The sequence below is a fragment of the Lagenorhynchus albirostris genome, chromosome 20 (genome assembly GCF_949774975.1).
Source record: "Lagenorhynchus albirostris chromosome 20, mLagAlb1.1, whole genome shotgun sequence".
NCBI lineage: Eukaryota > Metazoa > Chordata > Mammalia > Artiodactyla > Delphinidae > Lagenorhynchus > Lagenorhynchus albirostris.
Window position 1 is genome coordinate 1,885,561 of NC_083114.1, and position 286,786 is coordinate 2,172,346.

The 286,786-nt window shown below is 47.2% G+C and overlaps 6 protein-coding genes, 1 non-coding gene and 2 pseudogenes across 21 annotated transcripts; 4 read left to right on the plus strand and 5 right to left on the minus strand.

The window, feature by feature from the left end:
* Positions 1–7,669: 7,669 nt before the first annotated feature.
* TRNAW-CCA (transfer RNA tryptophan (anticodon CCA)) lies at positions 7,670–7,741 on the plus strand. Its single transcript has one exon. It is a non-coding gene; the product is annotated as a tRNA-Trp (tRNA).
* Positions 7,742–9,385: 1,644 nt separating this feature from the next.
* LOC132510717 (receptor-binding cancer antigen expressed on SiSo cells-like) lies at positions 9,386–118,570 on the minus strand (annotated as a pseudogene).
* LOC132511453 (multidrug and toxin extrusion protein 1-like) lies at positions 18,005–22,867 on the plus strand. The gene is given in 5 exon segments (XM_060134631.1): positions 18,005–18,020; positions 20,287–20,358; positions 20,361–20,380; positions 21,478–21,556; positions 22,644–22,867. Coding segments are annotated over 5 exon segments (411 nt in total).
* On the plus strand, positions 24,924–73,263 carry LOC132511455 (multidrug and toxin extrusion protein 2-like). Its single transcript, XM_060134634.1, has 17 exons — positions 24,924–25,100; positions 25,319–25,420; positions 30,404–30,472; positions 33,280–33,428; positions 34,201–34,243; positions 35,272–35,316; positions 37,486–37,583; positions 39,724–39,821; positions 45,374–45,487; positions 46,349–46,416; positions 52,802–52,910; positions 53,718–53,793; positions 60,558–60,627; positions 61,376–61,508; positions 71,146–71,240; positions 72,278–72,332; positions 72,593–73,263. Exons 1-17 carry the CDS (start codon positions 24,924–24,926, stop codon positions 72,820–72,822), a joined length of 1,731 nt encoding a protein of 576 aa, XP_059990617.1. The 3' UTR covers positions 72,823–73,263.
* ALDH3A2 (aldehyde dehydrogenase 3 family member A2) lies at positions 118,061–133,803 on the plus strand. Of its 2 annotated transcripts, none has more exons than XM_060132959.1 (11): positions 118,061–118,180; positions 118,878–119,038; positions 120,306–120,537; positions 121,311–121,396; positions 123,109–123,317; positions 124,402–124,519; positions 126,191–126,332; positions 128,326–128,492; positions 129,819–129,918; positions 130,923–131,158; positions 133,612–133,803. In XM_060132959.1, exons 2-11 carry the CDS (start codon positions 118,886–118,888, stop codon positions 133,624–133,626), a joined length of 1,458 nt encoding a protein of 485 aa, XP_059988942.1. In that variant the 5' UTR covers positions 118,061–118,180; positions 118,878–118,885; the 3' UTR covers positions 133,627–133,803. The 2 variants fall into 2 exon arrangements, with proteins under 2 accessions (XP_059988942.1, XP_059988941.1); XM_060132958.1 differs by lacking the exon at positions 118,061–118,180 and adding an exon at positions 118,674–118,760.
* Positions 133,804–137,063: 3,260 nt separating this feature from the next.
* LOC132511072 (multidrug and toxin extrusion protein 2-like) lies at positions 137,064–159,456 on the minus strand. The gene is made up of 17 exons (XM_060133838.1): positions 159,331–159,456; positions 158,409–158,510; positions 158,120–158,188; positions 157,310–157,458; positions 156,598–156,640; positions 153,856–153,900; positions 153,604–153,701; positions 153,238–153,335; positions 152,513–152,626; positions 151,820–151,887; positions 150,625–150,733; positions 149,909–149,984; positions 149,557–149,626; positions 139,892–140,024; positions 139,727–139,821; positions 138,446–138,536; positions 137,064–137,634 (listed from the first exon to the last, which is right to left on the minus strand). The coding sequence occupies exons 1-17, from the start codon at positions 159,451–159,453 to the stop codon at positions 137,414–137,416; spliced, it is 1,704 nt and encodes a 567-aa protein (XP_059989821.1). The 5' UTR covers positions 159,454–159,456; the 3' UTR covers positions 137,064–137,413.
* A 15,692-nt stretch (positions 159,457–175,148) lies between these two features.
* Positions 175,149–203,502, minus strand: ALDH3A1 (aldehyde dehydrogenase 3 family member A1). Of its 8 annotated transcripts, none has more exons than XM_060134160.1 (18): positions 203,241–203,502; positions 200,376–201,237; positions 200,103–200,218; positions 199,317–199,509; positions 197,045–197,167; positions 193,407–193,472; positions 183,547–183,695; positions 181,404–181,511; positions 180,874–181,040; positions 179,285–179,516; positions 178,904–178,989; positions 178,453–178,661; positions 177,817–177,934; positions 177,175–177,316; positions 176,373–176,539; positions 175,850–175,949; positions 175,363–175,493; positions 175,149–175,286 (listed from the first exon to the last, which is right to left on the minus strand). In XM_060134160.1, the coding sequence occupies exons 9-18, from the start codon at positions 181,033–181,035 to the stop codon at positions 175,272–175,274; spliced, it is 1,362 nt and encodes a 453-aa protein (XP_059990143.1). In that variant the 5' UTR covers positions 181,036–181,040; positions 181,404–181,511; positions 183,547–183,695; positions 193,407–193,472; positions 197,045–197,167; positions 199,317–199,509; positions 200,103–200,218; positions 200,376–201,237; positions 203,241–203,502; the 3' UTR covers positions 175,149–175,271. The 8 variants fall into 8 exon arrangements, with proteins under 8 accessions (XP_059990143.1, XP_059990146.1, XP_059990147.1 ...); XM_060134163.1 differs by lacking the exon at positions 203,241–203,502 and having other exon boundaries at positions 200,376–200,499; positions 200,924–201,751; XM_060134164.1 differs by lacking the exon at positions 203,241–203,502 and having other exon boundaries at positions 181,398–181,511; positions 200,376–201,752.
* Positions 203,503–204,724: 1,222 nt separating this feature from the next.
* ULK2 (unc-51 like autophagy activating kinase 2) lies at positions 204,725–269,861 on the minus strand. Of its 7 annotated transcripts, none has more exons than XM_060133280.1 (28): positions 269,733–269,861; positions 268,773–268,865; positions 267,589–267,630; positions 259,281–259,313; positions 258,949–258,985; positions 254,206–254,379; positions 253,274–253,347; positions 251,402–251,503; positions 250,043–250,101; positions 248,740–248,822; positions 247,166–247,213; positions 246,735–246,823; positions 240,929–241,100; positions 232,060–232,120; positions 226,410–226,547; positions 223,174–223,319; positions 221,362–221,442; positions 219,217–219,503; positions 218,147–218,334; positions 217,600–217,703; positions 214,490–214,639; positions 212,876–213,084; positions 211,153–211,331; positions 210,624–210,742; positions 210,135–210,292; positions 207,813–207,948; positions 206,679–206,988; positions 204,725–205,010 (listed from the first exon to the last, which is right to left on the minus strand). In XM_060133280.1, exons 1-27 carry the CDS (start codon positions 269,820–269,822, stop codon positions 206,930–206,932), a joined length of 3,111 nt encoding a protein of 1,036 aa, XP_059989263.1. In that variant the 5' UTR covers positions 269,823–269,861; the 3' UTR covers positions 204,725–205,010; positions 206,679–206,929. The 7 variants fall into 7 exon arrangements, with proteins under 7 accessions (XP_059989263.1, XP_059989262.1, XP_059989261.1 ...); XM_060133279.1 differs by having other exon boundaries at positions 206,900–206,988; positions 210,120–210,292; XM_060133278.1 differs by having other exon boundaries at positions 210,120–210,292.
* A 7,590-nt stretch (positions 269,862–277,451) lies between these two features.
* Positions 277,452–277,802, minus strand: LOC132511456 (pre-rRNA-processing protein TSR2 homolog; annotated as a pseudogene).
* Positions 277,803–286,786: the final 8,984 nt, after the last annotated feature.

The window sequence follows — 286,786 nt, forward strand, 5'->3', positions numbered from 1 at the left end:
GGGCTCTAGAGCGCAGGCTCAGTAGTTGTGGCGCACGGGCTTCGTTGCTCGGCGGCATGTGGGATCTTTGCGGACCAGGGCTCGAACCCGTGTCCCCTACATTGGCAGGCAGATTCTTAACCACTGCGCCACCAAGGAAGCCCTGGCTGTACGTTTTTGTCATTTCATCTTCAAGTTCCCAGATCTGTTCTCACTCGCCTGCTTCCCGCAGGAAGTCCCCAGTCTGAGCCCACCACTCTCAGCAGCAGCTGCTTGAGTGAGTACATCTGCCCTGTCACCTCTAAAAAGAGGAAGATGGGCAAACGTGAACGAGTCCCGCCAATGGCACCTCTGAATGAAGACGTTGACAGGATGAATCAAGGGAGAAGGGCTGTCATTTGGCACAAAGTTGTGAACCCAGGGCTGTTTTTAATATTGCAGTAGATCATAAAAAAGCTGACAGAGCACAGGTATGTTTGGAGTGCTTTATTGGTTCTTACGCTAACCTCCCAGTAGCCCTGAGTGAGGCTCCTCTTTATATGTAGACAGTGAGAGCGAGAGGGAGTTTAAGACACACCCTCGACCCACGAGAGCCAGTGACAGGTGGGGACTTCAGTCCAGGCAGCCCAGCTCCAAAGCCCCTCGATTATGCTGTCCGGATGTGGGCAGGAAGTCCTCCAGCTCAGTGCCTTTAGATGGATCGGGGCGGGAAGGAGCAGCGGGTCAGTCAGGGGGCGTCAGGAAACGTTTCCGTGACCACTTGCACCTCTTGCCCACCTCACACAGACCCCTTCGTGGACTTCGCTTTGGGAACACGGAGAGGGTTAGGGCCTTCGGGGGCAACACTTGCAACTCTCATCCGGCCTTAATTACTCACTCGGCGGGGACAGTGTTCACTCTCCACTAGGAGCCAACATGCGCCACGTTTAAGAGCTCACAAAATCCATGCTCAGCAAGTAAGAGTGGACCTTGAGGCACAGCACCTCATTTCCTGCGCTCTCAGATTCCCCTTGCAGCTTTCCTAAGTCAGCTCATCTGCGGCCTCAGGGGCAATAGGCCTCGATAAACTCAATGATAAGTTTAACAATAACCTGGTGACGTCGGACTAGACAGAGGCGGAGAGTCCTCGGGATGCAGAAAGGAGGGTGAAGGGCAGGCTGGGAGGACTTCCGGGATGAGTCACGTGGGGCCGCATGACGTCACTGACGCTCCATTGTGACGCACGCGGAGCCGCAGCGGGATTGGTCGGCCGGGTGCAGGGCGGGGCTAAAAGCCGAGCTGGTGCACCTGAGGCTGTGCTAGTCACGCAGGTGCGTCCTACCTGCGCCCAGCTGAGGCCAGCCCTCGCCCACCGCCTGTCCAGGCTCGGGCCGCTGCCTCCGGCAGTTGAGTCTCTTGGGCCCACCCTTGCCTTCGCACCTGCTCTTGCCTCCCTCCTGGCCTCGTTCGTGAAGGTCCGGGGAGCCAGGCGGGGGGCGCAGCCTGGAGCAGAACTGCCCTGGGAAGGACGGGCGGCGTAGGCACAAACGGAACAGCGGGACAGCTCTAGAGCCTTGGAACAAACTTATTCTGGACCTCACTGAACTTCTGGAAATATCCATAAAAGAAACTGAGTTGAGAGTGTGGGAAGTAAAAGAAGGGTCCCGCCTGTAGAGGAAAACTGAAGAAGAGAACCAGGAACTAGGTCTTGGGAGTGTCTAAAAGTTTTGACAGGTGCAGACAGGATGTCCTCCTGGATAAGAAATGTCAGAAGCTCAAAATAGGGCTTAGCCCCCAGCTCTCAAAGGTGTGGAGAGCGCAGTTCTTTCCCGAGGTTCCCCAGGATTGGTTGGCTGGTTGGCTCCTGAGGGAGATGGGGACCTCAGTCCTCGGCCAGACTTTCTAGAAGAGTTCGGGAGCCTCTAGTAATTCCTATTTTATTCTTAGGAACACTTCCCTTCAGGAAGAGAAGATATCAACAGACTGAACAACAGATTAAACATTCGAAAATATCTCTGTAAAAATGGCAGAGTCCTTATACTATCAAAATATGAATGGAAGCCCAAAGCAGAAAAATCTCTTTGGGAAAGTTAAAAAATAACACAAGGCTCTTCCAAGGGAGTTATTTCACGTGAGAAAAAATGGAGAAAAATGAATAAAGACCGTTGTTGGGCTGCACACCTCAGTCCTGCAGTCCTTGTAATTGCCCAGCGGTGAAGATGGAAGAAAGAGCCAGGAGACAGCCACAGAGGCATCTGTTTATTGGACGGGGAATCTTACACGGCAGAGGCAAAGGTCCTGGAGTGACACCCCACTGTGTACGGCACAGGGCAGGTAGGACACGGTGGCAATCTTCACTGTGGGGAGGAGAGCGCTCAGGTTTACGGAGCATGAGGTCAGAAGCACCCCTTGGTCAATGGGGGAGCTGCTTGAAGGAACAGGTCTCGCACAGCTCTGAGTTAGCAACCATCATGAGGGTCGATGTTTCCTGGCGATGACTGAACACACTGGAGCCGCTCCAGTCCGAGGGCTAGAACGATCATTAGCTGGGGGTCAGGCTGATCACGCAGATAGTTACTGATTAAACTTTCAGATTAAGATGGGGAGGCAATCACGCGCATAAGGTAGGGGTGAGGCAGGGCCGGGTTGGGCAGGGGACCAACAGAGAGCAAGAGAGCAGCCATTTATGGGGCCTGACCATTCAACCATCAAAGAAGGCAAAGTCCAATGAAGAATTAAAGAGCGTATTGGTTGTGAAGATTAAATGAAGTAACACATAAAATACCTACCACGGTGCCAGGGACATAGTAGGTCCTCGTAAAAGTGATAAAATTGCAAAGATCTGAGTTTCCAGGCCACTTGCAGGTTTATGAGTCGTTTTGTGGTGATGCCTCCCCAATTTACACATCCATCAGATAGTCCAAGATCACACTGGCTGCTCTGGGGATGCAATTAGGGTGATTCGGTTGGACTCCGTTAAAGCCTAATCAGAGAAGAACAATACATATTCGAGAGAAAGGAGAGGGGGAAACAACAGAAGAAGGTAAAGTGGAAAAGAGAGCTGTGCCGTAGCCATCTGCTGGCTTATGCGACTCTGGTGTAAGTATTGACAGCAGGCTTAGTTACTACTCACGCTTAGAGAGAGCCTAGAAGTAGGTTAAATCACATCTTGCCCCACAGTCCTAGCAGCCCTGATGACTCCGAAGTCCTAAATTCTGACATGTCCGCGGAAGCCTAGTAGAATGCTAAGAATTAGGAAACAAAGCATTGTGCTCTCTGGAACCCATTTCCAGAGCATTCCTTGGCTTGTCCTTCCCAACAGCCCTTTGAGATTGGTTATATCACAGTTTAGAATTGAGGACTCTAGGGCAAAGAAACGTCAGGTGACCTATCCAGTGGCACACAGTTAGTAGGCGGCGAGGACGGGGCTGGTATGCTCGCCACCTGCTTGGTAGAGGGAATCTTCCACAGTAATCCTTTCTTGTCTAAGGCCGTTTAAGCCCATATTTAAATTCTGATGAATAGGGAAACGGCTCTCCCTTTTATAGTTCTTCCATGTTGGAAGACAGCTGTTTTAGTCCCCAAAACATGGCATTGTCTTCCTCTGACTGTTGATGGAGTTACAGGGTCCTGTCTGCCATCGAGGCCTCTGTGCGTAGCCCCCAGTTGCCATCAGCGGCATCTGGCGGGTGACGGCAAGCAGGGCTTTTGGGTTTAGTAAAATGCCGAGTCAAGATCTCTAGGCTGAAAAACATCTCCAACATTGTCACATGGGGCAAAGTTGAGAAAGTCACATTTATTGTCACGTGGGGACTAGCTGGACAGGACCCTTGTCTCTCGCTAGGTACACCCACAGCCGATACCCTGCGGACAGAACTTTCTGCTTCTGGCTCTCCATTTATCCAAGGTAAAGGGCATCCACACTGCCCCAGTCTCTTCTGACCACGAACAAGTGTGGCAACCTTTTCATTAGATCATTGAAGACATTCGAGCCCAGCCAAACTTACTCGGGTTTATACTGAAGTATGTCCTCAGCAAAACCAAAACCTAATAGGGTCACAGAAACTTTAAAAGGGGAAGGACAGGCAGGGAGGTGCAGACTTTCCAACTGTAATCCTCTTGGATTTTCCCATCTTAAGGGAGGGTTTCTTTCCTAATCAAGGTTTTTGAGGCACATAGCAAAGGAGGAAAACCTGGCATAAAACAAAATCGTCGGGACTTCCCTGGTGGTCCAGTGGCTAAGACTCTGCGCTCCCAATGCAGGCGGTCCAGATTTGATCCCTGGTCAGGGAACTAGATCCCACATGCTGAAGTTAAGACCCAGGGCAGCCAAATAAATAAAAAAATATTTTAAAAAACCGAAAAAATCGAAAATCTAAATGCCTGAAGTTCACGGACTCCCTGTTGACACAAATAATCAATAACCAAACTATAATGGGAATGGAAAAGAGTTTTATTTGAGCCAAACTGAGGCCTGTAGCCCGGGAGACAGGCTCTCAGTAGCTCTGAGGATCTGCTACAGAGAAGCATGGTTTTCAGCGCAGTTTTATATCTTGTCAGAACGAACAACATCAAACAAGTCAGGGACACATTCCTTCAAAAAAAACGGACCAGCAAATACAAAGTGAGTCAGGGTGGCCTTGGCACCTGGGAAGGGAGTCTTACCATCAAAGGAGAAACCAGCACCGGCGTCCCAGAAAGGGAGGCGTTTCATCTTTATTTTTAACATGGACATTCTTTACTTCCGGTCAGTGCACCCTTTTCTTTACAGCAGATGTGCAGTATATGTTGGACAGCACACACAGGCTGTTTGGTTAGCATATAATTCGAGTTAGCTCGTGTATAACCAGAATGACTTCCCCCCCACCTCAATATGTGAAAACTTCTTCCATTCTCCCCAAATCTGCAGTTTTTTCCCTCTGTGCGGCGGCCAGGGGCTTCCATCTCTCGTCACGGGCTGTGACTGGCCTTTCTTGTCAATCAGGAGGCCACAGCTTGGAGGAGTCCTGTCCTCGGCCCGGGGCTCCGGGTTACGCAACGTTGGCTGCCGGTATTTGTAATGAACAATTTAAATGTTCCATCCCGGCATCTTTGCTCCACGGCAGTTATTCCTAGAGTCTGAGTACGACATCCCTTTATTCGGGTAGCTCCTAGATGCCGGCACTTGCCAAGGCCAGCTCCCCTGCTCATTCGCTTGGAAATCCAGACTGAGCTTGTAAAATAGAACAGTCCAGCTGGCTCCTGGGCTTCGCCGTTACAAGCACAACTTTGACGCGAACAATCTTTTTTTCTTTTTTTTGCGGTACGCGGGCCTCTCACTGCTGTGGCCTCTCCTGTTGCGGAGCACAGGCTCCGGACGCGCAGGCCCAGCAGCCACGGCTCACGGGCCCAGCCGCTCCGCGGCATGTGGGATCCTCCCGGACCGGGGCACGAACCCGTGTCCTCTGCATCGGCAGGCGTACTCTCAACCACTGCGCCACCAGGGAAGCCCTGTGGGTGGTTTTTTTTTGGGGGGGTGGGGGGAGTTGTTCTGTTTTGTTTTTGTTGTTTGGTGTAATATAGAGTTTAGTCCTAAAATAAGGAAGCAGTTCTTTGCGATTTCTGGGCATCAGCAGAATTTTGGTGAGCAGCAAGGCCGGAACTAGGGTGAGGTGAGTGAGGCATTCTCCCGGGGGTAGGGACACCAAAAACCTCAGCAGTTAAGATAAATTTTTAAAATGCAGTATTTTGAAAAACAAAAGTTGGGGGACTTCCCTGGCGGGCCAGTGGTTAACACTGTGTGCCCCCAATGCCCAGGGCACGGGTTCATGCTGCGCGGCCCAAAAAAACCCAAAAAGCAATGAAACCACAAAAGACGACGTGACCCTGCACAACTGCATGGCCACTGCACTGCTGCACTCTGGTCTGTTCTGGCAGGCAGGGCTCTCACTGTCCAAAGGGGTCCCTGTACACTACCTGCACCAACCTCTTTAATCCCTTTGTCCATTTGCGTCACCACACTGTCCTGTAGGGGTGCAGCCACAGCACAATTAAACATCAGGTTTTGCTTCCACATCCCAGGAGAAGAGGGGCCGGGACGTGTGTATCCAAAATTCTGAGCAGGATTTCAAGAGCGTCTCTGGTCTTTCCTTGTGGGTGAGGCGTTCCTCCCAGTGGATTCTGGGCCCTTGGCCTCCGTGGGAAGGGCATTGACTCTTCCTCACAGTGAATTTGCTGTGCGGCCAAGGCTGGAGGGCTTGCGGGGGGAGAAGGGAAAGGAGTGTGTGATCGGCCTGAAGGTGAATCCAAACCTGGGGACTCCACCTAATTCACTGCCTCCACTCGCTTGGTCCCCCCATTCCTCCCCCCGCCCCCTGTCAGGGTCCACGTCACCCCTGGGCCACCAAAAGCAATAAGGAGGTGACTCTGGTCTCTCGCTACTTGGAATCTGGACATGGCATCAGCAATCATGCTGTGAGCTGGCTGGCTCTTCCCTCGGGAGCACAGGGATAGAGCCTCCTGGCCTCTGCTTCTCTAACAGCCCTGGGGTCAATCCCAAATGCCTCTAGTGTCACACGTGGCCACAAACACAGAAGCAGCCGCGCCTCCTTTCCTGTTAGACAGTAGATGCTCTGGCGGTCTCAGCTGCCCCCAACCCCAAGTTCACGGAGAGCATCAATCGGCAAAGGCGGGGGAGAGCATCAGACAGCAAGGCGGGGCGGCTCCATCTCTCTAAAGAACACCAGGCGCTGCGGGTGTGGTATTTATTGAGTTAATTGATGCTTCTTGTCCTTAAGCAGACCAGGATAGCGCTCTTTCTTACTTAGTAGCTTTTTTACTTAAAAGCATATTTACTCCCTTATTTAATAGTTTTATCTTTCTTATTTAATAAAAAGGAAAAAGTACTATCCAGAAGCAGGGTCTTAGGACTCCCATGAGGTGGACAATGGACCCTTTAACATTATGCTAGAAAACATATCAACTAAAATATGCGGACAGTACAGTGAGAAGTGAGAATATTAAAATGTTAGGTATAATATAATCTCATCTCAAAATTGGATTTGAAGCGACTGGAAGGGGCGGGTGCTAATGTCTTTCTCCATTTGGGCGCCGGATACACAAGTATTTGCCCTCTGTGAAAATTCATGGCTACTTTTCCGGACGTGTGCTGTCAGCTGAAAGTCCACTAACATATTTGGGATGTGGATGTAGCCGGTAAAAATCTGCAAAAAGAAATACCGCACATGGAAGTATTAGCAGTGGTTATGTCTGGATGGTGGATGGTCAAAGATTCTAATTTTCTTCCAGGCGCTGTTCTGGCTTTCCTCAAAGCCAATGTTTATTTTTATAGTTTAAATATAATCATTGTAAATCAACTATACTTCAGTTTTTAAAAATTGACAAATGCAGTGAGCTGATTTGCAAAGTAAAAAAAAATAGTAAAGTCCTTGCGTTTATCAAGCTCGTTTATTAAGTCCTTAGTTTCCCGGCGATGGGAGATGCCCACCCCCCCTTTCTTTTTGAGGGGTCTCTGGAAGGAGTCGGGGCCCCGGCCTCGGCCACGCCCCGCACTCGCTCGCGGCGCCCCTCCCCCGGTCGCGCAGGCGCGTGGCGGCCGGCTCCTCCTCCGAGTGGAGGCGGGCGGCGCGGAGACAGCGCCTGCGTCTCCGGGGCCTCGCGACGGCGCCGCCTCAGCGAGGCCTTTAATGACACGGACGCTCACGCTCGCTGTGACCTCGTGGCGCAATGGTAGCGCGTCTGACTCCAGATCAGAAGGTTGCGTGTTCAAGTCACGTCGGGGTCAAGCCGGCTTTTTTCCTCTGAAGTGCAGGGGCTCGTGAGGAGCGGAGTGGCCGCCCCACGCGAGGGATTTGGCCTCACGGAGGTTAATTATCCTGTCAGCTGCTCGGAAAACCCACTCTTTTTCTTCCCAGCGGGAACATAGGGCTGATAAACGCGCAGCTCCTCCCGGGACCGGCAGGGGGCGGTGCGTCGAGCCTCGGAGCGCCCCTCCCCGCCCCCACCCCTCCCGCCCCGTCCGTCTCCCCGCCCCCACCCCGCAGCCCCGGGTGACCTCGTCCCCGGAGAGTGTCCCGGCGGGAAGTGGATCCCCCCCGCCCCGGGAGGCGCCGCGTCTTCTGCACGTGACCCCGCAGGTGGCCCTCATCTGACCGCCCCGCGGGCTCGGCCGCACGTGGACGCGGCAGGACGTTCGCGTCCGCAGGTCTGGCCGCAGGTGGAGCCCGCACGGGGGCCTGGACGGCGGCGGGGGCTGCTTGTGCTCCCCCGGGCCCTGGGCGCGGCCTCGCACACGCGGGGGGGGGTGTCCACACCCGCCGCGGGGACGGCAGCCTACGGGGGCCTGGCAGCGACGGCCGAGCTCTGCGCAGCCCCGCGGCCCCGAGATGCCCCGGGAGCGGAGAGCCGGGCTTCCCCGCAGGCGCTCCACGCCCTCGCCCCTGACGGCGGTCGCACCCGCTCGGGCGGCGAGCCCGCTCCTGCGCGGTCTTGCGCGGCTGTCCCCGGAGACCAGGACCGGCCCTGTTCCTATGTGGGCGGAAGAGCCAGACAAGAAGAAAGCGTTTGGAATCTTAAATGACAGGAAGCCTTTAAGCCTCCGGTGTTAGTATCTGTGGCTGCAAGCTAGGAGCAGATCTGCTGAGGGGGCCTGCAGAAAATCGGGGGTCTCAGGGGCTGTATGGCCAGGCCACGCAAGATGGCTGTTCTCTTGCTGTCTGCACGTTCCCCTGCCCGGCCAGGGCCTGTTTCACCTACCCCTATGCCCAGGACCCAGCTAGTGACAGCTTACCATAAGGGCGGTGAGGGGCCTGCCCCTCCACTGGTTTCGCTGGTAACTAATGAGGCCACCTGATGTAATTCCCTCTATAAAGGGCCCGCTCCCCTTCGCCTTGGGAGCGGAGGCTACCACCATGTCCTGCCTTCAGTTTGCAGCCCACCGTGGGGTGTCGCTCCAGGGCCTTGCTTCAGACGTGTAAGCTATCCATTGAACCATGAATGTCTCTGTTGCTGATTCCGGGCGCACACCTGTGCATTCAGAGAATTCACACGTGGAAAGGAAAAACATGTCAAGGGGTTCCTTGAAGGGGACGGTGAGGGTGCAGGGAGCATGGTAGTCCTGGGTGAGCACGTACATCAGGTTGGAAGAATTGGGGGATTTTAGGTCCAAAGGGAGCAGCCGCTACTTTTGTGAATAACGATGTAAAAAGACCCTTCTGGGTTCCTGCAAAAAGAGCAAAACCCCCAAGATCCACTCTTCTCCCACAGTTGTTCAATTCCCCTTGCCTTCAGAAAAGAAAGGAACACTGAAAGATAGACACAGAATGATCCGGTTACAGGAGCTAATCTTACGGAGGTTACTAGAAAACACGGTGAAGGTGATTCTCAAAAATGATTTGCTCTGCCACTTTGAATAATTTTTATTGCATATTGTCAGTGAAATTTCTGTATGTTATTACCGTCAGGTTTGAGTACATGAGCTGTGCATGAAAGAAAAAATATGATTTTTAAATTTTTAATAGAATATCAAATGTATGCAGCACTATTGCATTTATTTTCTTTTAAAATTCTCGTAAATTAAAAACAACAGCAGAAAACGAATTACTAAATAAAATAAATTTTTTTCTCCGAAAAAAAAGCAAGTTGCACAAAACTTTATTTTTTTGTGATATATTATTGCATTTAATGTCATTTTCTTGAAAACCAAAATTACCAAATTCCTTAATGTTGTATCAAACGTGAACAATGCCAGTTCAAGTTAGAGGAAATGTACGTCAACACCAGCTTCTGACAACAGAATGAGAAGTTAAAGTTTTGTCTGATTTAGGTCAGGTAATCATGGAAACAAAAGAATATTTAAAATAATTCATTTTATCATTATGCACATTGAAGGAAATCATTATAGACAGGAGAGTTGTTTCCCACCGTAAAATGATTTACACCCATTTATTAAGCTAGAAACACCAGCTTGAAAAGGTACTGATATATGCCATTTGTAATAATTTCTCTACAGCAAACAATTGTCTTATAGTTGGAACATGTTGAAGGAAATATTATCTCATAAGTCTTTTTTGTTCTTTGAGTCTCAATCACTAAGAGTTCAAGGGACTTTTGAGAGATTCCTGGTGTCCTGGGTGGCCTGATGAATGCATTAAAGTCAAACAGTGTATCTGTATTCTGAAAATACCCTTAGCTCCATGCGAATGTTGCTTGGGTTGTGGAGCTCTTATTTCTCCCACTGGCACCATGACATCTGAAGAACATTTGTTACGAAAGTTTCACACCAATTGTGTTTTGTTCCTTCTTCATCAGCCACTGTGCTTCCTTTTCCATTTTCTTCCTTTGTTGTTCTGCTGCTCTCCTTTCTCTGCTATCTTCTGCTGCCTCAGAACTTCTTCGGCTTGCCGCATCGTCTTCTTCCTATGCACTGGTATTTTCCTGCCAGGTATCCATGTCACCTAGTTCAGGAGATTGGTGAATAAAAGGCATATCTTGTGTAGCTGCTAGGCTATTAGAGAAACCTGTGCTGCCATCTGGGATGCCGAAATTTAATGGTTCTCTCTGCTTAATAATGATTTTCTGAGTTTTCCTTAAAGTTGGTGTCATGTCCTTAAAATACTCAGGTTCCAGTTTTTCTAAAGCATTTTGTTGTGTTGCCACATTCCTATTCCCTCCTTTAATCTTTACACTTGTGGGTGTATCTGCATCTCAAGAAGTCCACTCTTCAACATCTGTCTGTTTAGCAACTGATGAATAATCAACTGTAGCTGGGAAAGTTATTTAGTCTCCACTTAATTTCCGTCCTCTGCCAGATCTGCATATTAATCTCTTTAGGAATGAGAATACTGTTGCTAGGCAGGTACAAACTTTAAATAACCGAAATTGTGTGATAGCCATGGTGGGAATCGAAAACTGAAATTGACTGATGAGAAAAAAAAGAATCATACCCACTGTACAGATGCGAAAAATGACAGGAGCGTTTTTCAGTTTACACGGTCTGATGCCATATGCACGGCGCTTGGTGAAACGCTCTCAATTGCTCCAAGTGGGTGCCTAGTGGGCTGGGATTTGGATTTTGGAAAAATCTGCCTGGGAAGGAGCAAGGCCTGCCCCTCCCCCTCTGCACAAAAACTTTAAACACACAAAGAATGTAAACACATACTATACATGTTAATGGATACATACTTAATATGTATCCGTGTTGGACTGTGCATCGGAATTATACACACCAGCTCTGGGAGAGTGGTTCCCACCCAGGGAATGAGGAGGAAGAGGGGACGGAAGCAGGTTCTACTTTAAAAAAATTTTTTAATGAAAGTAGCCAAGACATTAATATTTATTAAATCTGGTTAGAAGTTCATGAGATCTAACTTTATGAAACGTGAGTTTCAGGTCAGCGTTCACTCTACAGGCATAGTCCAAAATCTCCAAGTCAAGAAGTTAATGGACAATTCCCCAGTCAGTAGAACCCCCAGCATGCTGGCAGAAGTAAATTCTCTCTGAAAAAAATACATCCTCAAAACAGGCCTTCTGCGGGGCGGGGGACGAATTGGGAGATGGGGATTGACATATATACACTATTTTTTAAAATTAATTTAATTTCTTTATTTTGGGCTGGGTTTTGTCTTCGTTGCTTCATGCGGGCTTTCTCCAGTTGTGGTGAGCGGGGACTACTCTTCATTGTGGTGCGCGGGCTCTAGGCATGTGGGCTCAGTAGTTGTGGCGCACGGGCCCAGTTGCTTCACGGCATGTGGGATCTTCCCAGACCAGGGCTCAAACCCATGTCCCCTGCATTTGCAGATGGATTCTTAACCACTGTGCCACCAGGAAAGTCCCAACATATATACACTATTGATACTATGTATAAAATAGGTAACTAATGAGAAACTACTGTATAGTGCAGGGAACTCTACTCAGTGCTCTGCAGTGACCTAAATGGGAAGGAAATCCGAAAAAGAGGGAATATATGCATCCGTCTAGCTGGTTCACTGTGCTCTACAGTAGAAACTAACACAACATTGTACAGAAACTATACTTCAATTAAAAAAAAAACAAACAGTCCATCTAGTTTTAGCATATAAAGTCCCAGGCAAAATGCGCTCATAATATATTTTATTTTATTTATTTATTTATTTATTTTGCGGTATGCGGGCCTCTCACTGTCGTGGCCTCTCCTGTTGCGGAGCACAGGCTCTGGACGCACAGGCTCAGCGGCCATGGCTCACGGGCCCAGCTGCTCCGCGGCATGTGGGATCTTCCCGGACCGGGGCACGAATCCGCGTCCCCTGCATCGGCAGGCGGACTCTCAACCACTGCGCCACCAGGGAAACCCAATATTTTATTTTTTCAAACCTAGGCTTGCTTTCTTTTTAAAAAAATATTATTTTATTTATTTATTTTTGGCTGCGTTGGGTCTTTGTTGCTGCGCGTGGGCTTTTCTCTAGCTGTGGCGAGCGGGGGCTACTCTTCGTTGTGGTGCGCAGGCTTCTCATTGCGGTGGCTTCTCTTGTTGCGGTGCATGGGCTCTCGGTGCGCGGGCTTCAGTAGTTGTGGCTCATGGGCTCTAGAGCGCAGGCTCAGTAGTTGTGGTGCACGGGCTTAGTTGCTCCGCGGCATGCGGGATCTTCGCAGGGCTCAAACCCGTGTGCCCTGCATTAGCAGGCAGATTCTTAACCACTGCCCCACCAGGGAAGCCCTCATAGTATATTTTAAAAGAAAATAAATCAAGATAGAATACCTATATACCACATAAAGAAATGCACAGTAGAGAAAGTAAGGATTTTAAAAACGACTAGAGGGGGAAAAAAAGATTATTTAAAAAAAAAATAAACTAACACTTAGACTGAAGCAGAGTTCTCAGCAGCAGCAATGGAAGCCAGGAAAAGTGCACTAATACTTCCAAACTACTGAAAGAAAGTAACTGCCAACCTACGATTATATACTTGGGAAATTATCTTTCAAGAACAGAGATATTTTCAAGTAAATGAAACCACCAGCATCCCTCCCTGAAGGACTATGTGAAGGATGTACTTCAGGAAGAAGGAAAATGACCCAAGACAAAGATCTGGGAGGCAAGGACTAGGACCAAAGAAAATGAAAATGGGTAGAGCTAAAAGCCGAGACCATAAATAAACAATAGCGGGGCTGCCCTGGTGGCGCAGTCGTTGAGAGTCCGCCTGCCGATGCAGGGGACACGGGTTCGTGCCCTGGTCCGGTAGGATCCCACATGCCGCGGAGCGGCTGGGCCCGTGAGCCATGGCCGCTGAGCCTGCGCGTCCGGAGCCTGTGCTCCGCAACGGGAGAGGCCACAACAGTGAGAGGCCCGCGTACCGCAAAAAAAAAAAAAAAAAAAAAAAAGATATAAAGATTTGGGGAGATTGGTGCAAGATGGCAGAGTAGAAGGATGTGCGCTCACTCCCTCTTGTGAGAGCACCGGAATCACAACTAACTGCTGAATAATCATCAACAGGAAGACACTGGAACTCACCAAAAAAGATGCCCCACGTCCAAAGACAAAGGAGAAGCTGCAATGAGACAGTAGGAGGGGCGCAATCACAATAAAATCAAATCCCATAACCGCTGGGTGGGTGACTCACAAACTGGAGAACACTTATACCACAGAAGTCCACCCACTGGAGTGAAGGTTCTGAGCCCCACGTCAGGCTTCCCAACCTGGGGGTCTGGCAACAGGAGGAGGAATTCCTAGAGAATCAGACTTTGAAGGTTAGCGGGATTTGATTGCAGGACTTTGACAGGATTGGGGGAAACAGAGACTCCACTCTTGGAGGGCACCCACAAAGTAGTGTGTGCATCAGGATCCAGGGGAAGGAGTAGTGACCCCAGGGGAGACTGAACCAGACCTACCTGCTAGTGTTGGTGGAGGGTCTCCTGCAGAGGCGGGGGGTGGCTGTGGCTCACCGTGGGGACAAGGACACTGGCAGCAGAAGTTCTGGGAAGTACTCCTTGGCGTGAGCCCTCCCAGAGTCCACCATTAGCCCCACCAAAGGGCCGGGTAGACTCCAGTGCTGGGTCACCTCAGGCCAAACAACCAACAGGGAGGGAACCCAGCCCCACCCACCAGCAGACAAGCAGATTAAAGTTTTACTGAGCTCTGCCCACCAGAGCAACAGCCAGCTCTACCCACCACCAGTCCCCCCATCAGGAAGCTTGCACAAGCCTCTTAGATAGCCTCATCCACCAGAGGGCAGACAGCAGAAGCAAGAAGAACTACAGTCCTGCAGCCTGTGGAACAAAAACCACATTGACCGAAAGATAGACAAGGTGAAAAGGCAGAGGACTTTGTACCAGATGAAGGAACAAGATAAAACCCCAGAAAAACAACTAAATGAAGTGGAGATAGGCAACCGTGCAGAAAAAGAATTCAGAATATTGATAGTGAAGACGATCCAGGACCTCAGAAAAAAATGGAGGCAAAGATCGGAGAAGACGGAAGAAATGTTTAACAAAGACCTAGAAGAATTAAAGGACAAACACCTAGAAGAATTAAAGAACAAACAAACAGAGATGAACAATACAAAAACTGAAATGAAAACTACACTAGAAGGAATCAATAGCAGAATAACTGAGGCAGAAGAACGGATAAGTGACCTGGAAGACAGAATGGTGGAATTCACTGCTGTGGAACAGAATAAAGAAAAAGGAATGAAAAGAAATGAAGACAGCCTAAGAGACCTCTGGGACAACATTAAACACACCAACGTTCACATTAGAGGGGTCCCAGAAGGAGAAGAGAGAGAGAAAGGACCCAAGAAAATATTTGAGGAGATGATAGTCAAAAACTTCCCTAATATGGGAAAGGAAATAGCCACCCAAGTCCAGGAAGTGCAGAGAGTCCCAGGCAGGATAAACCCAAGGAGAAACATGTTGAGACACATAGTAATCAAATTGACAAAAATTAAAGACAAAGAAAAATTATTGAAAGCAACAAGGGAAAAACAACAAATAACATACAAGGGAACTCCCATAAGGTTAACAGCTGATTTCTCAGCAGAAACTCTACAAACCAGAAGGGAGTGGCACGATATATTGAAAGTGGTGAAAGGGAAGAACCTACAACCAAGATTACTCTAACTGACGAGGATCTCATTCAGATTTGATGCAGAAATCTAAAGCTTTACAGACAAGGAAAAGCTAAGAGAATTCAGCACCACCAAACCAGCTCTGCAATAAATGCTAAGGGAACTTCTCTAAGTGGGAAATACAAGAGAAGAAAAGGACCTACAAAAACAAACCCATAACAATTAAGAAATTACCTTAAACATGAATGGATTAAATGCTCCAACCAAAAGACACAGGCTCGCTGAATGGATACAAAAACAAGACCCATATATATGCTGTCTACAAGAGACCCACTTCCGACCTAGGACACATACAGACAAAGTGAGAGGATGGAAAAAGATATTGCATGCAAATGGAAATCAAAAGAAAGCTGGAGTAGCAATACTCACATCAGATAAAATAGACTTTAAAATAAAGAATGTTACAAGAAACAAGGAAGGACACTACATAATGATCAAGGGATCAATCCAAGAAGAAGATATAACAATTATATATGCACCCAACATAGGAGCACCTCAATACATAAGGCAACTGCTAACAGCTATAAAAGAGGAAATCGACAGTAACACAATAATAGTGGGGGACTTTAACACCTCACTTACACCAATGGACAGATCATCCAGACAGAAAATTAATAAGGAAACACAAGCTTTAAATGACACCACAGACCAGATAGATTTAATTGATGTTTATAGGACGTTCCATCCAAAACCAGCAGATTACACTTTCTTCTCAAGTACACGTGGAACATTCTCCAGGATAGATCACATCTTGAGTCACAAATCAAGCCTCGGTAAATTTAAGAAAATTGAAATCATATCAAGCATTTTTTCTGACCACAACGCTATGACATTAGAAATCAATTACAGGGAGAAAAATGTAAAAAACACAAACACACGGAGGCTAAACAATTCATTACTAAATAGTCAAGAGATCACTGAAGAAATAAAAAAATACCTAGAGACAAATTACAATGAAAACACGATGATCCAAAACCTATGGGATGCATAGGTTTTAGAACCCTCCGTACCATCATACACAAAAATAAACTCAAAATGGATTTGAGACCTAAATGTAAGACCGGACACTATAAAACTCTTAGAGGAAAACATAGGAAGAACACTCTTTGACATAAATCACAGCAAGATCTTTTTTGATCCACCTCCTAGAGTAATGGAAATAAAAACAAAAATAAACAAATGGGACCTAATGAAACTTAAAAGCTTTTGCAAAGCAAACTACAATCAAGACGAAAAGGCAGCCCTCAGAATGGGAGAAAATATTTGCAAACAAATCAATGGACAAAGGATTAATCTCCAAAGTATATAAACAGCTCATGCAGCTCAATATTAAAAAAGTAAACAACCCAATCAAAAAATGGGCAGAAGGCCTTCCCTGGTGGCGCAGTGGTTGAGAGTCCGCCTGCCAATGCATGGGACACGGGTTCGTGCCCCGGTCCGGGAAGATCCCACATGCCGCGGAGTGGCTGGGCCCGTGAGCCATGGCCACTGAGCCTGCGCGTCCAGAGCCTGTGCTCCACAACGGGAGAGGCCACAACAGTGAGAGGCCCGCGTACCACAAAAAAAAAAAAAAAAAAGGGCAGAAGACCTAAATGGACATTTCTCCAAAGAAGACATACAGATGGCCAAGAAGCACATGAAAAGCTGCTCAACATCACTAATGATTAGAGAAATGCAAATCAGAACTACAATGAGGTATCACCTCACACCGGTTAGAATGGGCATCATCAGAAAATCTACGAACAAATGCTGGAGAGGGCGTGGAGAAAAGGGAACCCTCTTGCACTGTTGGTGGGAATGTAAATTGATACAGCCACTATGGAGAACAGTATGGAGGTTCCTTAAAAAACTAAAAATAGAACTTCCATACAACCCAGCAATCCCACTACTGGGCCTATACCCAGAGAAAACCATAATTCAAAAAGACACGTGCACCCCAATGTTCATTGCAGCTCTATTTACAATAGCCAGGTCATGGAAGCAACCTAAATGCCCATCGACAGATCAATGGATAAGAAGATATGGTACATATATACGATGGAATATTACTCAGCCATAAAAGTGAAAGAAATTGGGTCATTTGCAGAGACGTGGATGGATCTAGAGACCGTCATACAGAGTGAAGAAAGTCAGAGAAAAACAAATATCGTATATTAATGCATAAATGTGGAACCTAGAAAAATGGTACAGGTGAACCTGTTTGCAGGGCAGAAATATAGACACAGGTGTAGAGAACAAAAGTATGGACATCAAGCAGGGAAAGTGGCGGGGGCGTGGTGTGGTGGTGGGATGAATTGGGAGATTGGAATTGACATGTATACACTAATATGTATAAAATAGATAACTAATAAGAACCTGCTGTATAATAAAATAAAATTCAAAAATTAAAAAGATTTGAATAATAAAATTAACAATGTTGATCAAATGGACACAGAGAGAACTCTGCATACAATAATTAGAGAGCAACGTTCTTGAGTCACATGGAACATTTTATAAAAATGTGATCCCCTTCTAGAATAGAAACTAAATCTCAACAAACTTCAAAGCATATGTATTACTCAGGTCACGTTCTCTGAGCCAATTACGATGAAGCTAGAAATCAGTCAGAAAAAGCTTACCAAAATTAGGATATTTGAAAACACCTCTGGGAGTTCCCCGGTGGTCCAGTAGTTAGGACTCGGTACTGTCACTGCCAGTGGCCCCTGGTTCAGGGAACTAAGATTCCACAAGCAGCGTGGCTCAGCCAGAAAAAAAAAAAAAAACAAAAAACAGTTCTAAGTTACTTCCTAGGTCAAAGACAACAGCAAGCGTACACTTAGACAATTAAAAAAAAAAGTATAAACATTGCAAAGGAGCAGATAAAACTACTGTCATTATTTACAGAAGATGATTTCATAACTCAAGGACCTAAAATGGCTGAAAAATTACTGAAAGCAAAAGACATCAGGTAGATGGTGAAATACGGAAGTAATGTACGGAAACTGATAGTTTTTATAAAAGACACCAACAACTAGTTAGAAGGAATAAGGTCAGAGAGGGCAAAGGTGGGAACCAAATGCTTCACACGCATTTTTATGATGTTTTGATTTTTTTGCCACAAAGTGAATATACTATCTCATCCAAAAAAAGTTATTCACACGGGTGGACGCTGTAGGACACAGGAAGACCTTCCCAAGGACACTTGGGTGTGGACAGTTTTTAATGACAGGTTGCTGGGCAGGTGGGAAGTGCAGACAGTAAAAAGCCTCAGGGACTAAGGGACCCGGGCACCTGAGGGGCACAGGCAGAGAAGACGTTTCTAGAGCAAAACTTCTGACATCCGTGTCTAGGCTCTGGGATGGGAGGCCCCTGGCGGTGGCTTGTGTGGGGACAGGTGGAGCAGATGAGGGCTCCTCCGGAGGCCCCTGCGTGACCCCGTGGGTGACTTCCATATGTCACAGGTGTGACCCGTTGTCCCTGACCCCGTCCTAATGTGACATCTCTCCTGGGTCTCCCATTTGTGACGTCAACGTTTACAGCTCCCTCTGTGTCTGACCCAGTGTATGACCCTCCCATGTGATGCCTCTATGCACCGGTCACTGTGACCCTTGCCCTCTGGCTTCCAACTGAGTTTGGCTGGTGTGGAGGAAGGAACTAGAAGGTGTGAACATAAATGCAGACCAAGCAAAGGGGACCAGCAGAGGCTCTTCATGCCCAGCTGTGTGTGTGTGTGTGTGTGTGTGTTGGGTGTGTGTGTGTGTGTCGGGGGTGTGTGTGTGTGTTGGGGGGTGTGTGTGTGTGTGTCGGGGGTGTGTGTGTGTGTCGAGTGTGTGTGTGTGTGTGTATCGGGGGTGTGTGTGTGTGTCGGGTGTGTGTGTGTGTGTGTCGGGAGTGTGTGTGTGTGTCGGGGGTGTGTGTGTGTGTGTCGGGGGTGTGTGTGTGTGTCGGGGGTGTGTGTGTGTGTGTCGGGGGTGTGTGTGTGTGTGTGTCAGCCACTAGCCCTGGAATCTGGCAGACTCCAAGGCGGGTCGAGGAGAAGGAAGGATTCACGGCGGGACAGAGGGGAGGAGGCTCAGGGCTGCCCTGCTGGAGGCTACTGGCCTGGGGGGGCTGGAGGCCGGCTGACCGGAAGTGGAGTGTCCTGTGTGCTTGGTCGGGGGCCATGTCTGCCTTTCTCTGGCTGGTCCTGAGTTGGAAACAGGGACAACAATGAGGGAAGCTGTCAGTTACTGATGGTGGCTTGGACATTTTGGGTCAGTTATTGCAGAAGTGATTATTTGGCTTCTTGGATTATCCCTAGAGATAGGGATCTGCCTCTCATGAGTCTGACGTAGGCTGGCTTCTGGGTTGTTTATTGTCGATAAGGGGTTGGCTTTCTGGGCAGGTTGCTGTAGATTGTGGGTCCGAGTTCTATCTTTGTATATAGTCTGAGCACTGTGGCCACTGTCCACGTGTAGGTTCAGGCTCTCCCAGCTTGGAGTTTCTGATTCTGCTGTGGGTTCACTCTTGGCCAAAAGAACTCTCGTCACCTGGGGTCTCCCTCTGGGTCCTGTGTGGGTTAATGGGGTGGAGTTTTTAACGGTACTTTGAGACCGGCGAGGCTTCTCCCATCCTCCACTCCCACTCAGCCACTCCTTCTGTGTAGTCACCTGTCTGGGGATAATCCTGCCCTGGGATCTACTGCAGTCAGGGCAAGTCAGGTCCTGCACCAAGTTCCGTGGGAGGGAGCGTAGGTCCTTTACAGGGCTGGCGACACGTGCATTTTTGGGGGGTGGGGGGACGTGCCATGCGGCTCGTGAGACCTTAGCTCCCCGGCCAGGGATTGAACCCAGGCCCTCGGCAGTGAAAGACTGCCGAGTCCCCTGGACCGCCAGGAGACTCCCAACATCTGCAGTCCCCTTTGGTGAGGAAAACGGGGCATAGTAGTTTGGAAGTACTGTTAGCGAGTATCAATAGTTTGTCTTTGAGTATATCCTTATAATTGGCAGTTTTCTTAAAGCCAAATGTTATGGCCAAAAATAGCCTCTGAATGTTTGTTCTGAGATCCAGAAACCTGGAAGGTGGCCTCAGGGGTTTCTGGGCTTCCTGGAACCTTCTGGAAACTAACAGGGAGAGCAGGGTGGAGGTTTCTGGCTCACCTTGGGCTCCACCTCAGCCATGAAAGCAGATTCTCAGAAGTACTTAGGAGAAACATACACCCCAGGGCGGCTGGTTTTCCACTGAATCAACCTCTATTAAATATTTCTGCTTCCAGGTCTGTGGTTAGGGATCATCATCTGTGCTGTCTCTCAGGCTGTGTGTTTTCTAGGCTTTATTGCCCGGCTAAATTGCAAAAAGCCTGTCAGCAGGTAACTACACTCGTTGCTGTCCTCTCCTGGCAAACACACAGATCCAGGTTTACCTCTCTCTCCCTTAGTTTGGAAGGTTCTTTTCTCCTTTATTATAAACGCTACTTTTTTGTCATTGTTGTTTTATTTTATCTTATTATAGTTGATTTACAATGTTGTGTTAGTTTCAGCTGTACAGCACAGTGATTTAGTTATACATATATATATACACACACACACACCATATATATATATATATATATATATATGGGTGTGTGTGTGTGTGTATATTCTTTTTCAGATTCTTTCCCCTTATACAAAATATTGAGTATATGTCATTTTTTTTTTTTTTTTTGTGGTACGGGGGCCTCTTACTGTTGTGGCCCCTCCTGTTGCGGAGCACAGGCTCCGGACGTGCAGGCTCAGTGGCCATGGCTCACGGGCCCAGTCGCTCCGCAGCATGTGGGATCTTCCCGGACCAGGGCACGAACCCGCATCCCCTGCATCGGCAGGCGGACTCTCAACCACTGCGCCACCAGGGAAGCCCTATGTCATTGTTTTAACTGGACTTAATTCAGATGTGAAGGGCTGGTGAGCCTGGCTTTATTCCCCTTTGTTTATTCATCAGAAAAAAAAACGGGGGGCTCTTTTCTCCCCTGGGTCCTATGCTAAACTTCTGCCTCTGTTCCTGAAAAGCCAATTTCAGGACCAGCTTTAGACCTGGAGAGAAAGGTGGAATGCCATCAAATGTATCCTGATATTTATCCTGTTTTTATGATCTCCCAGTGTTTCATTAAGATACCTGTGGGCATCTTTGTCTGTAAACTTCCTAGGGTCAGCGTAGGGTGTTAGATAGGTGATGGAGAAAAGAGGTGAAGGACGAAGAAAGGAGAATTCTACAGGATCCGGTCCCTGACCTGCTCTCATCTTTTTTCCATCCAACCTTCCCCACCCACTGACCCCACGTCAATCGTTACAAAAGATGATCCTGTACTTGTTAACTAGGGAGGCTCCCATGTTACACGTCAGTTAAAGAAAATGGCTCCACTGGGGAATTAAGCAAGTGTTTGATGAGCACTGTGGTGAAACCTGTGGATTGATTTTGTCTCGTTTTCTAGGCTCGGGTACATGCCAGTTTGAAACGAAATGCGGCCCAGGACAGGACTGCTGCTTTCTCCCAGGACCCACTTCGCCCAGGTATGACACAGCTGCCCCTGGTCTTGGGACGGGCCTGTCTAGGTGTTCACAACTAGATTTGCTGTGCTGAGCTCCCACTTAAATAGGGCAATAATGTCTCAGAAACAAATGATAAGGAACACCCAATTTCAAGGTAAACAGCTGAAGTCTGTTTGCTTTTTTTTTTAGTTTCAATTTTTGGCTGCGTTGGGTCTTTGTTGCTGTGCGCGGGCTTTCTCTAGTTGCAGCAAGTGGGGGCTACTCTTCGTTGCGGTGCGTGGGCATCTCATTGCGGTGGCTTCTCTTGTTGTGGAGCACGGGCTCTAGGCGCATGGGCTTCAGTAGTTGTGGCATGCGGGCTCAGTAGTTGTGGCACGTGAGCTCTAGAGCGCAGGCTCAGTAGTTGTGGTGCACGGGCTTAGTCGCTCCGCCGCCATGTGGGATCTTCCTGGGCCAGGGCTCGAACCCGTGTCCCTTGCATTGGCAGGCAGATTCCCAACCACTGCGCCACCAGGGAAGCCCCCGAAGTTTGTTTGCTTTAATTGCAGACACGGACACACTGCTACAGATCATTAAAAGCTGCAGGTGATCGATGCAGTACTGATGCAAGCATTTAGGGTATTTTCCTTATTGTTACTCTTCTGAGGCATGCTGAGACTAAATCTAGGTCTGGGTCACTATCCTGCCTGGTACTTAGCAGGCCCTCTGATGGGAAGACTCACATCTCTCCCCAGTGCTGTGAACGGCCTTGAATCATCTCTTAGGTCATCTTTCTCCTCCACTGGCCTTTTTCTCCTTCTGAGATGCTAATTTGATGAGTGCTGGCCCCTTGAACATTTCCCCGAAGCCTCTTAACCTAAAAAGCTACCTTATTTGTCGCGTTACTTGGTGGGGCAGAGCCCCTGAGGACCCCAGCTGACCGCAGCGGGATCCAGTCCGTGTCTGTGGGTAAGTGGACAGCACCTGACATAGGATTTCCTTTCATCTCCATGGTAGCAACTGCTTCTTAAATTACCATTCTCCCAGCTAGTGGCGCATACATGCATCTCCTTTTATACAGAAGAAAAACACCCTTTTAAGGCACTGAGTTCCTTTTCATCTCCAGCAGGCCCTGGAAACCATGGAGGAATGTGGATAAGAGATGTTGAAAAAAAAGAGGCGATTCAGTCGGATCAGCAGACACGCCAGGAAGAGTGTCTTGAGGTTCATCCAGGGGCCACGTGGAAATTGTCTGGGAGACAGCTGGTGCTGTGGTGAGGGCTTCCGCTCTTTGGGGTCATTGTCATCTTGCTGGTGGGGATTTTAGTGAGAGTCTATGTCAGAATTCAGTGATGTGGCGAGACAGAGAGAGAGAGAGAGGGAGAGAGAGAGAGAGGGAGGGAGAGAGAGGGAGAGAGAGAGTAGGCCAAGGGATGCTTCTGACCTTACCAACAAAAATTCATTGGCCTAAAGGTGGCAGTTCATTTTCAGTTAACGTTATTCAGCTGTGCCCATGGAGGTCAAGAACTGAGAGTTCCAAGATATATTTTCTGATGAAGAAAAGGAAGGAAGGTAAAAAGTACGTTTTAGTCCAAAACAACATCTGGAAGATTACATCCACTACCATGTCAACCGAAGACAACCACTGTGTACTGGATGCATCGATGTATGGCTTTGTATATTTCTTCTGCTTACTGTTGTTTTTTTTAGACAAACCCATATACCAAGGACTTAAGGATTCTTACTATGTGAATTTTTTTTTTTTTTTTTTTTTTGCGGTACGCAGGCCTCTCACTGTTGTGGCCTCTCCCGTTGCGGAGCACAGGCTCCGGACGCGCAGGCTCAGCGGCCATGGCTCACGGGCCCAGCTGCTCCGCGGCATGTGGGATCTTCCCGGACCGGGGCACGAACCCGCGTTCCCTGCATCGGCAGGCGGACTCTCAACCACTGCGCCACCAGGGAAGCCCACTATGTGAATTATTTAAAATACATTTTACAATATACCTTCCCTTCGATTATTATTCAGCGGGAAACATTTGTTAATATTCATTTGGTACCAAGGGTAGTAGACATGCTTAAGGAACTTAAAAGGGGAGAAGACAGATTACCAAGAAGAAAGGAGTCAGGTGGCATCAATTAGCATGCTTCCTGTCAAGGGCCTGTCTTAACACGGGTTTGGATTGACATGCTGGCAGGCGCAGGGAGGGATGAAGGACCAGCGCTTTGTTTTTGAGTGGTGGGCATCCCACGGAGAGAAATACAGGCTTCGAAGAGCTAACCCAGGCAAACTGGAGGGAAAAATCAGACCCTTTCTTATTTTGATAGAAGGAAGGGTTGATAAAGTTGGAAGGCAGCAAAAATGAAGAGTGTTCTAGGAGAGGGGAGGATGGGGTCCTGGGCAGGCCCTATTCGTCTTGTTTGGGCCTGTCCTCGTCTTAAAAAAGCTGCAGGCTTTTAGTGGCAGAGACGCGGTATATCCAGAAGGTTTTGTGCGGCCCCATCTCAAAAAGATGAGGTCTTAATGAATGCGCTCTTCTCCTTGGCCTTGGCAATTATTGGGAAAGTCTTTGGAGCTGTGAAAATCCAATCACTGCTAACTCATCTTGGCGGGTGGGAGGGCGAGTCAACAGCGGCCTTGGATTAAGGGGTCATTCTTGCATGCCGCGTTGCCGGGCTAGCTCCACGCTGTTCGCTTAGCAAGCCTTCCTACCTACTAAGTACGCTGCCTTCTGGGGTGGATACAAACTGCTAGGCGTGCCGAACAGATAATGGAAAAAATGAGAAAAGGCAGCTCCTCTGAGTGAAAAACACCCCAGGGCAGATATCGGCGGGGGGTGGGGTGGGTGGGTGGAGGTACTCCCTTAAGGCATCTCCACCCTCAGCGCTTCGTTCCTCTTGGGTCAGTTAAGTGGAGGGTCACCTTCCAGGGACCAAGACGAAGGCTGCACCCAAGGTGGCCCTCGCGGTGGGGCCCCAGCAAAGCCCCAGTCCCGGCTTTTCTTTCCCTCTCCACCGGGCACGGGGGCTTGTCCTACCCGCTGCAAATTGCGGGCGGCAGGGAGCGCAACCCCCCGGGGAGTAAATTCTTTGACCCAGCCTGGGGGGAGACATCACCCGGAAACCAGCGAAGGCTAACTCGGCGCCCCCTGCACTGTTCCCACCTGCCCCTTCCGCGCCCCCCAACCAAGGCCGCCCCTCCCCCGAGTCCCGTGGGCCACGGAAGGCAGGGGCCGGGTCGGCGGCGGTAGGGGGCGGGCGGGGCGGGCGGGGCGGGGCCTCCTCACCCCCAATCCCGCCACCGCCCGCCGCCCCGCCCATCCAGCCCACACCCTATCAGGCCCACCGCCCCCGCCGCCTCCCGCGCACTCTCGGAGCTGGCGCGTCCGCCGCCGGCCCCTCCCGCGACGGCATGGAGAACCCCCTCGCCCCTGCGCCGCCCGCCGCCGACAGCCCCTCGTCCGCCCGCGACGGCGCCCAGCGGCCCGGGACCCCCGGTTGGCGCGAATGCTTGCGGCCTCTGCGGGGCGCGCTGCCGCCCGACGTGGGGCGCGAGACGGCGGAGCTGGCGGCGCTCGCGGGCCCAGTGGTGAGTGCGCGGCCCCGCGCCGCCCTCCCCGCGGTTCCCCCGGTCCCCCGTGGTCCCTCTCCCCGCGGTCCCCCCGTCCTCCGCGGTCCCTCATCCCGTGGTTCCTCTCCCCGCGGTCACCCCGTCCCCCGCGGTCCGGCCGGTGGACCAGCGCCGTCCCGCGCCGTCTCGGGCGGGAGGGTCGGTGTAACGCGCCGGCCTCCGCTTTCCTCCCCCAGTTCCTCGCGCAGCTGCTGCTCTTTCTCATCAGCCTCGTCAGCTCCGTATTCTGCGGACACCTGGGCAAGGTCGAGTTGGATGCGGTTACGCTTGCTGTCTCGGTAGGTTTTTACATTCTTCTTTTGCGGGGGCGGGGGGGCTGACGACTTGGAAAAGCCTGGAATGTGAATTGTGTGATGTCTGACACCTGCACCTTCACACGGTCCGAGCTTGACCCGGGGGTTCCATTACCCTATCGTTAGATTTGGAAGGAGATTGTGTCAGCTACTTAGAAAAGGTGTTCTCCGTACTCTCAAACCATCCCACTGACTCTAATTGGTCTGGGGACCAGGTATTGCAAAGAATTCGTAGCAATGAGGCGAACTCTGCTGGTAGAACTAAAAGAACTGCATTTTTTTTTTCCTATTATGAAGTTAAACCAGATAACATATCTAGAACTAGGTTGACTGCTGTTAGTTTGAATTACACGGCTCATTAAGGTGGTGCTATTTCAGCCTTGTAATAAAGTGTCTCCCTGCCACCATGGATTGAAATTACACCCCCTTTGAAGTCCCTGCATTTTTGTTGGTGATGTAGTGGAAAGCCGCCTCTCTCCTGCATTTACATCCATGCTTTCAAAGAAGGTGAAAAGCTGCTGCTGGTAATGGCAGACGGTCTTTCCCAGTCTCAGAAAATGCCCCTCCTGTTCCCACCCAGGTGGGCAGAGCGCTAAGATCATGGCGGGGCCACAGAAGGTTTCCTTACGGTTGAGACCACCTTGGTATGTGGAATCATACATTTTAGTTACAGGTCTATTATTGGGTGAACCCGTTTGGTAGGTTGCCTTTTCATTTTGTTGATGGTTTCCTTTGCTGTGCAGAAGCTTTTCAGTTTCATGTAGTCCCGTTTACTTTTGCTTTTCTTGCCTCTGATTTTGGTGTCAGAGCCAAAAAATCATGCCCAAGGCTTGTTAAAGGCGCTTACCGCCTAAGTCTTCTTCCAGGAGTTTTATGGTTTCAGGTCTTATGCTCAAGTCTTTCACCCATTTTGAGTTGATTTTGTGTATGGTGTGAGATAGGGGTCCAGCTTCATTCTTTTGCATGCAGACTCTCCTTTCCCAGCACCCAGTTTTGGACAACCTATCTGGTACACCATCCTGTACTTTTCCTTGTTGATGATCTGTACGTGGCCTCTTCTGTGTTCACTGACAACCTCAGGACCTGAGGGCTTGTCTCCTTGGGTGTGTGGGTCCGCCTCCCTCCATCTCGCTGGCTTCCAGGACCACCGAATGCACATCGGGCTCCACACCCTGCACATTTCCAGCCCTCCGTGTGCACCCACAGCAGAAGCTTTAAACTTTACACTTCCCTGTCAAGTCCGCACACCCTTGCTGCCTGTCCTTTGCCCTCATGGGGGTTTCCCATGCTGGGATCCCTCCGTCCTCGCTCGCTCTGCAGCCCCCGCTTGGCCCCTTTCAGAATCCACGGCCAGTCAGTGCCTGATTCCCCCTGCTCTTCCTTCAGCCCTGCCACCTGGATTCCCATCACGCTCCTCCCTCTCTTTTTTAAAAATTTATTTATTTTTGGCTGCACTGATTGGGTCTTTGTTGCTGCGTGTGGGCTTTTCTCTAGTTGGCGGTGGGCGGGGGCTACTCTTTGTTGAGGTGCGTGGGCTTCTCATTATGGTGGCTTGTTGCGGAGCACTGGCTCTAGGCGCGCGGGCTCAGTAGTTGTGGCTCATGGGCTTAGCTGCTCTGCGGCATGTGGGATCTTCCCGGACCAGGGCTCGATTCAGTGCCCCCTGCATTGGCAGGCGGATTCTTAACCACTGCGCCACCAGGGAAGTCGCTCATCACTTTTTTCTTTGAGACCAGCCTTCTACCTGGGCTCAGAACCATCCTTTCTCCTCCAGCCCCTTCCCTTTCACTACTGCTACTGAATTATGATAAAGTACCCAAGTCTCTCCTTGTGCAGCCCCTCTGGCCTCTATCCACTTAACACTCTGCCAGAAAGTCTACACTGCGTCTTCATTTTCCTTTTCTCCCCATTGCAAACTGGCCTGTTTCCCCACTGTTCCACTTAACCTACTCTTCTGAAAGTTGCCAGGGACCACCCCCCCCCCCGCCCCCAATCTCCAGAGAACTTGCCCTCACCAGGCCGCCTTCCCCCACCTCCCTCCTGGGAACTCTTCGCACCTGCCAGTCCTCCCTGGTTCCCCTTCTGGTAGTTGTGCTGCTTCTTCTCTTCCCCCTCCTCCTCTGTTTGTGGGTGACCATCCTGCCCTGGGAGCACCCTACACATGGCCCCCTGTCTGCATCAGTCAGCAAGCCCTGCTGCCTTAATTTCCCACATTTCTTAAACTCACTTTTTTTCTGTTTTCTGCTACTACACTCTCCCAGCTCGGCTTTCATCCCTCCTGCCAGCCGCAGGGCCTCCCCTCCTCCCGCCCTGACTGCATCCTGCCCCCGCCCCCCCATTCTGCAGCCAGAGTCGCGCCCCTCCCGGCTTCTGACCTCCGGGCATCTCAGCCCCCTGCTTGCGGTGCCCACTGCTTTCTGTTACCTGCTTGCGAGGTCCGGGTGTGTCTGCCTAGACAGGGCAGGGTCACCTGCACAAAACTGTCCCTGAGGACTCACAGGCAGCCCAGAGCCCCCCCTCCGCCGCTCCGGGCTGTGCTGGTCTGTGTCTGCCTGCTTTCTTGTGATCAGCCGGCTCCTGTTAACTTCTGCTGAGCCTGGTACCAGCAGAGATGCCGCCCCAGCAGACATCTCAGAAATGCGTAACTTCGGAGACCCGAGCAGCCGACTCTCACCCAGGCATCCCCTGAATGTATGTTTTTCTTCTCAGCTCTGCGCCTTTATGTTTTCCCATCTGTAACACGGCGAGGGTTTAAAGCATGATGATTGCGTATGCCTGTAGAATCCCATGGTGCCTGTTTTTTCATTTATTTCACCAAAACTATTTTGAAACCTATCTTGGGAGGGGGATTCAGATTTTATGTGTTTTTTGGTGATTCTTTCCCTCTTTCTGTTTTTCCCCTAAAGCGCTCAATGATAAGAGGGTAACGGAAGAGTTCCTAGTTTTTGAAGTAAAAATAAAATAGGAATACACCCAGCGAGGTCCTACTGTACAGCACAGCGGACTATACTCAATACCCTGTGATAAACCATAATGGAAAAGAATCTGAAAGAGAATAGATACACATACACATATATAAAACGGAATCACTTTGCTGTACGCCTGAAACCAATACAACATTGTGAATTAACTATATTTCAATAAAAACAAAGATTTGGTGTGTGACTAACAAGAAAAAAAAATAATACAGTAGATACAAACCTAAAATTATACAGACAGGCTTGAAAAGGGCATGTGGGAAGGTGGGTATGTTCCAAAGTCGGGCATTTCTGTGGATAAGGTCTTAGATAAGGGGGTCTGTGCCTGTTTTATCGGGCAGTGGGTGGCCAGACTTTTGCTTTTAATCGGCTGTTAAATTGTAACAAATTGCTAGGGAGACAGTAGACTCATTTCAAGAAAACTCTATTTTTTTGCGGTACGCGGGCCTCTCACTGTTGTGGCCTCTCCCGTTGTGGAGCACAGGCTCCGGACGCGCAGGCTCAGCGGCCATGGCTCACGGGCCCAGCCGCTCCGCAGCATGTGGGATCTTCCCGGACCGGGGCATGAACCCGTGTCCCCTACATCGGCAGGCGGACTCTCAACCACTGCGCCACCAGGGAAGCCCAAAGTGTTTGGTTTTAAAAGAAAAGAACATTTCTATATACCCACCTTGTTCCACAAAGCATTTGAGTTGGTTTATAAAAATACTTTCAAGGCAGGTAGAGTTGGGTCCAAGACACACGGGTGGAAGACGACACAAGGTGGGGTGGTGGAGACTGGCATCTGAGGGGCTGCACATCTGCTCTGAACTCCCCACCCATGTGGCTCCCCCAGGGGTCCCTGAGCCATCTCTCAGGGAAGAGCAGCTTTTCTCGATGCTGAGTCGTAGGGAGTTTCTCTTGCAGAGTTTCATAAAGTGGAAACCCGTGTCCCAGATGACGTGCTCTGAGAGATACAGCAGCAGCTCCTGTGCATCTTTTATCACTGGCTGCTGGGAGGGGAAAGTGTGACGTCAGGGCTGGGCTGGTAAAAGCTCGTTGGCTTCAACCAAAGCCGTCTCTGAATAGTAACTTGACCCACATGGACTCGAAGTTGTAGAGGAAGAATGACACCAAAGTGCATTCATCTACCCAAAAAAGGCTCACGTGTGACATTGTTTTTCAATACAAAACTCTTGAGAAATTGGCATGCTTCCTCTTTCTCTCTTCCTGGAAAGCCCAGGTGTTCTGGGGCTTTTGCCCTGACGCTGTCCTGGGTGGACTCAGCAGGGAGCATCTTGGGGTGGATGTCCCCTCCTGCTCTGAGGGTGGCCTGTCACCCACTCCTGGGGGCTCAGCCAAGAAGGTCATCCCGGGGCTGCCGTCACTGCTAAATGTGAGCCCAGGATGGAAACGAGGGTCTTCAGCTCCCCCCACCCAGCTCTGCTGGGCTCTGACCCTTACCTGCAGGTTACCGCTTGTGCCCCTGGTTGTCGGGGGCACTGGGTGGGGTCTGGGCGAGAGGCTGACACAAAAGTTGTGCCGTTCCTCACTGGAGGACCAGAGCCTGGGGCCAGGCTGCCCAGCTTCAGGTCACCATCTGAGTGATGTAACTTGCTGTGACTCAGATGACCCATAAAACGGGAGTGGTGATCGCAGCACTGTGTGTGTGACGGGCTGGGGACGACCCTGCACGAAGCACATGCTCAGTCCAGGTTTGCTGTTATTATCATTAAACGCACACCGTAGATCAGGGGTATCACCTTCAGGTGATAACCGCAACGGTACTTTTATTAAATACAGAAGTTGTAATGCGCTGTGGGTTTAGGAAAAACTAGGTTGTTGGCTCCCCGGTCGATGCAGGTGACTGTGATCCTTTAGTTAGACTGTACGTTCTGTGTGACAGTCGACAAGGACAGATGTGGACACCATGTGATCTGAGACACAGATCACCAGCTGCTCCCGCCTGGTCCCCGGACACTTGCCACACCTGGTCTGCTGTTCCTTGCAGGTTGTGAATGTCGCCGGGATTTCCGTTGGAACTGGCTTGGCCTCCGCTTGTGACACGCTCATGTCTCAGGTGAGGACAACCCTGCCCCACAGACCTTTCTTTGTCAGTGATCTTTCGTCGTAGAACCAATCTAGGGGACTGAGGTCAGGCTGTGGTTTTGCGGCGTTTTGTTTGTCGGCTACCCCGCTGCTGATGGCTGTAAATGGCGCGGAGCTGGCTTTACTAACCCTGTCCTCTGGTCCATCTACTCAGGCTGTTTTCCTTTTTCCGTCCTGTCTGATCCCTCCCACCCTAAAACCGTCCTCCTTCATCCACTGCCCCTCCGTCTCTCCTCTCCTTCAAACCAAGCTGCTTGAAGGTGTCCCTTGTGGTCCCTGTCTGGACACCGCCCTGGACTCAGCACCCATCACTGATTCCGTTCCTGCGTGTCCCCCCCCCCCCCGCCCGATCCTGGTCCTTAACCTGCGCAGCCACCGCCGCTCTCCACCACTCCCTGGTTGCCACGGCTGCGGATCCTGCCAGTGGTCCAGCCACCTCTCCGGTGGCTCCTTCTCAGTCTGTGCTGTCTGTTCTTCTTCTTCCTGCCCCTTGCAGCCCCCTGCCCACACCTACCTCCCACTGTGGTACATCCTCCCCCGGCTGCTGTCTCCCCCGCCGCCAGCGGTGGTGAAGACTCATGTCGCCATCTCCTGCCCCCATCCCTTCCCAGAGGGCCAGGCTCCATTCTGTCCTCAGACCCAGCTCATCCAGGATTAAGCTCACCAGTGTTCCCCTGTAGAGTTCCCTCTCTCAGGAATACACCACCCGCCACTCAAGCCAGAAGCCGTCTGCTTCCTCCCCCATCTCCAGACGTTAGCAGAACTGCTGACGGCTCTTGACTTGGACTCGTAGTGTTTCTTGACTCTGCTCGTTTCTCTCCATCCTTATGCCTGTCCTGGGATTGGGAGCTCTGGGCTGGTGTACGGGCATCACCAGCGCAGGGACAGATGCCAGTCAAGGCCTTTTCCTCCCGCTCTGGCTCTTATCTCACCCACCTGATCTATAACCAGAGTGGTTTTCCCTCTAGACTCTGAGCTCCTTAGGGAGAAAGGCTGTGTCCCTTTCCGTCTCTGAAGCCCTGTGGTTCAGCATTGTGCTTGCTGTATAGCAGGTACCTTGGAAATTTGTTGAATGGGTGAGGAGGTGGCAGGGATGGATGGGTGGCTGAGTGGCTGTATGATGAATGAGTGTAGATGAATGAATGGGTTGGGTGTGTGATGGATGGATGGATGAATGGGTGGGTGGGGATATGATGCATGAGTGGATGAATGAGTGGGTGGGTGGGTGGTCGGACAGATGAATGAATGGCTGGGGCGGGGTGGTATATGATGGATGAGTCCTACCTTTACACCCAAAGCCTGGGAGAATGAGGACAGGGTTACCTGCCAAGGAAGGAGCAGTGCTAAGCGAATGTAGTGTCTCCTGAGCTGTTGCCCTGGGCTCCCATCAGGTAATGCATGAGGGTTTCCTGAGATCGTTTTTCCAGGCTAAGCTGAACACGGCTCTGAAGGACTTAATGTAATTTAGGCCAAAGCTAACTCTGGATTGGCATGATATAGGATATGAAATTTTATTTCAAAAGAGTTTTTTGGGTTCCTTTTTTTTTTTGCACCATTTCAACATTTCAGTCATTTTCATTTATATATATATACTTTTTAACAAAAAGGCTGTATCTTGTTTCCCCACTTATCATATAATGGACATCTTTCTGTATTATTAAATGTACTTCCATAGTGGCACATTGTTTCCCAAATTTTAAATAGCTTTTTAAAAAGATTATAAAGGCCAAACACATATAGAAATTTTAGGTTATCTAGAAAAGTATTTTAAAAAGTGGAAAAAATCACTAAAATTTACCCCCGCCCATCCCCCAGTTACCTCTATCAACTTTTTGGTGAATATCCTACAAATATTTCAATCTGTGTACATTTATGCACCCACACAACTCTAGAATTTACATATGGGGTTTTTTCCCCCCTCCCCTTCAACAGTGTTTGGAGAATGTTCTGTTTCAATGAAGTCAGTGTATACTTTCCCATTTAATATTTGCATAATATTCTGTAATATGTCACTGGTATTTCCATTCTTCCGTTACCGGGTGTTTAATTTAGTCCCATTGTCTCTTTTAATGTGTGTTGAGGTCGGTCGCTTTTGGTTGAAGAAAGAGACAGTCATTCCGTTACTTGCAGAGAGAGGAGGCCTGGGCCGGGGCACTGGGGAGCGGCCTGTCCACCTCCCCGCTCTCTGTGCCCTGGCCTCCCACCTGCCCCTCCGCCACTCGTGGAGTTCCTCTGCTTGGAGCTGTCCAGTGACCCCTCCCCCTCCCCTCCCTCCCCCACTCTGTTCCAGCCCTGCAGCTCCCCCAGGCTGCTCCCGCTCATTCTCTTGCCATCAGCCCCTGGGTGAGGCCCCCCCACCCCATCACCAGGTCAACAGCTGTGCTCACCACCACCCCAACACTCCTTCCTCTTCCCCTTCCCGGATTGACTTTTTTCTATGAGAGCAGGGACTTTGCTCCCTGCTGAGTTAGTTCCCAGGCCTCACGGCTGTCTGGCACGTAGTAGGTGTTGTAGAAGTATCTGCTGAATGAATCTGGAAGGCTCCAACATGCGCCCAGTTCTTCTCACACCTTTTAAGCTCAGCTCTTTCCTGCCCGGTTCCCTGGAGCAGGGGACCAGTCGTCCCGGGCAACCAGCTCAGCGGCTGGGGTGGGAGCAGATGGCAGGAAGCACCCAGCAGGGCTGCTGGTGGCGGGCAGGGTACTTCCGGTGGAGGTCTGTTGGCGGGGCAGGTGGCCCAGGCGCTGCATTCTCCATCACTGTATTTGTGTTCCCAAGTCCTTTGGAGCCAAGAACCTAAAGCGTGTGGGGATCGTCCTTCAGAGAAGCATCCTCGTCCTGCTGCTGTGCTGCTTCCCGTGCTGGGCCCTCTTGCTCAACACCGAAAGCCTCCTCCTGTTCCTGAAGCAAGACCCCGAGGTCTCCAGGTCAGCCGGATCTCTAGCGTCACAAGCGCAGGGTCACGGTCAGTGGCTGCTTGGTTATCTTGCCTGTGTTGACATTTTCGGTCAGTCACCTGGACTTGAACCCTGTGGAAGGTGGAAGCTGTGACTCTGGCCTGCGGGACCCTGGGCTGGTGGGGACCCCCCGATGCAGATGCATGGGGACCCTGCCCTCCGGGAGACACGGCCCCGCCTGCTCTTCACGGAGTTTCTCCGTTTGGCGTTTTGCACACGCAGAGTGTCTTTCCCTGACGCGTAGAAGAGGGCAACGTGGTCGCCTCACGCTTGTTTTTAGAGTCGGGATTGTTAACCCTCAGTTCTAGCAGGCTCCCCAGGGATGTCAGGGATGCCGGATGCAGGGGGAGCTGTCCTTTCTGGAGATGCAGGCTGTCCTTTTTGCAGACTGTTGGTCGTGCTTCCTTGTGAGGTACAGCTGCAGTCCTGGCTCTTGCAAGAGGCTTCCGAATTTTGCCCAACTTTCAGTTCATTTGGCTGTGTTCCTTCCAGCTTTTCTGCCTAGGATGACCTGAAAAACATCAAGTCCAGCTCCCCTGAGTAAGCAGACATTTAGCAGGCCTGATGTGATTTCGACTTACGTTGCAAAGAAACAGTCACTTGCAAGTGTTATTAACTTTCTCCCATATAAATTATTTTTAGTTTTAATTTTTTAGAACATACTCTGTGGATTCAGCTTGAAGACAGCATGACCAGCAATTGTTTTAATATTAACTGGAGGCTCTTTTGTTGTCTGTTTTAGGATAGCCCAGATCTATGTGATGATTTTAATCCCTTCTCTTCCGGTAAGTGTCAAGAACATCCTTGCGTTTCGGTACAGGAAGCAGCTCGTGAATGCGGCGGGCCTCCCCTCCTTTTGTTTGTTTATTTTATCAACGTGCTATTCATGCAAAAGTTGAAAATTTCTTGGACCTGTCGTCCCCACCCCACTGATCCTCAGAGCTTGTGCCACTTTGATGTCCAAGAGCTTAAATTAAATATAAACACTGATAAGGGGAAGACATTTCCTTCCTTATTCTAGGGTTACTTTTTTTTAAAATTAATTTTTATTGGGGTATAGTTGGCTTTACAATGTTGTGTTAGTTTCTACTGTATAGCAAAGCGAATCAGCCATATGTATACATATGTCCCCTCTTGTCTGGATTTCCTTCCCGTTTAGGTCACCAAAAAGCATTGAGTTGAGTAGAGTTCCCTGAGCTATACAGTAGGTTCTCATTAGTTATCTATTTCATACACTATTTTATATCAACAGTGTATAGATGACAATCCCAACTTCCCAATTCATCCCACCCTGTCCTCCACTTTCCCCTCTTGGTGTCCATATGTTTGTTCTCTACGTCTGTGTCTCTATTTCTGTTTTGCAAATAAGATCATCTGTACCATTTTTCTAGATTCCACATATATGCATTAATATATGGTATTTGTTTTTCTCCTTCTGACTGACTTCACTCTGCATGACGGTCTCTAGGTTAGGGTTACTTTTGATTCCAAATTAATCAGGATGCTTCCTGGGCTCCGCCTGGATTTGGGGAAGGACCGCCAGCTGTCACCCTCAGAGCCATTCAGACGTCAAGGCAGCGAGTGGCTTCTCTCGAGCTGGTTAGAATTCGCTTTTGTCCTCACGGAGTCCGCTGGGAAAATCCAAATAGGTAGCATTTGATTATCCTAGCATTTGGTTAGTGTGGGTCTGAGTCTCTGAATTTGAGGTCACATAACAAGATAAATATCTTACTAAAAACCAGAACCGACGTAAACTGTGGGAATGAGACTTTTTTTTAATCAGCAAGAGCTGTTTTTCTATTTTATCTTACAGGCCACATTCCTGTTCCAGCTGCAGGCAAAATATTTACAAAGTCAGGTACAGATTCTGTAATAGTTTTACTCCATAATACTGGAAATGTGTAGTCAATATTTTTTTCCCTAACTCGACGTGGTATTTCTGTTTTATTTATTTATTAACAATAATTTTACTCTGTGCCACATACTGTTCTAACTGCCTTATAAATACATTAACTTAATTCTAATAACAATGTGAGTAGGCTCTAGCCTTTCCATTTTTAGATAAGAAAACTAAGGTATGTAGATGAGGTGACTTGCCCAAGGTCATACAGATTGTAAGCCAGGGAGCTGGGATTTGAACTCAGCCTGGCTCCAAAGTCTGATCTAAAGTTTTCAATATTTAAAAGTCTGTATTTCAGGGGCGGGCTTTTCCCTAGCGTTCCCCAGTTTGGGTTTTAGGCAGACACGCCCAACAGCGCGCTGAGAGTCATTTCTCGCAATCTTGCAAGAAAGTAATTATCTTACCCAGCTTCACAGAGGAGGAGAGTTAGGGCTGAAGAGGGTAGGTTCTGAGTTGGCATTTGCTAGATCTTTTTCTACAAACTATCCTGCCTTAAGGATCTGCTTCGAGTATTTCTCTTTCCAACACGACAGCCCAGTGCTGGGCTAGGCCTGAGGGTTACGGTGGAAGGCGGGCTTCAAGGTGGAATGGGCTGAGGGTCCGAGGCTCTGGACCCTGGGCTGTCCCAGCTCACACCGCCCCTTCCCCCAGGCTCAGTGAGACTCGGGAGCCAGACCGAACCAAACGTGTGGCTCCTCGAAGCGGGGGCCACCTGGGACCTGTCCCCCACCGGGCTGCACCTGCAGCCCCACCGTCGCGCCTCCATCTCGCCCATCCTTAACGCCCCCTTCCTCGCTCTGTGCCCCGACCCTGACTGTGCTTAGACAGAGATGCACTCGAGTGAGAACACTGAGGCTCCAGCAGAGGCCTTGTTGCGCTGAGGTCCCCAGGGTAGTGGGCTCTGGTCCAAGCTCCAGGCTGAGCGCTGTCACCACCTGCGTGTCCACAGCCTGTTTCCTGGCCCCGCGGGACTGGCCAGAGTGCCACGCTGCCAGCCGGGCCACCGCCCACCCACCCCAACCCCCCGGTAAATATCTTAGGGAATTTTCCATAAAAGTAATGGACAATTTTTTCCGAGGTTCTACCCGAGCTCTGTCTGGGTGGAGTCTTGTGGATGGATGTGCCCTGCCCTAGAGAGATGCCCGGCCCCGTCACATCCTCTAGGCCACCTGGTTTCTGGCTTTGCACCGGCCTCAGACTGACTGGCACCTGTTTTAGAGGAGGAGGACCCAGTGTCCCATGGCCACCACCGCAGCCATGTGCAGGGCCCCCTGTGGCCTCGTGTAGCACAGGGCAGGGTGGGTGCGGGCAGAGTTGAGAGGCGCTCCAGCCCACCGAACTGAGCCTCCATTGCCTGCGTGTCACCGTTTGTCCACGAAGCCATTGCACTTTGACAGTGGTCAGCCGTTTAAATGCAGGGGGAAAATGCAGAAGTCTTACTTATAGAAAGTACCAGTGTCGCGTGGGCAGCAGATACAAACGAAGTGAGTAAAGTAAGAATAAAGGGATGGGCGTTCACGGTACCCCTGCTCCGCCACGGGCATCGCTGGGTACTCTGGGTGAGGTGACCTCGTGTGCCCCCAGCCTTGGTCCTGGCGCTCGCAGGTGGTCTTTCCTTATAGACCTCACGCCGGGACCCGGCTGGCGTGGTTGTCCCCTCTCTTTTCTCACTGGGATTCTGTGCCTGTGTGCACCCGCCTGGAAGCTCCCTGAAGCCCGCGCTGTTGGGACTTTATGGAGGTGTCCTCACAAGGGCGTGCTCGTTCATTAGCTCCATTTCCAGCCCGTCCCCCCTCTCGAGAGTGGGGGTGGGGAGCCTGAAAACCGTGGTGACCGGAGCCCATCCCGGGTCGCCTCATTAGAACAAAAGATACTCTTGGTACTCTTTATAACTAAGGAATTCATAAGGCTTTCAGGAGCTCTGTGTCAGAGCTGGGGTCAAAGACCAGATATTAGAATAAGAGATGCCCCTGGTGCTCTTAGCACTGAGGGAATGGCAAGGGTTTTAGGAGCCCTGTGCTGGGAGCCGGGCGGCGGAGGCCGATGTATGTTCCCTGCTCGCTCGCACCACCCATCTGACAGGCTGTTGAAAGTGCTCATGTTTCCCTGTGTGCCTGGGGCTCTTAGGGCATCATCCTGCCTCAAGTGGTTACCGGCATTGCAGCGAACGTCCTCAACGTGGGCATGAATGCCCTCCTGCTGTACGCCCTGGACTTCGGAGTGGCGTGAGTAGTGACCCCTCCGTTCCCCACGTACTGAGTGCCTTCTGTGTGCCGGCTGGGATGCAGGGGAGGGGGCAGCCCAGTGGGGAATGCCAAGCTGTGTTCATGGGCAGCGGGTGCCCTGGAACCTGGGAGGGAGGAACGTTGGGGCTTAGCCCGGGGAGAGCGGGGAGCTGACACCCGCCCGGAGGAGGGCGATCCCGAGCCTGGGCACACAGGGAGGGGTGACCCCAGCAAAGGCAGGAGGTGGGCAGAGGCCTGTAGGGATTTTCCCGTTGTCCCTGGATTGTAAAGGAATGGAGCCAGATTCCGTCTCGAAGGAGCTCGAGCAGGCGGGGGTCACACAGAGTAAGACCTCCCCGGGCGGGTGCCACGTGCTGGTCCCCCCTCACTTGAGGCCCCCAGAGCCTGCTTCCTCCGTGTGGCTGGCGTGATCTCACCAGCACTCGTGGACCGGGCCCCGGCAGTTTTGAGGTGCTTTAGGGCAGTGTGTTCTTTCTTTTTTTCGGCTGTGCTGCACAGCTTGTGGGATCTTAGTTCCCCCACCAGGGACTGAACCTGGGCCAAGGCAGTGAAAGCGCAGAGTCCTAACCACTGGACCGCCAGGGAGTTCCCTAGGGCAGTGTGTTTCTTTATAAATGAAAACTGGTTTCGTGGGTCATGACCAGCACTTTGAAAGATTAAATATATTATGAATGAAATAAGATGAAATAGAATAGGAAATAGAACATGGCCTGGGGGTGTTTTTCATGAGATGTTTGCTTCTATGGCATGTGGGTACTGGGTAATGACGGAAATTTAATTCTGTCGGTTGCAGTAAAAAATATATACAGTGGGCATCCCTGGTGGCGCAGTGGTTGAGAGTCCGCCTGCCGATGCCGGGGACATGGGTTCGTGCCCCGGTCCGGGAAGATCCCACATGCCGTGGAGCAGCTGGGCTCGTGAGCCATGGCCACTGAGCCTGCGCGTCCGGAGCCTGTACTCCGCAGCGGGAGAGACCACAACAGTGAGAGGCCCGCGTACCGCAAAAAAAAATAAAAAAGAATATATGTGTGTACACACACACACACACACACACACACACACACACACACACACACACACACACACACACACACACACACACACACACACACACACACACACACACACACACACACACACACACACACACACACGCCATTAATTGAAGGATTATGCAGAGTTGGAACACAGACCAATCAATGAAAAAACATTTGTAACACCTTCCAGAAAACCGAAAGAGGCTTTGGCTGTCGGGGAGTGAAGAGTCAGGGGCCAAGTTTGAGAAGCGGTGACACTGACCCACGTAAGCATCTCAGCAGGCTTCTCTGAAGGTGAAGCTCAGAGACTGTCTTTTAGAAGGTTTTTTTAAACATATACAGAGGGCAGTTTGGGAACAGGTGGGTAAGAGGAGAAAAACACAGGGATGGATTAAGAAATGAAATACTGTGAGAACTGGTCAGGAGAGTGAAATGAAGAAACAGAAGAGAATCAGAGTTCCTGGTCTCTGCGCCAGGACAGGGTACATTCTATTTGTGGGGCTAAAATGTCATCCATTGACGATGCTCTCAGGTTATTTCCCAAGACAAAACAAATTTGTTATAATCCTGGGAAATAAAACTACTATGACCCTAGACTAGTTGTTGAACACAGTTGCTGTCTGCCATAGCTTGCTTTATTTATTTATTTATCATCTATCTATCTATCTTTTGCTGTGCTGGGTCTCAGTTGCGGCATGCATGTGGGATCTAGTTCCCCGACCAGGGATCGAACCCTGGCCCCCTGCATTGGGAGTGCGGAGTCTTACCCACTGGACCACCAGGGAAATCCCTGCCATAGCCTTTGAACTAAGTATGTTTAAGAATTTATTTGATGGTTTATTTAAGGCTATCAGAACAAGGAAGGGTGATAAGTCTTTATGTCCTTTTGCTTTTCTAGTAGCATTGGGTTTTTCCACAAAAATTCAATCTTGATGAAAAGAAAACAAGCCTATTATAAGTGGATCTGGTGTTGAAAAAGAAGATAGTCCAGGAGCTATGGGCTCATCTAATCACTGTGAGAGCGAAAGCTTATTATTTGGGAGGAATGTACTCACGGGTGACGATAGCTTTTTCTCCTTCAGAGGATCTGCCTGGGCGAACACCACTTCCCAGTTCTCCCTGTCTGCTCTTCTCTTCCTGTACGTGTGGTGGAAAAAAATCCACGTCCACACCTGGGGAGGTAATGAGGACATTACTTTCTTATTTATTGTTCAGAAAGATGTGATTCTGGTCTCTGAATTTTTTTTTCCCTCAGACTTTTTTTGTTTTTATCTTTTGGGAAATTTAAAAATTCTATAAAATATTTAAGTTACTGAAAATATAAAAGTTACAGGTTCAACGTGAGTTTTTTTTTTTTTTTTTACATCTACGAAGGCAGCTTTTGTTCATAGAAACCTACTGGTTTGTAAGAATTAATATTAAGTGAGTTAAAATTGCAAATACAAAATCCTAGCTGTTTCTTGCAAATCACTCTGCTCTGTTCAAGTGAAGTTTGATTAATGTCTTATCAAATCACATGAACAGATGGAACTCTTAAACAGTCAGCACCACTTTCAACTTAGCTAAAGTCCCTTAAGTATCCTAACATCCATTTATAAATTTAGTAAAATAGATCTGTTTTTTTTTTTTCTTCCCTGGTACGCGGGCCTCTCACTGTTGTGGCCTCTCCCGTTGCGGAGCACAGGCTCTGGACGCGCAGGCTCAGCAGCCATGGCTCATGGGCCCAGCCGCTCCGCGGCACGTGGGATCTTCCCAGACCGGGGCACGAACCCGTGTCCCCTGCATCGGCAGGCGGACTCTCAACCACTGCACCACCAAGGGATGCCCAATAGATCTGTTTTTGTTTTCTATTTTTTGAATTGTGGTAAAATATATGTAATATAAAATTTGACATTTTAACCGTTTTTAAATGTACAATTTAGTGCCCTTAAGTACATTCACAGTGTTATGCAATTATCACCACCATCCATTTCTAAAACATTTTTCTCTCTCCAAATAGAAACTCTACCCATTAAGCAGTAAGTTCCCATTTTCCCTCTGCCCAGCCCTGGGTAACCTCTACTTTCTGTCCCTTTCTGTTGATCTTGTACCTGACACTTTGCTGAACTGATCTGTTCTTTCTAGGAGCTTTCTTGTGGATTCTTTGGGTAGGTATAGGATGGTGTCATGTGTGAAGAGAGAATTTTACTTTTTCCTTTCCAGTCTTTTTTTTTTTTTAAGAATTCTTTTTTCTGTGTGGTTTTTTAAAAAAATTATTTTATTTTTGGCTGCGTTGGGTTTTTGTTGCTGTGCGTGGGCTTTCTCTAGTTGCGGTGAACGGGGTCTACTCTTCATCGCAGTGCGCAGGCTTCTCACTGCAGTGGCTTCTCTTGTTGCAGAGCATGGGCTCTAGGCATGCAGGCTTCAGTAGTTGCAGCACGCAGGCTCGGCAGTTGTGGCTCACGGGCTCTAGAGTGCAGGCTCAGTAGTTGTGGTGCATGGGCTTAGTTGCTCCGCGGCATGTGGGATCTTCCCGGACCAGGGATTAAACCCGTGTCCCCCTGCATTGGCAGGTGGATTCTTAACCACTGCGCCACCAGGGAAGCCCCTTCTTTCCAGTCTTGATGGGAAGGAACAAGTAAAATTCTTTTCATTACTCTTTACAATTTAGGTATAGTGAATTTTTGATATTAGTTTCAGGTGTACAGTATAGTGATAGAAAAATTTTATAGATTATACTCCATTTATAGTTATTATAAAATATTGGCTATATTCCCTGTGCTGTACAATATATCCTGGTAGCTTATTTATTTTATACACAATAGTTTGTACCCTTAATCCCCTACCTTTATTTTGCCCCTTCCCCTTCTCTCTCCCTACTGATCACCCCTAGTTTGTTCTCTGTATCTGTGAGTCTGTTTCATTATATTCACTAGTTTTATTTTTTAGACATATAAGTGGTACCATACAGTATTTGTCTTCCTCTGTTTCACTTATTTCATCAAGCATAATACCCTCCAGGTCCATCCATGTTGCTGCAAATGGCATCATTTCATTTTTTATGGCCAAGTAATATTCCATTGTACATACGTACCACATCTTCTTTATCCATTCTTCTGCTGATGGACATTTAGGTTGTTTCCATGTCTTTGCTATTGTGAATAGTGCTGCTTTGAACATTAGGGTGCATATATCTTTTGAATTAGTCTTTTCCTTATTTTTTGGATATATACCCAGGAGTGGGATTGCTGGATCATATATAGTAGTTCTATTTTCAGAATTTTGAGGAAACTCCATACTGTTCTCCATAGTGGCTGCACCAATTTACATTTTCACCAACAGTGCAAGAGGGTTCCCTTTTCTCCACATCCTTGCCAACATTTGTTATCTGTGGTCTTCTTTGATGATGGCCATTCTGACCTGTGTGAGGTGATATCTCATTGCAGTTTTAATCTGCATTTCTCTTGATGATTAGTGATGTTGAGCATCTTTTCATGTGCCTGTTGGCCATCTGTATGTCTTTGGAAAAATGTCTATTCAAGTCTTCTGCCTATTTTTTAATCAAAAAAATTTTTATTATTTATTTTTGGCTGCATTGGGTCTTCATTGCTGTGCACGGGCTTTCTCTGTTTGCGGTGAGCGGGGGCTACTCTTCATTGCTATGCGCAGGCTTCTCATTGCAGTGGCTTCTCTTGTTGCAGAGCATGGGCTCTAGGCACTCGGGCTTCAGTAGTTGTGGCACACAGGCTCAGTAGTTGTGGCTCGCGGGCTCCAGAGCGCAGGTTCAGTAGTTGTGGCGCACGGGCTTAGTTGCTCCGCGGCATGTGGGATCTTCCTGGACCAGGGCTCGAACCCATGTCCCCTGCGTTGGCAGGCGGATTCTTAACCACTGCGCCACCAGGGAAGTCCCAGGATTGTTTATTTATTTATTTATTTATTTATTTTGCAGTACGTGGGCCTCTCACTGTTGTGGCCTCTCCCGTTGTGGAGCACAGGCTCTGGGCACGCAGGCTCAGCGGCCATGGCTCACAGGCCCAGCCGCTTCGCGGCATGTGGGATCTTCCCAGACCAGGGCATGAACCCGTGTCCCCTGCATTGGCAGGTGGACCCTCAACCACTGCACCACCAGAGAAGCCCAGGATTGTTTGTTTTTTGATGTTGAGTTGTATGAGTTCTTTGTATATTTTGGATATTAATCCCTTATCATATATATGGTTTGCAAATATCTTATTTTATTTGGGTCCTCTCTCTTTTCTTCTTGGTGAGCCTGGCTAAAGGTTTATCAGTTTTGTTTATCTTTTCAAAAAACCAGCTCTGGGTTTCATTGATCTTTTCTATTGTGTTTGATTTTTTTTTTTAAATCTCTCTTTCATTTATTTCCTCTCTGATCTTTACTTCCTTTCTTCTGCTGACTTTGGGCTTTTCTTTTCTTTTTCTAATTCTTTTAGGTGGGAGGTTAGGTGGTTTATTTGAGATTTTTCTTGTTTCTTGAGGAAGGCCTGTATGGCTATAAACTTTCATCTGCTTGTGCTGTATACCATAGATTTTTGCAGTGTTGTGTTTCCATTTTCATTTGTATCAAGTTATTTTCTGATTTCCTCTTTGATTTCTTAATTGACCCATTGGTTTTTCAGTAGCATGTTTTTCAGTCTCCATGTGTTTCTTCTTTTCCCATCTTTCTTTCTAAGTTGTTTTCTAGTTTCATACTGTTGTGGTTGGAAAAAAATGCTTGATATATAATTTCTGTCCTCTTACATTTCTTGTTACAAATTGTTGTTACATTTGTTGAGGCTTGTTTTGTGGCTCAGCATGTGATCAATCCTGCAGAATGTCCACTGTGCACTTGGAAAGAATGTGTAATTCTGCTGTTTTTGGTTGTAATGTCCTGTAGATATCTGTTACGTCCAACTGGTGTATTGTGTCATTTAAGACCACGTTGATTTTCTGTCCACTGATGTAAGTGGGGTGTTACTACTACTATTGTATTATTGTCAATTTCTCCCCATATGTCAGTATCCATTTAACAATTCTCCATGCTCCCTTCCCCCAGCTCCCGGCAACCACTGTCTTCCTTTCTGATTCTGTGAGTTTGACTACTCTTGATGTCTCACATAAGTAAAATTATACAGTATGTGTCTTCTGTGCCTTTGTCTTATGTGTTAGCGTAATGACCTCGAGGTTCATCCATTTTGTAGCATGTGTCAGAATTTCCTTCCTTTATTAAGTTTGGATAATATTCCATTGTATGTATAGACCACATTTGGCTTATTTATTCATCTGTGAGTGGACGTTTGGGTTGCTTCTACCTTTTGGCTGTTGTGAATAATACTGCTATGAACGTGGGTATACAAATATCTCTTTGAGATCCTGCTTTCAATTCTTTTATACATACATATATCCAGAAATGATTTTGCTGGACCGTGTGGTAGTTCTGTTTTTAATTTTTTGAGGAACCACCATACTGTTTTCCCATAGCGGCTGCATCATTTTACATTCCCACCAACAGTGCACAAGGCTTCCAGTTTATCCACATCCTCACCAACACTTGTTATTTTCTATTTGTGTGTTGTTTTAAAGCAGCCGCCTGATGGGTGTGAGATGGTATCTTATTGTGTTTTTTTTGATTTGCATTTTCCTAATGAGCAGCGATGTTGAGCCTTTTTAAAAATGTACCAGTTGGCTATTTGTGTATCCTCTTTGGAGAAATGTCTGCTCAAGTCCTTTGCCCATTTTTTTGTTTTGTTTTGTCTTTTTGTTTGTTTTTTAATTTATTTATTTTATGGCTGTGTTGGGTCTCCGTTGCTGCGCGTGGGCTGTCTCTAGTTGCGGAGAGCGGGGGCTACTCTTCGTTGTGGTGCGCGGGCTTCTCATTGTGGTGGTTTCTCTTGTTGCGGAGCGTGGGCTCTAAGTGCAAGGCTCAGTAGTTGTGGCACACGGGCTCAGTAGTTGTGGCTCGTGGGCTCTAGAGCGCAGGCTCAGTAGTTATGGCACATGGGCTTAGTTGCTCTGCGGCATGTGGGGACTTCCCAGACCAGGGCTCGAACCCATGTCCCCTGCATTGGCAGGCGGATTCTTAACCACTGCGCCACCAGCCTTTGCCCACTTTTTAATTGTTGTTGCTGCTGAACTGTAGGAATTCTTTCTATACTCTGGATATTATGATATCCAGGTATCCTTTTCAGATGGAATATTTACTAGTATCTTCTCCCGTGTGTTGCCCTTTCACTCTGTTGATTGTGTCCTTTAACGCCCAGACATTTTCAATTTTGATGTAGTTCAGTTTATCCAGTTTTACTTCAGTTGCTTGTGAGCACAGTGGAGTTCATCTAATCATTCTGCCATGTGTACGCCCAGCGTTCCGCTTTCCCCTATAGTGCCCATCCATCATATTTTACTCTTCTAGCTCCCCAGTGATTGTATCCTTGATGCCCCCATCATCCCACAAGCACACTGGCCACAGGGATACCTATGTGGTTTCTTAAGGGACTCTGCACACGTTTCTCTGCTGTGTGTAACGGGAGTGAAACGTGTGGGTCACAGGGCATATACAGACTTCAGTTTCACTACATTTTGTCAGCCTTGTTCCCACCATCTCAAACTCTGGGCTTGTTGACCTCTTTAAAGTACAGTGTTTTTCCGGTGAACACCGGCTCCTCCCAGTCTCTGAGCTTCTGGTGTGGGCACGCGTGTGAGATAGAACTGTTGGTGTCAGACTGTGGAAGAGTAAATGCTGTGTTCTTTCCTGTCCTCCAGGTTGGACCAGGGACTGTTTCCAGGAGTGGGGCTCCTTCATCCAGCTGGCCATCCCCAGCATGTTCATGGTGTGCATTGAGTGGTGGACCTTTGAAGTCGGAACCTTCCTTGCAGGTTGGCCAGCACTTCGGTAGAAACCTGTCACCAGCCTGGTTAATCATGTCTACAGAGCTTTTCAGGAGACCCAAGTTTGCTTCTCCTTCCTCTTGGTTTTATCAGGCCCTCGTGGAAGATTTCAGTACAGGCTTCACTGCCCATCCGACCATAAGCACACTATTCAGGTTGGGTGAGGCTTTGTGCTACCCCACTGCCTTTCATTTTGTAGCTTTGAAAGGGACGATTGCTAAGGTCATGGAGCGACCTGCCAAGGTCACGGAGCAGAACAAAGCCCGAGTCTAGGTCTCAGGACACTGGCCACTGTGTGGCTCGGCTGACTGTTGCTGGGCGTTTACAGAGTGACAGATTTTGCTGTGTTCTAGCCTCGCTCTGTTTCTTTCCGACCTAGGACAATTTTGGTCACGGGCATTCACCTTAGCCATCCACTGCTAGTGAAGGAACAGAGGAAACAGCAGAGACAGAGGGTAATAATACTTGATCTGAAAGTTTCTGTGGACACTGGAATGCGTTCATAGTGCCATCACTTCTCATGGAGTTCCACTGCCCTCTGTCCTTCCCTCCATACTGTGGTCCCCCGTCTCCCTGAAGGATGACCTGCACCCCCGGGCACTGCCTGGTTTTCTACTTAAGCCCCGTGTTTTGTTGCCTGGTGAAGTGGGGGCTTCTGGAATGAGCCTGTATCCCATCTTAGCTGCTGCAGTTCCTGGATGCTTCCTGAATGGGGTTCTCCTTGGCACAGACAGTGAATTCTGCTATTGGATTCTGCTTCTGGGGGCAACCTTGGCTTCTCTGAAATTACATTAGGTTCTAGTTTCATAAGGAAAACGTTCACTTTACTCCACTTTTTGAACATTTCAGGATTGATGAGCGTGACAGAGCTCGGAGCCCAGGCCGTCATTTATGTACTGGCTTCTGTGGCCTACATGGTAAGGCGATGCCGTGCTGTCCACTCGGAGAGTTAGACGGTACGGGGGGGGGGGAGCGCAGCTGGAGAAGCAAGTGTGGATTTTGGAGCCAGACACACCGCTGGGTGTGGGTCCTGGCCGTGCTGCTTCCCAGCTGTGTGATGCTGGGCTCATTACATAACCTTTCTGAGCTTAACTTTCCCCGTATACACGGTGGGAAAAAATAATATCTACCTGGCAGGTGAAAATTAAGACAAAGCTTATATAAAATACTTAGCAGAATGCCTGGCATGTTTATTGGAAATAACGGAGTTTACTGCAAATAACTTGGTGCTGGGATACGGTGGGGCATAAGGTGCAGACAGTCCCTGTCTCTTGTGGCTGGTGGGCTGGCATGGAGATAAGCAAGCAAAGAGATGAATAAGAGCATGATACAGACATATAATATGCACCATAGAAGAAGCAAACAACAACAAAAAGTCTAAGCTGTATGAAAACAGAGACAGACACCTTTTTAGATAGGCGTTGAGGAACGGTCCTCCTGAGTTGCTGTGTAAGCGGAGACTTGCAGGGTGAGAAGGTGCCGGCCTGGGAAGCCCCCGGTCAGGGCTGACCACAGGCCCCGCGATGCAGGGATGCACGAGAGCCCTTGCATGTTCGGGGACCTGATACGAGCCCGGTTGAGGGGTTAGCGAGGAGAGAAGCTTCTTGCCGCTGTGTAGGAGCTGGCTTGGAGGACAGGTGTGGGATGGGAAGTGGGGAAGGAGGCTGTTGGAATCGTCGAGGGGAGCAAGTGGAAGGCGGCTGGTGGTGGAGACGGGGCAGAGAGGCTGAGTTAGTGATGCCGTTGGGCAGAGCGGAAGTGACAGGACCAGGGTCTGGATGTGGGAGGCTTGGCAACGCACGGGAAGAACCACAAATGCCTCCAGGGTTTCGGGCTTGAACAGCTGCGTGGCGTCAGGCCTTTTACCTTCTGAGGCTTTCTGAATATTCCAGTTCTGCACATATAGGCCCTTTGTTCCTTGTTTTTGAAAAACAGATGCCACCTGGGCAGTAGGATGAGGGGCCATTTTTGTTTCTGTTTACATATGTTTTTTTAGTCTTAAAAGTGAAAGAAGGACTTAGTGGGGATTGATGTGGTCATGTAGGAGTGAGCCGGGAGGGTGTCTAAGGGCAAACCCCAAGACACAGGAGTCAGCAGCAGAAGGAGACCCCCACGAAGAGCCAGGCCCAGGCAGGTGTGGAAGGGGGGCGACCCCGAGAACAGGTCGTGGAAGAGCTGGGGAGAGGGTGGGAAGGGTCCCTTGGATTTAGGGTCATCGGAGACGTTCTGGAGTGATGAAAAGCAGGAGGCAGATGTGGGCACCGACCTTCTCGGGGTGAGGAAGCAGAGGCTGCTGGGAGTCAGTTCTGTCTAGAGGATTGGCTGTTGATGGGGGAAGGATTCCATGAAGGCACAATTTGGTTTTGCTTCTGTTTTTTTAAAAAAAAGTAATTTATCTTTGGCTGCATTGGGTCTTCGTTTTGGTGTGTGGGCTTCTCATTGCAGTGGCTTCTCTTGTTGCGGAGCATGGGCTCTAGGTGCGCCGGCTTCAGTAGTTGTGGCGCACGGGCTTAGTTGTTCCGTGGCATGTGGGATCTTCCCGGACCAGGGCTCGGGATTCTTAACCACTGTGCCACCAGGGAAGTCCTTGCTTCTATTTTTAAATGGTGGCCCTGGAGTTTGTTTGGGTTTTTTGTTTGTTTTTTGTTTGTTTGTTCTTTTGCAGTACGCGGGCCTCTCACTGTTGTGGCCTCTCCCGTTGCGGAGCACAGGCTCCGGACACGCAGGCTCAGTGGCCATGGCTCACGGGCCCAGCTGCTCCGCGGCATGTGGGATCTTCCCGGACCGGGGCACGAACCCGCATCCCCTGCATCGGCAGGCGGACTCTCAACCATTGCGCCACCAGGGAAGCCCTGTTTGTTTGTTTTTAATATTTTTATTTATTTATTTATTTGGCTGTGTTGGGTCTTAATTGCAGCATGTGGGCTCTTCATTGCGGCACATGGGCTTCTCGTTGTGGTGTGCAGGCTCTAGAGCGTGCGGGCTCAGTAGTTGCAGCACATGGGCTCTCTAGTTGTGGCATGCGGGCTCCAGAGCACGTGGGCTCTGTAGTTGCAGCAAGCAGGCTTAGTTGCCCTGCACCATTTGGGATCTTAGTTCCCCTGCACCATTTGGGATCTTAGTTCCCAACCAGGGATCAAACCCAAGTCCCCTGCATCGGAAGGTGGATTCTTAACCACTGGGCCACCAGGGAAGTCCCATGGAGCTTGTTTATAGGTTTGCAGTAAACCGAAGCTGTCTACCAATTCTACCTTATCTTCATATCTTCTGTTTTTCTACCTGTTCTATCACAGGCTTCAATTTTAATTTTTAATTGTGGTAAAATACACATAATGTGAAGTCTACCATCTTAACTACCATTTTAACTGCCTAATTCAGTAGTGTTAAGCATATTTTGATTGTTGTACAACCAATCTCCAGAACTTATTCCTCTTGCAAAACTGAAACTCTGCTCATTGAATAATTCCCATTCCTCCTGCCCTCAGCCTCTGGCAACCACCATTCTAGTTTCTGTTTCTTGTCCCTTTGTTTCCTTTGTTAGAGACTGTGAAGCAATAAGTGTTCATTATTTTTATAGAAAAAAAACAAGTCCCCTTAGTGGTGAACTTAAAATAAAAATGATAAAATACAGAGAAATAATCCACCGAGAGCAAGAGTTAACAGATACAGTAAACAGGAAAGTTAGAGTTTGGAGTTTGAGATGATGGTATAATAATCAGAGAATAGAAAAGTCATATGTTCAGAATCATTCAACATAAAAGAAGAAATTGATACCCAAAGAATATTTGGAAAACAACCAAGTAGGATTTTAAAAAAATGAAAATATAGCCACAGAAATTTAATACTTCATAGATTAGTTAAAACTGAAAAATCAAATAATGAACTTGAAGATAGATCTGTGGAAATTCCCATAATAAAACAAAGGCATATAAATAGATGGAATTAGATATGCAGACCAATGAAATAGAATAGAGAGCCCAGAAGTAAACCCTCACATATATTGTGAAGTGATTTTTGACAAAAACAACTGTTCCTGGGAAAACTGGATATCCACATGCAAAAGAATGAAGTTGGACCTTACCTAACACCATGTGCAAAGATCAACTCAAAGTGGATCTAAGACTTAAAACAATAAAACTCTTAGAAGTATATACATAAGGCAGAAACTTCACAGCATTGGATTTGGCAGTGACTTCTTGGATATGACAGCAAAGGCACAGGCAACAAAAGAAAATTATAAAATTTTTATAAAGTCCAATTGTCTAATTTTGTGCATCAAAAGACAGTATCAATAGAGTAAAAAGGCAACCCACAGAATGGGAGAAAATATTTGCAAATCACCTATGTGATAAAAGATTACTAATCAGAATATATAGACAACTCTTAAAACTCTAACAAAAACCAAAACATCCTGTTGTTAAAATGAGCAAAGGACTTGAACGGGTGTTATCTCCAAGGAAGATATACAAATGGCCAATAAGCACATGAAAAGATGCTCAGTATCACCGATCATTAGGAAATGCAAATCAAAACTACAGTGAGATACCTCCTCACACCCATTAGAATGGCTACTCTTGAGAAAAAAAGAAAAAAAAAAGAAACAGAAAATAAGTGTTGGCGAGGGTGTAGAAATATTGGAACCCTTATGCAGTGTCGGTTGGAATGTAAAATGATGCAGCTGCCATGGGAAAATAGAAAAATGGTAGTTCCTAAAAAATTAAAAATAGAATCACCATATGACCCAGCAATTCCACTTTTGGATGTATACCCAAAAGAGTTGAAAGGAGGATCTCAAAGAGATATTTTCACATTCATGTTCACAGCAGCCTTATTCACAAGAGCCAAAAGGTGGAAGCAGCCTCAATGTCCTTCCACAGATGAATGGTTAAACAAAATGTGATATATACATACAATGGGTTATCATTATTTAAAAAAAAGGAAGGAGATTCTGATACATGGAACAGTGTGGATGAACCTTGAGGACATTATGCTAAATGAAATAAGCCATACATAAAGAGACAAATACTGGACAAGTCCACTCATATGTGGTGCTTAGACTAGCCAATAGAGACAGAGTAGAAGGGTGGTTGCCAGGGTCTGGGGGAGGGGGGAGTGAGGATTTATTGTTTAATGGGCACAGGGTTTCAGCTTTAGGAGATGAAAAGAGTTCTGGAGATGATGGTGGTGATGGTTGCACAGCATTACGGATGTATTTTAATACCATTGAAGTGCGTACTTAACGGTTAAAAAAAATACCACATAGTAATTACCGGAATAAGAAGGGAAGAAATGGCTAACACGGTAAATTTCACGTTGTGTGTATTTTGGCACAGTAAATACAAGTGAGAAAAAGTAGAACTGGAACATGTGAAAGATGTAGACCCATTATATATCTTCTATCTAAGAGGAATTCCACAGGGAGAGGATAGAGACTGGCGGGGATGCCGTATTCAGAGACGTTTGATGAGAGACAGAGACCATTAGATAACTGAAGTAAGACACGAATCTTAATATTCAACAATTACAATGAACATTTTATTGGAGATTTGAGCCTGTGCAATTAGGCAAGAAAAGGAAAATGCATTGATTTATAAACTAAATGGCTGACATGGCTTTCCTGACCTGTTGTTTGTGGATTTTTCTCCAGCAGACCTCTCCCCTGCATGGGAAGGATCAGTACAGAGGTGGGATCTGTCACATGACATCTTCAGCTAAGGGGTTTATGCATGGGGAGCAGGGAGCAGCAGTCCTGACCTCCCCCACTGCCCCACCCCGCCTCCCATCCCCCAAGACGAGAAGGGCTTGGCTCTGAGGCACTCACACCACCAGTCGCTGTGCAGTGAGTCTGAGAGGGAGGACCGGTCAGCAGTGGGGTCTGGCCATGCTGTGCTGTCTGTGACCCTGTCATGAGTCCACAGGACTGCTCATCATTGCCTCCTGGGGCCCCTGTGGGAAGAACGAGTGGGATGTAGCCTTTTCCTCTTTCTCATCTGGACTTTGGCTTCCTGTTGTCCTTTCCCTCTTCCAGAAGCTCATCAGCTCACTTAGCCTCAGAGCTGTTAATGAGTTTCTTCTCTGTTAAGCATCTTTACTGACATTTTAGTGGCATTTGGGGAAGGAAGGGGGTTAAGCATGTGAGCTGGCCATTCATCTGAAGCTGAAGCCAATATGTATATTTTGAGCCCACAAGTCTTGTACATTTTTATATAGTCAGGTCCATTGTTTTTCAAGTTCTTAAACTTAACAATTCTTTTTTTTTTTTTGGCGGTACGCGGGCCTCTCACTGCTGTGGCCTCTCCCATTGCGGAGCACAGGCTCCGGACGCGCAGGCTCAGTGCCCATGGCTCACAGGCCCAGCCGCTCCGCGGCATGTGGGATCTTCCCAGACCGGGGCACGAACCCGTGTCCCCTGCATCGACAGGCAGGCTCTCAACCACTGCGCCACCAGGGAAGCCCAACTTAACAATTTTTAATACATATTTTTTTTCAACTTCACTTAGGCTGGTTCTCAAACAGCAACAAATTAGACGGCTCTCAGGAGGCTGCTTCTAGTAGGAATAGAAGTTAAAGCTGACGTATAAATTATTAAAAGCAGACCTGAGAACTAAAATTGGGTTACTACACAACCCGTGTTTCACAAACAGCCCCCGAGGGCAGCACTGTCATCACAGGAGAACAACCGACATGACCCTGCACGTTGAATAATGGTCTGTTTAAGAAGCAGGCAAGCACATAGCTTCAGATTTATAACCAGTAATTAAAACAAAGTTTGGGCATCTACTGTGAAGGGCCATAGTTCGATTTAATGGGTAATTAGACATAGGAATGTTGGACACATAACGGATGGTGGAGGCAGACTTCATCAGCTTTCGTGGAATTCCTACAGTGTGCCAGGCTTTGTTCTAAGTGCTTTTCTCACGATTCATTTCATTTTTACGAATGATTTATATATTTATAGTTCATTAAGTCTTGTAGAATGTAGCAAAGTTGAATTGACTCTTGATAGTATATGTTTAGTTAATAAGGGAGGAGCTTTGCCCTCAAATCCAGCATCTTTAAGAGGTTCTACTCTGATGCCTCTGATGGGGGCAGCGGTCAGGGCGGCTGTTACACATCTGTAACAGTGGGCGAGGCCAAGCCACTTGTTTCCAGTCACACGGCAAGGACGTACTGGAACCGGGTCTAGAACCCGGGGCTCTGACTCTGTCCCGGGTTTCCGCGCAGGTAGACTCCAGTGCACTGATACTCTGATTTTCAGACCCTCTGACCCCTCCTCGTGATTTTGTGATCATTCATTTCTAGGTGCCTCTAGGCCTTGGCGTGGCAGCCAGCGTCCGGCTGGGCAGTGCCCTGGGGGCAGGGGACGCCCAGCAGACACGACACTCCTGTGCCACCGCCCTCCTGTGTGCAGGTGAGTGTGGCACTGCTGCTCGCTGGCGCAGCTGTATCGAAGTTGAGAAATACATGTCATAGTTTCTCTGGGAATTGACTTACGTGTGCAAACGCAGCTGCAGTCTTTCTTCTTTATGCTGACTCCTGTTTACTCAGTTAAATGAAGCTCCTAAATATGACTTTCTGTTATTAGGCACCAGCTAAATACTCTTCCACGTGGTACTAACAGAAATCATTTCAAAGGCAGTTGTTGTCATGTGCAGGCTTCTTTCTTTCTTTCTTTCTTTTTTTTTTTTTTGCGGTACGCGGGCCTCTCACCGTTGTGGCCTCTCCCGCTGCGGAGCACAGGCTCCGGATGCGCAGGCTCAGCGGCCATGGCTCACGGGCCCAGCCGCTCTGCGGCATGTGGGATCTTCCAGGACCAGGGCACAAACCCGCGTCCCCTGCATCGGCAGGCGGACTCTCAACCACTGCGCCACCAGGGAAGCCCATGCAGGCTTATTTCTGACCAGAATCTGTGTGCCCAGCTCTCCAGGTTCCTGGATCACTGACCCTTAGGCAGTTTGAATGTTCTGGAATCTGAGCAGTTAGAGAAGATTCTGATGATGCTGTCATGTTATTGAACATCTTTTCTATGAGTCTCCCTTAGAAAAAGAGGTTAGAATCATCTGACCTTAGGTGCTCTTTTCTTAGACAGTAAGAAGAAACACTTTAAATTATTACATTTCTTAAATCATTGAGTCAAATATCTCCTGAGAAGTCAGTACGAGGATTTATCACACTCGGGAGCACTTTCATTTCCTGCTGTTTCTTCTGTATTTTCCAGGTGTTTGCGCACTTGTAACCGGTATCTTCCTTGCTGCTTTAAAGGATGTGGTAGCCTATGCATTCACCAGTGACGAGTATGTACCATCTTCTAGGAGAACATTTTTAGTTTTATGCTTTCTTTCTTCACTATACTTTTCTGACTCTGAGTAGCATGTTACTCCATAGGAAAATCTGTAGTGCAGCTGGGAGTGAATCTGAAGAGGTTTGAATGAAGGAAGCCCATGGAAACCCCCTCCACCCCTCCAATACCCAGTTCATTTATCAAATGCAAGTGGGCTTTCTCTTGTGCTCGGTGTGTTTTTGCTCAGAGATACACAGAAAAAGCACATGGAAAAAACCTCATCCCCAGAAAGGCACCTCCCCGTCCAGGGCACGTTGGCAGCCAGCACGCCTGAATCATCTGGGCAGTGTTTGCATAAACCACTGACCCAATCTTAGGTTGAATTTTACTGCATTTTCTGTAATGATGTGTTTGCGTAATTATTTAGATGCAATAAAGTGTCTTGAATAAACCAAATCCTTAGGAAAAAGCTTCAGTAATTTGCACCAGTTGCCTCAGATTATGCTTATGGAGAAATTCAGTTTTATTACTTTTAAGTGTGCTCTTCTAGTTTCACCCAACCCCACTGGTTCAGACCAGTGCTTAAATATATTGTAAAATCTTAGGGCTAGGGAGGTGGTCAGATGGAGGTACAGGAACTAGATTTACGATCCTGCGTTAAACAACTAAAAAACTGGACAAAATCTGTGTTTTTAAAAATGGCGTTCAGACATTGGACCACAGGCAGCCCAGATAAATCCCTGAGGAGAACCCCATGATTGCCCCAGCTTACCGTGAGGGAGTTTCCAGGACAAAGTGCAGACAGGGGCCCTGGGAAAGCCCCCCCCCATCTCCTTGGGTTGGGGAAATGGAGTTGCGAGTGGGGAGGCTCTGTGGCGAGTTCCCAGGCAGAGTCCCAGAGCAGGGAGAGCACCTGGAGGGCACCCAGAGAGCGCTTTGGAGATCTATGGAAGCTCTCCCTCAAGTCTTCAGCCGACCGCTGAGCCAATTGTGCGTGTAAGGGTCCCACCTGAGGCCAGGGAAGTGGGGTGAGGGACAGGAAGGAACACCTGAAAGGAGCAGGCAGAACAATCCCTGAAGCTCATAAAGGGTCGGGAAGAGTTTGTGTTCCCACCACGTGGAATGAACAAAACCTCGTAATGCATGGGATGGCTGGTGGAGTTCTCAGAAGGACCTTGCCTCAGGAGAAGGAAGATTAGCCCTAGAATGAAGCCTGCTCTGGTCCCACCTAACAAAGCTTAAAAGTAGACTTTGAAAGGATCAAATTGTTTCCAAGAAATTTAACTGTATTAGAGCTCAAGAGTACTTCAATTATTACAAGAACATGCAGTATTCGACAAACTAAAATTCACGATGTCTGCATCTAATTAAAAATTACCAGGTATACAAAGGAGCAAGAAATTAAAATCCATAGAAACATCAATCAGTTGAAACCAACCCAGAAATGAAACATATGATAGAATTAGTACACAGGGATATTAAAAGTTTTAATAACTATGTTTTGTATTTTCAAGAAGGTAGAGGAAAACGTGAGCATGCTAAAGCAAGACATCAAAGATTTTTTAAAAAACAACAAATTGAACTTATAGAGCTGAAAGAAAATGTCTGAAATGAAAATATATTGGATGAGAGTAACAGCAGATTAGAATAGTGTAGAAGAAAAGATTAGTGAACTTGAAGATAGAGCAATAATACATATCCTAAATGAAATGCGGTGAGAAAAAAGACTGGAAAAAGATGAATATCAGTGAGCTGTGATTGGCCTAAAAAGGCTGTAACTAGGGTTCTCAAAACAGAGAGGAGAGGGGACAGGAAAAAAACCTGAAGAAATAATGGCAAATCTTTCTAAATTTGGTAAGATCTTAGAATTAAAGAGATCTAAAAGGCTATTTGATGTAATCACTCATCTTACATCAGGATTCCTCCAAAACATCCTTGCCAGGTTGTCCAACTTACACTTTCATAACCTCAGTGGGTGAGGATCTTGCTACCTCTGAAGGCAGCTTTGATTCTCAGGACACCTTCCTTTTTTTTTTTAATTAATTAATTAATTAATTTATTTTTGGCTGTGTTGGGTCTTTGTTACTGTGCGTGGGCGTTTTCTAGTTGTGGTGAGCTGGGGCTACTCTTTGTTGCAGTGCATGGGCTTCTCATTGCAGTGGCTTCTCTTGTTGTGGAGCATGGGCTCTAGGTGTGCAGGCTTCAGTAGTTGTGGCTTGCGGGCTCAGTAGTTGCAGCTTATGGGCTCTAGAGTGTGGGCTCAGTAGTTGTGGCGCACGGGCTTAGTTGCTCCACAGCATGTGGGATCTTCCCAGACCAGGGCTTGAACCTGTGTCTCCTGCATTGGCAGGTGGTTTCTTAACCACTGCGCCACCAGGGAAGTCCCAGGACACCTTCCTTATTTTGAGCTGAAATGTACCCGTAATTTTCACCCACTTATTCTGGTTCTTGTGCTTGGAGGAATCTAAATCCATTTCTGAGTTAACAGCCTGCAGATATTTGAAGGCATCTCTCATGCTCTCTTCTCCATGGTAACCATCTGAAATTCCTTCAGACATTTCCCATGGAATGTGATTTTGAGTCTCCACTTTGGAATTCATACAAACCTGAAGGCAGTGCTCTTAGCTCCATTTAGAGCAGAACTGTGTCCCCTGTACCTCATTCTACCTGATGGACTTCTGGTGAAGCATTAGGTTTTTGGTGGCTGTACGACTCCGTGTCTGTGGACCTGGTTGCCAGTGCGCCCCTGAGCAGCCCTAGCGTCCACATTCTGCACTCCTGTGGTTATCTTCTTGGACCCAAATGCAGATCCTACTTTTGTACCCATCAATCTTTATTTTCTTATTTTTTGACTCATCTTGACATTTTGGGTTCCTAATTCTGTCAGTGACAGTATTTCCTATCCTTTTCACCTTCTGGCATCTGTACACGTGATACACGCTTGTGTATCTCCATTTCCTCCTCCTTTGCCCAAAGCTCTGGCATCTTCACGATAGTGTTCTCGCCCCCCAGACCCTAGCAGCCTCCCGGCTGAGCTCAGTATCCACGTGGGTGAGCCGTCCAGTGCCCCAGTCCTCAGCCCAGTAACCTCTGCTCTCTGCAGGCACAGTCTCCCGTGGTCATGCTTGGGGCTCTGTCTTACGTAACTGTTCCAGCTCCAGTCCACAACTCCAACGCTTCCAACAGCCATGTCTACTAAGGGGATTCCTCAGCTGCTTGGGCTCTCCAGTCTGTGGGCTCCTCTGGTCCTGCACTCTTTCTCAGTCCATCATGACATTCCTGCCTTTACACCTTCCCTTATGTAGCGTAGGTGCCATGGCTCATTGTCTGCGGAATTCCTGAATCCCTCCTGTGTGGCAGAACCCCAGCCTGGAGGAACCCAGGTGCACACTGTGTGTGTCAGTAGCGCATCACTTCCGGAAAAGTCACGGAAGAGGGCGTGTTGGTTCCACTAGAAACTTATGGCCACAGTTAGACCCTCAGCATCAAAAGCACGTCCATCTTGCTTTTCTTTGGCCATCTCACCGTCCATCACTGCAGTCCATATCAGACCTTCTCCACGCTCCTCAAACCACTGACCCCACCCACTGTACCACCCTCAGCCATCACTCTCAGCAAATGACTTGTCTCTCCCTTGAGTTTATCCTGTTTGGAGTTTGTTGAGTCTCTTGGATTCATGTCTTTTATCAAATTTGGGAAGTTTTCAGCCATTCTTCCTTCAAGTATTGTTTCTGTCTTCTCTCTCACCTCTAGCACTCCCATTATGTGTGCTGTTATATTTGATGGTGTTCCAGCAGGTCTTCATTTTTCTGCATTCCTTTTCCTTTCTGTTCCTTAGTCTAAATAATCTCAATTTGCTTACCTTAAGGTTCACTGATTCTTCCTTCTGCCAGCTCAAGTCTACTGCTGAGGCCCTCTAGTGAATTTCTCATTTTATTTTTTGGGTTTTTCAACTCCACGGTCTTTATTTTTTATAATTTCTGTCTCTCTATTGATAGTATCTACTTGGTGAGGCATCATTCTCATACTTGCCTTTAGTTCTTTAAACATGGTTTTCCTTAACTCTTTGAATATATTTGAAATAGATGACTTAAAAGTCTATTTTAGCGAGTCCAAGGTCTGTGCTTCCTCAGAGACAATTTTTATTTATTCCTTTTTTCACCCTGTATATGGACCATACTTTGTTGTTTCTTTACATGACTCATAATTTTTTTTTGAAAACTAGATTTGGGTTTTTTTTAGTGCAAGTCTAATTGATTTACAATGTTGTGTTAATTGCTGCTGTACAGCAAAATGATTCAGTTATACATCTATAAATATATTCTTTTTCAGATTCTTTTCCCTTATAGGTTATTACAAAATTTGACTATAGGTCCCTGTGCTCTACAGCAGGACCTTGTTTTTTATCCGTCCTATATAGTTTGCCTCTGCGAACCCCACACTCCCACTCCACCCCTCCCCCACGGCCACCGCATGTCTGCTCTCTATGCGAAACCTAGACATTTCAAAATATTACAATGTGGCAATTCTGGAAGTCATATTCACCCCGTCCCCTGGGTTCTTGTCGTCGATGCTCTTGTTTGCTTAGTGACTTCTAAGAACTATTTCGGTAAAGGTCTGTATTCTTGGTTGAGCGTGGCCACTGATGTCTCTGCTGCGTTAGCTTAGAGGTCAGCTAATGACCGGACAGTCTGCATCCCAAACACCTCCCAGTCTTGGCTGACGGGCTCTCTACGTGCGTCAGGTTCACCTTCAACACCCAGCCAGGCAGTTTACAGCTTGGCCTTGACTTTCACTTCCTGTCCATGCAGAGTCTCAAGTTCAGCCCCAGGTGAGAGCTTAGGCCCTTCCTGGTGTTTCTTGAGCCTCTGTGCAGCCCTAGCCGTGCGTGTGGCCTTCTAGATCCCCAGTAACATGTCAGAGCTTCCAGAGCGAGCCCTGACACAACCCCTCGTCCCCAGCCTTTCCTACCAAGCTGCTTGGTTAGTGTGGTGTTTGCCCTGTTTCCACTGCCTCAGGAAGCAGCAACTAGAACATTTGCCTGTAAATTTTTTTAAAAATAAATTTATTTATTTTTGGCTGCATTGTGTCTTTGTTGTGGTGCGCGGGCTTCTCATTGCGGTGGCTTCTCTTGTTGTGGAGCATGGGCTCTAGGCATGCAGGCTTCGTAGTTGTGGCTCATGGGCTCTAGAGCGCAGGCTCAGTAGTTGTGGCGCACGGGCTTGGCTGCACCGCGGCAAGTGGGATCTTCCCAGACCAGGGCTCGAACCCGTGTCCCCTGCAGTGGCAGGAGGATTCTCAACCACTGTGATACCAGGGAAGCCCCTTTCAGATATTCCTTTCAGATTGTCCTTGGCCGTGCTTAGGTGCAGGTGAATCTTTTATTCTGCCTGGCACTTTGTAGGCTTTCAGTCTCAAGCAGTGGATTTTTCTTTAGCTCTAGGAAATTGAGATAAATGATAGTATTTATGGATTAATTTGACATGTGTCTTTTCTGTGGTTACCTGTGTTTTGGGATATTTCCTCAGATTTACCATTAAAATTTAGTCTCTAGCCACGTCCCTTTCATTGTCCAGTCTTTAAGTGGAATGTGGTATTTTAGTGTTCATATTTTTCATTTCTAGTTACTTTTCCCAACTGCTCTTTTTCCTTAAAATGCCTGTTTATGAATATTTCTAAGAACAGGAATTATAATTTTTAAAAGTTTCTCTCTTTGCGTTCTTTCTGTTTCCTTTTGCGTCAGCTCTTCTGCCTGCTCATTTTGGTCTTTTTTTTGCGCTGTTGATTTTCTTCCGTGTTTGGTGCATGTTGGTTTAATGTTTATACTTGTGAAGGAAGGACCACACCGTCACTTTGACTAGTAGAGACAGTGCAGGGTTAGCCGACGCTGCCGTCCTGGGTCTGCTCCGCGGAGGAGGTCGCTGCGCTGGTGAGAGGGTTGCCTGCGGGCTCTGCCTGAGTTGGTGGCACCTGCTGGCTAACAGTCTTCTCCACAGGCTGAGGGGAGGGAGGCCAGAGCTCTGGGGGGAGCACCGCCGTCTGTTGTGTTTTGCATCCACACTGGCCCCATGGTGTAGGCCTGCGGTCACCGCCACTCTGCTGAGTCGTTCTCCAGGGCCCCTGAGCCCCACGCGAGGCCTTCGCCAGACAGACCTTCCAGCACAGCCACCAGAGCTCAGGGCATCCCTGAGGAGGGCAGATGTTTTCTCTGCCTTGAACGCTGGCCTCCAGCTGCATTTCTGAGGAAGACTCCCAGCCACAGGGGAAGACTACCCTTCACAGGCTGAAACCTGCTTTTTCTTCCCAACCCTCACTTTTTTTTGAATTTTATCTATTGTTTATACAGCAGGTTCTTATTAGTTATCTACTTTATACGTATTAGTGTATATATGTCAATCCCAGTCTCACAATTCATCACACAACCCCCCCTCCCGCCACTTTCCCCCCTTGGTGTCCATACGTTTGTCCTCTACATCTGTGTCTATTTCTGCCCTGCAAACCAATTCATCTGTAACCAACCCTCACATTTTTATACTCATCAACAAAACTTTAAGAATTATGCTCTGTTGTGGCAGCCTAGCCCATGTCCCTTTTGACCTAAATTCTAACTGGTGACATTGAAGTTAGTGAGGTTTTATCATGTCCTCATTTTATCAAATAGGAAAGTAGTATGTGGACTGAGTTGACTGGTTGGTCACTCTGGCAGGTTTGTCCAGCCAGCAGGTGATTAGTGCCACACTTAACTGTGAGTTTTGGGTCACTCTTTTTCTCCAACAGAGATGTCGTGTCCCTTGTGAGCCAAGTGATGCCCATTTTTGCTCCCTTTCATCTGTTTGATGCACTTGCGGTGAGTGTTTGCAGTGATTTTACCTCTGTGTACTATATGCAGCACAATTTTGTGTGTCTTTTTTTTTTTTTTTTTTTTTTGCGGTACGCAGGCCTCTCACTGTTGTGGCCTCTCCTGCTGTGGAGCACAGGCTCCGGACGCACAGGCTCAGCGGCCATGGCTCACGGGCCCAGCCGCTCCACGGCATGTGGGATCTTCCCGGACTGGGGCACGAACCCGCGTCCCCCGCATCGGCAGGCGGACTCTCAACCACTGCGCCACCAGGGAAGCCCATGAACTATTTTTAAATAGAGATTTAAATGCTGTTACTTCGTGGGTTTCTGGATGAAAGCTGCTGTAGTTGTTAACATAACTTTAAAAAATATATATATATTTATTTATTTGGTTGTGTGGGGTCTTAGTTGCAGCTCGCAGCCTCCTTAGTTGTGGTCTGTGGGCTCCTTAGTTGTGGCATAAGAACTCTTAGTTGCGGCATGCATGTGGGATCTAGTTCCATGACCAGGGGTCGAACCCAGGCCCCCTGCATTGGGAGCGCAGAGTCATATCCACTGTGCCACCAGGGAAGTCCCTTAACATAACTTTAGAAGGCAAATGTTCTCCTTTATCTCTTATGTAAGGTGCGGTCCCTGTCTTGATATAGGGTATGTGACTGTATTCAGAGCTGTGAAATACCAGGTTGTGTTCTGCCCTGATGTGATTGATGACACCTGAATGACTGCAACACTGGTTTTGGTTTTCCTCTCTCTAGGGCACCTCTGGTGGAGTCCTGAGAGGTGCAGGAAAACAGAAGATGGGTGCTCTCCTGAATGCCATCGGTTATTATGTTTTTGGTTTTCCCCTTGGAGCATCTCTGATGTTTGCTGCTAATCACGGGATAATAGGTACGTGTCTGATTCCTCGGTGACTTACCTTACATCTCACCTGTCCTGTTAGGATAAACTGCTTGAGATACAAAGCAGTTGTCTGGGAAGTGACCCCTGTGGAATAGGAAAAATGATTTTCTCCCTTTGGTATATGAAAACAGTTTGTGTATTCAGTATACAAAAACACTGGAAATGTCGACTTGAAGAAAATAAACATGACCCTGCCCTCAGGATGAGACCAAGATTAAGTAATTACACAATTATTCTATTTGGGTTAAGTACTGTGAAAGCTGTGGTCCCCTATGATGGCTTGGAGCAGCTCCCTGAGGTCGTAATGCATTAGCTTAGTCCTGAGACGTGACTAGAATCACCTAGACGAGGTGACCACAGTTTGTTGAAAAACGATTCTTTCTCTGTTGAATGGTCTTGACACCCTTGTCGAAAATCAGTGGACCAGAGACGTGTGGGTTTATTTCTGGACTCTGTTCTGCTTCATTGGTCTCTATGTCCAGCTCACGCCAGTACCGCACTGTTTGGATTACTGTAGCTGTGCAGTAAGTTTTTGTTTTTTAAATTTAATTTTATTTATTTTTTTATACAGTAGGTTCTTATTTTATACAAGTTTTTTAAAATTTTTATTGAAGTACAGTTGATTTACAATGTTGTGTTAATTTCTGCTGTACAGCAGTGACTCAGTTATACACATACAGACATTCTTTTTCATATTCTTTTCCATTATGGTTTATCACAGGATACTGAATACAGTTCCCTGTGCTCTACAGTAGAGCCTTTTTTATCCATCCTATATATAATAGTTTGCATCTGCTAATCCTGGACTCCCAGTCCATCCCTGCCCTGCACGCCGGGAACCATGAGTCTGTTTCTGTTTCTTGATATGTTCATTTTGTTCCTTTGTGTATTTTAGATTCCTGTGCAGTAAGTTTTGAAATTAGCAAGTGAAGTATTCCAAGTTTGTTCTTTTCCAGTTTTTTTGTTTTGCCCATTTAGGGCCCCTTCCAGTTCTGTATGACTGTGAGGGTTAGCTTTTCCATTTTTGTAAAACAGGCTGTTGGAATTTTTTAGCGGGACTGCACTAAACCAGTTAGACTGCTTTGGGGAGAATACTGCCATCTTAAAAATATCAAGTCTTCCAATCCATGAATACAGAACGTCTTTCCATTTATTTGGGTCTTTAATTTCTTGCATCAGTGTTTTGTAGTTTTCATTGTACAAGTCTTTGACCTCCTTGGTTAAATTTATTCCTAGATATGTGATTCTCTTGGATGCTACTGTAAATGGAATTATTTTCTTAATTTCCTTTTCAGATTGTTCTTTGCTGGTGTATTGAAACACAGCTGATTTTTTGTGTGCTGGTCTTATAAGTTTATAAGTTGATCTTATAAGAATTCATCGATTAGCACTAGTATTTTTGTGTGTTATGAATTCTTTAGAATTTTCTATATACAGGGTCACATCATATATAAATATAAATAGTTTTACTCCTTTTCCAATTGTAATGCCTTTTCGTTCTTTTTCTTGCCTTATTCTACAATAGGGTTTTAACATTTTTCTATATTCTCCTGCAGTACTTTTATTATTTATTTTTTTTAATTTTTATTGGAGTATATTTGATTTACAATGTTGTGTTGGTTTCAGGTGTACAGCAAAGTGAATCAGTTATACATATACATATATCCACTACTCCCATATACATCATTACAGAGCAGTTTTATTTTTAATTAAAAAATAATGTAAAGCTACAGTTTACAGGATGTAAGATAATTTTCATGAAGGGCTTTTGCAGAAATACGCTGTTTATGTAAATTATGCTGCTCAAATTTATGACATCAGATGCGATCTCCTGTTGGCTCCGTTTCACACTTGGAGAAACTAAAGTCTGAGCAGGTGAAGTAATGTGTCCCACAGACAGTAGGTGACGAGACAGGATTTGAACCCAGATGCCCCCAGAGCCTTTCTTTTGCTGCGATGCATGTCTCTCTGAGGGTTATGATTCCCTCATTCATCCTGAAGAGTCACTGAGCACCTGTATGTGTTGGCCCTGGGTGGTGCTGGAATCTGAGGAATGTGAAGATAAACAGGCTGGATCCCCGTTTGTTGTGAGCTCACCCCAGGCTCTTAGGTTTTATTCCTCTCTGTCCTTTGGCACCCTTTCCATATTACACTCTTGGGATGTAGGCCTTGCCCGAGGTTCCTCTTGCTGACCTGTCCCCACTCTCCTCCCTGGAAGGCCCAGGGCTCTCAGCTGTCATCTCGGGGCCTGACTTGGAGCCTGAGCTCCTGGCTGCCCAGGTGTTCCTTGTCGGTCACACCATCGCCTCTGGTTTCTGGCCCCTTCCTGGTTCAGTCCCCTGGTCAAGAGCCTGGCCCCAGTCACGCTACCAAGTCTCACCAGCTCCGACTCTGTAATCTCTCTTCTTGTAGAAAGTGGGGTTTGTCACACTTGCAGGGGAGAGGAGTTGAGAGCGTGTGCTGGCTGTGCATTTATCTGAGCGTTCGTCATCCAGCAAACTCTGCACCCACTCAGGTGCTCTTTGTTACGCTAATTAAGGGGGTCCCACTCGGCATCCGGTTTCCTGTTGTTGGGGGTCAGTGAGGGGACGTATTTGAGGCAGATTCTGTTGTCCAGACACCTTGTTTTTTCCTCAGGGAAATTCTTCCCTCCTGGGTCTCATCTCAAGATAGGACCAGTAGATCTCTGTCTGCAGAGAATAAATGCACTGTTGCCAGAAGACTCGGGAGCCAACTCTGAATTCCACCTGCCTGGTGGTCTACGGCCTGGAGGCCATCTGTGTACTTATAAAATGGGTGCTCCTCTGACACCCTCAGCTTTTTAAAAATATATATATATTTATTTGGTTGCACCGTGTCTTCTTGGCGGCAGGCGAGCTCTTTAGTTGTGGCATGTGGGATCTAGTTCCCCGACCAGGGATTGAACCTGGGCCCCCTACATTGAGAGCGTGGAGTCTTAATCCCTGGACCACCAGGGAAGTCCCACCCTCAGCTTTTATGTTCAAATACTGGACGAACATTTTGGAAATGTTAGCCTCTGCTCAGTATGGTTTTTATCATTTTCCTTGTAAAGCTTTTGCTCATTTCTTGTTAAGGTTATCCCCATTTTATCCTTTTGTGGCCATGGTAGACAAGGCCTTCCCTTCCATCCTGTAATCTAAGTGGTGGTTGTTGGTATATTTGAGGGCTGTTAATTACTGTCTGTGAATTTTGTAGCTTGTTAAAATTCTGAATTCCTCTTATTTGAATAGTATTCAGTTGATTCTCACGGGTTTTCCAGGTATACAATCATATCGTGTACAAATAGCTTTATATTCTCCTTATCAGACGTTACACCACTGATGTCTTTTTCCTGCCTAAAGCCTCTAGTAGAATAATAAATTGTTGTGGTAATAGTGGAAATGCTTGTCTTGTTCAGGACTTCAGAGATTGTGCTTCTGATGTTTCTCTACTAAATAGCATGCTGGATTGGGGGCTGACATACATAAATACACACAATGTAAACACACATACGTTAACAAACGTGTGCATGTCTTCTTAAATCACGTTCAGGAAGTATCCATGGAGTCTGCTTTACTGAAAGTTCCCAACAGAAATGGTTGAGAGTTTTGTCAAATGTAATTGCATGTCATGTAAATAGAAGTAGTTCTACTCCTTCCTTTCTAGTGTTTTTGCCTTTTTCTTGTTCTGGCAAGAACTGCTACAATAGGATTTTAACGTTTTTTCTATATTCTCCTCTAGTATTTTTTATTTTTTAACATCTTTATTAGAGTATAATTGCTTTACAATGGTGTGTTAGTTTCTGCTTTATAACAAAGTGAATCAGTTATACATATACAAATGTCCCCATATGTCTTCCCTCTTGCGTCTCCCTCCCTCCCACCCTCTCTATCCCACTCCTCTAGGTGGTCACAAAGCACTGAGCTGATCTTCCTGCGCTATGCAGCTGCTTCCCACTAGCTACCTATTTTACGTTTGGTAGTGTATATATGTCCATGCCATTCTCTCACTTTGTCCCAGCTTACCCTTCCCCCTCCCCGTATCCTCAAGTCCATTCTCTAGTAGGTCTGCATTTTTATTCCCGTCTTGACCCTAGGTTGTTCTGACCATTTTCTTTTTTTTAGATTACATGTATATGTGTTAGCATACGGTATTTGTTTTTCTCTTTCTGACTTACTTCACTCTGTATGACAGTCTCTAGTTCCATCCACCTCACTACAAACAACTCAGTTTCGTTCCTTTTTATGGCTGAGTAATATTCCATTGTATATATGTGCCACATCTTCTTTATCCATTCATCTGTTGATGGACACTTAGGTTGCTTCCATGTCCTGGCTATTGTAAATAGAACTGCAATGAACATTTTGGTACATGACTCTTGTTTGAATTATGGTCTTCTCAGGGTATATGCCCAGTAGTGGGATTGGTGGGTCGTAGTTGCTCCGTGGCATGTGGGATCTTCCTGGACCAGGGCTTGAACTCGTGTCCCCTGCATTGGCAGGTGGATTCTTTAACCATTGTGCCACCAGGGAAGTCCTAAATTTTTATTTCTTAATTTAAAATTTTTTACCTGAGGTATATAGTTGACGTATAATATTATACGTTACAGGTGTACAATACAGTGATTCACAATTTTTAAAGGTTATACTCCATTTATAGTTATAAAATATTTGCTATATTGCCTGTGTTGTACAATATATCCTTGTGGCTTATTTTATACGTAATAGTTTGTACCTTTTAATCGTCTACCTCTATCTTGCCCCTCCCTGCTTCTCTCTCCCACTGGTACACTAGTTTGTTCTCTGTATCTGTGAGTCTGCTTCTTTTTTGTTATATTCACTAGTTCATTGTATTTTTTTTAGATTCCACATATAAGTGAGATCATACAGTATTTGTCTTTCTCTGACTTATTTCACTTAGCATAATGCCCTTCAAGTCTATCCATGTTGCTGCAGATGGAAAAATTCCATTTTTTATGGCTGATCTCCAGTGGAATACTTATCTACCATAATCTTCTTTATCCATTCATCTGTTGATAAACAGGTGCTTCCATATCTTGGCAATTGTAAATAATGCTGCTATGAACATTGGGGTGCATGTATCTTATCGAAATAATGTTTTTGTTTTTTTGAATATATACCCAGGAGTGGAATTGCTGGATCATATGATAGTTCTATTTTTAGTTTTCTGAGGAACCTCCATACTGTTCTCCATAGTGGCTGCACCGATTTACATGCCCACCAACAGTGCACGAGGGTCCCTTTTCTCCACATCCTTGCCAACACTTGTTATTTGTCTTCTTTTTGATGATGGCCATTCTGACAGGTGTGAGATGATATCTCGTTGTGGTTTTGATTTCTATTTCACTGATGATTAGTGATACTGAGAATATTTTCATGTGCCTGTTGGCCACCTGCATGTCCTCTTTGGAATAATTTCTATTCAGTTCTGCCCATTTTTTAATTGGGTTTTTTTTTGATGTTGAGTTGTATGAGCTATTTATATACATTGGATGCTAACCCTGTATTGATCATATATCATTTACAAACACTTTTTCCCATTCAGTAGGTTTTCTTCACTTTTTGTTGATGTGCAAAAGATTTTCCTTTGCTGTGCAAAAGATTTTACGTTTTATCAGGCATCATTTGTTTATTTTTGCTTTTATTTCCTTTGTTTTAGGAGATGGATCAAAAAAAATTGCTAGGATTTATGTCAAATAGTGTTCTGCCTGTGTTTTCCTCTAGGAGTTTCATGATATCTGGTCTTACATTTAGGTCTTTAATCCATTTTGAGTTTATTTTTGTATATGATGTTAGAGAATGTTCTAATTTCATCATTTTACATGTAGCTGTCCAGTTCTCCCAGCACCATTTATTGAAGAGACTGTCTCTTCTCTGTTGTATATTCTTGCCTCTTTGTCGTAGATTGACAGTGTGTGGGTTTACTTCTGGGCTCTGTGTTCTCTTCCATTGATCTATGTGTCTGTTTTTGTGCTAGTACGGTACTGTTTTGATTACTGTAGCTTTCTAGTATAGTTTGAAGTCAGGGAATGTGATTCCTCCAGCTCTGTTCTTCTTTCTCAAGATTATTTTGGCTATTCTTTTGTGTTTTTCCATGCATATTTTAAAGTTATTGGTTCTAGTTCTGGGAAAAATACTATTGGTATTTTGACAGGGATTGCAGTGAATCTATAGATTGTGTTGGGTAAGATGGTCATTTAACAATATTAATTATTCCAATCCAAGAACACAGTATATCTTTCCATCTGTTTGTGTTGTCTTCAGTTTCTTTCATCAGTGTCTTATAGTTTTCCGAGTACAGGTCTTTTACCTGTAGGTTTATTCCTAGGTATTTTATTCTTTTTGGTGCAATGGTAAATGGGATTGTTGCCTTAATTTCTCTTGCTGATAGTTCGTTGTTAGTATACAGAAGTGCAATACAATTGTTAGTATAAAGAAACAATCCCATTAATACTTTTAATTAAAAATTAAGTTTTTAGTGCCTGTTGAGATGATCCTATAAATTTTCTCCTTAGATCTCTTACGGTGATAAGTGATATTATTTGATTTCTTCATGTTGAACAATCCTGATTATTATGTGCTACTCTTTTAGTGAGCTGCTGGATTCTACTAATATTGTATTTAAGAATTTTGCAATGGTAGTTATAAGACTGGTCAGTAGTTTCATTTCTTTGTGTAATCTTTGTAAAGTTATGACATTAACAGTATTAATATACACTTACTACATAAGGAAAATTAAAAATGTTCCCTTTTTGTATTCCCTGGAACAATTTACATAGTGTAGGAATATTATTATTATAAAGGTTTGGTTAAATTATATGAAACTGTCATGTCAGGCATTTTGGAGGAGTTTGTTACAGCTTTCACAATTTCTTCTCTGAAATCAGTTTGCTTAGACTTTATCTTTTTGGAAGGGGGGTCAGCTTTGGCAAATTATACATATTTTCAGAAATCTATCCATTTTATGACTCTAACTGTATAGAATTGTGCAAAACAATCTGTCATGTGCTTTTGGGGTAAGTTGTTGTATGTGTTCTGCATCTATATCCACATCTGCAATTGCTATGGATTTCCTTAGTAACGATGAGCTGTGTTTTCTGCAGAATACAGTCTGATTCGAGGACTGACCCAATGCTGTAGTATGTATTCAAGTAGATCCTTTTGTTCTGTGTCAACCAGTACATTTTTACCGTGTAAACAATTTTGAATCTGTCCCCATTGCTCTGTGAAATTTTAATCCCGCAGCTGTCGTGAGAGCCTTCTGTGTCCACACAAACAGAGGTGCTTAGTTTCTTATCCTGACTTTTTGGAAACGTTGTCATGTGATGGCTTAATGAGTAACTGTCCTCAATGTCATGTCTCTTTGGATGACCAGTTCAGGCTGGGAGCCTGTGGGGTATTTGATCAGTGTCAAGCAGGATTTCGCCCTTCTCTGTTTGGGACACAGAACTGCCAAGTATTTATTACGGTCTCATCCCTACCAAGCACCGTCGTCGACACCAGGGAAACACTGCTTAACCAAAGAGCCAGAGCCTCTGCCTGATGAGCTATTGAGGTTTCACAATTCAGCTTTGCTTTAAAAAAGCAAACAACCTAAAAACCTCTCCTCTACTAGACACTGAGCTCTTTAGAATAAGAACACGTCAGATCTCGCTTTTTGTCCATAAAAGTGCTTCTCGCTATTGGACTTATTTAGCAGGTACTCAGGTTTGTTAAATAACACTTTTAAACTATTAATTATACATTAACAACATGGAAATCTTGTGAAAATACATAAAAAATATAATGATGAAAATTAAAATTACCTCTAGTTCACTCCTCAAATATAAACCCTGAGGTATTTCAATGTATTTTATTCCAGCCTTTTAAAATTATTTTTCTCCCAGTATTTTTTCTGTTATTCACAGAAGTGGGGTTATACTGAATATGTAATTTCCCCCGGTCCCACGTTAAAGACATGGCTTTTAGTAGTTCTCTAGTATTTCCTTGTATCGTTTATTTAATGCTTCCCTAATAGTGGACATTTAAATTGCCCCCCTTCTATCTTTTAATTGAAGTATTGCTGATTTACAATGTTGTGTTAATTTCTGCTGTAGAGCAAAGTGACTCAGTTATATGCATATATATACATTCTTTTTTATGTTCTTTTCCATTACGGTTTATTCTAGGATATTGAATATAGTTCCCTGTGCTATACAGTAGGACCTTGTTGTTTATCCATTCTGTGTGTAATACTTTGCATCTACTAACCCCAAACTCCCAATCCATCCCTCCCCCACCCGCCCCCCCACCTTGGCAACCACAAGTCTGTTCTCTGAGTCTGTTTCTATTTTGTAAATGAGTTCATTTGTGTCATATTTTAGATTCCACATATAAGTGATGTCATATAGTATTTGTCTTTCTCTTTCTGAATGACTTCACTTAGTATGATAATCTCTGGGTCCATCCATGTAGCTGCAAATGGCATTATTTCATTCTTTCTTATGGCTGAGTAGTATTCCATTGTGTATATGCACCACATCTTTATCCGTTCCTCTGCTGATGGACATTTAGGTGGTTTCCACGTCTTGGCTGTTGTGAATAGTGCTGCTATGAACATTGGGGTGCATGTATCTTTTTGAATTATAGTTTTGTCTGGGTATATGCCCAGGAGTGGGATTGCTGGATCATGTAGCAACTCTATTTTTAGTTTTTTGAGGAATCTCCTTACTGTTTTCCATAGTAGCTGCACCACCTTACATTCCCACAAACAGCGTAGGAGGGTTCCCTTTTCTCCACACCCTCGCCAGCATTTATTTGTAGACGTTTTAATGATGGCCGTTCTGACCAGTGTGAGGTGGTACCTCATTGTAGTTTTGATTAGCAATTCTCTAATAATTAGCGATGCTGTAAGTTGCTCCTCTTTTAAATAACATTGTGACGAGCATCCCGGGTATATGAATTATTAACGACATTCCTGAGTCTCTCCTTAGGATGGGTTCCTAGGAATGGAATCAGTCCATCAAAGGGTATAAACTGTCCATCCATCTGCTTCTCAACTCGAGAGGTTATTCCAGTGAAATGGCCGGGAGTCCACGGGAGGCCCAGCCTCAGTGACCTCTTGCCTACGTGGGGCCCCAGACATGTGAACAGGTTAGCAGACTAATTCCCAGTTTATACTGGGTTCCAACTCAAGCCTAGACAGCTGGCTTTGTAGTGCAGTTATTCATATATGAATGGGTATTTTATATCCACTTTGTTACGCAGTGATATTTAAGTGATTTAAATAGTTTCTTCTCATAAGGAGATAGGCATTGTTTATAATGTTTCTCAGTCATCTCTTGTACACGGCAATTGGAGAGATGGTTCTCAAAGTGGGCTTCTAGAAACATCAGTCTCACAGGTACATGCACACACCCATCTAAAGCCTTCCAGCGGATTCCCACTAGAGTTGGAATCAAACCTGGTCAGTGGTAAGCGTGCGTCTGATCCTGGTCCATAATTATCTAAAATTTTAGCGTAAGCTGCAGGTTACGCTGTGGATACAGTAGTTACGGGAGAATGTTAATGATGCCAGGAGGGGGACTGCAGAAAATCTCAACGGGATACTTGTTTCCCACCCACAGGTCTCTGGTCCGGATTGACGGCCTGTGTCTTCTTTCAAACCCTCTTCTACTTGGTGTACATCTGGAGGATAAACTGGAACAGAGCGGCAGAGCAGGTAACAGAGGGCGGGTCCTCTTAGAGATGGGGCCCTGTTGATCCCAGGGCAGGTAAGGAATCTTTCATGGTGAAAATGGTAAGAAATCCATTGGCAGCATGATGCACTTTGTTTAGTGAAATGCATCCAACGTGAGAGTTGGGGGCAAAAGGAAAGCCTGTGTCAGCACGTTTTCCTCTTAATGTGGAGTTAATTTAGTATCTACCAAGCAGGGCTCAGCCAGAAAGAAAGAGAATTAGCTTAGAAACTATTTTGCTGTTTTGGTGTGATAGTCTTAGAAAAGCAGTAGTGTTTCCTGATCTGTTGTCTAGTTTTAGGCGTCTTCAAAAGGATCTTTTGGTCCATGGTTTCCTAAGAAATGCAAATTGCTAAGTGCCTGTGATCAGGGAAGTTCTTGGGGCAGAACCTGTCCTGCGGGTTCAGGAGTGGATCCTGATCCTCTGGGCGTCTCTGTGTTGAAGTGTGAGCCCCGCTGACTGTGTCCAGGTGTGAGAGGAGATGGGTGGGAGGTCGGCGAGGGGAGGTGTCCTGGACAAAGCCGCGAGGAGGGGCTGAGGCGTGCAGACCGCCACAGTCTGCGTCTTGGCCACCCTCGAGGATTCGCAGCCCTTCTGCCTTTCCTTATGCTGACGTATCATGTCCTTCCTCCCTTCAGTGTGATCGCTGGAGGGAATGAAGTGAACAGGACGTTTAGTTGGACCGTAAACTCCCCCTTAGGTGACAGTACCATTTATCTTTAGACTTTGTTCCTTTTATCGGGATTTAGGAGCAGTAAAGGGCACAGTGCGAAAATCATGTTAAGTTTGCAATTATGACAACAAGTGGCTTTTTATGCCATGTTTGTGAGGTGATATTGGGGTGAAGAATATGGTTTCCAGTGTGGCGTTCTACTGTCGCTGGCTTTTTCAGGACCAAGCAAGACCGCGCACGATGCTGTCACCTGTAGCGTAGTTTCCGAGGGAGCTTAACCGCAGTTTAACAGCAGTGACTGGCCTCACCTGACTGCACCTGCTTTACCTCTGTGATGCTTTGTTCAGGCACAGGTTCGAGCCGGGCTGAGAGGGACGAAAGACGCCGTGCCCACCGCGACAGGTAAGTTTATGGGGTCCGTTCCCCAGGGTCCTGATTTCTGGTTCTCACGCCCGGAACTCGGTGCATGAGCTTCTGCTCCCTCGCGCAGTGCAGCTCGTCTCTGCCTCTAACTGGGAGGCCAACTCTGTGTTCCCCTCTGGAACGTGCTTAATAACCCCACATGTAACAAACCATTTACAACGCAGGCTCATGTCACCTTCAGGAATGCCCTTTACTCAGACTAGCACGTAAGGAAATATCTCACTGTTCTCTGCAAACAGATCTGTCCATCCCAGACAAAGAGGTAGCCGATGGGGTGATCCTACCTGACGTCATCCGACCTGAGAGCCAGACCATGCAGCTGGTGGAGAGCAGCTCGTGTGGGGTGGCCACCATCGGGGAGGTCTTGACGGGGGCCCAGCTGATTCTGTATCGCGGGGCGGCTGTAGTTTTAGCTTTTGCTGTCCTGGTAGCAGGAATTTTAATAAGAGTTTTCACTGACCGTGGCTGAAACGGAATCACCCCAGCCCACAAACTAGCAGTGACAACGACATGCCACACAGGAAGCATGGGAAGTGACCCTGGTCACCGGGACAGTGGTTTCGCTCTCAACTAAGTGTGGAGAGGATACCAGTGATGTGTGCTTAGTTATTCTGAGAGTTTGCACGATCTTACTGCTTACTGAAGATTAAGAAAAGAGTTATAATTTTAAGTGAACTTTTCTCCCAACCGTTAACTCTATCATGGTTTTTAAATCTGTAAATTTGGTTTTCCCGGCTTGAAGTGTTCTTTATGCTGTCAATATCTTTTGTCTTCCAGGAAAGCAGGTCCTCTAACATTAACTGCTGGTCACGTTGTCTTTTTGTTTCTCTGTTACGTGTTCAGTCTTGTTGGTGAGTTTGTACAAAGTGCCGTCTAGTCCAGTCCCAGGTAGTGCCATGTAAGCTTTTTTTTTTTTTGCGGTACGCGGGCCTCTCACTGTTGTGGCCTCTCCCGTTGCGGAGCACAGGCTCCAGACGCGCAGGCTCAGCGGCCATGGCTCACGGGCCCAGCCGCTCCGCAGCATGTGGGATCCTCCCAGACCGGGGCACGAACCTGCGTCCCCTGCATCGGCAGGTGGACTCTCAACCACTGCGCCACCAGGGAAGCCCCCGTGTAAGCTTTTATAAAATAAACACTTTAAAATGCGAGCTCGTACTGTTTCTACCTATATGATAACTTGTAGCTTACTGCCTTTTAAATTTTCGTTAAACTTTTGTATTAATTAAAAAAGAAATCTGTTCTCTCCTGCAGCTCAGCCCCCAGATGCCAGCAGGTGTGGCTGCACCTCTCGATGGAGAGTTTCAGAGCCTTTTATAGGGAACTGGACCAACCCAAATAGGAAATCCTGAAAGGAATGACTGACATTGGGCTTCCCCAACACAAAGCCCACTCGATGACCTGGAGAGCAGTGTTCCCCTGGGCCACCTCCCCCCGCCCCTGCCCTGGGGAGGCAAGCGGGCAGAGCTGGTACAGACCAGAGGAGACAGCGGCTGCAAGGTTCAGGGAGAGCACCAAATATTGTCACCATGCTACAGAATAGGATGCTGTGGGATAAAACACCCAGGAAAGTTTTGAGGTGAAATTCATATAAAATTAACCTTTTAAAGTGTATAATTCAGTAGCATTTAGTACATTTAGTGATTTTTGGTTTTTTTAAAATTATTATACCATCTTGGTGTGAAGTGTCTCACTGTCATTTTAGTTTGCAGTTCTAATGCACATTACTAATGACATCATCATTGCATAGGTTTACTGGCCATGTGTGTATCTTTTTTGGAGAAATGTGCCCACGTTTACATTGAGTTGTTTGTTGCAAGGGTTTGTAATACACTCTGGATGCTGGGTCCTTATCAGATGGGTGGTTTGCAGTATTTTCCACCCCCAATTCTGTAGCCCATCTTTTCACTTTCTCAATAGTGTCTGCTCTATGAACAAAGAGTTTTTAATTTTGATGAAGCCCAATTTATCTATCTTTTCTGTTGCTTTCATTTTTGTTGTCATATCTAAAAATCCACTGCCACACTGTCAGAAAAAAAATTAAGACTCTTTCCAGTGTGACTTGTTAAGGAGCTTGGAAGTCATCACCCTGTCCTCAAAAAAAAAGAGCAGCATGAGTCATTTCTCTTCTGCCACCAAACGGGGGGGCTTTTCACGCCAACAACCAATGCTCCAAATCTTCCAACACCAGCAGGATGTGCAGTGATTCCGTTCAACTGTGACACTAACCATGTGTCAGACCCCATGGGTTAAGGGCTCAGTCCCATGAGACTGCCACCCATACTTTTGACTGACAGTCTATAAACTGGGGTTCTTGTGACCCTCTCCTTGTTCAGTAGTTTGCTAGAACAGCTTACCAGGGACTCAGGAAAACACTTCCCATAGGATTACTTGTTTGTTATAAAGGATACAACTAGGAAGCGCCACATGGAAGAGATGCACAGGGTCAAGTACAGGGGTGATGGTGCTCAGGTGGTCTTTCTGATGACCAGCCGCCCTCCTGAAGCTACGTAGGTGCCCCCCACCATGAGTCACGTTATTAGCATTAAACCCTAAACCTGAAACTTCTCTACAAAATAGTCTGTTTTTAAAATGGGCACACGATCTGCATTGACATTTCTCCAAAGATGATGTACAAATTGCCAATACACACATGGAAAGATGCTTAACATCTTAGCCATTAGACAAATGCAAAGGAAAACTCCAAGGAGATACCACTGCACATGCGCTAAGTGGCTGTAATAAACACAGATACAAGCACTGGCGTAGATGCGGAGAATCTGCAACCCTCATACATTACCGGGAGGAATGTCAGATGGTGCTGCCACACAATTTCACAGTTCCAGAAAAAGTGAAACACAGGGTTACCACCTGACTCAGCAGCTGTACTCCTGGGTATATACCCAAAGAACTGAAAACATGTCCACACAGAAACTTCTACAAACTAGGAGCACGATCTCAACACAGAGATAAAGTACAGGAACCAAACAGAAATCCTGGAGCTGAATAACACGAAACCCGAAGTGAAAATGTCACTGCAGGGGTTCTGCGGCAGATTGGGGCAGGCAGAAGAAAGCCGGGGAAGTTGAAGGAAGGACTGATCTGACACCAACTGGGCGTTTACAACTTAGGTCAAGTCTGCCACTAACTAACTGGAGTCGACATCAGGTCCCACAAGTTAAAGAACTGCATCTCCAAAAAGACTGCCCTTCAGATGCCAGCCGCGAGTGGGGTCCCCAGGCCAGCCACAAATAGCCAATAAGCACAAGAATAGATGCTGCACATCATTAGCCATTTAGAAAATGCACATTAAAACCACAATGATAGCACTTCACACCTATTATGATGCCTGTAATCACACAGTAAAAAAATTTAAGTAAGTGTTGGTAAGGGTGCGGAGAAAGCTGGAGCCCTTGTGCATTGCTGGTGAGAATGTAAAGTGGTGCAAGCTACTGTGAAAAATAGTTTGGCGCTTCCTCAAAAACTTAAACATAGAAATACTGTACTATCCAGCAATTCCACTACTAGGTTATACCCAAAGGAATTAAAAGCAGGGACTCAAACAGATGCTTGTACACCAGTGTTCGTCACAGCATTACTCATGATAGGTGATGGAAACAACCCAAGTGTCCATCACAAATGTATGGATTTATATGTATACAAAGGAATATTACTGAGCTATAAAAAGAATGAAATTCTGACACATGCTACCACAGGGATGAATCTTGAGAACATTATGCTAAGTGAAATAAGCCAGATACAAGAGGACAAAAATTGTAGGATTCCACTTACATGAGGTACCTGGAGTAGGGAAATTCAAAGAGACAGAAAGAATAAAAGGTACCAGGGATTGGGGGGGAAATGGGGAGTTATTATTTAATGGGTACAGGGTTTCTGTTTGGGATGATGAAAAGGATCTGGAAATGGACAGTGGTGACAACTGAACAACAGTGAATGTACTTAATGCCAATGAAATCTACATGAAAATGACAACTTTTATGCTATATAGTAGTACAATAGAAAGGATGAAAGGCAGAAAAATTAATGCTAATATATCGATATGTACTGCTGTTCTTGGAAAAAGGAACAGAAGAAGTATTCAAACAAGTAACAGCATGAAGTCTGACACTTTAATGGGTACTCTGTGCCTAAAAAACGAACAAAAATCAATACTAAGAGCCTGATGACAGTTCTGTTCTCGGATGACAAGTAATGTCTAGATCTTTAGAAAGAAAGAGCGAGTCACCTACAAAGCAGGAAGAAAAATCAGGTGGCTTCGCAATTTCTTCTGCATAGCTGCATTAATTTCTGGCGGACACTACAGCAATGTCTATAAAGTTCTGAAGCAAGAAAAATGTGACCCAGGACCAACTGTCCCTCAGATGCTCAATAAAGCCAACAAACACATAAATATCCTCAAGCATGTAACACCTCAGCAGATACAGCACCCCTGGCTATTAAAAAAAAAAAACTGCTTGCAATCAAAGTAATTCAGGAATTGGACTCTGGTAGAAGGACCGGCAATATGGAAATAAGGAAGTAAGGCTCAAGAACAATGTGAGTTGTGAGCACAGAACAGAAGGTAAATGTAAAGATAATGTTTTTTAAAAAATCAGGAGGCAGGGAATGCAGAGGTGGGAGAAAGCATAAATTATGTTTTCATATCAGTAAATCCTATGGAAGGTTGAAAGGTGGGGTCTAAACAAGCTTTAACTTCTTCCCCCCCCGCCCCCCCCCGCCCCGGTACACTGGGTTCTCACTGCTGCGGCCTCTCCCGCTGCGGAGCACAGGCCCAGCCGCTCCGCGGCATGTGGGATCCTCCCGGACCGGGGCACGAACCCGTGTCCCCTGCACCGGCAGGCGGACTCTCAACCACTGCGCCACCAGGGAAACCCCTTCAACTTCTTTTTTTAAATAACTCTTTTTTACACTAAGATATTTAAATTAAATACTGTCTCATTATGAAACCTCACTTGAAATTCAGCAGTTCAGTTTCACTTTAGTCTTTCATTGAATTTAAGAGTAAATTTAATTGCATTTAAAAATAGTACTACAGATAATCCCATTGCTATCAGCTTATTTACTTTCTATCCTCACGTGTATGTACGTATGAGAGAGATCTGGAGTGACATCCACCAAATGTCACAAGTAGTGTTATCTCTGAGAGGAGGAATCTGGAATTATTTTTTTCCTCTTTGCTTTGTATAATTCCGTATTACTTAAATTTTTAAAACTGATGACTAATGTCATTTTTACAAAACAACAGTAAGTTATTTCTTTACAAAGAAGTGGGCCCTTCACGCACTAAGGCCATGAAATATTCAAGAACTTTTCAGGGCAGTGGAGACAAGGACCCCACCAGACACCTCCACCTCCGCTGACCCCCAGCAGGGGCCCACAGCCTGGAGAAGGTCCCTGGACATTCTGAAAGCCAGACTGTCACAGTGTGATCTCAGATTCGTTTTTTTGAAAGTGTGTGACAGAGAGGTTCCCAAACTTCCCTGGTCAGTGGCACCGTTAGTGCCTTAGCAGTATGTTTTTCACGGCACCCTGTGGCCAAAAGACATACGTATTCATTAATTAGTTAAGTTGATAGTTACTCATAGCCTAACAACTTAGTAGCTATTTTAAAAATAATACACATAAATGGAAAAAAATAATAGTCTTTTTTGTCTCATTCTTAAGTGGACGCCTGCACCTGCTGGGCACTGAACAACTGCTCAGGCCCTGAGGTCAGGTTGGACGCTGCCACCCTCACTGCGTTTTTCACACTCTTTCACACAACTTTTTATCACAGCAACTGCTGAGATAGGTTTTGCAAAGATATGACGACATCATTAAAAAAATACATGCGTTCTAATGTTAGAGCTGTGAAATGCCTTCAGGTGATATAGCTTGCGTGGTGTATAACAGGCATTAAGCCTCATTCTGTTTCCCTTGAAATTTTAAAATACTCTGAAATGTGCCTGTGGATTCACTGCTATCCCCATAGCACCTTGGCCCAGAGTTTGGGAACCAAACCGTGAGTACATATAAGAAAAAAGTCTGAAAGTATACAGCACATTACAGAGGATACTTCTGAGTGATGGTATTACAGATAGTTTTTACTTCTCTATACTTCTCTGTATTTACTGGAAAAAAAATTATGCATTACTTTTACAATCAGGACAAGCAAACAATTAGGCAGCCACCAGATTCCCAAACATTAAAAATTAAAGCCATATCAAGAGTTCCGTATGATCCAGCAATCCCACTCCTGGGCATATATCCGGAAAAAACAAAAACTCTAATTTGAAAAGACACATGCACCCCAATGTTCATAATGGCACTATTCACAATAGCCAAGACATGGAAGCAACCTAAATGTCCATCGACAGATGAATGGATAAAGAGGATGTGGTACATATATACAATGGAGTATTAGCCATAAAAAAGAATGGAATAATGCCATTTGCAGCAACATGGATGGACCTAGAGGTTATCATACTAAGTGAAGTTAGAAAAACAAATACCATGTGACATCACTCATGTGGAATCGAAAAAAAATGATACAAATGAACTTATTTACAGAACAAATAGACTCACAGAAAACAAACGGTTACCGAAGGGGAAAAGGGGGCAGGGATAAATTGCAAATTTGGGATTAACAGATACACACTATATATAAAGTAGATAAATCAACAAGGACCTACTGTATAGCACAGGAAACTACTCAATATATTGTAATGACCTATAATGAAAATTATCAGTTATAATGTGTATATATATATATATATAAAAAAAACTGAAACACTTGGCTGTACGTCTGAAACTAACACGACATTGTAAACTACTCAAAACAAAGGCCATATCAAGTGTCATCAAGGATGTGAAGTACTTGTAGAACCACTCTGGTTTTTAAAAAAATTAAAAAAAATTTTTTTAGGGCTTCCCTGGTGGCACAGTGGTTAAGAATCCACCTGCCAATGCAGGGGACACAGGTTCAAGCCCTGGTCCGGGAAGATCCCACGTGCCTCGGAGCAACTAAGCCCGTGCGCCACAGCTACTGAGCCTGCGCTCTAGAGCCCATGAGACACAACTACTGAGCCCGCACACCTAGAGCCCGTGCTCCGCAATAAGAGGAGCCACCGCCATAAGAAGCCTGTGCACCGCGATGAAGAGTAGCCCCCGCTCGCCACAACTAGAGAGAGACGGCGCACAGCAACAAAGACCCAACGCAGCCAAAAATAAATAATTAAAATCAATTACAGAAAAAATTAAAAAAATTTTTTTTTGCCACGCCACGTGGCATGTGATATCCTAGTTCTCCCATCAGGGACCGAACCTGCGCCCCCTGCATTAGAAGCGTGGAGTCTTAACCACTGGACCACCAGGGAAGTCCCATGTACAATCACTTTGGAAGACAGTTTGTATTATCTAGTAAAATTGAAGATAAATAAATAAAGCCTATGATTAATTCCATTACTAGGTGTGCTCTAGAGAAAACTGTTCACATGTGTGTGTTGGTACCTGTAGAGGAATATTCACTGCAGCACTGTAATAGCCCCAAATAGAAACCACGCAAAAGCTTGTCTAAGGTAGAATAGATAAGTGTGGTGTCTGCATTCAATGGGATCCTACACAAAAGGGAACATGAATGAATTACAGATCCATGCACTGATGTGGGTGAATTTCACAAACGTAAACCTAAGTTAAAGAAACAAGGAACGAAGGCATATGTAAGAATGGCTCCGTTCAGAAAAGAGGAATGAACATGAAAAACCAAAATACAAAATAGGTTGTTTATGGAAACATTTATAGGTGACAACACCAAGAAGAAAAAAGAAAGTGTGAGGTGGGTTGGTCCAGGAAAGGGAAGGAAGTAATGGGTCGTAGGACTGATTCATAAACATTCTACATATTTTCCACATGCTTTGCCCGTTTTTTTCTATTAGGCTGTTGGTCATTTTTTTCTTGATTTTTAGAAGCTCTTTATGTGAGGGAAATGTCCGTATACAGGGGCTTATCCACTAATACATATGGCTTCACCAGGGTCCTGGAATCCAACCTGCTTCAGATGAATGACTGTTCCTTTGGGTGAGGAGACAGAAGTGGAAAAGGGCGGGAGATTTCGCCTCCTCTTATGTCTCAGATATGGTTCAAGAAGCAGTAATTATATGCTGTTTTCAAAAAACAGGGGCTCCCTTGGCGGTCCAATGGCTAAGACTCTGTGCTCCCAATGCAGGGGGCCTGGGTTCGATCCCTGATTAGGGAACTAGATCCCACATGTGTGCCGCAACTAAAGATCCCGCACGACACAACTAAGAGCCGGCGCAGCCTAAATAAATATTTAAAACAAACAAACACAACTAAAATGAAGAAGCGTTAACAATTTAAAGGTAGGTTTAAAAATTAGATCAAAGTGCAGACTAAACACCTATATCACTCTTCCCCTTGCTTCAAATACCATTAGTGGACTAGACATTTTGAGGAATTCCTAGCTGATGAAAAGCTAGCTGATGGAGTCAGATTGACAGCAAACTAAAGTAGGAGAAGCCAGAGCCCAGATTACAAGTAGAAGGTTACTATAAACAGCAGTTTCCAACCAAACGCCAGAGGATCACCAAGCCAGGTGAAATGCAAACAGCAGAGGTCTCTGGGCCACCCTCAGGATAAGGGATGTACGTTCCATCCGGAGGAGCTGGCGCGACCAGGCCCCTCTCCTTCCTCAGGATACGGAGTTGCTGGCAGCTGCCACAACTTTCTCAACAGAGCACACACTCCACCCGAGGAGCTGGCGGGCTAAGTGCCGGCACCTGGGAACGGAGCGGAGCGGAGCTCAGGGGACTGGAAATTGGCAGGAGCTGCCAGCACTCGGGCTCTGCAGCCTGCCCGGTGCAGTCACACAGGTAGGACGTGGAGGTGCACACGCTGAAGGAGACAGACAAGAGCCCCATGATTTACGCCTGACAAGATCACCTACCCAGAAAATACAGAGAAGCTCAGAAATTACTGGAGCAAATCAGAGGCTTCAGAAAACCTGTAAGAGACAAGATCAACTTTCAAACCAACAGCTTTCCTATATGTCATCAATTACCAATGAGAACTTGGTTAAAGATCACATTCAAAATAGCAAAAACAAACACACCTACGGAAAATCTAAATACCTATTAATAAGGCCTGGCAGGAAGCAGGCAAAACGCCCGGGAAGACACGTGTATTGATGCTGGTCTCCCCTCGGCAGGAGAAGCAGCTGCCCTACCTTTCCTTGGTTCCTCCCCCGGGGCCCCTGACTCTGGAGCCAGGCCTGTGTGCTCAGTTCCCGGTCCCCAAGGTCAAAGGCAGCAGAAGCCAGCAGGCGCTCCCATCCCTCCCAGCCCGCCTTCCACCTCCTCCCTGACAGCTGCCCCGTAGGCCTGCGGCTCCAGTGGCCCCTGGGGTAAATGGATCTGACGCGGTCCGCACACACCTGCTACCGCTTCTGCTCCCTGGCTGAACCCTGACTGACACAGTACATTTCTAAGGTCAAGCCGCAAGGAAAACACTGAATTCTGCCGCTCGGGCAGAAGCGTGCTCTCAGCAAGCAGGTGGCTGCTGATTGGATTTCAGAGAGCCAGAAATGGATTTTCGAAAAATTACTGAAAATTTTGCTGTCTCGATGAGTCTTAGCAAGTGTTCCAGAATTATAAATGTCAATATTCTAAACTTCATAGCCTATGTAGAATTACCTGAAATGTTAGCTTCTTTTCACCCAATTTTCTTTATCTCAGTACAGTCAGTAAGTAAACAAGATTTATCCAGAATTAGGTACTTGCACTCAGAATAACATTCAAAATACTGACCCCATCTTAACTCTGTGTCTTTAAACGAGTTCCTTACTTTTCTCCATTTGCTCGACTGTAAAATGTGGACAATATATTCCCTACCTCATAGAATTACAGGGACTATACATGAGATGATCATGAAAAGCTGTTTAGCAAAATGCTTACTACAAAGCAAAAATAAATGTTAGCAATTATTATTTTGGTCATTCGTTACTAAAAACGTATTTTTAAAATGGACAAATGTTTGAGGTCTGGTGTCCCTGGGGCAGAACAGGCAAAACGCACATCCACACCCCCCAGAGCTTACATGGGTGTCTGTGAACACTAGTTTTATAGAAGAGCAAAGAGGAGATTCCCCGAGGGTGTGAGACATATCACAAGTTCCCTTTTACTCCTAGTTTTTTGAGTGTTTTATCATAAAAAGGTGTTGAATTTTGTCAAGTGCATTTTCTGCATCAGTGAAGATGATTGTATGGTTTTTTTCCTCTTCGTTCTATTAATGCAGGTGTGTGTGTGTGTGTGTATTTTTTTCTTTATCCCAGAGACCCTGAGAGCCCCTCCCTTTACTTAGTGGTTCTTAATCTGCAAGCCAACAACATTGGAAAGGTCATTTCAAGGTTGGGTTTCCAGGCACTTCCTGAGCCTTCCAAGTTGTTTTTTTTTTTTTTTTTTTTGCATTACGTAGGCCTCTCACTGTTGTGGCCTCTCCCGCTGCGGAGCACAGGCTCCGGACGCGCAGGCTCAGCGGCCTTGGCTCACGGGCCCAGCCGCTCCGCGGCATGTGGGATCTTCCCGGACCGGGGCACGAACCCGTGTCCCCTGCATCGGCAGGCGGACTCTCAACCACTGCACCACCAGGGAAGCCCCCTCTTTTTTGATTTTTTAAAAAAAATTTTAATTTAATTTTTTTTGGCCGCACTGTATAGCATGTGGGATCTTAGTTCCCCGACCAGAGATCAAACCCACGCCCCCTGCAATGGAAGCGTGGAGTCTTAGCCTCTGGACCACCAGGGAAGTCCCTAATGTGATATATTGTATCAATTAATTTTTGTATGTTGCATTTCTGAGATAAATCTCACTTGGTAAATGGTGTATATGCTTTCAACTTGCTACTGGATTTAGTTGGCTAGTATTCTGTTGAGGACTTTTGCATCAATATTCGTAAGGAATATTGGTGTCTAGTTTTCTTGTGATGTCTTTGTCTGGTTTTGATATCACGGTGATATGCTGACTTCATAGAATTAGTTAGGAAGGATGCCATCCTCTTCCATTCTTTTCAAAGACTTTGAGAACGACTGCTGTTAATTCTTCTTTAAATGTTCGGCAGAATTCACCAGCGAAACAATCTGGTCCTTTTTTTTTTTTTCTTTTTTTTAATGGGAGGTTTGTTTTATTACTGATTCAACCTCTTTAATTGTTATAAGTCCTTTCAGATTTTCTATTTCTTCTTGAGTTAGTTTTGGTAGTTGATCTGTTCTAGGAATTCTTCCATTTTACCTAGGCTATCTAATTTGTTGGTGTATAATTATTCATAGTATTCTTTTACAATCCTTTTTATTTCTATAAGGTCAATAGCAATGTCCCTACTTTCATATCTGATTTTATTAATTTGTGTATTTTCTCTTTTTTTTCATATTCAGTCTAGATAAAGGTTTGCCAATTTTCTTATCTTTTCAAAGAAACAACTTTTGGTTTTGTTGATTCTAGTTTTTCTGTTCTCTATTTGTCTATCTTGGCTCTAGCCTTTATCATTTCCTTCCTTCTGTTGGCTTTGAATTTAGTTTGCTTTTCCTTTTCTAGTTCCTTGAGGTGTAAAGTTAAGCTGTTGATTTAAGATATTTCGTCTTTTTAATAAAGATATTTACAGCTATAAAGATCTCTCTGAGAACTGCTTTCATGGCTTTCAAGCCGTAAGTCCTGGTGTGTTGTTTAATTTGTCTCAAACTATTTTCTAATTTCCCTGGTGTCTACTCTTTGGATCATTGGTTGTTTAAGGCTGTGTTGTTTAATTTCCACATATTTTTGAATTTTCAAGTTTTCCTTCTGTTACTGATTTCTAGGTTCATTTCATTGTTGTCAGGGAAGATACTTTGTATGATTTCAATCTATTTAACTAAGAATTGTTTGGGGCTTCCCTGGTGACACAGTGGTTAAGAATCTGCCTGCCACGGGTTCGAGCCCTGGTCCAGGAAGATCCCACAGGCCACGGAGCAACTAAGCCTGTGCACCACAACTACTGAAGCCTGAGCACCTAGAGCCTGTGCTCCACAACAAGAGAAGCCACCGCGATGGGAAGCCTGTGCACCGCAACGAAGAGTAGCCTCCACTCACCACAACTAGAGAAAGCCCACGCACAGCAACGAGGACCCAGCATAGCCAAAGATAAATAAATAAAATAAAAATAAAAAAATAATTGTTTTAAGGCCTAACTTATGGTCTATCCAGGAGAATATTCTATGTGAACTTGAGAAGAGTGTATATACTCTGCCATTGTTGGGTGAAGGACTGATGTGTCTGTCAGCTTTAGAGTGTTGTTCAAATCTTCTATTTCCTTACTGACCTTCTGTTTAGCTGTCCCATCCATTATAGAAAGTGGGGTACTGCAGTCCCCAAGTATTATTGTAGAACTGTTTATTTCTTTCTCCAGTGATGCTAATTTTGATCAGGCTCTGTTGCTGGGTGAGTATATGTTTACAGTTGTTTTACCCCCTGACGGATTGACCTTTATCAACATATAGTGTCCTCAGTGACTCCTGTACCAGTGTGACCTAAAGTCTGTTTTGTCTGATGCTAGTGTAGCCACTCCAGTTCTCTTTTGGTTGCAATTTGCACGGAATATCTTTTTCCATCCTTTCAGTTTCAACCTATTTGTCTTTGTACCTAGAGTCTCCTATAGGCTGCATATAGTTGGATCATGTTTCTTTATCCATTCTGCCAATCGCTGCCTTTTAATTGGAGAGTTTAATCCATTTACATGTAAACTAATTACTGATAATAAAGGACTTCTGTTATTTTACTATTTGTTTCCCATATGCCGTTTGTCTTTCTTGTCCCTCAGTTCATCCATTACTGCCTTCTTTTGTGTTGAACGAATTTTTTCTTCATATACTGTTTGATTCCCTCTTCATTTTCTTTTTCTGTAGATTTTTTAGTTTTTTCTTAGTGGCTACACTGGGGCTTACAATTAGCACATTAAATTTATAACAATCTAGTTTGAATTAATACCAACTTAGTTTTTTAAAATTAATTAATTTTACTTTTGGCTGCATGGGGTCATTGCTGCGCGTGGGCTTTCTCTAGTTGCGGTGAGCGGGGGCTACTCTTCCTTGTAGTCTTCTCTTTGTGGTGGCTTCTTTTGTTGTGGAGCATGGGCTCTAGGCACATGAGCTTCAGTAGTTGTGGCACACGGGCTCAGTAGTTGTGGCTCACGGGCTCTAGAGCACAGGCTCAGTAGTTGTGGCGCAAGGGCTTAGTTGCTCTGCAGCATGTGGGATCTTCCCGGACCAGGGCTCGAACCCGTGTGCCCTGCATTGGCAGGCGGATTCTTAACCACTGTGACACCAGGGAAGCCCCCAATTTAGTTTTTATCTCATTTTACTGTGCTTTGCAGATACTGTGTTTTTTTACAAATTGAAGGTTTGTGTCAACCCTGCATCAAGCAAGCCTACTAGCGCCATTGTTCCAACAGCATTTGCTCGCTTGGCGTCTCTGCGTCACATTTTAGTAATTCTTGCAATATTTCAAACTTTTTTATAATTATTATATTTGTTATGGTGATCTCTGACCAGTGATCTTTGATGGTACTATTGTAATTGTTTTGGCATTTTTTAGCAATAAAGTATTCTTAAATTAAGGTGTACATAGTTTATTTAGACATAATGCTGTAGCATACTTAATTAGACTACAGTAGTGTAAACGTAACTTTTATATGCACTGGGAAACCAAAAAACTCATGTGAGACTCACTTGTTAAGAAACCTACTTTATCGTGGTGGTCAGGAACTGAACCTGCAGTGTGTCCAACATATGGCTATATACAAAAACTCTGCTCCTAAACAGATCTGAGTCCCTCCTTTATGTTATTGTCACAATATATAAATTATATATGTTATTGTCACAATATATAAATATATATAAATTATATATGTTATTGTCACAATATATAAATTGTCACACAATTTATATATTGTGTGCCTATTATGTTTATAATTATAACCTTTTTTTGGGGCTCCACCGTGTGGCGTGTGGGATTTTAGTTCCCTGACCAGGGATCAAACCAGGGCCCCTGGGAGAGGAAGCACAGAGTCCTAACCACTGGACTGACAGGGAATTCCCTATAATTATAATTTTATATTTATAGGGAGAGACAAATATAATAATAATATTGGCTTTTATATTTGACTATGTAGTTACTTTTATCAGTGATTTTCATTTCTTCACATTGCTTTGTATTATTACCTAAGGCCCCTTCATTTCAACCTAAAAGACTCCCCTTTGCATTTCTTATAGTGCAGGCCTACTAGTGACACATTTTCTCAGCTCTTGTTTATCTGGGAGTGTTTTAATATTCCTGTCCTCTGCATAGTTCTGCCAAATAAAGGATTTCTGGTTGACAGTTTTTTCTTTCAGAACTTTAAATCTGTCATCCCCCCATCTTCTGGCCTCCACGGTATTTGACGGGAAAGTGGCTGTCAGTCTTACTGAGGACTCCCTTCTGCATGATGAGTCACTTCTTTCCTGCTTTCAGAATTCTCCCGTTGCCTTTGTCTTTGTACAACTTGGTTGTAACACGTCTCAGTGTGGATCTCTTTGAATTTATCTTGCTTTGAGCTAACTGAGGTTACTGGATTTGTAGATCCAAGTATTTCATCGACTTGGGCAAGTTTCTGACCTTTCTTCAAATATCCCTCCTGCTCCTTTTATCCTCTTCTGGCACTCCCATTATGAATATGTTGCTACACTGGATGGTGTCTTATAGGTCTTTAGGCTCTGCTTATTTTTGTTCAATCCTTTTTTTCCTTTCTGCTCCTCATACTGGATAATCTCAAGTGACCTATTCTGATATAATAAAGAGTATATCTGGATTCTGACCTTCAGTTCCTGGCACAGAGCTTTAAAAACGCTTGGACTTTCCTCAGTGATAGGAGTGTTTGTAGCATGAGGTGACACATGCAGGTGCCCTTAGATAGCTGCAGGATGGGGGCTGGTCACTAAAAAACCAACCACACGTGTAGAGGGTTGGAAATTTCAGCCTCACCTCCCTGATCTCCCCGAGAGAGGCTAGAGAGTGAGTTCAATCACATGGCCAATGGTGTAATTAATCATATCTATGTATCAATAATAAAACTCCATATAAAAATTCTGGACTGTAAAACCCAGGGGAGCTTCCTGCTTGACGAACACTTGATATGCTGGGAGGGTGATGGGCCCAGACCCCGAGAGGAGAGGGCCTGGAAGCTCTGCATCATCTCTGGCCCCCAGACCTTGCCTTACTCACTATATCCGGTGTTCCTCAGTTGTTTCTTTTATAAAATTCATAATCATAAGTATAGCATTTTCAGTGTGTTCTGTGACACACTCTAGCCAAGTACAGAATGGAGGAGGCTATGGGAAATGCCGAATTTATATCTAGTCAGCTGGGCAGAAGTGTGGGTATCCTGGCATCCCACTTGTGGCGGGTACCTGAAGGGAGGGCAGTCTGCTGAGGAACTGCCCTTCAGCTTGTGGCATCTGATGCTCCTAACCTGAGTTCAGAACTGAATTGAATTGAGTTGTAGACACACAGCTGGTGTTAGCAGAGTCCTATCTTGAAGTTCATTGATTCTTTCTTCTACCTATTCCAATTTGCTCCTAAAACCACCAAGTAATATTTTCATTTCAGATACAGTATTATTTAGGATTTCTATTTGGTTCCTATATTTCCTATTTCTTTGTTGGAATTCTCTATTTGTTGAGACATCATGCTCTTGGTTTCCTTTAGCTCTTTGAGCATTTTAAGACTGTTAATTTAGGGACTTCCCTGGTGGCGCAGTGGTTTAAGACTCCACGCTCCCAATGCTAGGGGCCCGGGTTCAATCCCTGGCCAGGGAACTAGATCCCACATGCATGCTGCAACTTAGAGGTCGCATGCCACAACTAAGGAGGCTGTGTGCTGCAACTAAGGAGCCTGTGAGGCACAACTAAAGGAGGCACAACTAAGACCCAGTGCAACCAACCAACTAAATAAATAAATAGATAAATATTAAAAAAAAAAGACAAAGTATTTCTCAGGAAAGTTCACTGTCTGGCTTCTTCAGGTACAGTGTCTATTAATCTTTTATTACTGTGAAGTGGCCATACATGTCTGATTTTTTGCATGCCTAGTAATTTTATATTAAAAATTGGGAATTTTGACTATTACAATCTGGCAATTCTGGAGTCAGATACTTTCCACTCCCACTGCTTGATAAAGATTCCTTTTTTTTTTTTTTTTTTTACTTTTTAAAACTTATTTTTGTTAGAACAGTATTCTTTATAGTGTATGGCCACTGGGTCTCTGCTCCATTACCGTGGTCACCTAGTGATTTCACAGAGATTTCCTTGAAGAGTTTTTGGCTATTCTGAATAGTGCTTCTGGGAACATTCGTGTAGAAGTTTCTGTGTGGACATGCGTTTTCGATTCTCTTGGGTATATACCCAGGAGTACAACTGCCGGGTCATGCAGTAACTCTATGCTTCACTTTTTGAGGAACTGTGAAATTGTTTTCCACAGTGGCTGCACTATTTCTCCAAATCTAGGCCAACACTTGTCATTACTGCCACCAAGTGTATGTGGTATCTGCTGTTTCATTTGTATGAGTCAATGGCTAATATATTGAGTATCCTCATGTGCTTACTGTCCATTTTTATATTATCCACTTTGTATTGTCCATTTTTATATTATCCTTGGAGGAATGCCAATGCAGACCCTTTGCCCATTTTAAAAAGACAATTTTTAAAGCAGTTTTGGGTTTACAGAAAAATTTCACCGAAGCACATAGTTCCCATAAATGCTGCCCCTCACAGACCCATGCACAGATTCTATTATTAACATTGTGCATTAGAGGAATAAATTTGTTACAATTGATGAAGGAACATTGCTACATTATTATTAACTAAAGTCCATAGTTTACATTGGGGTTGACTCTTGGTATCATCTAGTTCGATGGGTTCTTTTGACAAATGTATTTCATGTACCCACCATGACAGTATCATACAGAGTTAGCGTCACTGCCCTAAACGTGCCTTTTGCTCATGGCCTACTCTCTCCCCACACCCAAACCCCTGGCAGCCACCGATCCTTATTATGGTTTTGCCAACTCCAGCATGTCACACAGCTGGAATCACAGGGTATGGAGCCTTTTCAGACCGGCCGCTCTCACTTACGGATCCTCCAGGTCTTTTCACGGCTTGAGAGCTCTTTTCTTTTTACCACTGAGTAAAATTCCTTTGTATGGATGTAGTACAGTTTGATTATCTAGTCGCTGATTGAAGCACATCTGGTTGCTTCCAAGTTTGGGCAATGAAGGATAAAGCTGCTGCTGGGCTTCCCTGGTAGCGCAGTGGTTAAGAATCCACCTGCCAATGCAGGCGACACAGGTTTGAGCCCTCGTCCGGGAAGACCCCACATGCCGTGGAGCAACTAAGCCCGTGAGCCACAGCTACTGAGCCTGCGCTCTAGAGCCCGCAATCCACAGCTACTGAGCCCGTGTGCCTAGAGCCCATGCTCTGCATAAGAGAAGACACTGTAATGAGAAGCCTGTGCACCGCAATGAAGAGTAGCCCCCACTTGCTGCAGCTAGAGAAAGCCCATGTGCAGCAACGAAAACCCAATGCAGCCAAAAATAAATAAAATAAAATAAATAAATTTTTTAAAAAAAGAATAAAGTTGCTAGAGACTTCCCTGGGGGTCCAGTGGGTAAGACTCTGCACTCCCAATGCAGGGGGCCAGGTTCAATCCCTGGTCAGGGAACTGGATCTTGCATGCACGCCACAACTAAGAGTTCGTGTGCTGCAACTAGAAGTCTGCATGCCACAACCAAGAAGTCCACATGCTGCAACTAAGATCCTGCGTGCTGCAGCTGGGACTGAGCACAGCCAAAAAGAAAAAAAAGAAAAAGAAATGATGAAGCTGCTATTAACATTTGTGTCCAAGGTTTATATGTAAATGTAAGTTTTCAACTCATGTGGGTTAATGAGTGCACCGTGAACACTGGGCAATACTGTAAGCCTATGCTTACCTTTGTGAGAAACTGTCAAACTCTCCCGAAGTGGCTGTACCATTTTGGGCTCCTACCAACAATGTATGAGCGTTCCTGTTGTTCCACATCTCTGCAGGCATTGGGTGTTGTCAGCGTTCCAGATTTTGGCCATAGGTAAAATCTAACAGGTAGATTAGATTCTAATAGGTATACAGTGGTATCTCATTGTTGATTTAATCTGCAATTCCCTGACGACTTACGGTGTTGAGCATCTTTTCATATGCTTATTTGCCATCTATACTCTTTGATAAGGTAACTATTCAGATCTTTTGACCATTTTTTAATTGGGTTGTTTTCATATTATTGAATTTAAAGTGTTCTTTCTGGGTGGCGTCAAGATGGTGGTGTGGGAAGACGCAGGGTTAGCGTCTCCCCACAACTAGGGTGCCTGCCAGCTGCTGGTGGGGGACTCTGACCCACAAGGAGACAGGAGGAACCCCAAGGTGAACTGGTAGCCAAGGCCTTCCCCCCGCTTCTTTTCCCTTCTCCTCTTTTTTTTACTATTGTGGTACTGTTGTACCTCCTGGTTGTGGACTCATCTATATTTTTACTTTTATATTCTCCCTAACATATCTGTTAGTTTCCTAATTTTATGTGTTACTTTGTCATTGTGTGTCGTTTTTTTGCTGCCCCAGGTGGCTTGCAGGAGCTTGTTTCACGAGCCTGGGGTCAGGCCGAAAGAAGCTCCTGCGGTAGGAGCTCCGAGTCTGAACCACTGGACTAAGAGAGAACCTCAGACCCCAGGGAATATTCTTCAGAATGAAGTCTCCTGGAGTTCCTCATCTCAGCACCAGGACCCACCTCTACCCGCTAGCCTACAAACCCCAGAGTTGGAAATCTCAGGCCAAACAATCAGTAAGACAGGAAAACAACTCCACTCATTAAAAAAAAAAAAAAAAAAAATGAGATGGCAAAAAAGTATGTCACAGATGAAGAAACAAGGTAAAAACCTACAAAACCAAATAAATGAAGAGGAAATAGGCAATCTCCCTGAAAAAGAATTCAGAGTAATGGTAGGAAAGATGATCCAGAATCTCAGAAATTGAATGGAGGCACAGACTGAGAAAACACAAGAAATGCTTAACAAAGATCTAGAAGAACTAAAGAACAAACAGAGATGAGCAACACAATAACTGAAATGAATAATACACTAGAAGGAATCAATAACAGAATGAGGCAGAAGAACGAATAAGTGAGCTGGAAGACAGAATGGTGGAAATACCTGCCGAGGAAGAGAATAAAGAAAAAAGAATGAAAAGAATTGAAGACAATCTCAGAGGCCTCTGGGACAACACTAAACGCACCAACATTCGAATTATAGGGGTCTCAGAAGAAGAAGAGAAAAAGAAAGGGTCTGAGAAAATATCTGAAGAGATTATAGTTGAAAACTTCCCTAACATGGGAAAGGAAATAGTCACTCAAGTCCAGAAAGCACAGAGAGTCCCATACAGGATAAACCCTAGGAAAAACACACCAACACACATATTATTAATCAAACTAACAAAAATGAAATTCAAAGAAAAAATATTAAAAGCAGCAAGAGAAAAACAAAAAATAACACACAAAGGAATCCCCATAAGGTTATCAGCTGATTTTTCAGTGGAAACTCTGCAGGCCAGAAGGGAATGGCAGGACATACTTAAAGTGATGAAAGCGAAAAACCTACAACCAAAATTACTGTACCCAACAAGGATCTCATTCACATTCGATGGAGAAGTCAAAAGCTTTTCAGACAAGCAAAGGCTAAGAGAATTCAGCACCACCAAACCAGCTTTACAACAAATGCTAAAGGAACTTCTCTAAGCGGGAAACACAAGAGAAGAAAAAAACCCACAAAAACAAACCCAAAACAATTAAGAAAATGGTAATAGGAACATACATACCATTAATAACTTTGAATGTAAATGGATTAAATGCCCCAACTAAAAGACACAGACTGGCTGAATGATACAAAAACAAGACCCATATATATGCTGTCTACAAGAGACTCACTTCAGACCTAGGGACACATACAGAATGAAAGTGAAGGGATGGAAAAAGATATTCCATGGAAATGGAAATCTAAAGAAAGCTGAAGTAGCAAAACTCATATCAGAAAAAATAGACATTAAAATAAAGAATGTTACAAAAGATAAAGAGGAACACTACATAATGATCAAAGGATCAATCCAAGAAGAAGATATAACAACTACAAATGTTTATGCACCCAACATAGGAGCACCCCAAAACATAAGGCAAGTGCTAACAGCCATGAAAGGAGAAATTGACAGTAACACAATAAAAGTAGGGGACTTTTAACACCCCACTTACACCAACGGACAGATCATCCAAACAAAAAATAAATAAGGAAACACAAGCTTTAAATGACACAACAGACCAGATGAACCTAATTGATATTTATAGAACAATCCACCCGAAAGTGGAAGAATACACTTTCTTCTCAAGTGCACATGGAACATTCTCCAGGATAGATCACATCTTGGGTCACAAATCAAGCCTCAGAAAATTTAAGAAAATTGAAATTGTATCATATATCTTTTCTGAGCACGACGCTATGAAATTGGAAATCAATTACAGGAAAAAAAACTAAAAAAACACAAATACCTGGAGGCTATTTAGTGTGCTACTAAATAACCAAGAGATCACTGAAAAAATCAAAGAAGAAATAAAAAAATACATAGAAACAAATGACAATGAAAACACGACAACCCAAAACCTATGGGACGCAGCAAAAACAGTTCTAAGCAGGAAGTTTATAGCAATACAATCTCACGTTAAGAAACAAGAAAAATCTCAAATAAACAATCTAACCCTACACTTAAAACAACTAGAGAAACAAGAACAAAGAAAACCCAAAGTCAGTAGAAGGAAAGAAATCATAAAGATCAGAACAGAAATAAATGAAGTAGAAACTAAAAAAAAATAGCAAAGATCAATAAATCTAAAAGCTGGTTCTTTGAGAAGATGAACAAAATTGATAAACCCTTAATCAGACTCATCAAGAAAAAAAGGGAGAGGATGCAAATCAATAAACTTAGAAATGCAAAAGGAGAAATCACAACTGACACTACAGAAATACAAAGGATTATAAGAGACTACTACAAATAACTATACGGCAATAAAATGGACAACCACGGAGAAATGGACACATTCTTGGAAAGGTACAATTTTCCAAGACTGAACCAGTCAGAACTAGAAAATATAAACAGACCTATCACAAATAATGAAATTGAAACCATAATTAAAAATCTTCCAACAAACAAACGTCCAGAACCACTGGCTTCACAGGCGAATTCTAGCAAACATTTAGAGAAGAGCTAACACCTGTCCTTCTCAAACTCTTCCAAAACTTGCAGAGGGAGAAACACTCCCAAACTCATTCTATGAAGCCACCATCACTCTGATACCAAAACCAGAAAAAGATATCACAAAAAAACAAAATTATAGACCAATATCACTGATGAACATAGATGCAAAAATCCTGAACGAAATACTAGCAAACAGAATCCAACAGCACATTAAAAGGATCATACACCATGACCAAGTGCGACTTATCCCAGGGATGCAAGGATTCTTCAATATATGCAAATCAATCAATGTGATACACCACATTAACAAATTAAGGAATTAAAACCATATGATCATCTCAATAGATGCATAAAAAGCTTTTGACAAAATTCAACACCCATTTATGATAAAAACTCTCTAGAAAATGGGCATGGAGGGAACCTACCTCAACATAATAAAGGTCATATATGACAAACCCACAGCAAGGATCACACTCAATGGTGGAAAACTGAAAGCATTTCCTCTAAGATCAGGAACAAGACAAGGATGTCCACTCTTGCCACTCTTATTCAACATAGTTTTGGAAGTCCTAGCCACGGCAATCAGAGAAGAAAAAGGAATACAAATTGGAAAAGAAGAAGTAAAACTGTCACTGTTTGCTGATGACACGATACTATATATAGAAAATCCTAAAGATGCCACTACTAGAACTAATCAATGAATTTGTTAAGGTTGCAGGATACAAAATTAATGCAGAGAAATCTCTGGCATTCCTATACACCAACAATGAAAAATCAGAAGGAGAAAGTAAGGAAACACTCCCATTTACCACTGCAACAAAAAGAATAAAATACCTAGGAATAAACCTGCTTAAGGAGATGAAAGACTTGTACTCAGAAAACTATAAAACACTGATCACAGAAATAAAAGATGACATAAACAGATGGAGAAATATACCATGTTCTTGGATTGGAAGAATCAATATTGTGAAAATGACTGTACTACCCAAAGCAATCTACAGATTCAATGCAATCCCTATCAAACTACCAATGGCATTCTTCACAGATTTAGAACAAAAAATTTTACAATTCGTATGGAAACACAAAACATCCCAAATAGCCAAGGCAATCTTGAGAAAGAAAAATGGAGTTGGAGGAATCAGGCGCTCTGACTTCAAACTATACCACAAAGCTACAGTAATCAAGGCAGTATGGTACTGGCACAAAAACAGAAATGTAGATCAATGGTACAAGATACAATGCCCAGAGATAAACCCACACACATATGGGCACCTAATCTATGACAAAGGAGGCAAGAACATACAATGGAGAAAAGACAGCCTCTTCAATAAGTGGTGCTGGGAAAACTGGACAGCTACATGTAAAAGAATGAAATTAGAACACTCCCTAACACCATACACAAAAATAAACTCCAAATGGATTCAAGACTTAAATGTAAGACCAAACACTATAAAACTATTAGAGAAAAACATAGGAAAAACATTCTTTGACATAAACCACAGCAAGATCTTTTTTGACCCACCTCCTACAGTAATGGAAATAAAAACAAAAATAAACAAATGGGACTTAATTAAACTTCAAAGCTTTTGCACAGCAAAGGAAACCATAAGCAATACAAAAAGACAACCCTCAGAATGGGTGAAAATATTTGCAAATGAAATAACAAAGGATTAATCTCTAAAATATCCAAACAGCTCATGGAGCTCAATATCAAAAAAAACAAACAATCCAGTTAAAAAATGGGCGGAAGACCTACAGGAAGACATACAGATGGCCAAGAGGCACATGAAAAGATGTTCAACATCACTAATTATTAGAGAAATGCAAATCAAAACTACAATGAGGTATCACCTCACTCCAGTCAGAATGGCCATTATCAAAAAATATAGGGCTTCCCTGGTGGTGCAGTGGTTGAGAATCTGCCTGCCAATGCAGGGGACACAGGTTCGAGCCCTGGTCTGGGAAGATCCCACATGCCATGGAGCAACAAGGCCTGTGAGCCACAACTACTGAGTCTGCACGTCTGGAGCCTGTGCTCCACAACAAGAGAGGCCGCGACAGTGAGAGGCCCACGCACCGCGATTAAAAGTGGCCCCCGCTCGCCGCAACTAGAGAAAGCCCTCGCACAGAAACGAAGACTCAACACAGCCAAAAATAATAAATAAATTAATTTTTAAAAAATATATATATAAACAATAAATGATGGAATTCTATGGTGTGGTGAACTGGAATCCTCCTGCACTGTTGGTGGGAATGTAAATTGATACAACCACTATGGAAAACAGTATGGAGGTTCCTTAAAAAACTAAAAATAGAACTACCGTATGACACAGCAATCCCACTACTGGGCATATATCCTGAGAAAACCATAATTCAAAAAGAGTCACGTACCACAATGTTCACTGCATCACTATTTACAATAGCCAGGACATGGAACCAACCTAAATGTCCATCGACAGATGAATGGATAAAGAAGACATGGCACATATACAGAATGGAATATTACTCAGCCATAAAAAGAAACGAAATTGAGTTATTTGTAGTGAGGTGGATGGACCTAGAGTATGTCATACAGAGTGAATTAAGTCAGAAAGAGAAAAACAAATGCTAACACATATATATGAAATCTAAAAAAAAAAAAAAAAAAAGGTACTGATGGACCTAGTAGCAGGGCAGGAATAAAGAGACAGACATAGAAAATAGACTTGAGGTCATGGGGTGGGAGGGTGAAGCTGAGGCAAAGTGAGAGTAGCATCGATATACATACACTACCGAATGTAAAATAGTTGGCTGGTGGGAAGCAGCAGCATAGCACAGCGAGATCGGTTTGGTGCTTTGCGGTGACCTAGAGGGGTGAGATAAGGAAGATGGGAGGGAGGCTCAAGAGGAAGGGGATATGGGGACATGTGTATGCATGTGGCTGATTCGCTTTGTTGTGCAACAGAAACTAACACAGTACTGTGAAGTAATTATACTCCAATGAAGATCTATTAAAAAAAAGAAGATTTAATACAGGAAAAAAAAATAAAGTGTTCGTCCTATTGTACAGTTTGGATACCAGTCCTTTTTCAGATACGTTTTTTAGAGATTTTTTTCCTAGTCCCTATCTTATCTTTCATTCTATTAACAGTGTTTTTTGCAGAGCAGAAATTTAAAACTTTAATGAAGTTCAACTATCAATTTGAAAATGTCCTGTCTATATAATCAGTCATAATTCCAATTATTAAAGTTCTCTATGTCACAGTAATCTAATTTCCTTGTCAACTGCATCTTTTTTTTTAATCATCAAATCTCTCACCAAATCTTTCACCATGGCTATTTTTACGTCTTCTGTCTTGCACAGACAGTTATTATTTCACCTTTGATTCTTCTCTGAAAGCATTTGCAATCAATTACAGGGAAAAAACTGCTTAATCTTCAAGGAGATTGATGGAAAGGACCCTGACAAGTACTCCAGAATGCAGGTTTTTGACAACTTTAAGATCATACTACTGAACTGGGTAAGAATGTTTAGCACTCTAATGAAGAAATTGATTCATAAAACTGCTAACCCAAGATACAGCAAAACGAGACATATTAACACGTGACTGAAATGAACTGATGTAGATGATTATAATTTTTGCACTTTTTGTTTGAAGCATTCTTGGTTCTTTAATGTTTTGTTTTCCAGATTTAAGGAAATCTTTTCTCTTTCTCTTAAGCTATCTATAACTTACCACCATTTAACAGATTATACTTTTTAAAATAAAAATTAAAACATGATCTTTTCTCTCCACCTGATCCTTGCAGAACTCAGATACTCTTAGTTTCTCGTTTTCACGGCAAAATACTTATTTGCACAGGTTCGATAAGAATCTGTTCTCCCTGTAACAGCACAAAATTGGAAACACTGGTTTATTACTGAGGCTTTGTCTGGATCATCCTACTTGACCTACATGTACATAGAATCAGATGTGACCAGACAGATTTAAGGAACTGCTGTTGACTTTATGCAGCCAATGCTTATGAAGTCCCTTGAAACGCTGGCCTGGTACCTTACTTACACTTGAGTAAGGATGGTCATTTTCCAGCTGGCCCAGGAAACTTAAGATACATCGGGGACCTCAAGAAGAGAGGAATTCACCCAAATCTATAGGTACTGAAGGGGAAGTCTGATGGCAAATTCATGGCTTGGCTTCCTAGACTTGAAAGACTTTTAAAGGTCCACTCTAGAATTCCTTATTAAGAGTTCCAACAAAGGTGACTTGAAAAGGACCTATATGATAAACCACTATTCTTGCTGTGTTTATATGAATAATCAGGCCAGGATAAGACTAAACTTATTTTACAAACAAATTAGTCTTACTATAATGGCATTTGAGAAAAACAGGGTAACTATAGAGAGGAAATTATGTTTCAATGGAAAACTATCACACACCCCTGTGGTTATTAGATATGCCCCTATTCGTTTTCTTTGAGGTTTTGTTATCTACCTGTAAACTGGACTGGATCCTCAATTATTCTAGTTTCCTCCAATATCTAGTTACAACTGCTCAAACTAACAATAGCAAGTTTTGTCCCACCCTTCTAACTTGGAGTCACTAAGAATTAAAACTATCCTTTTCCTGAAACACTATAAGCTAAAGCTGGATGACACGATATAAACTTCAGAGAAACCACCACAACAGATCACGTATGGACGGACAACCTTCATGCCTGCCGTTCTACAGGCCACTAAGAAAATTCACGGGAACACTCAATTCCATAACCAGAGACATTCAAACGGCAAACCAGGAAATTCACCGAATTACAACCGCCATCCTCCTTCCACCTTCTGAAGATACTCTGAGCTCAAATCCAGAAATCTACTTGACTGGATGCCCTCTGGACTCAGAAACTAGGTTTCCAACTATGAATCTTCGTTTTTCTTTTGTTTCCTCAGAAACTCCTCTCATAAATGCCTGACTGCTCACACCACATAGAGACCTAACTTAGATGGACACGGACACCCTCCTGCACCACTGCCTCTCGAAACACACAGAAGAGTTTAACTGCACTGACTTATTCTCAAGAGTAAGACACTAGTTCGCTGAGCTATGAAACAAGGTACCTTAGCTTCTGGGCCGTGAGACTTCTTGTGGAAGTTTCAAAGTGGGAGTGGAGATGAATGAAGGGCGGCAGAACATGCCACTTTAGCATAAGAATTATTTTGAACTAAAGGCACTTGAAAAACAACGGCAGAGTTTTGTTGCTGTTGTTAGAAAGGCGGTTAGAAGAGCATCTTAATCTCTGCTTCTCTTTTTGGAAAGAGGACATTAAAACTCCCATGTGAAAGGTGCCATCGCCCCTGTACCAGGAGAAGAGAAACTTTCTTTGCTGGGGAGTCAGAGCCGAGAGAATTCTACACAAACAGACCTTGTTAAAATAATTCTTACCCTCCTTTAGCCTCTGCCCATGGCTCAGTTACTCTCCTACAGCTTCCACTCTTTACATGCTACAGGCCAGTATAAAAGCATGTAGATTCTGCCAATTTTTGCATCTTCACTTCCTTACGAGGGCTCCTGTGTCACATAAAGCTTACATAAATGCGTATGCTTTTCTCCCGGGAATCTGTCTTAATGGCAGTTTAATTCTCAGGTCCAGCTGAAAAACCCTAAGAGGGGAAAGGTAAAGGTTTGCCTCCCCTACATGTATGATGACTTCTGGGCTACTTACATGTCAGACTGAAAACTCAAAGTCTGTTACTTAGTTTTTTATTTCTTCCATAATATTTCTATGTTCCAACACCACTTAATTTTTTTGACAGTTTGGAAATGGACCAAAAGCACAACAACAACAACAACAAAAATAGATAAAGTTTGTAATCAAAATTAAAAACTTTTGTGCAACAACTCAATAGCAAAGAAATAAACAAGTCACGGGGATGTCATGCACAGCATGGAAACTAGAGTTAATAACACTGTGCCGTCTATTGGAAGCGTGCTAAGAGAGAAAATCTTAAAAGTTTTTATCACAAGAAAAAAATTCTTGTAACTATGTATGGTGATGTATGGTACTAGACATTGCGGTGATCATTTCACAACATATACAAACATCGAATCATCATGTTGTACACCTGAAACTAATATAATTTTATACATCAGTTTTATCCAAATTTTTTTGAAGTTTGTGCAACAGAGGGTACTATCAAAAAGTGAAAAGACAATCTACAGGATGGAAGAAAATATTTGCAAACCATACATCTAATAAGAGTCCAGAATATATTAAAACTTTCACAACTCAACAGCAAAAAGAGAAACGACTCAATTACAAAATGGATAAAGGACTTGAACAGACAAAAAAAGGCATATAGGTAGCCAACAAACTTATGAAAATATGCTCAAGATTAATTTGCATGAAGTAAAGGTACAAATTAAAACCACATTTCACACCCACTAGAATGGCTATAATAAAATATAGTAAAATAATGAATTAAATAAACCAAAAGAATTAAATAAGTAAAAATATAATCAAATAAAATAGAGAAAATTAACAAAATCAAAATTGGTTCTTTGCAAAGAGCCACAAAGTTGACAAATTTTTAGTCAGATGGACTAAGAAAAAACAGACTCGCATAACTGCAAGCAGAAAGGAAAATGGGGGCATTACTACCAATTTTACAGAAATAAAACAGATTATAAGAGAATACTATGAACAACTGTATGGTAATAAAGTCTATAACCTATTAGAAATGGACAAATTCCTAGAAACACAAAACCTATCAAGACTAAATCACGAAGAAACAGAAATTCTGAATAGATCTATAACTAGTAAGAAGACGGAATCTGTAATAAAAAATCTCCTGACAAAGGACAGTCCTGAACTTAATGGCTTCACTGGTGAATTCTACCAAACATTTAAAAAGGAACCAATATTTACAGACTTTTCCCAAAAAGTGAGGAAGGAAGACTTCCTAATTCATTCTATGAAACCAGCATTACCCTGATACCAAAGCCAGACAAACACACTATAGAGAAGAAAACTACAGACCAATATCCCGTGTGAACACTGATGACAAAATCTCCAACAATATACTAGCAAATCAAACTCAGCAGCATATAAAAGGCTTATACACCACGACCAAGTGGGATTTATTGCTGGATGATTCAACATAGGAAAATGGATTAATATAAAACACATTACAAAATGAAGGGAGAAAACCTCATGATCATCTCAATTGATGCAAAAAAAGCATTTGACAAAAACGCAACACCCTTTCATGATAAAAACACTTAACAAAAATAGGAATAGAAGGAAAGTACCTCAATGTAATGAAAGCCATATATGAAAAACCCACAGCAAACATAATACTCAATGGTGAAGGACTGAAAGCTTTTCCTCTAAGTTCAGGAACAAGGCAAGGATGCCCACTTTTGCCACTTCTATTCAACATAAGTACTGGAAATTCTAGCCAGAGCAATTAGGGAAGAAAAAGGAATGAAAGGCATACAAACTGGAAAGGAAGAATTATCTCTGTTCAAAGATAATATGGGGTTTCCCAGGTGGCGCAGTGGTTGGGAGTCTGCCTGCCAATGCAGGGGACGTGGGTTCGTGCCCCGGTCTGGGAGGATTCCACATGCCGCGGAGCGGCTGGGCCCGTGAGCCATGGCCGCTGAGCCTGCGTGTCCGGAGCCTGTGCTCCGCAATGGGAGAGGCCACAGCAGTGAGAGGCCCGCATACTGCAAAAAAGAAAAAAAGATAATATGATCTTATGTATAGAAAACCCTAACAATTCCACAAAGAAACTGTTAGAGCTAATAAATGAATTCAGTACTGTCACAGAATACAATGTCAACACACGCAAGCCACAGTTGTATTTCTGTTCTATACACTAACAATGAACAATCTGAAAAGGAAACTATGAAACAATCCCATTACAATAGCATCAAAAGGAATAAAATAACTTAAAACTTAACTTAACCAAGGAGGTAAAAAACTAGTACAATGGAAATTTCAAAATACTGCAGAAAGAAATTAAAGAAGACATAAATAAATGGAATTACACCTCATGTTCAAGGATTGGATGCCTTTTCATTGTTAAGATGGCAATACTACCTAAAACAGTCCACAGATTCAATGCCAATCCCTATAAAAATCTTAATGACATTATTTGCAGAAATAGAAAAATCCATCTTACAATTCACATGGAATCTCAAATGATTTTTGATAAAGATGCTAAGATCATTCAGTGGGGAAAGGACAGTCTTTTTTTTTTTTTTTTTTTTTTTTTGCGGTACGCAGGCCTCTCACTGCTGTGGCCTCTCCCGTTGCGGAGCACAGGCTCCGGACACGCAGGCTCAGCGGCCATGGCTCACGGGCCCAGCTGCTCCGCGGCACACAGGATCCTCCCGGACCGGGGCACGAACCCGCGTCCCCCACATCGGCAGGCGGACTCTCAACCACTGCGCCACCAGGGAAGCCCAGGACAGTCTTTTTAACAAATGTTTCTGGGAAAACTGGATATCCACATGCAAAAGAATGAAGTCGGATCCTTACCTAACACCACATATAAAAATTAACTCAGGGACTCCCCTGGTGGCACAGTGGCTAAGACTCTGCGCTCCCAGTGCTGGGGGACTGGGTTCGATCCCTGGTCAGGAAACTAGATCCCACATGCATGCTGCAACTAAGAGTTTGCATGCCACAACTAAGGAGCCCTGGAGTTGCAACTAAGAAGCCCACCTGCTGCTAATAAGGAGCCTGTGAGCTGCAACTAAGGAGCCCGCCTGCCGCAACTAAGACCCGGTACAACCAAATAAATAAATAAATGTTAAAAGCAAAAACAAGAACAATAAAACTAACTCAAGTGGATTAAGCTTAAATGTAAGACCTAAAACTATAAAACTCTCAGAAGAAAACATAAGGCAAAATCGCCACAGCACTGGATTTGGGAATGATTGCTTGGATATGACACCAAGGGTACACGCAATAAAAGAAGAACTGACAAATTAGACCATGAAAATTAAAAACTTGTTAATCAAAAGACAATATCAGGGCTTCCCTGGTGGCACAGTGGTTAAGAATCCGCCTGCCAGTGCAGGGGACACAGGTTCAGATCCTGGTCAGGGAAGATCCCACATGCCACCGAGCAACTAAGCCTGTGCGCCACAACTACTGAGCCCGTGTGCCACAACCACTGAAGCCCACGCGACTAGAGCCTGTGCTCCACAACAAGAGAAGCCACCACAATGAGAAGCCTGCACGCTGCAATGAAGAGTAGCCCCCGCTCGCCACAACTAGAGAAAGCCTGTGTGCAGCAACGAAGACCCAACGCAGCCAAAAATAAATTAATTAAATAAATATATATATATTAAAACAATTAAAAGACAATATCAAAGAGTAAAAAGGCAACCCACAGAATGGGAGAAAATATTTATAAATCATTTATCTGATAAGGTACTAATGTCCAGAATATATAAAGAACTCCAAAAACTCAACAACAACAACAAAACCAGCCTGATTAAAAAATGTGCAAAAAAACTTGAATAGAGGGCTTCCCTGGTGGCACAGTGGTTAAGAATCCTCCTGCCAATGCAGGGGACATGGGTTCGAGCCCTGGCCTGGGAAGATCCCACATGCCGCAGAGCAACTAAGCCCATGCACCACAACTACTGAGCCTGCGCTCTAGAGCCCGCGAGCCACAACTACTGAGCCCGCATGCCACAACTACTGAAGCCCATGTGCTTAGAGCCTGTGCTCTGCAACAAGAGAAGCCACGACAGTGAGAAGTCCGTGCACTGCAACAAAGAGTAGCCCCCGTGCACCACAACTAGAGAAAGCCTGCGCACAGCAATGAAGACCCAACACAGCCAAAAATAAAAACAAATTAATTAATTAAAAAAAAAAACTTGATATGTCTCCAAGGAATACATTTAAATGGCCAAGTACATGAAAATATGCTAAACATAACAGATCATTAAGGAAATGCAGATCAAAACTACACTGAGATACTACCTCACGCCCATTAATTAGCATGGCTATTATTAAACAAAACAGGACAAAACCCAGAAAATAACAAGTGCTGAAGAGGATGTGGAAAATTGGTCTCCTGTGCAATGTTGGTTGGAATGTAAAATGGTGCACCCACTATGGGAAACAGTACAGCGGTTCCTCAAAAATTTAAAAATAGATTACCAGATGACCCACCAATTCCACTTCTGGGCGTATGGTGAAAAGAACTGGAAGCACAGACTCAGATCTCTGTAGTACACTCATGTTCACAGCAGCATTATTCACAACAGCTAAAATGTGAAAGCAACCCAAGTTTCTATCAACAGATGAACAGATAGGCAAGATGTGGTATATACATATGGTGGAATATTATTCAGCCTTAAAAAGGAAAGAAGTTCTGGCATATGCTACAACATGGATGAACCTTGAGGATATTATGCTAAGTAAAATAATGTCCCAAAAACACAAATACTACATGACTCCACTTATATGAGGTACTTGGAGCAGTAAAACTCGAAGGGAGAGAAAGTAGAATTGTGATCTCCAGGGCTTGGGAGGAGGGGAAATGGACAGCTATCGTTTGGTGGGCACAGAGTTTCAGATTTATAAGGTGAAAACATTATGGGGATGGATGGTGGGATGATGGTACAACATTATGAACATATTTACTACACTGAACTGTACACTAAAAATGGTCAAGACAGTCAATTTTATGTTGGATTTTACCACAATAAAAATTGAGAAAAAGAAAAAGCTGACACGACATTACCAGTGGTAGAGCTTGAAAAGGCCCTTACTATAAACTCATTGACAGGATTAAATCCATTGAGAGGGGGCTTCCCTGGTGGCGCAGTGGTTGAGAATCTGCCGGCTAATGCAGGGAGACACGGGTTCGAGCCCTGGTCTGGGAAGATCCCACATGCCGCGGAACAACTAGGCCCGTGAGCCACAACTACTGAGCCTACGCGTCTGGAGCCTGTGCTCCGCAACAAGAGAGGCCGCGACAGTGAGAGCCCAGCGCACCACGATGAAGAGTGGCCCCCACTTGCCACAACTAGAGAAAGCCCTCGCACAGAAACGAAGACCCAACACAGCAAAAATAAATAAATTAATTAATAAACTCCTACCCCAACATCTTCTTAAAAAAAAAATCCATTGAGAGGGAAATACAAACAAAACTACATCAGTAATTAATATTTTATAGCAAAGTGACCTGCTTCCACGGAAGAAGAAATATTCCATATGAGAAAGAGTAAGAAACCGACAAAAGGGCTAATCAGATTCATACACTGAAAACCCATGACGGAGTTAACATCCGGGAGAAATGTTTACATAAAAGTGTAGCTCCTTTTTTGATCTCCAATAAGATACTGCAGATCTTCCAAATAACTTAGAAAACATCACTAATATCTATCCACACACAACTGACAGAAAACCATGACAAAGTTAGTTAAGACGCTTCATTAACGGTATAAAATTATCATTTCCAGTTTGTAGCCTGGTGACAATTCTTCTGTTTTAGTTATGGTATTTGAAAACTCTTATTAAAATTTATGTTAAAAGTACAGCAACAGCTAATGCTATTCCATAATGGAAAATTAGTTGTTGCCATAGTTGCAAACTTAACATGTTTTTCCGCACTGTGCCCTTTACTGCTCCTAAATCCCGATAAAAGGAACAAAGTCTAAAGATAAACGGTACAATCACCTAAGGGGTAGTTTAGGGTCCAACTTAACGTCCTGTTCACTTCATTCCCTCCAGCGATCACACTGAAGGGAGGAAGGACACGATACGTCACCGTAAGGAAAGGCAGAAGGGCTGCGAATCCTCGAGGGCGGCCAAGACACAGACTGTGGCGGTCTGCACGCCTCAGCCCCTCCTCGAGGCTTTGTCCAGGACACCTCCCCTCGCCGACCTCCCACCCATCTCCTCTCAAACCCGGACACAGTCAGCAGGGCTCACACTTCAACACACAGACGCCCAGAGGGTCAGGATCCACTCCTGAACCCGCAGGACAGGTTCTGCCCCAAGAACTTCCCTGATCACAGGCACTTAGCAATTTGCATTTCTTAGGAAACCATGGGCCAAAAGATCCTTTTGAAGACGCCTAAAACTAGACAACAGATCAGGAAACACTACTGCTTTTCTAAGACTACAACACCAAAACAGCAAAATAGTTTCTTAGCTAATTCTCTTTCTTTCTGGCTGAGCTCTGCTTGGTAGATACTAAATTAACTCCACATTAAGAGGAAAACGTGCTGACACAGGATTTCCTTTTGCCCCCAACTCTCTCGTTGGATGCATTTCACTAAACAAAGTGCGTCATGCTGCCAATGGATTTCTTACCATTTTCATCATGAAAGATTCCTTACCTGCCCTGGGATCAACAGGGCCCCATCTCTAAGAGGACCCGCCCTCTGTTACCTGCTCTGCCGCTCTGTTCCAGTTTATCCTCCAGATGTACACCAAGTAGAAGAGGGTTTGAAAGAAGACACAGGCCGTCAATCCGGACCAGAGACCTGTGGGTGGGAAATAAGTATCCCGTTGAGATTTTCTGCAGTCCCCCTCCTGGCATCATTAACATTCTCCCGTAACTACTGTATCCACAGCGTAACCTGCAGCTTACGCTAAAATTTTAGATAATTATGGACCAGGATCAGACTCAAGCTTACCACTGACCAGGTTTGATTCCAACTCTAGTGGGAACCCGCTGGAAGGCTTTAGATGGGTGTGTGCATGTACCTGTGAGGCCTGATGTTTCTAGATGCCCACTTTGAGAACCATCTCTCCAATTGCTGTGTACAAGAGATGACTGAGAAACATTATAAACAATGCCTATCTCCTTATGAGAAGAAACTATTTAAATCACTTAAATATCACTGCGTAACAAAGTGGATATAAAATACCCATTCACATATGAATAACTGCACTACAAAGCCAGCTGTCTAGGCTTGAGTTGGAACCCAGTATAAACTGGGAATTAGTCTGCTAACCTGTTCACATGTCTGGGGCCCCACGTAGGCAAGAGGTCACTGAGGCTGGGCCTCCCGTGGACTCCCGGCCATTTCACTGGAATAACCTCTCGAGTTGAGAAGCAGATGGATGGACAGTTTATACCCTTTGATGGACTGATTCCATTCCTAGGAACCCATCCTAAGGAGAGACTCAGGAATGTCGTTAATAATTCATATACCCGGGATGCTCGTCACAATGTTATTTAAAGGAGGAGCAGGGCTTCCCTGGTGGCGCAGTGGTTGAGAGTCCGCCTGCCGATGCAGGGGACACGGGTTCGTGCCCCAGTCTGGGAAGATCCCACATGCCGCGGAGCAGCTGGGCCCGTGAGCCATGGCCGCTGAGCCTGCGTGTCCGGAGACTGTGCTCCGCAATGGGAGAGGCCACAACAGTGAGAGGCCCGCGTACCGCCAAAAAAAAAAAAAGGAGGAGCAACTTACAGCATCGCTAATTATTAGAGAATTGCTAATCAAAACTACAATGAGGTACCACCTCACACTGGTCAGAACGGCCATCATTAAAACGTCTACAAATAAATGCTGGCGAGGGTGTGGAGAAAAGGGAACCCTCCTACGCTGTTTGTGGGAATGTAAGTTGGTGCAGCTACTATGGAAAACAGTAAGGAGATTCCTCAAAAAACTAAAAACAGAGTTGATACATGATCCAGCAATCCCACTCCTGGGCATATACCCAGACAGAACTATAATTCAAAAAGATACATGCACCCCAATGTTCATAGCAGCACTATTCACAACAGCCAAGACATGGAAACCACCTAAATGTCCATCAACAGAGGAGCGGATAAAGATGTGGTACATATACACAATGGAATACTACTCAGCCATAAGAAAGAATGAAATAATGCCATTTGCAGCTACATGGATGGACCTAGAGATTATCATACTAAGTGAAGTCATTCAGAAAGAGAAAGACAAATACTATATGACATCACCCATATGTGGAATCTAAAATATGACACAAATGAACTCATCTACAAAATAGAAACAGACTCAGACACAGAGAACAGACTTGTGGTTGCCAAGGTGGGGGGGCGGGTGGGGGAGGGATGGATTGGGAGATTGGGGTTAGTAGATGCAAAGTATTACACACAGAATGGATAAACAACAAGGTCCTACTGTATAGCACAGGGAACTATATTCAATATCCTAGAATAAACCATAATGGAAAAGAACATAAAAAAGAATGTATATAACTGAGTCACTTTGCTCTACAGCAGAAATTAACACAACATTGTAAATCAGCAATACTTCAATTAAAAGATAAAAGGGGGCAATTTAAATGTCCACTATTAGGGAAGCATTAAATAAACGATACAAGGAAATACTAGAGAATTACTAACAGCCATGTCTTTAACATGAGACCGGAGGAAATTACATATTCAGTATAACCCCACTTCTGTGAATAACAAAAAATACTGGGAGAAAAATAATTTTAAAAGGCTGGAATAAAATACATTGAAATACCTCAGGGAAATACTTGAGGAGTGAACTAGAGGTAATTTTAATTTTCATCATTATATTTTTTATGTATTTTCACAAGATTTCCATGTTGTTAATGTATAATTAATAGTTTAAAAGTGTTATTTAACAAATCTGAGCACCTGCTAAATAAGTCCAATAGCGAGAAGCACTTTTATGGACAAAAAGCGAGATCTGACGTGTTCTTATTCTAAAGAGCTCAGTGTCTAGTAGAGGAGAGGCTTTTAGGTTGTTTGCTTTTTTAAAGCAAAGCTGAATTGTGAAACCCCAGCAGCTCAGAAGGCAGAGGCTCTGGCTCTTTGGTTAAACGGTATTTCCCTGGTGTCGACGACGGTGCTTGGTAGGGATGAGACCGTAATAAATACTTGGCAGTTCTGTGTCCCAGAAGGGCGAAATCCTGCTTGACACTGATCAAATACCCCACAGGCTCCCAGCCTGAACTGGTCATCCAAAGAGACATGACATTGAGGACAGTTACTCATTAAGCCATCACATGACAACATTTCCAAAAAGTCAGGATAAGAAACTAAGCACCTCTGTTTGTGTGGACACAGAAGGCTCTCACGACAGCTGCGGGATTAAAATTTCACAGAGCAATGGGGACAGATTCAAAATTGTTTACACGGTAAAAATGTACTGGTTGACACAGAACAAAAGGATCTACTTGAATACATACTACAGCATTGGGTCAGTCCTCGAATCAGACTGTATTCTGCAGAAAACACAGCTCATCGTTACTAAGGAAATCCATAGCAATTGCAGATGTGGATATAGATGCAGAACACATACAACAACTTACCCCAAAAGCACATGACAGATTGTTTTGCACAATTCTATACAGTTAGAGTCATAAAATGGATAGATTTCTGAAAATATGTATAATTTGCCAAAGCTGACCCCCCCGCAAAAGATATAAAGTCTAAACAAACTGATTTCAGAGAAGGAGTTGTAAAAGCTGTAACAGAGTCCTCCAAAACACCCAGCATGGAAGTTTCATAGAATTTAGCCAAACCTCCATAATACAGATCATTCAGGGCATCCAAACGGGAAATCATTTCAATTCTCTTTATGTTATGAATGTAACATTAATGCTACTAATATCAACCCTTAGAAAGATTACATAAAAGATAAAGCTACAGACCAATCTTCCTCATAACTATCATTGCAAAATTCTTGAATAAAATATTAGCAGAGTCCAGCAGCTCGCTGGAAGAGTAGCACACAGCAATCAGGACTGTTCCATATGAGGAAACCAAGTGGTATCACTTATCATCATAATCGATCTAAGGAGAACAACGATAGAATCATCTCTGTAAGCATTAAAAGGCCATTTGACAAAATCCTCAACCGTCCTTGTTGGAAACATTCAATGAAGCAGACTCCATGGATACCTCCTGAACATTGTTTTAAAAAGGATGCACACATAAACTTATTTATGTGTGTCTTTGTGTATGCTCTGATGACATATTTGAGACTATTTAAAAATCGAGACGGAGTAACTGTGGTTCAGGCATGGAGCTGGGTGGCCTTTGTGGATGTGGTTTCAGACACGTTCCTGCATCATCGAGAACTTGAATTTTCTGCACCGTATCAGACTCAAGGACACCAACAGCCTTTCTCAAAAGAATCTCTGCCAGCAGCTGCAACCTTATGATACCAAGGTCTCCCCTTGTAACTATGCAACCATTTCAACCCCAGCCAATCCTTGCTTAACAAGCACCCTTACTTCTCGCCAGCTCCAATACTAACTCTTGACAAACAGCTTAGGCAGCTCTGTGGTTTTTGCCTTTATAAGCCTGCCCCGTTCTGCAGTCTGGCAGAAAACAAGAACAGCTACTTGAATCTGTGTCTCCCAGTCTATAGTCCTCATCTTGCCTCAAATAAAACCCTCTTCTGTTCCTTAATACAGATTATTGATTATTGGCGTCAACAGTGTGTATGTCAGCCCCAAATCCAACATGCTATTTGGTAGAGAAACAACAGAAGCACTATCTCTGAGGTCCTAAACAAGACAAGCATTTCCACTAATACCATGACAATTTATTGTTCTACTACAGGTGTTTAGGCAGGAAAAAGAAATCAGTGGAATAACATCTGGAATGGAGACTATAAAATTATCACATTATTTGTAGACGATATGATTGTATCCTTGGAAAATCCACGAGAACCATCTGAAAACTACTGCGAACAGCAAGAGGCATTCAGAATTGTAACAAGACAGAAAATTCACAATCATTAACAGCTCTCTACATACAACCAACTTTTAGACGACGCAACGAAAGAGAAGGCATCCAACAGCAACAAAAGCACACAGTGCCGAGGGATACCCTTTACAAGGAAAATGACAAAAGCATGCCTGAGCAGATGCTAGCATTTCTCAAATGTTCATAGATATTTGAACACAGAAGCTGAGACCGCCAGGAAAGCACCTATTTTATGAAAACACAGATGGCCTCCAGGTCTTGGACCGAGATAATAATAAAGAAAATTTTATTTCTTCCTTTCCGATTTGGACCCTTTTTAATTCTTTTTCTTGCCTAACTACTCTGTCTCCAGCTTCCAATACCATATGGGATAGAAAGAGCAAACGCAGACATCCTTGTCTTATTCTTGGTCCGGGGGAAACTTTCTGTCTCAGCACCGAGTGTTCTGTTAGCCATGAGTTCTTCACGTATGGCCTTCATCATGCTGGACAATCTTTCATCTTTTGTGAATCACTTTTACATATTTTTCTCTCCCATTTCATTTTTTTTTAATGTGGTAAAATGTACATAACATAAACTTACCCTTTTAAGCATTTTAAAATGTATAATTCAGTGGCATTACACGCATTCACCACTATCCACGGACAGAAATTTATCATCATTCCAAATGGAAACTGTGCACCCATGAGCCCACTACCCTCCAGACGTTAGTAACCACCATTCTGTTTCTGTCTCTATGCATGTGGCTGGATACCCGGCATAAGTGGAATCACGTGATATTTGTCTCCAGTTCATTTTACGTGATTTTGTCAAACTTCCCCTTTTGTATCTCTGCTTTATTCTACCTTTGGTTGTTTCTAAAGTGGTCTTCATTTCTGTTCAAGTGTTCTTTTTCTTTTCCATTTCTTTCCTAAGTTTTAATTACTTGTTTGTCCTCTCCTTATTGTTTTCTCATCTATTCTTTAATCTTTTAACGCATTTCTTTGGGCTTTTTCTTTTCCTTCAAAGATTATGCTTCGGTCTCTCAAGAAACTGTGAGAATTATCCATCTGGATGTCCATTATTTCATATAAGGTTTTATCTCCTCTTCCTTAGAGGTGTATGTGTGTACACATGTGTGTAGTGTCTATGCGTGGGCACTGGGTTTGTTCTTTTCTAATACTGATCCGTGGACACAAACAGCTCTAGCGGGCAAGTATTTGCTGAGGAAGAGCATGGTAGGTTAGGGCAGGTATCCAAGGCAGCCTGAGGCTCCAATTCAGGTTTACTGCCTTAACATCTTTTGTAAAATCTGTTTTTTCTTGCCATGGAAATATATGCAAATAGTCATAAACATATGAAAAGGTGCCCAGCATCATTAGTCATCAGGGAAATGCAAGTTAAAATCACACTGAGAGGGCTTCCCTGGTGGCGCAGTGGTTGGGAGTCTGCCTGCCGATGCAGGGGACGCGGGTTCGTGCCCCGGTCCGGGAGGATCCCATGTGCCGCGGAGCGGCTGGGCCCGTGAGCCATGGCCGCTGAGCCTGCGCGTCCGGAGCGAGAGGCCCGCGTACCGGAAAACAACAAAACAAAACAAAACAAAACAAAACAAAAAAATCACACTGAGAAACCACTACACAGCTACCAGAATGGTTAATTTTTTTAAACTGACATCATCAAGTGCTGAAGAGGCTGTGGAGCTAGTAGACTCTCACATACACACACACCACACACACACACACACACACACACACACACACACACTCTACAAATGCAGCCACACACACACATACACACACACAACACTCTACACACGCACCACCACACACACACGGGGACTGTGAATTGGTACAAGCACGACGGAAAGTTATTTGACTACTGAAGTTATGCATGTATCTGCTTCCACATGGAAATTCTCTAGCCGTGACTAGATATAGCGGTATAAGGGGGATGCTGGTAACCTTCTGGGTGGTAGATATACAGGTGGGTTACCTTTGCCATAATTCATTGTACACATTTATAATTCATGCAGTTTTGTATTTATATCATATCCAATAAAAATGTAGTGTTTTATTACTCCCCAAAAATATGCTAGACTACATGCAAGGTTCAAACGTGTGATCTCTTCAGCAGTCAGCAGGGAGAGCTTTCCTAAAGGCAAGTGGGAAATAAACACCTTAATTCTCTGAGTCTCAGGGGACGAAGGGTGTGAGTGCAGCCCAGGACTCCTTCCTTCCTTCTGGCCCTAATCTGGTCTCCTAGAAAACTGGCTGATTTGCTCATAACTTATACCACACTGCAAGGAATATACTGACTGCATACATAGTTTTTAAAATGTTAACGTTTTGTACCTCCTTTTACCCCATCGTGGATTAGTCTGAGGACCTGGATAACAGAATTAAGTGCAATGTGGCACGTCTCTCTATCATGTTCAGGTCTCTGGGTAGCAAGTGGCAAAAAAAATTCAATTCAAACACTGGGTCCCTGACATTTGGAAATTGACTGGTTTATGAGAGGAACGATGACGATGTCCTTCACAGAGGTGCTTTTAGCTTCGAGCCTTAACTGAACACAAACGATCTTATCAGGACTTGTCTCTGAGCTCTGCTTTCCTCTGTCTCAGCTTTATTCTCAGCGAGTCATTTCCCCTGGGGTGCCAACAAATTAGCTACAAGTGGCTCTAGGATTCTACCATCTGCATAGCTGGTGAGCCCATGGGGAAAGCGTGTCTCTGTCATGATAGGTCTAAACAAAGTTCTGGGAGGGCTGAATGGTCAGGCTTGGGTTACCCGCACTGGAGAGGGGTCACAGAGTGGACCACCCACAATGAAGAAACTTTAAGGACAAAAAAGGGGTAATGGACTAGGAAAGTATGGTGGCCAGGCGTACTATATTTCCCAAAAAAATAGCTTGTAGGCACTCACCCCACAATCCTGTACCTGCAAGTGGTAATCTCACTCGCCCAGAGATACTTAAATCCATGGGCACATCATAATCAAAAGCTGGAAGGGGAGCGTTTCAACTTGGGGGTGAAAGAATCCCCAGTCCACTCTTCGGTTTCATAAACATACCACCTTGTTCTGCTGAAGAATTTGGACATGGGTTTTCTTAGGTCCGTCTCCCAAGGCAATAAAAATAAAAACAAAAATAAACACATGAGACCGAATTAAACTTACAAGCTTTTGCACAGCAAAGGAAACCATAAAAGAAAACAAAAAGACTACCTACAGAATGACTGACAGGGCTTAATTTCCAAAATATACAAACAGCTCATAATACTCAACAACAAACAAACAACCCAATCGAAAAATGGGCAGAAGACCTAAACAGACATTTCTCCAAAGAAGAAATACAAATGGCCAATAGGTACATGAAAAGATGCTCAACGTCGATGATTAACAGAGAAATGCGGGACTTCCCTGGTGGCACAGGGCTTAAGACTCTGAGCTCCCAATGCAGGGGACCTGGGTTCGATCCCTGGTCAGGGAACTAGATCCCACGAGCATGCTGCAACTAAGACCTGGTGCAAATAAATAAATAAAATAAAAATTTTTTAAAAAGAGAAATGCAAATCAAATCTACAATGAGGTATCACCTCACACTGGTCACAATGGCCATCTTTAAAAAGTCTACAAATAACAAATGCTGGAAAGGGTGTGGAGAAAAGGGAACCCTCCTACACTGCTGGTGGGAATGTAAATTGGTGCAGCTACTACGGAAACGGTATGGAGGTTCCTCAGAAAATATACTACCATATGATCCAGCAATCCCACTCCTGGGCATACACCCAGACAAAACTCTAATTCAGAAAGATACATGCATGGCTATGTTCACAGCAGCACTATTCGCAATAGCTAAGACACAGAAACAGTGTAAATGTCCATCAGCAGAGGAATGGATAAAGAAGCTGTGCTATGTATATACACAGTGGAATACTACTCAGCCATAAGAATGAAATAATGCCATTTGCAGCAACATGGATGCAACTAGAGGTTATCATATTAAGTAAGTCAGAAAGAAAGACAATATTATATGATACCACTTATATGTGGAATCTAAAATATGACACGAATGAACTTATCTATGAAACAGAAACAGACTCACAGACATAGAGAATACAATGGTGGTTGCCAAAGGGGAGGGGGCTGGGGGAGGGATGGAGTGGGATGTTGGGATTAGCAGATGCAAACTATTATCTATAGGATGGATGAACAACAAGGTCTTACTGTATAGCACAGGGAACTATATTCAGTATTCTATGATAAACCAATTAATGGAAAAGAATTAAAAAAAAAAAAGAATGTATACAGAGAATTCCCTGGCGGTCCAGCAGTTAGGACTCTGTGCTTTCACTGCTGAGGGCCCAGGTTCAATCCCTGGTTGGGGAACTAAGATCCCACAAGCCGTGTGGGGAAAAAAAAAGTGTGTGTGTGTGTGTATATATATATATATATATATATATATATATATAACTTAATCACTTTGATGTACAACAAAAATTAACACAACACTGTAAATCAACTCTACTTCAATTTAAAAAATTACACACACAGAAAAAGAATTTGGATGTGGTTTTAAAATACGCCAAAAAAAAAGCCATCAATTGATTTCTCCAGTTAATAAAAAAAATGCTCAAGAGTTGGCAGAGTCAAACTCCTGGTGATGTTGCCATTAGAACTGCGACAGATTCTTCTTAAGATCCTCCTGTCTAATCCTCAGCAGAAGAAGCAGCCCTTTGCTGCTCAGAGATTAACTTGCCTTAGATGATATTTTGATATCATGCCTTAGATTGCCTATTTTCACGTTGGAATTCTGTTCATTATTTACATGTTAAAAAACTGTGGCATGAGTCCTATGTCAGTTTACCTAGTCCCTTACATAACATTCCTTAGCTCAGGGTTTAAAATGGTTACTCAATGAACTCTGAGCCCATTTAAACATCACCACATGGTTCCAGAAACAGGTTTCCCCCGTTTTTTGAAAGTCTGCTTTACACCACTGTGCTTTTACTGAAGACCTGCTTTAGTACCTGTGTTTGCTAATGAAAAGAAATCCAAAGAGGATGTTCACTTTCAGGAGAGAAGGAGGTGAAGAGTGAAAACAGCATGCAGTGTTTGTAATTGCTACTTGGCTTTACTCCATTTTGGCTTAGGGACGGGTTCCTGGGAATGCTCTCCTCTGGGACAGCGGGAGAATCCGGCACTGACCTTAGACCGTGGGCCTACTGTGCACAGGCAACGCTTGGGTATGAAGTTGGCTTAGACACCGGTATGTGCTGGAAGCTACGGCTTTTCCCGGTAAAGTAAAAGGCCTGCTCACCAGCAACCTCCCCTTTACCAGCAAGATCACCGTGGCATCTCCATGTGGACTTCATGTTTTTGGCCAAAAGAAGGCAAGGAAGAAGGCGAAGGTGAGTTTGATGGTCATGCCACCTTCCTTCCTTCACCAAGAATCTCTTTAAATAACTCTCAAATTACTGTGGCTATTGAGAAAGCCACAAACGTGGACAGCGCAAGACACGGAGGCTGGAGTCCTTGAGACTGTACCATTCCTTTGTTCAATAAATATTTACAGAGTACCTACAACCGGCCAGATTCTTTGCTTGGTACTGACACTACGTTGAACACGAAAGACAGACACAAACAAATGGGTAAGGGACAGAGTGGCAGAGCCTGGTATTTCAGACATGGCGGTCAGTGAAGGCTTCTTTAGGGAGGTTACATTTAAGCAGGAAAGAGCAGAGTGCAAAAGCCCCAAAGTGGAGGTGTGCTTCTCGTTCTGTGAACAGCAAGAGAAGCACTCCACTAAGTGGGAGAATCATACAAACGGAGCCTGGAGAGGAGGCTGCAGGCCAGGACACGTACGGCTAGTTGAGTATTTTGGATTTTGTTCTATATGTCACAGGAAGTCACTGGAAAGCTTTGAGCAGGGAAGTAAGAGGGTCGAGGGTCTTGTGAAAGGATCACTGACAGCTGGGCAGAGAATGGCTGCAGCAGAGAGTATCAGTCAGGATCCAGCTGTGAAAAGAGAACGCACTCCAGTTACTACAGGTGGAGGGGATCTGAAGAGTAAGAGGGGTCAGAGGGACGCATGGAGTGATACCACTGATGAGAAGCTGCTGAAAATTCCCCTGGCTGGAAGGAACCCAGGGGAGCTGCACCAGCACCGGTGCCACCTGGAGATGCTGTCACTGTCATCCTGTATCTCCTAGAGAGCGGCCACCTTGACCAAGGAAGGAATCATCCCAGCTCCTCTTCCACTACAGAAACACCCAGCAACTGCCACAACTCACTGGAAGCCAGCTGGCAGGAGAACCGGGAAAAGAGTTCACACACTCTGGGTGTCTGTGGGACAGATTATAAAAGGGCAGGTGGAGGACTGAGAAATGACAGATAAATAACCTTCACCGAGTCCACAGTAGAAGCAGGAAACCCAGTAGGATGCTACATAAAGTGCCGGTGAAAATGATTATGGCTTGAACTAGGGCAAAAGTGGTTGAATTCAACCACTGGTATTTTTTTTTATGGTATTTTTTTTCTTCAACCACTGGTATTTTTTTTATTAATAATATGTATTTTATTCTATAAAGAAATAAACTATGTTCCAATGTGAGTTACTCTGATACGATAATTTTCATAGATTTTTTTCCACGTACATAACAAATATAATAGAGAAAACTCAAACCATCTCAGCAACTAAGATATATTTCTCTTTCTATGGCCAGTGTTGTAAAAATAGTCTCCAAAACTTTCTGAGAGTTTGTAACCATCCTGTTAAAATGATATACTATTATTTCTTTTAATTGACAAATACATCCATGACAGTCGTCCTTCAACTGGAAAACCACTGGTATTTTTATTACGTTTTGAAACTAGGGCCAAAGAGAAGAGTCAGGATGATCCTAAGGCCTGAGTAAATGGGATGAAGGGTGGTACCACTTACTAGACTGAGAACACTGGTGGAGGCGTGCCCTGTATTTGTCTCGTGGATGAAGAGAAACCAACAGTTCTATGTACAGCTACCTTTAAGACGCCTATTATGAATCCCAGTATGAGTGGGATAGAGCTGAACATACTGGTTGGAGTTCAGAGGAAAGGGTGGGACCAGATGGGATTTAAAATCTTCTCTGACCACCATGCACGGGATTAGATGAGGCTGTGACTGTGGAAAGAGAACAGGTCCAAGGACTGAGCTCTCAGGCACCTGAACACGTCAGGAGGCCTGGAAGGGGAGAAAGGTCCAGCAAGGAAAAACCCAGAGGACTTGGTCAGGGAGGGAAAAGGAAAACCGGAAGAATACAGGGTGATGGCGAACAAGCAAACACACTGTCTCCAGAAGATGGCAATGACTGCTGGGTGTGGAGGCCAAGTAATCAATAAACAACTTATCATAAGACTAAAAGAGAGGTTTTTTTCCGGCCAAACAGGACTATAGCTCAGGAGTGCTGTCTCCACCAAGGAGGAAAGCGCTCTGGCGAAGCATGGTTTTCAACACAGTTTTTTATATCTTGTCAGGACAAAGAACACACATCAAACAGGACAGGATACATGCCTTCAAGGTTTCACAAGAGACAGCGAGCCAGCACGACCCCGGCGTCTGGGAGGGAAGCTCACCCTCGAGGGAGCGCCAGCATCGGCGTCCCAGGAAAGGGACAGACATCCCCACCTTCAAAGCGGAGTCCTTCACGTCTGGATAACGCATTCTTTCCCCAAGTGGTGAAAGCAGAGGCACGAGACAAACAACCACGTGACAAGCTGATAAAGCCCAAGTCAAATCAGGTACAAGCCAGAAGGACTTCCGGCAATCTCCGCAGGTGCAGAGGAGAGCGAGGGGAGAACCCAGCTGCCGCGGGCCTTGTCACGTGGGTGCGGGGGGGGGTCCGAGCTAGCTGCCCCTCTAGGGAGGGGGGGCAGGGACCTGGGGGGGGCGGCCCGGAGAGCGGCTGGTAAAGGGTAAAGGAGGGCGTGGGGGCGGGGCTGCTGAGGGGCACTCACCTGGGCGCCGAGTCCCCGCGGCTCCGAGCTGGAAGGGAGCTGGCCGGGCGGGCCGAGGGGCGCCGCGGCGTAAGGGCGACGCCTCCTGAGCCGCTGGGCACGGGGCCCGGTCGGCGAGGTCGTGACCGCGGGGCCCGGCCCCAGCCCGGTCCGGCCCAGCCGTCCGCCCAGCCGTCCTCACCCCCTCGCCTGCCGACTCCTGGGGGCGGGGCCCACGCGGCGTCCGGCCTGCGCAGGTCACGTGGACCACGCCGGCCAATCGGCGCGCGGCTCGGGGTCGACCCGGGCTCGCAGGGCGGTGGCGGAGCAGTTAGCTGCGGCGAGCAGTTAGCTGCGGCGGAGCTAGCGCGCCGGCGGGACGGAGGTGCGGCCGGGGTCGCTGGGCCCGGGGACGGGGGGCGGGGATGGAGAGGCACCGCCCGGCGGCCCCGCGTCCGGCCCGCTCACCCCGCACGGCGCCCGATCTCCCCTGTCCCCGCAGGACTGGCCATGGAGCGCGAGGTGCAGCGGGTTCGCGCGGCGTTCGGGTCCGGCCGCTCGCGCCCCCTGACGTTCCGGCGGCGGCAGCTCGAGGCCCTGCGCGCGATGGTGCAGGAGCGCGAGAGGGACATCCTGGCGGCCATCGCCGCCGACCTGAGCAAGGTGCGCCCCCGGGACCTGCGCTCCACGGCCTGCCCCTTTTCCGCGGGCAGCTGTGGCCCTTTCCCTTTCCCTTCCCCTTCCCCTGGATTTGGGTCATTCGTCCGCTTCGTGTATTGCAGGCCTCTTCCTCCGAGTCGGGTTCTTGTCTTTTAACTTTGCGGTTTCTTATGCAGACACAGGGTTTTGCTTGTCGTCGTTGCGCTCGGATTTCCCTCGATGATGTTAGGTGCCACATCTGTGCACCCGCGAGTCACCTGGAGACCTTGTTACGATGCAGACGATGCTTCACTGGGTCTGGGGGGAGGGGGTCTGAGAGCCCGAGTTTTTGTAAGAAGCTCCCAGGTGATGTACCAATGGAACCACGCTTTGAGTAGCAAGGTCTTGGGGGAGTGTTTCGGGTTTAAAAATGGTCCCCTATGTTTTATAACACTGTTGTTACCACTTTGTTTCTAATTTTTCTCTTCATTTCAGGGGTAACAAGGCCTTGCTCTGGCTTTGCTAGGCTCCTTCGGCCCCTCCCCCTGGAAGATTATTTTGAGGGGTAGTAACATCAGTAGTAACAACAGGAACTCTAAAACTTCCTGTATAGCACTTTTGGTGGAGAGGAACTGTGATGTCAAATAGTCGCGGTGGATTTAAGGAAGATACCCAAAAAAGTCTGACTCATTCACTCTACAAGCATTTCCGAGGGTGTATATATAGGATGACTAAAGAAGTACAATAAACTCCTTGCCCTCGAGGGCTTTAAGTTTGGTTGGGAAACAGAACAGGCACAGAGAAAGTGGGGCTATAGTTTTAAGCCAGTGTATTAAGGCTGAAATGTTAAGCTATAGAGGAAAGCATAATGACTATGGTTTATAAAGTGTGATCAAGGCACACCATTATTAATTAGGGAAGTTTTCGTGAAAGAGTTAACGTTTAAGCCTGACTTTAAATGGCTTGGATCAGTAAAGAAAGATTTAAAGGGGTTGAATATATTAAGAAGGGAATTAGCAAGTCCTTACTGTGGGCTTGGAGGACACACAGGAATCTGCATGGCGAACCAGCTAGTCTGACAGGTTTGCCTGTCCTGATGCTTTTTTTTTTTTTTTTTTTGCATTGCCGTAAGGCTTAGTTCCCCGACCAGGGATCAAACCTGTGTCCCCTGCAGTGGAAGCACAGAAGCCTAACTACTGGACCGTCAGGAAATTCCCTGGCCCGATGCTTCTGACATTCAGGGCCAAGTGTGTCATACCCACAAAGGTTAACTGTGACCTTCTTGTAACAGAGCGAATTCAACGCATACAGTCAAGAAGTCATCACCGTGCTTGGGGAAATTGAGCTCGTGCTGGAGAAGCTTCCTGAATGGGCCGCTGCTAAACCAGCTCAGAAGAACCTGGTCACCATGCTGGACGAGGCCTACGTCCAGCCAGAGCCCCTGGGAGTCGTGCTGATCATCGGAGCTTGGAACTACCCCTTTGTCCTCACCGTCCAGCCTCTGATAGGAGCCATCGCTGCAGGTCTGGCGTCAGCTTCCGTCCTTACGCTGTCTTCGAGAGGCGTGTTCTCTGAAACTGGTTGTACGTTAAGGATAGTGGTTAGTTAAATGCATTTGCTGTGGCGGCTCGCCTTGGTTTGCACCAGCAGTGTATTGAGAATTCATAAACGTTATTATTACTTGTTCAGTGGGCTCCAGAGATCTGTGGGGTGACTGCTTTTTGGGGCCCTGGAGAATGGACCTGCGAGGGCGTAGAGGCACGCGCGAGTCCACGGGCCCAGGTTTGGAGTCACACGTCCATAGCGTCATGTGGTTTCAGTTGCCACCTCTGGCTTTGGATGAACCAGTTGATTCTGTCTGACCCCTTTCTTCATTCAAATAAGGGCTCTGGGAGTCATGCTTGCTTGGGTCCACAGCAAATGCCAAGGGATTCATTTCTTAGTTAACCAGGATCCAGACCAACAGCTTTATGTTGGCAAAGCTTGTCTGTGCGATAATCCCAGGGCAAAAGGAAAATCCAAGGGTGGGAGTGAGAACAGTGAGAGAAGGCCAGAGGCCTGGGGGAGCCTGGCTGGGGCCTCCCGTCAAGGACCTACGTGGTGAGCACTGAGGAGTTAGCCTTTGGGAAAGAGGCAGAGGGGCGAGCGCTCACGCCTGTGGTGAGGAAGACAGAACGCAGAGCCAGAAATAACCAGAGGAATTAACCCTTAGCCTGTGCTCCCCACAGGAGCTCCGTCTCATGGATGTTAGAATCGCTCGAGTACTAGACAACGTCCTGCTTTTTGCTTTGTTTAGGAAATGCTGTGATTATCAAGCCTTCTGAAGTAAGTGAAAATACAGCCAAGGCCTTGGCTGCGCTCCTCCCTCAGTACTTAGACCAGGTAAGGGGACCTTGCCCCCTCTCTGGCATGTCTGTCTGTCCGTCTGGCACACACTCTGCTCTTCATGCTGGCTTGCGTCATTGGTGGTCAGGCCTCCACACTCATTTTCCCTCAGCCTCCCACGGCTGGCTTAACAAGAGAAGTTAAGTTCCAAAAAAACTGTGGAATAGTTCAGCTACTGTAGTTACACAGTTTGGTCAGGCCCGTGGCCTTATCGGCACCCCTGCTGTTAACAAAGCCTCCGCTGCCATCTGGCATTTCGCATTAACCTTTGATCTGACGTGATTTTAGGTGTATCCTTCTAGTGAGTTATTTATTGAGGGGCTGGTACCGTGCTGGGCGCTCTTCACGAGGCACAGTTACGTGAACACACGTCTACATTTAAACGGGCATGTTTGTGGCCCGAAAACTACAGAAAGAAAAAGGCCTCCTGACCCAGAGTGTGGACCCTCACTCAGAGTTACAGTGCTGGCATTGAAGAGTATCGGAAGCTGGGACTTCCCTGGCGGTCCAGTGGTTAAGACTTCGCCTTCCAATGCAGGGGGTGCGGGTCCGATCCCTGGTCGGGGAGCTGGGATCCCACGTGCCTTGCGGTCAAAAAACCAAAACAAAAAACAGAAGCAGTATTATAACAAATTCAATACAGACTTTGTAAATGGCCCACATCAAAAAAAAAAAAAACCTTAAAAAAAAGAGTATCGGAAGCGGTGGAGAAAAGACGATCTCTGAAGCAGAGGTCTGGTGCCCCCCGTGGAGGAGATTGTGACGCCACGTGAACTGGGGCCGTTAGCTCTGCGTGGAGGGGTCCTCGGTGCGTGCCAGGGACACGCAGCTGTGCAGCGTCGCACCTGTAGTCGGCCACGTTTTCTGACAGCGGTCTACAAGCCACCTCCGGTTCTCGGAGGAGCCGTGCTCCCCGTGTTGGCTCATCCCTGCCACGGCGGCCATGGAGCAGTGTTGTCCCAGGGCCTGGGGTACCCAGTGCAGAAGGGCGGTGAAGGCAGTGAGGTAGGGCAGATGCTTCACTGTCTCACTCTGCCCGGATGGGGGTCGTCACTGCGGCCCTGCCTCCCTCGGCTTGTTGGGGACCGACCACACAGGCTCTGTGGATTCAGGCGGAGGCGAGCTAAAGCCTGAAACGCCTGTCGGGCCGCTGAGCTGTGAGTAGAGATGGAGGGGAAACACGGGGCCCACCAGCCGGCTTGTGCTCGGTGTCCCGCCGCCGCTCTTCACACCGTGACTATCCTCTCCCGTGCGATAGCTGCAGACGGTTGCACGGTGCACATGAGGGTTCAGTGCAAAGCGCTGTGACGTCCCCCCATCACAAGAGGAGGCTGAGGCTCAGAGGCGTCGGGTGGCCGCCAGCAGGCACGTGAGCCAGAGGATGACGGGGCGCAGGTGCAGCCCGGACCTGCCCCTGGAAGCGCTCCCCTGGCGGCCTTTGCACACATTCGGGCGCAGTTACTCGGTTCCCCCCGTGCCCTGAGCCCCACGCTGAGCCGCGTGCAGAGAGGACGTCCGGGTGGACGCGCCTGGGGCCTGTCCTGTGGTCACCGACAGTGGCCACGTTCCCACAACCCTCCCCTCTCCCAGCCCCCGTCTTGTGGTTTCCCGGGGCCAGTCTCCACCTTTTCCTGGTTTCACTGAATGTTACGTGTTTACGTCAGACGATAGGATTCCTTCGGTGATGCGAGTGTTTGTCTTTCTTTAAGGACCTGTACGCGGTTGTTAATGGTGGCGTCGAGGAAACCACGGAGCTTCTGAAGCAGCGATTTGACCACATTCTCTACACGGGAAACACCACTGTTGGAAAAATTGTCATGGAAGCCGCCGCCAAGCATCTGACCCCGGTGACCCTTGAACTGGGAGGGAAGAGTCCGTGTTACGTTGACAAAGACTGTGACCTGGACGTTGCCTGCAGGTGAGACCGGTTATCTGGACTCCCCCGGCAGGCTGGCATGCCCTGTACCTCCTCGCTGGGCACTGCCGTTGATGTCCTCACAGGGACCAGAACTCTTTCACAAACCACGCCTTGGCGCCACAGCCAGAGGAGATGAACACGAGGTCGTGACATCACACAGTTGCCCTCAGGATGAGGAAAAGCTATTTCTGTTCTCTAGATAATAGACCTGGCAAGAAGTTTTACTGTTCTGATAGCTGATCCAGGAAGTAGGTAATGCCAGTAGGTAATGCCAGGGATCCTGTGTGCCTAATAAGATCTTTAAATTTCCAAAGAAAGGGCATTATGCTGATCTCTTAACTGAGTTCCTTTATTGATAAAACCAATAATTCTCATCTTTTAACTGAGATGAGAATAATAGCATCTTGCATCTGAGAACCAGAAGATGCAAGGTTTCGGGTTGTCTCCGCTAAATCAGTTCAGCTAACAGGAAGCGCCCAAACCCACAGCTGACTGTGCTGGCATGGCGTGGCTCTCCCTCCCTTCAGACAAGGGGAGCGGGGGGCGTCGGCCGGGCTCCGGGTGGGCTCTGTAAGTAGATGTCTACTTGCTGGAACAGGGGACCCCGGTTCGTGGGTTTCCATCCGAGCCCGGGCCCAGCGTCCCAGATCGGGGAGGGCTTCTGGTCCTGCCTGTACCTGGCATCTTGCAGCAGGACCAAGCCACAGCAGGAGCCGTGCTGTCTGTGGAACCCCTGTCCTCCCAGATGTCCTCTCGGCCGGGGTGGGAGAAGGAGGGTGTCAGGAGGCTGTTTCTCTCTTTTCCTGCTGCAGGCAGTGGCTTCCCTGCGTATAAAGTAACGTTTCTCATGAACTGGCAGGAGGCTTTCCCTGCTTTGTAGAACAGCCTACGCCAATTGAAAATGCGTCCTCAGTTCCAGCCAACTGATATAGAGATGAGTTTTCGAAACATTTTTTTTTATCAAGATTACCAAATACATATACGTACTAGTAATCTTGACAGCTAGCTGAAAAACGTTCAGACGGCGCCGAAGCGCGTGACAGGGGCGTGGGGACTGAACTCTGCCTGCTCGTGCTTTTCCCAGACGCATCGCCTGGGGCAAGTACATGAACTGCGGCCAGACCTGCATCGCCCCCGACTACGTGCTCTGCGAGCCGTCCCTCCAGGACCTGATCGTGCGGAAGGTGAAGGAGGCCGTGAAGGTTCGTGTTTCCCACCTCTGGGTCCACTGGTCTCACTGGGATACAGAGTGAAATCAGATGTTTGCAGGGGGCATCGCCCCACCCCCTCCCTCCAGGAGCAGGTGACTGAACTAATTTCCTGGCTAATGCAAAGTGCTCTCGTAGCATGGCAGCAGGGTGAGGTCGGTGCTGCACACGCTGACACTGTCCAGTTGATTTGTGGACGGCACGACTCGTTAGGTGTAGAACGGACCTTAAAAAAAAAAGCCCAGTAGCTGTTGTGTGGTCTGGGGAGAACATCGCGAGGCCTCTGCGGTGTGGCCAAGGCCCTCGCCGCGGTGCGGCGATCGAGGTTAGCGGTGCTCGGCTGTGCCGGCGGTTTACAGAAGCCAGCAGTTTCGAGGAACGTGCACTCTTGACGCGGCCATCAGTCTTTGAGGGCGTTTCAAATGGCCATCTCTAGCGAGGGGACCAAGGAAGGCTACACGGTGGTGTCCTGAGCTGAGCCAGAAGGAACGTAGGACTGGGACTGGAAGAAAGGAAGGGATGAAGCTGTGACAGCTCAGCGGTGGGAGCCCCCTGGGTGGAGAAACTATTGGAACCACCGTTGTTCACTCGCCGGGTACTGACCGAGCCCTGAAAGAAAGGCTCTGGAACACCCAGGAGTGACGTAGGTGAGCAGCAAGGTGACGTGGAAGTTGGACGTTAGTGGCGGGACCGCGATGGGGCCGGACAAGGAGAGCGTGAAAGGGGAGCTTGGCCCGACTCTGGGAAGACACTGGGGCTGCTGGGGACGTGCTCGGGTGAGTGTGGTGAGGAACTGGGTTTCCAGGAGGCGTGTGTTCTCTCGTCGCCGTGGCTCTCCACTGGGGGTCACTAGGAGCCGTTTTAGAAAAGCCCCCAGTCCCCCGCTCCGAAGACGGTGGTCCAGCAGGGCTGGGGTCTCCAGGTGATGCTGAGGTGCGGCCAGCGCTGAAAGCCACTCCTGTGGCTCCGGCGTTGGGGCCCAAGAACACGCATTGCAACACGCTGCCCGGGAGCTTCCTTCCTCCCGGGTTCGAGGCGGGTGCAGGGGGTGGACCGTGCTCAGTGCCGCTGGAGAGTAGATTGAGAGCTCCCGCGGGGCTGACTGCTTGGCTTCTGAGGCTCTCTTACCCTGGGTGACTTACCAAGACTGTGTTTTGATCTTTTGAGTGGTTTCACGGTTATCTGTGACTGGTGGAAGTTCCAGTCCAGAGAAGACCTGACACGAGGAAATAGCGCAAAGCTCAGCAAACCCTTTCTGCAAAAGGGGAAACACACAGGCGGTCAGTGTTTTAGGCTTTGCAGGTCACAGGGCCTCTGCCACCACCACCCAGCTCCTCGCAGGACAGCAGCCAGAGCTGATAGGCAAGCGCACGTGTGGCCCCGACACGGGGCGAGACCCCCCCTACTTGCTCTGTGTCCACCCCCAGGAGGGACCCATGCCAACCCCCGAAACCGTGGAAAATGGGAGACGTGTGTGTGTGCTTTAACTCCTGTCCTTGACCTGCCAAAGAGCTTAGTCGTACTGCTGTTAAAGGATTTGGGGGCTGGGGGGTTGGATTCTGTGAGGATACAAAACCAGATTTGGGGCCATGGTGAATTTTATAATTATTAAAGAAATTAAAATATGGGTCTTTGGTGACAACTAGATACTGCTGTTTTCAACAGGAATTTTATGGAGAAAACGTAAAAGCATCCCCCGACTATGAAAGGATCATCAACCTTCGTCATTTCAAGAGGATACGAGGTTTGCTTGAAGGACAGAAGATAGCTTTTGGCGGGGAGACCGATGAGGCCACACGCTACATAGGTAACGGAGACTCATCTCGTCCTGTAGGGAGGGGCCGCTCAACAGTTTTTATTGACACTCTTTACCGACACTGAATAAACTATTAGGTGTAGAGTGATTAATAAGCTATTAAATACTGCTTTCTGGTATACTGCTTTGTTACAAGCAAGTTAAAGATGACTTTATATATGTATACGTTGAGTAACTCTATTTAGTTGTTTGTATTTACACACGTATTTTATCTAACTTTTTCTTCCTGGCAACCTTGAGAAGCAGAACCAGACTCTGTAGTTATTTCCAGCTTACGGCTGGGAAAACAGCCCAGAGAAGGAAATAGCTCCACCACAATCGCACAGCTAGCCGACAGCAGTCCTGTTCCAGAAAGAACGTTTTCACCCATCATGCTTGACCTCGCTATTGACTTTCTTGTTGTGTTCTTTGTTTTTTTGCCACGAGTATGTATCACTTTTGAATTTTAAACACACTTATCTAAAATAACACCTAAGATGAGGGAAGAATCACTCATGGGGACTTCCCTGCTGGCGCAGTGGTTAAGAATCCTCCTGCCAATGCAGGGGACACGGGTTCGAGCCCTGTTCCGGGAAGATCCCACATGCCACGGAGCAACTAAGGCCATGCGCCACAACTACTGAGCCTGTGCTCTAGAGCCTGCAAGCCACAACTACTGAAGCCCGCGTGCCACAGCTACTGAGACCACCTGCCACAACTACTGAAGCCCGCACATCTAGAGCCCGCACATCTAGAGCTCGTGCTCCCAACAAGAGAAGCCACCGCAGTGAGAAGCCCGCGCACCGCAAGGAAGAGTAGCCCCCACGCGCCGCAACTAGAGAAAGCCCGCGCGCAGCAACAAAGACCCAACGCAGCCAAAAATAAATAAATAAACAAACTTATTTTAAAAAAAAAAAAGATCACACCTGAAGTTGGCAAAAAAGCTGCTCCGCGAATCTGTTTACCTGTTTCCTCTCATCATCACCAAAAACCCCAACTTTTCAAAAACAGAACTTAAGGGACCTAAACAGTACGGAGAAAAGTATGCTCTCGGCCTGTTAGTTCAGCGGCTCCGTAACACCCCCAGAGCCATGGGGGTTCGTCTTTGGGTCCTGCCGGCCCAGCATGTTGACTGCCTGCCTCTATGCCCATGAGTGGTGAGAGGGAAGGTCGGCCGTGATTAGCTCATACTAGTTAGGAGCTTCCCCCAACCTGGTCCAGGGTCACCTCACCTAAGCGCGTGGCTCTGCAGAAGGGGATGGACACCTCTCTGGCCCAGGGAAGCCGCGGGCGGCAGATCTGAGGCAGCGGCTTCTGTACCCCCGGGCGTGCTGGAGAGAGCCGTCCCGTGCCATGCCTCCAGGACAACCTGGTCGTAACCGTGGGTGGAGGCAAGAGCACGCTTGTTCTGTCAGGTGTCTTCTCCTGTAGTCGACCCTCCAGCCCATCCGCAGGGTCTCCCTGAGCACTGCGGCTTGGGGACTTCTTGGTGTGGACACTGGACACCCCACAAAGCTCTTCAGGATCCATGTCGTCCTCCGGTCTGTGTCTTTCCCCAGAGTGGACGGAACGCTGAGATAAGGCTTAGGGAATCCCACCATTTCATTACGTTTTCTGAACCTGACGCAGTTGTAATCAAGATCAAAGAGATCACAGGCAGGAACATACTTCTATTAAGAAGCTGTACTGGTTTGGTCCACCGAGGGGCCCTCTGTGCTCCCAGGAAGGCCTATCCACAGAAAGACGCAGGAATGTGGTGCTGAACAGGGTTAAACACGCGCAGGTTTTACTCAAGCCTGTATCTCCCCCTGGGTTTGCACAAGGATCCCTGATGCACACGCGTGGAGACGTAATATTTGCACGCTTCACCCACGTACTTGGGACTTGTCTCAGTAGACGACACCTGGGCGGGAGTGGGGAAGGGATGGGTGGGTGACCCAGTGAGCCAGACGTGAGGTGAGAGTTTGGCATTTCTGTCTCCTGCTTGAGCGTTTTCATTTTTCAGCCCCAACGATACTCACTGATGTGGATCCTAAAAGCAAAGTGATGCAAGAGGAAATTTTTGGACCAATTCTTCCAATAGTGCCTGTGAAGAATGCAGAAGAAGCCATACAGTTCATAAATGAACGCGAAAAGCCCCTGGCTTTCTACGTGTTTTCTCATAACACTAAGGTAAACTTCCCAGCATGCAGCTCGCTCTCAGAAGCCATGCTCCTTCTCTGCTGTACAGCAAATGCTGATTATTTCGTCTGGTGCCAGAGCCCCCCAGTCCTGGGTAATGAGGCCCTGGGGTTAGGGCTGTGACCCTTCCCTTACTCCCTGGGGTCAGAGCTGAGTCTTCGGGGCGAGCGTCACAAGCCTGGTGACTCGCAGACACCTGCCATGTCACTGGGAGACGTCTGAGCGCCTGCATCAGAAGCGCTTCTGCTGTTGATCTGTAGGGGGTCCTGTGGTAGAGCCCCGGCTCTTACCCACGCGGCGTCCGCGGCCCGCAGGGCAGTGTCTCTGGCGCTGCTGAGGGAGGTGCTTGGGAAGCCTCGGACTTGGCTTTCTCCAGCCACGGGGCTTTGTGGTTGGAGTGGTGTTGCCGTCCCAGCCGGGCCGGCAGACCACACGCCACCCCAGGCCCAGCAGCCCTGCCGCCGCCCTCCACGCGGCCTGTCCGTATGCACCTTGAGGTGACCGGCTGCTGCTAAGGGACAGTGGCCTCAAGGTGGGCCAGTGGGCCAGGAGCCTCTGAAGAAAGGGGAAAACTCGGAAGGGAGGGTGCAGCCAGGTGAGGTCGAGGAGTTCCCACGGCAGGTGTTTTCTGCAGAGCCTCTGCGGGGGCCACGCAAGGAGTCTCGGGGCAGCTTCTAGAGCTGGTGATGCTGGCGGTGCTGGCGTGGTACCGATCTCTACAGACCGTCCAGGAAGACCGGACGTGCAGGGCTCAGCTAGGAATGGGTTAGTGGCACACAGCGGTCTGACGGTTGAAATGACCACAGTCAGTGGTGGACAGAGTGGAAGCCGCGGTCTGCGGCCCAGGCACGGGGCGGCGGGTCAGGCTCGGTCCCAGGGTCAGCAGTGACCTTTGCTACAGAGGACTTGGTGGGTCAGCAGCCAGGGGAGGTGACATTTACCAGTCCAGTGTCATCGTGCCCATTCACGTCCCGGGCCAACCAGCGATTTCCTTCAAAAATAGGATGCTACCTCTGAAATCTTGAATCTTTTTTACACTTCCTAGAAACGAAATGATACCTGTTAATCACATGCCATCCTTTAAAGCAGAGATAGAGAAACATTAACAATTTTTAAAACCTGGAATATAGCCTGAACCATCCCTGGTAAGAAAGGCCCTGGCTGTGTCCCGGGGGTCCAGCACTGGGGTGTGCCTGGGTGCATGGGCCCAACTCTTCAGGTCGTCCGTGTCTCGCTCAGTGCCCCCAGCCTCGAGGAGGATGTGGGTCCCAGGCCAGGGGCGACTGACCCGGAGCCTCTGTTCCTTCTCGTCCTCAGCTCATCAAGCGAATGATCGACAGGACGTCCAGCGGGGGCGTCACGGGCAACGACGTCATCATGCACTTCATGCTCAGCTCCCTGCCCTTCGGAGGCGTGGGTGAGGCCCCCTCCCGGTCACTGCCCCTGCAGGCCGCTGCCTGGGGTCCACCTCTGTCCCGCCCCCTGCTCTCCATCCCTGTCTGTAATGACTGTTCTTTCTTGCGTTGCTTCACTGGTTTATGGATCTTCTCCCAGATTCAGGGCATTTCTTAGGCCAAAAATCAGGTCTCAGTTGAACTCATAAATGCCCTCTGTCCTTTATCGAATGAGGTAGCACGTGACGGGCTCACAGCGCCAGGAGCAGACAGCAGCCAAGGGCTTGAACGTCCCTTTGCTTTTTGGGGCTAAAGGGGCAAAACCAAACAAAACACTGTAGAAAGTTACAAGGGAAAATGTAGTCACCTCCGAGGTATAAGCACTGTTAACATTTTGGCTTGTCGTTTAGATTTTCTTCCTTAAAATGCACGTCTCTTGACACACGTCACAGAGTCTCCCTGCAGCTTCAGCTGTCACCTAGGTGATGCCCCAGCGGCCCGGCCCCAGTAAGCTGCGCGCCGGGTGCCTTGTGCCACGTGCTCGTCCGCCCGGCTCACGTGACCGAGCAGAGAAGTGAGCGCGGTCCCGGAGCACAGGTCCGAGAGGCTTGTTGCCACACAGCCGCTTGACCCCGCTGTCCTGGCCTTGGGCACCTTCCAGGAGCCTGGAGGAGCAGTGGCTCAGGCACGTGCCACGGCGGGAACAGGCACATGCGGCTCTTGGAGTGGACCGCTTGGGGTCCCGCTCGGGCCCTGCCCAGCCCCCTCTCCCTCTCAGGAGGTGGGGCTCTGGTGAGAGTGAGCTTGGTCCCCGGCATCAGTGACAGCCAGTATCCCGGGAGCTGCCGGTCCCTGCCCTGCTGTCGGAGAGCGTCCTGTGCCAGGGGCCCGCCGTCCGGGGGGCGCTAGGAGGACGTCCTGGAACGAGCCACGTGCGCCGGTGGAGGGGTGCAGCCGGGGCGCCGTGTGCACGGAAGGAGCGCCGTCACCCACAGCGGAGCCCGTCTCGTCTGTTCCTTTATTTCAGGGTCCAGTGGGATGGGAGCGTATCACGGAAAACACAGTTTCGATACTTTTTCGCATCAGCGTCCCTGTTTATTAAAAAGCCTGAAGCGAGAAGGCGCGAACAAACTCCGGTATCCTCCCAATAGCCAGTCGAAGGTGGACTGGGCCAAACTGTTCTTCCTGAAACGGCTCAACAGAGGGAAACTCGGGCTTCTGCTGCTTGCCCTCCTGGGCGTCGTGGTGGCGGCGCTCATGAAGGTGAGTCCCCGGGACTCGGGCGCCCGGCGCCTCCAGGTGCACCTCTTGCGTCTCGGGAGCACCTCTGGTCTTTCAAGCAGCTCTCTCCTATTAACTTCCAGAGCCTAAGACTGAGGTCAGGGAGCTTCAGGCTGCTGGGCCGCCCTGCTTTTCCGGGCATCCCCGGCTGCCTCTGTGCTCCGGCGGCAGGGACCGTGCAGCCCACAGGCCTCAGTCCTTACAGGGGGCGTGTGGCGGCCTCTGGTCTGAGAGTTCAGAGCCCCGTCGAGCGTGCTGCCGGAGTCCGAGCCGCCTCACCCTCTGACCCTCTTGCCGTTGGTGCCTGAGCGTGTTTGGTTCCTGGCTGTGCAGGAAGCCGGTGTGCGTGGAGGTGGAGGACAGCGTGCCGGGGACGGGGCTGGTGGGGAAGCAGCTGTGCTGGGGGAAGCTGGCCTGTGGCGTTTCTCTCTGGTGACTGGCCGTTCCGGGCGTGGACTTGCTAAGAGACCCTCATGACGGCCAGCGTCCAAGGACGGTCCGTATCCTCAGGGCGGAGCCAGATGCAAGCATTTAATGGAAACAGCTGTGTTCATATCTGTATTTTGTTGAAATGTTGAAAGGGGGTTCACCTTACAGTGTCGCAGCTTTGGTGGAACTGGACCTACCGGTCACGTCTGAGATCGTTTGCGTTTCCTCGGAAATACCAGGCTGTGCTGAGGAGAAAGGCCCTGTTGATCTTTCTGGCAGTTCACAGATTGTGCCGTCCTGGGAGCCAGGAACGCCAGAACCCAGCCCTGTCTGTTGAGAGGAGGTTGGGCTGTTTCTTTCCTTTCTGTCAAGTGGGCCAGCTTGGGGTGTGTTCTCTTCCAGTCGTTTGTTTTTCTGCACTTGGAGGCTTAGGCGTTATCAGAAAAAGAATGTCTCCAGACGTTCTGGACCATGGCCTGGAGCGTCAGAGTGTGAAAACTTAACTTGGCCACAGGTTTCCAAGGGTGAGGTCGGCTTGCTGGACGCTCAAGATTAGAGGTCGTGGCTTAGCTGGGTCTGGGTGAAGCATTCATTACTTCCAGAAAAGGATGGTCTCCTGCACTCAGCTGTCCCAGAGGACATGCCCGCTGACCCACCCATAGTCACCTTCCTTTGGTTCAGAATTTGAGAATAATCTTATAAAAAGCTCCAAGTCGCTATTTATTTTGGTTTTGAGTTGTTTCGTTTTTTTTTTTTAAAAAACTTCAACTTTAGAATTCATGTAGCAGCCTTAGTGAATCAAAACATCTTGTGGGGTGTAGAACTTTCTGGGTGTTTTTCTTCTGCTTCTTCCTGAGGTCGGAGGTGCGCTTGGGTCTCTGGTCACTGTTAGCCTATCTTTCTTCCCCGAGACGTGGGTCCCCAGCCTGACAGGCATCTTCTTGGTCTGGATGGAGTTTCTTAGCCTCATGGAAAATTCGGAGGTGCGGGCTGACTGTGCCCCGTATTCCCAGGAGGGCTCCGCCAGGTGCAATGCCCCGTGCCCCACAGGCTAGGGCAGGCCAGGTGGCCCGCCCAGAGTTCCCGAAAGGGTTTGGCAGACAAACCTTTCTCTGGTAGGGTCTAGAGAAGCAGCAGTGTATAAAAACGTTTATTCGGCTGGGAACAAGAAAATATGGCTTTGATCCCGGGCTCTGGGATCGACTTAATTATGGCTTCGGCCGAGGCCTCTTCTGAGCCCAGAGAGCAAGGGCACGGGCACCCGGAGGTCCAGGCCGCTTCCAGCCACACCTCTCTGCGCTCCTTACTGGGAGCCCGTGTGTTCGTCGTCCCGATTGTTTTGGATTCAGTGTGAGACGGCGTAAAGATTTGGGGGTTTCTCTCCTCTTTGCTGCTTCTCTGCTCTTCTCTCTGTGTTTTTACCCGCTTCTTATCAAATCACCTTTTAAACAAATGACCCTGAGCCTAAACTGTCCATTTACTTGAGGAATCTACTGGCGGTAACTGCAGACATTTTTCTGAAATTGCTTTTTGCACTTAGTAGTTATTTTGTTATGTGCTTGAATATGATTTTAGTAATTCACTTTACTAGAATTAGAATGGATTTGGGACATTTTAAAATGGGAAACTGAAAGCGGCAAAACTGTCAATCCAAAGGGAACATGTCAGAACCTCAGAGTGGGGGAAAAAAGTTGAGGAAAATAAAAGGTTCAAATTGAACGATGTCATCGGGCCTTTGAAAATGAAATCCAACGTTTGAACTCTGTGGTTGTGGCCGTGCTTCTTTAAGCCTCAGTGGGTACTGGTGAAATTCACCACTGGGGGAGGGCATGACCTGTCATCCTCAGCCCGGCCACACTTAAGACTCCTTAGGGATCTGTGGGCCTTGTTGACATGGTCCTTAGGACAGACGGTACGTGTCAGGGTCCCGATCCTGGGCCCATGTTCCAGGGCTGGTGGGGACATTGTAAGCCGGTGGTAACCCAGATTCCTTTCTCCTCCCCCAGGCTGGATGCTACTGAAGAGTGATCCGTGCCGCCGCGTCATCCTCTCTACCGAATTATTCTTCTACCAAATAATTAATGAACCAGTAATTTTGAAATCCTGCCAAAAATTGTAAGACAGTATGCAAATGCACCATCGCCAAACCTAAAAGTCATTGCCACTCACCATTAATAAAACTCACCGTTTCAGCCAAAGCCCAGCACTCGCCCGCCCAGTAGTGAGACACTCGGAGAACCCCCATCCCTAGAGCTCTGGGCTGGGGGAGGGGAGAGCGCGCTGGGAGAACCTGAGTTCGCAGAACCTGCTCAGCGACTCTGCTGCTCGGGGGACATGGGACACCCTGCCCTTACCGGGGGCATCACCCTGTGGCCTTCCAGAGCCCAGCCCCGCCCAGGCTTCCAGGTCTCAGTCCAGAGAGGTGAAGCGAGGTCTCCCAGCCCCCTTGGGGTTCGAGGCACTAGAACTGAGGTGTGGGGGCTCCCTGTCCCTCGTCTGTCGGGACTTGAAAGCCTGACCTCCGGGAGTCGGCCCTCCTCTCTCATCCACTCTCTGTCCTGTCTCGTGCTTGGTCTGTGATGGTCCGTGCGGCCGTCCACACGTGGTTTTGTGACTCATGTCACTCACTCAGAGCATCTTGTAAATCCTAGGGCTTCCTGGAAGACAGTTGCCAATTTCATACAAGTATCAGCTATCATTCCTAGGGTGCAGGAGTTGTAGAGTTCTGCATCTTACAAAACCCACCTGGCATTTTTTACTGCTGTCCTGAAAGTACTCATAACAATACTTATCCTCGCATAATAGGACCTTCAAGTTGCAAGTTAATGGCTCTTCAAGGACAAATCTAAGTTTCTTATTTCTGTAGCACAAGGCAAGTAAATTTCCCTTTTTTAGACTTGAGAGAGATGCCTTTCTGAATAGATTGGGTCCACAGAACTTAACGTGGGGACCATTTCCTGTCCTGGACGGCTCTGCAGCCCTGAGAGCCTCGGGGGCTGGTGAGTGGGCATCTGTAGGAGGACCCTGAGCCACAGCAGCTGCCCCGCCAAAGGGGACGGAAGACACAGGGAGATGACACCACCCCCTACCCCCACCCCCCGGACCCCGGCCTGGGGCACTTCAGCCAGATGGAAAGTCTGAAGGAGAGCCCTCGGGGCAGGGGGCCGGTGGTGGTCCGGGCTGCAGGGGCCGCACCCTCCCCGCCTTCACGCTTGAGAAGACTCGGCCGCTCAGTGAGAGAGTGTAACTCACTCTAGGAACGTGTGATCTACCACTGAGTGAACTGCTCCGTTAGGCTGTCTGCAGTATGTTACATCTGCATCACAGGACAAGGTGGTGAGAATCCATCACTAGACTAGTTTAGGAAACAGCTGCTTAAACCACTATCAGAATAATCAATCATAAAAGAGCTCAGACAGAATTTCAATACGGAATTTTCATTTGGTATATTGTACGTTACACTTTTTTTATATACAGCAGGTTATTAGTCATCCATTGTGTACACGTCAATCCCAATCTCCCAGTTCATCCCACCACCACCACCACCACCCCCCACCACTTTCCCCCCTTGGTGTCCATACATTTGTTCCCTACATCTATGTCTCTATTTCTGCCTTGCAAACCGGTTCATCTGTACCATTTTTCTAGATTCCACATATATGCATTAATATACGACATTTTTCTCTTTCTGACTTACTTCACTCTGAATGACAGTCTCTAAGTCCATCCACGTCTCTACAAATGACCCAGTCTTGTTCCTTTTTATGGCTGAGTAATATTCCATCGTATATATATGTACCATGTCTTCTTTATCCATTGATCTGTCGATGGGCATTTAGGTTGCTTTCATGACCTGGCTATAGTAAATAGTGCTGCAATGAACGTTGTAGTACGTGTCTCTTTTTGAATTATGGTTTTCTCCAGGTATATGCCCAGGAGTGGGATTGCTGGGTCATATGGTAGTTCTATTTTTAGTTTTTTAAGGAACCTCCATACTGTTCTCCATAGTGGCTGTATCAATTTACATTCCCACCAACAGTGCAAGAGGGTTCCCTTTTCTCCACACTCTCTCCAGCATTGATTGTAGATTTTTTTGATGATGGCCATTCTGACCGGTCTGAGCTGATACCTCACTGTAGTTTTGATTTGCATTTTTCTAATAATTAGTGATGTTGAGCCTCTTGTCCATCTATATGTCTTCTTTGGAGAAATGTCTGTTTAGGTCCTCTGCCCATTTTTTGATTGGGTTGTTTGTTTTTTTTAAGATTGAGTTGCATGAGCTGTTTATATATTTTGGAGATTAATCCTTTGTTGATTTGTTTGCAAATATTAAACATTCTAATTAAGCAAAATTATTGACTTGTCTACTAGTATATTCTGCTTCAGAATAAATACATTGTATTTGATAAAATTGGCATGAATTGTAATAACGTTCTTCGTTTTCAGATATCCCGTTGGAGACAATTCTTTGACCACAAGTTTTCTCCAACTATAAATCCATTTTTTTGCCTTTATCTATTGAAAGGTGGTGTTGGTCACCTTTCTTTAACTGATTTTTTCTCATTTTAAATTCTCAGCCAAGAAGATTTTTCTCAAGTTTTACTTTGTCATTTGTGGGTTGTTTTTAAAAATAATCTATAGAGTAGATAGGTTTTTTTTTTCCCAACTATATCCTCCTTCCCCATCTGCTGACCCAAAACAAGTATTTCTGTAAGCACGTTCACGAGACACCAATCCCATAAGGTTTTACACAAAAACTGGCCCCACTGCCGACCCTGCCTAGAAGGGGTTTGTAAAGCACACCAGCATCTTAAAGATCCCAGGCCTACAGAACCTTTGACGTGCCGATGTGTGTTGTTTCCCGAACTTACTTGAGCATGGAGTCCGTCTTCCTCAATACCTCTCAGCCTTAGGACACGTGACGTGCCTCTTCTGTGCTCCGTACCTGGTCGTTGTGTTTGGGTGCAGAAGCTGTCTTCATGTCACATGAGGATGCAGGCCTCTGCTTTCCTGTGGGCGGAGGGCCTGCAGCAGGATCCACGGCGTGTTGACTCTTCAGAACCAGGGTTTGCACTCTGCATCCTTGTTTCCTATTGACCTTGATCAATAAATCCGTCTGTCTGTGGGTGTGTTTATAGCTACTGACGCTGAAGGGACTGATGATGACAGAGGCCAGGCTGCCCGCACTGGGTGGCGGTGTGCAGCCTGGAGCCCAGAAATGGTCCCGAGTCCCAGGCCTCAAAAGCATCCTAGAACTTGGATTAGCATCAGATTCCAGCCTGAGGCCACGTGGCCCAACGATCTGGGCTTCACTGCCCTTGTTTGTATCTTATTGCTACCGTATGAAAGGTGTTTCTCAAGGTCTGTGATACGTGAAAATGCTGATGCCACGAGAGGACTGAAGGAAAGGTGACCAGCCCGGCCCTGGTCGGGGCCTCACGGCGCCTGGATGTGCGGAGGGTGCGTGGGCAGGACGCAGATGGGGGTCTCCGCGCGGGGCCCACTGGCCCCCTTTCCAGAGCTTCACAAAGGCTTTGTGTACAGACTTGGGCGGCAGACTCGGCCTAGAAATATGTACTTCTTAATGTAACGGCGCCATTTGCCATTTTGTTTTGACTTGAAATCTCCAATTTGAAGCCATTTACGTTACTGAATAATGGTAGCAACCCCAGGAGCCTCGTCTTCTGGTAGTTGAGGTCTGCTAAAGAGCAGTTAACCGCAGTTCAGACCTGTTACATCACACGAGGCACTGGCTAAAGGTCTGTTTTTGAGGATGTGGGGTGGGCAGCCACTCTGCTTCCTTGCTTGCTAGGGCCTGGCAGTCAGGACCCTGATGACAAGCCCCACCACCAGCGTGCCTGTCGCTGCCCCCAGAGCAGCCCCTCGGCGGATGGCCAGCTGTTTGGCCGAAAGTCTGCCAGGGGGAGCTGGCAGGGGTTGGGCTGCTTCTGGAGTCCCGAAGAGGTCCAGATGGGCCTCGGGCCTTGAGTACATTGTCAGGGTCACGCCAGGGTGGCTGCCCGTAGCCACTGCAGAGGCAAACAGGGGCCAGCTTAGCATGGGGGTGGGGTGGGGGGTGGCTTGGAGGTGCACGATCAACGCCTGTCCCTCACAGCAGGAGACGCCCGCCTTTTCTCTACGGCATGACCAGAGAAGAGAACTACGTGGGATGTGCAGGAAAGGCTGTCGCTAAGGTGAGATGAGATCAGACGCGCGTGCCTGTCTGAGCCTGTGTGATGCCTAACCTTCACCAGTGACCTCAGGGCACGTATGAAACGCTTAGTCGAGCTGCCTTTGCACGTTCCCTCGTGACAAGTGAAACCCATAGAGTCTGCAGCTGGTTCCCCACCGCAAGACGACACACAGGCACTGGGATAACCGGGGCTTTGGGCCGTGATAACCAGCGCCCGCCCTAGGGCAGCAAAGCGGCCGCCTGGTGGGGTTCGGTGGGTCGGCGGGAAGCACCCGCAGGCTGCTGAGTCGAGCCAGGCTGACCTGCCCAACCCACGCCTGCAGGCCTCCCACCTGGGCTGGAGGTGAGTGCTGACAACATGCTCTAGGGTCCAACGGCCCGTGCTCTGACCTCACCCCCTGCCTTTGCATTTGCAGGATGACTGGGAAGAGACCTAAGCGCTCAACCCACTCCCTCATCTGAACGGAACCGAGGCTCACTGCCCCCCAGGCTGGGGAGGGATGGGGCCTGCTTCCCGGGGCCTCTTAGATAGCGGACGTTAGTGTCACTCTCCTGGCGTTAGGACGGAGGTCACTGTCACGCTGAGGGAGAAAGGCAGCTGGGGCTCGCGCGGTTCCCAGTCACCCGCACACGCGGGGCAGCGTTACCTGAAGATACGACCGCTCTCTCAGGCCCGGGTCTGAGGCTGGGGGCTGTGCTCTCAGCGGCCTGGGGCGGCAGCCCCACACGTTTCTGCACCTGAAGGAGACGGAGTTGTCCGGTCGGCCTGCGGTCCACCCCGGCCTCTGCTGTGCCCTGCAGGCCGAGCAGGACGTGGTCACACACAGGCACACGTCGGAGGCTCCAGACCACTGCAATAAAGCGAATGTCACAACAGAGCCACTCACGGGTTTTCTGGTTTCCCGGTGCATATAGAAGTGATGTTTGCACGATACTGGAGTCTGTTAAGCACACAATCCCATCATGTCTAAAAAAGCCTCGTCCCTGCCGCAGTTAAAAAGTGCCTCTTTGGGCTTCCCTGGTGGCGCAGTGGTTGGGAGTCCGCCTGCCGATGCAGGGGACACGGGTTTGTGCCCCGGTCCGGGAAGATCCCACATGCCGCGGAGCGGCTGAGCCCGTGAGCCATGGCCGCTGAGCCTGCGCGTCCGGAGCCTGTGCTCCGCAACGGGAGAGGCCACAACAGTGAGAGGCCCGCGTACCGCAAAAAAAAAAAAAAAAAAGTGCCTCTTTGCTAAAAAATGCTAACCATCACCTGAGCCTTCAGCAGGTCATCAGCTTTTTGCAATAATGACATCAGAGATCAGTGATCACACCTCCCCATAAAGGAGATAATAATGAGAAGGTCTGACATATGATGAGAATTAGCAAAACGTGAGACACATGAAGTGAGAAACACTGCGGGGAAAATGGCGCCGATAGACGGGCTCAATGAGGGCTCGCTCCAGACCTTCAACTTGCAGAAACCACAGCACCTACAAAGCGCAGTGCAGCGAGGTCTGCCCGTGTTCACCCTTCTGCGGGACTTCACAGGGGTGGTGTTTCAGGCTGTGTTAATCCGTTGTCAGGAGGCCTGGATCCACCCACGAAGGCAAACCCCCACTCTGCGGGGGTTCGGTCCGAGAGCACCCCCTCCACGCTCAGCCTGCAGCCTAAGCTGTGGCTTTAATGCCTCTGAGGTTTCAGTTCTTCCGAGAGGACGGTGACAGGGTGCTGCCATCGCCTCTTCCAAGGTCCCAGCACCCTCGGGGCTCACCCACGTTCAGACGAGTTTGAGCCGTTGGCTTTAGTCTGGCCTTTGGCAGTCAGGCTGCTGAGGTTTCCTTTGTGGGTCTGGGGGGGTACCCGGAAGGGGCGCCGCTGACACCGCACCGTCTCCATGACGGGAGACGTTGAGGCGCGCCGCTGGCGTTCTGGGGGGCGGCACTCACCTCCTCCGCAGCCCGCTTCCAGTCCATGCAGGCGGTGTAGATGACGAAGGCCGCGGCGGCCAGGCAGACACAGGCCAGCATGCCCAGCCAGAGGCCTGCAGGACACGGGACGGTGGGAGCGTCTCATGACGCCCGGGGCGCCCCGCCTCCCCCAACTCCACGTACCCGTGATCCCCAGCCCGACCACGAAGGTCAGCACGACGCCCAGCGGGAGGCCGATGACGTAGTACGTGACGGCGTTCACGACGGCCCCGAAGGCCTGCCTGCCGGTCCCTCTCAGGACCCCACCGTAGAGACACTGCGGGGAGGCAGAGGGGGCCGGGGTTGGTGACGCTGAGGCTGACGGAGGTCTCAGCAGCGGGGGCTTCCGCAGGAATCTACGGGGCATGGCCTCGTTTAAGTCCATAGCACGGGACCAGGATGGGCCCTTGTCCCCCTTCCTTCCCAGCGGGGTCACACAGAAGCCGCTGCATTTCGGACACAACTCCAGAGCCCCGGTCGACACCTAGACTGCCTCCCTGGAGAGGGAAGGTGAAGTTGGTGACGGACTACCCACCGGCTTGGGAAACTGAGCTCGCTTCATACGGACTGTGTGGAGGTCTCCTGTCGCTGCTGCACCAAGTTACCACAAACGGTGGCTTAAAACAAAACACGCGGATGATTTTACGGTTCCTGAGAGCAGAAGGCCGAAATGGTCCCATTATGCTGAAGGTGGGGCTGGTTCCTTCTCGAGGCCCCGGGCAGAATCTGCTTCACTGCCTTTTCCAGCTTCTAGAGGCGCCTGCACTCCTGCCCGCGGGCCCCAGACAGCAAAGGCGTCGCTCTGACCTCTGCTTCCCCCTCTCTCACTTCTAAGGACCTCTGAAAACACTGGGCCACCTGGATAATCCAGGACAGGCTCCCCACCTCAAGACCCTCGGCTTCATCACGTCCGCAAAGACCCCTTTTGCCACGTGACGCCCACAGGTCCGGGGGGTCACAATGTGGGTGTCTTTGGGGCATTATCCTGCCTTCCTGCCAGCCGTACGAAAGAGGCAGCCTTTCCCGCTGCTGCCCCCATGATGACGCTCTCGTGAGACGTGTCTACAGAAAGCACCACCTCTTCACTTGTCTCATCCTCCCAGCTCGAGCCCAGACCTAACGAGCTAAGGAACTACAGGCTCCGCGCATGCTCCGTCAGCACTATCGATCAACAGATGTTCGGTTACTTTTGTTAAGCTGAGGGATGGGGAGTATTGTGTGGTTTGCTTTCCCACATGTGAGCGGAGGTAAATGTGCTGGGCGTAGGAGATGTGTGCCTCTTCAACTTTAAAATATGGTACACATGTTTCTCGTTAATATATATCATGACATAAAAGATGATCCTTTCTGGTTAAAAAAAGACTTCTGCCAAATTACGACTGATGTGCTCTGGACCAGTATTTCTCCATCTGGGGGGTGGTTCTGCCCTCCAGGGGACATGTGGCAATGTCTGGAGCTGGTTTTGGTTGTCACAACTCGGGGTGGGGGGGGTGCACTGGCATCTAGCGGGCTGAGGACAGGGTTGCTGCTAAACATCCTACGGTGCCCAGGACAGCCCCCCTACAACAAAGAATTATCCGTCCTAGAATGTCAGTAGTGCCAAGGCTGAGAAGCCCTTTAGAGCACTGTGAATTACAGAGACAGTTTCGGTGGGCCCGCTAGCCTGAGGCTGTGGGCCTGTCAGGGAGAAGCAGTGGACCGGTGGACAAGTGAGAGCTCCAATGAGACGAAACAGCTGGGGCAGGGGGTGCTTGGTAAGCTCTCCGTCCCAAGTGGACCAGCGGCTGAGCATGCGTGTAGCAGAGGCTGTAGCAGGCCCAAGCCTCCCACACATCCTGGACGGTGGAGCCTGTGCACATGCACAGAAGAGACACAAGGAGGACCCAGAAGAAAGTAAAAGCTGGGGCAGACTCGAAAACAGCCTGAACTGTGCGTGGGCCCCGGCCCATACTCGGCTCCTTCAGCAGAGAACAGAAGCCCTACCAGCGGTCAGAGGTGCCTGAGCGTCCCCTCCAAACAGTAACTGGCTGAACACTGAGCTAGGCAGACATAGGGGTGACCCCTAGGAAGCTAAGCTTAAAAACAAGAAAAACAAAATCCAAAACTGAGCAGAGACTGCAGTTTGTGGAGGAGACAGGATCACAGGCAAGACGAAACAAAACAGCAGGCCTTGGGGAAAGGCTGCTCTCTGGGATGGACCTGTGGTACATCACCAAGCAGGCCTCAGTACATCTAGATCCCTGGAGGTCTAGTGGTTACGACTTGGCACTCGCAATATGTTTAGAAAGACTGGATTAATACAAAAGATGTTCTTTGACCACAACAGAATTAAATTAGAGATGTCTACCGGAAAGAATTTTGGAAATACCCCCAAATATTTGGAAATTAAACAACACACTTCTCAACCCATGGGTCAAAAAATAAATCACAAGAGAAATTTTAGAATATTTTGAATGAAAAAAATACAATATATCAAAATTTATGAGACGCAGTTAAAGTAATACTTAGAGGGAAATGTATAGCTTTAAAATGCCCATATTAGAAAAGAAAGGTCTCAAATCAGTAGCCTAATATTCCACCCTAGGAAACCAGTAAAGAAAAGCAAACTATGCCTGAATAAAGCAGAAGGATGAACATCATAAGAATTAAAGTGGAATTCATTGAAACAGTCAACAGAAAACAGCAGAGAAAAATCAATGAAACCAAAATTCTAGTTCTTTGATAGGATCCACAAAACTGACGAACACTTACTAAGGATGTGACCTTGGTAACATAAGACCAAGAAAACAGGAAAGTGAAGACACAAATTACCAAAATTAGGAATGAAAGGAGAGACATTACTACTTTCCCTAAAGAAAAGGACTGTAAGGGAATATTATGAGCAACTTCATGCCAAAGATTTAGACAATTTACTTGAAGTGAATAAATTCCTAGAAAGACACACATTATTAAAACAAACTCAACAAGAAACAGAAACTGAGGGACTTCGCTGGTGGCGCAGTGGTTAAGAATCCACCTGCCGATGCAGGGGACACGGGTTCAAGCCCTGGTCCGGGAAGATCCCATATGCCGCGGAGCAACTAAGCCCGTGCGCCACAACTACTGAGCCTGCGCTCTAGAGCCACAACTACTGAGCCCACGTGCCACAACTACTGAAGCCCATGCGCCTAGAGCCCGTGCTCTGCAACAAGAGAAGCCACTGCAATGAGAAGCCTGCACACCGCAACGAAGAGTAGCCCCCGCTCGCCACAACTAGAGAAAGCCTGCGCACAGCAACAAAGACCCAACGCAGCCAAAAATAAATTAATAAAATAAATAAATTTTTAAAAAAAGAAATAGAAAGTGAATAGATCTATAACAAGTAAATAAAATTAGTTAAAAATCTTCTGACAAAAGCCAGACAAAAGCCCAGATGGCTTCACTGGTGAATTCTATCACATGTTTAAAGAAGAAATAATGCCAATCCTTCACAAACTCAAAATGTATAGGTATGAGGAGAGAACACTTTCAAAATCATTCCAGGAGGCCAATGATATGCTGATACCAAAGCCAGATCAAGATATCACAAAGGAAAAGATAAAAATCACAGACCAATATCTCTCATGAATGTAGACGCAAAATCTTTAACAAAATACTAGGAAACCAAATTCAGTGATATATATTAGAAAAGACACACGCCATGGTCAGGAGGGTTTTATCCCAGGAATGCAAGGTAAAACATCTGAAAATCAATTAATGTAATTACACCATAGTAATAAAGGACAAAACCATGTGATTATCTCAGTAGATACAGAAAAAGCATTCTACAAAATCCAGCACGCATTCATGAGAAAATATTTCAAACTAGGAGAAGGGCTCTTCTTCAGCCTCAATAAGGGGCATGTATAAAAATTTTACAGATAACATATTTAATGCTGAAAGGCTGAATACTTTCCCTTTAACATCGAGAACAAGGCACAGGTGTATGCTCTTGCCACTTCCACTCAACATCGTACTGGAGGTTTAGCCAGACGGAAAGGGAGAAGTAAAACTCCTTATTCACAGATGACATGATCCTATATGGAGAAAACCTTAAGGACTCCACACACCAAAAACTACTAGAATGAGTTTAACAAGGTCACAGGATAAAAGATCAATAAACAAAGATCAATTATCTTTCTATAAACTAGCAATGAACAACCTAAAAATGAAATTAAGAGTTCCATTCATAATACCATCAAAAAGAACAAAATATTTGGGGATAAATTTAACAAAAGTAGTGCAAGGTTTTGACCACTGAAGACTACAGCACATTGCTGAGGTAAATTAAAGAAAATCTAACTAGTCGGAGAGACATTCCATGTCCATTTTAACAATACTGTTAAGATGACAATTCTCCCAAAGTTGCTCTGCAGAGTCAATACAATTCCTTTCAAAATCCCAGCAGGCTTTTTAGTAGAAATTAACACGCTGGTTCTAACATACATATGGAAATGCAAAGGATCTAGAAGAACAAAAGCAATTAAAAAGACAGAACAAGGTTGGAAGATTTATACTAACTTATTTCAAAGCTCACTATAAAGCTACAGTAATTAAGACAGTGTAGTATTGGCACAGGATGGGCATATAAATTAATGAAACAGAATTATGACTCTATAAATAAATCACTACATTTACAACCAATTGATTTTTGACCAAAGTGCCAAGATAAATCACTGGGGAGGGAATAGCCTTTCACACACCAAGAATGGTGTTGGGACTCTTGAATATCCACACACAAAAAAATAAACGTAGACCCTTACCTCGTACCAAACACAAAAATGGGCTCAAAATGAATCATAAACGTAAGTGTAGGACCTAAAACTATAAAATGTCTAGAAGAATTCATAGGAGAAAATCTTTGTGACCTTGGGTTAGGCAAAGATTTCTTATATATGACAGCAAAAGCGTGAGCCATAAAAGAAAAGAAAATGAGAAACTGGACTACATTAAAAGTGCAAACTTTTGCAGCTCAAAAGATAAGAAAATGAGCGGGCTTCCCTGGTGGCGCAGTGGTTAAGAATCTGCCTGCCGGGCTTCCCTGGTGGCGCAGTGGTTGAGAGTCCGCCTGCCGATGCAGGGGACACGGGTTCGTGCCCCGGTCTGGGAAGATCCCACATGCCGCGGAGGGGCTGGGCCCATGAGCCATGGCCGCTGAGCCTGCACACCCGGAGCCTGTGCTCCGCAACGGGAGAGGCCACAACAGTGAGCGGCCCGCATACAGAAAAGGAAAAAAAAAAAAAGAATCCGCCTGCCAATGCAGGGGAAACGGGTTCGAGCCCTGGTCCAGGAAGACCCCACATGCCACGGAGCCACTAAGCCCGTGTGCCACAACTACTGAGCCCACGTGCCATAACTACTGAAGCCTGTGCACCTAGATCCCGTGCTCCACAACAAGAGAAGCCACTGCAATGAGAAGCCCGCACACCACAACGAAGAGTAGCCCCCACTCGCCGCAACTAGAGAAAGCCCGCACACAGCAACGAAGACCCAATGCAGCCAAAAATAAAAATAGTTCTTTTTTTAAAATAAATAAATAAATAAATAAGAAAATTAAAGTCAAGCCACAGACTGGGCTTGCAAATCATATACCTGATAAAGGACTTATGTGTAGAACATATAAAGAATTATTGGGGGAGGGATGTGTGGGAGGGATGGACTGGGAGTTTGAGGTTGGTAGATGCAAACTATTATATATAGGATGGATAAACAACAAGGTGCTACTGTATAGCACAGGGACCTATGTTCAATATCCTGAGATAAACCATAATGGAAAAGAATACATTTTACAATGTATACATGTATAACTGAATCACTTTGCTGTACACCTGAAACGAACACAACATTGTAAATCGACTATACTCCAATAAAAATAGAAATTAAAAACAAACTAAACAAAAGCTCTTAAAACACAACAATGAGAAAACAAGCCAATCTTAAAATGGGCTCTGAACAGACACCTCACCAAAGAAGACACACTGACGGCAAATAAGCGTATGAAAAGACGCTCCACATTACGCGTCAGTCGCAAGTTACAAGTTAAAACAGCAATGAGACACCGCTACACACCCGTTAGAACGACTAGGATCAAAACACTGACAACAAATTCCGGCGAGGATGCAGAGCAACAGGAATTCTCACCGATCGCTGATGGGAATGCAAAATGGTACAGCCACTTTGGAAGGCAGTAGGGCAATTTCTTACAAAGCTAAACATAATATTACCATGCTATCCAACCATCATGCAGGCAGGGATTTGCAGAAAGAGTTGAAAACTATGTCCACACAAAAACCTGCACAATAATGTTCACAGCTTTATTCATAATTCGCCAAACTTGGAAGCAACCCCAATGTCCTTTAATGTGGTCCGTCCAGACAGTGAAGCATCAGTGCTAAAAAGAAACAAGCTGTCAGGCCACAAAAAGACCCAGTGGAGGCCCCTTACGTGCACATGACTAAATGAAAGAAGCCAACCTGAAAAGGCTACGTGCTGTTTAACTCCAACTATAAGACACTGGAGAAGGCAAAACTACAGAGACAATAAAAAGATCAGAGATGGCCAGCAGGTGAGGGAGGGGGACAGCGGGAGAAGAGGAGGCATGAACAGGGGGAGCAGAGAGGATTTTTATGGCAGTGAAATTATGCATATGATTCCTTTTTTTTTTGGCCCTACCTGACCAGGGATTGAACCCGGGCCACGGCAACGAAAGTGCCGAATCCTAACCACTAGGCCACCAGGGACCTCCCATGATTCTTTTTTTTTAATTGAGGTATAGTTGATTTACAATGTTGTGTTAGTTTCTGCTGTACAGCAAAGTGACTCAGATATAGATATATATAGATATATATATTCTTTTCCACTATGGTTTATCACAGGATGTTGAATACAGTTCCCTGTGCTATACAGTAGGACCTGGTTGTTTATCTATTTTATATATAGTAGTTTGTATCTCGTATGATTCTATAATGGTGGGTCCATGTCATTATACCTTTGTCAAAATCCATAGAATGTACAAGGCCAGCAATGAACCCTATGGAGAACTATGGACTTAATTAATTATAATGTATCAATATTCTTTCAACTAAACAAATGTCCTGCACTAATACCGGATGTAAATAAAAGGGGAAAGGAGGAGAGAAGGGGTTTATGGGAACTCGCTGTATTTTCTCTATCTTTCTGTAAACCCAAAACTGGTCTTAACAATAAAATCTGTTTTTAAAGTTTTAAGACAAACAATACCAAGAATTGGCAAGGGAGGGGGAGGAACTGGAATCCCCATATATTGCTGGTGGGAATGTAAAATGGTACAGCTGCTTTGGAAAACAGATTAATGGTTCCTTAGAAAGTTAAAAATAAACTTATGCTTCAATCTAACCACTCAAATCCTAGGACTCTACCAAGAGGAGCAAAAACATACGTCCACATGATGACTTGTACGTGAGTGTTCCCAGCAGCCTTAGTCACAACAGCCAACACTGAAAACAACCTAAACGTTCATCGCCTGATGAATGGGTAGGCAAAGCATGTTACAGCCACACAAGGGACCACCATTCGGCCACAAAAAAGAAATAGTCCTGAAAAATGCTACAACACGGACAAACCTCAAAAGCATTTCACTAAGTGAACGAAACCAGACACGAAAGACTGTATGATCATACTATATGATTCCATGTCTATGAAATATTCAGAAAAGGCAAGTTCACACAGACAGAAAGCAAGTCAGTGGATTGCCTAGGGCTGGCCATGGGAGCAGGGAGTGACTTCAAAACAGGCCCCATGGGGCTTCCCTGGTGGCGCAGTGGTTGAGAGCCTGCCTGCTAATGCAGGGGACACGGGTTCGAGCCCTGGCCTGGGAGGATCCCACATGCCACAGAGCAACTAGGCCCGTGAGCCACAACTACTGAGCCTGCACGTCTGGAGCCTGTGCTCCGCAACAAGAGAGGCCACAATAGTGAGAGGCCCGCGCAGGCGATGAAGAGTGGCCCCCGCTTGCCACAACTAGAGAGAGCCCTCGCACAGAAACAAAGACCCAACACAGCAAAAATAAATAAATTAATTAAAAAAAAAACAGGCCCCAGGAATTTTGGGGGGGGTGATGAAAATATTCTAAAACTGGATTGAAGTGCTGGCTGCACAAGTATAAATTTATTTTAAAGGATTGACTTATGTACTTAAAATGCATGAATTTATAGTATGTAAATTAAAACTCAAGAAAGTTATAAAAAATATAAAATAAAGATTAGGTCCATGGAACACATAAATTAAGAATGGTAGAGATCGGGTCTTCCCTGGTGGCACAGTGGTTAGGAATCCGCCTGCCAGTACAGGGTACACGGGTTCAAGCCCTGGTCTGGGAAGATCCCACATGCCATGGAGCAACTAAGCCTGTGTGCCACAACTACTGAGCCTGCGCTCTAGGGCCTGCATGCCACAACTACTGAGCCTGCGTGCCACAACTACTGAGCCTACATGCCACAACTACTGAAGCCCGTGCACCTAGAGCCCATGCTCCACAACAAGAGAAGCCACCGCCATGAGAAGCCCACGCACTTTAACAAAGAGTAGCCCCCGCTCGCCGCAACTAGAGAAAGCCCACACGCAGCAACGAAGACCCAATGCAGCCAAAAATAAATAAATTAATTAATTAAAAAAAAAAAGAACGATATAGATCTAGCCGGAGGGAAAGATGATAGATGCAGATACACAAGCTCTAAGATCCCTTGCAATTGCTAACTGCACGTCTGCCTCGGGTTCCCTGGTGGGCAAACTGAACGGAGAGGTGCTGCCTTCAGAACATTTAGAAGCCAGAGCACCCCCTGACCTTACATTGCAGGAGGAATCTCTCAGCCGTGGCCTCACCTTGGAGCTAGAGAAAAAGTAATAATAGTGTCCTTCACACCAGCCCATGACAAAAGCAATAACAGAACCCATAAGCCAGTTTCTCTTAACGTTCTGCGGGAAAAGCTATGGATCTGATGCCGAAAACCAGCCCAGAGCAAGCGGTCCTGCTGAGGTCAGAAACGTGCGCCAGGTATCTGCCCGGCTAAGTTCAAAGGCCAGTCCTGGGACGAACAGGGAACTGGGCAGAGAGCACTGGGGCTTTTGGAAAAATCCTGCACGCATAGTTTCTCCCAAGGTTATTTATTTTCCATAAGAGTTGATAATAATTCTCGTGCAGGTGTCTGCCCCAGTGTTCTGTGCTGCCAGCTAAGCACTCACTCCACGAAGAGATGTGGGTTTTACGCTTGGGATGCCTTCCTGAAAGATTCACGGGACCCGAGATGTGACGTAGAAGACCCAGAATTTCAAAATTCTGCTTATCAAATGAGACTTCAGCGCTTTCTTTCTTTCTGCCACGCTTTTAAAAGTTCACATAGTTCAAACTTGCACTACACGGGACCTGCCCTTTAGGGATCCCAGGAGCAGGAAGTCAGGCCCGCTGTACTCTGGGCCGACCCACTCCTCCGAAGGGTCCCTTTGCTCTGGCAACTGGCGCGACTGCTCCTGGCCCCCGCTCCGGGGAACGAGGAAGGAACGGATTCGTGAGTTTACACTGGGGCCAGTGTCCAGGATTCTGCTCATCTGCGTGCGTCTCTGGCGTGTTGGACTTGCACAGCAGAAGGGGGCTCATTTTTCTGAGTGACAGAAACAACACGAGCGGACACTTCGGACGCTTCTCCGGTCAGCCCTCTCTGCGAATCGGTGAGCTAACGCTCACAGCCCTGACCGGCCTCAGGGAGGGTGCGTGAACGGTGGGGGGGGGGGGGGGGGCGGGTCAGAGCAGGACTCACACAGACTGCCTCAAACAGGTGGAAGACGACGTAAAGCGGCAGGACCTTGCTGACCAAGGCGACCACTTCCCTGCAGGAGAACGGGAGCGGTAAGACACGAGCGCATCCTTGGAGCGCCCTTCGCGTCCCTTCTATTCTGCCCCTGCCCCACGCCAACGTAACTGATGCTCCTGTCTCTGAGTTTCCCTGTGTCTGGGGGACACACGTCTTAACCCCCCGAGAAGCCCCCAAATTTCACCTTGCCCCCTGGTTGGTGCCCTGTCTACCGACAGGTGAGCAGTAGAGGGGGCGTCTCTGGGGACCAGCTGGGGAGCACCTGGCATCCCCAGAAGTGAGAGAACTGATTACCTACTCGTCATTGGTAAAGATGTGGCCCAGTTTACTCCTCAGGAGGCTCAACAGGGTGCCCACGACCAGCGAGGTGCCAACTGTAAGAGACCAAAGGCACGGCCCAGCTTCCACCCGTCCAGCCCCACCCCATGTTCACTTGGACTAAGACCCTCGTTTGTGGTCTGGCAAGGAGGGCACCACATGTGAAACGCCTTTCCTCCTGTGGTTCGCAAAGTGGGTCCCTGCACCGGCTGCAGCAGCGTCGTTGGTAGCTGGTTAGAGGAGGCATATTCTCAGACCATCACCTCTGACCTACGGAGTCAGAAACTCTGGCAGGTGGGGTTCTGTGTTTTCACACACACACCCCTACCCCACCCCCAGGGCTGAAGCCTGAGAGCCACTGCTCTGCACGAGGAGTTGATCTGAGCCTGGCAGCTGCAGAAAGCAGAGGCAGGATGGACACAGATGGGGCCACTCTGAGGGCTGGGATGGGCAGGTCCCAAGCTCGTGGAAATGCCGGCAGGGCAAGGTCGAAGGGGGACCGGTTTTCCCAGAGTCGCACTAAGTGATGGAAACTGACAGCCCAGAACCCCAGCGGCAAGGAAGGAGCGGAAGGGGCACAGCAGGCTTGCTGCTGGTCAGAGGGGCTGCTCTAGGCCACGTGGCAGGTATGACAGGTTTGGAAGGTGAACTGTTGGCTCCCAAGCCCTCCCCCGCCTAGGTCCCGACCCCACCTACCTGTGCAGAGGGTGCCTGAGACAGCAGATCGCTTGGCTTGCACGGTGTCTGCGGCTCCCAGGGCCGTCCCCACTCGGAAACAGACCGCGATGCTGAGCCCCATGGGAATCTGGGATCAGAGAAAAGAAGGTGTGGTGGTTAGAGCCCCCCTCCTGCCCCGGGGGGCCGAGAGGGAGGCAGGATGTGTCCCGGGGGGGCGGGGCCCGCGAGGCTGCTGGCGACAGGCCGAGACCTGGGAGGTGGGCTGGGCTACCCAGGGCCAAACCCACCGGGCCGGGCCGTCAGACATCACAGGCAACCGAAATCAACGCGCTGCCGGAAACTCAGGAGTAAACGCATGTTAAAGAGGTGGATGTGGGGGCTTCCTTGGTGGTGCAGTGATTGAGAGTCCGCCAGCCGATGCAGGGGACACGGGTTCGTGCCCCGGTCCGGGAAGATCCCACATGCCGCGGAGCGGCTGGGCCTGTGAGCCATGGCTGCTGAGCCTGCGCATCCGGAGCCTGTGCTCCACAACGGGAGAGGCCACAACAGTGAAAGGCCCGCGTACCGAAAAAATAAATAAATAAAAATTAAAAAAAAAAAAAAGAGGTGGATGTGGTCTTAACTATGTTAGAAAAGCTCCCTGTGAGAAGAAAAGATTCAGCGGAAGCCATCCGTAACAAGAATCACCTTATAAATTAGTTTAGTGCGTGATGATTTTTGATTAAAGCTAGGGTCACAGACTGCATGGCCCAAGAGGCCGGCAAATGCTACACGAGTGACACGGGACAACCCACGTGTCCGAGGGAGAGGAAGGAGCTGCGGGGTCCACGGTGGACGCGAGGAAATGCCCTCACGAGGGCCACTGTTCCCCAGCGCCCACCAGCTGGGGTGTGCAGGAACGTGGGCTCACTGCTAAATGGCATGTCCCATTTTTCAAAAAAATGCCACTATCTAGATTGTGATGTGAAATCTCCCTATTTTAAATGGTGCCAATTAATTCAAAACAATTGCAACATCGTGAATTCAGCAGAGTAGCCGTGGGCCACGTGTGTCTGGCAGGGCCTGGGCCTGGTGGGTGCAGGAGGTCCAGAGGGTCCCTCGGGAGACAGAGACAGCCTTTGAGGGGACAGCCCCCCCTCCTCTGACACCCCCAGGCCGGCAGGGCGCCGGGCTGGGGGCAGGGCATGGCGAAGGCGTCCCCATCGAGCCTCACCATGTAGACGACAGTGGCCACCTCGTAGATGATGGCCTGCGCAGAGAGGTCGAGCACGCTGAGCCGGCCTGGGGGTGGCGGGGGACATGGTGAGTGCCCGGCCGGCCAGCCCACAGCCCTGGGCTGACAGCAAGCCCCTTGCTCGGGGACCAAGGGGCCAGTGGTTTCCAAGGGCAGATGCAGCAAAGGACGCTCCCGCTTGGGCTCCAGCCCTTCAGGAGACCGCTGCCCAGGTGTTACAGGGTCAGGGTCTCTCCTCTGTGTACGAGGTGTGATGAAGAAGGGAAGAACTGGACCAGGGGCAGGAAAGCAGAGTTCAGTTCTCAGCCCTGCCGGGTGACTCCGGACCACCCAACTCTTGGGGTCCACGTTCTCATCTCCGATTGGGTCAGGGGTGGACTGGAAGGTCTCTAGGGGCCACCCCAGCCCTGGCTGTTTGGACCGAGTCCACTGATGAGCACACAACATGCCAGGTGATGCCCACAGCTGCTCACGCATCAGCGGGACCTCACTCCCTCGCTGACTGACCACCACGCCCGGGCGTCCACTCAGTGCCAGGCCTACGCCGGGCAGCGCCGGAAGCTCACGGCCCGGTGGGGAGACGGGCCGGGCTGGGAGACCACCCATCCGGGAGAGGGGGTCCTGAGCTGGGGGGCGGCCCACGCGGCTCCCCACACCCTGCTGTCCACGTACCCATGAGGAAGCTCCCGATCTCGTAGGCCCACCACTCAATGCAAGTCATGAGCATGCTGGGCACGGCCAGGCGGAAGAAGGGGCCCCAGCCCTGCAGGCACTGGCTGGACCAGCCTAGGAGCAGAGGCCCGCCAGCTGAGCCGCGATCCACCCTGCGGCCCCGCCCCCTGCCTTCGGCCCGGGCACCTGGGCGTCTTGTGGGGGGCTAGCCAGCGGCCCCCGCGCTGGTGGGGGCTGGAGGGGGCTCGTGGGGGGAGGAGGATGCCTGGCCAGTGCCCCTGGCGCTGTCTCAGGGGCTAAGAGCTCAGAACCTGAGGCCTGGGAACGGGTTCGGTCCAGGCTCCACCACGTACCACCTCTGGCCTTGGGGGCAAATGACAAACCCTCTCTGCACCAGCTTCCTGCACGTAAATAACCGGGGCTAACGAGGTGTCGTGAAGCTTCAGCGAACAACGTGGGCACCGCCGCTGCCGACCACCCGTGCTGCTCCTCCATCCCGAGACCAGGGAGCCGGCAGAGAGCTCCCTGGGCCTGTCCGCAGCAGGGCCCTGCCCCCTGGCACACTGGATGGGGAAGCCCGGGCCTCGGGGCGGCGGTGGGGGGGCCGGGGAGGGCGCCCTGAGGGACGTGCAGGCAGGCCGGGGCCAGGCCTCCTGCAACGGGCTGCAGCTGGGACCCCGCCTGCCACCTGCCCGCTCCGCCCCCAGGAAGGGCGGCCCTCGCACCTGCCCACGTGTCCAGGTGCAGCTTCTTCTTCACGACGCAGAGCAGCAGGAAGACGGCCTGCGTGAACTGGGAGACCGTGTTGGCACAGGCCGAGCCCCTGGCAGAGCAGGGACGGCAGGGCTGGGGCCACGGCTGAGTCCGGGCCCGGGCGGGGAGGGCCACGGGCCTGGCTCTGCCGGCACCCCATCCCGGGATGGGCCCCATCCAGGGGAGACCCACTCTGGGCCCCTTCGGGCAGGCCGGGCAGGGGTGGGCAGCAGCTCCTCACCCCGTCTCCTTGGCAGCGGGTCCCCAGAACCCCAGGGAACAGCAGCCCCCAGTTCCCCACGACCCCCAGATGCTGGGCCCCCAGTCCCGGTGCTCACCTGACCCCCAGGCCCAGCACGGAAACCAGGATGTAGTTGGCCAGCCCGTTGACGCAGTTGCCCACGACGCCGCTGAGGACCTGGGGCCACATGATGCCCTGAAGTAGGTGAGGGTGAGACTGAGGGGGGTGGGCGGAGGCTGGGGACACGCAGCTCCTCGAGGGCCCCCGTGTGGCGATCAGGATGGGGCAAAGCGCCATGCCCAGTGGAACAGGGTGGGGGCTGGGGGCAGCTCCGGCCAGGGACCCCTACCTGATTTTGCAGGTATTTGGCCAGCAGGCTGTAAAGAAAATTTGCCTGTATAAAATAAACACACAAGCGAAGTAAGCAACAACTACCAAAACACCACCAGACGGACGCTAACGGACACTTAGATGAGGTGGGGCAACTGCCTCACCACGGTACCTCTGGGACCCCAGAGATGGGCTGTGTGCTGACCTGCGCTCCAGCCCCCGGCCTGGGACCAGCAGGGAGGTGGCCTGAGAGCCGCAGGGCTCCTGAGCCCAAACCCACAGGTCGGGACACCCTGGGCCTGGCTCGAGCCGCCAGAGACAAGGACCTGGAGGGGGCAGGCCTTGGACTGAGGGAGCGGGAGGGCACCCAGGGGTGTGGCGGCAGCAGCCTCAGCAGAGCAGGTTGGAGACCCCACGGGGGTGGTGGGCCTTTCCCCGTCTGCCGAGGACAGAGAGGGCCTGTGCGTCAGTGTGTGTGTCAGGGGCACCGCCCTGTCCTTTCCGCCCTCTGTCAAGGCCTGGCCCGGGGCCTGCACCCCCTGTGCACCCTCCCCGCAGCCCTCCGCCTCTCTTCAGCACCGCTCAGTCAGCAAGAGCAAGGAGCTGGGTTCAGACGCTGGCTCTGCCTCTTGTGAGCTGTGTGGCCTTGGGCAAGTTACTTAACCTCTCTGTGCCTCAGTTTCCTCACACACAATAACATGTGTGTGAATCCCTAATATTTATACATACATTCATATACAAAGTTAACATTGCAAAGTGCTTACAAAACAGTATTTGGCACATTTAAGTGCTCCAAGAATAAGGTAAGCATCATGTAAACGTTAAGAGTCATTATGATTCTTATTTTATTGGTAGTTAAACTCTGCAGCACCACTGTACAGGAGGGACTTTGTTTATTTGATAAAAAAGTTGCTGCCACAGTGATAACGTGATGTTTCCCCCGACACAGCCCCAATGGCCCTGTTTGACAAGATACCTTCACTTGGTCTGAATAGCCAAAGGTTCGGAGGAGAAAAACCAGACTTTTCAGGTGGTTTCCATGATACAGAAGAAATGTGGAGCTGGCCAGGCCCCAAAGAGGTCATGGCACTGGCCTTCCAGACAGGAGGAGGGTGAGGCTGGGGCTCCCTGCCAGGCCTGGCATCCCCTGTGGGCACCCCACACACATTCACCCCGACCCGCCCCCTTCCCAGCCCCCTCCTTAAGAGCTCTATCCCCAGTGCTGGTGTGCAGAGGAGGATAGGGGGTGCCGGAGATGAGAAGATGGACTCCCCCGAAACAGCACTGCCACCTGGTACTGCGTGCACTGAACCACAGCAAATCAAACAGTGTAGCAATGGGCTGGGGGTGGACACACAGACCACTGGGCAGGTCTCGAATCTCAGAAACTGATCGGAGTGGATGGACTGCTTATTTAGTATTTAATAAATTAACAGAGAAAGGAGAGAATATTCAATGAGTCTTAGAAAAAGTTTGTTAGATTACGATCTTAAATGTAATGACAGAAACCATTGAAAGGGTTCAGAGGAAATATAGGCAAAAGCTTCTACAATTTACAATGGGTTCATTGTTTTTAAGCCCAAAGACAGACGTCATAAAGGATGGGATTTATGGGACTGTTACTATGCATTAAAAACTCTAAGTCAAAAGTATCGGGGCTTCCCTGGTGGTGCAGTGGTTGAGAGTCCACCTGCCGATGCAGGGGACACGGGTTCGAGCCCTGGTCTGGGAAGATCCCACATGCCGGGGCGCAACTAGGCCCGTGAGCCACAACTACCGAGCCTGCGCATCTGGAGCCTGTGCTCCACAATAAGAGAGGCCATGACAGTGAGAGGCCCGCGCACCGCGATAAAGAGTGGCCCCTGCTTGCCACAACTAGAGAAAGCCCTCACACAGAAACGAAGACCCAACACAGCCAAAAATTTTAAAAATAAATTAATTAATTAAAAGGAAAAAAAAAGCCATTGACAGAGCAACTCTAATTCCAATAACGCATCTTAAGGAAATCATTCCATATGTTCACAAAGATTTTTCTAAAAGAATGTTTATCACAATCTAGTTTATAATAGTGACTATTGCAAACAACCTAAATACCTAACATGTAGGGATTGGTTAATAAATTATGGCACTAGGGGATACCACATCGCCTTTGAAATGGATATTGTGGAAGGCTATCAAGAGACTAATGACATATTTATTTGAAAGGGAAAAAACAGGTTATAATACAACATACACACATTGGCCCCGTTTCACACTACACGAGTCTGTATGTTTGAACACACATGCCCACAAAGAGAAATAATCCTGGAGAGAAGGATTAACCTGTGTTCTCTCTGAGTGGTAGGATTACAGATTTGAATTTTTTCTTCCCCAGGCTTTCCAGAATTTCTCCCATAAATGGTTTTCTAATCAGAAAAACATGTCGTGCTACATGTTTTAAAAACTAATATTGTAATAACTTTTTCTTTTCTTTTTTTTTTTTTTTTGACCTTGCTGCGCGGCATGTGGTATTGCAGTCCCCGACAAGGGATTGAACCTGTGCCCCCTGCAATGGAAGTGCGGGGTCTTAACCCCTGGACTGCCAGGGAAGTCCCCATGCTACTTTTTAAAAGTTCAATCTGCACCAACCAAAATGAGAACTTTTCTCCTTCGGCCGCCAGCATGAGGGCCGATGGCCTCCCCAGCTGATGGGGAGACAGGCAAAAAGCCAGAATCTCGGGGACTGTGGGCCCAACCTCCCCAAGTTCAGCAGAAGACTTACCGGGAGCGCTGGGATGTAAACATGCACGTACTCCTGGGCCAGCCTGCGGGAGAACCGGGGCTCTGAGCGGAGCAGCCTGCGCCCCCGGGTGTGAGGAGAGGCTTCAGCAGGCTTCACCCCTGAGACAAGACCCCCAAGTCAAGTGGAACCTCAGTGGTTGGGGGAGGCTGCCACCACGTGCTAGGAAGGCGCAGGAGGAGGGGCCCAAGGACCCAACCACGGGGTCTCAGGGCTGAGGAACTTGAATTCGGAGTGACGTGTGGTTTGTAAGGGAGAAAAAAGGTTCTATCACATCAAGAAATAACCAAATTCCATGCGCATAATATTAAATGAGCAAGGTGTTCCCATGAGGGGCCAAATCTAAAATTAATAACAAAGCACGTGATTCATCAGAAGTCGGGCTCAGTCCTGTTTCCACTGTTTGGAATTTGGGGTGGTGCACCCTTCACTTCTTCAAAAAGCATCTCTGAGGCTCCAACCACACGCTGGGACACAAACACACACACCACGCAAATCCTGTCTTTTCCTCCTCAGTTAAAACTGGCCGTTGGTCTGCCCCCTGCTGGCCACGGCTGGAGCAGCAGGCTGCGCGGGAGTAACTCCAAAGCAACCCCGCAACGTCCCAGAGGGGCTGCGCTCGCGACAGCTCGGGGCCCAGAGAAGCGCGGGGCCCGGGGGTGGGCTTCGCCAGGGGTCCCCCCGCCCGGGGTACCTGGACACGGCCGGGTCCTGCCTGCAGAGCAGCAGGATGTGCTGCGTGTTGAGGAAGAGCGCCCAGCAGGGAAAGCAACAGAGCAGCAGAACCAGCGCGCCGCGCTGCAGGATGACTCCCACGTGCTTCCTGTTGGGGCTGCCGAAGCTCTGAAACACAGCGGGTCAGCGCCCACGCCCCGCGCACCTGCCCGTTGCCCCGGGGGCCCTGCCAGGGCTGGGGGGCGGGCGGGCACCGCAGGCTCCCGGCAGGGCGGGGTGGGGCAGCCCTCCATATCACCCGGGGCGGCCACTGCGGGGGCTCGGCCTGCTCACAGGGGGACAGCAGTAGCTGTTTGCTGAGCCCCAGCCTCCGTCCGCCCGTCGTGCCTGGCTCGCCAACAGCTCCCGATGGGGGAGGCATCGCCCCCCGCCCCCCGGCACGAGAACACCTGCCAAGTCTCCCTGGGGGTGAGCGGCAGTCAGGCCCACCGTGAGCCCGGGACCCCCGGAGCCGAGCCCCGCTGGGCTGTGGGCCCCCGAGAGCTGGAAGCCCCGTCCGTGGGCCCTCGCACTCGAGGTCAGGGGACTGTCTTTCCCTCCAGGGCTCTCTCGCCCGGCTGCCCGGGCTCTTTTCAAGGGGAGGGTCTGGTCCCTGCAGCACGTGGCCCTTGGGGGTGGGTGTGCCAGGGACAGCTGCCCCGGCCCAGGGCCTGACGAGCTCCCAGATCCAGGGGACATTACGGGGCCTCAGGTGGGCCCCCAGCCCCACCGTTTCTGCAGCAGCTGAAGGACTGGCTCTGCCCCGCCAGGCTCTCGGAGGCCCACCTACCTGGGACATTAAGGTGTCACAGGCCGAGGACAAGCCAAATCCAATGGAAACTCCGCAGACATTGACGAACTGGAGGCACACACAGGAGAGCGCAGTCCGTCAGGCGGAGCCCGAGGGGGGACCCTGCGCCTGGGGGGGTTGCCCAGCAGCCCGTGACCGTCCTGGCCGGGCCCTCCCCGCGCCGTGGGGTGTGCCTTGGGCGAGGCCCTGAGGTCCGGCTGTGCCCTTAGGCTGTCTCTTCTCCCAGGAGCCCAGGGGGGAAGGTCCCTGCGGCCCTGGCCGTACTCACGGCCACCGAGAGGGTCACTGCCGCCAGCTCCACCTTGCCCAGGTGTCCGCAGAACACCGAGCTCACAACGTAGGTCATGAAGTTCAGCATCTGGAAGAGGAACTGGAGGACGGCGGCCACGGTCAAGGGCCCCTCAGTCCTGCCAACCCCTCACAGCCCAGCCCCGCCAGAGAGGCTCTCCAGGCCCTGTGAGGCGGAGCAAAGACCCGCAAAAGCCCCTCGAGGCCACAGGGCAAGTCACCCAGTGCGGGGGAGCGAGCATGTGGCCGAGGCTGCTGCAGCAGCCAGGCTGGGTGATGGGAGGCCCGGGTCCCACCCCATCCCCCGCTGCGCAACTGCGTTAACCCCTGAGCCCCGGTCTCCCCGCCAAGCAGCACCCAGCACAGGGGCTGGAGAGGGTACCGCTGGCGACGCTATCGTCACCAGCTCGTCAGGCCACGCACAGAGGAGCGGGGTTCAAGACACCAAAACCTTAGGAACGGCTCTGTCCAGGGGCTGGGATTAGAAAGAAGTGTTTTCTAACTTTTCGTGTTGACTGAAACTCTTAGAGCGAGCACATATTTATTAGTCTTTACGGTCAGGAAAAAATGCATCTAAGCCATTTTCCCTTTGGAAATAAAACAGGCAGAGGCTGCCTTTCTCCTGCAGCAGGGGACCTCACTCGCCCTCTCGGCTTTCAGCCCAGCCTTCCCGTGGGTTCCCGAAGAAGGACACGCCTGCCCCTTCTGACGGGGGGGCGGGGGGAGGAGGGGGGCTGCCCGCTGCTGAGGGGGTCAGGCCCTGCCAGGCTCTGGGCAGCAGCCCCTGGGGCCACCTGGACACGGTCATCATGGGCAGTTTCTGGGCAAGGTCGTGAGCAGTCCCCGCCCGGCCCTCGCGTCACGCCTGGGTGGCGGCCCTCCACCCACCGCCGCCTCCTTACCAGGGGTCCAGAAAGGACAACGAGCGTCCTCGCCTCGGCCCCGAAGCCGACAGGGACCAGCCTGCGGAGGGCAGGGCAGCGGCTCCCTCGGCCCGGGGGGACCACGTCCCGGGGGCCGTCCATTCCGAGCCCGGGCAGCAGCCGCGCCGCAGGCCAGAGCACCCGCGCAGCCAGCCTCGCCCAGCCAGCCGGGGCACCACACAGTCTGGCTAATGAGTAAAGGCTGGGAGGAGGGGCCGTGCCACCCAAGGGACCGGCCCTGCCCCCCGGCCCACGTGCTGCCTGGCCCACTGCCCCAGACAGGACAGAGCCCTGGGCCCCCAGAGTCACCAGGCTGACCCCTCCCAGGGGCTCAGCAGCAAAGGCCCAGGAGGAACAGGTGTGGGCAGGCCTGGGGGGCCCTGAGGACTCCCAGGCCCAGATGAAGAGAGGCAGACTGGCACTCCCGGGTGGCAGAGCCAGGTTCCGGTGGGCGGGTGAGGTGGAGGGGGCGCCCAGGGCCAGTCCTAACGAGGGGCCAACTGCTCTCTGCCCCCCCAGACGGAGGGCATTCAGTGGACCGGCCTGCAGGGCACACTCATCGTCCGGAGGGCAGGTCCTTGTCTCACAAATGGTGACGGAAACCCACGACTTCTTCCATTTCCCTCTGCGGAAGCTCTCTGTCCCCAGGCTACCCTCGGGATCGCTGCCCGGAGCCTTCTGGGAGCAAGGCAGGGCTGTGGGAATTCCCGACCGTCCACCAGCGCGGGAACTGCTCCCTCTGGGCTGGGGGCTTCCCAGGCCTCCCAGGTGTTGACTTTCAAACAACCGCTTCCAGCCTTTTCCAGCGAACGCCCCACTCTTGTTGCAGTGGCTGCAAGTTCAGCCAGTGCCACGTGCACCACCTGCGGGCTCTGCCCCCAGTTCAGTTTTCCAGGATTTCAGCCCAGGGGCGCCGGCACGGAGCCTCCGAGCAGAGCAGCCAGCCAACCAGCCCTGCGCATCATCCCGCAGCCGGGTGAGAACTGCGGGGTCGGCGAGCCCCTCTCCACGGCCCACCGCTGTCAGGGGCAGCCGTGCAGACCCCCCACTGGACACGATCAGCAGTTCAGCTCTCGGCGACAGGGCCACGGACCCTGGGACCTCGGGAACCTCTCCCTTCTCGGGTGAGAACTTGTCCCCAAGCCCCTGGCCCAGGGCACAGTGGCCTCCCATCTCCTCCTTCCTGCCAACGTTTGTGTCATTCGTGGTTCCTTAGTGGAAACACGAGAAACTAACTTGAGATGGTGTGGAGGGAGGGGGGAGAGGGGCCAGTGTTGGCACGTGACCTAGAAGCAAGCTGAGCAGCTAGAATGAGAAAACCTGGGCTTTTAAGGGCAAGCCCACGAGATGACTAAGCTCCAAACACCTCCAGCCCCAGAGGGAGATTCTGGAAGACGGGCAGGGCCAACCTGTGATGGCAACAGAGGGGAAAGGGTGGGAAGGAGGGGGGCTGGGGACCACCTGGAGGGGGCCAGGTTGGCTCCCCCAAAGGATGGGATGCTGAACAGATAAAAAATGGTACCACCTGTATACCCAAAACTTAAGTGTCTTAGATCAGCCACCACTTACATCACGTGGGCTGCTGGGATCAGCTGGGTACTGCACCCGTGTCTATGTGTCCGCTGTTGCCCCAAAGCTCGCCTGGGTGGAATGGTCCACCATGGATGCCTGTGGTCAGTGGGCACTCCGCTGGGGCCCCGTCTTCCTTCACGGGAACTCTCTGGGCAGCCTGGCATCTCATGGCGTGGAGCTGGCCTGACGAGGGAACGTTCCAGGAGTGCAAGAGGAAGCCGCGTCCATGTCAACACCCAGCTGGGAAGTTTCACAGGTCACCTCTGACTGTTGGCCATCGCTAACCGCAGGGCTGGCCCATGCTCACAAGAGGAAGCGGCGTCCACCTCCTGACGGGAGGAGCTGGAGACCCTGCAGCTTCTGGGACCCGCCCCCCTCCTCTGTCCCATCTCCATCCTCTCCCCTCCTGTCCCCCTCCCCATGCCCCGACCCTGAACGAGGGCAGAGCGGTGAGGGGCTCAGGCCTGCCGAGGACCCTCACAGGGAAGAAGGACCCAAAGCTACCAGGTCCTGGGAATGGTGGGGGTGGTGAGGGGAAGGGGGTGGAGAGTCACTGCAAGCCCCCAACACACACTGGGGTCAGGGAGGCTTGCAACCAAGGAGAGGGAGTCTCCCCTGGAGCTGGTTCCGGTGCCCGGCAGCCTCATTGTGCCGCAAGGCACTGGAGCATGCCCCGAAGGGCTCAGTGACTCAGTAAGGAAGCATGTGTGGAACCGGAACAGAAGCCACTGGCCTGGACAAATTGGGTGGCCTAGCAACCTCGGGGGTGGGGGGCGGACCTCGGGCTCCCCTGTTGCCACAGGCCCACTGCAGCAGATGCCAGCACAGAGCCATCCAAGGAGGACGCCGTCTCCGGCTGCAACTCCTGCAGCACCAAGAGGTCGAGTCCCCCTGGGGGTAGGCCTGGCCTGTGGGCCCTGCCTTCAGGTAACTGACAGCCCAGGGACCTGCGAGGCACAGCTGGGGCCAGGCCCCTGCAAACCTTTCCTCACTTGGTTACACTTCACCAGGCCCAAAAGCGTTGCATTTGCCCTTTGGCTGCGCTCAGCCCTGCACCCCCAGGCCAGGGGGCCAATGTTCCTCTCTGACCCCTCCTCCCTGTCCTGTGACTGCCAAACACCCAGCTCTCCACTGGGGAGTGAGGGACTCTGGCCTGGTCCCTCAGCTCCCCATACATCATCAGGGCAAAGAACAGCTGGGCAGGACCAACACCTGCAAAATGCCCAAGGCCACCCCTGAGCCCCCAACCCCCCCAGATCTGGCAACCGCTTCCCTCTCTACCTCCGCCCAACCCCTGTTTCCTCCATCCCTCACCCCTCCCTCCTCCAGCCAGACTTCACTAGGCACCTTCCCCACAGAAACGCCTGGGCTCAGGTCCTGGTGGGACGTCAAGGTGGGCAAGGGTTGGGGATGGCCAAGCCTCAACAGTGACTGGAGGTCCTCATGGGGGACCTGCCAAGGGCTCCCAAAGGCCAAAAGATGGGGGGGGCGCGTTTCCAGCCTGGGAGAAGTTTATAAGAATGAAAATGAATACTATTCAGTGCTAAAAAGAAACGGGCTATCAAGCCATGAAAAGACATGGAGGGCCTTGCTGACCCTGAAGGGACTAACCCTCCAGGGCCAGCCCATTCCCAGAGATACGAACAACTCTGCCTGCAAACAAGAGCAAACAACTCTGCACCTTTCACAGCAAACCAGCCACCATGTCCCTCAGGGTTCTGGGCCACCATCCAGCTGCCTTAATCACCCCAGAGCAGGTACCAGACACCTCGGCACAGTCGTAGGCCTCAGAGCCGGCCGAGGTTATTCAAACAAGCCGATCTGAAGCCTGTTTGCCCTGCCTCAGCTGTTTACTCCCCAGAAAGTACGGGAAAGGCTCTTGCCCGCGTTTCCCCTCCTGACTGACCTTGGTGCTTCCCCCAGTGGCCTGTATGTCATGTCCCCACCTCTTGGGAACTGTGAGTGGTCGTCTCCTGATCTATTGGCCCTGCCATCCCTGAATAATAATAAAACCTACATTTTAAAACAGTCTAGAAAAAGGGGAGGAAAACCTTCGTTACTCAGGCTTACCCAAAGCCTGTGACACCCAGAGGTCTGGGCAGCCTTCCTGCCCCAGGGGTGCTGCTATGAGGCGGCCTAGGTTGTGTTCTCAGCCCATCCATCCAAAGACACCCTCACGAGGGGAGTGCTGGGCAGGAGGTGGAAGGGGGACCGCAGTGTGTAGCACTGTGGGACGTACGTCCTCCAAAAAAAAAGCATCGTAGGTAGGGGCAGGATCAAGATCGAGGTGATGGAACAAATTAGAAAATGTAGGCTTTGTGTATTGTACTGGTACAGGAAGTCAGATCCACAGTGTATGTGGATCAGTCAGCTCAGCTGTGCTCCCCTGGCTTTCCTTCATGACTACAAAATGGCTGCAGCAGCCCCGAGCATCTCATTCCCTTCCCCTCACCCCCACCTGTGACAACATCCATATTCAAATCTCTGTCTCAGGCCACTTTGGGGAGCAAGATAACTTTCCCAGAAGTTCCCCAACTAACTTCCTCTAGTATCACACACACCCATGCTTAAGCTCATCTCCAGGGGATGGGAATACCAAATTCGGGGTTAAACCAGCGGTTCTCACCCTTGACTGAATTTTAGAATCACCCGGGGGCTTCCCTGCTGGTCCAGTGGTTAAGACTCTGTGCTCCCAATGCAGAGGTCACGGGTTCAATCCCTGGTCAGGGAACTAAGATCTCGCATGCTGCATGGCACAGCCAAAAAAAAAAAAAAAAAAAATCACCTTGGAAGCTTTTTAAAAAAATATCACTACCCAAGTCCCACCACAGATGTTCTACATTAAGGCCCAAGCAGCAACTTCTTTTCCTTTTTTCTTTAACTTCTTATCGAAGTATAACATTCATACAGAACAGTACACATACAAGTGAACAACTCCACGAGTTTCCATATATTAAATGCACCTGAGTAACCAGCAGCCAGCTCAAGAAACAGATTTTTACTTCACTAGCCTCCTCTAAGGCCCCTGGCGTCGTGTTCAGTCACTATTCCCACCGAGGATAATCACTGTCTTGATTTTTAGCACCAGGGAATTCCAATGCCGGGCATTCATAGACCCACCCAGGTAACTTCCCTGAGGGCCGCTTGGGCTGAGAACCACTGGGCTGACACCTCCGCCCACCTTCCCAGCACACTGCTGCCCTAGCTCACCCCCAACTAATTCCCTTGGCAAAGATGAAGGCCTTGGGAGGCGCCAAGCTCACCATTACTTCTTAGATCAATAGATGCAAGTCCCGAGGCCACCTTTCCTAGGCCTGGCCCATGTGGCAGGGGCCTCCTGAGCCCGGCCTACTGTTGCTTCTCCCCACTGACCCTAGTTGTCCCTGAGATGAGCCTTCCAGAAACTGCTGGGGCTGTCAGGGCTCAGTGACCTGCTACTGCTCGCCCGCCCCCACCCCCACCCCGGCCAACCTCTATCCCGAATCGGAGGGTTTGGAAAGCACCTGGTGGGCTGGGAGAGCCCAGCGCCCAGGAAGGCTTATGCTGGGGGAGCGCACGGTCAGGGTGCAGCTGCTTACCTGCCGGGGGAGCCCTCAGGGACGCCTCAGCCTTGACAGCCGTCAAGCCGTCTCCCCCGCACATGCCACCCAGGGAGCCACGGTGAGGGCTTGGGCGCCCAGCCGCAGGGAGCCCTCCCCAGCACGAACCCCGAGCTCAGGCCACTGTAGTCAGCAGGCACGGAGCAGCTAGCCTCAAACGAGGGGCTTTACTGAGGTCAAGGCAGGCCGAGCGCGCGCATCGCCTCGAGGGCCAGCACGGGATCCACGCCGGAGCGCAAACAGGAAGCCGAGCCGCCTCGTGGGAGCAACCGCCTCGATCTAAAATGAGCCTTAATTCAGACCAGCCTTGCGCGCAGCCTGCGCGGATTACCGAGGCCCCGGTGCCCCGAGGGGAAAGCCAATCAGGCGGCAGGCAAGGTAGCACGAGGTGCTCGCGGTGCACCAGGCCCTGCGGACCCCGCCGACCATGCCCGGCGGGGTGGGGATGGGGGGGGGGGGTCCCCATGCCACGTGACCACCTCTCCGCCACAGTTTATTGCCAGCTAAGGCAAGGCTGGGCCAATCAGATTCTCTCCCGGGACTTCGGGGGTGGGCATGGAGCTGGGTCCGAGAGAAGGCGGGGCTGGAGGCGCAGCTCTGCGCAGACTTGGCCAGGCCCCGGCAAGGCTGGAGGGAATCCTGCACTAAACAGGGTGCTGGGGGCCTGGAGCAGTGGAGGCATACATGTGGGAGGAGAAGAGAAGGGCAGCCCCAGTGAGGGGCAGAGATGGGAGACCCTGTGCCCCGCTGGGGAGGGGGCCACCGTTTCATTCATTCATTCATTCATTCATTCGGTTTTTTCAATGTCTTCCATGTCCGGTGCCTTTGTGGCCTGGCTGTCCCTTTTCCTACGAGATGATGCCCCATCGTTCCAGCCTCACGTTTTACTGGAGATGATGTGAGTGGAGGTCGGTTCCTTGCAACCTCCTGACCCCTGCACCTGCCACTCTCTCCCCACCCCAGCCTCCTGTCTTCATAGTGACTGAGCAAACCCCCTGCCTTACTTACTGTCCTTCACGTGGTCTTGCTAGGGAGACAGACCTCCTAGCATGAAGGGGCAAGGAGGCTCCCAGACCACGGAGCAAGCCCCTCCCTGACGCATCAGATCCTAGCCAGCCTGGGAGGCAAGAGGACACCCCTCCCCCACTTTCTGTCACACCAGCACCCCTTTAATGAGGCGGTTTGTTGAACCCAACTGTTTGCTCAGGGGAGAGTTAAGTTAAATAAACAAGGAGGCCTACATAAGCAAATCAGCCCAGAAGCCTGTAAATGCCTCAAGGCCAGGAGGTCAAAGCCTAAGGACAACCAATCACAAACAGCCCACCAAGGGTAGTCAGATTCTTAGAATGGTTGCTAGGGGCTTGAGCAGAAGGTGGAATGGGGAGTTGCTATTTGAGTCAGGTAGAAATTCAGTTTTGCAAGATGAAAACAGTTCTAGAGATGGGTAACAGTCATGTCTGCACAACAATATGAATGTATTTAATACCATTAAACTACACCATGCACAAAAATAAATTCAAAATGGATTAAAGACTTAAATGTAAGAACTGAAACCACAACCAAAAAAAAAAAGACAAAACTTCTTGAAGAAAACGTAGGCAGTAAGCTCTTTGACACTGATCTTAGTAATTTTTTTTGCATATGTCTCCTCAGGCAAGGCAAACAAAACCAAAAATAAACAAACGGGACTACATCAAACTAAAGAGCTTTTCCACAGTGAAGGGAACTATCATCTACTGAATGGGAGACGATATCTGCAAGCAATCTATCTGATAAGGGGTTAATACCCAGCTTATACAAAGAACTCATACCACTCAACATCAAAAACCCAAACAACCTGATTTTTACAGATGGGCAAAGGATCTGAATAGACATTTTTGCAAAGAAGACATACAGATGGCCAAGAGGCACATGAAAAGATGCTCAACGTCACTAATCATCAGGGAAATGAAAATCAAAACCACAATGAGACATCACCTCACACCTGTCAGAATGGCTACTAGCAAAATACAACAAGTACTGGCAAGGATGAAGAGAAAAGGGAACACTCGTGCACTGTTGGTGGAAATGTAAATTGGTGCAGCCACTATGGAAAACAGTTTGGAGGCGCCTCACAAAATTAAAAACAGAACTATCACATGATCCAACAATTAACATGTGGGTATTTTTCTGAAGAAAACAAAACCACTAATTCAAAAAGATATGTACACCCCTATGTTCACTGCAGCATTATTTACAATAGCCAAGATATGGAAGCAACCTAAATGCCCAGAGATAAAGAAAATGTGGTGTATATATTTATGAAATGGAATACTGCTCAGCCATAAAAAGAATGAAATCTTGCCATTTGCAACAACATGGATGGACCTAGAGGGCATTATGCTAAGTGAAATCTAAAAAACAAAACAAACAAACATAACAAAACAGAAACAGAGTTATAGATAGAAAACAAACAGGTGGTTGTCAGAGGGGGGGTGGTGAAGGGAGGAAAGAAATAGGTGAGGGAGATTAAGAAGTACACCAGTTGTAAAATCAATGAGTCACGGGTATTAAGTGTACAGTGTGGAGAATACCGTCAATAACTATGTAATATCTTTGCATAGCGACATAGCGTAACTAGACTTACCGTGGTGTTTGAAATGTATAGAAATATCAAATCACTCTTTTGTGCACAGGAACTAACATAATGTTGTAGATTAATTATACTTCAGAAACAAAATAACAAACTCATAGAAAGAGATCAGATTTGTGGTTAACAGAGGCAATGGGTGGGGGGAGGGAGTGGGAAGGTTGAGGGCAGTCGAACTTCCAGTTATAAGGTAAACAACTGTTAGGGATGTAATGTACAACATGATAAAACGAACACTGCTGTATATTAAATATGAAAGTGATTAAGAGAGTAAATCCTAAGAGTTCTCATCACAAGGAAAATATTTTTTCCTATTTCTTTAATTTTGTATCTGTATGAGATGATAGATGTTCACTAAACTTACGGTGCTAATCATTTCGTGATGTATGTAAGTCAAATCATTATGCTGTACTCGAACAAACAGTGCTGTATGTCAATTAAATCAATAAAACTGGAAGAAAAATAAAATAGAATTACAAAGAAAAAAAAACAAAACAGCCAACCAGAAAGTGAAGGCAATCCAAGTGTCCACTGAGGGATAAACAAAATGTGATCTATTCATTCAATGGACTATTATTCATCCTTAAAAAGGAAGGAAGTCCTGACAGATGCCACACAACACATCAACAGTGTGAACATTGAGGACATCATTCTAAGCGAAACCAGCCAGTCACCAAAAGACACACACTGATGAGGTCTCATTTGAGGTCCCTGGAGTCGCCAAATTCATAGAGACAGAAAGTAGAATGGTGGTTGCCAAGGGCTGGGGGAGGGGGAGGGGAGGTTATTGTTTAATGAGTATAGAGTTTCAGTTTTGCAAGATGAAAAGACTTCTGGGGATTGGTTGCCTGACAGTGTGAATATACTTAACACCACTGAGCTATATACACTCTGAAATGTTTAAGATGTTTAATTTTAGATTATATGTATTTTACCACAATTGAAAAATTATTTTTTAAGATTTTTTTTTTTTAATTTATTTTTGGCTGCATCGGGTCTTAGCTGCGGCACGCGGGATCTTCGTCGCGGCCCACGGGCTTCTCTCTCTAGTTGTGGCGCGCGGGCTCCACAGTGCATGAGCTCTGTAGTTTGCAGCACGTGGGCTCTAGTTGAAACGTGTGAGCTCAGTAGTTGTGGCATGTGGACTCAGTTGCCCACACTATGTGGGATCTTAGTTCCCTGACCAGGGATCTAACCCACGTCCCCTTCACTGTGAGGTGGATTCTCTACCACTGGACCACCAGGGAAGTCCCTACCACAATTCAAAATTTAAAAAACAAATTTTTTAAAACCACACAGAAAGTACTGACACAAGAAGTAAATGAGCTAACATATATGGAAGTGCCTGGAACATTGTAGGCATTTAATAGACGTTAGAGTCTTTTTTCTTTCTTTCTTCGTTAAACCCTGGTCCTTGATTCCTGAAGTTCTAAGGGTATGCACCAGATGAGACTAACTTATTAGAGGCCCAGAATTTACCTTTAGGTCAATGAACACTGCACAAATTCTTGAGATTCTTTTCTTAAGTAGGTTAAATAATCTGCATAACAGATTTTGTTGCATAACAAATATTTTTGAAGAAGGAGGAGAAAGAGAAGGAGGAGGAGGAGAAAAGGATTCAAGAGAAAAAAGAGCGTGGCTCGCGGCATTTTCATCTGTAGAGATTTCCTGCAGAATGTGTGTTGAGTTTAGGAGGGTGTGTAGAGGTGTCTCTCGATTATGTGCTAATTGGACCAGCAGCATTAGACACATCATCACATTTGATCTTGTCCCAACCTTTTCAGGTAGATATGCTTATCTCTAATTTACAAATGAGAGAACCAAAGCTCAGGGAAATACAGAGCTTGCCCAAATAAAGTGGCGGGGCCAGAATATGAGGCTGGGTCTGTGTCATCTCAAAGCACACTTTCTTTCTGCTCCATCCTTGATGGCAAGAGTTTTCCTCCAGCCTGCCAGCTCTTCATGGATGTTACCTTGCACTGCTGTGCTGTACCTTGCACTGCTGTGCTGTGAACCTCAGACAGTTCAGTAAACGAGTTCTGCGATCAACTCGCCATGTCTGCCATGGGCGTTGTGTAGAGGAGACACGGTACGTGTGCTCTGCAACTGCCTCTCCAGCCTGTATCACGCTGAGCACAGGTTTGGAGCAGAAAGAGGAAGAAAACTTTTCTCTGTCTGTCTAGCAACTGTTGGCCTGTTCTCTGAAGAACTTGGTGTTGAAATGCTCCTCCTGCCAGGGTATCTAGTCAGGCTTGGTCTCCTCTCCTCTCTCCCTCTGCCTTCTCGAGAGAGAGGATGGGTCATTACAGTTTCTACCAGCCCCCGACCCTGTAAACACCTACCAGGCAGACAGGCTTCAGGGAACAGAGAGCTGTCGTCTTTCTCCAGCAAAACAGCTACGAGCATGAACATTCATTTCCCGGAAGGTCATACGAGTACTCGTGAGCTCACGTCTGGCTCTGGCTCAAAGGAAAGATGTTCTGTGAATGCGGCTCCCTGGCACCAGGCCCGGGCAGCATTCCCCGGGTGGCAAGGCAGTCGTTGGGAAAGCTTGGCACATGCAGGGTCTCGTTGTCATGTGAGGGAACAGAGGGTGTGAGTTTTCTCCCCATCTTTCGACCTAAAATCTTGGGTCAAACCAGAGAGGTGAGAACATCTTCTCACCGACCCCCGTCCTCCCTCCCCACCCAGCCCTCTACCCTCCTGCTTTGCTAAAACGCTGCAGCCAGTCGTCGGAGTTGACAGCAGCCTGGAGGGAGTACCTGGCAGGTGGAGGCTGCCCTCCCAGCAGAGAGCTTCAGTCCCAGGCGGGGAACCCGAGGCCGCGGGTCAGCCCCACAGTGAGAGTCGCTGGACCTGCCCCCGAGGGCACGCGGCTTTCCCGAGGTGCTCCCACCCCGGGTAGCCCCCAGAGCCGCCTGTCCTGCCCGGCCTGGCTCTGAGCCTGGGCAGCGGCTTTGCCTGTGGCTGCCTCGCCTGCACGAGCCACCTCTGTTGCCGTTAGGAATTAAGCAGCTTAGGCCACACCTGCTTGGTATTTTCAAAATTTCTTAGAAACAAAATAAACATGCAGCTTATATAACAGTCCTGGCTGGAAAGTCAGTGGCTGCTGGCGTGGGGGCAGCATGTCCGGGGAAGCTGGTGTTGAGGAGGGCCTTGGTCAGCCCTGGCCGTTGCTGGGCCATTTGCTCTAAACTTTCTAAAGCAAAAACTCTCCACCGAGGAGTGACCTCCGAGCCCATTTCAGAGTGAGGCTTGGAGAACCACCGAGGCAGCAGGAGGAGGTCTCAGCAGTGGTGACGAACATGAACCAGGCCCTGGTACAGCTCCGTGTCAAGCACTTCCCCTGCATTATCTCATCACATCCTCACACTAACCCCAGGACGTTAGCATTGAAATTAGAACCACTTGGCGATCAAGAAGCCGTAGGTCAGCTGGCCCTCAGCCTCCATTACGCTTCCTGCTGGCAGCTTTCTGTGTTGCTAAAAACCACCTTTCCCAGACTCTCTTGTAGCCAGGGCTCTCAGTGAGAATTCAGTTCTGTCCTGACATACAAGATTGGCAACTTGGCTTGGTAAGCAAGGGCATGGACGCCTGGTGGTTTCTGCCGCGGCCATCATGTGTCCCATCACCACCGTGGCTGGGGACAAGAGCGGTTATGGTGGCAGTGCCACCTCCCAGCCCGTGGCAGTGAGTTCAGAGGTGGGTCTCATTCCCCAGGTGGAGGAGTAACTCTGCGGGAGTGTCCTTCCCGTGCTTCCTGGGAGCCGTTCCTGGAGGCCTTGCCCAGTGCCTGCTCCTCCAGCCCTTCCTGTGTTTTTGTAGAGACCTAATTCCCTTCATCTATCATCTATCTATCTACCATCTGGCCGTGCCACGCCGCTTGTGAGATCTTAGTTCCCCCGACCAGGGATTGAACCCGCGCCCTCGGCAGAGAAAGCGCTGAGCCCTAACCACTGGACCGCCAGGGAGTTCCCCCTGATTCCCTTTATTTAATCTCTCTCTGTTGAAAACACCTGCAGTGGAGTCCGTGTCCTGTTCTCCACCTGGCTGACACAGTCCCAGAGCAGATCTGGGGCAAGTCCTGTCTCTCCTGTTGGTTCGGAGCACAGAACACGGGGTCAGCAGTGGCCGGAGGGAGCAGCGGGTGTGCTCGGGGCTTTAGAATCAGGAGGCCCAGCGGGCAGTTGCTGCAGGGCTAGGGAGGGGAGCCCGGGAGGAAGGACTTGCCAGAAAGCATGAGCGGGCATCTCAGGTAGGAGAACAAGCAGCCCTGCGGGGAAGACGCTGGGACGAGGAGAGACCAAGAGGAAGAGGAGAGATGGAACTAGCCAGGGGAGGCGAGGAGGGTAGAGTCTGTCCCAGACAAAGCGGTTGATTCCTTCCATCAATAAGATGCTTTCAAATGTAAATAACTGAAAACACACTTCAAATGTTTTGTGTTAAAAGGACATCTTATCATCACGTATTAACAAAGACTCCAAAGACAGGGCAGGGTCAAGTTGCTTCCATCTTTCTGAGCCCCCATTCTTAGCAGGTCTACTCGGCCTCGAGGAGGCTGTCCTCATGGTCACAGGTGGCTGCCCTATTCCAGGTGTCACATCCAGACACACCAACTTCTAAGAAGAGGACGCATCCCTTCTGCTGCTTCTGTTTTCATCAGGGAGGAACCTCTCCCAGAGTCCACCCCCAGTAGACCTCCCCTCACACCCTACCGCCCACAACTGGGTGGCGTGCCCATCCTCACCTAGTCACTGGCTGGGAAAGCACACTTCAGGAGTGGCTTCCGCCAGGGGTGCTCAACCCTGGCAGAATATTAGAATCACTTACAGAACTTAAAAAAACATATATATATATATATATAAAGTATATATTTATGCCCAGTTTCCACCCCGGAACATAGACTAACTCAGGACCCTTGCTAACGACATGTCAATGTAGGCCCATCAACTGTTAACAAGCCCACCACTCTGGTGCGGGTCGCTGATGGTGGGCGAGGCCGTGCGTGGGTGGGAGCAGGGGGCATATGGGAAATCTCTGTACTTTCTGCTCAATTTCGCTGTGAACCTAAAACTGCTCTAAAAAATAAAGTCTATATAAAACTTGCTTTTAAAGCTCAGGATGCTAGGCATTAGTATCTTTTTAGAAGTTCCTAAAATTATTATAATATTCCAGCATGCCACCAGGGTTGAGGAACGATTGGTTTAGACTATTTGAGATTTCTCTCTGAGCTGGGGACAAAGTGACCTTTCTTAGAGGCGAGTATCTGAACGAAATGGGGATTACTGTTACAGAGGGGGGAGGGGATGGAGTTGGCACAGACCACGAGGCACCTGCTACCCTCACCAAGGTCCACAGTGCGGTCAGTCCAAGCCATCAGGGTGACTCCGGAGACATTCGGGGAAAGGAGGAGAGTCAGAGAAGGGCCATCCTGCGGTTGCCCGAGGGTGATGCTGGCCCATGGGAGTGGGAGATGGTACATTTCCCTGCTGTTCAACCTTGGCCAGAGGCTGCGGGTGGAGTCCGGGCAGTGGGGTGCAGGGAGCAGGGAGGCTGGAATGGGGGGTGGGGACACGAGTCCCTGCGGGTCGGGGTAGCTCTCGGGGGCCGTGGCCTACCTCCCCTCAGTCAGTTCCTCCAATCGGCCTCTCTCACTGCGGGGAGATCCTCCATCACCGGAGCGGCACTGCCCTCCCGCCGGGACTTTTCCCGTCTGTTTATTCCCGTGTTTAGCATCTGTGTCCGTGTTGCTGTCCGATGGCGACGGTCCTCTGCGGTTCCCAGCACCCTTTCAGCTGGCAGGGGTGGGGTACAAGACGGGATGTGAGCGCGGCGACCCGTGGGCAACCCTCTGCCTCCCCCTCCCCTGCTTCAGTGAACCCCCAAGGCCTGCCCTGAGCTGGGGGGGGGGCCTCCATTAGCAGGGGGCTTCGAGGAGCAGAGCCCGGCCAACCTCCTGTCGGGTTCCCCACAGCTGTCCTGGGGTCAGCCCGTTGCTGCCGCAGCACCCAGCCTTTCCTAAGTCACCCCAATCGAACGTGGCTCCTCGAGAGCACAGACCCTATCGCCCTGTCACAGCACCCAGGACAGTCCACTCAAAAAATAGTGGCTGAACGAACAAACGAGCGGGGGAAATCTTCCCTTCTGTTCTGTCACGACAACAAAAGAAGGGACTGTGACCACAACAGACGGTTTGCTTGTTTTATGTCTGAGAATCTAAACACCAGAAGCTCCACATAGTGGAAACAAAGGATGCTTTGCTAAGCTTGTGGCGATCCGGCTGAGACTCGGGAAGTCACGTCGGGAAGCACAGGGTGCCCTCCGTGCCCTCGGCCCAGCGTGACGGCGGTTTGTGAGGAGTAACCCGGAACGTCACCTGCTCTCGCTGGTGGCCCGCGAGTGGGGAGGGCTCTCGGCCATTTACGTTTTGGACGATGGCAGTTGTTTGGAAAGAATGAATCCGTTGTGCAAATATTTTTTCAGCCCATTCCTTAGCCCAGGAAAAAACAGTAGAAAGAGAAAACAGTAGATGGGATCACCGGGTGGAGGCAAGATCAAGGGGTTTTTCCATTGTTTTCTTTTGAGTTAAATCTAGTTTGGAAATAGGATTAGTCCAGAACGCGTCAGGTCTGGGACATCACAGTGAAACGGCTTAGATCGTTCTGTCTTGTTATAAAGATAGTAAGTGGGAAGAAAAGGAGGAGGAAAGAGAAAGAGATGATGGTGATTTTTCCTGAAGGTGCTAATCTTCCCTCTGGAACAAGGCAGATCAGGTGTTTGGAAACTCCGAGCCGTCTCCTCCCCAAGCTGAGCGTTTCCAGCTCTCTCGACACATCCTCAAGCAAGGGTTTTGAGGAGACCCTCAAGTGCCACTGCAAGTGACACTTCCGTGGTTTCAGGAAGGAGCAGATGCTCCCGAGACGCGGCCCCGGTGAGTGGCGCAGCGAGCCCAGGCGACACTGCTTCCCTCGGCTGGTTTCCTCATCTGGCTGCTGGTGGGTAGGGGTGGAGGAGAGAGGGGCGGGTCCGGCGAGACTCCCTCCCCCGCATCCAGCCGGGGGGCGGGGGGGGGCGGGGGGCACACCTTTGAGCAGGATATGGTCTTTGCCGTTAATACAGCTTAAACCGCCAGGAGCTCAGGGCCAGGGCCAGAGACTTTAATGTGGGAGGAGAATCCGGGGAGGTGGGAGAACAGAAGTGTGGGGTCCCGGGACCCCAGAGTTGAGGGGGAGGGTGTTGCAAGGAGGGGTGGCCGGGCAGGGCCTTGGGAGGCTGCGGCCAAGACGGTGGGCCTGCCTACACGGGTTGGAGCCCGGATGGACGGGAGTGGTTTCTGCAGAGAGCAGGGGACAGACGGGCTCGGCCGGACGGGTCAGCAGGAGGAAGGAGGGCGGGGACATGAGGTAGTAGCTGCAGGGGCAGCAGGTCTGGAGAAGATTTTGGTTTTGTTACTATTCAGTTATTTGACTTTTGCAAAATAAGGAGCAGGTGTGCACAGTAGACATCCAGTGACACAGGGCCTTTCACCCTCTGCCCGGTCCCCCTTTGCTTCTCCTGGAGGGGACGAGGCACAGGTAGCAGCCAGCGGCCCAGCTGCCCCGCTCTCCCCCTGGCCTGATTCCGGGCTCCTGCTCTGGCCCGCGCCCTGATTCCCATGGTTGTCGCTGGACCCTGTCCTGGCCCCTCAGGCACCCTCGGGGCCCAGGTGCTGCCGGCGCTGAGGGTCCTGGGGCTGACCCCGGCTACCCACCCTCCGGCCCCAGGACCCTCACTCTGGAGTCACCCAGGGGGTCATGTTGACCACCCACCGCGGGTCTCACCAGGGACCCCCACCTTGGCCTCCACGGTCACCCCTCCACTGGACACACCTGAAATGGAGCTGACGTCCCCAAGTCCAGGGGCCCTGGGGCTCAAGTGAGGCTCCGGGGGGTGGAGGGGAATGGGGGGAACCAGAGAGGGTGGGGGGCAGGGCTTCAGAGACACGCACGCACGCACATTCCTGGGCTGCTGGGAAACTTTATTGGTCTCTACTCTAGAGAGGGAGGCGAGGATGCCCTCGGAGCAAGAGGGGTGCCAGGAGCAGCCGTCCAAGGGCGCAGCACAGCGAGGCCAGGGCAGCTTCAGTGACGGGGCATCTGTGGGGGACACGAGGCGTGGTGAGGCCCTTGCCCAGGGCCCAGCGGCTCCCCGCACTGCCGCCCCGCCACTCACCTTGGCCGGGCTCGGGGGGTATCTGGCTCTGAGGGCCTCCTCATTCAGCAGAGGCCTCACCAGGCAAGAGCGGCGGTGGGAGAAGGTCTCGAAGCTCTTCTTGCCATGGTAGGACCCCATGCCGCTGCCCCCTGCGGGAGGAGCCAGCTCAGCGTGGCCCCGAGACCCCGACGCCCCTCCTGCGCCCCTTCTCCGAGCGGCCTGGGGGCCCCCGATCCCTGGGGTGTCCGCCGAGGCATCCACGCCAGGAACAGTGGCCAGGAAGAGCCTCATCCCAGCCCCGCCACTAGGTGGCTCTGCGACCTCTGGCGCGTGCGCCCTCCCTCAGGCCCCAGGTGACCTCTGGGACCCTCTAGGGTCTGGAGGTTGAATGTGGCTGATGGATGTACCAGCAGAGGGAGAGGTCAGTGGGAGTCTGAGGCCCAGCCCAAGGGTGGGGGGGACACCCGCGGGGGGCAGTGGGCCGTGAGCTCGGCCCCAGACTCACCCACGCCCCCGTAGGGCAGCGAGGGCACGGTCGTGTGGACGATGACGTCGTTGGCCGTCACCCCGCCACTAGAAGTCTCCGCGATCATCTTCTTAATCACCTGCAATAGCCCCGGGGCTCAGCCTGCGGCCCGGGACACCCAGCCCCTCCCCCTCCCCGCTGCCCAGGCGCGTCCTGGAGCCGCAAGGACGCGGGAGCTGGTGAAGGCAGAGCCCCCGCGCCGGGCCGCTCCCCGCCCCGAGCCCCAGGCTGGGTTCTCCACTCTCCCCACGTAGTTTTGTGGGGAGATGGTAAGAGCAGCAGTTCCCAGGACGGCGTGCGCGGCACCGAGGGGCTCATCATCATCTCATTCACGCTCTGTCCTGATTTCAGAGCTGAGAAGAAAGGGGCTCAGGAAGGTTAAGCGGCTTGCGGTGAACAGTGAGGCTGGGATTTGCTCCCAGGTCTGTGAACCCCTGGATCCTGTTTGCAGGAGCAGCGCGCCCAGGGCCCCAGGACCCTGGAGGAGGGTCCCCCGGCTCACCTTGTCGTTTAGGGAGAACACATAGAGGGCCAGGGGCTTCTCGCGCTGGCTGATGAACTGGATGGCTTCCTCCAGGCCGCGCACGCATACGATGGGCATTATGGGCCCTAAGACCTCCTCCTGCATCACCGGGGACTGGGGGTCCACGTCCACGAGGATGGTGGGGGCTGGAGCAGGGAAGAAGCCGGCGTCAGCTAGTGTAGAGACCCCAGCCCAGGCGTCTGGTTTCTCACCCAGCCCTTTACAGACAAGGCGGCAAGGCTTAGCGGGGCGGGGCAGGCACGGGGCCTCCTCCTGCCAGGCTCCATCCCGGCGGACCACGGAGAGAACCCTGGATTCACCTATACGGGAGGAGCCCGGGCTCCACACTTCAGGGGGCGGGCCCTGTGCCCCGCTAGCCACGTGAGCCCTGCTGGAGCTCTTCAGCCTCCTGGCAACTTGGGGGCCAAGTGGGGCCCCATCTGCTGACCCTCCAGCCCAGGCACTGCGGGCCCCTCCCGCTGGGCACACCTGGGGCTCCTGTGGCCTCTGCTGAAGCTGCCGGGATGCAGAGGAGGTGAAGCCTCCTCTAGGCCTTGAGGGGAGGGGCTTCTGGGCTGGGGAGGGGCCTCCCAGGGGCTGTGTCCAGCTCCTGCCCGCCAAGAGGCCCAGAGCCAACCCGGGGCCACAGGTGAAAGTGACGGACACACACCATGGGGCTGCGTCTGCTCTTCAGGGGTGTGTGCCCACCCGCCGCCCGCTCGCGGGGCCCCTGGCAGCCCTGGCGGGCAGGCGGTGCTCTCCTGAAGGGCAGCGCACACACCTATGTACCGGCTGGTCGCATCCCCGGTGCCCCCGTAGGCCACCTTCTGGCCTTCCATCAGGCCCATCACCCTCTGGAAGTGTAGGGAGTTGATGATTCTCCCGTAGTCGCGGGACTTCTTGGCATCCTCCCCGTAGAACTCCTGTGGAGGAGAGCCTCCAGGTGAGGATGTGGACCCTCATCACGGCCACAGGCTGTGAGGTCACTGGTGACCCCAACCTGGGAGCACACGTGGGCACCGCCCTGTGGGGCAGCAGTCAATGGCACAGCGACCCCGAGAACTACGGAGCTGCCGCACCCTGGGCGCCCCCCGACTTTCCTGGCACACGAAGTGCTGCAAGACAGCTGTGTTGTTTGAAAGAAATACATGCACAGCGTCTGGACATCACACTGGGACCAGACGCGTGCGTCTACAGCAAGGAGAATGGAGGGAACACACCAAGTCAGCAGCGACTGGCTTTAGGTGGTGGGATTCTGGGTGGAGCTTTTCCCTCTTCTTTATGCTTTTTAATCTTTTCCAAATTATCGACAGCGAGTGTGGATTATTTTCATGAGCAGAAAAGAATGAGCCAGTCTTTTCTCAAGTCCACGTCCATGTCACCACCTGGCAGCCTGTCACCCGCCCCCGGGGCCAACACTCACCTTCAGGGACTTTGTGAGCTTCTCCACGACTTGGTTCTGGATCGAGGGGTCACACAGGATGTAATCGGGGGCCACGCACCCCTGGCCGCTGTTCATGAATTTCCCCCAGGCGATGCGTCTGTAAAAACCCCAGGTTAGATGACATATCGCCAGCCCGGGGGGGCTCCCCAGGAACAGGCCTCTGGCTCGGTTAGCCCAGGGTCAGGGCACGAGGGGCTCTGCTGTGAGCTGTCCACCAGGGGGGCCCCTTAGCACCCCACTGGCTTCTAGATCCCATGACCCTGGACGTGCTCACAGGGCCTGCGGTGACCTCATCACTGACTGGCGGGGGGTGTCTGGCGTGGGCGGACTTTATCCCCCTCTTTTCACAGCCTTGAGCCCTGCACGGCCAGGTGTCACTGTGCTCAGGGCCCCACACCCCAGAAGGCTACATGTGCGGGACATGAGGGCGGGCAGGGCTGTCCTGGACCCCTCCTCTGCGGGAAGCCTTTCCCGCACCTCTTCTGTGAGCATGGTACCTCCAGCCCCAGCTCCCGCCAGGACCGCGGGTGCCCTGAGGGCAGGGGCCACGTCAGTGGCACTCAGAGTGAACTGCCGTCCGTCTGAGCTGGGGGGCAGCCAGGCCAAGCCCCTCACCTGCAGGCGACGTCCAGGTCACAGTCCTTGTCCACGTAGCAGGGGTTTTTGCCCCCCAGCCCCAGCGTGACGGGGGTCAGGTGCTTGGCCGCAGCCATCATGACGATCCTGCCCACCCCGGGGCTCCCGATGTACAGGATGTGGTCAAATCTCTCCTTGAGCACCTCCGTGGTTTCGGGGACACCCCCACTGATCACCGGGTACAGATCCTTCCGAGAGAGGACAGAGGCGAGGCTCAGAAAGGACCACAGCCCCCTCCCCACGTGGCCGGGCCGTCGCCACCAAATGGACCCCCTCTCTTGGCTCAGGGGCTCCAGTCACCCCAGTGGGAGTGGCCAGCTGTCCTCACCCCACCCGGGGCTTGGGCCCTGGCTGCAAGAATTCACTATTTCTCAACCCCTGAAGACACGGCCCCGCCCCCGTTCTCCGTGTGCCCTGGAGAGTCTGTCACCTTGTCCAGGTACTGGGGGAGGATGGTGGCCAGCAGGCTCGCTGTGTTCTCACTCAGCTCCGACGGCTTGAGGACCACCGCGTTCCCTGCAGAGCACACGGAATCAGGGCCATGCTGGGGCCACCCCCCTGCTCTGCCCTCCCAGGGACCAAGGGCGCATGGTGGGCGGTGAGGCTGTGTGGACATCTGAGCCTGGCTGGGCCTGGGCACCGGGAAGCCTGGTCCCCACAGCCTCCTGTGAGAGCCGGACCCTCCTATGGCTCCCTGACCCCAGGCTGCCTCTTCGCACAGGCCTGCGCCCCCCCACCCCAGGCCCTCCCCTCCACAGCGGAGAAGAGGGATCCCTCCTGGCTCCCCGACCCAGAACGGGGCTCACGGTACCTGCAGCAATGGCGCCCACCATGGGCTGGATGGTGAGGCTGAAGGGGTAGTTCCAGGTGCCGATGATGAGAACCACACCCAGGGGCTCTGAGTGGATGTAGGACTCATCCTGCTGGGTCTGGGGCGTCTTCTCCACGGGCTCGTCCGCAGCCCACTCAGGGAGTTTCTTGATCACGTAGTCGATCTCCTCCAGGACGTACACGATCTCCTCGTAGTAGGCGGTCCATTCGTTCTACAGCGAGAGGGCTCCGTGAGGCTTGCTGGCCCCAGGGTGAGGGCCACGCAGCCGGGGCTCTGAGCAGAGGCCCCAGGGCTGGCGGTGGTCCTTGGCTCGCTGCTTCCCAGCTTTGTGACCCCGAGTGAACCTCCTGACCTCAGTCTCCCAGTCTGCAAAATGGGAACATGACTGGACCTCATGCTCCAGGTGGGCCCATTGGACACAGCCTGGCTTGTTCTGCTGCCCACATGAAGGCGGCCATTCACCGTGGGCTCCCCAGCCCAGTGGGCCAGGCAAGAAGGCACAAGGGGGCAGAGCTGAGGATTAGCCTTCGAGTGGTGGGTCTGTGAGGGCCCCTTTCTGCCAGTGCTGGGGGCCCAGACAGGTTGGACACATCGAGCATGAGGTGCCCTCGGGCACCTCAGACCTGAGTAGTGATTTGAGGGTCACTCAGTGAGTCGGGGGAAACTGAGCTGAGGGGTGTCCGGGAAGGCTTAGCGATGAAAACAAGACTTGAAGCCAGGACGGAGCCCTAAGAAGACCACCCTGATGAAGTGGCTTCAGGAAAGAGGCCACCAAAGAGAGTCAGGAGGAAATCCAAGAGACCCTCAGCCAGCGGAGGAAGCCAGTGTGGGGGGCTTCCGAGAGAGGGGTGCAAAGTGGGACACACAGCTCTTCCGTGAACTTTGGCTGTGCAGAGCAAGACAGAAGTCGTGAGGTCAGCACTGGGTTTTCTTGCCTTTGTTTTTTGCTGTAAGATGAGAAATCTTGAGAAATTAAAAAAAAAAAAATACAGTGGCAAAAGGCCCGGAAACGGTAGGGGGACGGGCTCCACAGCCCCTCTGCTCTCTTCCAAGGCCAGGCGGATGGAAGGGTGGAAGCAGGCCCAAGTGACTTGGGGGCAGCGAGGGGGAGGGGCTGAGTATTCGGAGGGGTCTGATTTTGCCCAGGGGTAGGAGAGGACGGGGAGGGAGGGAGGGAGGACGCCCAGCAGAGCAGGCTGCCCTCCGCGAAGCCGGGCTGGGCTGTTCCCTGGTGTGGAGAAGCCGGCCCGCACGGGGCTGAGAGGTGAAGGAAAGAAGAGGCCGGAGAGGGGTGGCCTCGTGTGCTGGGCTGGGTGGAGAAGGGCGTGAAGCCAGGAGTGGGGATGACGGACCTGGCGCGTGGGACCTGGGGCGCCGCAGGACGCAAGGAGAAGCCGGCACGCCCCGTCTGAGCGGCTGCGCTTTCCCCTCCGTAAAAGGGTCCTGAGGCGCCCGGAGTGTTTTGGGGGCTAAGTGTCAAGAGCCGGGCGCAGAGCCTGGCCCGCGGCGCGCAGCCCACGTCCTGGGCGCACGCAGCCCTCTCCTGCCCGTGGCCGGTCGGGGCGCACCTTGCGGAGGTCGGCGGCCAGCGCGCCCACGAGGTCCTTCTCGCGCTCGCGGATCAGGCGCCGCAGCCCCTCCAGCTGCTGGACGCGGCACTGGAGCGGGCGCGTCTTGCCCGCGTTGAAGGCGGCTCTGGCCCGCTGCACCACCTCGCTGATTGTGTCCATGGTTCCTGAGGACAGAGAGCTCCTTGGAGCCGGGAGGAGGGCGCGCGCTCCCCGGCCACCCACTGGGACCCGGGGTCCCCAGGGCAGCACCCACCCTCACTGGTAATTTTATAGGAAGAGGAAGATCTCCCTGGGAGCACCGAGAAATGGCCTCCTTTTGCCTTCTCAGCTCCCTAACCCTGTTGTCTTGGACTCTTCTGGCCATCGGTGTACTCCCTCCCTGAGCAGATGACAGACCCCCGCAGTGAGGACCCCAGGCAGCAGTGACCTGCGGTCCTCAGGGTGTCTACAGATGCTGATGGTGGGTTCTTGGCAGGGTGCTGGGGGCAGGCCCTTCCTGGCATCTCAGGGCCCATGCCCACCTCTACCTTCGTGTAGAGTTGGTGACTCTCGCAGGCAATCACTCCAAGTGCTCTGCACACCCAACCAGGGCAGTCTCCAGATCAAAGGACACGGGTCGTGATTCCACACCCACGCTGATTAAAGAAAACCCAGCATCAGGATTCTCACACCACCTTTCTGGCTGAGCCGACATTCTCAAAAGCACTGGCGGCTTCCCAGACAGAACCAGGCTTGGTGTTTAAACCCGTGTGTGCCTGTAACACCTGTGAGACAGACCGACTCACAGAGCTTCAGATTTCCACAAAAAAGCTGCCCGTACAGCAGACCATGCTGGCGAAGTGGGATGGCTCTGCTGGGAGGCATTTGGCTATGCCCAGCAAAAACCTTTAAAATCTATTTCTCTGTGACGTAGTAGGTCCACGTTCAGGAGCTCATAGAAATGAGCGCATTCCTAAACATTCATGAACAAGAAAGTTCATCAGGCTTATACATAAAAGAGAGATACTGGAAACATCCTAAGTGTCCATCAGCAGGAGACAATTTCAAAGACGTCTGCTGCACCCACGTGCCAGGTGATCGTGCGGTAATTAGGACAGAGATGGACAAGTGTTTCAGCACCTTTATAAGGGCGCTCTCTGTACCAGATGTGTCCCGGGCATGAGGGATAAGAAACAAAACAGTTTCCAGAACAACAGATACCCCAGGCGTGTGCATGCCTGTTCATGCGAGAGCCCAGAGGGGCGGCCCCCGCCCCCCCCCCGCCACCCCGCGTGGTGACTGCTGGGGGATGGGAGGGAGGTTGGGGGTGGATTAGAGGTGATCCTCATTTTCATCTTCTGGAGGGCTTCACTTTTTTTGCAGTGAACTTGCATTTTTTAAAAATGTTTGTTACCTTTTTGAATAGGTAACACGCTCATGGTGGAAAATGTAAAAGATACAAAAGGGACATAGAGAAAAGTAAACGTTCCTCCTCCCTTCTCCCCCAGCAATTCTTCCTGTCCTCCAAGAGGTTCCCACCCTCTTTCAGACACGGTGTAACCTCTGACATCAGAAAAAACCCACAATAAGGCTATTTCCATTTGGCAAAAAAATTAAATACCATATCTACATATATGTAGATACACATGTATGTAGATATGGTATATGTAATACATATGGTATATGTGTACATATTACCATACATGGCATATATAAATTTATAGATGTGTATGTATGTATGTGTGTATATGTATGTATGTATGTGTGTATATGTATGTATGTATGAAATCCTGCTTGAATTCCAGCAAGTAGCTTCTGACTCCTCCCATCACCTCCCCTCTCCACAGCACTGACCCCCACCCTGGTTTTCGGCATGGACAGGAGGGCCCTGCTGGCATCCAGGGCGCCCCAAGCCTGGGGTGCCACGGCCCCCTCCCTAGGTCCGACGGGAAATCGGAGGGAGCCCTCTGGGATCCCTCGGCCCAGCCTGCCATTGGCCAGGCCACCTGTGACCCCAGCCACACAGCCCGGCAGGAAGGTCCTGCTTCCCTCCCCAGCCTCGTGTGGGCAAACCAGGGCAGCAGCCTCTGGCCATCGGCCACCAAGGCCTGGCGGCTCAGGGCAGAAGAGCTGGTGGGAGGGAGACCAGGAGGGCTGGCCCCCAGCTCAGCACTCAGAACCACGTGGTCTCTGGGAATGAGCTTCCTCTGTGGGCAGCGTTAATAGCAGTGTCGCTTCTCAGTCATTACAAAGATTAATGGCGCCGGGAAGTAGCTAACATTGCGCTTGATGTCCCAGTGGAAGCAGCTGGAATTAGTCCCCCAGGACCCATCCTTCTTCCCACACCCCTGCATCCCGCCTGCTTCACCTGTGCCACTTTGTTCCCAGGTGTCATCATCCCCTTTGATCCTCACAAAAATCCTCGCTCTGTAGGAGCGCCCACCAAGAAGGAGCCGTTACGAGTCCATTTTACAGATGAGGAAGTGAGGCCAATAGACGTGCAATAAATGCTCTGTCTTTGGTCTCCCAGTTAGCAAGTAGCAAAGTCAGGATTTGAACCCGCTTCTGTCTCTATCTCATGCCGCTCGTGCCTTTAACTACAGGACTCTGCTGCCTCTGGGTTACTGAATCAAGGCTTCTCACCCACCGTCCCCTGGGTCCCCCTGCTCCAAGGGTCCCCGGGGCCTCTACCTCCCTGTGGCAGGGGTGGTAGAGCTGCCAGACGTGAGCTTCAGGCCCTTGGGGCAGCCAGCCGCGGATCCTCAGAAGATGCTCCTGGGTGTGGGGAGGACCAGCCACAGAGGTGGACCCGCTCCTGGCCAGGCTGCAGCTAGAGATTTCTAGGAGGAGAAGAGAATGGGGAAGAGAGTTACCTTCGACACAGGCTGTCCCGGGGCTGGAGCTCCAGGAATGGGCATCAGCCTAGAGAGGATGCATTTAAGGACCCTTCTCCCCGCCCCCTGGGCCCTTGGAGTCCCTGCCCAGGAAGTTTGCATAACAAGAACAAAACAGTTTTCAAACGTGGGGTGTAGTAATCCGGCCCTCTGCTCCCAGTTTGGGGATTAGGCCTGGGGTTGTCTGCTTTTGTTCTGCTCAGAAATGCAAGAATGTGTCTGTGGAGGCTTGGGCGGGGCCGGGTCCAATCTCCCAAAGGAGCCCCTGTGTTTGCCTCGGGCATGGGGCTGCTGATTGATTCAACCTGACCTGACTGCTTCCAGATTTTCCAAGTGCAATTACCAGCAGCTGTCCTCCTGACCTCCCTGATTACATAAGGGCGGGGGAGGCACAGTCACAGTGAGCGTGCACGCAGCTACCCGAGGACGCCCCATCAAGGTGAGATCTCTAAGCCTGGGGAATCGCAGGCCGGGGCTTTCTACACGAGGCCCCCCCAATACGTGGGTCTGCCCACTTGTTGAACAGCAGAGAAGAGGGCCATGGACCAGTACCGACTGCCAGGAACCTCCCCAGTGAGGTCGGTCACCCACGGAGCCAGAGATGCTTGGGCAGAGAGGACTCTGGGATAACAGATGTTTGCTGGGCGTCTGCTCAGTGGGGATGGAGGCCTGTGTGGAAGACACATCTGGCCACTTCTCACACCGCCCCTGCTACCTGGACTCTGGGCTTCCTCCCACTGGGCACTTCCTGCCACCCTCACCCACCAGCCTTGCTTCCCTACAGGCCCCTGCAGAGGTGCTCTTCCCTCCCCCCTCCCTCCCCCTGGAATGCCCCTCCCATACAGCCCTCATCATCACGCTTCCTCCTCTTCCTCCACGTTATTTTTCTCCAGACCACGTATCACTCTCTGAGATGCTATTTGTCTACTTATTTTGTCACCTGTCACCCTCCAGCTAGAATCTGCTTTGTTCACTGCTGTATCCTCAGCACCCAGAACACTGTCTGGCACATAGTAGGTGCTCAATAAGTGAATGACGGAATAAACAGAAACTTTCAAAATAATACGAACCCTATAGTGGCTGGAATATGCACAAGATGCTACAGGGCCTCAGATGAGAGTCCCGAGGGAGGGAAACGGAGTCTGAGCTGAATGGGAGGTATTTAGGCTTGGAACAGCAAGAGCAAAGGCACAGAGGCAGGAAACAAAGTCGTGTGTCTTCGCAGTTATTAAGGTGCTATTAAAAACATAACTAATGGGAAAAGAATTTGAAAAAGAATAGGTACATGTATATATATGACTGAATCACTTTGCTGTACACCTGAAACTATCACAACATTGGTTTTTTTTGTTTGTTTTTTAATATTTGGAAACTTTATTTTAATGAACAATTCTTTTCCGGTGTGATTTTATTATTATTATTTTTTGGCCGTGCTGCATGGCATGTGGGATCTTACTTCCCCAACCAGGGATCGAACCCGCTCCCCCTGCATTGGAAACGCGGAGTCTTAACCACTGGACCACCAGGGAAGTCCCAACATTGTTAATCAACTATACTCCAATATAAAATAAAAAGTTAAAAAACTAAAAGAAAAAATAAAATTGTAATTGAACCTGTTGGAGATGCATATTCCCAAGCTCCACCTGCTCGACAAAATCAGAAACTCTGGGATAAGGCCCAGCCATTGGTGGTGTAACAAGTCCTCCAGGTGATTCTGATGCCTCCAGGTGAAGTTGGAGAACCAGTGACTCACCAGTTACTGATAACAGTTTACTGGGAGGAGTTCCCTTTGATCTGTGTTTTTATTCCTTTAAGAAATTGCTATGAGAAAATCATATTATTTATTGTTGAATATCTGCTACAAGTTACAAACATATATATGGATTTATAAAATTATATTTTGTAACTATATAAAGCTGGGAAGATTGATGGTAATGATGTGAATATGAGAGAGATTTTATATTGGCCTGTGACACAGAATTCAGTTTACATGTTTCAAGTGGCCAAGGAACTAGGGTGATGGCATAAAACCTTATGAGAAATTGTTCTAAGGAACGAATAAAAAGTTTGTAGCGGCAAACGTGAAGTCATCAGGTGACAGCAGGTGTGACGTGAGGCATTATTCCAGGGACGCATCACAAATCTGGGGCTGCCTGTGGTCATCAGGGCCAGCACTCAGGCAGCAGTCACTTGTGCCGTGACTGAACGCATGGGGCCTCTGGTGACAATTCCACAGGGAGGGTGTTATTCTCCCCATTTTATATAAGGGGGACCAGAGACTTGTAAGAACGTTGGTCCAGGCTCTCACTGCTCACAGGTGGCAGAAGAAGCCCTTGAACCCACCAAAGCCCAGGCTCACTCACCGAATGCAAGCCGTCTCCCCGGAAGTGAGATGCAGCCAAAGCAACCCCAACAGGAAGTGACGTAGTCCATGCCCGTTCCCCACGGGGGTGCCCTCCTGCCCTCCTTCTGAACGTTCTGATTATCATTACGCAGACGGTTCCAACCAACCTGGGGATCTGGTTCCTCAGGCTAAGTGAATGGATGGAAAGAGGAAGGACGACGGGGAGGAACAGCTGTGAAGAACAGTGAGGAAGATGCCGACTGGAAGGATCAATTCCATTTACAACAGCATCAGAAAGAAGAAGTAAATTTAAATGTAAACTTAACAAAAGAAGTGTAAGACTTATACACTGAAAATTGCAACACATCGTCGAAAAAAATTAAAGATCTAAATAAATGGAAAGAAATCACAAGTTTGTGGATTGAAAGACATAATACTGTTAAGGTGACAGCATTCTCCAAATTGATTTACAGATTCAATGCAATTCCTGTTAAAATCCCAGCTGGCTTTTTTTTTTTTTTCAGGAGTAGAAAAGCTGATCTTAAAATTCGTGTGTAAATGCAAGGGACCAAGAAGAGCCATAACAATTTTGATAAAGAAGAAGAAAGCTGGAGGATTCAATTTCAAAAGTATAACAACACTGCAGAGATCATGATACTGGCATAAAACAGACAAGCAGATCAATGGAATAGAGCTGAGAGTCCAGAAACAAACCCTTACACGTGTGGCCAACTGACTTTTGACAAGGCTGCCAAGACAATTCAGTGAGGAAAAAGAACAGTCTTTCCAACAAAAGGCACTGGGATGACGGAATATCCACATGCAAAAAGATGAACGTGGACCGTTACCTCACACCATACACAAAAATTAACTCAAAATGGATCATCGACCTAAATGTAAGAGCTAAAACTATAAAACTTCTACAAGAAAACATAGGAGTAAATCTTCATGTCCTTGGGTCAGGCAATGGTTTCCTAGATAACAAGACCAAAAGCATAAGTGACAAAAGAAAAAAACAGCTAATTGGGCTACATCAAAGCGTGGGCTTCCCTGGTGGCACAGTGGTTAAGAATCCGCCTGCCAATGCAGGGCACACGGGTTCGAGCCCTGGTCCGGGAAGATCCCACATGCCGCGGAGCAACTAAGCCCGTGCGCCACAGCTACTGAGCCTGCGCTCTAGAGCCTGCGAGCCACAACTACCGAAGCCCGCGCACCTAGAGCCCGTGCTCCGCAATAAGAGGAGCCACCGCAACGAGAAGCCCTCGAACTGCAACGAAGAGCAGCCCCTGCTCGCCACAACTAGAGAAAGCCCACGTGCAGCAACAAAGACCCAACACAGCTAAAAATTAATTAATTAATTAATTTAAAAAAATGTCAAAGCATTTGTGCTGCAAATTATACCAGCAAGAAAGTGAAAAGAAAACCCACAGACTGGGAGAAAAGATTGGCAAATCATGTATCTGATAAGGGACTTAGAGTATATAAAGAACTATTACAACTCAACTTTTATCGTTTGTCAATATTAGACAAATAACCCAATTTAAAAATGGGTGAAGGATCCAAACAGACATTTTTCCAAAGAAGATATACAAACAGCCAACAAACACATGAAAAGATGCTTGGCATCATTCGTTATCAGGGAAATGAAAGAGAAAAACACAATGAGATACCACTTCCCAGCCACTAGCATGGCCATTAAAAAAAAAAAAAAAGGCAGAGACAATAAGAAGTGTTGGCGAGGAGGTGGAGAAATTGAAACTCTCCTACACGGCTGGTGGGGATGTAAAATGGTGCAGCCACTTTGGAAAACAGGCAGTTCCTCAAAGAGTTAAACACAGAGCTACCATATGACCCAGCAATTCCACTCCTAGGTCTACACCCAAGAGAAAGGAAGACCTGTGTCCACACAAACAGTTGTACATGAATGTTCACAGCAGCATGATTCACAGGAGCCAAAAAGTGGAAATAACCTAAATGTCCATTAACTGATGAATGGATAAACAAAACGGGGTGTATCTGTACAACGGAACATTATTACGCCGTAAAAAGAAATGAAGTTTGGATACACGCCTCACCACGGATGAGTCTTGTGGACATTATGCTCCAGACACATAGGACTACGTAGTGTACGACTGATTCCATTCATATGAAACGTCCAGTAAAGGCAAATTTATAGAGACAGAAAGTAGGTTAGGGGCTGCCTGGGGCTGAGAAAAGGGGGTGGGGGCAGAGGGTGAGGATTGACTGCTAATGGGTACAGTGTTTTTTTAGGGGGACAAACGTGTTCATGATTAGGTTGTGGGGATGTCTGCACAAAAAACTAAAAAAAATTGAGTTGTACACCAAAATGAATAACATGGTGTTGAATTGTATCTCAATGAAGCTATTAAAATATGTATATCATATTCAGTACCCTCACTCTGAGAAAATAGGAAAATGCATTAGGAAAATGTGGAATCTCCCCTACAGAGAACTGAAAATCATTTACGTAGATCACGCCCCCAGGAGGAGGTGGAGTGTAACCCTCTTTTCTTACGTGTGGGATGTGTGTAGTGACTTCTTTCCAAAGAGGCCAGGGTGGACTGGTCAGGGGAGTAACTCTACACAGAAGAAGCTGATGAACACGACCTCAGCGGGTGTTCAAGGTCAAGGTCATGGCGACCCCATGTCCCCTGGATACCACGTGATAAAAACCGGTGCTTCCACTCTGTGGTCTGCTTCCCCAAACCCAAACCCCCAGTCTAACCATGAGATGAACATCAGACATGCCCAAATTGAGGGAAGTTCAACAAAATACCTGAACAGCCCTCCTCAAAACCATCAAGGTCACCAAAACAAGGGAAGTCTGAGCCCAGAGGAGCCTGAGGAGATGGGACAGTAAATGGAAGGTGGTCTCTGGATGGGATCCAGGGACAGAAAAGGGACATTCGGCACAAACCAAAGAAACCCGGAGAGAGCATGGGCTTCGGTTAATCACACACCAGCATCGGTTCACTAGCTACAACAAACAAGATATCGGCAATAGGGAATCCACGTGCAGACGGCCCAGGAACTCTCCACACTGTCTTGGCAATTATTCTGTAAATCCAAAACAATTCAAAAGTAAGATTTTTATTTTAAAATCTCATCTGGAGGCAGCACACAGGGTAAACGAGTGCTAGCTCAGGCGTCCCCAGCTGTGAGGCCCGGGAAAGACGCTTACCTTCCCGGGGCCCCATTTCCCCATGAGTTAAAATACGGGCGCCAGAATCACAAGCAGTTGTGTGGGACCCTGAGGCGGCGACATGCGTGAAAGGACTTTGGAAAGTGAAATCCCTTCCAAAATCATCCACGGAAAGAGGTAAGCTTCAGTGAGCTGCACCACTGACCTCAGCTAACCTGCCCGTCTTCCTAATGTCATACTGGCACTAGGTCTTTGCCTCGGGAGCCCTTCAGCCTCCAGGCGGGCTGCCCTTCCTCCTCCCGTCGTCCCCACTGCTTTCCCAGTCCGGCACCGGCTCCCCTGCTGTCGCCTGGTGGATGCCCCCCTCCTGGCACCATGGGTGTCGCCTCCCCACTGAGATCCCGCCATGTAAACTTCCCGTATAAACTTCCGGGTGAGGCACAGTGCTGGGGCTCACTGGCCCAGAGAGCTGACTGCTGGGGCCTGGTTGGAGCGAGGCGGACAGCGTGGGTGGGGCAGGCTGGACTCGGCTTCGCCCAGCAGCTCTGACCTCGGGGTCCCTCCCGCCGCCGTCCTGGGTTCCTGGGTGCAGCGCTGAGCCACTGGAGGACACTGGGATTTCAAATACTGTTTAGAGAGCTTCTCCCCGGACAGCGGCAAGGAGAGCGGACCGGCTGCATGTCTGGGAAAACGCAGGAAGGATCCCCGGGGGTCCCTTCCCCTCTATCTGCCCTGAGGGCAGAGACTTGGGTCGGAGAAGCTGCAGGTGTGCATCCCGGGAAGTCAGTGGAAGAGGGAAGCTCCCCCAGGGATGCTGCAAAGGTCCCCCACTGTCACCCGACCCTGACCTTCCCCTGTGCAGGCTCCCAGGAAGCTCCCAGGAAGCCCCCAGGAAGCCAGGGCTGAGTTGGAACAAAGGGCAGCCCGGGGCTGGAGTGGGCAGGGTTGCGCGGCCCGGCAAAGTGCAAGTCACGGTGAGCTGGGCGCCTGGTCCGACCCCGCCCGGAGCCCCCGCCTGCTGGGGGGCAGGCCCGGGCCGCCTGGCACTCCTGCTTCTCGAGCGTGGGAAGCCGCACCCCGATTCCTGACAAACACGAGTGCACCCCATCGCACACCAAGTCTGATATTTATTCTAACAAGGGTGAAAATCTCTCCGTTTTATTTCTGCATGGTGATCACACAAACATAATTCCGTGAACCTGCACAATGTGATGACTAGTTTTTAGAGCCGCCCTTTCCTTTCACACATAACTGGCTTGCCTCTCCCTCTGTCAGCACCCCGTAAAATTCCAGTGTGCACCCCCTGTGTTTTTCCCAATGCTTATATAACATCCGATAAAGTTAAATGTACATGACACACTGGGGGCTGTCGCTGCTTTTAAAACAGGGGCTCTGGGCTTCCCAGGTGGCGCAGTGGTTGAGAGTCCGCCTGCCACTGCAGGGGACACGGGTTCGTGCCCCGGTCCGAGAAGATCCCACATGCCGCGGAGAGGCTGGGCCCGTGAGCCATGGCCGCTGAGCCTGTGCGTCCGGAGCCTGTGCTCCGCAACGGGAGAGGCCACAACAGTGAGAGGCCTGCTTACCGCAAAAAAAAAACAAAAAAAAAAACAGGGGCTCATCAGATACGGGCTCTGATCCCCCGCTGCCTCAGACCGCGGGATCCACTCTGTCCCCTCTCGCAGCTGTTTAGTATTAATATCAACAACGTTTGATGTGCACAGGACCAGAATGCTCCCTGTTGAGGGGAAGCCACCTGGCTTCCAGCTTTTGACCGATGCTCCATAAGCCTCCTTGAACTTACGGGTGTTTTTATTTCTCTGTAACAGAATCCCAGGAATGTTGGCATTTTTGATTTCGTGCGTGTTGCCCGATGGATTTCTGCAAGGCCGTCCCTGGAGGCCAGCAGGCTGTCCGGGCTCTGGTCCAGTCAGGCAGCCAGTGCCCTGCGTTCTTGCCACTTCTCGGCTGTTCCCTGACCCCGGCGGGTGGGCTGGCGCATTGTCACACCTGTGCCGGCCACAGGCCTTCGCCCCACTTCTCTTCTGTGTTTTCCTTGTCAGCGTTTAAGAGCTCTTGCTGTTACAGCTGCTGAGTCACTAGTGCTCTCCTTGATCCGTCACTTGTACGTGGACTGGATTTATGGTGCCTTTTGCTACACGTGAGTTTTAGTATAGCCAGCGAGAACTCTTCTGTTTTAGTTTGAATGAGGAGGGTTCTCTCTCCTGTCCTATGTGGTTCATCTAATTCTCGGGACATTCTCGTAAGATTTGTATTATTATTTACTCTGAGCCCATCAAGAGACTATTTTATCAATAATGCGGACGTCCCCTATATGAGCTCATTTAATCCTCACAACTGCAAAGAGGTAGGAACTATTATGATGTCCATTTTATAGATAGGAAACGGAAGCACAGAGAGGCTAAGTAATTGGCCTAAGGTCACACAGCTGCTAAGTGACAGAGCTAGGCCTCACCTGGCATCGATTCCTTGATCCCCCTTCGAAGGCTCACACCCTTGGGCTTCCCCATTTCCTCCAGGTTTTCAAATTTTTGCTGTAGTGTCGAATAGTTTCCTTAAAATGCTTTAATCTCCTGACCCTGTCATTATGTCTCCTTTCTGAACCTTAACCTTGTGTGTTTCTGTATCTCATTTTTCTTTCACAAAGAAAGTGCAAGTCAGGGTGAGCTCGGGTTCTTCTGCTCACGGGTGTTTGCAAAGACCAGGCTGCACTTATCTTCTAAGAGAAGCGTGAAGCTAGGTTTCTGATTCAGTTCTGTTCTTCTTCATCAATTCCATCTTCCTACTTTCTTTTTGTACTTAAACTGGGTAAGTAGGTCCTTTGACTTTTGTTTTCCTATTTTAATACTGATGGCCTTTGTCTTTATTTCCCACTGAATATACGGTTTTGCCGTGTCCTGGAGTTTTGAGAATGTAACATTCTTACTTTCACCACTTTCCAATAATTTTTAATTTCCCTCTTGATGGCCTCTTTAAGTGTTTTTTATAAGTGTGTTTCCTAATATCAAAGTAGTTAACATTATATTCGTCACACCTTTATTATTTACTGCCAGTTTTCTCAGATTATGATAAAAATATGGCCTTCTTCTCTGCTTTTCTCTATTGGTTCAGGTCTTCTTTGTGGTCAAATAGATAATTTCTGTAGCCGTTCCAGGGACATACGAATGAGATGTATTATTTCTGTTCATAGATGTAAAAACCTCCACCTATTGAATCAAATGTACCGACTTTTCCTGGGTATATTACCCAGCTGTCCTTGCAATTCTGATACTTCTGCTCTGTGTGTTTAACCACATTTTGCTTTGTTCATACAAGTTTATGACTGTTTGATCCCCTTTATAATTTTTGCTTTTCTTCTTCCTCTGTTGTGATCTTAAAGGCCACCTTATCTGATGTTAATTTGGGTGGTCCTGCCTTATTTTTGTTTGCACGGGTCTGAGCACCTAAGTCCCTCCAGCCCTTCTTTAGCCTGCGGCTTTACATGCATTTCTCATAAATGACAGAGGGAGGGTTTGTCTTAGACGCCCTCTGACCGTCTCTCTGTTTTACTAGAAGGACTGGGACCTTCCATCGCATTCTTCCCATTACCTTTGTGTCCACTCTTCACGTCGCTCTCTCCTCTCTGATGCTCACGGTTCCTCCCTTTCCCTGCTCATCTGAAAGCTCTGCCGCCAGGGAAGCCCCTGAAACGGCTTTTTAATGTGTTTTCAATTCCTGCTTCCAGCTGTGCCTCCTCAAATCTTTCTGTCCCTTCAAACACTGCGAGCGGCTCCATCACTTCCTGGCCAACTCCCGTGCCCAAGCTCCGTCCAGACTAAGTTAGCACTTCGATCCCAGCGCACAGCCTCCGCCAGCTCAGCTCCAGTCTGTGGCCCCAGGAAGGGGACAGGTCTCATCCCGCCTTGTCCCCCGAGGCTCTGTCCCCCAAGGCTCCGTGGCCCTGGTGCGGGGGCTGACAGGAGAAGGGACCAGGGCAGTGTCCTTCTGCTTACCTGGCGCTCCCCACGGCCTCTGGGGACTCCCAGGGGTCCCGCAGCTCCTGCCCACCACACAGGTCCCGGGAAAGGAGAGATTTCCCCGCACCCTCAGTTCCAGCCCCACCCTCCAGGGCACCTTCCTCGGGTCCCCTCACCTGGCTGGCAGCTCCCCTGGTATCAGCGAGATGGTCCACGGGCGTGCCTCCTTGGAGTGCTGTCAGCTGGAGGAAAATCACACATCCTCTTGTGCAAATGGGGCCCCCTCTGCCTGGCTGTCTCTCTCTGGCTCTCTTTTCCAGCTCCATCATCTCGGATGACACAGAGGGTAGCTCAGCAAGCCCCCTGGGTGAGGAGATGTCCCTTCTGCAGGCACCCCGATCTCTCTCGGTGACTCTCGGAGCCCCCCTCGGTTGGCTTGGAGAGGTGGGGACTCCACCTTTGGGGGAGTGTTGGGGGGGAAAGGAAAAGGCCACAGGCCCCCCTCAGGTGCACGACTTCCTTGACTCTTAAAATTGCTGCACTTTCTAGTTCCCCGTCTCCATGGCAGAGAGATGCTGGAAGCAGTTCTCTCCCTCACCTGGAGCGAGGTCTCCACGGGGCGGAGGGCCAGAGTGCCCCAAGGAAGGACAGACAGAGCCCAAGGGGAGGGGGCGTTTCGGGCCCTAGGGCGCGGCTGGAGAGCTGGCCATTCCCACACTGGCACGCGTGCCCGTCTCCCCTGAGTCCAAACTGGTGATGCTGGGGAGGGGTCGGCAGCCACTCTTGGGACCGCGGAGCCGCCACAGGGAACACGGCCCGGTCAAAACCATCTGCACAGCTAACTACAGCAGAGCATCATCCAGCCTTGAAAAAGGGAGGAAATCCTGGGGACTGCCCTGGGGGTCTATCGGATAAGACTCAGCACTCCCAATGCAGGGGGCGCGAGGTTCGATCCCTGGTCGGGGAACTAGATCCTGCATGCATGCCGCAACTAAGAGTCCTCATGTCACAACTAAGGAGCCCGTGAGCTGCAACTAAGGAGCCCGCATTCTGCAAGCCGGTGCAACTAAATAAATAAATTTAGAAAAGAAAAAGGGGGTGTACTTCCCTGGTGGCGAAGTGGTTAAGAATCCTCCTGCCAATGCAGGGGACACGAGTTCGAGGCCTGGTCCGGGAAGATTCCCACATGCTGCGGAGCCACTAAGCCCATGTGCCGCAACTACTGAAGCCCACGCGCCTAGAGCCCGTGCTCTGCAATGCGCAGCCTCCGCTCGCCGCAACTACAGAAAGCCCGCGTGCAGCAATCAAAGACCCAACACGGCCAAAAGTAAATAAATAAATAAATATTTTAAAAAATAAGGGGGAGGGGAGGAAATTCTTACACCTGCTCCAACAGGATGAACACGGAGGGCGTTGCGCTGAGTGAAACAGCCAGTCACAGAAGGACGGGCACTGTATGGCTCCACGTGTATGAGGTCATCAAATCCACAGAGACAGAGGGTGGGATGTGGGGGGGTGCCAGGGGCTGGGGGAGGGTGTAGAGTGAGGGTGTAATGGGGACAGAGTTTCAGTTTGGGAAGATGAGAAGGTTCTGGAGATGATGGTGGCAATGGACACACAACAATGCGAATAAACTTAATGACACTGAATTGTGCACTTAAAAATGATGAAGATGGTCAATTTTACGTTGTGTGTGTGCCTACGTGCTCCGCTCAGTTCCACTGCTAGACTCGGCTCTGAGCTGTGGACACCATCTGGGAACTAGAGCTACTCTTCCCATCAAACCAGGAGCCTTCTTTGTCACGGGGGCATGGAGAGAACCCATTTCTGCAGACTTCTCCCTACCCGTGCCTGACAGGTGTGGACTCCAATTTCGCTGAGAGCTGTTTTCCTCCATTATTGCGGCTAATGATGACACTCAGCTCATGTATGTCTCAACCAGACTCCATGTTATTTCCTTGGAACCATCAGTTGACCTTTAACATGGACCTTAACTCTGACTAGAATTTAAAGTCTCTGTATCAGCACAGTGTAATTTCCGTTGCCCTTACTCTCCACCCCCTTTTTTTTCTATTTTAATCAGAAAATATAGTTAAATACTGAAAAAAAAAATCCCATCCACATGGACCCAGTAACGTAGCAGATGCATGGACACCCCACCCTCTACTGAGCCCCCTGCCCCGGGTACTGGGGCGGGAGCCGCGGTGGACAAAGGGCAGAGGCGACCCTCGCCCTCACAGAGACCCCACCCTGCAGGGACAGAGCCGGCAGAGACTCTCGGAGAGCTGGGTGGAGGCCCTGTGCAGTGGGTCAGGGGAAGTGGCCCCAGCACTTGTCCAGGTGTGAACCAGCTCCGGCTTTAAGTGAGCAAGGCTAGACTTGCTGAGACATGGGTGGAGGATGACAAAGCCGAATCAGGACAGCAGTTACCTTTGGGGCAGGGAGAGGAATAGATAGCGGGTGGGGGGGGGGGGGCCGCGGAGAATGCACCAAGAGCTTTCTAGGTATGTAATTTCTAAAGCTGGGTGGAGGGAACACAGGTGTTAAGTATTTTCGTATATTTTTGCATGCCTATTTCATTGTTTAAAGTTAAGACTATTTTTTAGAGCAGTTTTAGGCACAGCAAAACTGGGGGGGAGACACAGGGAGCTCCTGTGCACGCCCTGCCCCTCTGCATGCACAGCTTCCCCACCATCAACACCCCACCACAGGGTACATCTGTTACCACTGATGAAGCGGCACGGACAGGTCATCCCCACCCAGAGCCCAGAGTTGACATGAGGCTCACCCCTGGTCTTCTATATTCTGTGGGTCTGGACAGATGTATCATGAGCTGTATCTATCATGATCATATTACACAGAGTATTTTCTCTGCCCAAAAGAAGAAAAATGTAGCTTTCGAGGTGTCTGTGCGACGTCCAAGCTAAGTGTCCAGTGGTCATGGGAGTGTTGCTGGGTCAGAGCCCCATTGTAGACATGGGCTCCCCTGCGGGGTGAAACTGAGAGCCAAAGAAGGGAAAACAGGATTGAATCCTGGAAGCCACGGGCTTGAACAGAGCGGGAGAGAGGCAATGGATTCGGGCGCAGCTTCAGCAGAGCAATTTATCTATGAGACCAAAGAAGTGAGGGAACCATTAGGTACTAGCAGCCTCACTGGGGCATCACTGGTGAATAGCACAGGATTGGAGCAGCCTGCAGGCCCGACAGGTCAGGACCGGTTAAACAAATGAAGGTGCAGCCATTCAAGAAACAGCTGCAGATCTGTAAAAAGGGCAGATGTTCATAATATGTTCATACATAAGGAACACAAGTTTTAAAATAGTATATTTTGTATAATTCTATTCTTTTTTTTAAAGTATTACCCTGGGTAGGTGTAGGAAGTACTTTTTTTTTTTAATTTATTTATTTGGTTGTGCCGGGTCTTAGTTGTGGCATGTGCGCGCCTTAGTTGCAGCTCACCGGCTCCTTAGTTGTGGCATGTGGGTTCCTTCGTTGTGGCATGCAAACTCTTGGTCGTGGCATGCAAACTCTTAGTCACGGCATGCAAACTCTTAGTTGCAGCATGCATGTGGGATCGTAGTTCCCTGACCAGGGATCAAACGCAGGCCCCCAACAGTGGAAGCACAGAGTCTTAACCACTGGACTGCCAGGAAAGTCCCTACAATTCACTTTTTACAGAAGATTTTGTTTGCACAGGGAAATCATGTGGGCAGATGAATTAAAATGTTAATATAATCTCTGGGATGATGGGAGGTTTGTTCTTTTCATTTATCTGCCTTTGTAAAGGTTTCCGCAATGAACACAAAGTACTTACGAATATAAACAGGAGAAGGGCCTTCCACAGGGAGCAGGTCCTGTCACTTCCTGGAATGCCGAGAGAGCAGTGGGTCCCACGGCAGGCAGGGAAGCTGTGCATCTGGGCTCCGCCGGGCCAGGCCTGCGACACAGACTGGCACGTTGTCAGCCCTTCTCAGTGCCGCGCAGGCGAGGCGTAGGGAAGCCTCCCTGCCTGCGGGTCTGAGGGAGGGTTCCTCCCACACAGCGGGGTCCAGAGTTCTCCCCTTCCCTCGAGGGGTGGATTTGGGGGAGCCCCCGACCCCTCCACCCCCAGGATGTAGGAGACTCCACGCCTCAGGCAGACGGCTGTGCCCTCCCCCTGCGCTTAGCCTCTGACGGTGTCTCCAGTTTTCTGCCAAGGTCCCCTTACACCAGCCTGGCCAAGACCCCAGCCCACATCTCTCCTCTCGACACCCCCCTCACATCCTCTACAAACACCGCAAAGCGTTTGAGAGCCGCTGGCTAGGTGCGACCTCTTGGCCACCTGGGTTCTCAGGTCTCAGACACCATCCACGATGGCCCCCGGTCAGAAGATACACATAAAAGTCCCCCAGGCTCCTTGGTACCAGCAGCCCTCGGCCTTCCATCTGCGGTGTAGGGGTGGGGAGGGGCCTGAGCACAGTCTTGGCCTCAGGCCCCGAAGAGGCAGGGCCGAGATAAAGGCTCCTGGGCAGGACCTCACCGGGAGTGCGAGCTCAGGGGCGTGAGACGGGGAAGGGGAGGCCACAGGAGGACGAGTGCTGTGCTGGTGACCACGCCACCCGGGCTGCGGGCTGCTGCGGACCACGTGGGGGCCAGCCTGGAGGCCGGGCTGCTGCAGGGCAGGCACCAGGGCCGCTGCTTGTGGCTCGTGGCACAAGCACTGGGGTCTCTGGACAGAGGTTGGTCGACCACTGGACAAGTCTTCCACGACCTGGTTTGTTCGGCGCTCCCCCTGGTGGCCACTGGCATGAAACGCAACGCTGTGCGCCCACTCCGAGGTCATCCGCTCGGGCCACTCCTAGACCTCCGCATGTCTGATTTCCCGGTCTCCCTTCTAGGCCCCGGAAACCCCCCACAGCCTTCACCACCACCCACATGTCTGCATAGACCCTTACCCTGGACCTCTCCTCTCCACGCAAAGGCAATGGCTGTGCACAAGCTCTGCCCACCTTGCAAACGGGGTCTTGCGTGTGACCCAGGAGAAGCGAGGTGGTCGTGTGTGTGTGTGTGTGTGTGTGTGTGTGTGTACGTGTGTGTGTTTGGGTGTGTACGTGTGTGTCTGTGTGTGTGTTCTCCTCTCTGACACCAGGCAGGGTTGCTGCAGGATCAACCCCCCGGAGCAGCACGGACAAAGGGTCACAGCAGCGCAGCGACACCTGTCCTGCACGTCCTGTGCCTGATTTCTGATTTTGTTCCCAGGCTGCCGCAAAACTCTTTTTACAAATAGTCATTTTTCACCAATTCCGTTCTGCTTAAATCAGCCAGAGAGTCCTTTCCATTCGTGGCAGGCTGCAAAAATGGCCACAGGGATTCCTCCCCCCGCCCCCCCTCCCGGGTGAGCAAAGGGTTTCGTGGTAGGTCGTTGCCGTGCTTCCCCACCTTGAACCTGGACTCGGTCCACGGGACACTGGGAGATCTGACTCCACAGGGCTGAGGGGCAAGCGCCTGGGGCTTGTCCTCTGAACAGGGCTGGGCCGGCAGTCGACGGCAGAACGTCAAGCAAACCCACAAGCACAGGTGAGCCACCTCAGGCCACTGAGCACCAGCCACGCTGAGCCAGAGCAGAGCCACCCAACTGGACCACAGAATTATGAGAAATAATATGTGTTCACTGTGTTAAGCCACCGTCTTTGGAGGGGTTTTGTTACACAGCAAACGTGAGCTCATACACGATGTCTAGCAACGGAGAACCCCACCCGATCCACCCACATCTTATTCCTCTCCAAGTCCTGTGGGTTTTCACTGCTCCCTACCTCTTTAAAGCAGGCATTTCCCCTTCTATGTTTCAGTGGATGTCCCTGCAGCCATTTATGCCGCCTTCCATCTTTTCTCCAACCGACCAGTTCAATCGGGCCACCCCCTCTGCTTCGAACCTTCTTACGGCTGCTAGAGGGCCTCCCCCAGCCTTCCTCGCCGTCCCCACACGCCGACCTTTGGTCAGGCAGGGCTGTTGCCGAGCGCCTGTGTCCATCATGGGATGGACGCACTCACACGTGCACAGACACGCGCAGAAGAGTCTCTGAGCGCAAGCAGAGTCGTTGCTATACCTGCATCTTGCGGCGGTGCGGCAGGGCGTGAGCTTGGGGGAGCCTGCCTGAGATGAATCCTGACGCAGGCACCGACCACTGTGAGATTCAGCAAGTTACTTCCATCTCTCAAAGGTGGCTGCGAGGTTCACACAAGTTCACACACGTGAGATTCTTGGAAGTGCAATGGCACAGGACTGCACACAGCGTCTGCCTGGAATGCGGACGTCACCACTATCATCACCACCACCACCACCATTGTCACCACCATCACCATCACCACCACCAGCACTATTGTCACCACCAGCATCACCATCACCACCATCATTGTCACCATCACCATGACCATGACCATGATCACCACCACCACCATCATCAATGTCACTGTCATTTTCCACAAATATTTGCTGAGCACCTGCTCTTTGCCAGGCACTGTCCTAGGAGCTATGGACACTATGAACAAGACAGATTCCTGCTTGAGAGAGCTGACATTTTAGTGAGGTGAGTAGAGTAACAAGTAAAAATAGAAACAGGGTAATTTCAGAAACTGGTTACTGGGCTGCAAAAAGCAAACGGTGCTGGAACAGAGAATGACTGCCGTGTCTTCGGTGCCTTTGCTGTTGCAGGCTCCCCCTGCCACGGGGCCTTTGCACATGCTAGTCCCCCGCTCTTAGAACATCCTCCCCTCCTTCATTAACCTGGTCAGCGGCCACTCATTTTTTCCTGACTTTGGTCCCATCACCCCTGCCACAAGCCCCCCCACGAGCAATAACGTCATCCACCTCTCTTTTGCGGCATTCATCATACCTGTGTGTTTATCAGTCTTGTCTGAAGTGTACACCCCGTGAGGGCAGCCAAGCCTCTCTCTCGATGCTGTACCTCCAGCACAGCAGGTGCTTAACAGTTTTGAATAACAAACAAAGCTGGAGAAAAGACCAAATTTGAAGTCAAACATTACAGTTCCTTGAAATGTATCCATCAGATTCTGGCCTAGGAAACATCTCACAGAGGAGGAGATGCCTTCCCTAGACCCTGCCTCACACCAAACCCCTCTTCCCTGTGTGCGTTCCAGGTACTCACCCTGAATCCAATCATAGAGAAACCTGGGATTTTTCCTTCTCTACCCTGGTTGGCTGGAGGCCTGGCTCTTCTCGCCCACGAAAGACCCTCCAGGGCCGCCCTCAACACAAGAGCATGAAGGCCCCTGGGGGAAGAAGTCAGAGGGAGACCAAGGGCAGCCTTTCCCCCAGGGTCCCTCTGTCTCTCCTCTGGGGCCCGATGCCCCACCCACTCTCAAGGGAAGGGCTGGTCTCACCAGCCCCAGGAGGGGTCTGGGGGGCTCCTTGGGGCAGTTTTCCTGGAGGAAGTGGGTATAGGACTCACCTCCCTGCTTCCATCAGAAGGGAGCTGGGCTTCTGGGGGTCAGGGTCAAGTGGGCACCTGGGGACCCTGTGAGCTCCTGTGCTTAGGTTTTCCTCAGGCCCTCAAGTGCCCGTCACTGTGCAAAGGGCATTTTCCCCACAAGAATTGTGTGAGAAGGTACTACTCTGATCTTCAAAGGACGGAAAATGGAGGCCCAGGAGGGCGAGGGGACCTGCCCAAGGCCACACAGCAAGAGTGAGAAGTACCTCGTTTGTCAAAGAAGCAGAAAAAACATGTGCTCCCCAAAATGTTCCAAAACTAAGAATTGTACAGATTTTGCATTCCGTGCGTTTACTAGCCATTTGATGAAACGTCTAAGAGCAGAACCGTCGCTGGGGAGGTGCTGCTGACCCGGGAACACTGTCCACATCCGTGCTAGCTGACCCCAGCAGGGCGAGCAGCACGTATCCCTGGTGACCTGTGTCCGCCGCCGCGTGCGCTTCGATGCCCGGCTCTTCCGCGGTGCATCTGTGCGCCGGGGCCACATGCGACGGCCTGCAGGCCAGGTCCGGTCCACAGCCTAGAGATTAAGAATGGTTCTTACATTTTAAGTGGATTGGAAAAAAAAAGGCTATTTTGTGACACGTGAAAGTTACAAGAAACTCAAATTTCAGGTGCATCGTATCGGCCCCGGCTACTTTCCGTGGCACGACCGCAGAGCCCAGGAGCTGCCAAAGGTGCCGCCGTAGGGCCCTGAACGGAGAAAGTGGGCACCGCGTGGTGCCCTGGGCGTCCTGTCCGATTTCCTCTGACACGACGCTACAGACGAACAGATGACCGTGTGGAAGGAAGCTGGGATCCTCACGAGTAAACAAGCCGCTTATGTAACAGGCATCTGTTTCCCGAGAATCCCCCCCAGGTTTCATATCCTTTCTGAACTGACACGCTTTTGTCACATGCTGGCTCCTCTGACGGCGACTGAATAAATGTTGATGTGTGCTCCGCACCAACTTGTCTAAGAGTTGTTGTTTTAGCACTTTCTCAGTGGAAAGGAGCGTTCACGTCTCCAAAATCCCGACGTGCTGAGGAACCAGCCTGTGACTGCTGAAGGGCCCCCAGCCTCAGCCTCGCTCACCACCCTGCACCCACCTCCCGGGGCTTAGATCCGCCCCCCTATTGTGAGCCCAGAGACTGGGACCCTCGGCCCGTCTGTGCTGGGGGCTTTTTACTCTGCTGCTCCAAGAAGCCTTCAGACTGAAGGGGGGGGGCAGGGGGAGGGCTCTGGGGGGGGAATTTCCTTATTTTCTCCCAGCATTTCCCCCACCTTAACTCCCCTCATCTGTTGTGTTTACTGCCAATACCTTTCCTAGCTGATGACCTGAGTTTTAGAGTTCTTCCTGGACCGAAATCACCTTGTTAAAGAATTACAAAATTAACAAGCTCAGAGTGAAACATCAGCATCGCCACCCCCCACGACAGACACTCCCGACAGGGAAGGAGAACTTGTCATCCCGCTGGACCAGCATCCTCATCACCTCACAGACCCTCCCCTCCGTGGAAGGCACCCTGCCCTCGCGAGGATCCCCAGATCAGCCGCCCGCCCTGTGGTTCATTCTCAGCGCACAGCCCGCTCACCCACCATCTTCACAGAAACCCTCCAGCTGGAACAGAGGCAGGCCCGTTGGGCCCCCATCAGAGCCCCTGGCTGCAGCTCGGTGTGCCAGGCAGAAGTCCTGTTGTCGCCCAGACGACACTCTGGGCAAAGGCACCTGTGACCTGCCCCTGCCCGGCCCACCATCTCCCTCCCCGACCTCACCCTGCAGCAGGGGTGGGGCCCAAGGGCAGAAGGTGGGAGAAGGGGCAGCTGGGTGGGCCTCAGTGCTTCAAGACGAAGACAGGGATCCACGTGCCATCTCCTGTTGAGGGACCGAGGGGAGGGCGCTGGCTTACGTCCCCGGGAGAGGGCCCCTACGTGCTGCCATCAGCAAAAGAGCCGGTCTTAGGACGCCAGGGCCTGCAAGGGTCCCCTTGGCAAACCTGGGGTTGAGGTCCCTCCCACCCAGGACGGGCCGAATCCCTGCTGGTCTACCTCAGCGGCTCTCGTACAAATAAACAAACAAGCAGGGAACCTGCAAAGTGTCCATTTGTCCGTGTGTCCCTGAAGCCCTTCCCCTGGGGATTCTGAGGGTGGTTTCAAAGCTTCTGCTCTTGGGCTCCTGCCCCAGCCCCCAAGGGGGTGGCAGGTCTGCTAACCTCACCTGCTTCTCAAAACTTGCTGCCTGCCGCTTGGCCAGGGGAGTCCAGCCAGAGACACCTGCGCACCGAGAAGCATAAAAGTGCATCAGCAGAAAGGAGAGGCTGGAAGGCCGAGGGGTGAGCAGGGCCGGGGCTCCAGGCGCGTGTGTGGGATGAGCAGCTCGTGGGCCCAGGCCCCGCCCAGCAGCCTGGCTGGCCAAACCCCAGCCCTGGCTTTTTTCTCTTTGGAAATTATTTGCCAGGTCTGCCTTTTCCATCTGTGAAATGAGGCCACTGAGGGTTGGTACGAAGATCTAATGAAGTAATAAATATTAGATTGCCACAAACCTTGAACTACAAGGGTCAGATCAATCCACAGGGAAAGGACGTCTGCAAGCAGGTGCCCAGGGCTCGGCCACAGCGGCAGGGCTGGTCCTTTCAGAAGGTGTCCAGACAGAGCCTGAAACTGGGCCTTGCCCCAAACCAAGCCTAACAGAGAGGAGCTGCAGGCTGCCCACCGCCCATGGCTGGGGCTGTTCAAACAACCTCACGCCCAGTAACTCATTCCGTTCTCACCACCACTGACCAGCTCCAAGCCGGACGCAGACAGGTGTGGAGAGGTTAGGGATGGAGAGTGCCCAAGGACGCACCGCTCTGCACAGGAGTCCGAGACCAAGACAGCTGCACCCAAGGAAACGGAGAACAGCCTGCAGCGAGCAAACCCTCAGAGACAGGACAGCCTGGGAGCAGGAGGACGAGGGGAAGCCCCAGGGCTCGGCCACCGCTGCCGCAGCCTCCGCTCAGATCCACGCCAGGAGGCTGTTCAGAAAGGACAGCATGTTCACAACCGGCCGAGAGAGGCCCTCTGTGCAAGGGGAGCTGGAGGCTCTGCCGGGCGCCCTGCTCTGCGTGGGTCCGTGCTGCCGGCAGCTCCCAGCCTCGCCTCCCTCCTCCACAGCAGTCTGGGCACTGACCCCTGGGCACTGACCCCTGTGACCCTTCACCTGTTTGGCTCTGCCTCGTCCACAAAAGCCGAGACTTCAGGGACCGACTGTCATTTCCCGCCGTGCGGTGCTTCCCCAGGCGGGTCGCTTCTGATGTGACTCCCTCTGATTCCGGTGAGGACGATGCCACCTTGACCCCTCTCCCAAAGACAGCATTCTGGCCAGGGCTGTGACAGACAAGGCGGAGACTTGGGCAGGGCCCAGGACTTCCATGGCTGAAGACCCAGGGCCCAGGACCCAGTGTCAGTTGTCTCCCGGCGTGCAGAGGTGGATACGGATGCTCCTAAGCTGCGCCCGTCAACGGAGGGAAGACACCAAGCTCTCTGGGCGGCAGCCAGTCTCCCTGGAACAACAGAACCGCACTCTGCTCCCGCAGGAGTGAGGACTGCCCACAGAAGCTACAGGAGGCGCACGGTGCAAGCGGCAAATCTTCCTCCGTCACCTCAAGCGCTTTTTAGAGCCAAGTCAGTGACTTCACACCCACGGTGCCCGGCTCGACTCCCCTCCTGTTTACCTGTGGGGACTGAGGTGACTGGGCCCGAACAGTAACCCCCTCTCCGGGCTCCTCTCCTGGACCCCAGGAGGGGCAGAAGGACACCCCCCCTTGAGGAGACGGGCATGTGGGAAGCATCCCACGGGCCCGGCGCAGGCGCCATTAAGGCGAATCCTCACAGCAGGAACGGCCACTCGGCACGCTCACAGATTAGCCCCGTGTGCATCTGTGCGCCCGCCACCTTCCAGGCTCGCCTGAGACCCGATGTCAACCCGTGAATGTGTGAGCTGGTTTCTCTCTTTTTTATGAAATAGATGATACAAAATCAAAAGATACACGTGGAAACATAAAGCATTTGTTTATTATTGCTATAATCAAGGCAAAATCTCTTAAAACAATTGGCCTTGATAATGGAAATATAATCAGAACCATTAATCACGAGTTTACAGTTTGTTCTTCTCTGCTGTTCAGACTTCACGGTCTCACACATACCTCCTATCACCTGACCTTTGTCGTACAAGAAGCAGAAGAATGCACTTGGAGGTCACAAAGCACAGCCCGGCCACTCCCCTAGGTACTGACTGCAGACCAAGCACTTCCTCACTGTGAACCTGTTTCATCCTGTGTTTAAAAAACAAGCGGGAGAGGGGAGGAGGGACCGGAATGTACCCACCCCCTCGGAGGATCAGTGAGATGACACGGGCGGTAACTGAGAGAACATACAAGAAACTGCCCTTTACACTCGAAAAAATCATACAAAACGGAGTATCACCAGTGACAGTGCTTACGGCCCCTGCAGGGAGGGCAGGAAGCCGCCGCACAGCCCATGCTCCTGGCAGCCTGCAGGACCGTCACCGAGCATCTGAAACCCTGGGGCAGGGCGACAGGTGTTAACCACCAAGGCTCCAAACTCACTGAGGAAGGACCTGGCCTGACAAGCCACATCACAGGGACCCAGCCTCACCCTAGAAACACCTGGTCAGTTTTATTTACCTTAATATACATCTGTACAGGCAATAATAAAAAGGCTATGACACAACAATTCAGTGAGTTTTACCTAGTTTCATGAATAATGCATGCAGTTACAAATAAGAGGTAGAAACACTGTATTAAAGACCTAAAAATATAAACATCATATAAATAAATGTTCAAATTAACTGCTGGAATTTCATACAGATAAATAAAGTAAAAATTACATTACTTCGTCAAAGTAAAGAAAAACCATGTTTTTGTTTTTATCAGTACACTAAATTAATGCCGAAGAGCTTCTGTGCAATTTGTCAGAGTTCAGGTTACATTATCTAAAAGGATTAAAACTGGAGAATGGTTTATTCAAGTATTCAAGCAGGTAAGTAAGAGAAACGAAATAACCTACCACGTAGGCACCATCTCTAGAGGGGTGTTAAGTGCCCACATTCTCCATGACTAGCTACCTGGTGAACTGTCAGGACTAACAGGAAAATGCACACAGGCTGGAAAGAGCTGCCCATTTTCCTAAGAGAAAACATACCTCATTTTTCACTAACTTCATGTAAAATTCCACATCACTAATAAGCCTTTAAGTCACCAACTTTGTTTTGGCCCTATTACAATTCTTGAGAGTATCTCTGGATTGACACTTGTTCTAATACTGCCCCAATAAACCTAGCCTTTAGTAAGCCTAGAGGTCATAGGCATGAATGCACATTCTGCATGCACAGTAAAAAATGCAAACAAAAGCAGACAACGAGCAACTTAAAAATATCACTGAGAAAACCTGTAGGTGTAGATGAATAGGCTAAGAAAATGCAAAGGTTCACACAACACAAGTTTTTTACCACTTAAAAGTCCACGAGAAATCACCTGTGAATTCTGGAAAGGGTACGTGTATATAATCAAGTAAAATATTTTAAACAAGTCCATTGTGCCTGTTAGTTTTAAATTGCAAAATCCAATACACAGTTGTTTTAATAAATTAGTGCAATATGAAAGATTTTGGAAGATTATTAATATGTGTCCATATTAGATCAAATTGAAGATTTCACAATCTCTTCCAAGAGACGCCTTTCACTCCTTAAGCTATTTCTTCCTGAGCTGTTTATGGACGCGTGCTCAGACTCAGATAAACTTACCCCGAGTATCAAACCGCCTGGATGAGACGTGGCTTTTTACTTTTTCGCCTCAGTGAACATGTGGAACCCCCACACTTTGCTCTGGTGACTGGCGTGAAGAGCCACTCATCGTTTCATTCCTAATTACCCTTAAGAATAACTGTACTGACAACTCTAGTTCTAAGGTACATTTATTTACCAAGTTCAAACTGAAAGCCAAGTGGAATACTCTTGTTTCTGCTTCTACAAAGAAAAAGGGAAGGGGTGACTTCTCTGATAAGGCAGGTAGTTCTGGGGTTGTTTTTCCTTTTTGAAATCACTGCTTGCTCTTTGGTGGTCACCGTGTAGGAACCTACAGTTTCCTGGGGGTGGGGCGACAGGATCCAAGCTGTGCTCCCAAAGGCATCGCCTCACACCCACCACTAGTCCTGGGGGCAGGCCTGCTGTTGCTCACAAGGTTGAGGTGCTGTAGCAGAGTGCCGACAATCTCCTTTCAATACGAGATTTATCTAGAAATAAAATAAATTCATAATAAAAATCATTTATATTTTCAAAACCAAGGTAAGAAGAACCAATGAAAAAGAATCTCTCACCCTCCACCTACACCCTCACCTCTGTTCTATCTTTGCCCCAGAGTTAACAGTTCTGAGTATTTTTTCTTCTTTCTGCCTGGTAATTGTCTAGCTTAGCGCTGCACAGTGGTAAAAGCTAGATTAGCACGTCAAATGAAGAACAATTAGGTTTTAACAGCTAGTTCGCTCACAATTGCAAACAATCTTAGAACTGCCAGCCCCTTGTGGCTCTTCAAAATGTGGTATGACCACACCTCCTCCTCAAAAAAAAACATCATTGGTCTTATATCTGACAAGTGGAAACACCATCCTGGTACCCTACCAGTGTCCACACTCCGTTCTGTACACCAAATCTGCAGTACACAGGGTTTTCACAGGGCTCTTCGGTCACTAAGCCAACGAGGATTAAAACAGTTGCCTTTCTTATTGTTTAATGATAAAAGCAAAGTTCTCTGCATACACAAACACACCCACCAATACAGTCATGCAGTGTAGAAATCTAAAGACCAATGACAAAAGCCAACAGCTCTGTACAAGCAACCTCTCTAATCCTCACAACAGCTCGGCAAGGCAGGCATTGTTCCTCATCTTGTAGAAGAAGAGACGGAGACCACAGAAAGGGTGAGTGACTTGCCCGAGGTTGGGAAGCCAAGATGCAACCCTCAGGCTGCACGGTTCCAAACTCCATGCTCTGTCTACTGCACCAGGAGGAGACAATGAAAGTGCAACCAACACGCACACTGCTTTCTAAGTCAACTCACATTTGTGTACATTTTCAATATCTGCCGGGTCCTGGAGAATCTTAGTTAAGCCTTCCAAAAGAAGGGCTGCCTTATGATAGCGATAAACAATATCTTCAGTCTGCTGGAACATCTCATCCAGGGCTGCAGCCTGAACCTGGAACCAGTCAGCAAAAACAAGAAGATTCTCAGCTTTTCCATGAAAATACGAATCCATTCAGGCAACGCAGCTTTAAATGGAGTCTGTCTAAAATTAATACGTTTCGACAAAATGATATAATCTATTGGGTGAGCGACATAAAAGAGCTTCTTGACAAAAGAGTTACTCTGCATTCTAACATAACCTTCTTGAACTCAGAGATTCCTAACTCATGATATTTGCACTTCTAAACTGGCTCTTCTATGACTTCACTAAAAAGTTTATTTTAAACTTACACTTCCACACTAGTAACCTGGCATTTCCCTAAAGTAGATCTTGTTACAATGAAATAATTAAATGACGTTAAAAGCCACTTATCAGCTTTTCCTTTTAGTTACAGAATTTTCTGGTGTGTGGGATTCACTCATTCAGAGGCATTTACTGGGCACCTGCTGAGTGTCGGCCCAGAGTGCACGATGAAGGTGAGCTCACAGTCCAGAGGGAGGCGTGGGCTGTGAACTCCAAGGGGCACCTGGCATCACAGGAGGAAGCCCCAGATGGTACGGAGCACACGCGAGAGGCACCTAACCCGACTATGGAGGAAGTGGCTAGGGAGCGCCTCCAGGAAGTGATGCTGAGGCAGAGCCATAAGGAAGCAGGAGCGAGCTGGGCAGGGGGAGAGGTGGGTAGGGCTCCCCAGAAAGACGGGCATGGTGTCATTCACGGGGTTATGAGCATTTGTTTCCCCAACAGCATCCTGATTTTCTCTTTAATCATTCACTGCCCAGACTGTCAGTAATCCAGTATCCTAATTTACTTGTCAGTATGCTCTGTCTCTTTCAAAGAGTAAAGCCACATACAATATGATAAATAAAATGGACACAGAAAATCCAAGTCCTGAAAAGGAAGGAGAGAAATAACTAAATATAAGTTGAGTGTCTCCAAGCTTGCTCAGCAGCCAGGGCACAAGGAGAGACTTGTTGGAGGCACGTGGCTCTGTCATCAGAAGAGACAGAAGCACCCTAACTCCGTACAAGAGGACGTCTTTCCTGGCACAAATTTCTAAAAGAAAATCTGTCTTATGAAGTCTTAATTCGGTACAAAACAATACAATGCATATTATTCATATCAACAGTTTAGGGCAATATAATGTATATTATTCTCATCAACAGTTTATATTCCAAAACTATTTTCATACGCCTTTTTATTATGATGGCTTTCAAAATAAGACCAAGGGGGTAATGTAACAGTACAATTCAAAGTACACAAATTTGAGAGGGAAAAGGAAGCTCAACTATGTTAATATGGTAAAAACTATACGGTTGGTCAGTAATTAAATTTTTCCCCACTTAATTCCTTCTTTGACAGTCCCTAATTTCATGTTTCCTTCAGAGCAATTTTTCCTCGAAGATACAGAAAACAAATTATTTCCACTAATATAACCAGAGAGTTGGAAAAGTAGATTATACTTTTTGTGTCTACACTTAAGTAAGGTCAGTTGTGGAATCTGAGCACGTGAATTTCTGCAGATTGGGTAATAAAAGCAGTATTTTTGTAATGTTTTATCAAGCCAAATTCCTTAAATAGTAGAAAATGAAGAAAGAGATCCAGTGAAAGCTCTTAGATGCAAACTATAAAAAGATTAGATCATGCCTAATGTTAGCAATTTTTAAGAGGTATGGTAAACTTTTACCAAATGTGGTAGGTAACCAACATAACTTATGTTTGTTGCATGTTAATTAAGTGTAATCACTCCTTCAGGAAGAGGTACCACAATACCTGGGACTTGGGAGTGGTGGGGCATAAACTCTTTTTAAAAGGATGATGTCAAGTAGGTGTGCACTTCAAAAGATGCTCTTAGGGAACTTCCCTGGTGGTGCAGTGGTTAAGAATCCGCCTGCCAATGCAGGGGACACGGGTTCGAGTCCTGGTCCAGGAAGATCCCACATGCCGCGGAGCACCTAAGTCCCTGCGCCACAACTACTGAGCCTGCGCTCTAGAGCCTGTGCTCCGCAACAATGAGAAGCCACCACAATGAGAAGCCCGCGCACCGCAAGGAAGAGTAGCCCCCCCCGCTCACTGCAACTAGAGAAAGCCCACACACAGCAACGAAGACCCAACGCAGCCAAGAAAAACAAAAAACAAAAGGTGCTCTTAAAGACAAGTAGTATTACTATGCAATATTACACCTTAAAAAGGGTTACCATTTCTACAGCACAATTATAGATGAGTTTCTCTGCTGTTACGCTGTTGATTTCATCAATAAATCTCTGTTTGTCAGAGAAGAAGCGATTCAGCTTTTCTGTAAGTTTCTTGCACATGCTGATGCAGAATTTATATCGTTCATTCAGATTTTTGACAACTGGAAAAAAATTGAAATGAGAATTTAAATTTTCCTCCAGAAACAGAGTCATGGTGACAAGCAACTTTCCTGCTAATTTATGGAAAGCGACACTAAATGATCACTGAAAACAGTGACTGGAAATCATTCTTCCACATGTTCTCTCTCTTAGTGAAGACTGAGAATAAAGTAATTCTGACTGCTCTCTGTATCGGCTAAATGGCAAAACCAAGAAACAGAAAAGCCAGCATCTTTTCCCATTTAAGCATGCTTAATACCACGGTGACCCCTCACCAAAAACTCCCCTTCCCAGTGTAAGGGGAAAAGCAGCCCCGTCACGCTCCGCTTGTACCTTGTTTCACACCCGTGGACGGGCTCAGCTTCCCGGACTTGATCTGCTCTTTGGCGAGATGCAGAGAGGCTGCCAGCAGCTGTGCGGCCTTCATGTATAACACCAGCTGTTCCACCCGCCTGCACCCAGAGACAGCAAGCAGAGCGTTAGCCTGTGAACCGACAGGCCAGTGCCCCATCACAACAGTCTCTCTAAGGGAACATCATTCCCCTTGACACTTTTAGTGCACGAACACCTCCTGAAGGGAGAAGGGCCGGCATGGAGAAAGACGTGTGTACTTTGAATACAATGGGTGCACTCAGATAAAAATACAATCTCTTTATCATCAAATATCTTAACAGCACAATTTACAGGAAAGGAAACACCAAGGCTGCAGAACCTCCAAGTCTCGGCTCACACAGTGAAATCGAGCACAATGAGTTAACTCAGAGACGCCCATGACCTTCAGTGGATGACACGGCCCCCAGCTTGGACACCAGTTTACAGAGGGCAGGAAGCCTCTGGAGATGGACAGCAAGGGGGCACCTACCCCCAGTCTTTGCTCAGCTGGCTGATCTGGTCCACCACCGCGCTCTCCTGGATCTGGTACAAGGAGACCGCGGACGCGCAGAGCCCTGTGTCTCCCCCGCGCACGGCCGTCAGGTCCAGCACACACTCCGTGAACAACAGCATTGCGTTCAGGTGGCGGAAGGTGTCTGTGTGCTCTCGCTGCGGCAAAGCCAATCATCTTAGAAACTTGCAGGTTAAGGAGAGGCGCACACTCATTTCTGCACATAAACTGTGGCCACTGCTAATGTTTTCTATACTTATGAATGTCAGAATGATCAAAGGAGAATGAAAGTTTTAAATTCCAGAAAACTGTGAGAAAAATAAACACAAATGAAACCAAACAAGAGTGTGTCATATGTTTGTGTGTATGGATGTACGAGAGCACCCACAAAATTCAGCCTCAAAGATATGAGGTCATTGTACTTGCACCAGGAAAAAAATGAAACACAGAACAATTAAATCAATATACATGAGACAGAAACATGACAAAATAGATACCAAGATATAAGAATGTAAGGATATTCTGTGCAGTAAACCACACTTCTTGATAGTTTAATGAATTCTACTGACTTACAATTTCAGAGACACTTTAATTTCTGGTGGCTCTTCAGTTAACAGTGATTCCTAATACCAAGGCTCTAAATTTTGTGATCTTTTCAGTTAAAGAGTGGAGTATAGATAGACATAGTAGCAGCACATTAAAAATGGGTACTCTAAAATTTATGTTCTGAGGTTTGTTTTTAGCTATAAATGTATTTTGAAATCTCAAATAAGACTAAGTTTCTCACTCTCCTTTTATGGTTAAAAAGGGATGAGAATCAGTGTACTAAAGACAGAAGAATAAACCAATCAACTTTTGAAAGTCTCTCTGCTCTATGACAGCATATCAGACTATGTTCCAATACATACTGGAACATAATTTATGCCTAATTTGATGGAGACTGAAAAAACTCTGAAGATTTCTTTTCCAATCTTATACATATTTTCAAAATTACAACTTAAACTTACTACAGAATCACTATTAAAATTTTGCATGCAGTACTTTATAACTTTTATGTGAAATACTTAATTTTCCTTCACACACAACAGAAATATGGAAAGAGAATTTGTTCTTTAGTTGACCTGGAGGAGGTGCAGTCTATGGAACACTGTCCTTGAGTCGACACTGAGGAATTAGCCAGCAGAGGCTCTGGAATCATAAAATTCACCTCTATTCTGCATTTGTGCTCAGCACACTTCACGTTCTGATGTGTTTTTCCCTGGAGACCTGGCTCCGTGGAGGGGAAAGGTACTGGTGTACACACGCAACTGTCCAGTCTGCCGGGCAGCTTTATTCCTCAGCGTTACTGACTGATTTGGCATCTTAATTTATTTTTTTAAACCTAAGTTTAAGTGTATCATTTTTATCTTATGAAGAAAAGCAAGCTTTGAGAATAAAAAGTTACGGTTTTAGGAAAAAGATTATGTTTTAAAAGTCCTGTAAGTAGTAAATAAACGTCAGATAAAGAAATTAAGAATACAAAATCTGTATGCATCACTTCCTGTCAACCAAAGCTTGCTATGAATGAGTATCACTGTCAACATTATTCTGAAAATATATGAGCAATGTTCCAAATAGGAAAGGTTAGGGGGATTTTGTCCTCCCGTCACCAACACTCTCCTCGGGGTCCCCGTAAGTGACACGTCACAGGGTCTCTTCCCACCTCCATCAGCGTCTCCTCGGGCAGTTCAGGGGCTTCAAAGGCGACGAGCCCCTCCAGGCTGGGGGGTGAAGCACCACAAGGCGCGTGTCTCAGGCTGGGAGCTGCCTCTGCTCCCAGAGGGGGAGACCCCGAGCACAGCCCAGGCAGGGAGCCCCCAGACACACGGCCCCCGGTGGAGCCCAGGGAGCCTCCGGAGCCGCTGGAGCCCCCTGTGGAGACGGGCGAGGAAGCGTTAAAAGGAAGGCCCCCGACCCCTCCCTGAGCACATGAACAGGCTTTATCTTCCCAGGCTCACCTTCATTCCTCACAGAATCAGCACAGCTACTTTTAAATTCTGTTTTAAACAAACTTCTAACATACACATTTCTCCCTGCTGCTCCACAGTCCTCACGGTGATAAAACTCAGCGGATGTGTACGCTTCACTAAAATTATACCCCAATGCTTATGTGGGGGCACTTATACTATTTCTGATTTTTTTAATGCCACCAATAACATTGTAATGAAATCCTTCCTTGTTTTGAGTTATTTGTGATAAATACTTTATAAGACCACTTTGTTGTAAGTGGCCTTATAAACAGAATGGGATTACCACAGATCAAATATTACTATAAATATTTTTATAGCTCTTTGTAAGACTTGCCACGCTATTTTCTAAAGCAGCCGTGAGTGAGCGCAGAGATCCCACTAAGCCTCAACAACACTGGGCATTACATTTTTTAAATGTTGGCTTAGTTAACAGGTATAAAAAGTTATTTTCTCAAAGTGGTATTTTCTTATTATTTAATACTCTTAATAATCCTAAAATCAAGATTATTATTAGCTCTTTTTCCACTCTCATTATCTATTTATATCCTTTGCTTATTAATCTACTTGTATCTTGATTAGTAACTGATTTAGCATAAGGGAACTTAAGGGACACAAGGTATAATATATGATGTCAAATGATAACTCAAGTCCAATCTAAATACTTTCTTAGTTTTTGGTACCAATTACCTATTTATAGACTATGGCTGATAAAACCAATCTATCAGCCTATCCAGAAGTAGGATATAGGATTAAGTGCAAAGATTGGGACTCAAAGTACCAAAAAAAAGGTGAAACCTAGGTTTCTAAAAAAACCCACAAAACCAAAAATAAACAACAATCTATCATTTTCAAAAAATTTACTGGATGTACTAAAATAAGCCTTCAATATAAGCTAAGAAGCACCAATATGCATAGCTGCTTCACTGTGACGTCACATTCATGTAATAATGTTATAAAATTACATATATATTACAAATATATAACATAGTACCTTTTGTTTTGCAGATTTTTTTTTTCCCCACAAGTATTGTCTCATTTACTCTTTTTTTTATTTTTTGGCCGCACAGCGTGGCATAGGGGATCTTAGTTCCCCGACCAGGTACCGAACCCATGCCCCCTGCTGTGCAAGCGCAGAGTCTTAACCACGGGACTGCCAGGGAAGTCCCCTCATCTACTCTTCATAACCCTTTAAGGTAAAGTAAATCGTTATCTCCACGTCATTGGTAAAAAAAACGTCACACCATTAAGCCATTATCAGAATCTGCACACCAAACACGAGCCCAAGGCGGAACTAAGACAATCCTCACCTGAGGTGGTTCTTGTCCGAAGGACTATGTGGGTACAAGCGGGGGTCGCAGCCCTGTGTGGAGGAGACCCTACCGTGAACAGCACAGCCCTGGGACTCGCTGCTGTTCCCACAGAAGGAGCCCGTGCAACACCACAGGCTCCTGCAGGGGCTGCAATAAAAAGTTCACCAAATGTGTCATGTATCAGAGGGTGGGTTTTATAGGGGTACCTTTACTTTTATATTAGATTTGGGTTTTTTACAATAAGCATTTATTACTCTTAAAAACAGAAAATTCAATACAGATCTCCATTAAAAATATTTTATGGTAATCTCTTCACAGCTGTGAATCTTCTTTTCACCAAGGCCTACAATTCAGTTACTTCTACGTGAATTGCCGTCACACCTGAGGATAATGTGAAAAGGTGGAAACCAAGAACTGGGAATAAATATGTGGGGAAACAACCTGATTTAAAAAATGGGCAGAAGACCTGAATAGTTATTTTTCCAAAAAATATATATGGCCAACAGGCACATGAAAAGATGCTCAACATCGCTAATCATCAGGCAAATGCAAATAAAAACCCCAATGAGACATCACCTCACACCTGTCAGAATGGTCATCATGGAAAAGACCACAAATAACAAACGTTGGTGAGAATGTGGAGAAACTAAGAGCTAAGCTGTTTTTGTTTTTGCTTTTTTTATAAATTTATTTATTTATTTTTGGCTGTGCTGGGTCTTCGTTGCTGCACACGGGCTTTCTCTAGTTGTGGAGAGTGGGGGCTGATGTACAGGCTTCTCACTGCGGTGGCTTCTCTTTGTTGCGGAGCACAGGCTTTAGGTGCACAGGCTTCAGCAGTTGTGGCTCGTGGGCTCTAGAGCGCAGGCTCAGTAGTTGTGGCGCACGGGCTTAGTTGCTCTGCAGCAGGTTGGATCTTCCCGAACCAGGGCTCGAACCCATGTCCCCTGCATTGGCAGGCGGATTCTTAACCACTGTGCCACCAGGGAAGTCCCTAAGCTGTTTTATAGCTTATATTTTCTTAGAAGAAAATATAGAGTTAGGCATTTAAGAAGGGGTATCTAGGGAAACTCAAAGACAACAGGGAAGACAAAAACAAAGACACCAGAGAAAAGTTTACCCTGATACCTATGGCTACAGCAAACACTAAACACAGCCTAACTCTTAGCCAGATAAACAAAAAAAACACCTCACACTATTTAACTCAATTCTATGTCCAGTAATATCATTTCTGGCTTTCAACAAAAATTAAAAGGCAAGCTAAAAGGTAAAAACAGCTTGAAGAGACAGAGCAAGCACTGAACCAGACTCAGCTACAGCACGCATATTGGACTTATCACACCAGAAATTATAACAACTTTGATTAATGCTAAGAACTCTAATGGAAAAAATAAACAACATGTAAGAGCAAATGAGTAACAAAGCAGAGAGATGGCAACTCTAAGAAAGACTCAAAGGAAATGCTGTAAGTCAGAATCACTGACACAGAAATGAAGAATGTATTTGATGAGCTCATCAACAGACAGGACATGGTTGAGAAGAAAATCAGTTAGCTTGAAGATATGTCAATAGGAACTTCCAAAACTGAAAAGCAAAGAGAAAGAAGAATTAAAACAACAACAACAAAAATCCCAGAATATCCAAGAACTGTGGGACAACTACAAAGATATAATATATGTGCAACAGGAATATGAAAAGGAGAAAGAGAAAGAAACAGAAGAAATATGTGAAGTAGTAATGTCCAAGAAATTTCCAAAATAAATGCAGAACCAAACCTTCCAAGTCCAGGAAGCTTAAAGAACACCAAGCAGTTAGAATGCCAAATAATCTACACCTGTGCATTTCATCTTCAAACAGCAGAGAATCAAAGGAAAAGTCCTGAAAGAAGCCAAAGGAAAAAAGCACCTCATTTATAAGAGGAACGAGGGTAAGAATGACACGAGACTTCTCTTCAGAAACCATGCCAGCAAGATGACAGTGGAGTGAAATATCAAGCCCTACAGCACAGAAACCATACTCGGGTGTTTGCTGGTCTAGATACTTCCTCCTTTGGAGGCTCATGGGAGAGACGGTAAAAGAATGACAGAGAAAACAAGAACAAAGAGGCTCCAATACTGACTCAAATTTAAGTGGACATCATAATCACGTGGGGAGCTTGTTAAAGACACAGATTCCTAAACTCCTTTCCCAGAAAACTTGATTCAACGAGCCTGGGTTAGGGTCTGGAGCCAGCCCTTTGTTTTCATTTTTTGATAAGCAGTCTAAACTAATCTAGATGTGGGTCCATGGACATAAAGTTCCCTGGAACAGCTATGAAAGAGCCAGGGATCTCAGTGACCTATGGTTCTTTATAGGTTGGGCTTGCTGTATAAGAGATGCTCAAGAGTTCGTATGTGTAAGGCAACTTTGGCCAGTGTTATCCTACTGATAAAAAGCAATCTTGGTCAGCATCTAACTTCTCACTCATGGGCTGCCGATCATCAAGACACTGAACATGTCCCTATATTGACAGGCTCCTAAGAACTTCGATGAGATGACAGGGACTGGATGAAGCAATCTGGTCAACAGGTTCGTGAACAGTCACCAGAAGTAGATGGGCAGAGTAATTACCCCCATGCCCAAGCCAAAGATGCCCACGTCCTGAGCCCTGAAATTTGTAAATAGGCTATGTGACACGGCAAAGGGGAACTAAAGCTGCAGATGGAACCAGGGCTGCTCATCAGCTGAACTTAAAGAGATTATCCAGTGGGTCCAATGTAATCACAAGGGTCCTTTAAGTGTAGACTAAGGGGGCAGAAGGTCTGAGTCTAGACTGGCCATTGCTGGCCTTCACGGTCGAAGGGGCCACAAGCCAAGGGATGAGGGCAGCCCCCAGAAGCTGCAAAAGGCCAGGAAGTGCACCCTCCCCGAGAGCCTGCAGAAGGAACCAGCCCTGCGTACACCTCGGTTTTAGCCTAGTGAGACCCACTGTGGACTTCTGCCCTCCGGAACTGTAAAATAATACATCTGTGTTGTTTTTAAGCTACCAAGCTTGTGGTAATTTGTTACAGCAGCAATAGGAAAGTTAACAAACAGATTACCTGCCTAAAAAGAAACCGGACTTCTCTTACCTATATCCATTGGTCGTTCTGTATTTAAACTGTCCGTGCTGCCCTGATGTCCACCTAAAGGTGTTTTTACTGGTTGATCTGATAATTTCCCAGTACTGACAGATCTAAAAAGAAGAATGATAATAACGTAAATGTATACTTTAAAAAAATCCAGACTTATCAGTAATAAGGGTGATTTAAGCCAAGCCATAAAAGGGTTAAAGGAAAGTCAGAGAACAAGGAGACAAAAAATAGAGACCGAACAATTCAAGGTAGAGATAAACTTCAATACCCAAAATAAACAAAAAGGCAGAAACAGACTACTCAGGAAACTCAGGAAGAGCTCTGGACTCCCACAGGTATAGGCAACAGCTATGGTTTTCAGAGATTCTTTTTTTTTTTTTTTTTTTTCCAGAGATTCTAAGTGTATGCAGTTCCTTACACGTGTACAGTGTCATTAACCACTGGCATAAACCAGCTGCTAATCGGGTCTGGTTGTTTTATGATAGGAATGGATGCACTGTTACCGTTTCCATGTTTAGGGCTGGAAGGAAATGGCGTCTCTTACCTGCCAAACGCTGCTCTGACCTGCTGCTCGGACTTGTGCCTCTCCCCTCCTTGTACTGAGAGACAGTGAGAGCATCCCCGTGGGTCACTCCCATCCTTCAACTGCCCCTCAGAAGGCCCGCGGCGAGTGGCCAAGGCTGGCAGGTTGGAAGACGCTTGCGTTTTCGGGATTTTGAAAGGAGCCGTGGTCTAAGGGAACACATGTAAACTGGTTGTTATGACGTAGGAATGTTCAGAACCGTCAGGCTCATGGCACAGTAGCTGGAGCAGAGACTCCAGACTCTGTCAGTCTTGGATTCAAATCCCGGCTCTTCTGCTTCCAGTCTCTGTGACCTTGACAGTTCATTTACGCTAGGCCTGTTTCCTTTTTTCAGGATTAAATGGGAACGTGTATATAAAGCGTTCAGCAAGTAAAGGACTTACACTTTGCCTGGTACACGGCAGGTGCTGATTAAATTGCAGCTATCCTCTTCCTGAATGCTGCCTATAAAGTACTTATGATACTAGTTCATGACCTACTACTGAGAGTTAAGCTACTCCATGGTATTGCTGCTTCCACATCCACTGTGCTTGGCTATGCGGCCTGCAGGGACCTTAAATTGACACCAGCCCCTCGTACAAGCACACGCCCTAGACAGCAGCCCACAGAGTCGCAAATAAATGTACGTTCCGGATACGACTTCCCTGACAGGCCTGGTGATTTCCCCCCGTCTCCCAGGGCCTTCCCGCTGTGTGCCCCTTAGACAAGACCCCCGTGGAACTTATCAGAACCCTGCTCTTTTGGTTTGGATTGACCCATCCAGCCTTGGCCCGGGAACCCCAGAGCACTCCACCCACAGACCCTAATAAAGGCATGTGCCCAGGTCCTGTCTCTCTCTGCACTTTGACTTGACTTCCCCGTGTGGCATCTGGGTGCTTCTTCCAGGACCGGTGAGTAACCAACTTCTCTATTTCAATTTCTCCTGTGGTCCGTTGCTGGACCTCAGCTGACCACCCGGAACAAAATGCCCCAGTTAATAAATGTTAATTTAGCAAAGTCACAACATCTACAAAAGGGCTTAATAAACACACCTTAGTAGGGGAGCCAATGATTGTTGGTAATGGAGTTTTGAAGAACCAGTCGGAACTCCGCGGGGAGGACCCCGCGTGCTTGGTGGGAGAGGTCCCAAGGCTGCCGGGCCGACTGGGCTGGGGGGAGCAGCTGCACCCAGCCCCGGCGTGGGACGGGCACACGGGGTCCGAGTGCTGCTTTCTGAGCTTCTGCTTGCTCTGGTAGATGTCAGTGAGGGTGGAGGCGCTCTGCAGTCTAGCACCCAACAAGAGTGGCTGGGGCGACGGAGGCTGCGGCACGGGAGAGCCTGCCGAGGACACAGAGACAGCGTTAACCCAAAGGGAAGAAGAAGTGCAGGGCAAAAACTGGCGAGTTAAGAAGACACCTCTTCAAGGAGAGTTCCAGTGAATGTCTTGTTTCCTGTGAGATATTCCAAAAGTTGTTTACCTGGCAAGAGGCATTTTTTGGCATCCTTTACAAACAGTGACAAGCACACTGCCGTTGGCCTTCCCAGGAGACAGGGGTTAGTGACGACGAGTCTGTCGGCTGTTTTACCAACAGCGGGCACACAACTCAATTAACATAACGTCTAGTCAGCACCACAGAGAGCTAAAGAGCACGTAAAGCCAACAAAAACAACAAAAATCTACATGGAACGAGATGATTTTCACTCTTTATATCGATATGTATGTGTGTAGTATCAATGTAATTATTCTCTTTTCTCACATAGCAACTAAAAGAAACTTTTCAAGCTAAACTAGAATAGCTCTTTATTCAAAAAAGAATGTTGGAAAGAAAATTAGAAAGATAATATACTTTTCCTGGATTTTGTCTAAAAATAACAAGCATACGCATATTTTTGTCAGTTTCATGAAATTCATTTAAAACCTAAAGTGTCCATCTTCTCTACAAAGAAAACACTTGTTCACAGATATTATTGCCTCTTAAGGGGACTCTGGGGGATGGGGTCTTGATACGATGAACAGCTGGCTACAACAAGAGGATTCCCCCCCACAAACCCTGCTGTTGCTGACTTAACATTCACTAAGCCTGGGGCTCCAGTTACAAATTCCTTGGAGTTTCTTGCAAGCTGAACTACCACCAAAAATGTTAAAGACACACAAACCTTCTTAGTGGCTGATAACCATCACCTTTCCCCAAACAGGCAGCAATAAACAGGAGCTCTTGCTGCCAACCACTCCTGGCTTATCTCATCCTAAATCTACCATTTCACTTTTCAGAACTGGGTTCTGCCATACATGTGTGTATACACGTACACATACACAAATAAACACTGACAAAGTGTTATGATCCGGAGAAAGTTAATCAAGCTTTATTTTTAAAGAAACACAAAATATGAAACACTAAACCTAGAAAAGAGTGCTTTTCTTTTCTTTAAAAAACCTCTGTTTTTTTTTTTTTTTTTTTTTTTGCAGCTGCGTTAGGCCTTTGCTGCTGCGCGCAAGCTTTCTCTAGCTGCGGAGATGGGGGGCTACTCTTCGCTGCGGTGCACAGGCCTCTCTTGTTGCGGAGCATGGGCTCTAGTCGTGCAGGCTTCAGTAGTTGCAGTGCACGGGCCTAGCTGCTCCGTGGCATGCGGGATCTTCCCCGGACCAGGGATCAAACCCGTGTCCCCTGCGTTGGCAGGTGGATTCTTAACCACTGCGCCACCAGAGACGTCCCAAGAGTGCTTTTCTAAGTAACAGAGCATTCCTTTAACTGCCCAACTCCTCAAATGCACATACAATAAAATTTGACTTATCAAAGTGTGATTTGCGCAGATCTTTTCAGGCATGTATATTTTATATAATAAAGCAAATAAACATCCATTAGTTTTTTTTTATCTGATGCTAACTGGTAGCTTTTATCAAAACCAGTATTAAAGTAATGAAATTTCATTTTCTAGATTGATTTTCATTATCTGTGGGACAACAACCAGAGTTTAGCCAAGTTGTGTAATTCCTAGGACTTAGTCTCATAAAAGAATCCTATACGTAGGCGATAACCAACCGGCAATGATACACTAGAGCACATTAGCATAAAAGACAGGAGAGCAGAGAAAATACTTCACGTAAACTCTGTTGGTTTGTTAAGACTGGAAAAACATATCTCGAATTCACTTACGATGGGATTTAAACTATTAACACTGCGAGTCCATCTCCTACCTGACCAGTTCCTGCTCCTGGATTCCTGGCCCTGAGGATGCCCACAGCAGCACTGACTAAACTGCTCAGGAATGGTGCCAACTGTGAAGAAGGGAAGGGTAAAGCAGGGAGAAATGGCTCACAACTAATATAGCATGGAAAAAGCGACACATGCACAGATCGTACATTACAGTTGACACAATTTAGCGAAGATGTAGTTCAGCTCACATGTACTAAGCCACAGCGTGCTGGGCACGCTGAGATCAAAGCACTGTAGGACCTGCCCGGAGGGCAGAGACTGGGTAAGAGCCAGGCAAACCTTTGACGGAGGTCTCGGGCGTGGAGCTGCCAGGGCCCAGCTGCTGCCCGTCCACCTGCCGCATTCCCCTCCCACTGAGGTTGCCCCCGGGCTGGCCCAGCCTGACTGTGTGGGTCACGGTGATTCTGGGTGGCTTGTGCCTGGGGACGCTCCTCAGAACTCACTGGCCGTCGAGAGCCTGCCCACCCCTCCTTCCAGCCCTCTGCCCCGGGGGTCAGGCCTACAAGGTGGTCAGAAGGGGCGCCCTGCGGTCCCTGCTTCCTACCCGCTCTCCCTCACAGCGGCTGCCCAGGCGCTCCGTGCACATTTCTGCAGCCCCCTTCTTTGCATCTACCGCTGCGAACCCGAATTAGCAAGAGTGGGAGGCGGGGAAGGCTTCCAGGCGCTCAAGTAGACGAGACGCGTGCGTCTCCAGCAGCGGCGGAGCAGTGGGCAGAGACTCGACCCCGAGGGAGGGCCGCGTCCCTGAGAGCAAGTGTTGGGGCCTCGTCCGCAAACTCCGGGGAGCCCGGGGGCCTCTGAGGGGGCGAGGACACGCCAAGACTTTGATTGAATAAGATTTTTCATTTAAGAGTAGTGTCCAAACCACTGCCACAGGGAAGTGGTGACATTAACTTTTAAAAAACATTATCACTGTGGTTTTCGCCTTGTGAACCGAGGCTGCTGGGCGAGGCTTCGATCCCGCTCGCTCCGCCTGCTTCCGAGGCGCGCCCCTCCCTCCCAGTCCTACTCCGGGGCGGAGATGGAGGGGGTGGGGCCTCCCCCTTTGGATGCGCGTGCGTGTGTGTGCGCGCGTGCGTGTGTGTGCGCGCGTGCGTGTGTGCGCGTGCACGCTTGCCCTCCCCGCTCCCGTTCTCCCCCACGTCGCCGCTAGGAGGCCGCTGCTCACGGACTCTGGATCTCTGTTGCCCTGGCCTCTCTCGCGTGTGTTCTGAAGCGGGAGCGTTTTCTCTTAGCTAAGCCCCTGAAAATGTGGTTCGAGGTCTCCCTGTTGGGTTGGGATTGGCTGTTCTGTGGCCTCCCTGCGTGCCTTGGGCGGCTGTTTTCGAGCTCCCCGTGTTGCTCCCCGCGGTGTCCAGGAGAGGTGGGAGGATCCGCAGTGGAGCTGCCACCCGGTCGCCCCCGCAGCGGGAAGGCCTCTGGTGGACGTAACCCAGCGCTGTCACGTACTCTACTGCCTTTTAATCCTCCTAACTCCTAGTGCCAAGTAGGGTAGGCATTTTATGTACCTTCACCTAGGGTTTCTGAGTTTGTGTTTAGAGCCTAAACCCAGTGGAGATGCTTTTTATCCCCAAGACCCATTTATATCATCCTGTTTCCGACAGCCGTCTTAATGGCGTTATACAGAGGTTCTCAAGAGGGAATCAGAGAAGGGTAGGGTTGGAGGGGCGGGATGTGGCTCCCAGTCAGCTGGGACTCACTGCCATCGTAAGCCAGTGTTCCTAAAGGGAGTGTCACGTCGCACTGGTCACAATGAAAAAAGGGTGGAAACAACTGCTATAAATTCTCCTTACCCGAAGGGGAAGGTGAGTAAGGCCTGGAAGACCCCGTGGAGAGTCTTCGTCCGACCGCCTGTACTGCGTCTGCCGGCACCGGCGAGCAGGATCCCAGCCGGGGGAAGCCCATGGGGCTGGTGTTAGACCTTCGTACCGCCGCAGATCTAAAGGGAAAAATAATATTACTCCCTCACCGGCAGGTTCTAGGACTTTATTTCTGTCCTTTCTCCTAAAACTTCCTAACAATATGCCGTGGAGTAGATTTTTTAAACATATGGAACGTAGTGATATGCAACAAACATAAAACCTATAAAATTATACAGAGTGAGGTCTCCCTCCCATCCTTGTATCTGTCTACCTAATTCCCAACACTTCCTCAATCCTGCTCAAAAGGTTACCATTATTTTTAGTTTCTAATGTATCCTTCCAGAGTTCCTTAATTCAAAAACAAGCAAACTGAATATATAATCTTATTTTCATCTTGTTTTAACAAAGGTAATAGATTCCATACCAATCATTTTCAACATTTTTGTCTTAGATCCCCTTTATATTCTTTTTTTTGCGGTACGCGGGCCTCTCACTGTTGTGGCCTCTCCCATTGCGGAGCACAGGCTCCAGACTCGCAGGCTCATCAGCCATGGCTCACGGGCCCAGCCGCTCCGTGGCATGTGGGATCTTCCCGGACCGGGGCACGAACCCGGGTCCCCTGCATCGGCAGGCGGACTCTCAACCACTGCGCCACCAGGGAAGCCCCCCTTTATGCTCTTAAAGTTACTGAAGATACCAGAGTTTTTATTTATGCAACTTATTATATCTATTGATTTTTATGGTACTAGAAGTTAAAACTGAGAAATTTTTGTAATTATTAATTCATTAAAAATAATAAACTTATGACACAAGATTATGAAAAATATTTTCCAAAACAAATCATTGAGAAGCATGACATTATTTTGCAAATCTCTAACGTCTGGCTCAAGAGATGGCAGTTGGGTATTCATAACTGTTTCTACATTCAGTCTGTTACTTGTGTTATTTTGGGAGAAGTACATGAAGAAAACACTGCCTTATAAATTTGTAACTGGAAATAGGAGGAGCACTTTGGTAGCCTTTCAGATACTGTGACACTCCTCTTTGATGCTACCCCAAAACTCAGCAAGTGGTCATTTCTAAGATCAGCTGCAATATGGAATCTGAAACCACATCGGTAAAATTTGTACTCTGTTCCATTAAACTCCATTCTCTGGCAAAAATATCTTGTACTTGGAATGGATCTTATATCTATGTATGCTTTTTTAAAAATTTGGTCATTTGGAAAATACTGGTTGACAGAGTTATGCAGATATTCCGAACGCTGACGCATTATACAATATCAAAAAGTCACATTCATATCAAAATATCACCACCAACTTAGTTCACTTTTGACAAAATGGCTGTCAACACCACAGCCACAGCTATCCTCTCAAGCACCAGGTGTTCCATGAAAAAGTGGCTAAAAGTCAGCTCACAATGAAAACAACCATACAAGGGCTTTTCCTTAGGACCACTACTCCGATGTGCAGCAAAGGTGCTTTATGCCTACTTTCCACTCAAGGTGGAGATTTTCAAAGAGAGATAATACCTTTCACTGTTTCACTAAAGACACTCCTAGGTACTATAAGTGTGTGGAGGTAAGGAGACCAGGGCTAACAGCAGAACGGGAGCCACTCCCGTGACCTGTCCTGAGGCACCAGCAGCTTTCCCATCACAGCGCTCACACCAACAGTGCACGTGTCAGCGCAGTGAAGAAAGCAAACTGTATCCTGGAATTACCATGGAAATGGTCTCCACCTCATGGACCCTCTGAAATGGAGCCGCAGACCACACTTTGAGAACCACTGCTAGTGCACTGTTATTCACTTTGCTTTTTCCATTTCACAATGTACCTTGGAAACTGCCCTACCTCACCACACAGAGAGCTTCCTGACTCTCTCTGGAAGGTGTTCCACTGTCACAGATGGATCAGAATAAATCTGTCCCTTACTGGTGGGCACTGGGCTTACTGCTCATCCGTTGCTATTATAACAACTAACCACTTTGTATACATACGATTTTATACACAGGCAAGGAATATATATCTTAGAATAAGTTACCAGAAGCTGACTGATGGGTCAAAGGATATATGCATTACTGATTTTCACAGGTATTGCCAAATACTCTTCCTAGAAGTTTTCTTAATTTACATCGCACAAGACGGTGAGGATCCTTCTCCATTCACTGAGCTATTCCTTTGGTGGGTCCTTTTAATCTAAAATCTTGTCTCCTCCAATTTTGGAAAAAAATTTCATCATTATTTCCTGGAAATTTTCTTCCTCGCTATTATAGTTTTCTTTCTAGAATGCCTAAACTAATTAATCCTTGAAGATTATTATTAATTCACACTTTCCATCTTCTTGATTTGATTATCTATTTCAAATATTTCCTCAACTCTGTCTTCCAACATTTACTTTTGTTTAGTTCAGTTATTCTGTTTTGTAATGTCCAAGAGGTCTTTTTTACTTCGCTTGTTTTCAGTAGCATTTCGTTCTTACTTACAGATGCAGTCTCTAACCCAGCTCTGAGGTCCTAGTTCTTCACGTAAGTTTTCCTCTCTTTGCACTCATGCACTTTCCTCCAGATGCAGCTTTCCTGCTGTCAGCCGTCCGCCTCCGTCTGGCCACCCCGCCTGAGCTATGACTCCGGCTGCCCTGTTTTGCCTGAGCCCCGCCTGCTCACACACTTACCCTGCCCGGTGGCGACAGCAGGCACCCCTCCGTTGTTCTCTTTCTCACTTCCAGAAACGCGTCGGAAGCGGTCACCCACTCAATACTTATTCTCGTTTTACTTGTCTTTGTGGGCTTATACCTTTGTCATTCCTTTTCTACTTGAGTGGGGTTTTAGGATGTGGGAGAAATAAATAATATGTACATAGTCTGCTAAAACTGGTGAGATTTCATTTTTTAACAAGTTCTTCCTCAATTCTTAAAAATAATTATACTTGTGGACAAATATATATATATATATATCTCATACTATATTAATTACCCAGCCAAGCTTAAATATCATTTAAATAGATCCATTACAAAAAAATTGATTATTATTCAATTTTGTACATCTCCATTATACACATACGTAAGAGTCTAAGTCGACCATGGAAATTAACAGATGTTTCAATCACAACAACAACAATTTTAAAAGAAAGGAAGAAGAACTGGGAAAGGAAGCAACTGCTAGCTTACCTTGGAGAGCCATGCAGATTTGTGCCAGAGGGGGCAGTGGAGGTGAGGCTCTGCTCTATGCGCTGGTAGTTCCTTATCTGAGTAGGGACGGGAATGGGGGTGGCTGCGCTGTGAGGGGACACAGTGGGCTGACACTGCCTGCAGACATCAGTCATTGAAAAAGGAAAGAAATACAAGTGAGACCGCTTTCCTTTCATCTGACGCATTGGTGGTATTTAGAGGAAATTCTATAAGAAGCCAAATGATCACTTCTGAATGTGAATAAGAAATGATCATCTTGAAAATACACATAAAGCCAAAAAAACCACACTTGTCCTTTACAGAAGTCTACTGGTCTGCACATGCACACTGAGGAGGAAGGCTTGTAAGAAGAAGGGGACAGAGGCCCCTCTGCAACAACAGGAAGAGCCACAGGCCGCAAAACGCAGCTTCATCTGCTCACACTCTGCTCTTCACTCCTCATGCAAGAGGAAAAATACTTCTAGGAAAATATGCTGGGTACAAGAACAGGAAGTTCAAGAGTAGAGATGACTGGAATGTTTACAAAGTTATGAGTGCAGTAAGCATTCCCAAGGAACTTGGACTTTGATGCAGACTGAAAATACACTGTGTGACTCTCCCTATACACTGTGTGACTCTCCCTGCACATAACCCATCTGAGGTCCACATTTTGTAGCGTAGCTGGTTTCTTTCCTTGCTTTTCATAAATTCAGAAACAGCATGTCCTTAGATGACTTTCAATTCAATTTACAACATACCTTAAAACATCAGGGACAGTACTGGGCCTTAAGAAAGATGAGTTATTTCCTTCTTTTGCCCTTCTGTAATTCTAAAAAAGCCACAATCTCTCCCATTTTTGCCCAATTACAACCTTACAGAGATAAAGAGATTATATATTTAGTTACCTAAACAAACAATATGATTATCTTCTAAAGTGTCACTTTAGAACTTTTGGAACCATTACTTCATATTTAAATAAAAAGAAAATCTAGGGACTTCCTGGGTGGTCCAGCGGTTAAGACTCTACGCTCCCAATGCAGGGGGCCTGGGCTGGATCCCTGGTCAGGGAACTAGATCCCCCATGTCTCAACTAAGACCCAGCACAGCATGCATGCACGAATGAATAAACAAATAAATATTTTAAAAAAAAAGAATCTAAGAGACAAAAGTACCCCCAAATTATAAATCTAGATATTAATGGGTACACTAAATAAAGATGTAATCAGGGACATCAGTAACATAAAGGTGGGGGGCAGTATACTCTTATACTCTATACGAGTAGCGTTTTTATATGCGATTGAAGTTATCAGTTTCAAATAGATTGTTATAACTTTAAATTATTTTATATAATCTCAATGGTAACCTCAAAGAATATACCTACAGAATATACACAATAGGAAATGAGAAGAGAATCAAAGCATATCAGTACTGAAAAAAACAACAAGATACAAAGGTAGTAAGAGAGGAAATGAGGGACAAAAGAGCCACAAGACATACAGAAAAGTAACAAAATGGCAGTAATAAATCTTTCCCTGTTAGGCTGGAAGTGAAAGGATGGAAAGAGATATTCCATGCGAATGGTACCCAAAGGAGAGCAGGGGTGGCTACATTAACATCAGACAAAATAGACTTTCAGTCAGATGCTGTTATAAGAAACAAAAAAAGGACATTATATAATGATAAAAGGGTCACTTACCCAGGAAGACATACGAATTATATATATTCATGCACCAAACATCAGCACTACCACATATATGAGGCACATACATAACAGACTTGAAGGGAGAAAAGACAATTCTACAAAAATAATCACAGGCTGAACCCACACCCTCAATCATGGATAGAACAACCAGATGGAAGACCAATAAAGAAACAACCGCCTGAACAGCGCCACAGACAACAGGACCTAACAGACGCTGCAGAACACTCCCCCCACTGACAGAACACATTTTTCTCTGATGCACTGGAAACATTCTCCAGGATGTACCACATGGTAGGCCACAAAACATATCTTAACAAATTTAAATCATACAAAGTATCTTTTCCAATCAATCACACAGGACAGAAACTAGAAATCAACAGCAGAAGGAAAACTAGAAAATCCACAAATACATGGAAACTAAGCAACACAACTCTTAAACAACCTATGGGTCAAAGAAGAAATCTCGGAAAAAATCAGCAAATAACCTGAGAAAAAGAAAAATGAAAACACAATGTACCAAAACTTATGGGATACAGTCAAAGTAGTGCTAAGATGAAGTCTGTATCTCATGTTCGAAAAGATCTCAAATCAACAACCTAACTCTATTCCCCAAGGAACTAGAAAAAGAAGACAACTAAACTCAAAGTTAGCAGAAGGAAGGAAATAACAGGTAGATGGCAGAACATATACAGATTATGCATCTTGATTTATTCAGAACTCTTTTTCTAAGATTCTGGTTGTCTTCCACTTGAGGGAAGGAAATAATAAAGATTAGAGGAGAGGTAAAGAAAACTGAGAAAATGGAAAAACAATAGAAAAAAATCAAGGAAACTAAGAGTTGGTTTATTTTTTTAAAATAAAATCAATGAAATTGATTTTATCAAAATCAATGAAATTGACAGACCCTTAGCAAGATTAACTAAGGATAAAAGAGAAAAGACTCAAAATCAGAAAGGAAAGAAGGGACATAAAAATGCCACAGAAATAAAAAGGATTTTAAGAGAATACTATGAACAATTGCTTACCAGCAAACTGATAACCTAGAAGATACAGAAAAAAATCCTACAAATACACAAACTACCAAGACTGGATCATGAAGAAAGAAAATGTGAACAGACCCATTACTAGTAATGAGACTGAATCAGTAACTGAAAACCTCCCAACAAAGACAAGTCTAGGACCAGAAGGCTTCACTGGTGAATTCTATAGAACAGTTAAAGACTTAACACAAACACCCAAACTCTTCCAAAAATTTGAAGAGGAGGGAACACTCCCCAACTCATTCCATGAGTTCAGCATTACCCTAGTACCAAAGCCAGACACAGACACTACAAGAAAACTAGAGAATATCCCTGATGAAATTTGATGTGAAAATCCTCAACAAAATACTAGCAAACCAAATTCAACAGCACCTTAAAAGGATCAAACACCATGACCAAATGGGATTTACAGTATACCACCATTAACAGAACAAGGACAAAAATCACATGATCATCGCAATTGATGCAGAAAGAGCATTTGTCAAAATCCAACACCCTTTCATGATAAAACCACTAAATAAAATAGGAACAGAAGGAAATTACCTCAATATAATAAAGGTCATATATGAAAAGCCCACAGCTAACAGCATACTCAATGGTGAAAGACAGAAAGCCTTTCTTCTACGATCAGTAATGAGACAAGAATGGCCACTCTCAACACTTCTATTCAACGTAGAATTCCCAGCCAGAGCAATTAGGCAAGAAAAAGAAATTACAGACTTTCAAACTGAGGAAGAAGTAAAATTATCTCTGTTCACAGATAACATGACCTTAAATGTAGAAAACTCTAAAGATTTCACATGTAAAAAACCCCCAAAACATATTAGAGCTAGCAAACTCAGCAAAGGTGCAGGATACAAAATCAACACCCACAAATCAGCTGTATTTCCATTTACTAAAAATGAACAATCCCAAAAGGAGATTAAGAAAACAATCTCACCGACAATAGTATCAAAAAGAATAAAATACTGAGGAGTAAGTCTAACCAAGGAGACAAAAGACTTGTATGCTGAAAACTACAAAACGCTGCTAAAAGAAATTAAAGAAGACATCTCATTTCCATATACTGGATGACTTAGTATTTAAGATGTCAATAGTACTACCCAAAGTGTTTTATATGGATCAGTGCAATCCCTATCAAAATCCCAATGGTGGGGAGGGGGAAGGGTAAGCTGTGACAAAGTGAGAGAGTGGCATGGACATATATACACTACCAAATGTAAAATAGATAGCTAGTGGGAAGCAGCCGCATAGCACAGGGAGATCAGCTCGGTAGTTTGTGACCACCTAGAGGAGTGGGATGGGGAGGGTGGGAGGGAAGGAGACACAAGAGGGAAGAGATATGGGAACATATGTATATGTATAACTGATTCACTATGTTATAAAGCAGAAACTAACACACCATTGTAAAGCAATTATACTCCAATAAAGATGTTAAAAAAAAAATCCCAATGGCAATTTTTGCATAAATAGAAAAATAAAAAAATCTATCCTAGAATTCATATGGAATCTGCAAGGACCCTGAATAGTCAAAATAATCTTGGAAAAGAAGAATAAAATTAGAGGTCTCATACTTCTTCTTTTTATTTATTTATTTATTTTTTTGCTGCACCACATGGCTTGTGGGATCTTAGTTCCCCAACCAGGGACTGAACCCAGGCCCACAGCAGTGAAAGCACTGAGTCCCAACCATTGGACCGCCAGGGAATTCCCGGAGGTCTCATACTTTTTTATTTAAAAACATATTTCAGGACTTCTCTGGTGGCGCGGTTGTTAAGAATCTGCCTGTCAATGCAGGGGACACGGGTTCGAGCCCTGGTCCAGGAAGATCCCACATGCTGCAGAGCAACTAAACTCGTGCACCACAACTACTGAGCCTACACTCTAGAGCTCATGCTCCACAACAAGAGAGGCTACCACAATGAGAAGCCCATGCACCGCAACGAAGAGTAGCCCCTGCTTGCCACAACTAGAGGAAGCCCGCGCGCAGCAAGGAAGACCCAACACAGCCAAAAATAAATAAATTTTTTAAAAAACATATTACAAAGCTACAGTAATCAAAACAGTGTGGCACTGGCATAAAGACAGATCTATAGAGCAGAACAGAGAGCCCAGAAACAAACACTTGCATACATGGACACATGATTTATGACAAGGGTGCCACCACCACTCAATGGAGAAAGGACAGTCGCTTCAGCAAATGGTGCTGGGAAAACTAGACATCCACATGCAAAAAATGAAACTGGACCCTTATCTTATGCCGTATACAAAAATCAACTAAAAATAGATTAAAGATCTAAATATAACAATATAATATATAACCATATAAAAGTATACGGAGGGACTTCCCTGGTGGCACAGGGGTTAAGAATCCGTCTGCAAATGCAGGGTACATGGGTTCAAGCCCTGGTCTGGGAAGACCCCACATGCCACGGAGCAACTAAGCCCGTGCGCCACAACTACTGAGCCTGTGTTCTAGAGCCCGCGAGCCGCAACTACTAAGCCCGCGTGCCACGACTACTGAAGCCTGTGCGCCTAGAGCCCGTGCTCTGGAACAAGAGAAGCCACCACAATGAGAAGCCCCCACTCGACACAACTAAAGAAAGCCGGTGTGCAGCAATGAAGACCCAACACAGCCCAATACATAAATAAATAAATGTATATTAAAAAAAATAAGTATATGGAGATCTGTTCCACAACATTGTGGATATACTTAATGCTATTATTGAACTCAAACTGAAAAATGGTTAAGATGGCAGATTTTATGTTTTTTAACACAATTTAAAAAGTTTTTAAAGAATAGATTGTGAAACAAAGTAAATTTTACATCAAGAACACAGAGTTCTATAATTTACTCACACACACAAAAAATATGAAATAATGTTTAGTGAAATATATGCAAACATACCCTCCACACACCAAGAACTCATTAGAAGCACGTCTGCCAGCAGTGCCCATCAGCATATCATCTAAAGGGAAAAGAGAAAAATACAGTCAGTTCTGCTATACCACCTGTTTAAAAAATGTATATATATTGTTCCAACATGACTATTAGGAAACAATCTGATCACAGTACGAATTTACCATTTGCTTATGTTGTGATTTTGCCCATGAGTAACAACAGGTGAGCACGGAACACTGCACCCAGCTGAATTCACAGGCTGCCAACATCAGGTCTTTTCAGGGTAAGTGTATTGCAGTGTATACATATTTCTTCACCTTTTACCATGTGCAAAACCTGTGCTGTTTTTATCATGTTCCTTTTCATGTGCCATGGACAAAGGTTTTGAGTGTTGTGCTCCTAATCCTAATTTGCCCATAAACTCTGTGGTTTTTACTGAACTACTTTGCAGGGTGTGGTGACTTTTAGGAACATGTGTGTCACGTTCTAGTACAGCTGCCTGTATCCGAAGTCTAATTCACTCTAATGCTGGAGCACCCACACTCCTGCATGACACTCTCCTGTGTCTTGCACGGGTAGCTGAACAAGATGTCATGAAACTGGGGCCTCTTGGACACAGATGCCACAGGCCATCTTCATGCTCAGACATCACTCGTCTAAGGGAATAGAGCACAGCTCAGAACACAGGGGCCTGTCGCCTCTACACCCACTAGATCATACTGCCCTGTGTGACCTTTACATGGCTGCAAAGGTATAATTCATATGTGTTGATGTGAAATAGCAGTGTTGACCAAATAATATAAATTTTTTAAAATAAAATAAACTATGGTAACCTCAAAATACTCAAAAAGGAAAAAAATAATCACAAATATCCTTTTGAATGGCCCTACATGGAACTGAGAAATACATTTACTTTGGTCACTACTCTCATGAAGCTTACATTCTAGTAGTGAAAGAAGGTAATAATACCAGGCAGTGATATGATGTATAAAAGGAAAATGAATCAGGGTAAGGGGATAAAGAGAGGGGCAAGAAAGGAGTCCATTTTAAAGACAACAGTTTCCTACGGAGGAAACAGCGCAGAGGGGACAGGGTTGGAAGCTGGAGTTCACTAAGAGTTCACCTCTTCATTTTGTAGCTTTGAGTTTGGAATCATACATCATTATGAAACAAAATTAAGTCAAAAGAAAAGAACAAGCCCTAGAAATCAAAAATAAAATGAAGTGATAGAACCTAATCATATATCAACTTGGTAGCATAACCACCAGAGGGGAATGAATGCTTTCTTTCTTTTCTTTTTTAAGTTCTTTATTGAGGATTTTTTGTTTTTGTTTTTGTTTGGGTTGGGTCTCCGTTGCTGTGCGTGGGCTTTCTCTAGTTGCGGCGAGCGGAGGCTACTCTTCGTTGCGGTGCACAGGCTTCTCATTGTGGTGGCTTCTCCTGTCGTGCAGCATGGGCTCTAGGTGCGTGGGCTTCAGTAGTTGTGGCGCACGGGCTTAGTTGCTCCGCGGCATGTGGGATCTTCCTTGACCAGGGATCGAACCAATGTCCCCTGCACTGGCAGGTGGGTTCTTAACCACTGCGCCACCAGGGAAGTCTGGGGATGCTTTCAAGTGACTTTAAACTCAGTAATTTAATTGGGGGGGGTGCGGGAAACACCCAACTCCAGGCCCCTGGAGTCCTGTTCCACCTGAGGCGAGAGGAAGAATCTGAAACACCTGTGAAGTTCACAGCCCAGAGGCACAGGCTCAACGCAAGGCAGAGCCCCAATCACAGGACTCGCCCACTCCTCACCACCACATCACTAAAGGCCTATTGACAGCAGGTCCTTTCACCCGGTACATCATGTGCGCCTATCAAGAAAGAATTACAGGACTTCCCTGGTGGTGCAGTGGTTAAGAATCCGCCTGCCAACAATGCAGGGGACACGGGTTCAAGCTCTGGTCCGGGAAGATCCCACATGCCACGGAGCAACTAAGCCCGTATGCCACAACTACTGAGCCTGTGCTCTAGAGCTCACAAGCCACAACTACTGAGCCCAAGTGCTGCAACTACTGAAGCCCCCACGCCTAGGGCCCGTGCTCTGCAACAAGAGAAGCCACCACAATGAGGAGCCCGCGCACTGCAACGAAGAGTAGCCCCCGGTCGCGTGAGAAAAGCTCGCGTGCAGCAATGAAGACCCAACGCAGCCAAAAATAAAAAAAATAAATTTATTTTTTAAAAAAGAATCTTATTTCTTTAAACAACAAAAAAAGAAAGAATTGCAAGGCATATCAAAAGGCAAAAAAAAAAACAACACTTTTTTTTTTTTTTTGGCGGTACACGGGCCTCTCACTGTTATGGCCCCTCCCGTTGCGGAGCACAGGCTCTGGACGCGCAGGCTCAGCGGCCATGGCTCACGGGCCCCACCGCTCCGTGGCATGTGGGATCTTCCTGGACCGGGGCACAAACCTGTGTCCCCTGCATTGGCAGGCGGACTCTCAACCACTGCACCACCAGGGAAGCCCCCAAAAAAACACACTTCGAAGAGACAGAGAAAGCATCAGAACCAGACATGGTGGGGATGTTGGAATTATCAGACAGGGAATTTAAAACAAGTATGATTAATATGCTCAGGGCTCTAATGGGGAAAGCAGACAGCATGCAAGAACAGATGGGCAAGGTAAGCAGAGATGGAAATCCTAAGATCCAAAAAGAAATGTTGGGGATAAACACTGTAACATTAATGAAGAATGTCTTTGGTGTGCTTATTAGTAGACTGGACATGTTTGAGGACAGAATCTCTGAGCAAGAGTATTATTTCAAGAGAACCCTTGAAAACCCAAAAACAAAGAGAACAAAGACTTAAAAAAAAAAACACCCAAAAAACAGAACAGAATATCCACAGTCTGTGGGACAACTATAAAAGGTGTAACATGTACATAATGGTGATTCCAGAAGGAGAATTAGGAGGAGCAACAGAAGGAAATACTTGAAACAATGACTAAGAATTTCCCCAAATTAATGTCAGACACCAAGCTACAGATCCAGGAAGCTCAGAAAACACCCAGCAGGGTAAATGCCCCAAACAACTACATGTCAGCATGTCATTTTCAAATTACAGAAAATCAAACATACAGAAAATATCCTGAAAGAAGCCAGAGGAAAGGAACACCATACCTACAGAGGAACAAAGATAAGAATTACATAGACTTCTCCTCAGAAACTATGCAAGCGGAAAGAGAGTGGAGGGAAATATTTAAGGTGTTGAGAGAAATAAACCACCAACTTAGAATTCTGTACCCTGCAAAATTATCCTCCAAAATGAAGGAGAAATAAAGACTCTCAGACAAATAAAAATTGAGGGGATTTGTTGCCAGTAGATCTGCCTTGCAAGAAGTTCTTTAGAGAGAAGGAAAATAATATGGATCAGAAAACTGAATCTACATAAAGAAAGGAAGAACACTGAAGAAGTGAAGGTAAAATAAAAAGTTTTATTTTTATTTTTTAATTGGAGTAAAATTGCTTTACAATGTTGTTAAGTTTCTGCTGTACAATGAAATGAATCAGCTATATGTAGACATATATCCCCTCCCTCTTGGACCTCCCTCCCACCCCGCCACATCCCACCCGTCTAGGTCATCACAGAGCACCGAGCTGATCTCCCTGTGCTATACAGCAGGTTCCCACTAGCTATCTATTTTACACGATAGTGTATTTATGTCAAACCTAAGCTCCCAATATGTCCTAGCTTCCCCTTCCCCACCGTGTCCACATGTCCATCCTCTATGTCTACGTCTCTATTCCTGCCCTGGAACTAGGTTCATATGTATCATTTTTCTAGATTCCACATATATGCGTTAATATACGATATTTGTTTTTCTCTTTCTGGCTTAGTTCACTCTGTATGACAGACTCTAGGTCCATCCACATCTCTACAAATGACCCAATTTCATTCCTTTTTATGGCTGAGTAATATTGCACTGTATATACGTACCACATCTTCTTTATCCACTCACCTATCATTGGACATTTATGTTGTTTCCATGTCCTGGCTATTGTAAATAGTGCTACAATGAACACTGGGGTACATGTGTCCTTTTGAATTATGGTTTTCTCAGGGTACATGCCCAGTAGTAGGGTTGCTGGGTCATATGGTAGTTCTATTTTTAGTTTTTTAAGGAACCTCCATACTGTTCTCCATAGTGGCTGTATCAATTTACATTCCCACCAGCAGTGCAAAAGGGTTCCCTTTTCTCCACACCCTCTCCAGCATTTATTGTTTGTAGATTTTTTGATGATGGCCATTCTGACTGGTGTGAGGTGATACCTCATTGTAGTTTTGATTTGCGTTTCTCTAATAATTAGTGATGGTGAGCATCTTTTCACGTGCCTCTTGGCCAACTGTATGTCTTCTTTGGTGAAATGTCTGTTTAGGTCTTCTGCCTGTATTTTAATTGGGTTGTTTGTTTTTTTGATATTGAGCTCCATGAGCTGTTTACAGGTAACAATTTGTTCAAAATAACAACAGCAACAATGTACTCAGTTATGTATGCTTCCCTATATATCTTATGTGTACATATACATACATACTTATGTAGCTTATATATAAGTGAAATTAATGACAGCAGTGATACAAGGGATGGGAGGAAGGAATTAGGATTATTTTGTTATTGATATTATAAGATACCCACACTATTTATGAATGGTATAGCATATTTGAAAGTGGGCTCGGATTAGTTACACATGTATATTGCAAATCTAGAGCAACCACTAAAAAAAATTAAAAAGAGGTATAATTGATATGCTAAGACCAGAAAGAAAACAGAACCATAATAAATGCTCAATTAAAACCACAAAAGGTAGAAAAAGAGTGGAAGACAAATACAAGAACAAAGATCAAGGACAACAACAGAAAACAGTAATGAATATGGTAGATACTAATCCAGGTACAGCAATAATCACTTTTAACATCAGTGGTCTAAATGCACAATTAAAAGACAGAAATTTCAAAGAAGATACACAGATGGCCAACAGGCACATGAAAAGATGCTCAACATCGCTTATTATTAAAGAAACGCAAATCAAAACCGCAATGAGGTACACCACCTCACACCAGTCTGAACGGCTACCATCAAAAAGTCTACAAATAATAAATGCTGGAGAGGGTGTGGAGAAAAGGGAACCCTCCTACCCTGTTGGTGGGAATGTAAATTGGTGCAGCCACTATGGAGAACAGTATGGAGGTTCCTCAAAAAACTAAAAATAGAGATGCCATATGATCCAGCAATCCTACTCCTGGGGATATATCTGGAGAAAACTCTAATTCAAAAAGATACATGCACCCGTATGTTCATAGCAGCACTATTCACAATGGCCAAGACATGGAAACAACCTAAAGGTCCATCAACAGATGAATGAATAAAGAAGATGTGGTACATATACACAATGGAAATTACTCATAAAAAAGAATGAAAAATGACATTTACAGCTTCATGGCTGGATCTAGAGATTATCATACTAAGTGAAGTAAGTCAGACAGAGAAAGACAAATACCATATATCACTTATATGCGGAATCTAAAAAAATGATACAAATGAACTTATGTACAAAACAGAAATAGACTCACAGACATAGAAAACAAACTTATGGTTAGCAAAGGGGATAAGGAGGGATAAATTAGGAGTTTGGGATTAACATATACACACTACTGGTATATAAAACAGATAACCAACAAGAACCTATACTGTATAGCACAGAGAACTATACTCAATATCTTGTAATAACCTGTAACGGAAAATAATCTGAAAGAGAATACATATATACATATATGTATAACTGAATCACTTTGCTGTACACTTGAAAATAACACAACATTGTAAATTAACTATACTTCAATTTTTAAAAAAGTAGGAGAGGGGGAGGGGGAGCTGTACAGATGAGCCACGAGTCCCACCCACAATGCAGGAGCTGCAGTCCCCTTCACACACAAAAAAAAAAATCAGTGGCTTCCAGGGGTTAGGTGGGGAGAAATAAGTAAGTAGACCACAGAGGATTTTTAAGGCAGTGAAAATGCTCTGTATAATAACAATGGTGGAAACAAGTCATTATACATTTGTCCAAACCACAGAATGTACACCACCAAGAGTGAACTCTAAAGTAAACTGTGGACATTAGGTGATTATGATGTGTCAATGTCGGTTCATCGTTGGTGACAAATGTACCACTCTGGTGACTGATGATGACAATGGGGGAAGCTATGAAATAAGGGGTACATAAGGGTATATGGGAAATCTCTGTACCTTTCTCTCAATTTTGTTGTATAACCTAAAACCGCCCTAAAGAAATAAATCTTAGCGAGCTCCCTGATGGACTAGTGCTTAGGATTCCAAGCTTTCACTACCGTAGCCCAGGTTCAGTCCCTGGTTGGGGAAATGAGATCCCGCAAGCTGTGTGCCGTGACCAAAAAGGAAAAATTAAATCTTTTAAAAAACTATCTTGGGCTTCCCTCGTGGCGCAGTGGTTGGGAGTTTGCCTGCCGATGCAGGGGACACTGGTTCGTGTCCCAGTCCGGGAAGATCCCACGTGCCGCGGAGCGGCTGGGCCTGTGAGCCATGGCTGCTGAGCCTGTGCGTCCGGAGCCTGTGCTCCGCGGTGGGAGAGGCTACAGCAGTGAGAGGCCCACGTACCGCAAAACAAACAAACAAACAAAAACTATCTTATACATATGATATACTTCACAATAACAAATTTTTACGAATTACATGGCAGGGTGTGGTCAACCATAACAAATGCTGTGGACACATCAAAAAGATGAGGACTGAGAAATGACCCCTGGGATTTGGCAGCATGAAAAGACCTCGACAGGAGTAGTTTTGCAAAAAAAGAAATGTTTTTAAGACAACATTTATACAACTACAAAAAAACCAAAGGTAACTTGAATAAAACAAAAGGTGTGAATGTCCCTTACATAGAAAAGTATAAACATGCATCAAAACACACTAAAGAAATCTAAGTGGAGGAACAAACACACAAACATTCTTGAGTAGACAATTCTCTAGGTCCCTGAATAGGTCTTAGAGAATCAATACAGTGCTGATCAAAATCCCCAGATGGTTTTTTGTAGGAGTTTCAAGTTGAAATTCAACTATATGGGGGAGGAAAGGGGGCTGAGAATAGCCTGGTGACTCCACAGAATTCTAGGAGGCTCCCCACCGTCACCTTCCACCCCAGCTACGCACACACACTGAAACAAATCCTTTATATATGCCTGATATGACAAGTCTGGAACTGCATATCAGTGTAGAAAGGACAGAATATTCAATAACTAATGCTAGGGTAATTGATAGAGCCCTTATTCCATCTACACAAATTAATTCCAGGTACAGTTAAATATGAAAAAAAACGATGGAAATCTTTAGAAGGCACCATGATGACACTGGGGCAGCACGACAGAGGTGTTAGTGGCTACAACTTGCTTATACCAATATTTTATAGAGCTGAAGTTGTACATATCTAGAGCATCCACCCGGAAGAAATTCTGGCACAAGGACATCTGTTATAACACATTTTGAACAGTAAAAAGATAGAAATGTTCCAAGTCATAATCAGTAGGGAAATAGATAAACTATGGTTTAGTTGTACTATAAATATCATATATTAAAATGAACTAGATACACACCTAGATACAGATCTAGATACACAGCAAAAATATGAAAAAGCAAACTACAGAAAACAATATTCTATATAACATTTACTTGAAACTAAAATCATAAAAATACTATATGTTCTTTATGGATACAGGGGCATATTAGAATTACAAATCAAGAGGAAGAATATATCTCTGGCAAGAGAAGAATGATGCAAGTACTCTGGCTATACCTACAGCATTTTATACCTTTAAAAAGACATCTAAAACAGGTATGTCAGAATGCTGACATAAATAAAATTAGCACGGTGGATGATTTGAGTATCTGCCGCGTTATTTTGTTAGAAATATTTCACAATTTTAAAAGTTTTAATTACCTTTTTAGTGAAATAAAACCACCATACAGGATGATTTTTAAAGGCAGCTGCCAGCTCTCAGCACACGGATCAGGGCCTGCCGCTTGCCTTATGTGCCGTGTGTGTTTCCCCTGCCCCAGCCAATCAGCCCCGAAGCATGTTTGGTCTAGGGCCACAGCCTTCACAACAGCCAGCGCAGGGGTGAATGTAAGCAGCTACTAAATACGTATTTGACAAACAACTAGAGACCTCTTGATACAAACGTCTCCAACTTTCTACATCTGCACACAGTCAACTGGGTACTATTCACTTGTTGAAAGTAATCGAATTTCCAAACCATGTTTCCCTCTTTTTTCATGGTTTTGTCTAACTTCTCTTTCTGTGGGTTTTCTGCTGCCCTTCACTGTTCCACAGAACCCTGACTGTATTCAGTCAGCTTGGATTCTGCTTCCTTTATACAAATTCTTCCTGTAAATTTATGAGGCTCATTCCTGAACTCAGGCCAGTAGCTCCTGAAGCACCATCCAGACTGTTTTTAAGACCCTTTGACTCTCAGGCTTTTTCCAAAAGAGGTCTTCCTTTAATTCCTTTCCTTAAATTTAATTTCTCTCATTATGTTGGCTTCTCTATTCCTTTCTGTTTGGATACAAACAGAATTTGAGATCATTTCCTACAAAGTTTTCATCTACCTTCAGAATCCAAGGTTACTGTCTTATAGAAGATGACTGAGCAGATTACAGGAAGGTAGGTAGATAGTTCTGGGAATTCCGTCAACTAAATAAAATGTCCATTTGAAAAGGTGTCCTACACAAGACAGCGTGATATAAAGGTTAAAAAATGCTAGTCTAGTAAATTCAGAAATATAATGTGTACAAGCAGAAAAGATTCTCACATGAGTGGTCTGACGAGGTGTTGTGTGGAACCAAAACAAAGTCATCCGTGTCACAAGAAGAGTTCTTGCTACTAGTACTGGCGGAATCTTTGGACACCTGGAGGGAGCTGGGAGGACCCAACGGTGGGGAGGGTAAGCTTTCTTCCTGAATATGCTGCACATCTGGAAGGGACTAAAATTAACAACATAAAATTAAAAGTGGCCTCATAATAAAATGCAAGTCAGAATAGCCATCAGACTAAGGAATATTTTTTTCATGAAAGTGGCATAGAGTTCAATTCCATTTAAGATTAAAAAAAATCTCTTTGGAAAATCTTTCCCTTAGAAAAGCAGTTTAAAGTGTCTTTCCATAATGACTTCTAAAATGTTTTCTAAAAATGATACTTAAAAATACATCATACCAAAACAACAACAACAGCAAAAACCCCATCATACCAGTTATCACACGTACAAGCTGCCTCTCCTGAAATGGGTGAGGGGAGTTTTTATCATCTCCACATCCCCGTTTCAGCACATGGCCTAGCAAAGCAGATACTCAATACCTGTTTACTTCATGACTAAAACAAAACGTCCAGGGACTTTAAATTAATGACATCCTGCACACACAAAGTTTTAAATCTCCAATGAAGAAAACATTATAAAAGGGAAAGCGAGAGACCCATGTTCACAGTAAGGATAAGGGCATGTAAGCACAGAGATTATTTACACTTCCAGAAGGAGAGATTTAGAAAACCTTACAGGCGTGGGTGTGTTCCTTTTGTGTTCTTTTTTGTCAAGGGAAGGAGTTGATTTGTGGGAGACAGGACAGGAAGGGAAGAAAAGCATATAAAGATATTTAAAGATACGTGGGCGTAAGTAGCTACAGACCTCTTGACGCTTGCCCACTTCAAGGACACTAGTGACAACTCTAACTGAATGTCTTCATCATACAATAGTTTCCTAAAACAATGAACTTCGTAGTTTGTTGTGTTAGGTCCCCATTACCATGTTTAACCTTTGTTTCTATTTAAGAAAAAGGAAAATACGACATAATATGCTCTTTCAACCCCAGGGTTAGACTGCTACTGCTCCTGTGAATGTCACTGAGCAATGAAATCAGTCTCAGATCTCCTTATCACTTCTTTGTGTGTGTGTGTGTGTGTGTGTGTGTGTGTGTGTGTTTGACATACACATGATATAAATTCTCCTTATCACTTTCTGAAGAGCACTTACGCTTCAAGGTTATAAAGAGAGGAAGATCTAGGACTAACATTACAGAGCACCTACCATGGGCTATAGGCACTGTTAAGAGCTTTCCGTGTATTATCTAACTTCAGCCCTGTTCTGAAATCCATTTCATACATAAATAAACAAAACTCAGAAGATTAGGAAATCTGCCAACTGAAGAGCGGTTGAGCTGGGCTGGATTCCAAGTATCTAACTCCATGATTTCTTTCCAGTGCCATTTCTTTCCAGGCAGGAACTCTCTCAATTTCCTCCTTTGCTATTTATAAAATCACCTTCATCCACAACCACTTGGGTGGAAGATATGCTTCTTGCATTCAAAGCTAATCTCTCCACTAATTCTCCCCACCTCCTCAAGGACCCAGATCACTCCCCTCTGCTCCTGACACTTTCACCCTCTCCCTTTATTCTGGTTTTTTTCCCTCTGCACACAAACATGTTGAATTTTTCCACGTCTCAAATCAATGCAGCCCTCTCAATTACCATCTTCTCTCCCTTCTTCACTTAACAATGTTTCTTGAAACTTCAGTCTTCACTGACCCCAATTCCTCACCCCCTGTGTGTCGCCTAACCCACCATAATCCACTTCCTGCTTTCAACCCTCCACCAAAACCGCCTTTATTAAGCCTACCGGGGACCCCTGTGGCTGCATTCTCCGGAGGCTCCTCTATGCCTTAAGTGACCTGACTCTGCGACTCCGACACTGTGGGCCGCTCTCCTCCTGACCCACCGCCTCCATTCAGTGACCCTACTGTCTTGCTTTCCCCACTGCTTCTTAGTCTCCTTTGCCCCTTGACGGAGAGGAGTGGCTTGCGGGATTCCCCAGGGCCACCCTGGGCCTCCACTCGGCACACTTCGTAGCCTCACCTGGGGTCACTCTCACCTTCCCGCCTCAGCTACCACTGCCAGAGTGACGACTGCAGCCCTGCCTCTCCCAGGCTGCCCCCGCGTCTGCACCGCCAGCGCGTCGCCTCTGTGCTCCCTCGCTGAGTGGCTCCATCAAAGTCCACCCACTTGGGTCCCATCAAGATCATCCTCTTCCTTAGGTCCCAAGTTCAAGCAATCGCCAAGTGCTACAAACTCTTCACCTTGCACTTCCTGGCCCCTCGTCTTCCCCTTTCCTACTGCTGACTTACTTCAGGCCCTCATTCTCAATAAAAACAAAGCAAGACCAAAACCAAACCAAAAAATCTGCAATGGTCACAGGTTGTTCTCTTTGATCTAGTAGAGAGGATTCTCTCCTTGTCACCGATCCAATCCTCCACCTGCTTACAGAGGAATTTATTTGCTAAAACACAGTGGATCAGATGACGCCTCCACTTAAGATCTCTCAAATAGCCCACCACAAAAAGTCTGGCCTCCTCTGCTCGGTGCCCAAATTCTGCCAAGACACAGCCTCTCCCTACCCTTCTGGCTCTGCTTTCCCCTCAGCACATAACCAATGCTCTCTGCACCCTACAGACTGAATCGTCAGAGAAGCCTGTCCAACCAGAGCTTCCTGCAACGATGGGAGAGTTCTGTTCTATCCAGCATGGTGGCCACCAGCTACATGTGGCTATGAGCACTTGAAATGTGGCCAGGGAGACTAACGAGCTGAATTTACATTTCACTTAATTCTAATAAACATTATGGCCAAGGACGGCTACAGATTCCTTCAGCGGGTCACCATTCCACAGGGATTCCTCTGCTTACAACACCACTCTTCTACAAATTCACCGTGCTTACTCTTCCTTCCAAACTCAACTCAAGGGCTTCTCTGGTGGCGCAGTGGTTGAGAATCTGCCTGCCAGTGCAGGGGACACGGGTTCAAGCCCTGGTCCAGGAAGATCCCACATGCCACGGAGCAACTAAGCCCATGCACCACAACTACTGAGCCCGTGCTCTAGAACCTGCAAGCCACAACTACTGAGCCCATGTGCCACAACTACTGAAGCCCGCCCACCTAGAGCCCGTGCTCCACAACAAGAGAAGCCACTGCAATGAGAAGCCCGCACACCACAACGAAGAGTAGCCCCCGCTCGCCGCAACTAGAGAAAGCCTGCGTGCAGCAACGAAGACCCAACGCAGCCGAAAATAAATAAATAAAAAAACAAAAAACAAAAAACTCAGCTCAGTGCCTCTCCTGAGCATCTTTGCTGGCTTCTTAGTCTGATTTCATGCCCCTCATCCACACTCCCACAGGCAGTAAAGGCGTGTATACATATGCTTCTATAGCGATGCTTTACCTGCCTCTTCTCCACACAATTAAACTAAAAGCTCCTCAGTGAAGGGACCTGGTCATATCTTCCACTGGTATCAACCAAAACTTCACAGAAAGTAGGCATTTAATAAATGTGACTAAAGCAATAGATATTCAAGAGATATTATCTAAGTAGCATTTAGCCTATAGCCAGTATCCTAACTAAAAGAGTGATTTGAGCTTTTTGTTACAGAGTTTTTGTTTGTCACCTTTCAAAGATTTCTCTGGAATGAAGTAGCAGCTGGATATTTGTGTGAGAACGTAAAAAAGAGAATGTTACGTGGGCATGCCTGCATGCATCCACCCTCAGTACAAGAGTCTGCTGCAGCCCTAGGAAGGAAGGCAGTGCCTATAGGAAGTCCTCTCACTTTTGCAGACTATGTTGAAAGCAAGGCCTAACAAATCATCCCATTTTCTAATCTCACTAACTGGAAATTACACTACATTACATTATATTATTCCTGCTCTACTCTTATTTCCAGATTTCCTTGTTATTTTCACTTCAAGCATTAGCTTGTCATAAAGGCCTTCTAAAAAAGGTTTTTCCACCAAAGTTCTGAGCATCTAAGTATGTCTCCCCTCCCCCGCCCCTCGCCCCTCCTCCTGCAAGCACCTGTTCCACTCTTCCCAGCGGCCCAAGACACGCTGCTGTCTTGCGCTCCCTTTCAAAGCATCCCCATCCAACAAAAGCCCAGCACACTCTGTCCAGTCAAAGCACTTCCCAGCTGCGTCCCTCCTGGCGGCCCCTCTCTTTCTCCTCCCTTGGGGTCCTACCATCCCCCAGGCTTTCCCACACTCAGCTTCTCCCCTGCTGTCCTTCTCCAGCACCATCTCTGCTTTTCACACCGCGTGTCACCTTGTATCACATACGTGCTCCATCATGGTAGCTACAGTTATCAAGCACTCACTACATACTACCACCCACTCCCCTTCAACCAGAGGTTAACCAGGCCTCTGTAACCTACGTTACAGACAAGGAAACTCAGCTCAGCCTGGGAACTGACCTGCCCTGTAGGATATAGTGAGCAAGCAGCAGGGCCAGCGCTGAGGCTGGTCCTGCCCGGCTCCAAACAGAGCCTTCGGTCTTTCCCTGCAGTTCCTCTGCATTTCTCCCCAGTAGCTCCAAATCCAGTTTTCCTATATTCCAGACTGAAACTGGAAATATACAACACTTTTGCCCCTCTTAGTTTTTTTAAGTTCATGGGAATGTAATGTAAGTCTTATTAGTCTATCTGGTCTGAGCCTGCAGGGCTGTGCAGAAGGGCTTCCTGCCAGCTTTAGGGCTCATCCGTTCGCAACAGGCTGCCGCAGCATCTGCTTTCTCTGTGGGGTACTGGGTTTCCCTGGAAAATAAGAATAACTGCACCTGCCACTTCCTGAGTATTACTGTGTGCCAGGCACTGGAGCAGGTGCTTTTGCTCATTAATCCTTAAAAAACTCTGAAGTGGGTAAATTATACTCACTTTACTTATGAGAAACAGGCTCAGAGACACCGAGTCACCTGTCATAGGTAATATGGCAAGTCAGGGATGTGGAAGCTCCCAAGCCCCAGACTCCTAAGCCTCAAGCTGCTAATCACCCAACCAGCTCCCTCTGCGATTCCCCGACCCTTCTGCCAGCAGAATTCAAGAAATGCACGTCTGCCAGGCCAGTCTGGAAAATACCTGCAGTGGCTGACACAACGGCCCCTGGACCTTGGCTTGTGAAAAGTCTCAAGGTCACAGCCCTCTCAGGCAGCAAGAGATGTGGGGGAAAGTCCAGAAAAGCACAGAAGTCGGAAAGGCAAGACCTGGGAGAGCAGAGCAGAAGGAAGGAATGACCAGAAGTGGCCGTAAGTTCTCAGGATCAGGAAGAAGCACTGAGACTGCAGGGAAGATGGCCATGGGGTGCACGGATCGGGCAGCCCTGGGGAGGGAAGAGGCTGCAGTGGAGCCGGCTCACAGGGCCAGTCACTATGACTACGGGGCCTAAGGCAGTGAAGTCCGCTCAGAGGGCACTCGTCCACCACTGCAAGTTCTATGTACGATAACTGTCCAGACCGATGTTTATGACATTCATGAAACAAATGCGAATTACCTATCTACGTGTCACAGTGACATCTTTCCCCACCTCACTGGTCACGAAAGGGTGAGAGTACTGTGTCCACCTGTCAGAGGGGAGTGTGCACAGCCAGATAAGGCAGAGTCCAGACCAAGGGCCTCAACAACAGCACTCTTTGCCCAGGCCTCAGCTGCGCTAGGAAACTCCACACATAAAGAGAATACCCACGACGTATCTGCAGGCTCTGTGAGCAGATGCAATAACATAGGCTCTAACGTTACCTTTAATACAACCAGGACTTACAGGTGGAGAGGCGAAGCGACAGGATGGAGAGCTGCTACAGGGACCTTCAGAGGCGGAGCCGGCGTACACGGGCACCGGGACCGGGCAGGCTGGGGGAGAAACACCGACGAATGGAGTGCGATTACACGAGCTGTCCACTAGCAAACCTGTCACAACTACTACAGCTTTGTGTTGGCCAAAAATTTACATTCACCTACTTATTACAGCTCCCATGGGTGAAACCAAAAATGCAGTAATTACTAAACTCTTTCAATTTGGACTTGGAAGGAAAAACAGAATTGTAATTAAATAAACACAACTACAAATATTTAAGAAAAGCTCAATGAAATCTTGAGAAGCACATAAAAAATTAATTTTATAATACCAAATACTAATTTTTCCTTAAGCTTGCATTCACTCTTTAAGTAGAAATGTAAAAAGTGGGTACTCACATTTTTTTACTGGAACTTGCTCAAGAAAAGGATGGCTAAAAAATGCTTCTATAATGAAAATGAGAATGAAACCATTAAACTGATGTTGATTTTTGCAGATAGGTTAACCTCGTCAATGTAGTCAACATAATATCCTTGAGATCATACATAATTATTATTAACTTCTTTACATAGACTCCATTTCCTTTAAATGTAAAAGCACGTTATTTTATAAATCATCCATAAAACCCATCAAATTATAAGTAATTCTTAATGAATGAAAATTTTAAAATAATGGTGTGAATTCTCAGAGTGTCCATTACCAGCACAGCACCCCTGAGGCGACTAAAGCAGATGTGTCCTCTAGTGTGTGCTGTCCTCAAACAGACAAGGGCACGGAGAACTATGACCAGGCCCTCGCTCATCGCTCTGTGAACTATGGCTCTTAACTGTCCTAACGGGAAATCTTAGACAGCTGATTTGTATAATAAACTCTACTCTCCTGTCCCAGAAGAAATATTCCTACAGCTGGTTTCACATTTTTAAAAAAGCTATTAATTTGATTTTTAGTTTCTTCAGCTATTCACCAAGGATAAAACCTACACAGTAAGCCTGCTAATTAGATAAAGATAAATAAGTAGGTGAGTACATGGCAGTTCATTAATTTACTCTTTTCCTGTATGTATAATTGCGTTATTTCTTTAAAACCTCATGAAGACCATCTCATTCTTCATTAAGTCTCCAAATTGTATGTTACTAAATAGCACAGAGCAGAGAAGGAGAATGGCACAGCCCAGCACGGAGGTTCTCCAGGTAATACACAATCAGGAATGAGCTGAAGTCAGGTTTAGTCTAAACTACCTCCCACTCGGAAGCACTCAGTTCACTGTCCCCGTAAATGTTCTCAGTAGACAGTAGCTCTAATAGTTTCTGTATGGCGGAAAGATGAAATAGTCTAAACATATCTTTTCTTAAAGTGTGGTAAAAATTGGAATTAAACTTTAGTCATGTAGTTTGGTAAATATTTTTATCTTTCCGAGGGAGAAATTAACTGAGATTGCTCTGTGACCATGAGAAATATCGGCCAATAGTGAAACGACAAATAGGATAATAGCTTCTAAATTACTGATTATATTAACTATTTATATACCTTCCATACATTTACAAAATACGTGAAAGAAAAAAGACAAAGAGATAGAAAGAAAAGTAAAACTGATTTTCATTTTCTTCTGAAACATCTATAGTATCTTTTAAAAAAACCTTTTCATGTGGTTGCCAAGGTGGGTAGGGGCGTAGGGATGGAGTGGGAGTTTGGAATTAGCAAACTATTTTATATAGGATGGATGAACAACAAGGTCCTACTGTAGAGCACAGGGAACTATATTCAACATCCTGTGATAAACCATAATGGAAAAGAATATGAAAAGAATGTATACATATGTGTAACTGAATCACTTTGCTGTATACCAGAAACTAACACAACATTGTAAATCAACCATACTTCAATAAAAAATAAATTTAAAAAAACCTTTTTTGAATACACAAAAATAAAATTAGAAACTAGCATACATACAAAATTTGAAAATATTACTTACCAAAGTCCATTCTATCTTTTTGGTTTCTCTGAAGCAAACCCAAAAGGAGATTAGCCAAATAAGGTGATGTTTCTCTGGGAATGCTGAGGGGGGGAAGGAAAAAAAAACCACCTAAGTGGTGAGTTTATATATTAACTACGCGACTTTCGCCTTCATTACAGTAAATGAAAATGTATATACAGTTTCACAAACACTACATTTTATACCAAGAGAACCACGGTAGACCTTCATTCCTTAAAGGAAAAAACAAACAAGCAAACAAACATTAAGCAACTGCCTTTGAAAAACAGCATCAATTTGGGAAGATTCTTGCATCGTGCTTCTTATTGCTGTTTTTGGAATATCTGCGAGAACACAGCACTTCACAAGCACAGACCATCGTGAGTTTTAACACAATGTCGACCTAGCACTAACGGTTGCTACAGAGTTCTCTGTTAGACAAACAGCCACCTCCAATTCCATCTGCAAAAGGGCAGAGCTTAAATAAATACAAGTGAGAAATAACACAGCTTCCTGAAATCCAATAAAAAAGGACAAGGCAATAAAAAAAAAAGTGAGTAATAGGAATATGTAATTCACAGAATAAAAACTACAAAAGGATGTTAAACAAACAGCGAGCCAACCTCACTAGTAAAGAAAATAATGCAAGTTAAATGAAGAGCTAATTGGCCCTGCTTGGGAGGCATCGAGACTGGTAACAACCCCTGCTGGTAGAACGCAGGAAAGGAGCGCACTGCTTGTTCAGCAGTGCAAACAGGGCCAGCCGAGCTGGAGAGAGTGTCTCTAAGCCCAACAATTCCATTTCTAGGAGTCCATCCTAAAGGAATGCACAAATGTGTGTATACATGCACGCACGCACACACATACACAATCTCTCCTCAGTAAAGCCTGTTTGTAGTATCCAAAAAAATGAAAACAGGGATCTGATTAAACAAAATACGTTACATCTAACTTGGGGACTCTCTAGCTATTTTAGAGCTAGCTATTTTCTAGGGGAAAGCCTAGCTATTTTCTACTTTATGCACATCTATTCTGTTTGCATCTCCCTCCCCTCAAAGAACACATATAACTTCTGTAGGTTTTTCTTTTAAATAAACTTAACATTTTTAAAAAGAAAGAAAATGATACAGCACACAGGCACCTACGATACACTAGTAATTTTCTAATTTCCTGTTAAAATGAAAGCTCTCCTTACTGTTAATTGAAAAAAGATTCAATAACGGAAAAACATAAAACACATAGAATTCACATAGATAACACTGCACCGACAAATGGTAAAACCCAGTGTAATCAAAACACATACCTAGGCGTTAGGTTTCTGTTTTTCTCATAAAGCATCCGTAGGTCTTGAGGACTATTAGCCTGTTTTAAAAAAAAAAAAAAAAAAGGGGAAGAAAAAGGTTTAATTTCCTAAACAACTAAGGGCAAAAATTCCAAATCATATGATCAAAGCTCACATTCTGCTATAGAACAGAGACTCTGAACCTGAAAGCCATGGAATGCTGAAGGAGCCATAGATGGGCACCAGGAACTTAAAAAACTTCTGAAATTGTACGTGAATTCTGCACATCTGGGCACAATAATGTACCTTTTCTGAGGTCAGATTCTCAGAAAGGCCTGAAAATCACTACTCTGGAGGTTACATGGCCTACCCACAGGTGTATTTTTACTGTGTAAGATCAGGGTGTATTTTACCTCCGAGGGATTCAAGGAAGAGAACTCAGATGACTGCTACTCTTCTGCCATAGTAACAAGCAGCACCCTCATAATAAGCGCTGCTGAATTAGTGAAGCTGTCTCTACGCCCAAACTAGGTTGGGAAATTAAGTGTTCAACCTGGCTGTGTCACCGACTTTTAGAAACCATGTTGGGCAAATAATTTCACTCTGTTCCAGTTTTCAGATTCAAAACTCCTCTTTGTAACTGGGCAGTATGAACTCAAGAGGAATCATTGTGATTATACCCTAGGAGGCCTCTTTTTGACAGGATGTTAAGGGAGAGGAAGACCTACTCAAAGTAACTTCCATAAAGCCTAAATAATTACCTCTCACCCAGCAGTGACAGGAATAGAGAGCTGGGGACAGTTTCCAGTGATCTTCCCAGACCTGCCCTAGCCCTCACGTGGATTCCAGGACCCCAAAACAAGGCTAAGCAGGAAGCGCTGACATCACTGTTCACACCTATTTCCCACCAGGTTGTTAGCTAAGCTGCACCAGCTTTTATGAGCCTGGGGAACCTAAGCGGCCCCAGGCCCAGTACAACTACTAGGGAAGGGAGATAAAAAAGGAAAAAGCAAAAGATGTTCTGGCTCACTATAGCAGTTTTGCCTGTTAACAAAATCAAAATAAGTCACAGAGGAACCAGAAACACTGCTTTCAAAGTACAGGTGACCCTTGAACACCATGGGTTTGAACTGTGCAGGAACCTTTTTTCGATACATACTACAGTACTACACGATCTGCAGTTGGTTGAACCCACGGATGCAGAACGGCAAGTACAAGGGGCCGACTGTAAAGTTACAGCACATTTTCCACTGCAAGGGGTCAGCACCCCTAACCCCTACATCGTTCAAGGGTCAACTGTATTCCCCATTTTATAAGTCAAAGGCAACTGCAAAATGAGAAGATCCCCAAACTGAGCACATCCAAAAAAAGTCAAGGTACCTGAAAAGGTGGTTTTCCAACAAGGCACTGATATATCACTGTCCCTATGCTCCACAGGTCGGCCTTGGCATCATAATGTTGAGACATAATAACCTCAGGAGCCTGGGGATAAAACAATTCAAGAGACATGCATTAGGTCATTTACATAATTAATATGTATGGATTAATTAGCTGGAAAAGGTCATACTCCTAACAAAACCACAAAAATAAAAACAACACACTGTGATATTGCCCTAATCAAAGGATACTGCAATGAATACAGAACCACATTCTTACATTGAGGCTTACTGGTAAATCTCAGAAACAACGGCGCATGAAAAGAAGCAAGTTGCAGAAACAAACATTTCTATATAATATTATGGACACATAAACTACAAAAAGAGTATTAAAATAATAATAAAGAAAAATATACCCCAATTACAGGATAGAGGTTACTTCTGGGGTAGGAGAGTGGGAAATGGAAAAAGGAGGGCTACGGAGGGCACATGAACTGTTTCTGAAATACTTTGTTTCTAAAAAAAAGATCAAAGCAAACATGACAAAATGTTAACTTTGTTAAATACGGATGGTAGGTACACAAGTGTTTGCTGTATTATTCCTGTCATTTGAAAACTTTTAAAATAATGGAAAATCTGTTATGCAAAATACAATAATGAAAACTATCTTGGGACTTCCCTGGCAGTCCAGTGGTTAACACTCCGCACTTCCAATGCAGGGGGCGTGAGTTCGATCCCTGGTCGGGGAACTAAGATCTCACATGTTGCTCAGAGCAGCCAAAAAAATAAAATTTTTTTTTCTCTGCTGCTTTGTCACAGCTATTTTCCCACCCTCTCATTAGATGTTGCTTTTTAAAAATACCATCCATCAAGGCAAGCATAGCATTAAATAGGAATGTCAAATACACTTAAAAGATAGTGAAATTTTATTTTCCAGGCATAACATTTTTATTTATTGTCCTTAATAAATTTCTTATTGAGCCACCTCCCTTTAATAATCAGCCCAAGCACTGTCTATCCTCAAGGTTATTAGTTCAAGGCTGAACTACTTTCACACTCAAGAAGTGCAAAATAGTATTTAATTATATTAAATTATAACATTTACTAAATAAGCAGTAAGATTATTATCAGGAAAAAGTAAGTCTAATACAAAAAATTTTTTCTGCACTTTGATTACTAGTTCCCTTAGCTCAAAGTGGTTTTACATTAGAAGAAACCCTAATTGAACATAAAACCATTTTAAATTAAAACTGAAATAGGTACATTTATTTACTTCACAGGATTCTGAAGTTCCAGAATTAAGGTACTTCCAGGCTTAACACCTCACATTAGTTCAGAAGTTTCACAGCTTCACCCTATTAGACCTGACAGTAACCACAGGAGAGGATAAAGAGGAAAACTAAGATTTTTTTCAGCTGTTAAGTGTGACACTGATGGAAAACACTTCTACAATATAGGGATACTGTCTAAAGAGACAACATGCAGAAGATGACTACACCCTACAGCTGAAGAGGTACGTGCCCCAAAAGGTTTTTTTTTAAGTATTCCTAAAATTATACATTATGTATAGCATGACCATATTTCATCAACTTTTGTTTTCAATTTAATCTAACAGGAGATTTCTACCATAATAACTAACTAATCATGTTAAAAAATAAATGCCAATGGGCAAAGATGACAGACTTTCACAGTCGCTATACTAAAGTGAAAGACGTCTGCATTATATCATTATTAGTAATAGAATTAACATTTGTAATATAATAAAAACTCAGACTATATATAAAATCACATCTTACTTGGAAACAAGCATTATACTTAAATTCCAATGCTTATGCTGCTGTGCTGTAAACACACAAGGATGCAAACACTCACTCACCATGTACATTGGAGACCCACACAGCGTTGCAGCCATCATGTTACTATGTAGGTAACGAGCAAAACCAAAATCCGCTATTTCACAAAATAAAAAGGAGAAAATCAAATGATATCTTTGCTCAGTTAACACAGATCATATGATTCTTTAAAGATATAGGAGCATACAAAAGAACTGTGAGAAATTAAAGCTTACTGAATAAGACTGTCCACCAAAGAAAAAAGAGCTACCTCACTTTCAACAAGTTAAGAAACAGTAGTCATCACCAACTGCACAAGTCACTGCTCTGCCAGTTTTGTAACCAAGAAGGAAGTGCCACACTTCGCAAGAGAAAATGCTAATTATAACACATGATCCATTAATACAGCTCTCATCCAATATCAATACCAGTATAGAACTGGAGCTGTTTTTGTCCTCCTCCAGATACCAGATGTAACCCATAAAATATCAGAAATTTCTTAAAATATTGCTAAATAATCATTTTTCCACCAACGAAGAGAAAAACTTTAAAAAAAATCTAGCATTATAAACTGCTTCAAATAATCCTGAGAGTGCTAAAAAAACTTCCAAGTAAGAAGCCTGAACTAAATGATCTCTCAGGTCCCTCACGTTAAAATCCAACAAGCTGTAAAGAATCAGGGTTATTAATTTGCTGCCAGCAACCATGATACATTAGCTCCCCTGTGATAAGGAGAAGCAGGATTTCCTGCTGGGAGTCGCACTCAGAGCTCCTAGCATGGGGTCTTTGGCCCCGTCTAGCGCCTGCTGCCAATAATGTAAAGGGTTCCCATATCCAAATGTACCTCACTGAACTCAATAAAAATGTTAGAAGTGCCTCAACAAAGACCATCATTCTAACAAAGCTGAACTAAAATTATCTAAAAATACCAAGTCCCAAAAACGTTCTTTGCATGAGACAATACAGAGCCAGGTACCTATTTTGATGCGAATACCACTGACAGTGGCCTTCCTACGGTTGGCATAGGACAGCAGGATGTTCTGGGGCTTGAGATCCCTGTGGATGATCCCCTTGGTGTGCAGGATCCGCATGGCGGCTGCAATCTGATGCAGAAAGACTCTGATGGTGTCTTCACTGAGAGTGCCTTTAGCTGGGAGAAAAGGCGCTCCATCAACATTCAAGTATCATCTGCACATTCTGAGGAGAACACTGAGGGAGTACGGAACTGGGATTCGCATTTTCTCACTGTTTTTACTTTAACAATTTAAGTCTGTGAAGAGAGAGCGGATATCTCAAAATTTTTAATCAATCTGTTGTAAAGAGAACTGATTTACACTTGCACCTTTCATTTTCACTGGTGTTCCTCTTTGGCTTTCCTCTCGCATTTTTACTGGGAGGAATGAGCATAACAAGAGGTGCTCAACAAATGTGAGTCTCCTCCACAAGCCAAAAATAAGTCCCCTTCATGTCAAATACCTGGAATAAATGTCCACATTTAATTCCAACCATTACCTGAGCACGAATTAAAAACAGGTGAACTGCTTGGATGGCGAGACTTGGGCATCCCTTCCACGTGGGCCTGCCGGGGTTGGTGGCCCTACACCTGTCTCCTCCCATCTCCCTGTTGCCAACACACCGCCTCACTGCAGCATCTCTCCTAACTAAAGACACCCGTAAGAAGCCATGTCTTCAGTACTATGAAGAGGTGGTAGGAATGATCTGAGGGTAGTCACTGCTCAGCAAACAGCAGTGTTTCTACGCGCACACTGGAGCACGTAACGGAACAGGGCTTGGTTTGGAGTCAGGTTGCCTTTGTTCAAATCCCAGCTCCTCCACTTACTCTGTGACCCTGGAAGATGACCCCTCTGTGCCCATCCTCATCTATAAAAAGCTGAAAATAGACTAACCGCACGGGGCTGTTGTAACAATCAAGCAAGACAGCGTATTTAATAATAGAGGCTTTAGAAAAGGGTCTGGCACAGAAGTACTCAAATGTGGGCAGCACACAAATCTATACTTCAAGACAGTGGTTCTAAAAGTCATTCCTTGAATCTACATTAGGGATTTAATATCCATGGCCCCATTTTAAAGCCTTTGTGAACATATTTCTGCCCATACAACTCTAGAATATGTTCTTTATAACCTTTCCATATGCACTTAAGATTAAGAAAGAAATAACATTAACACTCAGAACAAGTGAAGTATTACTTTAAAAATCATTTTAGGGGCTTCCCTGGTGGCACAGTGGTTGAGAATCCACCTGCCAATGCAGGGGACACAGGTTCAAGCCCTGGTCTGGGAAGATCCCACATGCCTCGGAGCAAAGGCCTGTGAGCCACAACTACTGAGCCTGCGCGTCTGGAGCTTGTGCTCCGCAACAAGAGAGGCCGCGACAGTGAGAGGCCCGCGCACCGCAATGAAGAGTGGCCCCCGCTCACCACAACTAGATAAAGCCCACGCACAGAAACAAAGACCCAACACAGCCAAAACTAAATTAATTAATTAATTAATTTTTTTTAAAAAATCATTTTAATGACACATTAAGTGACAGTTTATGTCCTTAACATCTTCAAATAAACTAAATCCCCATGGTTTAAAAATTACCAAATTGGCCTTCCCTGGTGGTGCAGTGGTTAAGAATCCACCTGCCAATGCAGGGGACACGCGTTCGAGCCCTGGTCCAGAAAGATCCCACATGCCATGGAGCAACTAAGCCCATGCGCCACAACTACTGTGCCTGTGCTCTAGAGCCCATGAGCCACAACTACTGAGCCCGCACACCTAGAGCCCATGCTCCCAACAATAGAAGCCACAGCAATGAGAAGCCCGTGCACCGCAACAAAGAGTAGCCCCCACTCGCCGCAACTAGAGAGCGCCTGTGCACAGCAACGAAGACCCAACACAGCCAAAAATAAATAAATTAATTAAATGTATTATAAATAAATAAAATTTTTAAAATGGATGGTACAGGGCTTCCCTGGTGGTGCAGTGGTTGAGAGTCCGCCTGCCGATGCAGGGGACGCGGGTTCGTGCCCCCGTCCGGGAGGATCCCACATGCCTCAGAGCAGCTGGGCCCGTGAGCCATGGCCGCTGAGCCTGCGCGTCCAGAGCCTGTGCTCTGCAACAGGAGAGGCCACAACAGTGAGAGGCCCACGTACAGCAGGGGGGGAAAAAAAAAAAAAGGATGGTACAGTTTCTTCCATTTCATTCATTTACATTTTCATTCTAGGGCTTAGAAAAATTTTGCTACTTTAAATGACTACGGCTGCTTAGAACCAGTATCACTGCCCCATGACATACTATTGAATAGACTTAGGGTTTATCTGATTCAGAGTCCAAATTCTAACACTGTTCCTGTGGGGAAAAATTAATGACCTAGTTTAGGCTGCTTCTGGGCACAAACGACAGTAAAAAATTCACATATTTCTATGAACACAGGATGCCTACTCTCAACACAATCCCATAAATTGAAATTCTCACGTTAAAAGTTTAACATTTTAAAGGCACAGCTATCATGAAAACTCTCAGATGAATGAACTCTTGAGCAGTTCGCCCTAGCAGGGCAGGCTCAGCTGTGGCTGCCACACTGAAGATATCTGCTAGAATTAAAGTACAACTTACCAACTACTCTACAATTTGTCTTATTTAAAACTTGCAATTGATAGAAGTTGTTTTCTATCTTTCGATAGAAAAGGGACTTTATTTATCAAAGCAAATAAAAGGACTAAATAGCTGTCTTGTGATTTAGCGGCATTAGACCATCCAGACCTCTGGCCGCCAGATCTTCCAGACCAGTGCTCTCCAACAGAAATATAATTTGAGTCACATACGTACCTTCAAGTTTTCTAGTAGCCACATTTTCAAACATGAAAAGAAACTGGTGGACTAACATATATTTAATCTACTACTTCCAAAATATTATCATTTCAACCTATAATCAATATAAAAAACTTAAGATATAATCATTCTTTTTTCCTATGAAGTGTTCAAAATCCAACATGTGTTTTATATCACAGCACGCCATCTCAATTCAGACTAGCCACATTTCAAGAGCTCAACAGTCCCACGTGGTCCATGGTACCATACTGAAGAGTAGACAATTCTTTAATTCTAGACAATTCCTTAAGGACCAAATTTAGGTTACATGTCTCTTCAACTGGCAGCTAGAGACCAGGGAGAGGTTAAATAATGACCAAAATCGCATAGTGATTAAGTTATATGAACAGCAGAACTACTGCAAACCAGCCTGCCTGCCTGACTGCAGCATTCTGGTAAGCTCTTTACTCTTGGGTCTCCTGTTCTAGCACTATTGCTCTGGAATATCCAATGCAGAGCTCAACATCACAGACAAAAGTGCTGTCGAAGCTAACAAATCTGCTACAGCAGCATCAGCACCTATGTCAGTCCAACAGGATTTCTGTGAAAGAAGGAAACTGATATTCCAATGAGGGCTCTAAACGGCTAAGGTGCCCCTCAACCTGACCCCAGGGAAAGGAGCTTTCATCAGGATCACTAAGCAGTCAAGGAGTTCAAGATTCAGAGGCGGACCAGAAGGTAAAGGCAAGGTGTCTTCTAGCTCCAACTCCTCTCCCCCAGCAGTGAAGAAAGTGCCTGTCTCTGCACGGTATCCACTAGGAAATGACATTTTGAAAAATCTTTTCATCAAACTGAGAATTTCTTAAAAAAGAATCTCAGGGAAATACAAAAACACACATGGACTAAACTCCTGGGTTCAGGATAATGGCTGTCTCTAAGCGGGAGGGACCGGAGTAGGATCACAGAAGGGCCTACAGGAGCTTCAGCTGTATTTAGAAGGAGTAATCCTTGTGTTCTTTACATTATTTCTACATGGCTTTCCAAACCTCAGCAATATATTCTAAAGATTTTTAAAATCTCATTTTCAATTGCACTCCTCGTTTACTTGAACATTTGAAGTATGTTGTTTCTCTTCTGTAAGCTGTCCATACCCTTTGTGCGTGTATTTACTGCTGTCTTAGTGTTTTCACAAGCAACTGTCATGGCCTGTCTCTAGGCTGCGTGACGAGCCTCTCCCTTTTTGCCTACTCCCCGTGTATCTTTAAGGGGAGAGAAAGTAGGTGCTGGCCTCACCTAACGTCGTTTTAAAAAGCACTTTTGAGGGACACAATTTGATTTGAGCACTTACTGTCCTACATGAATACACTTTAGATACTAGCAACATCCAGTACTAAAATCTTACCCCTGGGCCACAAAATATCTTACCTCTGGGCCACATAATAATTTCAAGGTTACACTTAATCCCTTATAACATTTTTAAAAATTTACGAGCAACACTCACATTAATAAACACATTCTTGGATACATTCTTCCATTCTGGTTTGCTTTGTTTTGTTTTGTTTCTGTTAAGTAAATTAAATGGACTAAAGGTTCACTGACAGCAGCCCACTAGCATCTTTTGAAGAGAAATTCTGTTGGTTTTTCTCTCTTGGGGAGAGGCCCTACCTCTCAAACTGTCCGAGAGAGGCACACATAAACAAGTACTTATACACAAGCAAAGTTTAGGAGCAAAACCACAACAAATGACAGTCAGTCAGCAAAGTGACCACAATTACACATACACAAATATTTACTGAATGTTTCTATACAAGTACAGAAAACAGGGGTAGCATATTTCAGAAGTAAATGAAGACTAAACAGACTACATTACTACACTGAACACTGACAAAGTAAAAAAAATTACCTTGCAAATAATCTGCCAGGTCTCCACCATTGCAATACTGATATATAAAAGAAAAAGTAATTAAAATAAGACACTGCTTCAAGCTTAATTCAGTTCATTATCAGTTAACTTTAATTAAAAATACATTTGTATATAATATAAATCTAGTCTCACAAATTATAAGAATTATAGAATCAACATTTTAAAGTTTTATATTCCTTATAAAATAGAATCTAAATCACTGAATCAACTTTATTAATCCAAATTTTCAAATAACCTACCATCAATTTTAAAGTACCTATTAATCAAAAGAAATTTGAAATAAATTAAACAGAAACCTGTATACTACCTACCTCCATCACCAGAAAGACAGAGTTGGGTAATTCCTGAAAGTAAACATATTAAATATGGTTTAGATTAGAGAAAAAATTAAGCACAAATTTTAAAAATAATGACAGTTAATAAAAAAAGTACATGTGTCCATTTTAAACAAGTAAAATGAACTCACAAAATCCATTCGTAAGTGAAATTTAAAATCCCCAAAACAATGACATAGCACCTCAGCTTCAATGACACTAATGTAGTCATCAAAAAGTTCAATTCTATTCATGGAAAGAACTAAAGAAAGATTCATCTTTTGGTTATGGTTATGGTAAATTTACCGCTTGTGGAAAAAAGGAAGGATTCTCTGGTCCTCAAGGAAGCACTTCCACTTTGAAAAGTTTACGATTTGGATCAATGACTTGATAAATCCTCCCTAGCAACACTAAATGCACAATCTGAGTTCTGGAATACATGATCCAGGATGCTTAGTTCTTTGTTTTTCTGTATATTTGAAGGCAATCACATTACTTGGGAATTGCTGGCAAAGGGAAGACATTTTATCACATGAGAAAACATTAAACATAATTTTCAACAAAATTTTCTTCTTCTCAAGTATAAAATACAAAAATCTGATCTCAAACCAGTGTTGTTTATTCATGTAGGAGCACCATACCCTAGCTACTGCAGAGGAAAGAGAGCGAGGGACTCCTAAGGGGAGGCTAAGGAGACACAAAGAACTTCTGTTCCTTCAGTATGACAAAGACACATTCCCGTCTTGGTTTTCACAATTTTGGGGGTACACATAACCACTTAGTTTCCCCAAACATTCACTCACTCATTCAATAAATAAGGCAGAAATACTTTAACATCTTTGACTTCTCGGGCAGACCTTCTTTTGCCCACCTTTGAAGCAATGAAAATCTCCACAGATTCAATCATTCTCTCCAACACCCCCCTTGCGTAAAGGCCCGTCCCTTACATGAAGCACCGGAGTAACCTGCAGCAGGAGGAGCTGCAAGAGCCAGGAAGACTCAGCAAAGGAAGGAGAAAAAAACATTCATTTTTTAGCAAAACCAATCAAGCCATCTATATACAAATCAAAACTGAAACAGTACTGGAGCCCAGGGAACTAAGAAATGCTTGTAGGGTCAGCAAGGCTGAGAAGTGAGGCCAACATACCTGTGAGCCAGACCACACCAAGGGTTTTCCAAAGCTGAATATACACTTACCCTCCCTTCTAATGTTAAGACATCCACATCCTCAACTACTCCCCAGAACTTCCACCAACAAAACTAAACATAATGAATTTCATTTTAACATTTCCCTACTCAAAGTCCTTATTAACTTGATTAAAAAAACACCTATTCTCTAAAAAGAAGGGGAAAAAAAGGATATCATTATGAACAACTCAATGCCAGTATGCCAAAATTTGCATGAAACGAATACACTGAAAAACAATTTGAGGGGCCTTCCCTGGTGGTGCAGTGGTTGAGAGTCCGCCTGCTGATGCAGGGGACACGGGTTCGTGCCCTGGTACGGGAAGATCCCACATGCTGTGGAGCAGCTGGGCCCGTGAGCCATGGCCGCTGAGCCTGCGCGTCCGGAGCCTGTGCTCCGCAATGGGAGAGGCCACAACAGTGAGAGGCCTGCGTACCGCAAAAAACAAACAAACAAACAAAAAAACCAATTTGAGGAAAAACGCAACTTACTAAAACTGACAAGAAGTAGAAAATTTGAAAAGGTATGTATCTGTTAAAGAAACTGAATTATAATTTAAAACCTTTCCACAAAGAAATTCTCCTTAAGTTTCAGTACAGTCCCAATCAAAATCGAAGGAGGTTTTGTGCATGTGTGGAAGTTGACAAGTTGATTCCAAAATGTATGTGGAAATGCAAAAGGCAAAGAATAACTAAATATCATGCAGAAAAAGAAAAATAAAAGTTGGAAGATTTATACTACTAGATATCAAGTATGATACTAGATATCATAAAACTATACTGAAAAAGACAGTGAGGTAAAGGCTAAGGGGACAGAAAAGAGTCTAGAAACAGGCCCCCACACGTGAGCTCGCAATGCAGAGATGACAGTACAGAAGGGAAGGATGTCGGTTCAGCAACAGATCAACTGGCTCCCCTTTGTAAAAGTAAATGAATTGTGATCCCTACCTCACGCCACATACAAACTCATTTCCAGGTAGATTATAGAGCTAAATGTGACAGATAAAACAATAAAGACTCTGGGGAAAAACAAAGAACATCCTCATGACCCTAGGGTGGGCAAAGTTTTCTTAAATATGACACAAAAGCACTAAATACAAAAGGAAGAAACAATACACTGGACTACATTAAAATTAAGAATTTCTACTCACCAAAACAAACGGTTAAGATAGCAAAAAGGCAAGTCAGAGTGGGTAAGTCATTCACAACACCCATATCTGTCAAACGACTCATATCCACAATATATAAAGAACTGTAACAAATTAATAACAAAAAGACAACCCAATAGAAAAACAAGCTTCTACAGGAATTTCAAAAAGATATTTAAATGACTTATAAACTTACAAAAGGTACTCAAATCAGGAATCATCAGGAAAACGCCAATCACAATCATAATAAGACACCTCATCACCTGAATGGCTAACACTGCCGAGTGCTGGCAAGGATGTGGCGTGACAAACTGACGAAATGTGGTGGGAGTGTAAGCCAATACGCTGGCAGTATAAGCTAGGCCTATGCATAGCCTATGATCCAGAAATTCCTCTTCTATAATGAAGCCTCCGTAAAAACCCAAAAGGACAGGCTTCCAAGAGCTTCCAGGATGGTGAACATGATGAAATCTGGTGAGAGTGGCCCACTCAGGGTGGATACCTTGCCCTAAGCATCTCTTCCATCTGGCTGTTCCTGTGTTACATCCTTTTATAATAAACCAGTAATCTGGTAAGTTTTCTCTGAGTTTTGTGAGCCACTCTAGCAAATTAATGGAACCCAAGGAAGGGGCAGGGAGCAGACCAGAGGGCTGGGAAAACCACTTCAACACAAAGGACAAAGAGCTGCCAACCCTGATTCCCTCTTCTTCACCTCCTACAGTACCCAAGTCCTATCAACCCGGCCTCCTAGACGTTCCATCAGTCTGTCCAGGCCTCCCCATTTCCACTGGCGCCTTCACCCACCCAAACACCTGCAGCATGGTGGCCCCATATCCACCCATGCCCACTCTCCACAGAGTAGCCAGTGTTTTACACACTTTAAGAAACTCGTATGGCTATTAATTTATAATGGAGAATATGTCTTTCTCTAACCATAATGATTAGGTCTAATACTCTCTCTGTATATACTCCCTAACTGGCATAAAAATACCTGGAATGATAATTCATAATCAGAAGACTGCCCAAGGATTACAGAAAGAAAGAAAGCAAAAGTAGGTTTTCCCCTTTCCCCAAAAGAAGAAAATTGCTTTTTTTCTTGATTATAAAAAAAAGTATGTGCTTATTGCAAAAACTTAAGATACATAAAATCTGAAGGAAGAAAGTTAAAAAATCACCTTAATCTCACCATTTGAAAGAAGCGCTACTAATATCTCAGTGGTCTTGCTTTCATGCATCTATAATACTTGTACACATATTCACACCCAAAGGAAGCATGTACATGCTAGGTTTTTTTAAATTTTAATATCCTTCCATATCTTTCTTTTACTCATACAATCATAAGTTAAACATACACATACTTTGAGAAAACGGGATATCATATATAGACGTCTGAATCTTGCTTTCCTCACTCAGTAATACACCAAAGAAATCCCTCCAGGTCAACTACATACAGACAACCCTTTTTCATAAGTGTGTTATATGTCATAGTGTGACTATATCACCATTTATTAAGCTATTCCCTCGCTAAGGAACATCACTTGTTTCTAGTTTGGGCCATTATAAGCAAAGCTATATTGGTTCTTGGACATACATCCTAATTCTCAAGCTTTTATGGCTCTGGGATAGATGCCCAGGAATCTGGGTTGCTTAGTAAAAGGGTGTGTATTTCTAATGATGACAGATATTTCTCCTCATTGAAAGATTTTTTAACTACCTATTATATACAAGACACTATTCCAGGTCCTGAGGATACAGCAGAAAGCCAACAGAGTTAAATGCCCTGTTCTCCCCAGTCTTCAATTCTAAGAAGGGAGGGTCAGGCGCAAGACAACAAACGGAAGAAATACGTATGCAGAGCTCGTTAGAGGTGATAGGTGCTCGGGAGGAGGGGAGACCGCGCTGGGGAGGGACTGCAGTTTTATTTAGGTGGCTAAAGAAAGCGTCCCTGAAAGCACAGCGCTTGAAGAAGGACCTAAAGGAGGCTGGGGCGTGCCTGTGCAGGCTACAGACACGGAGACCGTCCTGTGCATACAGTCTCCCTGTAGGGGACACGGCGCTCCAGGAACCACAAGGAAGCCCGAGTGGACGGAACACAAGCAGCGAAGCACAGAGCAGGGGAGCCAGAGCCAGGGGCAACGGGGATGGGCTTTCACTCACAGGAATGGGGTCCGCACAGAGGAGGAACACACCCTACCTGCACTACGGGGGGAGGGCTCTGACCGCAGTGTCGGGACTATTCTTCAGGGCATAGGGGCAAGGTGTCGCCAGACAGCATCCCCAAAACATTCTAGCGGTTCACATTTGTGCCAGTGACACAGGAGAATAGCTTACACCTCCCCCCAACCCCACCAGTAAGAATTACTGCACTTTTTAATTTTGCCCACCGGAAGGCTGAGAAGTGACATCTGTTACCTTAAGTTACATTTCCCTACTTGTTCATGAATATCATGCATTTCTTAGCCATTTTTATTTCTCTTATAAGAACCAACAATTTGTATCCTTTGCTCACTTCCTCTTTGGGTTGTCTTTTCCTTAATTTGTGAGGTTTATGCATTTTAGGTGTCAGCCCGTCACCTTTCAGGTTGTACAAATTTTCTCAAACTGCCATTCGTCAACTCCATGTTTTTGCATTTTACTGTGGTATAGATTTAAGCGTACAAAGACTTGTGACACATGTATACACCCACATAACTACGCTTCTAGTCAAAATACAGAACATTTCCATCAACCCAGAAAGTTCCCACATACCCCTTTTCTGTCCATCCCTGATACCAAGTAGCAACCTCTGATCTGCTTTCCCCAATTTCTATCACCCTAGCTGAGTCCCATCTCCTCTTGAAACTCACAAAAACAGAATCACACAATAGCTGTATATAGCTGGCTTTTTTTTTTTTTTTTAAGCTGGCTTCTTTTTCTCAACATAATGTTTGAGATTCATATGTTATGGCAACTAGCACGTTTGTTCCTTTTTATGGCTGTCAATTTGTTCACAATATTATCTGCTATGAAATAATTTTTAAAAAATTTTGTATGTCCCTACCACTTTTATGGCTTCTGAGTTTATCTTGATTTAAAATACCTTTCTAGCTCTTAGATTACATATTTAAGCCTTTAATTCATCTAAAAGTTATTTTGGAAAATGATGAAAATAGACGTCCAACTTCATTTTGTCTCAGTTTGCCAGCACCCTCTATGAAATGCATCTTTTTCTCACTATACTAAAAATTACCAAGAGGTGGATGTTTATCCAGATCGCTGACATTCATGCAGGGAAGTATTCCCAACTAACAATATTTACCTCATGCCCAGAATGCTCAAAGATATGCATCTTCTGAAAAACAGACATGGTATCACCCTCCAAATGGTTCTGCACTGTCCTCAAACTAGAGATCCACCCCATGTGGCCCCTCCACCCTCTCCTGCATCACTCAGCACTACTCCTACCTCCCATCTGCACTCCCACCACATCCCTTCTTCCAGGTCCTAATGCTAGCTCGTCCCTCCTGTCAGCTCCTCCCAGAGGCCGCATCTGCATGGGAAGCTGACCTGTTCTCCCCGCCCTCACTGGAGCCCGGCCTCCTCCCACTTGATTATAGATACATATATCTATTTAGAAAACTCTAAAATAAATATAACAAACAGTGGTTGTCTCTGGGAAGTGCCATGTCTTTTCCAATTTATTTGTGTTGACAATGTTGGAATATTTTAACTGTGGGCATATATTACTTTTGTAATTAGGGAAAATGTGTTTCTTTTTAAGTGTCATCCAAACTGAAACCTGATCACTACAAACAACGTCAAAAGTTCTCAATTCATCAAAGTGCACACAAACTTGAGGTGGACCTCCACAAGAGATGGCCAGTGAGAATGGTGCCAACACCCTGTACCCCTTGATGAACGGTCGGAATCCAGGAAGCAAATCCAAACTCTGTTTACTTGACAGCCAAATGCTGAAGACTAGATTCATTCGACTAATGGTTCTTAAGTTTATTTTTACAAATTAGTTCCAGGAGTACACAATGCACAAAACAGTAAACATTCTCATGCAGTCACCTTGACATTCCCAACTGTTCCTTAATTCTGGTTTCTGAGTACATGTCCTCCCTGATGCTACCTCATTCTGCAGCCAAAACCAGTACTTTTAAATATTTCTCATTCTGATAGAAAAAATCCAACTACACTCTCTACCCTGAAAGCAAGACCTACTCTGAAATTGACAGGGTTTTCTGCACTTCTCAAAAGATGGGAAATTAAGAGTTAATATTATTTAACAATTTTTGTACGAGGCGCTGACTTGTACCACGTGGTGCCCTCTATCTACAGAGACTAAAACAACTACACAAACAGCTCTGAGGAGAACCGACATTTCAATAGGGACTCTGACATCAGATCAGTTTTACTTTAAACTTTTTTCCCCTTTCTTTCTACGCTGCTTTGAAATTTCTCAAATGAAGGAGTAAATTACACCTATTTAAATAGGTAATAAACTATACCCACAGCACGCACATATTCTGTGTGTGGAGTTTAAACTGCAACATTTTTGCAGAACAATCATACACTGCCATCAAAAACTTTAAAACTGTTCATGCTATTTTTCCTAGTAATTCCAATTCTAGAAACTCAACTTACAGGAAATAATTGGGTATCTTCAGAAGGTATGTATTCTCCTCGTAGCATTTTTTTTTACAATGGGAAAAACCTTAACATCTTATAACATGGGTTTAGTTAAATATAAATACTCTGTGGTATGATATGACATGAAAAACGACTATATATATATTTTTAAAGGACATATAGAGAGCAGTCCGCTAAAATTAAGCACACTAAGAGCAAGGACTTCGTTCTACTCACGGCTTTGCTCCTCTGTTCCTTGCACTTACAAACGCCTGGCCACCATAGCCCCTCAAACCTCACGCGTGCTCATCAGTATCAGACCCCTGGGGCTCTCACTGGGTGCATATCACTGGCCAAGTGTGATTCCAGTATTCAGGGATTCATAAAACACAATATGGCCCCCAAATATAAGCCAACTACTTGCTCTGGTGCTCCACCCAAAAAACAGGAATTTTCTCCAAAGTTGGCCTTTTAAAAAGGATTTCCAAGGGTAATTTTGACTATATAGAAATGCTGCCTTCGAAGGTAACTTCTGAGGACTTCCCTGGTGGCGCAGTGGTTAGGAATCCGCCTGCCAGTGCAGGGGGACACGGGTTTGAGCCCTTGTCCGGGAAGATCCCACATGCCGCAGAGCAACTGAGCCCGCGAGCCACAACTACTGAAGCACACACACCTAGAGTCCGCGAGCCGCAAGAGAAGCCACCGCAATGAGAAGCCCGCGCACCATGATGAAGAGTAGCCCCTGCTCACCGCAACTAGAGAAAACACGAGCACAGCAACGGAGACACAACACAGCCACAAATAAAAATAAATAAAATAAATAAATTTATTAAAAGAAAAAAAACAGAAAGTAACTTCGGAACCCAGCCTTCCCACCTCCACATACAATGCAAGTCTACTGTATGCCATGGCGATAATCCCAGACAAATCTAGATGAATATGCAGAGTTTCTTTGTTTTTATTCCACGTATTGTCTAATATCTCCACCATTAGCAAATGTTGCTTTTGCAATAAGAAAAAAGCTCTACCTGAATTTTTAATAGCTCAAAATAGTCCTTTCTACATTTATCACAGAGATGCTAGATCTGGACTTGACCTAAGACAACACTACTCCTATAGTATATTATCTGTCAGTAAGTTTACTCATGCAGCCCATTATTTATTTTATCCTTCTGCCCTATGCTATTGTAAACAAATTCTTAATTAATAAACACACAGCTCAAGCTATATATCTTTTCAACAAGAATAAGGCAATTTTCTATTTCTGTTAAGATTCACTTAGATTTGTATGAAATAGAAAAAAATTTAAGTTCTTTATTAACATACAAATATTTCTTTAAAAATCCAAAATAAGGTACCTGAACATCATAGAGCGCTACAATGTTTTCATGCTGAAGTTCCTGTTAAGAAAATCGAGAATTCAAAATATTTGTATTTATTCTAATAATTATAATATTTCAATACACAAATAAAATTAAGTATACACACACATATATATCCATTTATACTACTTCTAGTATACCATACTTCTGTTACTAGATTAGAACAATTCAGTCTACTGAAGAATAAAAACAAATGTGCCTGATCAAACTTTACTTGGGGCCTAAATATTTTTTTACTGTCCTAATTTTTTAGACTCTTAACAAGGTGAGTACTCTCAGTTACAAAATAAAGGTCAGAGTTAGTATGACCACATACTTTCTGCTAGTCTTTCAGATTTAATATACAATGTCTAACAAGAAAGGCATAAAATTCCAAAGTGCTTTTAAAAAGCACCATTTGCCTAAAAGAACACGAAGTATACTTCAACAAGCTATAATTCTTACCAAAGAGCTGTCCAGAGAATAGCAGTTCTGATGAATGTTAGATGAAAGTTCCATGTTTATATTACTTTGGGAAACACTGGGTTAAACACACCTAAATTGGTCTCTTCATTGTATAATTTTTTTCGACTTTCTTTAATGAGTCAAGTGCTTTGTCACTCTCCAAGAAGTATTTAGTAAACAGGATTTTCCACACTTATTTGACCACGAACTCTTTTTTTCCCTCAAAGCATCCCACTTGGATAACAGTGCTTGTGAGTGATCTAAAAAGACCACTTTAAATAAATAAAAATAAAAAGACCACTTCCAAGGAAAGTAACTTTGTTCAATTTATAAGGAAGAAAGATTCCAACTGCCCCCATTTCTCCCCCCCCCCAAAAATTAACTATAACATGAAAGGAATCAGCAGAAGAGATAAATAATGTGTAAGAGGGACCTGCCTCTTCTCAAACAATAAGGCAATAACTAAGGGAAAGAAATGATGAGAAGCTAAAAGCAGTTTTCATCTAATCCCTCTAAGCATTGGCCAAGAGCCACAAACATCTATTCTTAAAAACAGCTTCCCAGTACTCAATGTTTCAAAAAATTGAGCATGCAAAAAATGAGAGCAACAGGTGAACATTCTCAAACTTGGGGCCAACTACCAAAATTGCAAAGGATGTCATCATGTATCCATTTAAGTTTTGATCTAGTATGAAATATCACATAAAGAAACATACCTTTAAGATTTTAATTTCCTTCCCAAGCAGTATTTGCGATTTTGACAAGTTCTTTTTATTAATACTTTTAATAGCTACCTCCCAATCAGTTTTCTGGAAAGAAAAAACAGTTACTCCTGCAAATTATTCCACAGAAACAATGCAACAGCAAAAAAAAAAATCTATAAGCATAAAGATGTTTTTAGCAAATTCATGTAACAGCACTGAGAAGAAAAATAGAAAAGAACCCGAATCTCTAACAGGAAAATTATTTTATAAATTAAAGGTGTAGCAAGCTAATGTCCTACAAGATAGCCAGTAAAAATAAATATGAAGACCACGTAGTAACAAGCATTAAGTGAAAAAAGGACACAGTTTATTTACAACTATTTAAAAGTTATGGAGGATAACCTCGGAGGTGGTATAGTTAACTGAAAACAGGATTTGACAGCTAGGTAGGATTAAACGTGTTTTCGCTATTTTTTTTCCCTTGAGTTTTAAGTTACTCTCATGATAAAGTCAGTAGTATTTATTACTTTATCGGCTAAGCAACCAGGCCATCCCTTTGGACCTGCCCCTTGCCCCAAGCCTTCTAGGATTATTTCCACTCCCGAGGTGCCTTTCCAAATTCTTTAGATCCTAAAACCTGCTGGGGACCTGTTTGCGAAACAGCAGAAGCTTTTAAAAAAAAAAAAAAAATGCTAAGCCCGCTTACGGGTCGATTTGGGTCTCCCCGCGCCCCGCCCAGCCCCGGGGACTGAGGCCGGTGGGGCCGTCCGGGCCCCGCGTGGGGAAAGGCGACACCGAGTCGGGGAAGCCCCGGGCTCGCGGACCGCCGGCCGGTTTTCCGCTGGGCCTGCAATTATTGGCCACCGGGGAGGGTCCGTGCGCTGCCGGCGCGGCCCCGCCGCCGCCCCCTCGCACCCGCCGCGACCGCGCCTCAGGCGCCGCCGGCCGCCCGGCCCGGCCGGCGGGGCTCACCTGGCGGTGCCGCCCCCGGAAGACCACAGCGAAGGCCCCGTGTCCCACGAGGTCCCGCTTGCTGTACTCGAAGTCGCCCACCACCTCCATGGCCGCGCCCCGGGGTCGGCGCGGGCGGGCGGGCGGGCGGCGATCAGCACCGCGGGCCCGCCGGCCCCGAGCGCGCCCGCCGGCCGCCGAGCTGGGGCAGCCGAGGCCCCGGGCCCGAGCCGGCGCTCATGCCGAGAGGCCGGGCGGAAACGGGGAGGCGCCGCGCAGGGCCGGGGTCAGCGAGGCCTGGCCCGGCCCCGGCCGCTCCTCATGCCGGCCACCGCCGGCCGCGGGCTCCCTGGAGAAGCGGGCCCCCTGACGAAGCGGGCTCCCTGGCGAAGCGGGCTCGGCGCTGCCGGGCAGGGGCGCCGCCGCCTCCGTCACTGGGCGCCCCCGGGGCCGCGCGCGCGCCCGGGAGAGGTGCAGGCCCCGGCGCCCCTCATCCCCGCCCTTCGGCGCCTCGGTCTCCCCGCGGGCACTGCTCAGCGCCGGCCGCCGCCCTTCGCCGGCCCGGCCCAATACCCTACCGCCCAGCCCCGCAGCAACCCCACACGCGCGCGTCGGCCGCTCCGCGCCGACTGCCGGCCCTCCGCGACGTCAGCGCATCTTCTTTATCGCAGCACTCGGCGCGGCAGGCGCGCTCCCTCCGCCGGGAAAATGAGTGCCCAGCTGCTGATGGAGGCGGGAGGGAGCGCGCGAGCCTGCGCGCCGCGGGCTGGACCCGCTAGGAGGCGGGCTTCGGGGAAGCGGGTCGCCAACACCGGCTGCGGGAGGGACAAGGGCATCCCTGTGCAGAGTGGACCCCGGGCCTGCGGTGAGGGCAAGGGAGCATCTCCCAGAGCCCGGCCTTTCCCGCGCCCTCCAAAGCCAGGGGTCACGCTGCCGAGTCCCAACCCTTCTGCGTTTACTGCTCAGGGTCCCTCACGACGTCGTGTAGGGCAGGGATCCTGCACTTCTTGGGGTCGCTTGGCTTCTATGAGAAGCTGATGACAGCTCAGGACCATCCTCCCCGAGAATTGCCAATGCTCGCAGACTCAGTTTTGCATTCTTTCAAGGTTCTAGTGAGAACGCTTGATTCCCACCTCCGGTGTCCTGCCGGTGTGACCTCAGACTTACCTTAAATCACACAAGGGAGTTTTCTTTTCCACCCGATTATTAACGTTCAAGCGACAAGGAACTTATTTGTCACCTTTCCCTCAGAGGTGTCTTAACGAAATCATTTTATAAACCACGTGCTTGAGAACGTCAGAAATCATGCACTGTATGTTCATGCACTGTATGTTCACTGGTTTAACGTATTTGCTCTCAGGTTATCCCTCACCTCCAGAGCTACATTTCCCACACCAGGCCCATCCCTGCACAATGACCTCTGAAGGCAGGGACCCTGAGAACCTCCAACCTTGAGGCAGTCAGCAGAGAAAATCTCCGGAGAGGAACTGGCCCCTTCCTGAAACCCTTAAAATATGGGGTCTTGGGTTTATGCTCCCAACTGTGCACACCTACCTAATTCCCTCCCTACTTCAAAATCTGGCCCAGGTGCATGTTAGGCCCTGTGAAAGTCTGCAGCCTTCAAAAATTAAGAGCAAATGAAGCAAGTTTGCACATACACACAAAAATTCATGTGGAGATGATTCCTTACCTCTGAAAGATTCTCTATCTTCCTTTCTCTTTAAACATGAGTATTTAAATAGGATATAAGATTCAATGTGCCAAAATTCACTGAAAAGTAGTTCTCTGGGATAAATATCTTACAGGCTGTAGGACCCTGGACCAGCCACTTCATGTCCCCTGCCTCGGTTTCCTCATCTGTAAAGTGAAGATATAACATCAACACATACCTTCACTGGGTTGTTAAGAGGATTGAAGGACTGAAATGTGGAAAGAGCTTGGAAGATTGCCTGGTTCTACAAAGCACTATTTCAGTGTGTGTTGGGTAAGTAAAGTGAGATCAAAGCTGGCCATAGGCAACCCTTCCCCAACCCCGGCCCAGTGCTAGGGTCTCCCCCTTCCCTCCTCTGTCCAGTCCCCAGGTGGTGCTTAGGTGAACAGAATGCAAGCTCTGCAGTTCTAGGGATGGACCGCTACACCTTTGTAAGAGCTGTTTATCTAACTGTCGCCTGGAGAATTCACTTCCTATAAACTTTCTGTGAAGAATCAATGGGTATAAAATTTTTGGACAGCAGGGAAGCAATGGGGAGGGCTAACACACCTGGACCAAGGCTGGCAGCCTTTCCCGTGCAGTACCTGACAACAGCCAACACTCCATGGAGCAGAGGGCGAGCTGCCCAGGCTGTCCTGAGGTGCCCAAGCTGCTAGTTTCAGGATCTGTCGCTGAGGTGCCTCGTGGGCCTCAGCACCCTCCGGGAGCAGTGCTTCGACCTTCCTGCTGGTCACCTCACCATCCAGGTAAGGACAGGTGTATCCTCTGTCAGCTGAGCCAGTGCATGAGACATCATTCATAACTCAGCCCTGTTCACATGGTTGCATCCACTAGGAATTGAAGTTAATTGAAGCTAATAATCAATATACAATTTTGAGCTGTTTATATTTAATATCATTAAAATCATATCCCCACGGTAGGACCTTATGGAGATGTTTTAAAGAAGCCACTAGAAGCCCTTAATTCAGACCTGCATCCCATCCCGTACACACAGGCTAAACAGGGGCCCCAGGAACCATTGCTTTAAAAAATAAAGTATGCAGCATGCACAGAAGGATTTCTGACCTCAGGGCTCACTATCGAGGAGAAGTGGGGGGGGCATGTGGGGTGGGAGAGCTTTGCTAAGGAGATGTTTAGTTAGTGTTTAGTTAGGACTATGTCGATAAGCACATAACCAACATCAAATGTGATAAAGCAAAAAAATAAAAGAGGAATGTAGATAAAGATACAAGTGTAGCTCTCGGGTTCCCAGCAGAGCCTGGGACTGGAGGAGGAGTCTGCTTCTTTGTTCCTTCCCCTCAGGGCTCCGTGGACAGGGCAGAAGAGCAGAGAGCCAGTAGCCGGCGGTCTCAACCCCAAATTCTTCAGAAAGGGATTCTGATCAGCCCCGCTTAGGAGAGATGCACTGAGCAATCATCTCAAGCCAGGGACTGGAGTTGAGGGGGGCAGGTCGAGTTGTCCAAGGCTGTGGGTACTGCAGGGAGGGTGGAGAAGCAGGGGCTGGGTGGGTAACTCAGGAAGGGTGACCGGGGGGCAAATTTAGGTTTTAATCAGGAATGCAAGCAGGGGAGATTTTTACTTTACTTCTGAAAGCATGCAAAGTTGCCAATCTGATTCACTTTCATTGTTCTTTGTTCTAGTAACTGTGTGTGTATATGTGTGTGTGTGTGTGTGTGTGTGTGTGTGTGTGTGTGTAAACATGCCTGTTGACAAACTATTGAAATGTTTCAGTTAGTAAATTGTGTAATAGCAACCGCAGTGAGAGGTGAAATCACTTACTAATAAAAATTCTAACATAAACTTAGTTGATCAGCCAAATGCCACGGGATGCTATGACGGTAAAAGGACCTCCTGTGACAAGTAAATGTGACCAGTGTTCACGGCCCCATCTCCCAGGCAGGCAGGCGTTCTGAGATCAGGAGAATCACCAGTCAATTATCCTCTTCAAATCGCATCATTGCTGTTTGCTTCTATTTTCGTTCTATTGTCTCTACTTTGATCATACTGCTGATGCTTTGAAATTCTTGGGACTGTTAGTGTGCAGAGCTTTGTTGTTTATACGTGTACGATTTTAGAGTAAAATATGGCAATAAGCACATAAAGTGAAGAGACAACAAATTTGGATACATTTCTTAAAGCTTTTAGAAAATATAACCACAAATCTTCTGAATCATAAACACAAATCTTCTGGAATGATATGAAAAATAGACTTCAGCCAGGAATTTTCTTTTTTTTTTAATAAATTTATTTATTTTTGGCTGCATTGGGTCCTCATTGCTGCGCGTGGGCTTTCTCTAGTTGCGGTGAGCGGGGGCTACTCTTCGTTGCGGTGCGCGGGCTCCTCATTGCGGTGGCTTCTCTTGTTGCGAAGCATGGGCTCTAGGTGCGCGGGCTTCAGTAGTTGTGGCTCGCGGGCTCTAGAGCACAGGCTCAGTAGTTGTGGCGCGCGGGCTCAGTTGCTCCGCGGCATATGGGATATTCCCAGACCAGGGCTCAAACCTGTTCTCTGCACTGGCAGGCGGATTCATAACCACTGCACCACCAGGGAAGTCCCAGCCTGAATTTTCTGGTACTGTGATAACATGGCAACAGCAAGGAGCATGTTTCTTTTCTTTTCTTTTCTTTTCTTTTGGCCTCACCACACAGCCTGTGGGATCTTGGTTCCCCAACCAGGGATCGAACCCGGGCCCCAGGCAGTGAACGTATAGAGTTCTAACCACTGGACTGCCAGGGAATTCCCAGGAGCATCTTTCTATATTGTGCAAGAATCAATATAAAATTTTCATTTCTAAAATGAAAAACAATTTGATTATTTCAACCAAAAATTTGAGCAGCTTATATTTGCTATTGCTATAACTGTTAGACCCAAACAGTGCTCAAAACTTGAATTATTAAGTTAAAACGCTAAGCATATATTTCACAGGAATGGCTATACTGTTCTATTAACGCTAATGGTTGGAATAAAGAATATTTTCAAACATCACAAGGATAAATTTCAGAAAACATCATGAGTCCATTGTCCAAATAAAGCATCTGAAATATTAAAACTCCTAAAGGAAATACTTGATTGATGTGACCATAAAGGAAATGAAAAAGTTTTAACTTTGAAACAATTTTATTCAGAAACTTTTATTTTTGGCCATGCCATGCAGCTTGCAGGATCTTAGTTCCCCAAACCAAGAATCGAACCCAGGCCCTTGGCAGTGAAAGTGCGGAGTCCTAACCACTGGACCACCAAGGAATTCCCTCAAAAACTTCTTAAACAGGGCTTCCCTGGTGACGCAGTGGTTGAGAGTCCGCCTGACGATGCAGGGGACGCGGGTTCGTGCCCCGGTCCGGGAAGATCCCACGTGCCGCGGAGCGGCTGGGCCCGTGAGCCATGGCCGCTGAGCCTGCGCGTCCGGAGCCTGTGCTCCGCAACGGGAGAGGCCACAGCAGTGAGAGGCCCCCGTACCGCAGAAAAGAAACAAAAAAAACCAACTTCTTAAACAGAATCTACTTCGTGGTTTAAAAAGAATAACACATCTTCAGCCATGATGGATTTACTACAACTTTAGACAAGAATAAGATCAACATCAATGTGTAATTGCAGCCTAGGTTTTTGCTCCCTCTTGTAAATCACATACCTACTAAAATGAGAAAACAGCTGTCCCAGCTGGGTTCTGCAGAAACAGATGCTGACCTGCAGTTGGAATGGAGATGCTCATTAGGGATTGACACCAGTGACAGGAAGGACAGGGACAGGAAGGACATCAGTGACTGGCACAGGGAGAACCCTGATGCAGGCTTGACCACGCCTGGGCCACCCCAGCAGAAAGCTCTGGAGTTGAGCCCAAAAAGCCCAGCTCACCCATCACCTGCCAGGGCTGCCCTGGAGGGCATGACCCCAGGTGGCCAGGCTGCTCTCAGGCTGAGGTCCTGGAGGAGCAGACAACTGGGGACTGACAGTCTTTCCCCAGCTGGACAGCACGTCCCTCCTCCCAGGGGAGTCTGGGTGGCGCATCTCCTAGGCGACCACAGACTACAACTTTGGAAAACGTATGAGTCAGGCTGTAAAGTTTCTATCGTTATCAACGACAAGTTTCACAGACAAGTAGTTTTGCTTTGCTTTGTTTTTAAAGAGAAATACAGTTTATCTTGGACATGTTCAGAGCACCGCTGTGCTCTGTTCATCTGTCTGTCTGTCTGCCCACATGTCCCAGGCTGCTGGCATGGGCCCAGGAACGGGCCCCCGGCTGAACTCCCAGAAGGCTGATTCCAGGGCTGCTCACAGGTCCAGACACAGATTAAACAATAAGATACTATTTATTAAGGTTTTAAGCCTCATCCCTGAACTTGGATGGGATGAAGATTTGGAGAGAGGTTGGAGGAGACAGAAAACAAACCCAGATCCTGCAAGCTCACCACGTAGCCAAGGTTTTAGGCTTCCTGAGGGAACCCAGGGCTGGAGGCCAAGCTGCGGGAAGCGCGTGTTCCTGGGAGGTTCTGAGTTCTGGGCAGGGTGAGAGCTGCCCTCTGTGTGTGTGTTTATGGGAGCAGGGCTGGAAGGTGGGCGGGCTCCACTGTTACTTTGGTTCACGTCTTCAACTACAGTAAGTCCCCTACATACGAACTTTCAAAGTTGCAACTTTCAAAGATGCGAACGTGTGTTCGTGTGTCCAATCACATTACGTTAGTTCACGTCTGGTGTACATTTTCACGTGCAGGCATCCTCTACAAGTGGTTGTGCTTTTGTGTACTTTACTGTGCAGTACTGTATAGAGTACAGTACTAGTAAAAGATAGAAGTGTTCATTTCTTTGGTACTAGTGCAGAACTTAGAATAAACTATTTCTTTAAAAATTATATTTAAAGCCATAAAATAATTTCACTCTGAAGAATTTTTTTTTTAACATCTTTACTGGAATATAATGGCTTTACGATGCTGTGTCAGTTTCTGCTGTATAACAACGGGAATCAGCTACATGCATACATATATCCCCATATTCCCTCCCTCTTGTGTCTCCCTCCCACTCTCCCTATCCCACCCCTCTAGGAGGTCACAAAGCACGGAGCTGATCTCCCTGTGCTATGCGGCTGCTTCCCACTAGCTACCTATTTTACATTTGGTAGTGTATATATGTCCATGTTACTCTCTCACTTCGTCCCAGCTTACCCTTCCTCCTCCCCTTGTCCTCAAGTCCATTCCCTACGTCTGCGTCTTTATTCCTGTCCTGCCTCTGGGTTCATCAGACCCATTTTCACTCTGAAGAATTTTGAATAGGAATGTACTTTAGATATTACAGATATTGATTGACAGATAAAAATCAGACATCATCTTTTTAATCCAATTACTTCACTGTGACCACATTTGTTAAAACTGAGATCAATATTATGTGTGGTCTTTATGATTTCTTTGGATCCCTAGAACCTATATTTATTTCAGCAGACACAATATACTGGTGCACAAAGTATTATAAACCTATTACAGTACAGTACCATATAGCCGATTGTGTTAGTCAGGTACCTAGGCTAACTTTGTTGGACTTACGAACAAATTGGACTTAACAAACGTGCTCTTGGAACAGAACCCCTTTCGAATGTAGGGGACCTACTGCGTCTCCCTTCTGTCTGCATGCTCATCTCACCGTTCCCAACCCAGCCCGAGTTTGGTTCCCTGGCGCTGAGAACTGGTCCTCTGCTGGTCCCCTCCCCTCACAATCCACCTGCCCACTGTCTCCAGTCAGGGTTAGCTCCCCTCCGGCCCCACCCACACCCCATGCCTCGCCCATCACACTGACTGCACCCAAGAGGGCTGCGCTGGGAAACCAGGCCTCATCACTCAGTAACTTAAGGCCCAAGGGGGTGATGTGAGTGGGGTCCCACCACCCCAAGACCAGGCCCTTCCTCCCCTGGAGGAGGCTGGATAGGGGATGGGGAAAGCGTTGCGGGGGGCGGTAACCAGTCCAGAGGGCCACAATCCTCCAGAAAACTCCTACAAAGGAGTCTCAGACAACCAGCAAACAAGGGCCCCAACCATTTCCAGCCCCATCATTTTTCTCTCTGCACAATGAACCGGCCATCCTCCATCATCTCCTCTTCCTTAATAGTCTGGGAGTGGGGACCCGAGGGTTCAGGCCAGGGGCAGACCCCACCTGTAGCTGTGACTCCATCTCCGCTGGGGGTCCACATCACCCTCACCCTGGTCAGTCTCTCTGGCGGGCCTACGCTCTGAGGCTATGACCCTGCACTTCCTTTGGGAGGTGGGGAGCCCACTTCCCTCCGAGCAGCCCCATCACCCTCTGGAGGTGGTGGGACTGGTCTGCAGAGGCTGGCTCGCCATCCTCCCCAACCACACCACACTCCTTGGTCGTGAGCTCCCGAGGGAGTTTTCTGTCTCATCTAGCTCCAAGTCAGTTGCTGGGTCCACGACGTTGGTGGGTGAAGGTCCAAACAGTGAGCCTTTTATTCGCGGAGGTGCTCACTGTGGAAGAAGCACTCCTCCACTGCACACCCCCACCACGTGGCCTTCCCCTGGCTCTGCGGGCCCCCAAGGCATTCTCCACCCGGATCTGCAAGGCCCGCCAGGCTTCTAGCGCCGTGCAGTCACTAGTTCCCAGAGTGCTCACCAATTTTCCCCATCTGGCTGTAGGCCCCACAAACAAGTAATACAGTTGTCCCTCCGTATCCATGGCGGATTGGTTCCAGGACCCATCCGCAGATGCTCAAGTCATTACATAAAATGGGTAGTTCAGCGGGCACTCCGTATCCACGGATCTCGCATCCACGGATTCCGCGTTCTCGGATTCAACCAACTGTGCATTCGCGGATATAGAGGGTTGACTGTACTGTATGTACTTAAACTGCAAAACTGAACACTTGGAAGATCGTTTAGTGGGCCTTGCGGGTTATGTGGAGCTAGTAGAACAACATCTAAAATCATACATTAAATTTGATGGTCAGTGCGCAAGAAAAATGGTTTCAATCATAAATATTTATGTGAAAATTTTAATGGATTTTGTACAGACAGTGCTCGGTGTTATGCTATGGAGAAAGTCTAGCATTTCAGCCAAATAGCCAAATACAGAAACAAATTTGCAAATCTGTTAACTTGCTTTAAGTCTTTCCTTCATAGATTTTATATTTACTAGCACATGTCAAATAAACAGTAAGAAGAATGAAATAAAATATCTGAAAGCTGGGATTGAAATAATGGAACTTGGATGAAGACTTAAAACTTGATAGGCAGCCTGTTACCCTAGGATGACAAAGCAGTTTAAAAATTCTATCAATCCTGCTCTATAGAGTTTAATAAAAATTGTAAAATGGGAGTGGCTAGATAAATAATAAATAAATGAAAAATTTTAGGAGTTTGGATTTAATAAATGATATTATACATTATCTATTATGTGTTATAATAGAAAAGGCAATGTCTTTACGAGATATTGTTGAAGCTTGTAGATCATTTCACTGGTCCTCAAAGTGTGGTATCCTGAAATCTTCTGAGACACTTTCAGAGGTTCTGGTGAGTTCACAACTCTTTTCATAAAAACACAGAGATATGAATTGCCTTTCTTATTGTGTCAATATTGGCACTGATGATGCAGAATCATTTTCTCACTAAATCTGTTTTTGAAAATATAGCTATTTTTCATAATAATATGTTATTCATGTTCATTTATAATGGGCTTATTGTTGTGTTTCTAAATAAACTAAGAATAAACATATTTTTAACATTTTAGTTTTAATTTTTAATACAGTAAACATGTCAGGGGGTTCGTCTCTTGAGACAAAAGTTTGAGAACTGCTGGATTAATTGAGCCAATGATAAAAAGTGACTGAACACATAAAACTAAGTAAGGGGGGCTTCCCTGGTGGTGCAGTCAGTGGTTAAGAATCTGAATGCCAATGCAGGGGGCACGGGTTCGAGCCCTGGTCCAGGAAGATCCCACATGCCGTGGAGCAACTAAGCCCATGCACCACAGCTACTGAGCCTGCACTCTAGAGCCCGCAAGACACAACTACTGAAGCCCTCGTGCCTAGAGCCCGTGCTTCACAACAAGAGAAGCCACCGCAATGAGAAGCCCGTGCACCACAACAAAGAGTAGCCCCCACTTGCCGCAGCTAGAGAAAGCCCGCGTGCAGCAACAGAGACCCAACACAGCCAAAAATAAATAAATTAAATATTTATTTAAAAAGAAAACTAAGTAAGGGAAACTCTGAAAAGTGAGTGGAAGAAAGAGAAATAAAGAGATATGGCATACTATCAGAAATAAAACAAAGTATCAATTCCAAGAGAGAATTTTAGATTGTTTAATTCTATGATAATGAACTTATTATCTAATGACAAAAGTGAAAATTAGAGTAAACTTTTAAATCTTTTCATTTATTAAATGGAAACTCATCCACATGATGTTTTAGCCTCGTGGATTGAAGATGAACAAAAACTAACAAAATTATGCCAACTAATTAGACACACTAATGACTTATTTTATATATACTTGATGATAAAGATGTTGACTATATTTTAAAATCTCTGAGATTATTACAAGGATTAACAAAGATTCAGAGCCAAGAACAGCATAGTTAATATCAAGAGACATTCACTACTTATTAAGAATACTGAAATTATTCTGAAATTAAGAATGCTGAAACACCTTACGACTTCAAATTTCATGGAGAAGTCTCAAGAAGCGTTTGCCGTAGTTCCCTACTGTTAAATCATGTTTCAGACCGAGCCCTCATCTAACTAGTGACAGCCACATCAGAGAAATAATCACCCAACAATTTCAAAATATTAAATTATTCAGGAATTATCAAAGTAATTAAATAAGTAATGCATGCTGCACCTTACATGCGTTGGTAAGAGGCTTTAATGTTATATGTTGTTTAGTTTACTTAGAGAATAAAAAAGAATGATTAAAATTATTTATTTGTATATTAACATACAGTATTGTTTGTATTAAATATTATTAAATGTTCTTAACATCACTTTGAATACAAGAAAGATTTGGTCCCTGTCTTCAGCAGCCCCTCAAGGATGAAAATTGTTTCGATAATCAATTGCTCTCTTGAAAAACGTAGTGACTTCAAACAAGACCCCTTTTTGTTTGCTTGTTTTTGTCAATTGTTGAGGCTTCTGTGGGTCAGGAGTTCCGGCGGGGCGCATCAGGAAAGGCTCAGGTGGGGCTGGAGGATCCGGCACAGTCCGACTGGAATGAATGTCTGGGGCCTCTCCCGGGTCATGGCTTGACCAGCTGGGGTGAGCTGGATTCACTTAGAGACCCTCTCGTGCCCCATCTAGTCACTGACCCCAAGAGAGTAATACTATCTCGGTTGTGGACTGAGTTCTGTCTGGTTTCTGTCTGGCTTCCTTCCTGGGCATTACGGGCATGAGAGAAACATTCAGTTTGTTGTCTGCGGGCATCCGCTCCTTCTGGCTGCTACTCAAGGTCCTATGATGTGAAGAAACCTCGAGTTACCTCTCCGTTCTGCTCTTGATAAGCACCCAGGCCGTGTCTGGTGTATGTGGACTTTGGTGACCATGTGCATACGTTTCTGTTTGGTTCACACCCAGCAGTGGAGTCGCTGGGCCGCAGGGCACATCTCAGCACTGACTAAAGTGGACTCCAGGGTGGTTGGACCAGTCGCACTCACCAGCTGAGTATGCGTTTGTTGCTTTGCATTCTCACCAGTACTTGGTGGTGTCAGTCTTTTTATCCATTTGGTGAGTGTAATAGGACGGTCGTAACCTCCTCCTGGCAGGTCATAAGCTGCATTCTACAGCCCAGGGACATCCTCTGGGGCTGGTGTCACTGGAGGAGGACCAGTTGCCTCACCTCTGAAGCCACGAGGAGCAGCCCTCAGGAACCACAGCTTCCTGGCAACTGGTTGGACAGATGGTGATTTGAAAATCGGTGGAAGTTAATTTGGGGACGTGGGTAGTGGTTTTGTTCTCTGGGTTCCCTCAGAGGCTGCGGCAGCCCCAGACCCTGAGTCAGGAGACCTGGATCCTGATGCATTCCTGCTTTGTTTATTTTATATTTTATTTTATTCTATTCTGTTTTATTTTATTGACTGTGCCGTGGGGCATGCGGGATCTTAGTTCCCTGACCAGGGATCAAACCCATGCCCTCTGCATTGGGATTGTGGACTCTTAACAACTGGACCCCCAGGGAGGTCCCTGTTTCTCATCGTTACCCACCACAAACCAGCTCCAGATGTGCCATGGACCAGTCATTTCCCAAGCCCACCCGCCCCTTCACACTGCTGTCCTAATCCTGCCTGGCATGACTCTGTTCTCTCTCAAAGGCCCAGCTCAGACGCCCCCTCCAGGAAGGCTCTCCGGGGTTCTCCAGTCCCTCCTGGATGTCTCCCATGTCTCCCATCAAGGCCTTTGCCTCTGCTGTTCCCTCGGCCGGGAGCCCTCTTCCGTCCGTGTGGCCCCTCACCTCCTTCTCGCCCGTGTTCCCCATTTGTGTTCCCCACTGGGACGTAGAGATTTATTGCTCTAGCCTCCAGGCCTAGAAAAGGGCCTGATACACAGTAAAGCCTCAATTTGTTGAATGAATACATCTTGTCTCTCGATTTACCTGTCCTGCGCCGGCTGGGGCTTCCACAAGCCGGGCGATCTGTTGAGAGCAGAACTAGATAGCACGAGAAGCAGCTCCTCGAATCTGGAGTCAGGTGAGGCTGCGGTGTTTCAGGTGAATCAGGAAAGTGAGTCGGGTGCACGTGAGGAAGGGTTCCCCGCGTGCAGGTCCAGCTACGGTGACTAAGCCAGGGCGGCTGGTGCAGGGAGTGGGCAGGGGATGACGGAGGCGGAGGCGGGAGAGTGGAGGGGGCACACAGCAGGTCTTCATTCAACAAGCCTTTGTTTAGCACCTGGACGGGAGAGAGGTTTGGGAGCTGTCGGGGAACACGCAGGAGGTAAAGCAGGGAGAGGGGCTGAGGCCAGACGGGATTTGGTACAGCTACACAGGCCACGACAGGGTGTTGGTGGGTATTAGGGAACCTCCCCTGATTTTCTTGTTTCTAATATTATCTTCAAACTTCCTTTTTTTAAAAAAATACATTTATTTATTTATTTTTGGCTGCGTTGGGTCATTGTTGCTGCGTGTGGGCTTTCTCTAGTTGCGGCAAGCAGGGGCTTCTCTTTGTTGTGGAGCACGGGCTCTAGGCGTGTGGGCTTCAATAGTTGTGGCATGAGGGCTCAGTAGTGGTGGTGCACAGGCTTCGTGGCTCCATGGCATGTGGGATCTTCCCAGACCAGGGCTCGAACCTGTGTCCCCTGCATTGGAAGGTGGATTCTTAACCACTGTGCCACCAGGGAAGCCCCCTCTAATATTACCTTTACTTGTAACAAAAGCTACGGCATATTAGTGTAGACAAACTTGAAAATACAAGGGACATCCAGTCTTGGCAGAGATACTCATAGTCTCTTGCTCGATCTGTTTACAATTTTAGAGAGTGAGAGGGATATTGGTAGTGTGTCTATTTTAAACTATGTTGAAGTTCAGTTGTGTGTTCACGTATGTAGATTTCAGGAAAGTATAAATGGTGCTATGCTATTGGGGCCCCCACTTTCCTCCCCTCTTTCTTGTTTGTTTCCCTTTTATCTGCCTTCACCTCTCCCTTCTTCTCCTCCCATGAGACCCATGTCAGCAACCTATTACAGATTTTCCCCATGCAATGACTGTCATATACAAATATATATAGACCGTTGCTTATAAACATGTATGTGGAAAACATCCTTCCTATGTCAGTTTGACAAACGTGGGATCATATGACCCACTTTCCTGAATTTTGCTTTTCTCAGGTATTGACTGATGGAATTCCTTTAAGTTAACTGGAGCAAAGCTGGTTAACCCTTTTTAATGGTTACATAACATTCCATGGTGTGGATGCACCAGCATATATTCACATTCTCTGTTGTTGGACATTCACTGCTCCCTGGTGTGTGTGTGTGTGTGTGTGTGTGTGTGTGTGTGTGTGTGTGTGTGTGTGTGTGTGTGTGTGTGTGTGTGTGTGTGTGTGTGTGTGTGTGTGTGTGTGTGTGTGTGTGTGTGTTGGCCACTATGAACACTGCTATATTACATTAATCCTTTATGTATTGGTGCTTTTATTTCTTGGAAGAGATTCCCAGGAGTGGCATTGCTTGGTCTAAGTATATGGATTTTTAAATGTAATGGATTTTTCCAGATTGCTTTCCTAAAGTGCTGCCACAGTTCCATTTCTACCTCTTTAATTTTCCCAGTCTACGGGCAATAAAATGATGTTTTATTCTTCTTTAATATGTTTTCCCCTGGAAACTAAGGGGGACATATCTGTAGGCCATTGGATTTGCTCTTTGGTGATTTGTCTCTTTTAATGGAATGTGTCAGAGTTCTTTATGGAATTATATAATACACACACTTTTGTCATTTGCCTTGAGACTATTGTTTTTCCAAATCCATAATTTACCCTTTGCTTTGTTTACAGTATCCCTCATTTCACATTTTTAATTTGCAAACATGTATTTCTTTCCCCCCCTCCCCCATCTTTGGGTTTCCTGTGCTAGTTGGGAAGTTCTTTTTTTTTTCATTTAATTTTTTAAATCCATCTGAAAGTTAGCTTTTCCTAAGGTATAAAAATAAAACTCTACTTTTAAAAATTGCTCTTTTGGGCTTCCCTGGTGGCGCAGAGGTTGAGAGTCCGTCTGCCGATGCAGGGGACGCAGGTTCGTGCCCCGGTCCAGGAAGATTCCACATGCCGCGGAGAGGCCCGTGAGCCACGGCCGCTGAGCCTGCGCATCCGGAGCCTGTGCTCCACAACGGGAGAGGCCACAACAGTGAGAGGCCCGCGTACCGAAAAAAAAAAAAAAAAATTTGCTCTTTCATTTTCCCGGGATAATGGATTAAGTGAAGCACCTCTGTTTTGCGACATCTCTGGCATTCCTTTTATTTCCGTCTGCTAGGTTGGGCCCAGGGACTTCTGTGATGGAAGCAGGCGTAGTAGACGTTTTACTGGAGGACTGGCCCTGAGAGTTGGAGTTCAAAGTCAGCACAGTGGCTCACGGCAGAGTTCATGCTAGATGTAGAGGAAAAATGTGACTCCGGGTCAGTGACGCGGTGAAGTCGAGCATCTCTTAAGAAGGCCTGTGCCAGTCTGTGGGGACAAACAGAAGTAGAGGTGACGGTCTGAGACAGTACCACCAAGCCAGGAGCCAGGGAGGTGGCCGAGACTGACCCCAAGACCGTGCAGGATCTCACCTCAGTGGTGCAGACACTCCTGCAACAGATGCAAGGTAAATGGCAGACCGAGTCCAACCAGATCATTGGAAGAATTGAGGACATGAGCAGTCGCATGGATGACCCGGAGGAAAACATCGCAGACCTCGTGATACGAGCTGGGGGGGAAGAGCTGGATGGTGAAGACAAGACCCTGCTGCACAGAAGAGCTGAGCGGTGCTCATTTACGCTGGAATCTGGAGCGCCCTTTCCACAAGCCAAGAGAAGCCAGATGGCTTTTTGCAGCAACTACTATGCGTGGACATGTTTTATATTCTAAAGCGTGCATTTGTCTCAGCACATGTTATATAGTTAGTTTATAGAGTGATTTCCCTCCCCTGCCCCCCCACGTTTCCTGAACACGGTAACTTCACATCTTGGACCTTGGTCAGTTGTGCTGTTAAACACGAAAACTTTGGCAGTTCCTGAAAAAGAAAGAAAGAGAAAGAGAGAGAGAGGAAGGAAGGAAGGAAGGGAGGGAGGGAGGAAGGGAGAGAGAGAGGTGGGAGGAGAGAGACAGAAAGAAAGAAAGAAAGAAAGAAAGAAAGAAAGAAAGAAAGAAAGAAAGAAAGAAAGAAAGAAAGAAAGAAAGAAAGAAAGAAAGAAAGAAAGAAAGAAAGAAAAAAAAGAAAGAAAAAAGAGAGAGGAAGGAAGGAAGGAAGGGAGGGAGGGAGGGAGAGAGAGAGGTGGGGGAGAGAGAGAGAGAGAAAGAAAGAAAGAAAGAAAGAAAGAAAAAGAAAGAAAGAAAGGAAGGAAGGAAGGAAGAAAAGAAAGAAAAAAGAGAAAGGAAGGAAGGAAGGAAGGAAGAAAAGAAAGCCTATGCCAACCAAAGAGGGGCTGGGAACCTAGGAAGAGTAAAAAAGTGGAGTCAAGGAGACAGAGGGTTAGGATTTTCAGTTGCCTCGATGGGTGAGGGCCTCCAACACTGTTACCCAAGGTCAGAGAGTAACCCTGGCTTTGGTCCAGCTCACTCAGTACCACTGGGGCTTTGGCTCTCTGGTGGCTTTGCAGGATCTCCTGATACAAGCATTCTCATCCACTGTACACTTCACTTCTTCATTCATCCAACAAGTGTTTATGAGAAGACGACATGGAAAAAGTGCCTACCCTTGAGGAGCTTATTCTCTAGCGGGGGAAACAGACCATAAATAGGATAAATAAAATAGCTAGGAGGTTAGCTAGTGACAGGGACCAAGGAGGGAACTAAATCTGGGAGGGAGGGAAGAAGTATGGGGGGAGGGGCCCAATTTAAGAAAAGGTGACCCGGAATGACTTCACTGAGGTGACATCGAAGCCAAGACCTGAAGGAAGTGAGGCTGTGATCCACGTAGAGCGGAGGAATTCCAGGTACAAAAGCCCTGAGGGAGGGGTGTGCCTGTATCCCAGCATGGCTGCGGCTGAGTGGACCCGGGACAGTGATTGGAGATGATGTCACAGGGAAAACTGGCCGGAGGCTGTAGGGTCCCACAGGTTCCTGGGGCAGATGAGAAGCCTTTGTAAGGTTTTTAAGGAAAGAACAACATCATAGCAGCAAAACTGAGCAGAAAGTTGTTCCCACCCCTAGAAGAAACGATGATTGTATGATGCAACCGCGGTGTTAGCCAACTAGCCAGCGCTACGGTGGCAATCATGTTGCAATATAAGTGCATCAAATCACCGTGTCATGCCCCTTGAACTTACACAATGCTAAACGTCAACTCTATCTCAGTTAAAGAATTGGGCAGAAAGCAGAGATTCCCCACATACCCCTGCCGCTACGCACGCACAGCTTCCCCTAGCATCAACACCCCACCACAGGGTACATCTGTTACCACTGATGAAGCTGTGTGGACACGTCATCACCACCCAGAGCCCAGCGTTGACATGAGGCTCACCCCTGCTGTGGTGCATTCTGTGGGGTTGGAAAAACATCAGAGTTGAGAGAAGTTTCCCTCTCTTCCTACTTTGCTGAGTGTTTTTTTTTTTTAATTGAAGTCTAGTTGATGTACAATATTATATAAGTTACAGGTGTACAATACGGTGATTCACAATTTTTAAATGTTATCCTCCATTTATAGTTATTATAAAATATTGGCTATATTCTGTGTGCTGTACAATATGTCCTCGTAGCTTATTTTG

What these genes read in the sequence shown, in the direction of transcription:
- LOC132511455 (XM_060134634.1), top strand. Translation starts at nt 24,924, where the DNA reads ATGGAGAACCCCCTCGCCCCTGCGCCGCCCGCCGCCGACAGCCCCTCG. An exon ending in CGGTTACGCTTGCTGTCTCG is followed by an intron (nt 25,421 to 30,403) that starts GTAGGTTTTTAC and finishes TGTTCCTTGCAG; the next exon opens with GTTGTGAATGTCGCCGGGAT. An exon ending in CGCCGTGCCCACCGCGACAG is followed by an intron (nt 72,333 to 72,592) that starts GTAAGTTTATGG and finishes CTCTGCAAACAG; the next exon opens with ATCTGTCCATCCCAGACAAA.
- ALDH3A2 (XM_060132959.1), top strand. Translation starts at nt 118,886, where the DNA reads ATGGAGCGCGAGGTGCAGCGGGTTCGCGCGGCGTTCGGGTCCGGCCGC. An exon ending in TCCCTCAGTACTTAGACCAG is followed by an intron (nt 121,397 to 123,108) that starts GTAAGGGGACCT and finishes TCTTTCTTTAAG; the next exon opens with GACCTGTACGCGGTTGTTAA. An exon ending in TGTTTTCTCATAACACTAAG is followed by an intron (nt 128,493 to 129,818) that starts GTAAACTTCCCA and finishes TCTCGTCCTCAG; the next exon opens with CTCATCAAGCGAATGATCGA.
- LOC132511072 (XM_060133838.1), bottom strand. Translation starts at nt 159,453, where the DNA reads ATGGACGGCCCCCGGGACGTGGTCCCCCCGGGCCGAGGGAGCCGCTGC. An exon ending in CTCAGGCACCCTCTGCACAG is followed by an intron (nt 149,985 to 150,624) that starts GTAGGTGGGGTC and finishes GGTCTCTTACAG; the next exon opens with TTGGCACCTCGCTGGTCGTG. An exon ending in GGTCGGGCTGGGGATCACGG is followed by an intron (nt 139,822 to 139,891) that starts GTACGTGGAGTT and finishes CGTGTCCTGCAG; the next exon opens with GCCTCTGGCTGGGCATGCTG.
- ALDH3A1 (XM_060134160.1), bottom strand. Translation starts at nt 181,035, where the DNA reads ATGGACACAATCAGCGAGGTGGTGCAGCGGGCCAGAGCCGCCTTCAAC. An exon ending in GGTGGGCGCCATTGCTGCAG is followed by an intron (nt 178,990 to 179,284) that starts GTACCGTGAGCC and finishes TGTGCTCTGCAG; the next exon opens with GGAACGCGGTGGTCCTCAAG. An exon ending in TGCGACCAGCCGGTACATAG is followed by an intron (nt 176,540 to 177,174) that starts GTGTGTGCGCTG and finishes TCCCTGCTCCAG; the next exon opens with CCCCCACCATCCTCGTGGAC.
- ULK2 (XM_060133279.1), bottom strand. Translation starts at nt 269,822, where the DNA reads ATGGAGGTGGTGGGCGACTTCGAGTACAGCAAGCGGGACCTCGTGGGA. An exon ending in AACAGAAACCTAACGCCTAG is followed by an intron (nt 248,823 to 250,042) that starts GTATGTGTTTTG and finishes TCCCCCCCTCAG; the next exon opens with CATTCCCAGAGAAACATCAC. An exon ending in AATCTGCATGGCTCTCCAAG is followed by an intron (nt 223,320 to 226,409) that starts GTAAGCTAGCAG and finishes TTTTCCCTTTAG; the next exon opens with ATCTGCGGCGGTACGAAGGT.